The sequence below is a fragment of the Callospermophilus lateralis genome, chromosome 9, assembly GCF_048772815.1.
Source record: "Callospermophilus lateralis isolate mCalLat2 chromosome 9, mCalLat2.hap1, whole genome shotgun sequence".
Classification (NCBI taxonomy): Eukaryota; Metazoa; Chordata; class Mammalia; order Rodentia; family Sciuridae; genus Callospermophilus; species Callospermophilus lateralis.
This window is the reverse complement of record NC_135313.1, coordinates 43,562,555-43,850,912: the sequence shown is the minus strand read 5'-3', so window position 1 is coordinate 43,850,912 and position 288,358 is coordinate 43,562,555. Positions and strand designations below refer to the sequence as shown.

The 288,358-nt window shown below is 34.5% G+C and overlaps 6 protein-coding genes and 1 long non-coding RNA gene across 20 annotated transcripts; 5 read left to right on the top strand and 2 right to left on the bottom strand.

Moving 5' to 3' along the window:
- The first annotated feature begins 56,762 nt into the window (after positions 1 to 56,762).
- Positions 56,763 to 61,638, top strand: Asdurf (ASNSD1 upstream open reading frame). The gene is made up of 4 exons (XM_076865900.1): positions 56,763 to 56,973; positions 59,070 to 59,123; positions 60,521 to 60,596; positions 61,551 to 61,638. The coding sequence occupies exons 1-4, from the start codon at positions 56,866 to 56,868 to the stop codon at positions 61,619 to 61,621; spliced, it is 309 nt and encodes a 102-aa protein (XP_076722015.1). The 5' UTR covers positions 56,763 to 56,865; the 3' UTR covers positions 61,622 to 61,638.
- Positions 61,639 to 61,640: 2 nt separating this feature from the next.
- Asnsd1 (asparagine synthetase domain containing 1) lies at positions 61,641 to 65,306 on the top strand. Its single transcript, XM_076865899.2, has 3 exons — positions 61,641 to 63,092; positions 63,370 to 63,551; positions 64,942 to 65,306. Exons 1-3 carry the CDS (start codon positions 61,641 to 61,643, stop codon positions 65,219 to 65,221), a joined length of 1,914 nt encoding a protein of 637 aa, XP_076722014.2. The 3' UTR covers positions 65,222 to 65,306.
- A 5,085-nt stretch (positions 65,307 to 70,391) lies between these two features.
- Ankar (ankyrin and armadillo repeat containing) lies at positions 70,392 to 142,046 on the top strand. The gene is made up of 22 exons (XM_076866644.2): positions 70,392 to 70,992; positions 74,816 to 75,253; positions 76,578 to 76,741; positions 77,359 to 77,462; positions 86,417 to 86,597; positions 88,065 to 88,284; positions 103,080 to 103,281; positions 104,733 to 104,941; positions 107,783 to 107,887; positions 109,263 to 109,504; positions 121,584 to 121,752; positions 125,564 to 125,805; positions 125,975 to 126,128; positions 126,205 to 126,366; positions 128,150 to 128,256; positions 129,782 to 129,904; positions 132,861 to 133,019; positions 133,723 to 133,840; positions 136,835 to 136,944; positions 138,332 to 138,528; positions 140,413 to 140,459; positions 141,799 to 142,046. The coding sequence occupies exons 1-22, from the start codon at positions 70,392 to 70,394 to the stop codon at positions 142,044 to 142,046; spliced, it is 4,302 nt and encodes a 1,433-aa protein (XP_076722759.2).
- On the bottom strand, positions 139,000 to 150,155 carry Osgepl1 (O-sialoglycoprotein endopeptidase like 1). The gene is made up of 8 exons (XM_076866645.2): positions 149,935 to 150,155; positions 146,884 to 147,271; positions 145,789 to 145,993; positions 145,564 to 145,712; positions 145,324 to 145,454; positions 145,136 to 145,207; positions 143,588 to 143,694; positions 139,000 to 140,448 (listed from the first exon to the last, which is right to left on the bottom strand). The coding sequence occupies exons 1-7, from the start codon at positions 150,153 to 150,155 to the stop codon at positions 143,616 to 143,618; spliced, it is 1,245 nt and encodes a 414-aa protein (XP_076722760.1). The 3' UTR covers positions 139,000 to 140,448; positions 143,588 to 143,615.
- On the bottom strand, positions 150,139 to 172,390 carry Ormdl1 (ORMDL sphingolipid biosynthesis regulator 1). 7 transcript variants are annotated; one of them, XM_077110259.1, is made up of 5 exons: positions 172,285 to 172,390; positions 170,524 to 170,704; positions 164,892 to 165,043; positions 163,295 to 163,371; positions 161,070 to 161,205 (listed from the first exon to the last, which is right to left on the bottom strand). In XM_077110259.1, the coding sequence occupies exons 2-5, from the start codon at positions 170,695 to 170,697 to the stop codon at positions 161,153 to 161,155; spliced, it is 456 nt and encodes a 151-aa protein (XP_076966374.1). In that variant the 5' UTR covers positions 170,698 to 170,704; positions 172,285 to 172,390; the 3' UTR covers positions 161,070 to 161,152. The 7 variants fall into 7 exon arrangements, with proteins under 7 accessions (XP_076966375.1, XP_076722763.1, XP_076722761.1 ...); XM_077110260.1 differs by lacking the exons at positions 161,070 to 161,205; positions 163,295 to 163,371 and adding an exon at positions 150,139 to 150,178; XM_076866648.2 differs by lacking the exon at positions 163,295 to 163,371 and having other exon boundaries at positions 156,712 to 161,205.
- Positions 172,391 to 172,510: 120 nt separating this feature from the next.
- Positions 172,511 to 251,086, top strand: Pms1 (PMS1 homolog 1, mismatch repair system component). 8 transcript variants are annotated; one of them, XM_076865615.1, is made up of 14 exons: positions 172,511 to 172,602; positions 173,346 to 173,503; positions 178,437 to 178,588; positions 182,373 to 182,555; positions 192,255 to 192,357; positions 204,028 to 204,191; positions 226,350 to 226,466; positions 232,499 to 232,621; positions 233,169 to 233,312; positions 233,472 to 234,358; positions 239,754 to 240,233; positions 243,485 to 243,615; positions 247,766 to 247,926; positions 250,808 to 251,086. In XM_076865615.1, exons 3-14 carry the CDS (start codon positions 178,457 to 178,459, stop codon positions 250,973 to 250,975), a joined length of 2,793 nt encoding a protein of 930 aa, XP_076721730.1. In that variant the 5' UTR covers positions 172,511 to 172,602; positions 173,346 to 173,503; positions 178,437 to 178,456; the 3' UTR covers positions 250,976 to 251,086. The 8 variants fall into 8 exon arrangements, with proteins under 8 accessions (XP_076721730.1, XP_076721729.1, XP_076721732.1 ...); XM_076865618.1 differs by lacking the exon at positions 172,511 to 172,602 and adding an exon at positions 172,649 to 172,672; XM_076865614.1 differs by lacking the exon at positions 173,346 to 173,503.
- Positions 251,087 to 271,717: 20,631 nt separating this feature from the next.
- Positions 271,718 to 277,030, top strand: LOC143406772 (uncharacterized). The gene is made up of 3 exons (XR_013092295.1): positions 271,718 to 271,981; positions 276,818 to 276,891; positions 277,007 to 277,030. It is a non-coding gene; the product is annotated as an uncharacterized LOC143406772 (long non-coding RNA).
- Positions 277,031 to 288,358: the final 11,328 nt, after the last annotated feature.

Genomic DNA, 288,358 nt, shown 5'->3' with positions numbered 1-288,358 from the left:
GATAAAGCTATTTGTTAAATCTTTCCAGTATTTCACGAACTACACAAAGAAAAAAATCCCAAAGCAGCACTAGCCAATATCCTAGTCCTTGTTTCTCTTCTCTAAAAATAAACACAGCGCTGTGAGAGGTATCCAGCAGGTTTTATAGCAGCTGGGTAACTAATGAGAGATGTGTGTACGCTAGGGCTGCTCAAGCTCTGTGTTTCTAATCATGAACACTAAGAGTTATTGGTATTTTAGGGTGCATGTTGTGGTAGGGTTTTCTTTCTTTTCCAATTCAGAAATATTTTCCACTTTCTTACTTTTTATAACCTCAACCCAGTGGCCCTTCAGTGACCCTTAATGTGATTTCTTTCCCAAGAGAGGTCACATAAACAGGGGCAAAGGAGGACAGTCATGGGAATGAATCATGAACTCCAATGGCACAATCTTGAAATATGCAGAGATGATGAAATAAAATTTTTGGGTTTTTGCTTATTATTTTAGAATGGCTTTTCATTTTTTAAAGTTTATTTGTTTTCCAATAAGCATTTGCCCTTATTTTGTAAGGCTTAAAATGCATACAGACCACCCTCATCAGGATTTATGGTATTTGAAGATCATATTGCAACTGCATGCTACTTCAGTCTGATTACTCATCTATAAGTAAGAAAATAAAACAAAGATTTGTGAGTGCTTGTTTACTTTTTAGAAGTTAAAACTTTTTTTAAAAAAATTGATGTATGAAACCCAACAGGGTAAATAGATAAAAGAGTGACTATGTGCTCTGTGTGTGTGTGTGTGTGTGTGTGTGTGTGTGTGCGCGCGCGCGCGCGCGCGCCTATCTGTAGGGATATCAGATAAAAGAGAGCAGCTTTGATCCAATGGGTCCCCCCTCCTCTTCTTGAAGGCCCCTGAATGATCACAGAGTTTGAGGATAATTGTGCTCTCTCAAGTATTCTTCCACCCAAGATCAGATATTTGATGCATATTTGCCTTCTCTCTGGTGATGCGACTATTATGTTGCAACAACTGCTTTCTTGGTCCTCAGATTATATAGAGATACTCAAGGACTCATGGGGGTAGGAACAACTAAAGAAAGGAGCTCAGTCATTGGAGTTTTATAACTTTCCCATCCCCATCCTCCACCATTTTGACCAGAGCATCTGTGCTTTTACCAACTTTGTGTATCTCAGGGCCGTGCAAAAATTATTTTGAGAAAGATGCCACAGCTAAAGAAATTTAAAATAGGCTGTTCTGGAGCAGTGATTCCTATGTATTTTTTCACTTCGAAGCACAAGAAAAAAATGGTACTAGCATGTAGCTCACGGGCATGTCGAGAAATGTATGTGGCATCTCCACCCTTTTTCCTCCTGCTCAAGAACATATAAAGGCTTTTAAGAGGGTGATTTACAGCAATATTACTATAGAGCTTGTCTTGAATATACGTATTTGTTCCTGCTCTCTCTCTAACATGATTGGCATTCCCATCACTATAAGCAAGAAATAAATAGGCTATCAGTAAGCTTTTTGATTCACAGGTTCCACATCTGTGGATTTAACCAAAGTAAATCTAAAACATTTATGAAAAAAACACATCTGGACTAAACACATACTGACTTTACTTCTTGTCATTATTTCCTTAAAAAATGCAGTATAACAACTATTTACATAGCATTAATATTGTATTAGGTGTTATAAATAATCTAGAGATGACAAAGTATGCAGGAGGATGTGCACAGATTATATGCAAATACTATGCCATTTTGAATTAGGAACTTGAGCATCCATGCATTTTGGTATCCAAGAGAGGTTCTGGAACCAACCCCTACAGATACTGAGAAACAACTGTATTAATATTAACTTAAACAGATACTGCTTTTTTACAGTATAGTTCTATCCTGATGCAACAACTTTAACAACCATAAAATAACTAAGTTTAAAAGTACTAAAGTACACTACTAAGTAACAAAGAGGAATAGTTACTTCTGAACTACCTCATGATTTGTAATTCAGGCTTGAGGGGTCTAATCTTAAGTGGCTTTTCTTTCAATTCCTTCTAAATGATAGGTTTAAAGAATGGGAATCACTGGTGCTTAGAGAAAAGTGAGGAATTTAATGACATGATTTGGTGTGTGCTTTTTTTTAAACATATGTTTAAAGTATGTAAGTATGTGTGTATATGTAAATGTGTATTCAAAATATTAACTGCTGTTTTAATTATTACCTACAGAGAGTAATGACTGAGATTTTTTCCAAATGAAATTATTTGCATAACCCCAGTCTCCCTAATCAACAATCAACACATAAATGATCATTACTGAAGGAGGCAATGCAGGCTTGCATTCTTCTCCCCATTCTCCTCACATGCTTTGTACACAGCCTGGTGCTGAGGTGGGGGGCGTGCCCTGCTACCCCACACTTAGACAGTGTGTGTGTTGTCTTTGAGAAGCTAAACAGCTTGGAGTTAGAAGGAAATGTGTGTGTTTTTGTACTTCCTGAGCTACCTGAAGTGTATACTATTATTATATACCTAGTGGCCTCCTAAATTCTCTTTCAGAATGTAAACATGAAAAAGATCATTGGGTACATCTATAGGGTGACTTAGGGTTATAATACAAGCTTTTTATTTCAGATTCTTTCTCCATAATCTCAAACCAGGGAAATTATTATTGTCTACATGTCCCCCAAAAAGAAAAGACATAGAGGCCTGGCTTGTTTTTCTGATTTTTTTTTTTCTGTTTTTCCATAATTTCAATGAAACTAATTTAAAATTAGCTCATTACAAAGGTATTAAATAGGAAATGTTATTTTTACATCAGATATAGTTCTTTGCTACTGAAATTCATATATTTAAATAACAATATATACACTTTCCTTACTCTCCCCTCTAAAATAATTTTTTTCAGATTCATATTTGCAGAAAGAAGTAACACAGAGAAATTTTGGTAAAATTAATTTTGCTGCTACATGTCAAACTTTCCATGTAAAACTAGAGACCAGATTACACTCAGAGCATGAAAATTTTAGTAATTTATTATTAAATTTATGTAACTACATAATGACACTTTATTTTTTTTATTTGTTCTTTTTGGTTATACATGACAGTAGAATGTATTTTGACATACATACGTGGAGTATAACTTCGCCTCCTGTGGTTGTACATGATGTGGAGTTACACAGGTCATGTATTCATATATGAACATAGGAAAGTTATAACTGATTCATTATACCATCTTTCCCATTCCCATCCTCCCTCCCTTCCTCTCATTTACCCCTGTCTAATTCCATGAACATCCATTCCCACTCCACTCCACCCTTCCCCCCCACCTATCATGAGTCAGCATCTGCATATCAGATTTGGCCTTTGGTTTTGGGGATTGGCTTATTCCACTTAGCACTATAAGCCCCCCCAGTTCCATCCATTTCCTGGCAAATGCCATAATTTCATTATTCTTTATGACTGAGTAATATCCCATTGTGTATATGTACCACATTTTCTTTTTTTTTTATTATTTTTAGTTGTAAATGGATAGCATGCTGTATTTTATTTGTTTATTTTTATGTGGTGCTAAGGACTGAACCCAGGGTCTCACTCATGCTAGGCAAGCGCTCTGCCACTGAGCTACAGCCCCAGCCCACCACATTTTCTTTATCCATCTACATATTGAAGGGCGCCTAGGTTGGTTCCATAGCTTAGCTATTGTGAATTGAGCTGCTATAAACATTGATGTGGTTGCATCACTATAGTATGCTGATTTTAAGTTCTTTGGGTATATGCTAAGGAGTGGGATAATGGGGTCAAATGGTGGTTTCATTCCAAATTTTCTGAGGAATCTCCCTACTGCTTTCCAGAGTGGTTGCACCAATTTGCAGTCCCATCAGCAATGTATGAGTGTACCTTTTCCCCCACATCCTGGCCAGCATTTATTGTTACTTGTATTCTTGATAATTGCCATTCTGATTACAGTGAGATGAAATCTCAGTGTAGTTTTTTGGGTTTTTTTTAACATTTTTATTTGTCTTTATGGGATGCTGAGGATCGAACCCAGTTCCTCACATGTGCGAGGTAAGCACTCTGCCACTGAGCCACAACCCCAGTTCAAAAGTGATTCTTTTCCTTTTTTTCTTTTCTTTTTTCTTCTTTTTTCTCTTCTTTTATTCTTTTTCTTTTTTTTTTTTCTTTTTTTCTTTTTTTTTTTTTTTTGTGGTACTGAGGATTGAACCTAGGGCCTTGTGCATTCAAGGCAAGCACTCTACCAACTGAGCTATAGTCCCAAGCCCCCAGTGTAGTTTTAATTTGCATTTCTCCAATTGCTAGTGATGTTGAACATTTTTTTCATGTATTTGTTGACCTTTTGTATTTCTTCTGTGAAGTGTCTGTTCAGTTATAAGGACACTTTAAATGTGTGTGGTTTTTAATACTAAAGAGATGCTCTTAGAATAGAATCTGAATTCGAAGGAACTGAAGAGTTCATTTTCTATTTCTGCATTTATATACTTGCATCTCATACAACTGCCAACTCCACTTCTTCCAATCAAGCCCCAAGTTGATAAAATTTTGCTGTAGAAATAGTGACTAAAATCTGTCCATTAAAGACATTAACAGAATTAGTACCCAGATTTTTGTAACTGGCATTTAATCATGGAACGTTCAGTTCATAGTTGTGAGGGGAAAAAAAAAAAAAACATTAAAACAGTCTTTATATGGGTCTAACTCTATGCTTTGAGCATTTAGAGAGGAATAGGGGATTGAGGCTTCAGGATTTGGGGAAATGAAGGCAGGGGAAAATGTATCAAATCTAAAGGACAACTGAACCCTGCAGCAGGCTGGCAGCTGAGACCCATTTGAGGAGAGAGCTAACTGGAAACCTGATGGACCACAGGGGATTTGCATAATTTTTATTTGGATGTTAATGGGAAAGGCAACCCCAGAAGGCTAGAAAATCAGGAAGCACTAAAGTTACACTGTACTGACTAAAACATTCTACTTGAAAATCTGAGATTTCTCAATGAAGCTGAAGTTATATCATGACTAAGCAGTTTTATAGAAGTTGACACATGACAATAACTTGTTGAAACCATTGCACCTTTTTCCTTGAGGAAGGAACACTAACTACTCTGTCTGTACCTGGAGTCTTGTTATCTGTTTTCTGCTTCTGTATACCCCCAGGGAATGAGGAACAAGAGTACAAAGAGAAAAGAGAACAAATTCAATTTATTTGAGCACCCTACTAAGCTCCAAGTGCTTTATAAACATTGTACATACTTAATCCATAGGCATAAGAAACCCCGTTTAATGGAACAAGAAATCAGGGGTCAAGCTTAACTCGCTTGCCCAAGATCATACAGTTTTTTCATGTTTGAGTAAGAATAGAGACCAAGAATAGGTCAAGGCCAAGAATAGGTCAAGGCCCTCGTTTAAAACACACTAAACATTATCAAAGTACCTTTCGGTTATGGACAACTGTAAAAGAAAATTTCATTTGTGAATGAGTAAATAACTTTAAATATCATCATTGATCAGAAAATACATACACATGTATATATACACACACAACAAAACTCAAACTGCCCCTAGGGGTCAACAGACTATTGAGAAACATCACATTTCAGCTATCAACAAGAGAACTGAATTGTGCTGTGTAATACTGAGTAAAATGTTTGACTATTGGAACTCATTTTTAAGCTCAGAATCTGTAAGCAGATATGAAAATTCATATTGTTGATTTCTAATTAGCACATAAACTTCTACAGTATATAGTCGAGTTGTTTTAAAGCTTTGCCAAAAATGGGTCAGTGTCAGAAGACCAAAATTCACAACATTTCACTCTGTGTAAAGCCATTATTTTTGGACCTGGTTTCTACCAGGGTGCTTCCTGCTTCCATAAGCATGTTCAACTAGTTTGAACAGTCTTAGACTCCCGCTAGCAGGTTGATCTGGCCCTTCTACTCCTTCTCACAGGTCTACCTTTAAGCAAGCTATGACAAATAGCTTCCATAAATCTTACCCTTCAAGAGCAATTTCATATAAAATTCCAGGGTTCAACTCACATGATACAAACTAAAGTCCGAGAACAAATGAATCCCTTCAAATAGGAATTTCCTTTATTCCAGACACTGTGCCAACCACTTTACCAAAGATGAGAATTGACAAACCTCCAGGACTCCAACGATCCTTTTCTGCACTACTATAAATAGAATGAATATGAATGATTAACAATCACGTGATCATTGAAGAAAAGGACACAGAGGGAAGTCTAAATTGTATGATTCTAATAGGAAAGAGATGTTCCCGAAACTAGAAATAGGAGCTATGATTCACAGCCCCAAGAGTATGTTTTCAATTGTTTTCTCTGTATTACTGAAGGACTGTCTTTCTGACTTAAAAGACCTTTGCCATCTAAAATGTCTAAACATATCAGTTCAAATACATGGTGTCAGCAAAAAAATGAAAACCAAACTGTGTTGTTTTTTTCCTCTCACTATTAAGAGCTGAACCAGCTGTTCTTGTATGCCCTTTTGGCAGGGAAACTGGAAGCAAGTATGTGGGAGAGAAGGAGTGATATCGGGGCTTACATGTGACTGCGGATGCCATAGTTGGCTTTCAAATGTCTGTGATTCACATGTCACTACTCAAACCCTCACTGATTTCAACTGAAAAAAAAGTTGGGGTTACACATGACTCTTGTGTCCTTTATCTAGGAAGAAATGCATATTAAATCAATCCACATATACTGTCCCTGTTGTAAACCTGGCAAAGTATTTTGCCAAAAAAACATAGCTAACACTTCTTTCTTCCCCTTCCTTCCTAACAAATAGAAACCTGAACAGTGACATTTGTTTTCTAAATACCTACATACCAACTATTAAATTGGTTGAGAAAGATGAAACTGACAAAACATTTTTCCCCTTGATACTGAACTCCAGCCAGTGACTGAGTTGTTTTCAGTTCTGGGTGTGTTTGTTTTTGACCACTATGAGTTGGCAGTCTTTTAAGAAACTGAAGCTGATATCTGGCACACGTCACTGGATGGGTCTGTAGCTAGAGTCCCAAGCTTGCAGAAGATTGAAGCATGCAAGCCGTATCTTCTTTTTTGCTTTGTATTACCCAGAGCTACACTTCCTGCAATTCTTTTCTAATATGCTTCTTTGCTGTTTTGCAAGTGTTGACCAAAAGTGTCATATCTTAAATTCCAAAATATCTGTGACCTTAAAGAGAAAATACATGATTTTTAAGAGGGAAACAGAAGAACTAATGACAACCTTTTTAAAACAGTCTTTTCTTTCGAGAGAGTAGTGAATATCTTGAAACAACTCCTCAAGGATAAATGTTAAGACTCAGCCAAACTGGCCAAATGACATATATCAAATTCACAACTTCTAGGCTAAGTTAGATATTAGATTGCCATCCTCCCTGCCCCCTCCCTTATTTCTTCAAATATGAAACAACTGTAGAATAAGAAACTTACAAATGTTTATTTCATTGAGCAAAATCTCAATGATAGTTTTACTTTCTACCAGAAAAGGCAGGCAAATGTGATGTGAGAATATACAGTAAAATATCAAACTAGGAGCTGGCATTAGACAAAGTTTTTAATTTCTGTAGTGTTTTGTTGTTGTTGTTGTTGTTGTTGTTGTTGATGATGATGATGGACCTTTATTGTATTCATTTATCTATATGTGGTGCTGAGGATGGAACCCCATGCCTTACACATGATAGACAAGCACTCCACCACTGAGCTACAACTCCATCCCCTTCTGTAGTGTTTTTGATTTATATTTTCTAATCCACTTGATAGAACCTTTTCCCTACCTCCTGGTTGCTTGTAGATTTCCACCCATTTCCTGCACAGTACTTTGCCTTCTCCAAAGCTACACCCAAGTGGGATGATTGAAGAAGGTTTTGGTTAATGCGATTATTGGGGTTAGTCTAAGTAAATTTGTTAACCTTATGAAATGTGTTTTGAGTCTTATCTTTAATTATGGAATAAAAAGATCTCCCTTTGTTAAAACAACTTCAGAATTTATAGTAAAGGTTTGGGATTGTGGTAGTAGACATGTATGGAGAATTCCCTATAGTATTTTTTTATTGTCCATGATGATGGTGACACTTGACCTTTAATATCATGAAGAATAACTGAAAATTTTTTCCATATTTTTATTGGTGCATGATAGTTGTACATAATGGTAGGACTCATTGTTACATATACACACATGCACACCATATAACAATGTGATTTGGGCAGTATCATTCCCTAGTATTTCCCCTTTCCCTCCTCTCTTCCTTCCCCTGGTCCCTCTCCTCTGCTGATCTCTTCAATTTTCATGAGATTCCCCACCACAATCCTTCTTTTCCTTTTTCTTCTCTAGCTTCCACATATGATAGAAAACACATGACTCTTAACTTTTCTTAGTGTGGATTATGTAGCTTAACATAATATTCTCAAGTTTTATCCATTTTTCCTGCAAATGACACAATTTCATTTCATTCTTCTCTATGGCTGAATAAAACTTCATAGGGTATATATACCACATTTTCTTTATTCATTCATCCATAGATAGACACCTAGGCTAGTTCCATAATTTGGCTATTGTGAATTGTGCTGGGTATGCATACACCACTATAATATGCTGGCTTTAATTCTTTAGGATAAACACCAAGGAGTGGTATAGCTGGGTCATATGTAAGTTCCATTCCTAGTCTTTTAGGAAGCTCCATACTGATTTCTATAGTGTGGTACTAATTTACAATCTCACCAAGAGTGTAAATTGTTCCTTTTTCTCCACATCCTCTCCAACATTTTATTTTTATTCTTAATTATGTTTATATGATGAATAATATTTATTTGCATAGAGTAAATCATCCCTGAATCTCTGGGATAAAAAAAACTTGGTCATGATATACAATCTTATTAATATGTTGTCAAATTATGATGCGCTGATTTCTATTAAGGATTTTTGCATCTATGCTCATCAGGGATATTTGTCTGTAGTGTTCTTTCCTTGATGTGTCCTTGTCTAGTTTTGGTATGAGGGTTTGATATTGGCTTCATAGAACAAATTTGGAAGTGTTCCATCCCTTTCAACTTCGTGGAATAATTTGAGGAGCACTAGCAGTAGTTATTCTTGAAAGGTTTGGTAGAATTCAGCTGAGAATCCATCTGGTTCTGGGCTTTTCTTTGTTAGAAGTCTTCTTATTACTGCTTCTATCTCATTGCTAGTTATTGGTCTGTTAAGGTTTTCTATGTCCTGTTGATTCAATTTTGTCAGGTCATATGTGTCTAGAAATGTATCTGTTTATTCTAGGTTTTCCAATTTATTGGGAGTATAAATTGTCAAAATAGTCCCTAATGATCCTCTGAATTCCTCTGATATAAGTAGTAATTTCTTCTTTTTCATCTATAATTTTTTTAATTTGGGTTTTCTTTCTCTTTTAGTTAGCTTGATTAATGGCTTATCAATCTTGTTTATCTTTTCAAAGAACTAACTCTTCATTTTTCTTCTGTATTGTTTTTTTATTCTCTATGTCATTGATTTCATCTCTGATCTTAATTATTTCCTTCCTACTGTTTTGGGATCAGTTTTTTTCTTACTTTTCAAGGGACTTGGGATGCATCATTAGGTGTTTGGGTTTTTGTTTTTCATCTTTCTGATTTTCTTAGGTAGACACTCATGGCTATAAACTTTTCTCCTAGAAGCACATTCATAATGTTCTAAAGGTTCTGGTACATTATATCACTATTATTTAAAATTTTTATTATTTTTAAATTCCTCCCCTGATTTCTTCCATTACCTATTCATCATTCAAAAGTGTACTGTCCAATCTCTGTATGTACATATAGTTTTCATAAGGTTTTTTTGATATTGATTTCTAATTTCATTCCATTCTGATTCCATAAATTGCAAAGGATTATACCAATTTCTCTGCATTGCTAAGAGATGCCTTATGGCCTAAAACATAGTTGATGTTGGAGAAGGTTCCATGAGCAGCTGAGGAGAAAGTGCTTCTGGCTGTTGTTTGATGGAATATTCTAAAGATGTCTGTTTTTTGATTTATAAAATTTTTTAGGTCTCAAAGTCTTGAGTTTATGTCAATAACCTATCTATTGATGAGAGAGGAATGTTGAAATCACCCACTATTATTGTACTGGGATCTATCTGAGTCTTTAATTCAAGTAGTATATGTTTAATGTAATAAGGTGCACCAACATTTGGAACATAAATATTTACTATTGTAACCTTTTTAAATTTTTTTAAAAAATTTTTAGATAGAGTTGGACACAATACCTTTATTTTTTAAATTTCTTTTTATGTGGTGCTGAGGATCGAACCCAGGACCTCGCATGTGCCTGGTGAGTGCTCTGCCACTGAGCCACACTCCAGCCCTATTATAATCTTCTTGTTGAATTTTTTCCTTTACCAGTATGAGGTGACCTTCTTTGTCTCTTCTGATTAGTTTTGGCTTAATTTTTAAATTAATTTTTGAAGTCTGCTTTGTTGGATATGACAACTACTCCTGGTTATTTTCAGGGTCTATTTGCATAATATATCAATTTCTGTCCTTTCACTTCCAGCCTGTTAATGTTTTTGCCTGCAAGGTGAGTCTCTTGAAAAAATATATATAGTTGGTGTTTGGTTTTTAACCTATGCCAGCCTATGTCTTTCTTTTTTTTTTTTTTTTTTTTTTTTGATAAGTTGCTGAGGCTGCCCTTGAACTTTAGCTCCTCCTGCCTCAGCCAAGTGGCTGGGATCACAGGTGTGCTCAACTGTGCTGACTTCCCACTCTGATTTTTATTTTTTATTTAAAACTTAATGTTTATACATAGTATTTGAGTTAATCCCAACAAATTCAGACATGCCTGGAAATCCCTCTCTCCCTCCCCCATTCTCCTTCCCCTGTTCTACTAGACATCCTTTCACTTGTCTAGTAATTTCATCCTTTCCTCCTTTTTCCTTTATTTTACTCTAGCTTGACGTATGAGAGAAAACATTCAACATTTGATTTTCTGAGTTTGGCTAATTTCACTTAGCATGAAATTCTCTATTTCCATCCATTTACCAGAAAATGCCATAATTTCTTTCTTTTTAATGGTTAAGTAGAAGTTCATTGTGTGTGTGTGTGTGTGTGTGTGTGTGTGTGTGTGAGTATGTGTGTTCACAGTTTCTTAATCCATTCATCTGTCAACAGGCATCTGGGTTGATTCCAGAATTTACCTATTGTGAATTGTGCTGCTATAAACATTGATGTGGTTGTGTCCCTGTAGTGTGCTGTTTTTAAGTCCTTTGGGTATAAACAGAGGAATGGGATAGCTGGGTCAAATTATGGTTCCACTCCAAGTTTTCCAAGGAATCTCCATACTGCTTTCCGTATTGGCTGCACCAATTTATAGTCCCACCAGCAATGTATGAATGTGCCTTTTCCCCCACATCCTCGCCAACACATATTGTTGTTTGTATTCTTGATAGTTGCCATTCTGATTGGAGTGAGATGAAATCAGTTTTGATTCGCATTTCTCTAATTGCTAGAGATAATGAACATTGTTTCATATGTTTGTTGATTGATTGTATATCCTCTTCTGAGAAGTATCTGTTCAGTTCCTTGACCCATTTATTGATTGGGTTTTTGGTGGTTTTTTTGTTTTGTTTTGTTTTGTTTTGTTTTGTTTTGTTTTGGTGTTAAGGTTTTTGAATGCTTTATATATTCTAGAGATTAGTGCTCTATCTGATGTACTTGTGGTAAAGTACATCAATTCTGTAGACTCTCTGTTCACCTCACTGATTGTTTCTTTTGTTGAGAAGCAGCTTTTTGGTTTAAATCCATCCCATTTATTGATTCTTAGTTTTAATTCTTACACTGTAGGGGTCTTATTAAGAAAGTTGGGGCCTAATACCATATGATGGAGATTTGGGCCTACTTTTTCTTCCATTAGGCACAAGGTCTCTGATTTAATTCCTAGGTCCTTGATGCACTTTGAGTTTAGTTGTGTGCAGGGTGAGAGATAGAGGTTTAATTTCATTTTGCTACATATGGATTTTCAGTTTTCCCAGCATCATTTATTGAATAGGCTATATTTTCTCCAATGTATGTTTTTGGGACCTTTGTATAATATAAGATAACTGTAATTATGTGGCTTTGTCTCTGTGTCCTCTATTCTGTACCATTAGTCTACAAGTCTGTTTTGGTGCCAATACCATGCTGATTTTGTTGCTATTTCTCTGTAGTATAGTTTAAGGTCTGGAATAGTAATGCCACCAGATTCACTCTTCTTGCTAAGGGTATTCTGGGTCTCTTATTTTTCCAGATGAATTTCATGGTTTCTTTTTCTATTTCTATGAGGAATTTCATTGGGATTTTTATTGGGATTGCATTGAATCTGTATAGTGCTTTTGGCAGTATGGTCACAAATGAAAAACTTTAAAGTAGATTTTGGATTGAGTTACAGGTGACATTCAAAAACTATTCTTAGAATAAAAGAAACTCAGCCTCAAAAAATCATCTGTATGGTGGCCTGGATCAAGTTATTTTACCTTTCAGAGATTCAGTTTCTTCAGATCATAGAGCGGCTGTGATGATTAAATGGGTTAATCCAAGTAAATCACTTACAGCATTACAGGTACTTAGTAAATGTTATTTAATAGCTATTATTATTACTATACTTAGTTTTAAAAGTAAACCAAAAACCATATTCAATATTTTAAGGAGATTATTAAAATCAATTATCAAATATACCAATTGGGGTTCCCTGAATAGGAAAATAAATCTACTCTTACTAACAAAAGCCAAAAAAAAAGGAATTGGAAATCATGGGGTAGGTCACAGGATAGAAATAAAAGCTGAAATACCAGGTCTTAGTAAGGACAGAATCCAGGTAACTATGGAGATTAAGGTGTCAGTAACCAGTTGACAGTCTTTTATGGTCCTGTCCTTAGGATGAAAGAACCACAGTTATCATTGCAGGTTATAGGTTATTTAATATTCAAGTTCCATACCCTTTATTAGTTTTATTGGGTTCATGTGCCCACCCCTTGTCTAGGAGATAAAAGAACATATTAATCAAAAACTCCAAGGGTGAATAAATAAAATCAGAGTACTATTACATGAGAAGAGGTGAATGCTGGGGCAGGCAAAGAAAACAGATGTCCAGCTTCTTACTAACTGGTTATTTTAAAAATGGTCATTTATACATTGTTTGAAAATTTTTATATTTTTGCCACAGAAACCAAAATATGTGTCATAAACTCCTTTGGCTAGCCTCAAAGGAAGCCAGTTTAATTCATAATGTACCAAAAACAACAATAATACTATTCTATAACCCAATATCTTTACGGATTCTTAAATCTGAACTCAAATCGGACCCCTTTTCCTTTAAAACTTGTGTAAGTATTGCATAAAACAGGTTTAGGAGCATATAGACCACATGAAGCTTCCAGGAGGGTGGTCATATCAATGCCATCTTGATGGAGGGAGGAACCAATACCAAAATAAAAAGATGATAGGGTGGGCCATTATAAATAGCACTGGGAAGCTTCCAAGGGGATATTAGTTTCCAAGAAGAAAACATGACTCATACAAATAAAGACTGACCATGTGTCAAAGATTTTATTCAATCCATTAACTAATGAGAAAACAAGGAAAATGGTAAAACTGATGCAAAGACATTTTGAAGTTTTGAGTATGTGAAAAAATGTTGGAATAATACTCCTGCATTAGATATTAAACTGGTAAATGTCTTAGAGGAAAATAAAACCATAACCACTATAATCTTTGGGTTGCATTTTATATGAGACAGGAATATTTGCAACTCTACTGGAAAAAAATCTATAAATTAAAATGTAATTTTCCAAGTCTTAGCTAAATAGTAAGTAGCTAATCTCAAATACAGGTATGTGCCTCCAAGATAACAGAATAGTCCTTGGCAGTAAGCTAGGGCTTCTTGTTTAAAATTTTTAAATTTTTTTTAATTAGTTATACATGACAGTAGACTGCATTTATGTACTTTGATATATGATATCTAGGTGAAATATAATTTCTCATTTTTCTGAGCATTCAAAACACAAGAAAAATTAGGGACAGTGTGAACATACCTCAACATTGTAAAAGCTAAAAGACATTCTTCATAGAAATATACATGTTAAACCCAAGGCCAACATCATTCTAAATGGAGAAAAAAATTGAAAGCATTCCCTCTAAAAACTGGAAGAAAAGAAAACAAAGATGTCCTCTGTCACCACTTCTATTCAACATTAGCCTTGAAAAATCTAACCAGAGCAAATAAACAGAAGAAAGAAAATTAAATTAAAAGGATACAATAGGTAAAAAAAAAAACTAACACTGTTTGCTGATGATATGATTCTATATCTAGAAGATCCAAAAAAATTCCACCAGAAAACTTCTAGAACTAATAAATGAATTCAGCAAAGTAGCAGGATATAAAATCAACACCCATAAATCAAATGCATTCCTATACAGCAATGATCAATCCACTGAAAGAGAAATTAGGAAAACTATCTCATTCACAATAGACTCAAAAAAAAAAAAAGTGAAATACCTGGAATGGGAATCAATCTAATAAAAGAGGTGAAAGACCTCTACAATGAAAACTACAGAACAATAAAGAAACAAATTGAAGAAAACCTCAGAAAATAGAAAGATCTCCTATGCTCTTGGATAGGCAGAATTAATGCTGTCAAATTGGTCATACTACCAAAAGCATTAGACGATTTAATGCGATTCCTTTTAAAATTTCAATGACATTATTCATAGAAATAGATAAAGCAGTCATGAAATTTATTTGGAAATAAGAGACCCAGAATAGCCAAAGGAATCCTTAGCAAGAAGAGTGAATCTGGTGGCATTACTATTCCAGACCTTAAAACACTACAGAGCTATAGTAACAAAACTAGCATGGTATTGGCACCAAAATAGACTTGTAGACCAGTGGTACAGAATAAAGTACACAGAGACAAACCCACATAAATACAGTTATCTCATACTAGACAAAAGTGCCAAAAATATTTACTGTAGAAAAGATAGCCTATTCAACAAACAGTGCTGGCAAAACTGGAAATCCATATGTAGCAAAATGAAATTAAACCTCTATCTCTCACCCTGCACAAAAAAAAAAAAAAAAAAAAAATTAACTCAAAGTGGATCAAAGACTTAGGCACTAGAACAGAGACCCTAGCCTAATAGAAGAAAAAGTAGGCCCAAATCTTCACAATGTTGGCCCAGGATATGACTACCTTAACAAGATCCCTAGAGCTAGGGCTTCTTAAAACATTGCTTATATGTTTTAAGAGGACATTATTATGTACTCTGTTGGCTTTATTTCCAAACTCTGGATAATTTTTCTTAACAAGGAAATGTCAGCAGGAAGCAAAGACTCAATGGAAAAGAGCAACCAGGTTAAGGAGAAGGCTCTGACTAGGAGGGTATCATAGCTGGGAGAGGTCTGTAACCAGTGGCAAGAGCCTAAAGAAGGCCCTCCTTTTTACAAGAAGCTACTCTGTCAGGAGTTGTTAACATTTGAATGTGCTTCATGAATAAAGAAGATACCCAAAGGCTTGTGTATGTTACATACTAGAATAACTGGATTTATTAAAATGTTTAGGTTGACTAAATGCCCTGTTGTGTGTCTAATGTCACAAAATTTTTACTGCCTATTAATTATTTAGGTTGCTGCCTTTTTCCTAAAGTAGATTTTTTCTCAGTTCTTAGTTTTTGACATTCGTAAAAATCAAATTTTGTCTTTTTAAATCCTATAATTCAAAGACAAAGTAGCAGAACTCCAATAACACTGTGACTTTATAACTTTATTATCTTAAAATGTGTTCTAATTTTTTAGGAAATCATATTTTTCAGAACATTACAATGTAATAGATTTTTTTAAATTTTCTTCCATTATTTTTTTACAGGGTATGGTTTAGATATCTTCTAGGATTTCTTTATACTATTGTGGTGCAAAGAATCTATATTGACTAGATTTTCCAAATGCTTATATCCCACATATGAGTAGCAAATAATTAAAATTTTATATTGTGGCAGATTTTAGAAATTTATCTTTTGTTTGTCATTGATACATTTAAAATGTAACATATGTGCTGATTAATTCTTAAGCTTATAGTACTATACTTTGACAACTAAATGATATAAATACCTTAGGGACTGGTACCCTGTCAATTTGTGCAAAAGTAAGCCTAATCATATATCTTATGTTTATCCATGTAGTTACAATTTCTGGGGCTCTTTATTCTTTAGTGATAAACACATATTTTCATCGATATCAAATTCCTTCTAAATAATATACTTTTTAAAACATTTTTTGTAGTTTTTGCCTACTGATAATTTTTCAGCTTTTTTATGTTATAAAATCTTTCTTTTTTATTTTTAACACTGTGGCATTTTCTGACCTCTTGAAATCAAGATCTTACTTTGCCAGCTATTATTCTGAGGGAGGATTAATATTCAGAATAAATAAAGATCTAAAAAATCTTAACAAAGAACAATTAATCCAATTAATTAATGGGTAAATGATAAACAGAAATTTCTCAAAATCAGTACAAGTTTTATGTGTGTGTGTGTGTGTGTGTGTGTGTGTGTGTTTCTTAAAACACTCAACATCTTCAGACTATAGGGAAATGCAAATCAAAACTTCATTGAGATTCCATCTCACTCCAGTCAGATGGCTATTTTAAAAAACAAATGCTGGCAAGGATCTGGGGGGAAAGAAACCCTTATACACTGTTGGTGGAATTGTAAATTAGTAAAGCCACTATGGAAAACAGTGTAGCATTTCCTCAAAAGACTAAAATAGAACTACCAACACACAGACACACATATAAATATGTACACATATTTTTCTCTTTTTACCAGAAGTTCAAAAGTTAGTTACAAAGTTGTGTCTTCTCATTGATTTATAATGAATTATATATTATTCTGGCCATTTCTGTTTGTTTCAATAGAATAGTCCCACTTTATAATAGTCACACATTTAGAATGACAGTTGGTTGAACAAGTCAGAGTCTGAATCATGGGATTGGCTATTCTGCTAATATAATTGTCTAAGGCATATTACTTATGAAGATGCTTTGATTTTTGGTTCCTGATTCCACATTTTATTTATTTTCACTGTAATTTTCAACATATGTTGATTTTGAAATTGCTTTCTGTTTGACAGAGGAATTAAAAAATATAATGCATAAAAAAGCCTATGTTGTGCTTAGCATATTATAGTTACCTAAATGAATATTCTTTGATTGGATGAATGAGTATTGTTAAGTTAAATATCCTTAAATAGAAATTATGATTAGAAAAATACGTACAGTTATTGTGTTGGTCTCCCCAAAATTAAAAACCACTCTTTGAGGGGTCTGGGGTTGCAGCTCCGTGGTAAAGCACTTGCCTCAAACATGTGAGGCCCTGGGTTCAATCCTCAACACCACATAAAAATAAATAAATAAAGGTATTATGTCTATCTAGAACTATAAATATTTTTAAAAATCACTCTGAGAATAAAAACAAAGCACACATTTTTAAAAAATTATCTTTTACCGGGGCTGGGGATGTGGCTCAAGCGGTAGCGCGCTCGCCTGGCATGTGTGCGGCCCAGGTTCGAGCCTCAGCACCACATACAAACAAAGATGTGTGTCCGCCGAAAAATAAAAAATAAATATTAAAATTAAAAAAAATTATCTTTTACCACTTGAGAATAGTCTGTTTTTAATATGAAAAAAAAAACAGAAAACAGAATCCTCTGCTACAATTGCTACATCACAGATAAAGCAACAATTCAAATATTATTGATGAGAGTAAAGGTCTATGTTATTCTTCACCAAATGTTTCTTCAACATCTTTTAGAGCATCCACATTATTTTCTATTATGTTCATGTCTCTCAAGAAAATTTCTGGTCAACTCTCACAAAATGTTTAAGCTTTTTGTTGTTGCTGCCATTAACAAATACTAAATTAATTAATTTCTAGCCCTTTGGGTCACATTGTTTGGCAAACATTTTATGCTCCTTATTGTAAATTACCTAAATTCTATTTGTGTTTTCAAATGTGCGTCTTTTGGAAAGAAGGGAGAGTCCTTCCCAAACTAGAAGCAGATGGTGAAGAAGTTCTTTGCCTGAGATCAAACGATAAGACTGCTGGAAGTCTACGGTAGCTATGCAAAATAACAAAACTTCATGTTAAAAGCAGACTTTCAAAGATTATTCCATTTTATTTGGAAAAGAACTGTCAAAATTCATACTAAGGACACATGCAGCATAATTATAATTCGTTTCCTTTCTTGTTTTTGCACATGACCTTAGAAGCAGGGAACTGGATAAAATGCATTTGGGTATCTACAGAAAAATTCCTAATCCATTCATTCAATAAATGTTATTTCTACTTTTCAGACGCTGTTCCAGCTGGTGGAAATAACTGATAAACCAAATACACAAGTTCACAACCCTGAGGACTTTAAAGCCTAGTAGCTAAGACTACTGGTGAATAAGTAACACATAAATTAATTGTGCTAAGTGCCATGAAGGAAGAAACAGGGTTCATGAGAAAGACTAATGTAGAGAGGGAGGGTACCGCTTTAGATAGAGCTATCAGTAAGTCCTCTCAAAACAACTGTTGATTAGAACTCTTTGTTAAACATAATTATAAACCAATAGTTTAAGCAATAAAAGAATTTATTAACATGTATAGGAATAGGTCTATATGGGAGAATTTCTAGGAATTTTTACCTCAATTAAAATTCATTCCAGAAGACCTTCAGCCTGCCTCACATTTCTGCTTTCCTCACTGATGACATCATCCTTAGGCTCCACACAGTTCCTACCTCTCCCTTATTCCTGCCTCACACACAAATATTTACCCACTCATAGGCAAAGCTGCTATGCAATACTCCAGGAAAGGAGGGAGGTCTCTTCCAAAAGTTCTCCATGAATACAGAAGAACTTTTCTTTCTCAAAAATTCTAGTGAATATCTTCTCTCATCTCCTTGGCTCTGATCGGATTATAGGCCCATCCCTGACCAGTTACTGTGGTCATGGTAATGGAATAATCTTATTGCTTTAAGCCAATCAGGAACACCCCTGGAACTAGATGTGGGATCCATCTTACCTAAACCACAAGTCTAAAAGCAAGGGAAAGAGTATAACTCCAAAGGAAAACTGAGTTATTCTTTCACCAGAAAGAAGGATAGATGGATGTTGGGAGCAAAACAACATATGCCTCCAACAGGTCATGACATGTAAGTTGAAGAAGTCAGCCAGTGATGAGCCAATGAGACAGGGTGGGAATAGCAAATTGAAAAGCTCAAAACAGAAAGGAGTTTGGCACAGCATGGTATTGGCACCAAAACAGACATGAGGTCAGTTGGTACAGCATAGAAGACACAGAGATAAACCTACATAAGTACAGCTATCTCCTACTGGATAAAGGTGCCATAAACATATACTGTAGAAAAGATAACCTCTTCAACAAACAGTGCTGGCAAAACTGGAAATCCATATGTAACAAAATGAAATTGTACCCCTATCTCTCACCCTGCACAAAACTCAAAGTAGATCAAATACTTAGGCTTTAGACCAGAGACCCCATGCCTAGTAGAAGAAAAAGTAGACCCAAATCTCCATCATGTCAACTTAGCAACTGACTTCCTTAACAAAATTCCTAAAGCACAATAAAATAAAATCAGAAATCAATGAATAATATGTAGTCAAACTAAAAAACTTCTTCACAGCAAAGGAAACAATCAACATGAAGAGGGAGCCTACAAAATGGGAGAAAATCTTTGTCACCTGCACGTCAAGTAAAGCATTAATCTCCAGAATATATAAAAAACTTAACACCAAAAAAAAAACAATAATTGGGCTAAGGAACTGAACAGACACTTCACAGAAGAAATATGAAAGGTCAACAGGTATATGAAAAAATCAGAGAAATGGCAGATTAAAATTACGCTGAGATTTCATCTCACTCCTGTCAGATAGCAATTATCAAGAATACAAGTAACAGTAAATGTTGGGCAGGATGTGGGGAGAAAAGTACACTAATACATTGCTGGTGGGACTGCTGCATCCACTCTGTAAAACAGTAAGGAGATTCCTCAGAAAACTTGGAATGGAACCACCATTTGACCCAGTTATCCCACTCCTTGGCATATACCCAAATCAGCATACTATAGTAAAGCGGCCATCAATGTTCATAGCAGTTCAATTCACAATAGCTAAGCTAGGGAACCAACGGAGGTACCCTTCAATAGATGAAAGGATAAAGAAATTGTGGTATATATACACAATGGAATATTACTCAGGTATAAAGAAGAATGGAATTATGGCATTTGTCAGTAAATGGATGGAACTGGAGACTACCATGCTAAAAGAAATAAGCCAATCCCCAAAAAACCAAAGACTGAAAATTCTCTCTGATATGTGGATGCTGACTCACAATAGGGGGTAAGGTTCACTAGATTGGACAGGGCAGAGTGGGGGGAAGGGGAGCTGCAAATAGGAAAGACAGTAAAATGAATCTGACATAACTTTCTTATGTTATGGTTTAGATGTGGTATCCCCAAAAGCTCACATTTTGGGTTGGAGGAGAAATGATTGGACTATAGCCTTGAGATAATCAGACTAATCAGTGAATTCATCCCTGGTGGGATTAACTAAGTGATAACTAGAGGCAGGTGGGGTGTGGCTGGAGGAAGTAGTTCCTTGGGGGCATGGCTATGGGGTATATATTTTATATCTGGAGAGTGGAGTCTATCTCCTCTGTTCCCTCTCCCTCTCTCCCTTTCTCCCTCAATCCCTGTCTCCCTCTCTCTCTTTCTAATCACCATGTGAGCTGCTTCCCTCTGCCACAATAGAGTCAGCCTTCTATGGACCAGGACCTCTGAAACTATGAGTCTCTAAATAAACCCTTCCTCCTCTACAGTTGTGCTAGTTGGGTCACTGAGTCACAGCAGCAAAAAAAAAAAAACTGACTAAAAAAATTCATATATGAATATGACCACATCATGTATAACCACAAAAATGGGAAGTTATAATCCATGTATATATGATATGTCAAAATACATTCTACTGTCATGTATAACTAAAAAGAACAAAAAATAAATAAAGAGCTATCAGAACAAAAAAAAGAAAAGAGTTTTGCATATTCAAGGAAGAGGAAAGTATAATTATATACATAAAACAGATCATAACTAATCTCTGATAACTTTATCAATAACTCTTTTTTCTTGCCCCCAAAAGGTAAGTGAAAACATCAGTTCCAGGGTTACCTGTCTGCCTCAGGTCAGCTGTCTCATATTCAGAAATTTGTCCAATGATATAATAAATAACTTCCCATGAGCTAATTTCAATAATATAAGACCAGCCTGGCTTAAAATGCCATATATGGTAAAACCAAATAATTTTAAGAAAGTTCTATATTTGATAGATATTCAGGCAAAATTAGTGAGTGTCTAGGGGAAAGTTTTTTCTTGAATTACTTTTTAAAAGATTTGCTTGAACTATAAAATTAGTAGTAGCAAATGCAATTGTTTTCTAATATATGCAATAAAAATGATAATTAAGTGAACAATATAACAAGCTGCATTGGTCAGCTTTCCATTACTGTAACAAAATTCCTGAGATAATCAACTTCTAAAGAGATTTTTAACTGGCTCAGTTTTTGCTCCCAGTCCATGATTGGTTGGCCCCATTGTTTTGGACCTGCAGTAAGGCAGTATGTCATAATGGAAGCTCTAGGCCCCACCTTAAAGATTCTACCATCTCCCAACAGCACTACAAAATGTCACATAGACATTTTAAGGGGACACATAAGACCTACACTATAGTACAGGCCTGACCCTAAATGCTATATCATGAGAAAGTGAAATTAAGTATTTTTAAAAAATGTTTATATTTTAGTTATAGGTGTACACAATGCCTTTATTTTATTTTTATGTGGTGCTTAGGATTGAATCCAGTGCCTCATGCATGCTAGGCAAGCACTCTACCTCTGAGCCACAACCCCAGCCCTTGAGTATTTTTTATGTTTAATTTGGTTGACTTCTGAAATGGCCCTTATATGAGAATCAAGCATACCTCAATATAAAGAAGTGGACTAACTTTTAAGTCCAATAGAGCCTCAATTTCAGTTCAGCCACTTAGTACTTAACGTGAGTTTGAGCAAGCTGATTAAGCTATAAGAGCCTTAGTTTGATTACTTGTAAAATGGTGTACTTACCCCTCAGAAATGTTTATGACAGCATCCATCACACTGAACTTCTCAATAAATGTGATAGGTTCATCTTCTTTTTTTCTTTGGAAATCTCCCCCCAACCCCTTTTGGAAATAATGATCATTAAGTGAAAGAAAAATCAAGTAAACTATTTTCTCTGGCAGGAAGATAGGATAGGTTTCAGAATATCTAGCTATCAGAGAAGAAGGAAGTGAAGGATTTCAGTTAACACCTAGAAGTACATAACTTCTAGATATAAGTTGAATAGTTCTTTTTACAACTCTTCTGAGAACCTCATCAGTGGAAGTCTCTGAAAAGGCAGGATGACAGAAAGGAACACGGAGAGAGAAAAAGGGAGGGAAGGTACTATGGTTTGAATTTTCATCTCCGCCCAAACTAATATTGACCCTTAATCCTCAATGCAATAGTGTTCAGAGATGGGACATCAGAAGTGACGGCCTCATCTACTAAATAGATTAATCCAGTTATTTTGGGAATGCACTGTTTTATTGGGAATTCAGCCCCCTTTTTCCTCTGTCTCACATGTTCCCTTCTACCTTCTTTCTGCCTTCCTTATGGGATAAAGCTCTCACCAGATGCTGGTGCCATAATCTGGAACTTCCAGTCTCCAGAACCATGATCCATCATCATAAATTATCATCATAAATACAAGTCTGTGATATTTTTTATAGCAGCAGAAAATTGACTAAGACAGAAGGAGAAAGCAATTTGAGACAGGACTTTTCAGCCTTTTTACTGGGCATATTAGGGGAAAAAATGATGGCAGGAAGATAAGATGGATATAAAATATACAGTTATAAGGTGATCAAACTATTCTGTAACCTGTGTTTTCTACTTAACAAAGCAAGGATATCCTTTGATACCAATACTTGTTCATTCATCTATTCAACAAATATTTATTGAACTACTCTATACCAGGCACTGTTCTGGGGAGAAATAGACAATTATATCATTAAATCCTTGTGTCTAATAAAAGGAACTCTTGTTTTTGCTTTTTTTGGTCTTTGAAAATGCAAACTTTTGACTTAAATAGTCTTATATAAATTCTGTCTTGTTGAATTAAGAGACCTGAAGTTTATTCTTACTTTACATAAGCCAATATGATTTAGAAAAAGAAGATTTCCTTTAAGGACCAAGTGTCAATAGGAATCTAACAGAACCACTGGCATTACACACTTAGAAACAGTTTTATTACCTTGCATATCTCATTTCCATGAGCAAATTGATTCTGTTTTATTACCACTTGCCCCTAACTGGAGGGTCAGGTGGGCAGATCCATCACCTCACTCCAGTTCATAGACCTCACTTTCCATGGAATTTCCAGTCCATTTTGGAATTCTAGAGACATGCAGAAGAGAAAGCATAGTATAAAATGTTAAACACCTATCACAGAACTTCATAGCCAAAAGAAATATAGAATATCAGCTACTTCCTAGTTTTCTATTTTCTAGATAGGGAGATCTACAAACAGGACTACAGATTGTGATTGTGATAGAATATTCACTTAAATAGAGCACTTGGCTTATACTAAATTATAAAATCATATTTCCTCATTATCTTTTATGCTAGAGATTACAGAGCAAATCAATTCAAGCAATCCCTAACATTCGTAATCATTATCGTCCACTTATAGAAGCTATTTGGTAAAGTTGGGATTAAAACTTAGTTCAACTGCAGAGACAAAGCTCTTAACTACCACCTTTCAGTGGTTGTGTGGCCTTTGAAAATTGCTTCACCTCACTAAATCTCAGTTTCCTCATGCAAAAAACCACCTTCCTTATGAGGTTATTAATTATTATCCATGCCTGTATACTATCATGTCTGAAACTTTAAAGAGTCTGAAATTTTACTCTACTTTCAAGTTAACAAATTAGTCACGGATGTTGACAAAAGACACAAGACTCCTGGGCCAGAACACAGGATAGTCTATTACTCACAGCAACATCAATGGCCAGAATATCAGCATTTGTATCAGTTCTTAGGCCCTAACTCCCCAGGGTGATTCAAAGAAGACCAGGTGTCACCTACACAAATAGTAGGGTTGTGTTCCAAAAGAGTAACCCTAAGCTTAGTGAATCCAACCATTTTTCTTATTCTAGACAAAAACAAACCCAACTTCTACTCAGATTTTTGTATGACCAATGACCATTTGCTTCCACTTCTCTTAGGTAAAGGCCTAAAAGAGAATTGCTATAACATATGATAAGTTTATGTAAGAATGCATACCAGTGTATGCATCTTGGAGGATAGCCAGTAATAATAGAAAGCAATGCCTCTTCTTGCAAGACAGGCAAAAACATGAAAGATGCATTAAGAACTGCCCTGAACACCTGAGAACAGTAAATGGCATAGAGTTAAGTATTCAATAAAGATTAATCATTATTATCACAAACATTACTGCCTATGAGTAGTTTTGGACAAGATATTAGGGCATTTATTCATTCCAGAGAAAGAATCAAGAATTCTGATGGACTGTTACTTCCTACTTATTTCCATTCCTCTAAATCAAATACACCATTATAATGGAATCCCACATAGGGAGCCAATAGATACGCTTACTATGTTGATGGTGGCTGCTTGACTGAGACTTGCTTTCTGTAATACTTCCAGATATATAACTATTAGATCAAGTGACAAAGTTGAGGATGCCTATGATTAGAATGTATTGTAGCTTTCTTTTCCTCAAAGTAACATATGCTATTTATTTTTATAATCTATTTAGTCTCCCCAATCATACTGATTATGTCTCTGAGCAGTTTCCTTAATCTACTCACTACTTACCATTTCAATGGCCACCTGAATTTAGTTCAGGCTCTTAGTATTTCCTGGAATATCTTTATTTCAGCCTTTTCATTTTTGTTATGAATTAAGCTGATTGAAGTATCATTTATATAAGTAAAATTCATTATTTCAACAAACATACAGATATATAACCACCATCACAATCAAAATATAGAACAGTCCCAGCACTCTAAAAATTCCCTCAGGCACTCTTGTGGTCAAATACTCAATCTCTAGTCCCTGCTAACCAGTGATTTGTTTGTTGTCCCTAACATTTTGCATTTTTCAGAATGCTACATAATTAGAATTTAATACTGTATTATGTTTTGAGTGTGGCTCCTTTAATTTATTATAATGTACTTGGGATTTATCCATATTGTTGTACATATTAGTAGTTTGTTCTTTTATTGCTAAATGAATGCACCATAGTTTGTCTGTTAACAAATTCATGAGTATTTGTGTGGTATGATGTTTTTTGAAAGTTAATTTTGCTAGCTGAACTGAATTCCCCAGGTAGTCAATCAGAAACTAACCTAAGTGATCAATAAAAGGATTTTACAGATATGGTTAAAGTTCCTAACCAGTTAACTTTAAGCTAAACAAAGGGAAGATCATTCTAAGTGGGCCTGACCTAAATAGATAAGCCTGTTAGAAGAGGACTTAGGACTTTCATGAGCTTAGACAACCTCTGCCTCTAGAATTTCTCTCTCCTTTCACTCTGCTTTCCTGACTGCCTCTGTGGATAAGAAGCTTCCGTTCACGCTGTTCTTAACAATCTTTGATTCCCAATAGCCCATTAGCAGCATGCTTCTGAAACTGATGTCGCTCATGATTTTCTTTTCTGCCCTAAGTCTTTTGGACACACTTAACCAGCCTTTAAGATTGTATAAGCCAATTTCTAGTAAAACTCCACATATATGTGTATTCATGTACATGAATAAATAAACACAGTACCAGCTATGTTTCTCTGGCTGAATTCTGAATTATAGAGAATTTTAGTACAAGAAATTTAGTATGAAAACTAAGGATGGTTCTTTGAATTGGCCCTGGATTTTCAGGAATTTATTTTTAATTTGATTATATTGGTTGGAAAGCAGGAATACATGAGCACACATAGACTTTCAACTAGTCCCTCAGTAATTTGATTTTCTACTTGAATCCCTTCCTGCAGATACCTAAGATGGTGTCTCTTCTACTCTAAGTCAGTTTTGATTCTTCAAAATCTGATTTTCATCTACAGAAACTCGCAAAGACTCTTATTTTTTCTTCTTCCTCTCTTTTTTTCTTTTTTGTAGTGTTGGGGATCAAACCCAGACTCTCATGCATACTAGGCAAATACATTGTCACTGAACTACACCCCAGCCATCTTCCTCTTATCAGCTTCTTATTATTCATCAACTTAGTGGCATTTTGGAAGAGAAAAAAAGATGTGTTTCCTATCAATAATGTTTAACCAGAATTTCATAATCTTACTTTAGATATGTCAGGATTACAACTATTTCCTTATCAATATCAATATCAATATTAGGAAGTATTATTACACAGAGACCTGAAGTTTTAACCCTATTTACACTTGCTTATATGTTTTTGTATGTTGTAGATACTGTTTTAAGGATTCTGTTGTCACTGAGTGTACTATTAAGGCAGTGTACTACTGCCACAGAATATTGAAATTACTCTTGTCAGGTGACATCCTTGTATATTATTGCTGAATATTCATTCAAAGAAGACTTTAGAACTGAAGAGAGAGGAAGGCAGACCCATGCCCAGAGCTTTGAAATTCAGGGAGTTCCAGAGAGCAACACTGGAGATCTGATGTGGGAAGCATGTTCCCCAGGTGATGAAAGTCACAGGAGCAAAAATCTCTAGAGCATGGGAGGTCTTTGCTCACAGGGACTTAGCTCTGCCTCCAAAAAATCGAGGACACAATGTTCAACTGGACTGCTTCTGTACAGTTTTTTTAAAGGTCATATTGTCACAAACAGCAACATAACAATAATTTTTAAGGTAAGAGAATCAAAAGAATTCATTTTATTTTTCCTCTGATTTTGTGTACGTTTAAAATTTTTCATAAAGGTTAAAATATGTGGTTAAAAGGTTAAAATATAAGGTTAAAAAGATAATATGTGCTTAGTGATGAGCCACTGTTTGAATTTGTAATATTGAAACTAAAGAAAATTTGTATGAATATATACCCTTTACACAGATTTTTCACTCTTTTAACTATTTGTTCCTTATTCTATCTTTTCTCCTTCCCCATTCCCACTCTCTCTTCAGATCAATAAATACAATTTTTTTAAACATTTAGGGATAGGTTGCATATAGCCCTCTACCCCTAAACCCCTAAGTACTAGTTTCCTTATTATATTTTTATAAAGATATCCTTTACTTTATATACAACCAGAGATATGAAAAACTGTGCTGTATATGTGCAATAAGAATTGTAATTCTGTCATTTATTTTTTTAAAAATCAATTAAAAATAAAAAAATAAAAAATAAAATTTCATGTTATTTTGTTTTAAAAGAAATATATTCTTTTATATACACAGTACATACAAACTACAATAAAGTTATCAATGATAAAATTTTAATCTGTTGTCTATTAACATCTGTGTGTGTGTGTGTGTGTGTGTGTGTGTGTGTCTATGGAAAATAGTACTGGAAATTGAACCAAGGAGCACACTGAGCTACATCCCCAGCCATATATATAATTATATTTATATTATAAATATTTATAAATTATTTACATTCTATTTAATTTTACATATATATATAAAATCTTCAGACAGGGTCTCCCTGTTGCCCAGGCTGGATTCAAAATCATCCTCCTGCCTTGTCCTCTTGAATCACTGGGATTCTTTGCATGCACAACTATACCTGACATCTTTATTAAATCTTGGCAATGTTTATAGACTTTGTAAGGAGAGCTAGCAAGAACGTCTTTCATCTCCTCTGAGGGAGAATATTTCCTATAGACAGAAATGCTCCTGTACAAATAAGGAAAATTAGTTACCTGCTACCAATCCTCTGAAGAAAATATTCTCTGTTCTGCTTTCTCATAATCAAGCATATTTATTTTTTCCAAATGTACTTGTTTCTCTGATAGCCAACTACTATCTTCTGTCTGTGCTGTGTTTGAGTCAAAAGGTTTGAGCTCAAAGGAAGGGAGGAATTCATTGCAGCCCCTCCTGAGTGCCACTTTGGCTTCTTAGATGTGACTAGGGGCCCAGAGGGAGTTTAACAGTGACTTTGCACACTCTCCCATCTCAGTGGAATGTAAACAAAGGCAGGGGGCACTGCTGGGTCTTGTTAATCCTCCTGAATCAAATGAAAAGTGGCTAATTTCCTGTTCACAGGTTACAAACCTTCCTCTCTTCTCTTACCCCAGAGAAGGCAAAAAGAGCACAGTGTGAGAAGTTCTAGTACATGAGATTATGCACAGTAACCTTGGCTATCTGATTACAGGATTCTTTATATTCAGGGTGGGAAGAGAGTGGCCAAGCAGTATCTATTATTTCTTGCTCTTCCCAAAGTCCAAAAAGGGGAGGAAAAGTCCAGGAAGCAAAAGAAGACTTAAACACCTATCTCTACATATTTTCAGGTAGCACACAGGTCACTTTTTACCACTGGAGGGTGAACAGAATTACAAGCTTGATACATAAAATGAATCCTAACCTAGGCCTATCTCTTTTCTGCTCCTCCACTCCAAGAATGCCTAGGTCAATATAGTCCAAAAGCAGTATAGTCTCAAAGCAGTTTCTGCTTTACTTTCCTCTAGGTATAGAGAGAGGTGGCACCAAAAACACTTCCACCATGGATTCTCAGGTAATAACTTTGCCCAGCAATTCTATTATCAGTCAGGCACCTTGGAGAGACTCTGGGGAGGATATTTATTTTCCTAGGGCACCCACCTCAGAGAGAGACCTATGTCATATTTAAAGTTTGCTTCCCAGACAGATTAACATCACCTTGACAAACCTTTAAGTAACTTTACCCTTATTCTAGGTTGTGGCCTGGATTCAATGATATTGGAGATCTTTTCTAAAATGCAAAACACCCATAGTTTTCAAGTTTCAGAGGTTCAATTCATAGTCAGCCAACTCCATTGCTCTGGGCCTGAGATGAGGCAGACCATTATGGTGGAAAAGTATGGACCAGGAAAGATTCTGTGCTCATGGCAGCCAGAAAGCATTGTGAGAAAGTGGAGAGCAAGGGACAACATATAATTCCCAAAGGCATACTCCCAGTGACATTCCTTCAGCTATGCCCCACCTGCCTACAGTTACCACCCAATAGTTCATTCAGATTAATAATCCATCAAATGGATTAATGAGAGATTACAACTCTCATAGTGTAATCATTTCACATCTGAACATTCCTGCATTGGAGATCATGTTTTCAAAACATGAGCCTTTCAGGAGATATTTCTAGACCTGAACTACAACACTTATGTAAATGAAGAGGAAACCCTGGATTATAGACAGGGCTGAGCTGTTTTTCATGGTGTTCTCAGTCAGAGTAGGCTTGCAGATTACTGGGAAAGTATTCTGAAGGTCTGAAAGAAAATTCTGATGACTTTCCCAGGGAGGATGGCCAATCCCTCAAATGTCCATTCTGGTGAAGAAATATTTGCTCACCCAGCTCTGATGGTTGGGATAGAAGATTAGACAGCATGAAGGTACTTCATCAGTAAATACTACCAGAAAGACAGACACTGGGCTGCAGTCTATTTATGGTGATTATGAGAAAATACATTTACTTTCCTCCCTTTTCTCTTTGCTTTCACAATTTGTCTATTCAATGTGCCTTTTTTCCAGTCTCATTTAAGACTCCCCATGAGTTTTCCCTGACCTCTGTCTTCCCTACCACCCTATTTGATCTCTTCGTATGTGCCCCATGGCAAGCTTCTTTTTTCATGTCACAATCATTATCACTTCAGAAGATAATTTTCTGTTCTGCCTCTCTGTCTATATCACATGCTTTCAGGCAAAGACAGCTGTTTGTCCTATTCACTATTATTATTCCCATTACCCAACCTAATACAAAGTACAAGGTAATGCCGCAGCCCTGCTGGCTGCAGCAAAATAACGGCGGGTGGGGGGGGCGAGGTGACGAGGAACTTGTGTAGATTGATACAGCAGGAGTGGGAGCCATTTATTGTAGGACCGGATGGGTATATATACTTTACACACAGCTTATCTTAATTAACATAAAGTAGATACAGCAGTCAACCAATAAGGAATCTCCACACTTAATGGCTCGATGGCGTTACTTCACAAACCACTCCCTCTGCAAAATGTCAGGCGCCATCTTAACTTGTTTACAGACTCTAACAAGGTAATATTTATTTCTGGGCTGAATAAAACTACACTCAAAGCACATTCTTTTGTGACAATAGGAGTGAACTAACTCTGGTTCTTATGATGTAAAATATTACACAATTTGCTGATCTTCAGGGAAAAATAAATAAAAACAATTCTCTGAGAAATCTTTGAGCAATTCTTGAAATGTGAATCTCAACTCTTTCTTAGAAACCAAGTAAAAAGCAAAATATTATCTTTGCTTTTTCTCAGCAGGGATAGAAGGAGAAAGAAAGGGTAGGAGACGGAGGAGGAGGAGGAGGAGGAACGGCAGCAGCAACAACAGCAGCAGCCGCCGCCCCAGGTTCAAATTCCCAGTACTGAAAGAAAAAATTATGAAATTTAGTTTTCATGAATATATATATTCATAAAAACTAACTAACTAACTAACTATATATATATATATATACATGTATATATATATACACACACACTCTGAGCTCATGACATGTTTGTTTTATTATATTTTTGTTTAGATTCTATGTATTTATAATCATAGAATCTAAACAAAAATATTAAGAAATAGTATAAAGATTAGATGAATAAAATATCAGTTTCAAGATAAAAAAAGCTTTATCTGTTAACCTTGATGTTTCATAAATGTCTTTAATGTTTTTAGAAGAAACACATGGTCCTTCATTATTCAAGCTGAACAGCTAAATCAGTAGGCCCTTTCTTTTTTTTTTTTTAAAGAGAGAGAGAGAGAGAGAGAGAGAGAATTTTTAATATCTATTTTTTAGTTTTCGGCAGACACAACATCTTTGTTTGTATGTGGTGCTGAGGATCGAACCTGGGCCGTAGGCATGCCAGGCGGGCACGCTACCACTTGAGCCACATCCCCAGCCCCTCAGTAGGCCCTTTCAAGGGGGTATCTGAAATAGCTGTCCCCTTCCCATCTCTCCCCATCCTTTCCTCCCATGAAAATACTCTTGCTGCACCACAGGTCCAGTAGGAAAAATGAATCCTAGGGACCATGGGATACCACTTCCCTGACCAGCTGATTAAATCAGCACAGATACCTTCTTCCACCACACAAAATATGTTCTTTCAGTTTAAGGCAAAATATAAATAGCAAAGTCAATTTGGTTTTAGTTCATTCCCCTTTATAGAAAAAGCAAACTTCTGCTACTTGAACTACTAATTTAAACACTATTTCATTATAACATAGCAAAGGAAAGATGTAAGAAACAGAAGTAGAAAGGAAAAGAAACTAAGGATTTCCACAGAGGTGAAATAAATACACATTCACCCTAGATATGTTCACCCTAGAATATATTTTGGGACTGAATATGTGTAGACACTTAAGATATGTACTACAAAGTGATTTATTTGTCTTGATATTTCTAAAATAAGTTTCATGGCTTCAATTAAAAAATGTGTACTATACAAGTTAGTCATAAAATTATGAGATAATTTTGAATTTAAAAATGAAACAACTCATTTCCTTTAGAAAAATAATAGCCAGGCATGGTGGTGTATACCTGTAATCCCACCACTCAGGAGGCTGAAGCAGGAAGATTGCAAGTTCAAAGCCAGCCTCAGCAACTTGGTGATGCCCTAAACAACTTAGCAAGAACCTGTCTCAAAAGAAAATATAAAGAAGGGCTATGGATGTGACTCAGGGGTTAAGCATTCCTGGATCCTGGTTTCAATCCCTGGGAAAGAAAGAAAGAAAGGAGGGGGGGAATAGATAGATGAACAGAGGGAGAGAGGGATGGAGGAAGGAAGGAAGGAAAGAAATCAGGATATAAAGTTATTTCTAAGAATATTCAATTATTCAGTTTTCAAAATTCTATTAATAGGTACCAATATGGTTAACTTAACTGAATTGTAGGTAAAATAGGCTCCTTGAGATTTCATTTGGCTCTGTTTCTTCCTGTGTGTAGCACAAGGGCTTTTTCATCTTACAGACATTTTTAAAAATTGCAACAAATGCACATGCCTAAATTTTTGACAGCTAAACAATGGTTAAACAGACATCTCAACATCCTAAGCCAATTCCAGTAACCATTAGTACAACTGCAATTGGCCAGATCACCCCTGAACCAGAGAGTAGGGTACTTCCACTTATAAGTTCTTTCAGGGATTCTCAGGGCCCACAGGAAAAAAAAAAAAAAAAAAAAAAAAAAAAAAAATTCAGAGACCTTAGCCAGGTATTCAAGACTTATAGGAGTTGGGCCTTCTCCACTTTCCCAGCCTCCTCTCCAAAACTTCCCCACACCTCTTCTATTCCAGGCATGCAGCTGTGATTCCATCCTTAAAAGACATGTCTCTGAGCCTCTGCAGTCTTTTCCTTTTGTCTGAAGTGCTTTTATTCTTCTGTATCTGGTAAAACCCCACTAATCTTAAGCATATGTTCTACTTCCTTTTCTCTGAAAAGCCCTCCCTGATTTCAGTACATAATGTTATAATGTGAATAACTTAAATGGAATAACTTAATCAAGTAATCTTAACTGGGAATGGTTTTGCCCTCTAAGGAACATGTGGCAATGTCTGGAACCACTTTGAGTTGTTACAACTTGGAGAATGGGGTTGCCACTGGCATCTAGTGGGTAGAAGCCAGGCTTATGGCTAAACATCTACAAAGCACAGTTCAAGCACCACAACAAGAAATAATCTTGTCTCAAATATCAATAGCACTGAAGTTTAAAATTCTGACCTAACCCTTCTACTTCAGAAAACTACTTTTTATAAGTTACTATAATGGGTAGGTTGGGGTTGTAGCTCAGTGGTAAAGTGCTTACCTAGCACATGTGAGTCATTGGGTTTCATTCTTAGCACCACATATAAATAAATAAAATAAAGGTATTGTGTCCATCTACAGCAAAAATATTTTTTAAATAATAAGTTACTATAATGATATTTAATAAAAGTCATGCAGATATAGCTGCTTCACCAGTCAACTTCTAGGAGTGTATAACTTCTAAAATGAACTATAAAACACTGTACTCTGAACTAAGGGAAATTGATCAGTCAAGGAGAAAGGGAAGGGTTGGGTTTTTGCATTCCACATTTGATCAGTAGCAATTTGAACTCTGTTAAAACAATTAGATGATAATAAACATGCTCAATCTCAGAAACATTTGAATGAATTACTAATAATTATTCATTAAAGTATTATTGCTGATAAAATAGATGATGAATTTGGAAAGAAACCTTGGCTACCTGGGAACAAGATTACCAACCTTTGTGACATTTTAGCATGGTATACAAGAGCAGAGTAGTTTTAAAATAGGCAAATACAGCAAAGCAGAATCTGAAAATACTCTAAATGATGTCACTTAAGTTTATTTTTCACCCATATCGCAGAATATACATCAAGAATACAGTGAGAGTAGCAATATTCCCAATTTACCTACTTTATTCCAGTGATACAATAGTAGTATAGTACAAAAGCTAATCTACATTTCTGTCTCCAGCTTCTTGTTGACTATAATTTGATGATCTATGGGTGAGCTTAGCTTAGATTTATCTTTCACATATAAAGGCATAACCTTCCAAAGGTAAATCTGTCACTTTCACATGACAAAATGAGAATTCCTGCATTAGTTTCAATGTCACAATACAATTTTAGAGTCCCTGGGCTCACAGTTCTATTATCTTTCATTTCACTCTCTGCACTTCAGCTTCAATATCAAACTACTTCTGGATTTGTATAATGTAATGTCTTGGTTTGACTCTTTGCTCCATTTATTCCATTTTACCCCTGATTTTAAATCCACTACCTTTGTAAAAGTTCTTTTAATTTATACTTAAATTTCTATAACCTCAGCTGATCTCTCATCTTTAGTGCCTCCATTAATGCTATTACATGATAATGCAATAACAACAACCACAATAATACTAATGGCAATTCTAGGCTGCTATTGCTTGGAGGTTTACAACTCAAGTTTAGGAGTCAGAATGCCTGAATTTGAAACACCTACATACATTAATTCATTTATTCCTTATAACAATCCTATAACATAACTACTATAACTACTATGATTATCTTTATTTTACAAATAAGAAAACCTAAGTATAGAAAGTGTAAGTCACTTTCCCTAAGTCATACATCAAGTAAGCACTGAGCTGTGTTCTGATTCCATGGTCTTAACTACTAACCTAGGTACTACACTGCTTACGCTCTAGCCTACCCAGCCCAGGATTTGATGTAGGCATCCATACCATGGGGTCACTCTCTCTATTGGGCTCTTTGCACCCAACTAGTTTTCTCCTTCAGTATCTCTTTTGCATATAAAGAGGCAGTCACCTTTACCTTATTTTGCAAATGAGTTATTTTGCAAATATTCTTAGGTAGCTCCATTTGCTTATATTTTATCTCTTCATTTACATTTAGTTTTTTTTAATTTATATCAGTTGTTTATTAACAATATTTTATTGTATATTTCAAAATAGTTGAAATAGTTTCTTTTTTTTCTTTTTTTTTCTTTTTTTTTATTGTTGGTTGTTCAAATCATTACATAGTTCTTGATATATCATATTTCACACTTTGATTCAAGTGGGTTATGAACTCCCATTTAGTTTTTTAAAGTTGTTTTTTAAAGTTGTTCTGCATTTTCCCAAAGTACTTCCTATAATTCCCATGAATATTAAGGGCTCTGAGACTACCCTTCTAATAACTTACATGAAAACCTTTCCAAATTAAAAAATATATAATACATTTAGGTGAATACCTAATTGTAGTTACAGTAGTCCCCACTTAGGCACAGTTTCATTTTCCATAGTTACCTATGGTGCACTATGGTCTAAAAATATTAAATAAAAAATTTCCAGAAATGAACAATTCAGAAGATTTAAATTTCACACCATTCTAAGCACCATGATGAAATTTCATGACATCCACCCTGCTCATGTAGGATGTAAAAAAAAAAAAATCCCTTTGTCCAGGGTACCCAGGCTGTATATGCAATTTGTTAGTCACTTAGTAGCTGCCTTGACTGTCACATAAATGTGGCAGGGCAGTACTTGTTATGGAGATCAGTACTTTAGTTAGTTTCAGGCATCTACTAGGGAACTCAGAACATATTCCCAGATGATAAAGAGAGATTACTATATAATTATGAACATAAAAATCAAGTTGGAGGTTGGGTGCAGTGGCACATGCCTGTAATCCCAGCTATTCAGGAGGATGAGGGAGGAGGACTTCAAGTTCAAGACCAGCCTCTGCAACTTAGCAAGGCTTTGCCTTAAAATTTTTTAAAATATTATTTTTAAAGGGATAGAGATGTAGCTCAGTGGTAAGGTGCCCCTGAATTCAATCTCCAGTATTGAAAAAAATAAAATCAAACTTGGAGGCTCCCAGTAACACTTCCTGATAATTAGAACAAGTTAGATTTAGAGATCCTATAAACAGTAATCTTAGCCTTGATTTGTTAATGCCAAGTACAAGGGCTGAAAAACCAAAGACTTTATTTTCCTAATTCATATTATTGATACAGTTGTTTCAGACTACTATCCAGTTTGAGGGCATAAAAACTCCCAACACTTTAACTGAAATTGCAATTTAGGTTAGAAGTCAGCATGGATGGACAGTTTTTACAATCTGTATAGTAGTGGCCCTTGAGAAAGAATCTCAGGGAGAATAGAGTAATATCTTGTTCCACCCAGTACCATGGGCACCACTATCACACTGCTTTGAGACAACATCACCATTCAGAAATCTTTAATTAAAATGATAGCTGTAATAACATTCCATTTGGCTTATCCGTGTTCCGAGAAGGGAGAAAGGCAAGAAGTTTAAAATATCAATCAGGCACCTGATTTTGTTAATGACTGGGTTCTGAAATTTACATTCCCTTTGTGTAACAGTAAGAATCATATCATTCATTGTATTGATGATATAACGTGGTAGTTAAAATCCAGCTCTCTAGATTGTTCTTTCTGAATATATATACCTGCTATTTGTTCTAGGGAGAGTTCTTGATTTTCCAGATTCCCAGTTTCTTCACATTTGTGGACCAAATAAAAGAAACCACCTTCCACCAGACTTCTGAAAGGATTAAAGTAGAAAAAAAAATGTTACACACTTAGTATAGTCTTACCTGTATTAAGTGCTCTAAAAATGGTAGCTATTTTATTTTATGTCAGGCAGTATATCAGAATTTGACATTTGGGGCCAGAAAATTCTTTATTGTATAGGGCTATCATGTTCATTATAAGATGTTTAGCACATTCCTGGCCTCTACACACTAGATGCTAGGAGCATCTCCCCAGTCATAATAAATATGAGTGGGAGCAAAATTATCCCTGGATGAGAGCCAGATAGATTCAACTGAACTTTTTACAAACATCTTATTGATTCCTCAAATCAATCTAACAAATATGGAAATTATGTTCTCTCTATTTTACAGAGAAGGAAATACAGTCTCCAAGATGTTACCAACTTGTCCAAGGTGACACAACCTGCCCAGGTTCAGCTAACTCCATAGTCTTGACTTGCTACCAGTTCCATAATGTAGGTGTTGTCTCTCTTCACACAAAGGTACTACCTATAGACAGAAATCACAGGACAACCATTAGAAGATAATAACAAAAACGAATGTTACATTTACAGAGTTGGGAGATGATATCAAGAATCTTCATCTTATGCATATGTCCCTTATACTAAATATGCCTATGCAGAGCAACAGAGTTTTGGTAAGTTCCAACAAGAGTGGGTAAATAATGGCATTATTCTAAAAATACACTCAGAAATGTGAATTCATATAGGGTCTCATCTTTAGTTCCTTCCTCTTTGTCAGTTTCCCTGCCAAGCCCCTCACTGAGTAATACAGACTCTCTTCTACTCAGCTTCTTTCTGTTTATACAAACCTTACCTTATTCCTGGACCTCACAAGAGCTCCTTCCCTAAATGTTGCAACATGCCTGTGACAATCCAGAGTTTTCAGCATCCTCCAATCATAGTAAATAAATTTACAAAGTCACTTACCCCAATAGAAAAGCACAAATAAATCCTTATTTTCTGGAGCACCATATTTAAAATTTCACTAATTGATATTCAAGGCCCTTCAAACATTCTCTCTTTCTCTACCCATTGTAATGCTGTCTCTCCTACCCTCACATTATTCTTCACTATACTACATATTTGAAGATGGGAAGACAGTTTGAACTCCTCATACTATGGATTCCTTGCTTAGCAATACCCTCTTTTCTCTATGTCCCACCCCCTTCTCTCTCTCTCTCTGTCTAAATCCTGGCCACTCTTTTAGTTGAAGCCCCTCCCCAAAGCATTCTGTGATTACTACAGCTTCCTCAAGGCCTTTCTATTTAAAGACATTTGTAGCTCTGATAGTCCAACCCATTCCACCTATCACCTGCATTTTCACTCTCAACTATCTGCTGGGGTTTTATGTTTTTCAAGTGGATTGTCATTTTGCTGCATGCTAGTATCATATCTCACACTTATCCATTATCCTCACAGAAGGTTCTTGGTGAGTCCTCACAAATGGACTCCACAGACTCCTCCAGCAGCTTTAGGAATAGGCAGAACATTCAGAGAAATATGTATCTCTAATCTCATTTTTATGTCTGGGGCTCCACCCAATATGAGGTCACCTCGTGTTCATTCCTACCATTTGCCAACTCATTTCCAGCCTAGGTCTTGAACTGCCCTTAGCTTTCAAGTCTCTGGGTGTCTCTTTCTTATCAGTACACTTGACTTGTGCACCATGGTCTTTGACACTGACCTTCTTCCTTGGGAGTAAACCCAAATCACCATGCCGGGTTGGCTCTTTATGGCCTCTTTACTGGCATCTCTAGAGGTGGAAATTATGACATCATCTAAGCCAATGATTCCCAACATAACGGATGATAAGATCACTTGAGTATTTATTAGACATTCCAATTCCTGGGCCCTGCTCTGCTGCAGTCTGGCTGGGCACAATTCAGGAGCCACTTGTCAAAGAAACAAACTTTATTTTTAGAACACACACACACCACACCACACAGCTCCTCAGGAAAAACCCTCAGAGCCCAACTGCCACCACCGGCTTCCCACAAGCCTCTCAACCTCCCCACTCCTCCTGCTCTTGAGGCTGATTGGCTGGGTCGTGTGGGCGGAGCCAAAAAAAGTCCCCCAATGAGCAGCTCCATGGTCTGAAAGGGCGGGGAAACAGCCCAATGAGCATCACTGCAGAGGAGCCAATCAGTTGGCAGCTAGAAGTTTGCTGGGGCCACTGTGAGCCAATCATCAGCTGGCAGCTGGAAGTTTGCTGGCAGCTGGAAGTTTACTGGGGCCCCTTTGGCTGTGGCTCTCAACACTGCTCCATACCTACAGCATCAGAATATCTGAAATAAAGCCTTGAATTAACAAGCATCCCAGGTGAGTCTTGTGATCAGATGAGACAAAGAAACACCTAAAATATTGAATAATATTTTACCAACTTATCTGATGATTTTCAGGCTTAATTGACAATCAGAAATTAGGCACTCTGGAGAAAGAGATCACTAATTTTAGGGACTGAGCAGCATTCCTTCTTATCAGTTCCTATTTTTCCAGCTATTAATATAAGGAAGTATGTTTCCTAATGGCCCACTAATAGAGACACTAGCTGTGTTATCTAGAAAACGTCACATAGGAACTCTAAACTTCAATTTCCTCATTTATAGAAAAAGGTAGAGTTAGACCAGATTAATAGTTATCTTTCATGCGTACCCACTAGAATCACTTTAGGAGATTTTAGAACCTATCTCCTGCAGGGATTCTAATTTAATCAATCCAAGTGATTCTCCTATGTAACTAAGGTTAAAATAAAGTCAATTGGTGATTTTTAAGATGGCTTCTAGGGATAGGGTTGTGGCTCAGTGGTAGAGCGCTTGCCTAGCATGGGTGAGGCACTGGGTTTGATCCTCAGCACCACATAAAAATAAATAAACAAAATAAATGTATTGTGTACAAATTAAAAATAATAATAAATAAATAAAATAAAGTCATTGTGCCCATATACAACTAAAAATAATATTTTTTAAAAGATACCTTATAGGCTGGGGTTGTGGCTCAGTGGCAGAGTGCTTGCCTAGCATGTGTGAGGCACTGGTTTCAATTCTCAGCACCACATAAAAATAAATAAAAGATAAAGGTCATTGACAACTAAAAAAAGTTGAAAAAAAAATTCCTTCAGGCTCTGAAATAGCTCTTTGATTTTATAATTGTATCATTAAATTTTTGTATCAATTGTAGACATTTATTTTTTGCCCTATATAAAAAATAATAGGATAGTAGAGGATAGGAAAAGCAGCAGAATACAACAGTCACCAGAATGGCAATATGTAAATCAATGGTTGTGCAACTGATGTGATTCTGCAATCTGTATATGGGGTAAAAATGGGAGCTCATATCCCACTTGAATCAAAGTGTGAAATATGATATATCAAGAACTATGTAATGTTTTGAACAACCTACAATAAAAATTAATTTTAAAAAAATAAATAAATAAATAAATAATAATAAGAATATATTTATCCATCCCTTTAGTATTTCAACAATTTTTTGTTGCGGATCGCCTGTAGTCTAGCAGCTCCTGTGCTAGTTACTGGGGATACAGCAATACATGAGAAACATGTCCAAACCCACATGGAAAAATAAATATTGGGCCAACATTACAAATGTGATAGTGATCACAAAAGAATTCAGAGAGATACAAGGACACACAAAAAGGGACTTAACCTACTGTTTCAGGAAAGGCTTGTAGGAGGAAGTGACAATTAGGTTGAACCCTGACAAATGAGTTGGAATTCTGTGTGTGTGCCAAGCTAAGGAGAACAACATATTGGAAGCACCTGAGGTGAAAAGAGGAGTATACTAGAAAGAGATAGAACATCAAAAAATCTGAAACTAGTAAGCAAAAGGGAAAAAAGCACAAGTGAGGACCAGGCAAGACCCAGAAAGAGAGTTTAGTACTTATCCTAAGAGCACTGCTGAGAATTTGAATACTTTAAACAGGTGCTAACATGATAAGATTTATATGTTTTAAAGTCCCTACAGTTTTGGAGTGCAGAGATGCCTGAGTGAGTGGCCACTGGGAAAATAGGCAGTTGCAGTAGTCAGGTAAAATATGTTGGATTAAAGTGACGGGAGAAAAATGGGAAAAGGTGAATAGATTCAAGATATCCACCTGAGAAAAACTCAGATGATGTTGGTGACTGATAGTACATAAGAGATAAAGAATCCTGAGTCAAGGTTTCAAAAACTTGAGTAGTTAGGACACGTCATCTATAGATAAAGAATCCTGGAGGAGGAGCAAAAGTAGAAGGGTCATGAATTCAGACTGGGACATACTGAGTGCAAAACACTTGTGTTTCATCTAAGTGGTGGGCTTGAGAAAAATGAGTCTGGACTCAGAGGGAAGACTTGGACTAAAGTTATAAATCGAGAGCTGTCAACATATAAATGATAATGGAAGTCACCAGAGGTGAATGAAATCTCCTACTACGTGCCAAGAGCTATGGAAGGCACTGGGACCATATGCTCAAATGGTTCACAGTCCAACAAATAATATCATGCATGTGCAAGGACAGAATTTTAATTCAACTTACATGAAAACTACATTCAAAATTCCCATTACTGATCACAGCTGGTATATCTCCTCTCTGTTCTACTCTCTGGAGATTTACCTGTCAATTCATCCAAAAGTTGACATGTCAACACTGTAAACTTCAATAAAGAGTATCTCTTAATTTACTTAGAGATCTCACTCCACTTTTAAAAGTAAAAATTTGCAAGTTGAAATATATTTGCACTTATTTTACATCTTTTAAATATCATTGAACAAGACAATCTAGGGAGTAAGATTTAATGCTTGGTCATTCCCATAATGATGTGAACTTTATAGTTTACAGGGCTGTGATCACAAAGCCCAAGGTCTGTTAGGCCTGTGCCACACGTAAATAAGTTCACAGTCTACAGAGTTCTTGGGACATGATCTGTTTTTTAAATGTACTTTGTAGCTTAAAAGAGCACTGCATCAAACTGCCAAGCCTTCTTTTTGAAATTTCACTTGATACCATAAATAATTATCTATCAATTTAATAAAATTGACATTTCTAATATTCAACCCTTCTCCAGTAATTCTTTTTCCTTCCTCCCTTCTTTTTATTCTTCCCTCATTTTTCTCCCCCAATCCTCTCTCCCTCTCTTTTTTTCCTTTAATTCTCTGCATCCCTTCTTTCATTTTTTCCTCCATCCTGCCTTCATTCTCCAAACAGTTTCTGCCTCAAAGCTTTTATGGAATAAAATAGGTTACACATATAAAATCTACACACCATATACAATAATGTTAATTGTCTCTTTTTTGCAAAGCACTTAGAACCACACCTAATGGTAGTTCTGATGTTAATATATCAGAAGTAGAAGAGCTTGCATAGAATATTTTATCCAGTTTACCCATTTAATAAATCAAGAAAAGGAAACTTGTTTTCAACCAATGTGCTTGAAAATCATCTTAAGATTGATTTGGCCATAATGTTAGATTTCACACAAATAATGGCAGACACTATATTGTATTATTTTATTAAGTAAGCAGGTCTAGTATAGAATTGAGATGTGCTATGTGTAAAATACCTAAATGAATTTTTGAAGTCAATATTTTAAAAGGTAAAATATCTCAATTTTTATATTGATTACATGGTGAAATAATAATGTTTTGAATATTGAGTTAAATAAAATATATTATTGAAGTTCATTTTACCTGTTTGTATTTATTTTTAAATGTGGCTACTAGAAAATTTTACATTAAATATGTGACTTGCCTATTTGATTTATGCTATTTTTCTATTGAACAGAAGTATTCCAGAATAATAATATTTATCTCATAATGCTTTTGTTAGTTAATTAACATTTCAGGTCTTTCTAAGTTCCTAAGTTCATCCAATATTGCTAAAGAAATTCAGTTGCCTACAAAAATAGTAAACCACATGTTCTTGAGAATGTACTGGTCATAGATCAATAATGCCCCCAAATTTAATGATTTAAAGGTTACACATCTTATTAGTACAGAGATGATATCAAGGCCTAGGACTATTTATTTTCTCATTGACCTTTTATCGTAGAATTCCATGAACAAAATTGTGAAATGGTTTTCAATGGCTTGCAAAACTGGTTTCAGTTGAATTCAACAAATATTTGAATACCTAATAAAAGGTGCCAGCTGGATGCCATGGTACATGCTTGTAATGCCAGCAACTTGGGAAACTGAGGAAGGAAGATGCAAGTTCAAGAACAGACTCAGTAACTTAGTGAGACCCTGCCTCAAAATAAAAAAAAAAGAGAGAGAGAGAGAGAAGGAAACAAAGAGGGAGAGGGAAGGGAAAGGGGAGAGGGAAAAAGAAGGAAAAAAGGGAGAGAGGAAAGGAGAAAAAGAATGACGGGTGTAACTCAGGTAGAGTGTCCCTGGGTTCAATATATAGTACAAAAAAAAAAAAGGTGCAAAGTACTTTGCTAAGTAGTAGTAATTATAGGGCTTAAGCTTTATCATTTTAATGTCTGGGGAACTTTCCTTTAAGTTTAAATGAACAACAAGATTATTTTCATCACACATTTCTCATATTCATAATTTAAGTATGACTTAAATTTCTCATAATCATAATTTAAGTACATTCATGTAGGCATGTTTTCCTAAACTTAAAACTCTACACTGAATATTTAATACATGCAAAAAAGCTATTATGTTGATATAAAACATTAATTTTTACTTTCAGAAATATACATTAAGCTGGTGTTGTGGTTCAGTGGTAAGAGCGCTTGCCTAGCATGTGTGAGGTACTGGGTTCAATTCTCAGCACCACATATAAATAAATGAGTAAAATAAAATTCCATTGACATCTAAAAATTTTTTTAAAAAAAAGAAATATACATTAAAACCATTATTAACATTTCCTCCAAACAGTAATAATTCTTCTGATTAAAATTTAGTTAAACAGATCTGCAGTGTAATATCTGAAATGTACTATTATGAAATCTTTCCTTATAGAATCAAATTTTGATATCTGTTGATATCATTATGTGTTCATGTCTGCTCACCTGCTACTAAAAAACACCTATTAGTTTTTTACTTTGGGAACTTTTATAAATATCTTTGATGCACTTAGAGTAATTGTACTTCACCTAGGATAATTCTTGGATGCAAGAGTATTAAGAAAATTACTTTAATTACTTTGTTTAAACTCTCTGAACACTGTTGCTTAGTTGTCTTTTTCTATTAACATCTTGGTTTTATTTAGAACATCAACAAGGAAACCATCCTTTGTTATCTCAGGATAAATTCTACTTTGTTGTGGTCTTCTTCCAATATGATAATGGATTCAATATCTTAGTATTTTACTTAAATATTTGCATCTATATGCATAAGTATTGGGACTTAAACCATGCTACCTTCATAAATGGAAGTTTACTCCTTACTACAATGTCTCAGACAGAGTCCAAAAAAAAAACCCTCCATAACTTGAGGTATATGATCTCATTTTATGTTTTATTACCAAGATATTAAAATAGCATGGCTTCCCAGAAGTAAAGATGTTATTCTGGGAATTTTGCTTAACTTGGAAAAAAATGGGAAAGATGTAGCTTTAATGCCCTTACCCACTTTTAGTCATAAGTGATAAGAAAGACAAAACAGTGCTGGGGTTGTGGCTCACTGGTAGAACACTTGCCTAGCACCTGTGAGACACCTTCGAGCCTCAGCACCATATATAAATGAAAAAAAATAATGGTCCATTAACAACTAAAAAAAAAATATTTAAAAAAGAAAGACAAAACAATGCACATACTAAAGAATCCTCTTAAAAGACTTGTGCCACTTCTTAGCACAAAAGAAAAACAAATGATCTCAAAGATGTGGAGAAAATATTACATTTCATTAAAAAAAAACAAGACAATACCATTTCCCCTCTCCCCATTAAATTTATAACACAAAGGATGGGGAAAATATTCAATCTCCTATCATACCAAGGAATCCAAGAAGTAAATGGGACTCTGGTATTTACTAATGTATCTATAACATCTTTTCTGCAGGGCAATTTGTTAAAATGCATTAAAGGTTTAAAAATACATATTTACTTTGTGTTGGGTACTCCACTTCTAGGAATTTCTCTTTAAAATATGAGATACATACAAGTAATTATGTATAAAAAGAATGTTCAGTAGTGTTAGATATAATAGGAAGTGTTTAAAACAATCTAAATATCTAACAATTAAAGGTAAATTTTAGTTTAGTTATGATTAGACTAAAACAGAAAGACTCAAAATCATAAGTGAAAAAGGAAACTACAAACTGACACCACAAAAAAATAAAAAATAATTAGACATTATTATAAACAACTATAAGTCAACAAATATAATAATCTAGAAGAAATGGACAAATTTTCAGACACATACACTGTACCAAGATTGAATCATGAGAAATTAGGAAACTTGAGCAGTTCAGTAGTGAGTGATGAGATTGAATCAATAATAAAAACTTTCCCATAAAAGAAAAGCCCAGGACCAGATAGCTGAATTGCTGAAATACATCAAACATTGGAAGAATTAATACAAATTCTTCCTTAATTATTTTAAAAATATTGAAGAGAAGGGAATTCTTCAAAGCTCATACTACAAGGACTGAATCACTCTGATATCAAAACCAAATTAGGACACTGCAACAACCATAAAAAAATAAGCTATACATCAATATCTATGATTCTGAACACAGATTCAAAAATCCTTAACAAAATACTAGCAACCCAAATCCAACAGCACATTAAAAAGACTGTTCATCATGATCAAGTGGGATTCATCCCAGGGATGCAAGGATAGTTCAAAAATATGTAAATCAATAAATGTTACACACCACATCAACACAACATAGCACAAAAACATTATGAGCACCTCAGTAAATGGAGAAAAAGCATTTGATAAAATTTAACATCCCAGGCTGGTGATGTGACTAAATGGTAGAATACTTGGCTAGCATATATGAGGCCCTGAGTTTGATGACCAGCACCACAGTAAGGAAGGAAGGAAGGAAATAAGTAAATCAATCAACACCTCTTTATGATTAAAAACTCAGAACTAATAAATTAAGTTATAAAAGAAATATACCTCAACATCATAAAGGATATATTTAACAAACCAACAACCAACATCATACTGAATAGGGAAAAGCTGAAGGCTTTATTATCTAAAGTGTGGAATCAGGCAAAGATGCCCATTTTCAACACTTGTATTCAAAATAATACTAAAAGTTCTAGCCAGAGAAATTAGTTCAAGAGAGAGAAATAAAGGGCATTCAAATGGGAAAAGAGGAAGTCAAATTGTCCTTGTTGACAGCCAACATGATCCTACAGAGAGCAAACCCCAAAGTCTCCATCAAAAAAAGAAAAGAAAAGAAAACTTCTAGAACTAATGAATTAGCAAAGTTCCAAGATACAAATGAACATACAAATTCAATAGCACTGTCCTACACCAACACAAAATTATCTGGAAAAGAGATCAATAAAAATCAATCTCATTTACAATAGCTACAACAAAATAAAATGCCTGGAAATACATTTAACAAAAGAGGTAAAAGATCTATACAATAAAATTTATAAAAAAATGATGAGAAAAAATAAAGAGGACACAGACAAATTAAAAGATAGCCCACATTCATAGGTTGGAGGAATCAATAACGTTAAAATGTCCATAAAGATTAAATGTTCAAAGTGATCTTCAGACTCAATGAAAGCCTTATCAAAATACCAATGGAATTTTTTACAAAATGTAATACAAATATATATATATATTTCATATATATGTTGAAATATATGAAAATACCAATTTTCATTTTTCATGGGAAAAAAAAATCCTAAAATTTTTATTGAAGTACCAAAAACTGGGAATAGTGAAGGCCAACTTGAACAAAAAGAACAAAGCAGGATCCATTATACTGCCTGACTTTATACTACAAATTGGCATGAAAAACAGATACACAGGCCAACGGAACAAAATACAGAATCTAAAAGGAAACCCATGCATCCATAAACTGATTTTCAACAAAGATGTTAAGAACATGTAGTGGAAAAAGGACAGTCTCTTCAATAAATGATGTTGGAAAAAATGTATATCCATGGGAGATTAATTAAACTAGACTCCTGTCTCTTAATAGTTACAAAAATCAACTCAAAATGGATTATACTTAACTGTAAGACCTGAAACTACAAGAAAAAAAATGGGAAACACTGAGGACATTGAAATGGGCAAGAACTTTTCTTGACAAGACCTCAAAAGCACAAGAAATAAAAGCAAAAACAGATCAATGGTATGACATCAAACTACAAAGTTTCGCACAGGGGTGGGTATGTAGCTCAGTGGTAGAGCATTTGTCTAGCATGTATGAGGCCCTGGGTTAGATTTGTATCATTGCAAAAACACAAAAACAAAAAACTTCTGTCCAGCAAAGGAAACAACCATCAGAGTAAAAAAACACCCTACAAAATAGGAGGAAATATTTTCAAACTATACATCTGACTAGAGTTTAATACCCAGAATATGTAAATATATTTAAAAAAACTCAGTAGCAAAAAACAACAACAAAAAACAAGTAACTTACCTAAATAGTCACTTCTCAAAAAAAGACATATGAAAAAATGCTCAACATCATTAATCATCAGGGAAATGTAAATAAAACCACAAAGAGATAACACTTCAATAAGAAAAACTAGTATTAAAAAGACAAAAAGAAATAAGTAATGGCAAGGATGTAGAGGAAAATAAATTCTTGTATGCTGTCAGTGTACATGTAAATTATTGCAGTCACGCTGGAAAACAGTATGGAGGTTCCTCAAAACATTAAAATAGAACTACTAAATGATACAGCAATCCCACTATGAGGTATATATCCAAAGAAAATAAAGTCAGCATATTGAAGAGCCATCTGCACACCTATGTGCACTGCAGTACTATATCATAGGAAAGAAATGAAAACAATCTTGTTAATCAGTGGTTAATGGATAAGGAACATATGGTATAAATATACAGCAAAATACTACTAACCCTTAAAAAGATTGAAATCCTGTCATTTGTAACAACATGGGTGGAGTTAGAGGACATTATATGAAGTGAGATAAGCCAGGTACAGAAAGACAAGCACCGCCTGATCTGATGCTATAGTTACACCTCACACCCACTACAAAAATGAACTGAAAATACATTATAGGTCTAAAAGGAAAATCTCAAGCTATTATAAATATTTGTGATGTTGGTTTAGGTAAGAACTTTTAGATTAAACCACAACAGCACAATCTATAAAGAAAAAATAAGTAAACTGGACCATACAATTTAATAATTGGCAGGGCGTGGTGGCACATACCTGTAATCCCAGTGGCTCTGGAGACTGAGATAGGAGGATCGTGACTTCAAAGCCAACCTCAGCAACAGTGAGGCCCTAAGTTATTCAGTGAGTCCCTGTCTCTAAATCAAATACAAAATTTGGGCTGGGGATGTGGCTCAGTGGTCAAATACCCCCAAATTCAATCCCCAGTAACCCCCCCCCCAAAAAAAAATCTATCAAGGGCATAGTAATTAACTGTAAATATTTAGTGAGAGATTCCCTGAAGAATCATATTGTTGCTGGTCATTTTATTATTATTATAATTTAAAACCTTATCATCTTCCTAAAGAATTAAAGTCATCATACTATGGTAATACATGCATACCCATGTTTATAGCAGCACCATTCACAATAGGCAAACTATAGAACCAGTCTAGGTGTCCATCAATTGATGAATGGATAAAGAAAATGTGTTTTATATACACAATGGAGTTTTATTCACCCATGAGGAAAATGAAATTGTGTCGTTTTTAGGAAAATAGAGCTTGTTAAGCAGAATAAGCCAAACTCAAAAAGTCAAGGGTTATAAATTCTTTCTTATGTGGAAGCTAGACAGGAAAAAGGAAGAGAAAGGTGGCAGAGAATCTCCTGAAAATTGAAGACAGATCAGTAGAGAAAAGGGACCAAAGGGAGGCAAAGAAGAATGGTACCAGCCAAATTATATTGTTCTACTATGTGTATGTACAAATACATAACAATACATCCCACCATCATGTATAATTATAATACACCAATAAAAATATGGAAAAACCTTTTAATCCTGATTTAATTTAAAAGTATTAGTATGTCTTCATGATGCATTTTATCTTTAAAAAATCATTTCCTAGCTTTTTACTCAGAGAAGACCTAGATAGAACAGATATGATCATCTCATTAGCAATTAATCATCTCCCACATCAGCACCAAGATTGTGTCTCTAACACTATTTTCCAAATAAACAATGCAGGGCTTCTTGGAAAATTAACTGATTTTAAGTCTAGGGCAAAAAATACACAAAGTGAATCTGCAACATCTTTTCACATTCAACTATCAAAGACTACCATCATATATAATTATAATGCACCAATAAAAATATGGAAAAACCTTTTAATCGTGATTTAAATTAAAAGTATTAGTATGTCATGTCAAAGGACTCAGGAGTTAACTTAAAGAAGCTCTCATTGACAAAGATAGAATATTAATAATTTCAGTGGTTTGGAAAACATGATACGTGTTTAGCCCAGACATTGTTAAATTCTATAGAACAACCCCATTTCTTTTTTTAAATTTTTTAATTCTAATTTGTTATATATGACAACAGAATGCATTACAATTCATAGTATACATACAGAGCACACTTTTTCATATTTTGGTTGAATACAAAATATATTCACTCTATTCCTGTCTTCATACATGTACTTTGAATAATGATTTCAATCTCATTCCACCATAATTTCTTACCACATGCCCTCTCCCTTCCCCTTCCATTCCTTTGCCCTATCCATAGTTCAGAACAACCCCATTTCTTATCAAATAAACTGTGAATGAGCAGAGAGGAAGAGTTTGAAGGAGAAAGAGTAAGAAAAGGAGGAAAGCTGCAGATTTAAATAATTGAGGGACATAATAATCAGTTGTAATGTACACATATATGTAGAACATTATTTGGACAAAGTATAAAAAGAAAAGAGAATTTATGAAACAATCTGGAAATTTTAAAATAGTATTTGGATATTTAATTATAATGAATTGCTGTTATTTTTATAAGTAATAACTTGATAATATATATATTTTAAAATTTTGTAGTTATAGGTGGACAGAATGTCTTTATTTTATTTATTTTTATGTGGTGTTAAAGATGGAACCCATTGCCTACACATGCTAGGCAAGCGCTCTACCACTGAGCTACAGCTCCAGCCCTTAATTATATATCTTTAAAGTTCTTGTTTTAAAAAGATGCACAATGAATGATTCATGCACAAAATGATATGGACTCTGAGGTCTGCTTCAAGATGAGGGAGAACACAAGGGGTTGGGGACATATATGAAACAGGAGTCCACAAGTTGAGAATGATTAAAACTGAGTAATAAGAACATAGAGGTTCTCTATTCTCTTCATGTGTTTTTGTAAATGTTTGAAAGTTTTCATGATAAAAAGTTTTTAAAAGAAGGTGTTAATTTCTACCAGGAAAAATAAAACTGAAGCTTGGGAACAAACAAAAGTAATACTTCTCAAAATGTGGTCTAATGATCAAATGCCTCTTCACAAGCACTTGCAGGGCCTGTTTCAAAATACAGATTCCCTCCAAATCTAGAACCTCTGGGAATCTACTTGGGAATTTGAACTGTGTGTTGAATTTTTTATAAATATTGCTTTATGAAAACTTATGAAAGAAAGAACTTATGAAAAAAAAGGTCTTCCTAGGTGGCTTATTAAGACTGCATCCTTAGAGAAGAACTGGGTCTCAAAAGAGCATTTCAAACTCTTTTTCCTGGAAATTTATTTTTGAGTATTACATATCCAAAGGATTTACAATGCTAGTTTGTTTTTATTTTTATCCTATTCATATTTAAGTAACCCTTTAGTGAGTTTCATAATAAAAAACTCTTATAATGCAGGTACTTATGATTACACTTATTTTACAGACAAGGAAACTGAGGCATAGAGTTCTTGAAACATTCTCAAAGTTGTACAGTGAATTAGAGCTGTCAGATTTGAAAGTTAAGAATTTATATTTTTAGGATGGAATTTTCTTATCCAGGGGTGTGAAATAATTTCCTAACTACTTCAAAGAGTAATTGATGGGATGCTACAGTTTTTTTTCTGCTTCTGTTGCATTTTGTTTTATTTATTGATAGGGATTAAGTTAATTTTTATAATGAAACTCTTCTTATCAGAAATTATGATTTTAGAATCCAAAACCACTAGTCATGAATAATAAAGACAAAAATGAGATATTGTATAGCTCAGAAACTTCTATTACTCTAAGAGAACTTATCTCTCTAATAAAGGACTACATTACACTGGCTTCAGAGATCTAGCTTCAGATTTTGTTTCCCAAGAAGGACACGTCTTTTCTACAGATTCCTCTCTAGTTCTTTCTCTAATAAGTAACTTTATTTGTATTTCATAAGGGACATAATATTTTAGCTACTGCCCTTATGGGATTCATTAAAGACTTCATGTTCTTCAAGAAAACAAAGTTTATGAATGAATGAATTCCTGAATTGAATAAGTGAAAGAATGATTTAGGATCTCATAAGTCTTCTGAGAGGAATGTTCAACCTAGATAAAGGTTTCTTAAAAGAGTCAAACTAAACACTTTAAACTGTGTACATTGTAGAAGAAAACACAATCACAGGTTTATATCCACAGAGGACTCTATCTACTTGTTTTTTGTCTTAACTTGACTCCAAGTAAAATCACAAGTTTATTAGTACCAGTGGCATAATAATTTCTGATTCTTCAAACAAAATAGCATCCCAAGTTCTAAGTGCCCAACTTCCCTCAAACACTTTCATCTCCTCCCACTTCCCTTGATCCTACATACATTCCTCCTGCAAAAGACATCCTGTGACCCTACTTTCAGAAGGCTTCAACCACATAGCCTCAAGCACAGTGGAAGCCACACCTATGATTAACATTAAACCAACAGTAAGTATTGCTTTGGTGATCCAGAATTTAACCTCAGCCTTACACACCCAACTTCCACTATAAAATCATTGGGCACTCAAACACATATCCATGTGTTGTTTTGTTTTGTTTTCCTAGGTCAAGTTAACATTGCAATGATTTTTAAACCAAATAAAACCTACAGGCAAACACAGGTGAACTGAGGTAACTTGCTTGCTTACACCATAGCAATACAAGTGGAATTTTCCTGACTAGTTGCTTCACAAAGAGAAACTAATTTAAGATGCCACGACAGAAATATATGGTGGCCATAAATAAATTTTGATGAACGACTTGTTAAAATTTTATTATTGCCAACTAAGGGTAAAACCACCTCAGCTAAGAAGACTTCTGTATTATAATGAGGGGATTCTATAAAGAAAAATATACTCTGAATTTGTAAATAGTTATCACTACTATATCATGTATACTTTACTTGTTCTTGTTGATTCACTCAGGTGGACACATATCTGCATCATGATTTTCCTTCCTTCATTTTTTTTACAGTACTAGGGCTTGAACCCAGGACCTCATGCACCCAGCTGCATTCCCAGCCATTTCTATTTTATTTTGAGACAGGGTCTTGCTAAATTGCTATGTTGTAAGGTTGGCCTGGAACTCGTGATTTTTCTCCCTCAGCCTGCCCAGTAGCTGAGATTATGGTGAGTGCTGCAGCATCTAACTTTCTGCATGTTTTAAAAGTGTCAAATTACAAATTTGGTACAACACATGCCTAATCACTATTTGCTACTCCTCTGATATTAAACGTTCAATAACTACTTTATTTAACTGACTCAACCATGTACCATGATCTAACTCACAGAGATGGTTGTGTTTAATTTTGCTTCTTCAAAAATGTAATCCAGGGTAGGGGTTGTGGCTCAGTGACAGAACACTCGCCTCGCATATGTGAGGCACTGGATTCAATCCTCGGCACCACATAAAAACAAATAAAGAAAATATATTTTTAAAAGTGTAAAATAAAACATTTTAAGCATGTCCTTAGTTGTTTGGACATTCAGAGGACAGTGGCATCCATGTGGCAGAGTTCAAAGAAGATAAGACAATTTTGATAAACAGACATGTAAAGGTATGTACGGCAAGTACAGGCAGCCTGTAAAGCATCTTTCACTGGTGTCATTCACAAGCCACCCTGACTGCTAGATTATAAAACAGAAACACCAATAAGAACTCTTCGAATGGAGGTAGGAGGAGAGCAGAGTTGAGACCAGGATAAGAAATGTGAGGTGCCTGGGTGGAAAATTCAGAGAGACACACACTTGCAGGACCTGAGAGTGAGTGCATCTTTAAATTTTGCACCCTAGGCACACACTCATCTCATCCTAAGCCCCTGATCTTACAAAAGCCCCAAAGAGATTGTGGCTACAGGATCAGGTACAAGGGTCCCTAATCTTCACATTCCACAGCTAAAGCTAAACTTCAGTATCAATCTTATCTCAAACAGAAAACATCTACTCACCTCTAGCCCAGTCCTTGAAGATTCTAACTTCTCCCTTGAAGGGGCCAAGACCAGCCCAGTGTGCTTTATTACTAGGGCAAAGTCCCTGCATTCTCCCCTCAAACTTCTGTGATAAGAACCAAGTAGTCCCTCTCTCAAATCCTCCAACCATCCTAGTAAACACCAGACCAGTATCCAGGCCCTCTACCTTCTGACAGAATTCCTTAGATTGTGATATTACCGCTCCTTGATTTCATCTCCTGGGTCCTATCCATATTCCTGCCCAACACAACGAACCAGGACTGTCTATTTGCTGAGAGTGTCCTTTACCTTGCTGGTCTAGCTGCTTAAGAGTCTGTGGTGCAGTCTATTTCTTTACAAGTGGATCTCAGTTTTTTCTACCCTATCAGAGTTAATAGAACCATCAAATCATTGTGAAAACCAAAAAATGTCTTCATATATTTTTTAAATCATCAGCTAGGGATACCCCTAGCCTTGATGAGAATCATTGGAAGAAAAGACATATCTTCAGTAAGAAACAAGTCAAGAACTTCAAAGCCTGGATTTTTCTATTTTAATGATTCATAAACCTTGTTTGTGTAAAAATTATCTAGGATAACTGCTGACCTATTTAACACACATTCTTGTAAAGCTTAATATGTGCCTGAAACTATTAAAGAACTCCCTATCAATATAATCTCATTTAAATCCTTACCATAACCCTTTGAGTTAGGCACTGTTATTACTCCCATTTTATGGATTAGGAAACTGGGACTTGAGAGATTAATGATTTACCCAAAGTCACACATCACATAAATGTAAAAGCTAAAATTCAAAGCTAGGAGTTTTGAATACAGGGTTAATGGTAATAAGCACTATTCTATAAGGCAAACAACCAGATCCCATGCCCAAATGTTAGACTGAGTAAGTCTTAAAAAAAAAAAAAAAAGACTAGGAAGTCTGTATCTGAATAAGACTTTCGGGTGATTTTATATATGAGAAGGGCACTCACCTATGGACTGATATTTGGGAACCACAGAACTATACCAGACTTCATTTGGGAAAGACAGAGGACAAATTTACATTGGAGTATACTGAAAAAGCATGGAAGAATAATAATTGAGGACTGTTCATTCAGAACCTCAGAATACAGGCTAATAGCATCACTTTAATAAAATGATCCATGATGAACTATATATTGATGGAATAAAATAAAGGATGTAGCATCATAGGAATATTATAAATACATTAATAAACATGAAATTATCCTATTATTTAGAATACACAACAGCAATGTATCATGAACAGAGGAAGAATAGCCTAGCTGGTTGTAGAGTGGGCTGCAGATGGATAGTCCTGAACCAGTTGGGCATGAAAAATAATATCAGCTAACCCCGAAGTGTGAGGTTAAACAGCACAGAACTTGCAGCAACTGAAGAAGTAAATAGAAGCAATTGGATAAACATGAAAAGAAAAAACTATAAAAATGTAGAAACAGGTTAGCACCATGCCAATATGATTATTATCACTTTGTTTAGTATTGTCATCCTGAGTGATTCCTTTGAAGAAAACAAAAACAACAGAAGAAGGCAAAGTCATAAACAACAACCCACTTTTAAAAGGAAATTAACTGATGTATACCAATAAGCACTTTGTGGATACTCAATATGGACATAATTGTGAGTCAAAAAATCAATTTAAACATTAACTACAATTCATACTTTTCTAGCCCTTACAATAGATGATCGGGTGCAAAGAGGACTGTGTTGGGATGCTCAGTCTCTTTAGTTTTATATATAAACTTCATCTCTAAACACTAGTTAAAAAGATATTCCAATTGATGAAGTTCATTCCAAGGTTTTTGAAAATGGATCCAGAGGTGGTTTAAAAGAGAAATGCCACCGATTTCATTAATATAACATCTGGAGTAAGAGTCTTTAAAAAACATTTACCTTGTACCTTAGCCTCCAAAACTAAATGAACTTTTCCAAAATTTCAGCATACTACATAGTTTCTTTTACCTTTCTATTAAGAAAGGTAAATAAAGTTCACTTTCATCAAACCTCTTCAACTTACTATAACCCCAAGTTTCATTTTTCACTGCTCTTTCATATCCTGGAACTAAGTGATACTTACCTTTAGAACCCCTATGTCTTTGCAAAACAAGAGTCTTTCTACTACCCTGCATTTTTCTATTATATTTTCCCCTAATAGAGTTTCAACCATATTAATTATAACTACATAATTAGTACATAATAATTACATATTAATTATAACACTTAACCAATTTGGTAATTTCTATTTCAAAGAGAATTGGATGGATGTTAATAATTGACAATTGTCACATGCAAGCATGTTAACAGATTAATGGAACTCCTAAGTATACAGCACAACCATCTACCACCATACCCATTCTGTTCACACCTTCTGAAGGTGACAGAAATGAACACGTTAATTAACATGACCCAAAAGGATAGCTATTCTAAGACATATAAAAACAAAAATAAAGGTTTATAAACTTAAAATTATTTTCATAAATGTTTCCATATTCAACTTTATAAATAAACTAGTTTTCTAACACTTAATCATTGATTTAATTCAATATTACCTCAAGGTTTTAAGTTATGGATTTATGTTTCAATTTATGCAGTACCAAATATAATTATTATTGATATAAAAAGTTTATCTGAATGCTCATTTTTTTCATAAATTTAAACATTATGAAGTAGTAATACAAACTTGATTAATCAATAAAATAAGTTTAGTAAATTTCAGTAGTGTATCTTTTTATGAGAAAACAAATCTAAATGTTATAAAGTATAAAACATGTACATGTATTTTACTTAACATTGATACATCAGAGAAAAGACATATAATTGCTTTTCTTTATTAAACCAAATTTATTGATTCAATTTCATTTTTCCAAAGATTCACGTTAATTACATAAATGTGATTCTTAAAATGTTTCTGAGCTAGCAGTTTTATAAGAAGAAATTTTTTCCTAAAAGTCTAGCACATTTAAAGTACTGGGGATTTATACAACTGCTTATAAACTCTATAAACCAGAGGCATTTTAACTTTAGGGACATTATAGTAGATTTATTAATAACCCTCTAACACATGAAAGATAAAACCTGTTAAAAGTATAAACACAGAGACATACAGAGCTTATTGCTTTAGTTTTACAACCTCAATTTCAGATTGCAAGAAAAACACAGAAACAAAACTTCACCAGTTCAAATCTTACATAGCTATTCTCCTTCTTAGTGGGTACAAAATTAATTTGAAATCACAAAAGACAAAAAAACTAACAAACTGGGTTCACTGGCATCTCTCTTCTAAAAGAGACTAGATGTCTGTCATCCAACAAATATCACCAAATGGTTAAAACATAAATCTAAAATTCCAATCATTGCCACTGCCTCTGTGGAATAACTTATTAGAAATGTAATAAAGCAAAAAAAAAAAAAAAAAAGAAAGAAAGAAAGAAAGAAAAGGTAAAACAATAAAAAGAAAAAGTATGGATTTTATAATCTTTAGGATTTACTCCAAAAGCCAATAAAATATATACCTCTTTTAATTTGGCAACCCTAACCACAAGTCGACAAAAACATATCAGGTCAGTACAGTTTTGTTCCAGCACTGTATGTCTTTAATCTTCACCTTAGCTTCGTATCTTTGCCTAGATAATAAACATTAACTGTATTTCTACTGAGCTACTATTCTTTATATTTACCACTGGGAGGCGCATATGACCTTGGATGTGAGGGAGTGAAGGGATGGCAAAAGCGCTTTTACCTCCAATCCACTAGGGGACGACTCGGGAACCTCGCAGGCTCCGCAACCAGGTTCTGCGCTTTTGCACTGTAGCTATGCGCATGCGCAGAGATACTTTTGAGCCAGACCTGGTCTGCGCGTGCGTCCAAGTGAGAGTGCAAATGACATTGGTAGGATTCAGAAGGGAGATGGAAGGGTGGAGCCTCTGAGAGCGCGCACGCGTCGTGTTTGGGACTAAAGGCGGCTGACGCTTGCAGTGTGCAGCCTGCGTATGCTGCGCGGCGTGGAGATGCCCATCCGTGGGACGCGGTCAGACGATAGCGCTGTGTTGTTTTCCACCGATTACTCGACCGCACAGAAGGAGGAGCTTAGCAACAAGGTGAGCGTGGGATGCAAGGAGAAACTTCGGGGCCCAGGACGGGCCCCAGAGATGGTCTGCCGCGAGCAACCTGGGGAGTTGGCTCCACCTCAGCTTTGCCGTTCTGCTTTGTTCTTCTCATTCGTAGCGCTTGACAGCTGCAGTTAATCCTTTCTTGAAATAGTTGCGTTAACTTAAGGGAGACCTTGAAACTTGCCTGGAGACTAGACCCAGGTGAGGGTCACATTGGGGCGGAGGTTTTGGTTGATTTTTGCCCCCTTGCTCATTTTAAACCAGCCAAACCTCAAATCTGTTGAGCCACGAATATTCTCCACCCAGTTATCCGTGCCAGCAAACTGGGAGTCATCCTTGATGTCCATCACGAAGACCTATATGTTCTGCGTCTGAAGCTCATTTCAAACATGCCCCTTTCATCTCAGTGCTGAGTACACTCTTAACGCCACCGAGCAGCCACCTTCATCTCCTGTCGGGACCCCAGCAAAGGCTTACGAAGGTCCCTCCTCCTCTGTCAGTTGTTACTTTTTCTTACCTAGATTATAACATGCGTTTGATTGTCACTTCTCTCCTGAGAAAAAGGGGAAGAGGAAGTCAACATAGCATTAATCTTAACTGCCATAAATAGACAAAATCTTAAACCTCCATGAAGAAGAATAGGTATAGCCTCTCACATATTACAAGTGTCCTAGATTCTACTTGGTTCTGCCCCAAACTATCAGTGACATGTTGTGCAAGTGTCTTTTATCTCCCTATATCAGTATCCTTCTTTGACATAAAAACTATATCTGCCATTCCTAAAATAAATGGAAAAGTACTGTACAAGCAAACTAAATTCTGGAGAAGATTGTACAGATTTTGCCTCGGAATTTAATTCAATCTAGTCCACACCTCTGTCAATTGTGGAGACAGGTGCACATTCATAGTGGTAGGGATGATTTTTCAAAATATAGCCCAGACTGATTGTTACCATAGTAAGCCATTTACTACTGATGTAGTTACTGAAAAGAGTTTTAAAAATATTTGTTTTTACTTAATTGAGCTGTCTTCTACTGATTAAAATGTGTAGTCTAGTTCAACAGTGCCAACACTGTGCTTAGTCTAATATCCAAAGGGGAATGATTCAATCACAAAAGTGATAACATCATACTGCCCCAGATAGGGCATTTAGTACTATTTGGTAGATCTAACTGTCTGAATGTATCATTTAGTACATAAGTTGTTAAATATGGAAAATGGAAAACCCCAAGATAGTGCAGCCTGGGGAAAGGAAAGAAAAAGCCATACATTGATAGCTTTCGTCTCTTTGAGATAAATCCTTTTTAGATGCTGGCCACTGGTGGGGAGAAAGTGTTTCATGAAACCTAGAATGATAGTCTCTAGGAAACACTAATCTCTTCCAGATAAATCCTCTCTAGGCGCTGATCACTGACCCCCAACCCAAAAATCCAAATTCCTGAGTGCCCAAACTGACACACTCATTAAATTACTTCTCAGTATAACTTATATAAGTCTAAACTCCTCCTTTGGCCAGTGGCTCATTTTCCACCAGGAAAATGGGTCCATTCCTGTGGGTATAATCCCATTCCTGAACGAAAGGCTGAAGTGATCCTTGAAGTTTGCGTCCAGTCCAGTCCTTTTTCGCTAACATAAGTCATGAAAAGCATTAGCAATTAGAAAAAATAGCCCACCTCTTATTCCATTTTTTTAAGCTAACACATAACTTTTAAAAGTTAATCAAAAGATTGGTATTACTTTTGGTGCATGTTGCCTGTTTTTAATAAAAGGTATAAACTGTGTTTAGTAAACTGACCCTTGGCATGAATGCTGCTTACTAAAATCAACTTCTCTGTCTGAACTCATTGGTTGCCTAACTCTTGGCAGATAAAACCACTGTTTCCTCCTCTTTTTCCTACCTGTCTCCCCTCATAGACTGCTGTTGGAAAGAACCTATATATTTACAGATTGCCGATTTGGACAGTTAGTATGTGATAGCCCCTTATTCTAGCTCATCTTTCAAGTTTTAAAAGAGTCACTTCACTGTCTTTATTGAGCATACTTTGAAAACCTCTGATTTAAAGAGTTTTTCTTTATTTCAATAGATTAAAGAACAAAAAATTGTTGTGGATGAACTTTCTAACCTGAAGAAGAACAGGGTAAGTTATTAGAGGAATTCTGAATAGTATGTTGCGGGGTGGGGGGGGATTGAATGTTTGTATTAACTATATAATAAAGTTATAAGAATTATGTGTAAGAATTGCATCTGGCTGGGTGCGGTGGCACATGCCTATAATCCTAGCAACTTGGGAGGCTGAGGCAGGAGGATCACAAGTTCCAGGCCAGCCTCAGCAACTAAGCAAGGGCCTAAGCAATTTAGTACAACCCTGACTCAAAATAGGAAGAGCTGGGGACGTGGCTCAGTGGTAAGGCACCTCTGGGTTCAATGTCTAGTAACAAGAAAAAAGGAAAAGAATTCTATCTGTGTAAGATTTCAGCATCTTTTTAAATTGTAAACGTATTCCTAGTTTGGGCTTTTTTTTTTTTTTATGTGTATATAGATAGATTTCATAGTTGAAGATGTTTTCCCAATCATTCACATTATCATTGGAACAAATGTCACTAATTGTACTTTGGTATCTTGGAGCTACAATCACCAATGATCCTATTTTGTACTTGAATTGGTGTTTTCTTTTGAAGCAAATGATCTTTAAATATGTTGAGAAGAAGGGATACTGTTCCTTTAATTGATTGTAGAAAACTGTTAACAAAAAAGGATAAATTGCTTCTCCTTCCTCCAAAAAATTGTAGACAAATCTTCTAAATATTCGATATGGTTATTTAATTCCATTTCCATCAACATTCATTAATAAGCAAGTTACTGCTCCATGTATAACTACACTGTGAAAACTCATTTTAAAGTTCAAAAAGAAATGATTCTAAGCTCTTTAAAGCATTTTAAAGATTATTTAATAACTGACAATTTAGACATTTGTGATATTGTCTCTTGTATGATATTAGAGGTTATGTCAAATTAATGCAAGCTTTCTGGAGGAAAAATTGATGGGATGTAGCAAAGCCTTAAAAATGTATAACCCAGCAGTTCTATTTGTAGTAATTAATACTTAAGACAACAGTGGAAGCACACAAGAATTTAGTTGTAGCATTAATTAGTGAAGAGCTGGAAATACTTTATTAGAGGACTAAGCAAATAAACTATAGTATGTTTTACCCTATAATATTGTAAAAGAACACTTACTGATAAGAAAGTATTCTCAATACTTTTCTGATAAAGTAAATAATGTGTAGTTTGGTAGGAGGCTTTTTTGTTTAAAGAAAATGGTATTGTATACACAGAGGGAAAAAAATTTTACTTCAGCATAAATAGTATCAATGGTGTGGTCGCATACCTTTATTTGTTCATTTGTTTTTGCTTAAGTATTAGTCTTAACATTTTATTCCTGAAATTCAAGAATAAGTTATAATAGCGTCTAGAGTTTTCACATCTACTCTTTTTAGATCAAATCTTAATGTTAGCCTAAATTATGTTTTGCAGAAAGTATATAGGCAACAACAGAACAGCAACATATTCTTTCTTTCAGACCGAACAGAAATGCTTTCTGAAAACAAAAGTAAGTTGTTGAGGTTTTTTCCTTTGTTTGTTTGTTTGTTTTAGTGTTTTATGTGGAAAGGCACAGAAAATCTTTTGTAGGTTTTCTATGAAAATTCATAATGATGCCTCAATTAAATTATATACAAATGTTTAGCTATATTTCTAAAGGTTGACAGTGATTTGTTTCAAGTTATCTTTCCAAATATAGTAACAAAAAACCCCATAAGATGTGTTGGAAAGCAGTAGTTATTAACATGCACTTAAGAATTTGAGAGATCTATTTAGGAAAATCCATTATACCATTTTCTCCCTTTGTTTCTGTGAGGTCAGCAGCAGTGACCAAAAGGAGGCAGATTTAAAAAGGCTGCTGATCGAGGCTTTATTGAGATTTTGCTCCTAGGCGAGACCCTCAGACCAACAGGGTGGGTCTGAGGAAAAGTGGACGGCTCAACTGGACTGGAATTTTTATTGGGATTAGGGCAGGAAGGGAGGGTTTGGGACAGGAAAGGGGGATTTTTAGAGTCCCTTGTCCTACTGGGGTTGGTCTAAGGGAGCTGGCCAAGATCCAGGATTGGCCAGGAGACACCACTGATTGACAGGTGGTTGGATCAGCACCTGATTGGTGGTTCTTTTGTGTGCAGGTTGCTTGGTGCTTTGTTCCTCAGCCACCTCCATCAACCTAACAGTGACTTTTGGTGAAATACTTTGATCCTCTAAGGTCTCATGGGGTTTAAAATAAGATTGTATGTAAAAGTGCTTAGCCAAATGCCTGAACTAAAATAAGAACTTATTGCACACTATTTCTCTGAAAGATTAATATGCTTTGTTAGTAGCCCATTATAAATTATTATTGGCCCTCACACAGTATGTGTACTTGTTTAGTTTGATCTTGGTAAGTAGCCTGTGTTGGCTTATGAATTACTAAGTAAAAGTTCAAGAATTTTACTTAATTTTTTTTTCTTCCCTTCCACAGATATCTTGGATGAACTGAAAAAAGAATACCAAGACATAGAAAATTCAGAGAAAACTAAAATCAAGAAATAGTCATGTTGATTTCATAACAATGTGTGGCATTTGTTGTTCTGTAAGCTTTTCTGCTGAGCATTTCAGTAAAGATTTAGAAGAAGATTTACTGTACAGTCTTCAGCGACGGGGACCCAATAGTGGTAAACAGGTTTTAAAGTCTGATGTTAACTACCAGTGTTTATTCTCTGGTCATGTCCTTCATTTGAGAGGTGTTTTGACTGCCCAGCCTGTAGAAGATGAAAGAGGTAATGTGTTCCTATGGAATGGAGAAGTCTTCAGTGGAATAAAGTTTGAAGCTGAAGAGAATGATACTCAGATTATGTTTAATTATCTTTCTTCTTGTATGGATGAGTCTGATATTTTATCACTCTTCTCAGAAGTCCAAGGTCCTTGGTCTTTCATATATTATCAAGCATCTACTCATTACTTATGGTTTGGTAGGGATTTTTTTGGTCGCCGTAGCTTGCTTTGGCATTTTAGTAATTTGGGCAAGAGTTTCTGCCTCTCTTCAGTGGGCTCCCAAAAATCTACAGTGGCAAATCAGTGGCAAGAAGTTCCAGCATCTGGAATTTTTAGAATTGATCTCAAATCTACTGCCATTTCTAAATGTGTAATTTTAAAATTATATCCTTGGAAATCTGTTTCTAAGGAGAATGTTATTGATGAATGTGTTAATAGACTGAGTCAAATTTCAGCAGACTTACCAACATTTGTGTCAGTAATAGCAAATGAAACCAAACTATATCTTAAAAAACCTATTGTTCCTTTAAATATGATATTGCCACAAGCTACATTAGAAACTCAATGCAGAAATACTTCCAACATTCCACCTACAAGAGAGATACTTCAGGTCTTTCTTACAGATGAACACACGAAAAAAGTAGTTCAGCAATTCATTGATGTCCTGAGTCTTGCAGTCAAGAGACGTGTCTTGTATTTACGTAGGGATGAAAACCTGGTACCAAATGAAGTTTCAAAACTTTGCAATAGGAAAGCAAATGTTGCAATCCTGTTTTCTGGAGGCATCGATTCCATGGTGATTGCAACCCTTGCTGATCGTCATATTCCTTTAGATGAACCAATTGATCTTCTTAATGTAGCTTTCATGAGTAAAGATAAGATCTCACCAACTAGCTTTAATAAAAAAAGAAGCAAACAGAAAAATTACTGTGAAATACTTTCTGAAGAACTCTCTAAGAATGTTGCTGTTAATAGTCCTGATGATGATAATGTACCAGATAGAGTCACAGGAAGAGCAGGACTGAAGGAACTGCAAGCTGTTAATCCTTCTCGAATTTGGAATTTCGTTGAAATTAATGTTACTCTAGAAGAACTCCAAAAACTGAGAAGAACTCAAATATGCCACTTAATTCAACCTTTGGATACAGTTTTGGATGATAGCATTGGCTGTGCAGTCTGGTTTGCTTCTAGAGGAACTGGTTGCTTAGTGATCCAGGATGAAATAAAATCATATCAGAGTAATGCAAAGGTATGGTTCATTATTTCTGCTTTTAAGAATTTTTGAGCCTAATTTTGACCCTTAAAGCTTTTGGGCATTTAATGTTGCAAGAATATAGCATGTTTTAATTGTATTTAAACTATAATACAGTGGATGTGACTTCTTAATAATTGAGCATATCTTACTATTTTCTGACTTTAATTTTTCTCTAAAAATGTTATCTTTATGGCTATAATTTTTAAGCTTTTATTTTATTGTATTATATAGTAGGCTATATTTTCATATGGAGTTCTTTAAACTTCTATAGGTTATTCTCACTGGAATTGGTGCAGATGAGCAACTTGCAGGTTACTCTCGTCATCGTGTCCGTTTTCAGACACTTGGACTAGAAGGGTTGAATGAGGAAATAGCAATGGAACTGGATCGAATTTCTTCTAGAAACCTTGGTCGTGATGACAGAGTTATTGCTGATCATGGAAAAGAAGCAAGGTATTTCTCATTAGATGAGCATTATGGTGTTTGGGTAAAAACAGTAGACTATAAAAGGAGACTTTTAAAGTTTATATGGAGATTGTTCGTATATGGAGATTGTTCTATGAATGAGGGAACAGCAGTAATGTCTTGGCTTCATTGTTACAGACAGTCATGAGCAAAGCTGGGAGGGGCCGGGGAGCAGTTGTTTTCCAGAACTCTTTCTCCAAGAAATGTCTTTTCAATAAAGTTCCAAGTGATTTGGTTACTTTTAAGACTGTGAAACAGATAGTGTAAGACCAAGAGAAGATATTTAAAGAGGTTTGTTTTGTTTTAAACAAAACCAGTATAAAGTACAAGCTCCTGCCCCCAGACTTTTTTCTCCAATGATAGAGAATCTGGCTTTGTCTCTGTGGATGGATCTGCTTGTATCCCTATATGTTTGAGTGTTCAGTGTTTCAGTGGTGGTCCCAAGTACCAGATTTCCCTCTATGGTTCTATGATTGTTTTAAAAAACCCAGTTTAGTCACATTGCAGATTACTTAAAACTTTCAGAGACCAAGGTACTTTCTAAAGAGTAGAATTCTGTTTAAGTAGTCTACTGTTTTATAGTCTACTGTTTCATCTGATAAGAGTAGTTAATTCTAATGGCCCAGTATAAAAGTATCATGTTGCATTAATATAAGAGTATAAATGAAAAGTGTTTAAAACAGCTAATACAGAATTATAACAAATACAGTTATAGTGGTTAGAGCTAAATAATTATGTATCTTTAAATACATAGTAATAGTAATCTGTTTGATTAGTCTGTATATGTATTTTTGAAGTTAGTTCATTCTTATATCCTACATTAAAAAAAAAAAAAATGCCTGTATGCTTTCCCATCTTTCTACTAAAGGTAGGTAAAAAATATTAAAAAATATGAACACTAGTGTCATCATACTGCATTTTGAGAAATTGGTAGGAGTGGAGAAAGGGATGTTAAAATATTGGAAACAAACTGAAAAGCAATCAAAAATTTGTGGGGAAATAAAGAAGTGTAAAGGCAGAAATTTTTTTTTTAAATCTAATATTTTGTTCTGTTATACTAATTTGTCATCATTTGAACAGTTTAAATGTAATTAAACAATTTGAATACCATAAGTCAGTGTTTTTTTAGTCCAAAATTGTGGAGCCCTTCTATGTTGGTTTTGTATCCTTAAAATTCAGTTTATTTAGAAATGGTGAAGATCAAACACAGATGAGAATGAGTAGTTAACTGAGGTCATGCTTGTTTTCAAGGCATACTCCAAGATAACTTTGTGAAACAATTTGAAGTTATTTCTTTATCTGATTTATTTGAGACATTATTTGGTAACATGTATTAAAATTGTCACATTATGAAATACTGTTTATCTATTTATTTTAGATTTCCTTTCCTGGATGAAAATGTTGTCTCCTTTCTAAATTCACTACCGGTTTGGGAAAAGGCAAACTTGACTCTACCCCGTGGAATTGGTGAAAAATTAATTTTACGTCTTGCAGCTGTAGAACTTGGTCTTACAGCCTCAGCTCTTCTACCAAAACGGGCCATGCAGTTTGGATCTAGAATTGCAAAAATGGAAAAAAATAACGAAAAAGCGTCTGATAAATGTGATAGACTCCAAACCATTTCTTCAGAAAACCTTTCTTTTAAAAAAGGAGATTAAATCATAATGTCATAATCACAATGTAACAATATTTTCTGAGTTGTAGTTTTATAAAAATAAAATATTCTACTTTATTATTGTATAATGTAGTGATTTTAAGTTTATTGGGTGAATTTTTACTTTTCCTGTCACAAAGGTCCTAAAACTCTTAGAATTCCCAAATAATGGTAGTGTCTTATTACTTACCCTGAGCCCCTTTTAATCACACTTGTTTTCAGGTGTCTTGTGGTGGGGTTCCCTACATAATCTCAGGATGAGGCTGGCCACCAGAAAGAAAGACCACGTATTAGAGAGTCGTAGTTTTGATCCCTGCCCACCAACTTCTGGACTGGGATGAGGTAGACTGGAAATAAGCTCTATAAATAAATACTCTTGAAAAATATGTTGAGGCTGGATGTGATGGCTCAGGCTGTAATATATGTGTAATAAGAATTGTAATGCAAAACAACAAAAAACAAAGTATATGTATAAAGACATGAATTGATGTGAACACACTTTATATACAAAGATGAAAAATTGTGTTCTATATGTGTAATAAGAATTGTAATGCATTCTGCTGTCTTGTATTTTAAAAAATAAAATCAATTAAATAAAAAAAAGTACAAGAAAGAAAGAACTGAATTCAATAAAGTAGAAAATGATTAACAATGGGGAAAAAAAAAAACAAAACAGGGCTGGGGATGTGGCTCAGTGGTCAAGTGTCCCTGAGTTCAATCCCTAGTACCCCCGCAAAAAAAAGATTTTCCAGTTTGGAAGTACTGGGAGGATGGCAAGACCAGAGATTCACCCCACCCCACCCCCCACCTGCCGATGCTAACTCAATGCCCTGTCCTGTGCATCTCTTCCATCTGGCTGTTCCTGAGTTATATCCTTTATAACAAACCAGCAATGTAAATAAAGTGTTTCACTGAGTTTTGTAAACCATTCTAGCACATTATTGAAACGGAGAAGGGGGTTTTGAGAAGCCCCAGTTTGTAGCTGGTTGGTCAGAAGTACCTAGCAGCAATCTTCTGGATTTGAGTCCTTAACTTGTGGCATCCATCTGACATTAACTCTGGGTGAGGTCAGGATTGAATTATATTGTAGAACACCCAGGTGATATTCAGAGAGTTGGAGAATTGATTGGTGCAGGAAAAACCCACAACTGGTATCCGAAGTGTTGTAGGAGAATATAGAGAAACTGAGTTTGTTTTCTGGACTTTTCACGGCAATTACTTCTAGAAATAACTCAATTTGCTATTGTTATTGTCAGGGATCTTGGTTTAGATAGGAGTCTGACAGATGAAAGAACTAAGGTTTTGAGAAGCTAAACAATTTGTATGAGATCCACACTAGTGAATAATTCTTTTGAATAATAACATCTCTTTAGATAGCTCATTTTCAAGAACTGCCTCTTTCTAGCACTAGAACTTATTTGTTTAAGTAAAAGGAATTGATTTAAATATATATATATATATTTATATTCTGGAGACTGTAAGTCGAATATCAAGGTGTCAGCCAGGTTGCTAACTTATGAGACCTCTCTCCTTGGGTCACAGTTGGCTACCTCCATGTGTCCTCACATTTGTGAGTGTGTGTGTGTGTAACTTACCTACAGCTAAGCCACTCTTCTTTGCAGGGGGTGAGGGGGAATGTCCACCTAGCTATCAAAAGACTTTGTCTCTACCTGTTTTCTGTATCACTAGTTGTTATGGTTTGGATATTAAATGTCCCCCAAAGGTTTATGTGTTAAAGATCTTGGTCCAAAGCTGATGGCAGCGTGGAACCTTTAGGAGGTCAGACTGAATGGAGGGAAGTCAGGTCACTGGGGACATGGCCTTGAAGGGGATAGTATGACCCTGGCCTCTTCCACTTTCTTATAACTTCCCAGCAGCCGTGAGGGGAACAAGTTTCCTCTACCATGTGCTTCCCACCATGATGTAATGCCTTGCCACAGATCAAAAGGCAACAGGGCCAAGTGACCATGTACTAAAACCTCTAAAATCATGAGCAGAACTAAATCTTTTTCTCCTCTAAAGTTGTTTATCTCAGGAATTTAGTTACAGCAATGGACAGCTTACACCCTTTTTGCATTTTGGAAACTTTATGCTCTTTTTGATATCTTTAGCCTCTTACTCTCTCAGATCCTTTCTGTCATCATTTTTAATATTGTAATCTATGTATCAATTCAAATGCACATCCTGATCCTCCATCTTTCTCTACTTCTCGTCTTTTTTTTTTTTTTTTTTTTTTTCTTTTTCTTGGTATTGGGGATTGAACCCAGGGACACATTTTATCGCTGTGCTACATTTCCAGTTTTATTTGAGGGTCTTGCTAAGTTGCTTAGGGCCTCACTAAGTTGCTGAGGCTGGCCTCAAACTTGTGATCCTTCTGTCATAGCCTCCCAAGCTGGGGGGATTATAGGTGTGTGCCACTGTACCTTGCTTCTACCTGCCATCTCTTGCCTTCCATCCACACTTGCTGTCTTCACATTTTAATCTGTTAAATCCAACCCAACACCCACCCACATTACTCAACCAATTACTCAACATCCACCCACATTACTCAATCACCACACCAACATCACTGGAAACGGTCCTCAAATTGGGCTGATATCCTTTCTGGATCTGGCTATTCTTTTGATTTTTTTTTTAAATCACAATATGAAATTTTAAGATATTGACAAACAGAAGCCTGACAAAAGCTTTCACATGCTCTGCCTTTATTCATTGGAAAATGCAATGGGCAAATCAGTCTTAGATATTACTTGCATAGCTTTCATCCCTCCATCTGAAAGCAGGTAAGTTCAAGAATCTATGGTGCTAAGCACAAAATTGACATTGCTTGTATCAGGAGTAAAAAAACTTACGAGGTGAGTCCGATAATCAAGAGTTGAATATGATAATTACCATTATAATAATACAGTCCCAAACTAAAAACATCTGTTACATTCTGCTGTGTGCCAGGCAACATTCTATGAGCTTTATATGAATTGTTTATAGTAATGTAATCAGTAGAACCTCTGTAAGAATTTCTGGGTTATCTGCTTCAATGTGTGTGTGTGTGTGTGTGTACATTCATGCATTTAATCCACAGGAGTCCTGGTTTACAGCCTTCTTGCAATTTAATCTTGTGAACATTGGGATGAAGTTCTGTATTAATCTTTAAATGAATAAATCTTTCCCAAGATTTGAGGAACATAGAACAAACGATTTTGTTACCTGAACAAAAAGCCTTTAACAAGAAGAATTTACATATAGGTTTCATATTTCTTATGTGCAAACACAAATCGCTTAAAAGGAAATAGTGATGTTTGACATCACATGTCTTGGAATAGCTATTACATATTTACTAATATTCATTATAATAATGATACGGTTGGTGTAAAAGATATTCTGCCCCAAACAGTCATCAAGGACCTCCATGTTACTAAATTCAGTAAAGAGTTTCAATTTCTCATGTCCCCTGATCTGGCAGCAGCATCCAATGAAGCTGGCCATTCCCTAATTCTTGAAACACTTCTCTAGGCCTCTGTGACCAATTTTGATTTTCCTCCTGCTTTCCTGGCTATTCTCTTCTTTGCTGATTCATACCCTCTCTACCTGACCTTTAAATGTTAAATTTCATAGGTCTCTATCCCAGGTTCTCAACTGTACATTCTCCCTAGGTGATTTCAACATTCCCCGGACAGACTTCAATTACCATAAGCCTGCCCAAATTTATACACCTTAACCCAAGTGCCGTTCTTAGCCCAGGTACAAGACATATTTTACTAATCTCTTCCAGGTACTTTGGGGTGAATTGTGTCCACAACTGAGTTCATAATCCTATCCTGACACCCTATGGCTCCTGACAGAAGTTCCAGGGTGGCTTTGACACCACTTTTTCAAGGACTATTTAATATATTACAAATAGACTACCTCGTTATTTCTCAAATCCATTCACAATGTTGACACCTTCATACCCAGTACCACCACCTTAGCCCAGTCTTTTAGAATAAGTTCAAAATCATGATCCGTCCCTCACCTACCTCTGCAATCTCATTTTATGCCCATATCTCTTGTTCACTATACAAGGTTTTGCTCTGTTTCACAAAAATGTCAACCTTTTTCTTGTTCTTCACCCACTGTCCTCTGTCCCTGAAAAGTTACTTCAATTCATGCTTAGATGGTTCTTTGTCATCTTATAGGCCCATTTAAAAGTAACTTCTCAGGCAGCCTTTCCCAGTTCAGTGGTATAAGTGAACTTTCTTTCAAGTACTGTCATTGCATCTTAAATTAACTACACAGTGCCCAGAGATTAAGGCTGGACTGAATTCTAGAAAGAGGTCAGGTGGTTCTTCAACACAGGGTAATCTGAACAGTGACAAATGACCACAGGCTGGCTGCGGACAGTGTGGCAGGATACACGCGAGAGTTCTTCCACCGGTTGCCCCAGTTCTCGCGCGAGCTCACCCCGGGGCACCTCCGGCTTCTCCCAAGGCCTGTGGACCAACGGCCTCCACCCCGGCCTTGGCACCACCAGCCCGGTGTCTGCGGGCCGGCAGAGCCACAGAGCGGGGAGGAGACACCCCCACACCCAACAGGGCTTCCGTGCCAGGAAGTTTCTCTCAGAGTCTTTCTGGAGCTTCTCTAGCTTGCTCCTCCTGGTCGGAGGTCCTGTCGGGTGAACTCCAGAGCTAGCGAGAAGCCTCGCCAGGAAACTACCGTCTCCGGCTTCTCCGAATACTCGGGGAACCATGGCGGACACAGCTTCCCTTGCCTAGAGGGGAAAACAATTACTTCATAGTAAGCTTCTCCCCTTTCCTTGTCCTTTTCAGTGTCCGTGGCAGAGGCGACCTGGTGGTGACCATAGGTTTTGGCCTTGAGTGTGGACACACCTGGTCTCTGATTTTGAAAGGTGTGAAACCTCAGGCACATGGTGAAGTGGGCAAAATGATTCCTATCTTGCTGAGCTGAGTTCTCCGAGTGTGATGCCCCCATTAGCAGATCTCTAAAGCTGCAATTAAATTAAGATTGGAAAAAAAAAATGTAATGGCTGACCATGAAAAAAAAATCGACCTTAAGAAGGTAAAAGGTACAAATTTTTCTAGGAAAATCCAGCTTCATTCCCTTAGTAAATTTTATTGTTTTTCTTTCCTTTTAATCCATTGCAGAAAACTTCAAAAAGGACACACTACATTTACTTAGAAATGTTAAGATTGTCCAAAAAAGGAATACCCAGATTTGATCAAGTTCAAGATGAAGAAATTTACCTGGAAAATTTAGCAGTACAGAGAAATGCTTCTGCTTTTTTTGAAAAATATGACCGGAGTGAAGTACAAGAGTTACTAACGACAGCACTAGTTAGCTGGTTGTCTGCCAAAGATGATGTTCGCTCTCCACTGGACATACCATGTGGACTTATGAGTCAAATGAATAACGTGGGCTTCTCCACAGCAATCTTACTGACTCCTATGGACCCAAGGGCCCTATTAGACTACAGAGAAGTCCATCAGATCATAAGGGAATTGTCTGTTGGAATTTATTGCTTAAATCAAATCCCTTCAATCAGTTTAGAAGCTAATTATGATCAGAGTTCTTCTTGCCAGTTACCTCCAGCTTATTATGATACCAGAATTGGGCAAATTCTGATCCATATTGACTACATGTTGAAAGCACTGTGGCATGGAATATACATGCCCAAAGAAAAACGAGCCCGATTCTCTGAATTGTGGCGTACCATTATGGACATTGATCCAGAGGGGAAACCTCAAACAAGTAAAGATATTTTTGCAGAGTTTAGTTCAGCAGGTAAGAGAATTTAATACTTCTTATTTTTATTAGAAACCATTTTTAGAATCATTTACTTTTGGCTCAGCTTATATCGCCTTTATTTTTTGATATAAATTTCTAGATATAGCAGTCATTTCTAAAAGATTTAATTCCAAGGACTATTTTCAATAAAACTTTTTTTAGAAATGCCACCAAGATGCCAAGCATCTTGCCTCTTTCATCTTAATCTCCAGTTACTGCCGAATGGATCAGACTCCAAACCACCTGATAATTTCCAGTTTGTACTTTTTAATCTTATGGAACCTAAGCAGGAAAATCAGTAATAGAACCAAGAAAAGAGTGGCCAATGAGAAACATCTCCAAACTTGAAAACAAAATGATTACCAGAGTGGTTAACTTTTCACATTATGGTTTTTTTTATAAACCTCAAAAAAATGAATTATGTAAGAATCCAAGTTGAGAATGAATATGCATTAGCAAAACTAGATCTTGGTATTTTAGTAACATTAGGTTTCATGAAGCTTTTCTTAGTTCATTTAATTTTTATTTCTTCCTCATCAAGGCTATACTTTCTATAGCCTGAATATAAACAATAGATTCTACTTAATCTTTTTGGATCCACATCAGCTTATATAATTTTTTATCAAAGTTTTTTAAAGATGTTTTATTTATGATGCCTTTGCAGAAGGTCCAGTAGAATAAGGAGAAAAATAGGACATGAGTGTCCCAAATCTTGCTGCCAACTATTTTCAAATATATCTAATAACTTTCTAGTTGATTTCCAGAGTTTCTGGGCATAGGCTTAAAAAAAATAAATCTCAATTTTTGTACATCTGCATTGTAATTTCATCTGACTGGAGGAGAGACCATAGTGATAGACTTTATCATATCTGAAACTTAAAAAAAAAACAGCCCATCCTTCAGCAATTCAGATTGTTTCCTTCTTAGCTATTCTTTTTATTTATTATTATTTTTGCATAAACTTACTGAGGCAGAAAAAGAGTAATATTCTTCCCTAATTATCTAGATTTCCCTTGACTAAGTATATCTGATAACTGAAGCTTTTAATAGTAAAGCAGGTGGAAACGAACCACTTTTATCTGAGTGGAATATACAATTGGGAAGAAAATTATTTGATAAAGTAAATACTTTAATTGGTCAGTGTAGATCTTGTTACTAGATAAAGTGCCTTTAAAAGCAAATTAAAGGGCTGGGGATATAGTTCAGTTGGTAGAGGACTTGACTCACAAGCACAAGGCCATGGGTTCAATCCCAGTACCACCAAAAAAAAAAGAAAGAAAAGCAAATTAGTTATTTATTAGTATCTCAACAAAATTTGGAAGATTTAATATTGGTAGAACATAAATAAAATTTATATGACAAGCTAGTTTCATAGATTTATCTTTTTTCTTCCTTGTCATTGATAGTTAAATCAGAAATTATACATACAAAAATTTGTAAAGGACGCTCATTTGATATATTTATTTTTCAAATATTCATTGAACTTTTATTTCTTGTAAAGCACCAAAATAATGTCTGTTAAGAACAAGTAAACAATAAGCTTTAGTATAAGCTCTATGAAAATAGGGCCCAAATTACTTTATTTATTCTTGTAAGTTTAGTGTTTAAATATTTGTTGCATTAAATGAATTGAATCAATGAATAATTACATGGGGAATAAATAGTTATACATAATATTAGGAGGGTTTCTACCATTATTGGTAGATCAGATTGGAGATTAAATATAACATGAGTATTCCCCAGGAATTTAATCATTTTTACTGAGAGAGAAGCCCCTCAATAAGGGTGTCACAGATGCTTTCATAATAGAGAATATCATGACATGCAGGTCACCTAAAATTTCCTGTATATCGTGCTCCACATTTAGAATATCCTGGGTGTCCAGTTGCTATGGGATCTAAGTACAATGGCTATAATTGGGTAGTCATCCCCAAATACCATCTCCAGCACTACAGAACACCTCTAAATCTCAAAAGCTGAAACACAGAGGTGTTTGTTTGCTATCTGTACCATTAACTACAGTATGTATGTCTGAAATGCTGTGAAGTTCAAGTGCGTAATGACAGGAAGGAAACCTGACTCACCTGCTACCGGCTGGGTTTCCAGAGGTGTTGACTACCTTCATGACTCAAAGGTAGCTGAGATAACTAATAGCTCTCATTTCTATGCAAGCTAATCAACTTAGTTGAGAGTAGGTTCTAAGAGGAGTGAGTATAAGACAGAAATTCTCTCTTGGCTGGTGTTAGCACCATCTGAATAGATAACAAAGTACTATTGGAGGGTCCAATGACCCTAAAAGAATATAGCTAGCTGTATCTGGAATCTAAAGGACACTGTCTTATTCAGGTTCTTAATTAGGGTGATTAGGGTCAAGAAGTACAAAACAGGTCTGGGCTACATTTCAGTGTCAGAGCACTTGCCTAGCACATGTGAGGTACTGGGTTCAATCCTTAGCACTGCATGAAAATAAATAAAGGCATGCTGTTCATCTACAATTACAAAAAAAATATTTTAAAAGTATAAACATTGCCAGTAATATCCAGTGAATTCTGTTAGGTTTTGCATTTCTTTGATTGGTCTGGTCTTTCTTCTCAAAGGCACCAATATTTTGGCATCATGTGGATTCATCGGTGAAGATAATATGGCATGACCACAGTCTTTAAAAATATGTTAAATTTCATCCAGAAATGCTTTCACTGACAGTAGTTTAGGACCTCCAAAACCCGTTAAGGCATGTAAATAAAATGCAAATAAATTAAGACATTATTCTCATATCATGACACTTCTAGCCTGCAAGAATGTACCATCTATGAACCAGGAAATGAACCTTCACCAGGCACCAAATCTGACTTCATCTTGTACTTGCCAGCCTCCGGAACTATTAGAAATAAATTTCTATTGTTTCTAAGCTACTCATTTGTGCTGTATTTTGTTATAGTAGCTCAAATGGATTAAGACAGGATAGAAGACTGCCTATCCATCTATTGGTTCCTGTCCCCCGTTGGTGAAAGTTTGCATGGCAGGAGTGGTTAATGTTCTCACTTTTTCAGATTTGCTCATGTATCAGAAAGGCTGGATGGGTTCTATCATGATTTCCACACAGTAATAGTACCTCTCCATTGGCATGCTCAAGGAACTGATATCAAATCTTGTAGTTGCAGCTGTATGGTGGCAAGCTGGCAACATGATTTTAGCTCATCATTCTAGTTGGGAAAACAACACCTCCATTCTTTTTTTGAGGGTGGGCGGGTACTAGAGATTGAACTCAGGGGCACTCAACCACTGTGCCACATCCCCAGCCCTATTTTGTATTTTATTTAGAGACAGGGTCTCAATGAGTTGCTTAGTGCCTTACTTTTGCTGAGGCTGGCTTTGAACTCACAATCATCCTGTCTCAGCCTCCCAAGCAGTTGGGATTACAGACGTGCACCACCACACATGCGCCACCACACCTGGCTAGCACCTCCATTCTTGACATCAATGGAAACTTGGTTCAAACCTTGTAATTAACTATGCAATGCCTTAATACAGTGCTACAGTGGGTTTCCCAGGAACTGTGCAGGAAGTCAACTCTTTTTTTCTGAGAGCAGACTACTGGGAATCAGTCTTGGCCTAGTGAAATTTTATCTATCAGTTCAAAACTACAGCTTAGAAACTCAGTCATCTGTTCATCTTGTGTTTTTTTATTAGCATCTATTATTCCCTTACTGTCATCCTAACAGGATTTCAAGATGAAACCATATGTACAATCTGCTGTATTTATCCAGAAGCCACATATGAAATTTTTACCATTTAAATTTTTTCTTTTTTTTCTGTGAAGGTGTGACTGATATTACAAAAGATCCAGACTTTGATGGAATCTATGATGAAGACTTGAATGAAGATCCAACATATGATCCCAACAGTCCTGAAGAAAAAGCTGTATTTATGAAATATGCTGAATATATTATGCTAAAGTTGACATTCAGTACCACACAAGTTCAACAATATGAAAATGTCTTTATATTTGATACAGCCTATTGGCTTACCAATGCTATACAATGTAATCAGGATTATCTTGATATCTGTACCTACCAGAGATTACAGCAAAGGTTGTATCTTCAAAAAAAACTTATTCAAAAACACTTTGAGAAGAAAAGTGAAATCAGAAGAGGCATAGGCTATCTAAAGTTGATATGTTTTCTGATTCCATTTTTACTGAGTTTAAAAAAGAAGATGAAAGTCCCATACTTAAATGGTCTGCTTCAGCCTTTTTCAGGTAAGATATCACCAAAAGTCAAATATAAGATATACATTAAATATATATTTAAATTCAGTTTTTTCAAGTATGTGGTTCTAGGCATGTAAAATGTTAAGAATAAGAAAACAAAATTTAATGTCTCCAATGTAATGAAAAATATGTGACATGCATAATTATTTTTATATACTTTGCATTTTGTGTTCTCAAAATGCATTATAGGGGATGGGGTTGTGGCTCAGCAGTAGAGTGTTAGCCTAGCAAGTGCGAGGCACTAGGTTTGATTCTCAGCATCACATAAAAATAAATAAAAGTATTGTGTCCAACTACAACTAAAAATATATTTTTTAAAAATGCATTATGGGGTTGTAGCTCAGGATTATCTTTGATACCTATACCTACCAGAGATTACAGCAAAGGTTGTATTTTGTAGAGTGTTTGCCTCAAATGTGTGAGGCACTGGGTTCCATCCTCAACACCACATAGAAACAAATAAATAAAATAAAGATTTTGTGTCCACCTACAACTAAAAAATAATTTTAAAAAAATGCATCATGGCTGGGCTTGGTGGCGTATGCCTGTAACCCCAGCGGCTCCGGAAACTGAGGCAGGAGGATAGAGAGTTCAAAACCAGCCTCAGCAACAGCAAGGCCCTAAGCAATTCAGTAAGAACCTGTTTCTAAAATACAAAAAGCAGCTGGGGATACTCAGTGGTTGAATGCCCCTGAGTTCAATCCCTGGCCCCCCTGCCAAAAAAATGGATTATATACCTTATATTGATGAAACCATCCACTAATTTTTCAGTCAGAATATTGAACAAATCTAATCTTTGCTCTTATCTTAGAAAATTGTTATTTTTAAATAAGTTATATGGTTTCATTACTTCCCAGAAATATAGGCTGGTTATTTTTATCATTTGAGAAATATCCATCTATTTATTTATAGTGTCTCCTTTTACCTAAACTAACTCAGGTAACTTTTTGTTTATTTAACCAAAGATTTCTAATGCACCAAATTTCAATCTTTTGTGATAATTAGGGGTAAAATATCAGTCTTGAGCTCATTCACAGAAATTAGCAAGTAGAATAATGTTTTGACTATACCTTTGAGATCTCTGTACACTAAAACTACAGAAATGACCAAAATGCATGATATAAATATGTTCTTAATGTCATGTATATAAAGAACATAAGTAATTTTATAAATTGTGATTTCCAAAATTTTAATTTCATGTGGAATTTTTTAACTTTGCTTATATGAAGAAAATTTAGATCTTCCAAATATGACTGTTGATGTGTTATTAACTTTTTAAATAAAATTTTTGTGTTTGTTTTTATTTTTGGAGATGACAAGGTCAAGACCGAGCGAGAACTGCCTCCATTTATTTATGGACGAGATTTTAAATGCCAGCATTTTCACTACAAAGAGAATCAATATTTTCATGTTCATGGAGGAATTGAATTTGATATCAGTACCCCTTCAATTGAGAGTGCTTTGGAAGATTTTAAGGTTTAAATTATTATCATTCCTGAGATGGTTTGTTGTTTCACAACTCTTTTTATCCTATTTTTCAACCAGAAAGAGCTTATGTTGGAACAGGCACTGTGTAATTATTCTAACAACTCACTAATTTTTTCACACATTATTTTGACATACATGAATTAAGTAATATCCAAGGAACTATGTTGTATGTCAGGGATAAAGTGACAAATAACTAGGTATGTTTATTATCCTGTCAGAATTACATATTTCCAATGGAACATATTTGTCTCAGAATTGTTAAAAGTAGAAAACTATGAATATACTGACTAAAATTCTTCCATTTCCCTCCAAGATTAATCTTAGAAAAGACACCTTCTAGTTTGGGAATAGTAATTATTCACCTAAGATTTCATATAGACATCACACATTTCAATTGTCATTGCTTCTTTACCTTGTCTTTATTATAATTTTTTCCTTTTGTGTTGTATCCTTCATTCTCAAAGGAGGGACTGGATGCATACAGTTATTACTACCAGGATTTTCTAAGCTACTATCTTAAAAATTTGTCATTTATAAGTATACAATTTCATTTAAAGTAGTCTTTGTTTAAAGATATGTGCTTAGTAACATAACTCATATTTTAGAAAAATTTAGAGAAAATACGGGATTGTGCTGCTAATACGTTTGCAGATGATTCAGGCTACAAAGAATATTACTCAATACCAGTTATGGAATTTCATGGAAAAAGGTAAGGAACTTTCAGTAGTTATTCACACTAACCACATATTGTATATTAGCAGGAAACAGGAAAAGTGTCAAAATAATCAGGCTAACTTAAAACCTTATGTTGGTGATCCTAGAACAATAATGGCCTCATTCAAGGCCAACATCATACTGCCTCAACAAAGTATTGTTATTGTTGTTATTTCTGAACTTTGATACGTTCTGTATGTTAATCCTTCGAGTTTATAATTAGCATAGTGGTTAAATTGGAATGGAGATGGGAAGCAAATCCTTTGGGGTAACTGAAAGCAGTAGAGTTGTTATACAACACTTCCATTTCCAAAAAGAATATGGTTTAAAATCCTTTTCTACCAGTTTATTATGCCTGTCAATTTTTTGAAGTGGTATGTTTTCTCCCAGTATATCTAAGATGTTGTATGTGCTGTGTTCTTGAATTTTTACACTTTCAACACTGAATTTTGGAAATATGAGATTTAGAGCTTAGAAGAAACATTTGGATTACAGGTTGAAAATTAAAAGCATATAAGAAGATTTTGTTTGTTTGAAGGTGTGGAGGTAGTTGAGAGGATAGGACCAAGTCTAGAACTCTGGAGCATAGTAACTTTTAAGAGAGATGAGAAGAGGGGGCAAAGGAGTCTGAGAGGGACTGATACAGGTAGATGAGAACCAGGAGTGTGTGACAGCATGAAAGCCAAATGGGGAGAATTTTAAGAATATGGAAACAGGTAAAAGCATCAAATGCAACAGAGAAAAAAAATACTGAGTTAATTTCAGACTGATGATTTAATCAGAAAATTTTAGTGGAGTTTTGGTTAAAGAGTGTACTTACCAAATTTCTAGAGATATATGACCTACCCAAATTAAATTAGGAGGACATAGTAAATTTCAACAAATCAATTGCAAGCAATGAAATTGAAGACAACCATGAAAAGTCTACCAACAAAGACAAGCCCAGGACCAGATGGATTATTAGATGAGTTCTATCAGACTTTCAAAGGAGAAAGAATACCAATCCTCCTCAAATTATTCCATGAACTAGAAAAGGACAGAACCTTTCCAAATTCATTCTATAAAGCTAGTATCACCCTGATACCAAAACCAGACAAAGACACATCAAGGAAACAGAGATGTAAAACCTCTTAATAAAATACTGGAAAATCCCATATAAAAACATATTTAAAAGATAGTGCACCGTGATCAAGTAGTTCATCCCAGAGATGCAAGGTTGGTTCACCATGAGGAAATGAAGAAATGGGTGAGCATCCTGGAAAGGAGATCAGGAAAGCAGGCCTGGGAGAGGCAGAAACCACAGGAGGGCTGAAAGAGGGCATAGCCTGAAGGGCTTCAGGACGGGTGTGGGTGGGGTGGGGGCTAGGACCCCAGCAAGGAGCCCAGGCAAGTGACCTAGAGGAGGGCCCATCATTGTTAATAGACTTCAAGATGAGAATCACATGATTAGCTCAGTAGATGTCAAAGAAGCATTTGACAAAATTCAGCAACAATTCATTTTCAAAATACTAGAAAAACTAGGGATAATAGGAATATACTTCAACATTGTAAAAGCTATATATGCTAAATTCAAAGCCAACATCATTCTATATGGAGAAAAATTGAAAGCATTCCCTCTAAAAACGAATAAGACAGGGATACTCTTTTTCACAACTTCTGTTCAATATAGTCTTAGAAACTCTACCCAGAGCAATTAGACAAAAGAAAGAAATTAAAGGAAGAAAAATAGGAAAATAAGAACTCAAACTATCCCTATTTGCTGACCACATGATTCTCTATTTAGAAGACCCAAAAATTCCACCAGAAAACTTCTAGAACTCACAAATGAATTCAGCAAAGTAGCAGAATATAAAATTAACACCCATAAATCAATTGCAATCCTATACATCAGCAATGAATCAACTGAAAGAGAAATTAGGAAAACTATCCCATTCATAATAACCTCAAAGAAAATAGAATATTTGGGAATTAATCTAACAAAAGAGGTGAAAGACCTCTATAATGAAAATCACAGAACACTAAAGAAACAAATTGAAGAAGACCTTACAAGATGGAAAGATCTCCCATGCTCTTGGATAGGCAGAATTAATATTGTCAAGATGGCCATACTACCAAAAGCACTGTACAAATTTAATGCAATTTTTATTAAAATTCCAGTGATGTTCTTTGTAGAACTAGAAAAAGCCATCATGAAATTCATTTGGAAAAATAAGAGGACCAGAAAAGCCAAAGCAATCCTTAGCAAGAAAAATGAAGCAGAAGGCTTCACAATACCAGACCTTAAATTATACTATAGAGCTATGGTAACAAGAACTATGGGGAGGTGGCAAGCACCTCACTAGGGAATTCTTCTTCCTGCCCATGAGGGTGTAAATCACCAGAGAAAATGTCAGATATAATTAGTGAAGAACAAAAGAGAAAAAAATTCAGAATTATAGTTTTAAGGTAGAGTGCTTGATAAATCCAGCCCAAACAGGAGCTGGAGCTAGACAATTTAAAAATTACTGCCATCCATGGTGTTTTTTTTTTTTTTTTCAAAGTCAGGAATAAGGTTTCAGGGGTGGAGTTTTGTTTTATGATGTCTTGCAGTGAGCAGGTTGATTGGCATCTTAGCAGGTAACACCCATTTCTGAGAGGCTGTGTGGCTACAGCACATCACTGCATCTCAGGTTCTGTGGGACCTGGGGCAGAGCTTGAACAGGGCTCACAATGTGTCTGGGCAGTCTTGGCCGGAGGAAATTTCCACTAGAAGTTCCCAGACACCAGATTCTCCTATTCAGTAGGATGCGATGCCGATGTAGTCCACACATGGCCTACAGATGGCTCTCAACTAAAAGGAGCATGGTATTGGCACCAAAACAGATATGAAGACCAATGGTATAGAATAGAAGACACAGAGATAAGCCCACATAAATACAGTTATCTCATACTAGACAAAGTCACCATAAACATACAGTGAAGAAAAGACAGTCTCTCCAACAAATAGTGCTGGAAATCCATGTGTAACAAAATAAAATTGACATGTAACAGAATGGGAAAAAAAATCTTTGTCACATGAACCTCAGATATAGCATTAATCTCCAGGAAATATAAAGAACTCAAAAAACTTAACACACACACACCAAAAAAAAAAAAAAACCAAAACAAATAACACAATCAATAAATGGGCATAGGAACTGAATAGATACTTCACAGAAGAAGAAATACAATCATTCGACAAATATATGAAAAAATGTTCAACATCTCTACCAATTAGAGAAATGCAAATCAAAACTACTCTGAGATTCCATCTCACTCTAGTCAGAATGGCAATTATCAAAAATACAAGTAACAAGAAATGTTGGCTAGGATGTCAGGGGGAGGAGTACACTCATATATTGCTGATGGGACTACAAATTAGTGCAATCACTCTGGAAAGCAGTATGGAGATTCCTCAGAAAACTTGGAATGGAACCACCATTTGGCCCAATTATCCCACTCCTAGTTTTATACCAAAGGACTTAAAATCAGCATACTACAGTGATGAAGCCATGCCAATATTTATAGCAGCTCAATTCACAATAGCTAAAACTATGGAACCAACTTTGGTGCCCTTCAACAGATGAATGGATAAAGAAAATGCGGTACATATACTCAGCCTTAAAAAAGAATGAAATTATGGCATTTGCTGGTAAAAGGATGAAACTAGAGATTATCATGCTAAGTGAATAAGGCAATCCCCCAAAAACCAAAGGCCAAATATTCTCTTTGATATGCAGATGCTGACTCACAATAGGAAAGGGTTAGGGAGAGTGGAGGTTCATTGGATTGGATGAGATGAATGAGGTGGAAGGGAGGAGAGTTAGGAATGGGAAACACAGTAGAATGAATCAGACATAACTTTCCTGTGTTCATATATGGATACACAACCAGTGTAACTCCACATAATGTACAACCACAAGAATGGGAAGTTATACTCCATATATGTATGATATGTCAAAATACATTCTACTGTCATGTATAACTAAAAAGAACAACAACCAAAGAGAATGTATTACCATGAGTTGAAGGGTATATGGGGAAAAGTTAATGAGATGGAGAGGTAAAATTAGAGTTTATTAATTTGTTTCAAGATGCAGGACAATGAGGAAAATAAGAGAACTAAGGAATAGGGAAATGTAGGATAAAGGATAAAAGGTGGATCTTCCTGTTGAATTGCCTGGGTGAACATATGATACTAGAGTTGAAGTCAAAGACCATGTGACTAGTGTCCTCCATGATTTTGAAGGATAGAGGTCAGCACATGGATGGAGATATTTTTGAGGATATGTTCACTTTTATTTGAGAGTGTCATTCCACCATATATGGAATCCACATATCAGATCTCATGCCTCTGGAATGGCCAGGTAGTACACATCTCTCTTCAGGTGAAATTTCTGACTCACAGACTGAGCTCTCATTGATACACTCTATCTTTGCCCAAGCTGAATAATGTCCTGGAGACATTTATATGTAAACCTTTACACTTCTGGGACACCAGCATTCCTGGGACTACAGGGAAGCAGGTAGGATATAAGTTACACTTGGTGAGAGGTTGTTTGGGTGCAGGAGTGTGGTTGATATACGCAGACTGCCACTGTAAGAGACTCTGTCATGTTGTTGCAATGGGATTTCATAGTGGAACTGTTTTTCTAGTTTCTGACTAAAGCATGTTTGGTCACCAACGTTGGTGAGTGATAGGTTAATTGATATGAATTTTCACAACCAAAATACACTTTTTTTTTCTGACCCCAGCCAACATGAAGTAAAAGGAAGAACCCACAAGTAGAGGGATCTAATAATATCTTCTTGTTCTCAATACCAATTACTAGAGGACCTCAGTCCCCTATAAAATCCAACCCCCATAAAAATATTCCTAGATCTCATATACTAATGGGTGAGTATTCTCAGCTACCATGAGATATTTTCAGTTTCCTCCTTTCCTGCCCTGGCTTCTTGTGATCCACCACTGGGTCTCCAAAGCCCAGTAAGCCCCAAGAAGGCAAACACAATGTCATTGTTATCTCTGACACCCTAGCTTCTGGTTGTGGGGCTGGAGTCATCTCTAAGGCTGGCTCCTTTTGACGCCTGGGAAGTTGAATGCATTGACTGTGAGACTTGTTAAAACCTATTCAATGAAGTAAGAATTCCTTGCCCAATTTATTGGTTTCAAAGATGTGCTGCATTAAAACTCTAATAATTTGGTGAAAAACTGCTTTTTTCAGTCATTTGCTTGTGGTTGTTCTTTTCTGTAGTGTGGAAATCATTCTAAATTGGGGATGGACTAGAGAGTAATCCAAATGATTGAAAGCATGCCATCTCAAAATCTTTTCCCTTCTTTGTTTCTAGGGGCATTTTTATTAGGCCAAGTTCATAAATCCTGATGTTCTCTTTCCTCAGAATGATTTGTTTCTGCCAGGTGTGGTGGTACATGCCTATATCCCCAGCTTATTCAGGAGGACAGTAGGCCTAAGTGGGATGGTCTCTTGAGCCTAGAATCTTTGAGAACAGCCTGGGCAACTAGTGAGACCCCATTGCAAAAAAAAAAAAGACTTATTTCTTAGGAGGATCTTGGTCTCTTATGAAAATAAAACTTATTCCACTTGGTCCTGCAGTCATACCCAGAAACATCTGTATCATACATTCGTTTTAGACTCTCCCATCACACCAGAATCAAAAAAAAAAAAAAAAAAAAAAAAAAGAGGGAGATACAATCAGATATCCAGTGATTTGGCAGTATTTAAGAGCTGAGAACACAAAGTGTAAAGATGAAAATTCCTGAAGCGAATTAATTCTATTTGGAGAACATACCAGCACCATGAAGCTGTTTTTCTGTTGGAGAGTAGAATTAGAAATTAATGTAATGTGACAGATGTGTCCAGAAAGTGTGATATTATAAGCTCCTCACCATATTCTCCAGCTAAGTGCTTATTCCTAGTCCGACAAAAGTGGGGGGAATTATTTTTAAAGTTAGGCTTTCCTAAAGTCCCTGCTGATAACCACACTAAGGATTGAGTAAGAACATTAGAATGTCACCATGCAGTAGTCATATGAGAGCTACTTGGCTGAAGTATTCAGCCACAAACCTTTTAGTATTGACTATCTTGGATTTCTGTGCTTTTAATGATCATCTCTTAGTGTTCAGTGTTACTGTTGCGATGGGCAAAATGCAGCCGAGGGGGAGAAATAAATAATGTCCATGTGCTTCTGCCCTTTTCAAAGCTTTATTCACTCAAATCACTCAATACAATTTCACTCTGTAGATTCTTAATCAAGAAAATGACAATCCTTAATGGTAGGCACTGCAATAGACATAATCAGTTCCCAGCAAACAATTCTAGATTAATTCTAAGCACTGCAAACACACTTAATCATGACAGGTTCATGACAAGACATTCCCTCTGCATGCTAAGCTCAAGTGCCATATCTAAAGTCTCAAGCCTTAGGCTTTAAGTCCAACAGATGCACACTCACTCAGACCACGGTGATCAGATCAGGAACCAAGGCAGTCTTCTCCTGGGGTGGAGCTGATGGCTGGCTGAGGAGTGGTCATAGGGAGAAATCCTCTTCTCACCAGAGTCAAGAGACTGCTATAGAGTTTGAGAGAAGTGAGAACAACACAGGGGATCAGGCTGATAGAAGAGCTAGGATGTCAGTCCAGGACCTCATCAGGCTCTTAGGCTTGTGTGCAGCAGTGTCGGCTGGCTGAATGTCTGTTCATTTGCTCCATCATTTTTACTAAATTTTGGGACTTCTGACCACCCTTTCAATCCCTATCAGCTGCTACCAGATTTCTCAGTGACATTATTCATCCTGAGGTTAAAGCATCTGGTCTGGTGGTCCCCACCCTGATTTTCTTGCTTTTCTTATCAGGGTAAGAGTAACAAGCCAGAGACTTCACTCTGAGTTTTTCAGAATGGAGAGAAGTGACTCATTTGTGCCTGGGGGCCATACTGGAGGGCTCTATAGGTGTGCTTGGTGACACTTTAAAATGGAGTTGCTTAGGCTAAGGCCTAAGGCCATCCTTATGGTTGGCCTACTGTGTACTGTTGTGCATCCAACCCTGGGAGTTATAAAATTCTCTTGGTCAAAGCTCACAGAGTACAGTAACCTATACTTTTCAGTTTCTGGACTAGGAGATATTCCTACAGGTTCTGGATATTTTGTTTGTATTATATTACTAAGCAGAATTTCTAGGAGGAAATGGTGCACGTTCCCTTAGTGTTTGTTGAATTTCTAAGTCTTTTTATTGTATGAGCAGTGATCTTAAGAGTACCAGGGTCTTAAAGGTGGTGAACAGCACCTGTTCCCATAGCAATAACAGCCAGCATTAGCCCCCAGAAGAAACAGATGAAAAGACAGGTTGCTGGCACTGTGATTCTCATGGAATTGTATGATGTAGAGCTGGATAAAGCCGGTTCAATCAAAGTTCAAGGACAGTCTCAGTATGACTTCTGATACCTAGATCTATGGAGGCAATCTTTGGGAACGTAGGGTACCCACTTAGGGGTTTGTAATATTCTCTTTTATCAGCTTATACAATACCAAGGGAAAGTGGGCTCTTTTCTTCTAAAAATTTAGCCTAAAAATCTGATACAAATTGAGCATGCACATTTGAACCATACAGTTAAAGCCCTTGAACCCATAACCACTATCATCTGAAGAGCATACCAGCCCTCAAATCTAAGTAAAATTCAGGATATCTGCTCCTTGATTTTGGAGGCTGGAATCTAATAAGCTAGTGTAGTCCCCATTGATGAGGGTGGCACTTCCCACTAGTGAGGACCTAGGGACAAGTGAAAAGCCCCTCTACCTGGTCTGAGACTATATCTGTGAGATGTGTATTAAGATATCCATTTATATTGTTGTGGTCTAATTTCCTTTTGTGGGGAGGTAGTGGTGGATAAAAAGAATGATACCATCAAATAAAATGAACAGGTCCTCAGACATACTTCCATTCATATACTGAGATCTATTATGTTGAGAAAATTGGAGTTGAAGTGAAGGTCAAGGGAAAGCGTAGGCACCTCTGAATAATTCATAACAGAGCCTTGCCTACAACCTTCCTGTAATTGAACCTTTAGGCCCAATTATCCTCTATAAGTCAATAAACAATGAGTTTCCTTAGCATTGTCATTAACTTACTTTCCTAGAAACAAATTTCTCAGCACTCAGGAAAACTGATAGCCCCTGGGCTAAAGGAGAGGGGAGTCACTGTCAAGAATACTGTATTAACAGCAATAAGTAGTTGTATTTTGAGGAGAAACCTAGGAAACCTCAAGAGGCATCTTACTGACAGGGTTGGCCCCTGAAGGACTCAACGTTGAAACCTGGACGTTTGGAAAGGTACCTCAAGGGAAAATGGAAGAAGACCACCAGTTTTCTGATGATAAGCAATCCCAGGGAACAAAGTAACTATTCCACTCTGTTCCAGAGTGATAGGGACCCAAGGTTGTCACAAGCCCCAACCTCATATGCCAGGGACTCAGTGATTTGGGGGCTTTCCTCTAGTTTACTGCTCCAGTAGGTAAAAGCCACTGGAGTCATTAACCAAAGCATTATGCTAGGTAAGACTCAAGGTAAACCCTTGAAAGAGAAAATTGGGTTATAGGACATAATTAGGTTAAAAAAATTAGAGGAGGAAAAGCAGACAGAATATAAACCTGGAACTCTTTTTATCAGTTTTGACTTTGAAGCAATGCTGCTAATCTCTGACATGGGAAGGACAGAGTCAATCCAAAGGGTCTATATGGGGAAGATACTTTTTATATAAAGATTTGGTTAATAATGGTTAATAACTGTAGTTAATATATTTATAATCAAGTACAATTTAAACTATATTATTATAAAAAATATTTTATCGGCATAGAAACAAGTAGCAAATCATTTCAGAGTTAGAAAAAACATCTTTTTTCTTTTTTCTTTATATAGCTATTATGTGATCTATTTTGATCTTGAAATTTTCTATCAACAACTATATAAGACACAGTGGTGGGGAGCTATAAATGAAATAGTGAACACTTTAAGAGTGAAAAGACTTCCGCTGACAGATGCTCAATTACATGAACAATTTAAAAAAAAGTTTGGCTTCAAAAAAGCTATAAAATGCAAGGTATTTAAGTAACTACCACATAATTTTTTTTCTTTTTTTACTTACTTAATAAATTAATTAATTTTTTATTGGTTATCAAAACATTACAAAGTTCATGACATATCATCTTTCATACATTTGATTCAAACTACCACATAATTTTATAAGAAGTTATCAATAAATATGTATCTCAAATTTCTTAGGAATAAATAATAGGCTAAATAAAATTCCTCAATACAAAATAAAAATTCCATATTTTAGTAGCTGTACATTTGTGATTTATAAATTTTGAACATAGTATTAAACAACCTATTAATGAACTAGATTGTGATTACTATTTATTGATTGCTTATTTTATATGCCTGTCACTATTCTAAATTTTAAAGAAACTTTTTTAAGTTGCTAGTTTTATTATCATTCCTATTACACAAATGAGAAAGAAATTTGATATGTAGAGGGTTAAGAATCTTTCCCAAATTCACACATTAGTAAATGTCAGGACCTGACTCCATTCTAGAAATGAAACCCAAGGAACAAACCTAACAGTCTGTATTAAATTTCTCATGTCTATTTAACAAACCTTGACACAGTTTCTGGAACTGATCAATGAAGCTCACCAACTTCAGAGGTAGACTGGTATTTGCTTTCCATTTATTCATTTTAATGTCCATAATTTTAAAATTTAATAACCAGTTAGTTTAATTTTAAAATTTTAGTAGTCAGAATGTCTAAAAGAAAAGCATGACATTTTAAAGTCTTCATTTTGAGACATAGAGCAAAGAAAACAAACTATTTCCATAGCTATATATTCCAAGTTTCTGGACATCTAAATTAGATTTTCCTTAAATTAGAAAAAGGAATCCAGCGATCTATTTGCTTTTTGTTTTGTTTTGTTTTGTTTTGTTTTGTACTGGGGTTTGAACCCAGGGGCACTTAACCACTGAGAAATACCCTCAGCCCATTTTATTTTTTATTTTGAGACAAGGTCTCTCTAAATTGCTTAGGGCCTCACTAAATTGCTGAGGCTGGCTATGAACTTGTGATCCTCCTGCCTTAGCCTCCTGAGCTTCTGGGATTACAGGCACATGCCACCATGCCCAGCTCTATTTGCTTCTAAAGTGTTTTCAGAAAAATATTTGTCTTCCCTGTTTTCATTATTTTCATAGGAGGATCCACAACTTACCCTAAAGGGTAAAAAGGAAGGAAAGAAGGAAGGAAGGAAGGAGGGGAAAGGAGGGGAAGAGAGGGGAGGGGATGGAAGGGGAGGGAAGCCAAATATTTATTTTTAAAAGATCCCAGTGTTTCTTTATAGTCTAACAATTTTCAAGCATTACCCAGTGAGAAATTTTCATTTGGATCTTGTGAAAATTCTACTATAATTGAGCAGTATTTATGTGATCCTGTTAATGTATCTTGGTTTTTATTTCCTTAAAGAAAACCTAAGGTATAGTTTTAAAAAACTAATTCTGGCCTTCTTAATAATTTTAGAGTATCCCATTTGGTTTGAAGGCTGCTGTAGAAAGAGGGTTATCTGCTGTTTTCCATACATTTAGCCGAAAAACCTCAAGCTCAACAATCAATGTTTCAGATGAAGCAGGTTATGCCATCTTCCATCATGCTGCTCTGCACAACAGAGTGCCTATTATATGTCAATTGTGCAATGCTAAATTCAACGTCAACCAAAGACGCTTTATTATGTTCAGCCAAGGTACTATAATGTTTTTAAACCTAAAATATTTCTCTTTTTCCTTGTTCAGCATTACCATGTTGATTTTAGAGCAAGGTTAAAATCTGGTATTAGTTTCTCTTGCAGAGTTTGGGGTTTTGTTTAATTTATTGAAGACGGTCCCCTTTTAGTTTTCTATCACTTGTTGGTAGCTTATATAGTACTGTTTGTTGTGTTGTCCCTCATTGGGATATACACTTTATAAAGGGCAAGGATTTGGTCTACTTTGTTGCCATGGTTTCCTAGTGTTCAGAAGAAAGCTTAGCCTTAGATAGTTCTCCTCAGGAAATATTTGTTGAATGAATGGATAGATGGATGGATGGATGCAGGATAGTATTTGATAAGCACTGGCATAATTAATATATACTGATGGACTATAGAAATTGAGAGGAAAAAACAGATAAATATGAATATTAGGTTCCAGTAGAACATTCTTATCCTTTTAATTATTAAATTATATTTAATAATAAAGCATTCTTTTATAATAATATAATAAGACTAGCTTGGTTTAAACCTTAAAATGCCATTTTTTGCTATGTATTTTTATATTCACTGAATAAATTTAAGTAGCTGGAAAAATAATAAAGTTGAAAATAAAAGAGGTGGTTCTCTATAACTGAAAGGGGAAATAATGATAAATTGTCAGAAATGACTGATGCAACAATATTGACAAAAAGAAATGGTGATGTTTATATTGCAATGAAGTCAGTTAATAAGCTATGCTAAATTTTTTCATATGCCAAAATAAAATATTATGCTTTAACAAATTCTTTGCTCTAAGCTGGGCATGGTGGTGTACAATTGCCTCTGAGAGACAGAGGCAGGAAGATCGCGAGTTCAAAGCCTGCCTATTATGGTTTAGATGTGGTATCCCCCAAAAGCTTACATGTGAGACAATGCAAGAAGGTTTTGGAGGAGAAATGGCTGGGCTATAGCTTTAACCTAATCAGTGGATTAATCCCTGATGGGGTTAATTGAGTGGTAACTGGAGGCAGATGTAGTATGGCTGGAGGAAGTGGTTCATTAGAGACATGGATATGGGGTATATACTTTGTGTCTGGAGAGTGGAGTCTCTCTGCTTTCTTATCACCATGCAAGCTGCTTCATTTCTGCCATGATGTTCAGCCTTACCTTAAGCCCCAAGGATGGGACCTGGCTGTCTATGGACTGATACCTCTGAAACTGTAAGCCTTCTAATAAACTTTTCCTCCTTTGCAATTGTCCTGAACAGATCTTTTGGTCACAGCAGCAAAAAAGCTGACTAAAACACAGACTCAGAAACTTAGTGAGACCCTTTCTCAAAAAAAAAATTATATATATATATATATATATATATATATATATATATATATATATATATATAAATAAAAGGAATGGGGATGTGGCTCAGTGATTGAGTGTTCCTGAGTTCAATCCCCAGTACCAAAACAAAACAATACAAAACAACAAATTCTTTATCAGTATGACTCAAATGTCTTATATAGCTCAGTGGTAGAGTGCTTGCCTGGCATGTTCAAGACCCTGGGTTTAATCCTCAGCACTGAAAAAAAATTTTTATATGGTACTCAGGTTAATCAAATTCAAATAAAATATTCCATCTTATTATAGAGTGAACCTTGTTAAAATAAAGCACAGTTCAGTTAAATTTAAATGAAATGGGTAGCCCATTAATTTAAAGATATTATCTTCAAAACTTTTTTTGAATAGGTACTGGGGTTTGAACCCAGGGACATTCTACCACTGGGCCATACCCACAATCCTTTTTATTTTTTATTTTGAGACAAGGTCTTGCTAGGTTGAAGTTGTGGAGGCTGCTATGAAGTTTTGATCCTCCTGCCTGAACATCCCAAGGCACTGGGATTATAGGCACATATCACCATTCCCAGCTCTTTAAGCCTTTTTTACTGTGAAAAGAAACTTTGGCAAATTGAAGTCTTATTCATCCTCTAACTTCTGTATGTTATTTATTTCTATATGTTGAGAATTGAGTAGATATTGAACTATGAAAAATGTATAACTCTATTGACAATATTATTGTTTAAACAACACAAAATTATCCCAACTATGGGTTTTGACAAGCCATTTAAAAAGTAGTTTCCAAATGGTCTGATGTGATGTCAGGTGCAAACAGTGTGCTAGAAGGGCTGGACCAGAAGTCACATTCGGCACTGTTTGATATTATCCTGCCTTTTATATCTAAATATAGTCTTTTTATTTATAGACATCTTTCTGACTAATTTTAGGAAATTGTTATATATGAATAATAATCATGTTTCTATGTGTGTTACCTTTTAAAACAGAGCCATCCAAAATGGACATGAAAAAAGAAAGAAATGGTAAGACATAAGCAAGATAAAGTATTTTTATTTTTTATTTTTATTTTTTTAATTAATTTTTATTGTTGGTTGTTCAAAACATTACATAGTTCTTGATATATCATATTCCAAACTTTGATTCAAGTGGGATATGAACTCCCATTTTTACCCCGTATACAGATTGCAGAATCACATCAGTTGCACAACCATTGATTTACATATTGCCATTCTGGTGTCTGTTGTATTCTGCTGCCTTTCCTATCCTCTACTATCCCCCCTCCCCCCTCCCCTCCCCTCTTCTCTCTCTACCTCCTCTACTGTAATTCATTTCTCCCCCTTATATTTTTCCCCCTTTCCCCTCACTTCCTCTTGTATGTAATTTTGTATACCCCTGAGGGTCTCCTTCCATTTCCATGCAGTTTCCCTTCTCTCTCCCTTTCCCTCCCACCTCTCATCCCTGTTTAATGTTAATCTTCTTCTCATGCTCTTCGTCCCTACTCTGTTCTTAGTTACTCTCCTTATATCAAAGAAGACATTGGGTGACTGTGTATATTAAAACTTTTCTAATAGTATATAATCTGTAAAAGGCTTTGTCCCTTGAGAATGTCACATAATAATGTTTCATATTTATTTTGAAATATAAATTTTTATGTGCATGGTTATTTGTTAATACTCCTCATATATTTTGGGTGCTCTCTCTTTCATCTGTGGAATTTGTTGTCACCTCCATTTATTTTTATAAATTCAAGTCCCTAAGTTGTTTTTACAACTTACAAAAAGCAGTTAATTTAGATACTATGCCATCCAGTGTCAGTAATGATCTACGAGGTATGAGGAATGATCATCTTTTGCTTCCTTTTTAAAAATTTTTTAAATTTTGTGTTTCTGAGGATTGAACCCAAGGCTTCATGCATGCTAGATAAGCACTCTACTGCTGAGCCACATCTCCAACTCTGGAATGATCATTCTTGTATGAGGCAACAGATTTGATATAAATATTGGGTATGGAGAACAACAGAAAACTATGATGTTTCACCTTTCTCTATTGAGAAACTGGACCTCCACACTCTAAGATAATTCAAGGAGAGTGTATTTATAAATAAACCACTTTAAAAGATCTGAACTGACAAGGGAAGGGGATAGTTACTTGAACTGATCACCTTACAGTGGTGGAGGAATACAGCAAACCTGAAATGACCTTAGAGAGGGAACCGGGCCTCATTCTTAGGCCTCCTCTGATTTCCTGCCAGTGCTCCCATTGACAGACCCTGACAAGAAACCAGAGGACAAGGGTTACTAAATCTGCAGGGGCAGAGAGCAGGGTAGTAAAGGGACATTAGTAGACCCAGAAGGGAAAAGGGAAGTGTACCTGGCTCACCTACCCTATAGGAAATTACAGTGAGTAACAACAGCATGCTTCTCTCTTTCATGCTTTTTATTTTCCAAGTATCACTATGTCTACCTTATATAAAATTAATTGTATCTTCTTCACTCAAATTTAGTTACCTCAAAGGACAAGGGTTTGGTCTCTATTGTTTGCCAGAGTTCCCTAGGACCCAGAATAATGCCTAGCCTTAGTAGGTGCTCAGGAAATAATTATTAAATGATTGTATGGTAATTGAGTACAGGTAGCTTTTGATGATCACTGGCGTAGTGTGTACTATGTGTGTACACAGTGTGTACTATGGAAATTCAGAGGAATAGATAAATATGGCTCTTGGTCCCAACTACAAGGTTCACAGCCAGAGAATAGTGTTTTTAGACTATATAAATACCTTGAGAACTTTTCTGATTCTACTGTATCTTAGGACAGCATTTCTAATTCCTCACCATCATCTTCATTGTAGGCTCCATAATTCTCTGTTGTATGTAGGAATCACCCAGGGATCTTGTTAAAATGCTAATTCTGATTCAGAGGGACAAGGGTGGAAACCAACATTTTTGTGGTTCTATTAAGCACACTTTCAGTAGTAAAGGAGGAAATAAGAATTGGATTCTTTCCTTGAGGTTATACAGAAAAAAAAATTTTTTTTGAGAGGAAACAGTATTTGTGGGGAGCCTGACATGTTTCTAGGAGTGGGGGGAAGAACTCTTCAGGTCATTTTTATGTTTCTCCTGCTGAGAGTAGCTAACTGATTTTCATGGATTGAGACCAACCATGATTGAGGCTATTCAGAAATCTCACTTACAAGCTAGTGTAGCAGACTTTTTTTTTTTTTTTTTTTTTTTTTTTTTTGATACTAGGGATTGAACTCAGGAACACTTGAACACTGAGCTGTCACATCCCCAGCACTATCTCCATCCTCACTTTTGCTGAGGTAGGCTTTGAATTTACAATCATCCTGCCTCAGACTCCTGAATCACTGGAGTTACACACATGTACCATCATGCCTGGCATATTAACAGACTTTTGCCATACATTTTCCCCATATTCCTGTCTGACTACCCACATTTCCACCCTCCCTGTGAGGCCTTTTTATTCCATTGAAGAGTGCTAGCTTGACGTGGCTCCAGTTTGGATTTATGGGTAACACATCTCCTCAACACTCAGCAGATTCTCAAAGTTCCAGCTTCAGTCTGACATATGCCAAGTCTTAATCCTGCCTGAACATGTGCTGACACCCCAGTTTTACCTAGTTTTCTCTCTTGAACATAGTCGTAGCTAAATCGCCAGGGTAGTAAAGGGACATTAGTAGACCCAGAGGGGAAAAGGGAAGTGTACCTGGCTCACCTACCCTATAGGAAATTACAGTGAGTAACAATAGTGTGCTTGTTGTTACTCACTGTAATTTCCTATAGGGTAGGTGTGTGCAAGTGACTTCCCTTGGACATGTTCTGGACATATTCTGGAGAGATTCCAAAATCCTTCTAGAGAAGTATGTTAATCAGTTTTATGTTACTGTGACAAAATACCTGAGAAAAACAACATAAAAAGATGATTTATTTTGTCTCATGGTTTCAGAGGTTTTGGTCTACGGTTGGCTGGCTTCATTGCTTTTCATCCTATTGCAAGGTAGGACTTTATGGATGTCAGGAGCATGTGACAGAGAAGGCTGCTCATCTCATGGTGGCCAGGAAGCAAAGAGAAAGAGAGAAAGACAAAGGTCTAGGGTTCCAATATCCCCTTCAAGGGCATGTCCCCAGTAACTACCTTCCTTCCAGTAGTCACCACGTTTTTTTTTTTTTAATTTGTTCTATTTAGTTCTACATGACAGTAGAATGCATTTTGACACATCATACATAAATGGAGTATTGTTAAACTATGACGTAAAGAGAAAACTACTGACTCCAATTTTAAGTCAAATTAAAGCAAACTTGTAATTCTGGCCAGGACTGTCTCTTCTGAAAACTCTGGGCTATAGAACAGTATCCCAGCTCTTTAGGAGCATAGTTTTATAGCACAAAAAGTTGCAAAGGGGGGGTGTCTTGAGAACTTACAGATAACAGGATTTCAACAAGCATAATACAAAGGCAGATAGTAGCTTAATGATCTACATGGCTTAACATTTCAAGGTAGGGAATAAATTTAGATTCCAGCATCAGAATTTATGAGGCACCATTGAGGTTTCAGAAAGGGTTGTTATCTGGTCAGGAAAAGCTAGGCATGGGTGAGTTCAAGGCACAGACAGGAATTCCAAACAAGTTTAGAAATCACAGTAATTTATACTAAAACAGAAATTAACTTTTCATGACTTTGTGACAAGATGGCTCACAATCTTAAGGTGGAATTAGGCTGGGTTCATCAGTATAATTTCTCATTCTTTGCGTTGTACATGATATAGAGTTACACAGGTTATAAAATCATATATGCATATAGATAATGATATTTGATTCATTCCACTATCATTCCTACCTGTATACCTCCTCCTCTACACTCACTCCCCTTGGTGTAATCCAAAGTACCTCTATTCTTCCCTAGCCCCCACCCCCTTATTGTGAATTATCATCTGCATATCAGAGAAAACATTCAGCCTTTGATTCTTTGGAATTGGTTTATTTCACTTATATGATATTCTCCAGTTCCATCCTATTGAAGTATAACATTAGAGAAGCACACCAAGGCAAGCGTATAAATCAGGGTTTATTTAAAAAGAGGTAACATAGACTTCTCCAAGGAGGGAGAAGGGGTCCATAGCTGGTATCTTGGTATCATGAGAAGTGAGGCATTCTGCCCTTTTTTATATGTCCTAGGCTTCCTTTGTTCTGCTGCTCTCTTCCCCTTATCTTTCTCTTTCCTGCATACATGAATAGGCCCAGGAGATGCTTGATGGGATGGCCAAAAGGTGAGAAACAGGTGGCTGAATGGGGAGGGCCCCATAGGATGGAGCAGCCCAGGACATATTAATTAAAACCGTTTACAACTCAATGTAGGGAGGGGCAATTCCTGGGATAGGTTACCTTAGCAACAGGTTGGAGCAGGGGCAGGTTATCTTGATAGGGTGGAAGGCTCTGAAGGCATTTCATTCCCTCAGATGGCAATCTCCAACTTCTCTGACTCACTCAAATTGGCCTCCTTGATCCGACCTGACTTGATTTACCTATTTATACTAACTGCCTGTCTAATTCTGATTTCAATGCCATAATTTCATTCTTTTTTAAGGCTGAGTAATATTCCATTATGTATATGTACCACATTTTCTTTATCCATTCATCTGTTGAAGGGCATCTAGGTTGGTTCATAGTTTTAGCTATTGTGAATTGAGCTGCTATAAACATTGGCGTGGCTGCATCATTGTAGTATGCTGATTTTAAGTCCTTTGGTATAAAACTAGGAGTGGGATAATTGGGTCAAATGGTGGTTCCATTCCAAGTTTTCAGAGGAATCTCCATACTGCTTTCCAGAGTGGTTGCACCAATTTTCAGTCCCATCAGCAATGTCTGAGTGTCCTCTTCACCCCCCACACATCCTGGCCAACATTTCTTGTTACTTGTGTTTTTTTTTTATATTTATTTTTTAGTTTTCGGTGGACAACAAACATCTTTGTTTGTATGTGGTGCTGAGGATCAAACCCGGGCCACACACATGCCAGGCGAGCGCACTACCGCTTGAGCCACATCCCCAGCCCCATTACTTGTTTTTTTGATAATTGCCATTCTGACTGGAATGAGATGGAATCTCAGAGTAGTTTTGATTTGCATTTCTCTAATTGGTAGAGAATTGGTAGAGAACATTTTTTTATATATTTGTTGACAAATCATATTTATTCTTCTATGAAGTGTCTGTTTAGTTCCTATGCCCATTTATTGATTGGGTTATTTTTTTTGTTGTTGTTAAGTTTTTTGAGTTCTTTATATATCCTGTAGATTAACGCTCTGAGGTACATGTAGTAAAGATTTTCTCCCATTCTATAGGCTCTCTATGTTGATTGTTTCCTTCCTTTGCTGTAAAGAAGCTTTTTAGTTTGATTCCATCCTATTTACTGATTCCTGATTTTACTTCTTGTGCTTTAGGAGTTTTGTTAAGTCAGTTCCTAAGCTGACATGATGGAGATTTGGGCTTACTTTTTCTTCTAGTAGGCATAGGGTCTCTGGTCTAAAGTCTAAGTACTTGATCTACTTTGAGTTGAGTTTGGTGCAGGGTGAGATATTTAGGTCTAATTTCATTTTGTTACATATAGATTTCTGGTTTTGCCAGCACTGTTTGTTGAAGAGGCTATCTTTTCTCCCTGTATATTTATGGCACCTTTGTCTAGTATGAGATAACCATATTATGTGGGTTTGTTTCTTATCTTCTGTTCAGTATTATTGGTCTTCATATCTGTTTTGGTGCCAATACCATGCCATTTTTGTTACTATGGCTCTAGAGTATAACTTAAGGTCTGGTATTGTGATGCCTCCTGTTTCACTCTTCTTGCTAAGGATTGCTTTGGCTATTCTGGGCCTCTTATTTTTCTAAATGAGTTTCAGGATTGCTTTTTCTAGTTCTATGAAGAATATCATTGGGATTTTAATATGAATTGCATTAAATCTATATAATGTTTTTGTAGTATGGCCATTTTGACAATGTTAATTCTGCCTGTCCAAGAGTATGGGAGATATTTTCATCTTGTAAGGTCTTCTTCAATTTGTTTCTTTAGTGTTCTGTAGTTTTCATTGTAGAGGTCTTTTCACTCTTTTGTTAGATTGATTCACAAATTTTTTTTTGAGGCTATTGTGTATGGGGTAGAGTTCCTATGCCCCCACCTTTTAAAGGTACCATTATCTCCTAATAGTACCACAGGGTGGCAATCAAATCTCTAACATATGGCCTATGGGGGACAACTAAGATCCAGACTATAACAAGAAGTGAGATTCAATTTAGGCCATCAAGTTGAGGTAGTATAGGTAGGCAAAAAGGAAGGAAGATGGCATTTCAGTTGAATAGAAGAGTAAAAGCAAAGAACTTAGGTTTGAAAATGATTACTGTTTAGCCTGCTATGGACAGAACATTCCAAATTGAAGAAAATTAAGCAATGTCTAACCCCCCACTGCCCCTTCCCTCTACCTCTTCTCTCCCTCCCCCTGCTCCCTCTCTGTCCCCTCTGTCCCTTTCTCCATCTCCCAATCCTCTCCCTCTCTGTGACTTTTAGTAAATTAGTAAAGTTCATTTTTTCCCCCAGTGGTTTTTAGGTTTACAGCAAAATTGAACTGAAGCACAGAGTTCCTAAACATATATACCTTCCAACAAAACACTATTGACATCTTGCCAAATCTGCTAAAATTAAGGACTTGTATTAACACATCATTACACAAAGTCTGTAGATTAAATTAGGGTTTATTCTTGGTGTTTTGCTTTCTATGGGTTTAACAAATGGTTAATGACATGTAGTATCATACAAGATGGTTTCACTGTCTCCAGTATTCTCCCTACTTTCAACCCCTGGTAACCAGTGATCTTTTAAATGCCTCCATGGTTTCCAGAATGATATCTAGTTAAACTCATAAAATATGCAGCCTCTTCAGATTGGCCTCTTTCATGTAGTAATATGCATTTACATTTTTTCCAAGTCTTTTTATGGCTTGATGAATCATTGTTTTCTTATCACTGAATTATATTTCATTGAGTGGATGTACCACAGGTTATTAATCTGTTCACACTTTAGTTGGATTTTGTTTTTTGATCAATTCTGATGATCCCTGTGTTTTAATTGGTATATTTAGTCCATTGAGGTCTAAAATGATGTTGATGTATTGTATTAATATCTACTATACTTATGACTCTTTTCTTTTTATTGCTCTTGTTTTTTGTTCCTGTTTTTCTATCCCACACTTTTTTTTTTTGCCTTTTATGGTTTAATTTAGCATTGTATATGATGTTATTTTCTCTTCTTCCTTTGCATATTGTTTATACTTCTGTTTAAAACCTTTTTCAATGACTTCCCTAGAGTTTTTACAATAAATATAATGCAAGTCTACTTTCGAACAACACTATACTACTTAGGTAGTACAAGTATTTGGATAGCAAAATATTTTAAAATCTTCCTCCTGTCCCTATATCATTGCTGCCATAATTTAATTTGTGCATATGCACAAATAAGCATTTGTCTTTTTCTATATGTAATTGAAATCTTTGTTATTATTATTATTTTGAACACTTATCTATTAGTTCAATTAAGAAAAATTGTTATTCATCTCTTCATTCTCTTAATATCCTTCTTTTTTTTAAAATAAATTCAACTTTATTTATTTATGTATGTATGTATGTATGTATGTATGTGTGCTGAGGATTGAAACCAGGGCCTCACCCATGCTAGGGCAGTGCTCTACAACTGAGCCACAACCCCGGCCCCCTAAAGCCCTTCTTTCTTTCCATTATAGAGCTAAGTTTCTGGCCTATATAATTTTCTTTCTCTCTGAAGAAATTTTCAATGACTTTCAAGTCAGGTCTACTGGCAACAAATTCCTTCAAGCTTTGATTATCTGAGAAAGTCTTTATTCTATTTGTACTTTTGGAGAATAATTTCACCATGTGAAGAATTCTAGTTTCATAGTGTCTTTCTCTGTATTTCACTCCATTCTTCTTGCTTGCATGGTTTCTGGGTAGAAAGTGGGTATAATTTGTATCTCTGATCCTCTGTAAATAAGGTGTTTTTCCTCTGGCTTCTTTCAGGAATATTTTTAAAATCTCTTTTCTTTAGTTGGAAAATTACATACTAAGATGTATTGTTTTGTTTGTTTGTTTGTTCACTTGTATTTATTCTGGTTGGTCTTTCCTGAGCTTCCTGGATCTATGGTTTGATATGTGACATTAATTGGGGAATATTATGTCATTATTGTTTCAAATATTTCTTGGGTTCCTTTCCTTTCTTGTTTTTTTCAGTCTTTGCTTTTTAGTTTGAGGGGTTTCTATTGCTATATCTTCAAGCTCAGAAATTCTTTCCTCAGCTATATCCCGTCTACTAATAAGCAAAGCAATCTTCATTTCTATTACAGTGGTTTTGATCTCTAGTATTTCTTCTTGTTTTTTCCCTTAGGATTTTCCTTGTCTGCACACCTGTTCTTGAGTACTATATACTTTATCTATTAATACACTTAGCACATTAATCATAGCTGTTTTAAATTCCCTATTTGATATTCCCAACATTCCTGCTATGTTTGGTTCTGATGTTTACTCTTGTCTTTATAAAATGTTTTGTGATTTTTAGTATGTCCTGTAAATTTATCTTTATAACTGAACATGATGTACTTGGTCAAAGTAACTGGTAAGTAAGCCTTTAGTAATGTAATAATAAGGTATGAATGGAGGTAAAGTGTTCTATAGTCTTATATTACATTTCAGTCTGTTAGTGATTGTATGCATCTGGACTGTAAATTTCACCAGTGCTCCTTGGTCCACTCCTTCTATCCCTTAAGTGGAACAGGATGTCTAAAGGAGGATGGAGTTGGGCATTTTCCCCTTCCCTTAGGTGAGTCAGTCTCTGAGAAAATTCCAGCATGATAAAATAATTTTTCCTGAAGGTAGACCTTGTTAAGAACAGAATGCTCTGGAGTATTTCAAAATGGGATATTTTCTCTCTTCCTGCCAGAAGCATGAAGAGATTTTTCTCTAACACTATATCCACTGTGAGGGTCTGAACGAGCTCCTGGAGATAAAACACATAAAAGCATGGGGTTCCCCCCATAATTGGTCCATCTAGTTGTTTTTTTTTTTGTGGGGGGTGCCAGAGATTGAACTTAGGGGCACTCGACCACTGAGCCACATCCCCAGCCCTATTTTGTATTTTATTTAGAGACAGGGTCTCACTGAATTGCTTACTTCCTTACTTTTGCTGAAGCTGGCTGTGAACTTGAAATTCTCCTGCCTCATCCTCCTGAGCTACTGGGATTAAAGGTGTATGCCATCACAGCCAGCTCCTATAGTTTTTAACTCTTACATTTGTTCATGCTGAGTCTCTACCAATTTGTCAATTATAGTTAAGGTTTTCCTCTCCCATTACTGGTTTCCACTGAAGTTTTTGTTTGTGAGTTTCTGCTCCAGTAAGTTGTGATTCTCTGTATCTACCTGTCTGACTCTCTAATTTGGGGGGCATCAGTTTACCCTGTGACCTCACTTCTCTGATGAATCAAAGAGGGGATATTGATTTTTTTCACTGTGTTTGGATTTTTTACTTGTTAGGATGCAGCAGATTTATTTATTTATCTATTTTTGCAGGACAGGGAGAGTGGTGGTTTGACCTAGCTAGGTTTTCGTGCATGCCAGGCAAGTGTTCCACCACTGAGCCACATCCCCAGTCCTTTTTATTTCATTTTATTTTCAGACAGGAGCTCATTAAGTTCCCTATGCTAGCCTTAAATTTGTAATCCTCATGCCTCAACCTCCAGAGTTGCTGGGATTACAGGCATGCAGCACTGTGTGTTCTGGAGTGATGGTTTCTAAGCTCCTCACATGCCAAAACAGAAACTGGAAGATTAAGCAATAATTTGAAATATGGCGCTTCACTGTTGAAATACCATTTAAGCTCAAGAATGAATGGGAGTTAACTAGAGTCTGATAAGAGAGGAGTTGTTTGGTAGAAGGAAGATGTCAGGGAGCAGAAATATCCCAGCATGACCAGATAATGCATCATCCAAGTCAGGGAGTCTTGAAAACAAAAGGGGCAACTCCTAATGATTATGGTAGTAGAATAGGACAGACCAGACCTTTCCTGGGCAATATGGGATGTATGATCACCCTACATTTGGGGAGCTATAAGAAAGCCAGAATGAAGAAAGTGAAGTGTGTTTGGGTGTTTGAGAGTTGTAGCTGGTTGTTACTTGTAATCAGATGGCCTTGAGAAGCTTCTTAAAAGTTTTAAGCAAGGAGATGAAAATACCAAGCTTACAATTTGAAAATATGGATAGGGTAAGTGAAATAACAAGGTGAACACATTAGTTAAGAGGCGAATATGGCTTTGATCAGGATGGTGGTAGCATTGGAGATAGGATTTTGAGATACATAGTCTTAGTGATGAACTGATTATAGAGATGAAATGAGAGGGGGGTGTTAAGAAGCATTGTAGGTTTTTTTTTTCCTAGAACTGATTAGACCATTTTTTTTTTTTTTTTTTTTGCAGAGTCAGGGGGTTACTGAGGATTGAACTCAGGGGCAATCAACCACTGATACCACATTGCCAGCCCTATTTTGTATTTTTATTTAAAGATACGGTCTCCCCGAGTTGCTTAGCGCCTTGCTTTTGCTGAGGCTGGCTTTGAACTTGCAATCCTCCTGTCTCAGCCTCCTGAGCTGCTGGGATTACAGGTGTGTGCCACTGTGCCTCCTGGCTCAATTAGATAATTTTATGCCAAGGTAACCAGCACCCCAGTAGAGCAGGTTCCTGCTAGGAGGTGTAAGTTGCCTGGGAAAATAAAAAGCCTGGAATAATCAGTAAGAAATAAAGACAAAGCCAGAGATTAGATTTAGAAAGCGGGGCATCTGATGGTTCTTCCAGCTCTGATAGGAACTGGAGCTGAACAATTGAAAAAGACCCCAATTCCTTATTTAAGGGGAAGTACATCAAAGTCTGGGATATGGTTTCAGTGTGGAAGGGGTCTTGTTTCAGTATAGCAGGGATCTTGTAGTAAACAGGTTGTTTGGTGCTTGGCAGGTTTTGTCCATTTCTGGGCTTCTGTGTTTGATCTTAAGATTTTGAGTTAAGGCAGAGTTCCAGCATGATCTGGGCTTTCTCAAACCAGGGAATTCCACTCAGGAGTTCCCAGAAAAGCAGCTTCCCTGCCTTATGTTGGCTCAAACAAACCCATAACTCATATATTGTTTCCAATAGACCGTGATATCGTTCACGGATTTAGGGAGGAATGAAAGAGGACCAGGTTTAGAGAGAAGGACAGGATATGATATGTGGAGATGCTTTAGTGAGATATTGTTGTTGAAGATCTGGAGCTCAGAGAAGAAATAAGACATATCCTGGAAGGCATGAATTTGCAGATGGTAAATAAAACCATTGAGAATAGAAAAGGGTCTAATATGGAGCCTTAAGGTTCATTTAGATACTGGGACAAAGGGAAGGTCCCAAAGGAAAAATGCAAAGAAGTAGCAGGTGAGGGAAGAAAAATAGAGACTATGATATCATCAATGCAAAGGGAAGAAACTATTTTAAATAGGAAGAAGTGGTAAACAGTATAAAATAAAATACTGTTGATAGATAAATGAGAATTGACATGCAGTTATGGTTTGGCTCTGGAATGTCCCCCAATGACTCATGTATCGAAGGCTTGGTCCTCAATGCAGCTGACCTCAGGTAAGGCTTTTGGGAAGTGATTGGTTGGATCATGAGGGCTGTGACATCATCAGTGTTCATTGATGGCTGAATACTACTGGAAGGTGGTAGAAATTGTAGGTAGTAGGACATGGTCGGAGGAAGTAGGCCACTGGGAATATGTATGCCCTGGAATTTATTTCTTGTCCTTGATTCTTTCCTGACCCCTGCTCCCGCCCCCTCTTCCTGGCTGCTATAGGCTGAGAAAAAACCTTCTTCTATTTGCCCCTTTACCATGATGTTCTGCCTCACCTCAGTCCCAAAGCAAGGAGCCCACTGACCATGAACTTCTGAAACTGAGCCAAAATAAATCTATTGTCCTAAGTGATTTTCCTCAGAATGAAAAGCTAATACAAATGCCCACTAGATTTAGTGACAGAGAGGCCTTTTGTAAATATATTTTTTCCAATTTCAAAGGATCTTATTTCTTACTACAAAGCATTTGAATAAAATTAAAAAATAAAAAATAAAAAGAAATAGCTAATTTTACAATTATTTTAAAATTTCAAATATTTAATATTTTCAATGTTATTTATTTTTCTTCATTTATAAAGAAATGTGATATTTTAATGGTCAGATATCCTGAGTTAAATAAATTTATCCTCACAGTAATTATTTTGGAGATTTTTATATTAATATAATCCTAAATTCTGTGGTTGGCTACCAAAAAGGCATGCTTTATAGGAGTGCTAATTCTTTAACGACTGACATAATTGTTCACCCATTGTAGGCCCAACACCTCTGCACCTGGCTGCACAGGCTTGCTCATTAGAAACAACTGTCTGTCTACTCTGTTTCAAAGCTGATTACACACTTTCTGAAAAAAGAGGATGGATGCCGATTCACTTTGCTGCTTTCTATGACAACATCTGCATCATCATTGTCCTTTATAGGAAGGATCCTACTTTGCTAGAAGCTGAGGCTACAGCTGAGTAAGTTTTAAGCATTCATAAGAATATAAATTTCTGCTTTTTTCATACACTGACACTATAAGACATGATTGATATGGGTGATTTGAAACATAGGCAAAGCTAACTCTGAAGTCCTTTCTGATCTGATCACTGTCTTTTTCTCCTACCACTTATCTTTAGAATTTAAAAAGATAAGATCTTCTATCAACTTACGTATGCTTTCTGGAAGAATAAGGATTGAGCCCTAGGGAGATTTTCCTACCTTGTCCTAATAATATGGTTCCACAAATTCACTGATCGGGTTAATTACTTAGTGCCCTGGAAGAAGCCTGAGACTAGGCATTAGAACACTGTTCTAAATTGGACCTTATGCGACCATGAGGTAGCCCTTGACTCCTCATGAAAAGGGCAGGGGGATATCTAGTAGTAATATGGAAGACAAATACAGTGAAAAAAAAGAATACTTTGAAATAATAAAACATCCCAATCTTTTGTTTCACAATTTAGTTGGGAATCAATGTTTGGGATGGAGGCATAACTTCTTCTGAAGGTACATTCTTGTCTAGGAATCTAAAAAATAAGTTAGTATTTTGAATCTCTGAACCTTTTTTAAAGTATATTTCATTCATGTTTTTCTATGTCTTCCTAGGTCTAGCCAGTCCATTATTATTCAGTGGCCTCAGGCTAGCATACTTATTTGACAGTTATAAGGGCACTGGCTTCCTCTTGTTGCTCCTTCACCTATGGCTTCCATGGTACACAATGACAATTCCACTTCCATTATTGCCTACATTTTAGCCAAGAGAAGAGAGAAAGAGGAAAAGTATTGGCACATTCCTTTCTCTTTAGGGAGTGGCCCATGTAACTTCCATTAATGTTTTGTTGACCAAACATGCTCATATGGTCATACCTATCTATAAAGGAGGTTGGGATGTAATATTGGGCTGGACAGCCATGTGTACAATCAAAAGATCTTTACTATCTAAAAAGCATTGGTGGATTTTTCATAAAAGCTGTTACTTTCTGCTACAATGAGAAAGTTGGGATTTGAAAACTGGAAATGAAGTATGAAGAAATGGCATAACTACTAACTGAGCTTTAGGTTCATCCATCATTTGTGAAATGTGCTAAAAATACTTGACTTCCTTTTCCCTTCACTCAAGAATTTTTGAAAGGAGGAGAAAGGATAGTTTATTATAAGATCTTTGTGCATCATAAACTTTTAAATAAACTCTAAGACTTGATATATATATATATGTTGGGAAGGAGGACAGGGGCCAATACTAAGGACAATTAGTGGAGGCAAACTGTTTGCATATGGAATATACAGGATGAGAATTCATAAGGAAGAGAAAGAAGGTGTTGGTGTAAATCAGAGTGCCTCCAACAGCACTTGGAATAGCTTAACAAAAATTAAATATGACACTATAAGTGTGCTTAAATATTATTCTAATGTATTCCTTGACTTTTAGGAATCAGTGTACTCCATTGCTACTTGCTGCTACTTCAGGAGCACTGGAAACTATTCAATATCTGTTTTCTCTTGGTGCTAACTGGAGAAAAACAGATATTAAAGGAAATAATATAATTCATTTATCAGTGCTAACCTTTCACACAGAAGTACTCAAATATATAATAGAATTAAATATTCCTGAACTTCCAGTTTGGAGAACTTTAGTAGGTGAGTATAGAATATATAATTTCTTTGTAAATAAGTGTTCTAGTTATTTGGCTTAATTATTGATATTTACACAGAAATGGGTCAAATAAAATGATACATATATCTTATATGTTTAAAATAATGAAATAAAACAAATTAAAATCAGAAATAAAAATGCAAATGATAAAGATCTATACTTTTGTATGCTAAAGTAGTTTTATTTCTAAGTTAAAGATCTGTATCCCCAAAAGACTATATTTTACACAATTATTTTTATTTTACAAAGTTCTCAGAAACCAAACCACTCCATCAAAAAGGTGAATTTTTTTAAAAAATGGAGGAAAATAAAATTTAAGTGGAAAAGGCTGCTTCTAAGTTTTTCCTTAATGTCTAATTTAGAGACAAATTCAGCACACTTTTCATATTTTGGTAAATAATTTATGAAAACTTATGTTTGGAGAAATTTCCCAAATTTGTAGTCCATCTAGACAGAAATATTATAACAGAAAGTGTTACTAGACCAATGCAATGTATACATATAATTTTACTCCTTCTCAAGACCCCAATAAAATTATATGAAGATTAAATAATAACACCACCACTGGTAGCACAAAAGCATTCAAGGAAAAATAAGAAAAGATACAGCAGTAGTAAAATGTTAAGATGATGGAAACATGTGCAAGTCTTAGGACTTAGCTGGCTAGAGAAAATCATTGCAAGCCAATGATGGAAAAGCAGAGAACCTCTAGAACCTACACCAGTTCCTCAAAAGACTTAAGAAACAGCAGTGCTAGTCAGAAGTGCTCTCTTTATAGCCTAACCAGGAAAGACCCAAAGATACTGAGGCTAGATTCTCCATGAGGAACAGAAGGGGAAAGGACCTGGGAAACTGAGAGTCTGGCCCAAGAGAGAAGCAAAGTTTACTTCTTGGGTGACAGTAAAGGCTGAATGGAACTGTGCACCCCGCCCTAGAGGGAAAAAGCAGGAGGAATTTGTCCATAGGTAGCAAAAATTCTAAGAAAATGAAATAAGGAAATTATTACCTACACTGAGAGATAATAAAAGTGAGATATGAAACACAATTATGCTATACTATAACACTCTTCTATGAATAGCATTTATATAGGCATCTTAATGAAGTGCTGAATATTGATTTCATTAAAAGCTATAAATATGATCAAAGGGAAGAAAGAGGAAATGGCAGTGCAGTGTTGAAAGAGCTTGTTTCCCTTTTTTTTCATAAAACATTTGGTAAATAATATCTAAAATTGATATAGCAAAATGTTGCAGTGTGTGGAAATAAGTAGAAATATGGAGATGTGTAAAGAGCAGAAGGTATTAGGAGGAAATCAAAGTGGTTATATTTGGAGAGATGAACTCCCCCCCCCCCCAGGAAAAAAAAACACAAAGAAGGTAAGGTCACAAAAAATATTTTGTTACAGGCCTTTTAGTAACATTTACCTATAAATCATGAATATGAAATAAAAACACATTAAAGCAAAAATAAAATAATTGGACAGTAAAGCCTGATTTTTTCCCCCAATACTTTATAAATATTTAGTGGGACAAATAAATTTAAGATTTTCAACCCTATTTCCCTGGTTTCAGAAGTCTGAATATCTGGTTTCAAAACTGGCTTAGTACCAATTTTAGAATTTGCTTGGTTATAGGAAATATTCCAAGTATATCAACCCCAAGAGATGCTGGAAAAGTTTTCAGTGTTTATTTATATGCATATATATCATTATATATCATTCTTTTATTATTTATTTATTTATTTATTTATTTGTGGTGCTGGGGATTGAACCTAGGGCCTTATGCATGTGAGGCAAGCACTTTACCAACTGAGCTATATCCCCATCCCTCTCATTCTTTTGAGAGGGAGGACTATCTTGTTATTTTTAATAGACTAAACCATTGCAAATACCTACCTTAATAGCAGGAAGTTTGGCTCCTAACAAAAACAGGAGTATTTTTTTAATGACAAAAAAAAAATACCCCAAAATATCATGGCCACTGCTTCCTACAACCATTGTTTAGAAGTCTTGATAATGAAGAAACAGAACAGTAAACATGAACATCTGGCTTGTTGCTTTGCTTTGAGTTCTGCAACAGCTCTTCCACCTTATACTAACCTTTTCCCCTATGGGTAAAAGAGAATTAGTTTATTAGAAGTCTCCAGGATTAGTCCTTGGAGTGGAAGCTGAATTTCAAAACAGTTCCATGAGTAAACTAACCAAAGTTGTACCATCATGGATTTGGTAATAGAATGGGTAGATAAAGAGATAAAGAAAGGATATGTCTGTAGATATTTCTCATACCTTATTTTGTTAGATTTCTGTTGATGTAACAAATACTTGAGATAATCAATTTAGGAAGAGGACAGTTTTTCTGGCTCACAGTTTTAGAGGTCCATGATTGGCTGGCCCCATTGTTTTTAGGCCTATGCAGGAAAGTAAATACATCATGGCAAGAGCTATGGCAGAGGAAGCCCATTAACCTTACAGTGGAGTGTGGAAAAAAAGAGGAAGAAAAAGGGACATTCAAAGGCACACCCTCAAAGATCTAAAACCTTGTACTGGGCCCCACCTCTTCAAGGTTATACCACTTCCTAATAGCAAGCAATGAGCTGGGCTCTAAGCCTTTAACACATGGACCTTTGGGAGACATTTCAGATACCAACTTTTTAGCACCTCACAGAGAGAGGGCTATGCCCAGAGGAGAAATTAATGCATGCAGTTGTTGGTCACCACGTTGATCTTAACCCTTGGGTTAGCTTTGCTTATATGGAAACAGAACGCATCATTTCACTATCTCTTATGTGAATTACAGCTTGTGTTTTTTTTGTTGAATACTTACCAGAAATGTTGCAGTGTGAAAGTTTTAAACGAAGGATGATGGCCGTCATGTCCTTAGAAGTAATTTGCTTAGCAAACGATTGCTACTGGAAATGTATTTTGGATGCAGGTAATGCAAAATCAATTAGCCATATTTTTATTATGTTATTTTAAGTAGAGCTCTATTATATTTAGGTCAACCACTTTTTTAAAAATATATTTGAGGGGGTGGATCTGGCAACGAACTCAGGATCTTGTATATGTAAAGCATACCTTCTACTTTGAGCTGTACCCCTAGCCCTAATATATTTTTAAATTGTAAAAGAATCTTTTTAATTGACTATAAGATTTTCCCAAAATCCAATACTTTATTTTATTTTATTTTTCATGTGGAAGTTGCACAGGATTCAAAACTATATAAATTTTAAAGAAATTCTATTTCTCTTAAAGTTCACAAACTTAAAAACTAATAATAAATTACTTATCATACTACTCTTATATTTAGAGTTTATCCCAATTCTGTTGCAGAATTTACTTTTAAAATTATAATAGCAGAGCAAGTGTTAGGCTGGATTTGTAACTATCTGTGCATTTAGAATTAAAATTAATTTCTTAGCCTTTCTAGCCTGGTTCCCTCATTAATACAATGGTTTAATGTCCTAGTTCTTTTGAGAACAATACTGTCCAATATAACTTCCTGAAATGATGAAAAAAGCCCTATCTGTCCTGTTGGATATGGTAGGCATTACCCTAATGTGGATTATTGAACACAGATAAAATGCTCTGTAAGCATTGTTGGATCAATTAATTAAAATTATTTAATTATAGACAGTCACCCAAGAGCATGTAAAAAAAAGTTCTTTGTCCAAAAAAAGTTAACCATAGACTTAAGTAATAAAGGATGTTTCATTTCAGGTAGCTAAACATATAAATAAAGCCCTAATTATACCATATTTTCCAGTTCTTTGTGTATGTTCTATAAGGTGCTATCTTTTTATTTCATATTGAACTGATATAACAAGCATCCAACTGAAGCCAGATTCTTTATTTTCACCATGCCAAATAATTTCCAATAATGAGGCTAATGTTGAATTTTACTAGATTCTGCACTTTTTGTTTTTTGCTAATTGGTATAAGATAAGGATAAAATATAATAGTATCTTTAAATAATTGCACAAATACTCACACAAAATTGATGCAATAACCAAAGCTGAACTCTACTATGTGATAGCTCAAAAATTTATCAATGATTGTAAGCCAAAGTACAGTGTTTTATAGACAAATGTTTTAAAATGTATGATTCTGTGCTATGAATAATGAGAGTTTCCTATACTAGGGATAAGAAAGAAAAGTATATTCATGTAATTTAAAATTATTGTTTTATATCTTATAGAATTATTTGCTAATGATTTATATTGCAGTGCCCATAAACATCATTTAAATCTTGTCAAGATAAATTAACTTCAAATAATTTGTGCTTTTTTGTTTTGGTCTTTTCTTTTCAGGCACCATTCCTGCCTTAACCAACCTATTAAAAATTCCCAAAATAAAATTACAATGCAAAACTGTTGGGTTATTGAGTAATATTTCAACTCATCTAAGTGTAGTGAATGCTTTGGTAGAAGCAGGAGGCATCCCAGCTTTGATTAACCTTCTGCTTTCTGATGAACCTGAACTACACTCTCGCTGTGCTGTCATTCTGTATGATATCGCTCAATCTGCAGACAAGAATGCCATTGCCAAAAATGTAAGCTCTTTTCACAGAACATCATTGTATATGTGTGTGTGTGTGTGTGTGTGTGTGTGTGTGTGTGTGTGTGTTGTGTTTGTTGCTGGGGATTGAACCAGGGCCTCATGCATGCCATACAAATATTCTACCACTGAGCTGTATATCCCCTGGTCTCATAGAACATTCTTGTCTCATAGTAATTCCTTCATATAGATGCTAGAACAAACATGAATTGGTGTGAGTATATTATGTATACAACCAGAGATATGAAAAATTGAGTTCTATATATGTAATAAGAGTTGTAATGCATTCTGTTGTTATATATAAATAAAAAAAGAAAGAAAGAAAAAAAGAAGCTAGAACGAGAAAGAGACCCAAGTTGATGGAGGAATGAGAGGGAACTTGGGGAAAAATATTTCACTAAGAAGTTGGCATTTGAGTATAGACCTAAATTAGGGGTGTTTTTTCATATGTTCATATATACTGATTGTTTCTTGCTGTTTATAAGAAGATATTAGAAGAAACACTACCATTCTAGCTATTTCTATCTGGCTGAGAAATGGAGTCTAATTGTGTACCAGAAAGAATGAATTAGAAGAAAATTATTTTTTTGGTGAACTCCAAGCAATCTTTTTCATGGTGTATTTCTTCAAATTCTGCTTTATTATGTCTGACAATATTATTTTATTAAGATCTTTTGATAGGTATTTATTTATAAGTGTAGTTCCTTTATATAATTTTCTTTGGTTTTATATAATTGCTTCTTCATTATGGATTGAGTCTTTTGCATTATAAAATGTACATTTTTCTCAAGCTTAATACTTTTACCTTAAATTCTACCTGTGTAAAATTATGTTTGTGTTCTATTTTCTTTGTGCTCATATTTAATCTGCTTTTGCTCATGCTTTTATTTTTAATTTTTTGGAATCATTTTAGCTACAAGTGTTTGTTACCAACCATTTGTCAATATATTAGAAATAATAGAGACATCCAGGCCTACCTCCAGGTTAGTCAGTCTTATTCACTTAGATCTCACAATGTTTCACTGATAATTTGACAGAATTAGAATAAATTTGTCTCTTCTATGCAGTATACATAGGTCGTGCTTTGTTATTAACTTTTTATTGAGTTAGTCACTTACATGTATTGATGTGTATGTTTTATTTTAGTTCTGTCATAATATTGTATTATTCTATTTTTTCATTTGTTCTTTAAATTTTCTACTATTTTGTGCTATTCTCCCTTACCCCTTTTTCTTTATTCTTATGTGAAGTTCAGGACTTACACATCAAAATTAGTTACTCCTTATTTCTTGGTATATCTTTTTAACATATACATTTGCATTCTTTCATTTTGGAAATGTTTCTATGAACTCATATCTTTAACTTTTTGTGGTATTATTTTAGTACATTCATAAAAAATATTTATTGATACTATTCCAGATGCTAGGGTTATAGAAGTGAATAAAACAGATACAATCACAGCTTCTATATAGTTTTTATCCTAGTTGATGGTTACAAGACAACAAACAAACCAAATAAGCCAAATATATAGTATGGTAAGAAGGAAAATAAAGTAAGGAAAAGCGGGGAGAAGAAGTCTGGTGAAAAACAGACATTTTCCAGTATTGGTCAGGGATTGGTTTCAGGACCTGTGCAGATACCAAAATCCCCAGATGTTCAAGTTCCTTATATAAAATGGCATAGTATTTGTATATAACTAATGCACATCCTACTGCATACTTTAAATCATTTCTAGTTTGCTTAAACTGCCTTATACAATGTAAATGCTATGGAAATAGTTGCCATGCTGTATTGTGTAGGGGATAATGACAAGAAAAAAATTGGCGCCTATTCAGAACAGCAGATACGTCTTTTTCCCATTTTTAAAAATTCATAATCAGTTGAATCCACAGATGTGGAACCTGGGGATATGAAGATCTGTTGAAGAAGTTAACATTTGAATATAGTCCTGAAGTAAATGAGGAAGTGTTTCTATATGTTTTTCTATTGATAAGTGCATGCTAGGCAGAGGAAATAAGAGTAATGAAGTAAATAAATAAATGAAGTAAGATTGTGCCTGGCATGTTTGAGGAATAGCAAAAAAACCAAGGTAATCAAGGGAAGAAAAGAGGGAGACATTTGGCTGAATAATGGTTGGCCATATCACATAGGGTCATGTAGGCAATTGTTAAAGACACCTTGGCTTTTAGTCTGAGTATGTCAGGAAGCCACTGAATGGTTTTGCTCTGGGAGGTTTCAAGAAGAGATTTAAATAACTCTACCTACTATGTTAAAATAGGGAAGCAAGGATAAATGAAGGAAAATGACTTGAGAAACTTTTTCAGTAATTCAGGTAAAGTATAGTGTATTGATCAAGGGTGATGATAATGGAAGTGGCAAGAAGCGGTTATATTCCATATTATATTTTTAAATTTGAGTCACAACGAATTTGTGAAAAATTGAACCATTTGGAGGAACTAACAAAAAAAGAATAGTCAATTGGGTAGCAGAAAACCTGAAAAATTTGTTGTCTTATGAGACAACAAGGAAAACGTTTTAAGGAGGAGAGAATGATTGACAGTGTCAAAGGTTGTTGTAGAGGATTCAAAATAGCAGATTAGAGGAAGGCTGCATCCCAAATTGCTCCTTGGCTTTGGATTCAAGTAGCAGGAGTAACTGCTTCTCCATGAGGTAGGTGAATGAGGGATTTCACTAAAACTCAGTATTGGACAGCTGGAGTATCTTTAGAGACTCAGAATTTTGGATACATTAAACAAAGAAGGAAGAGTACATTGGAGCCAAGCCAGTTGCAGCAGTGGCAGTGGTAATAGTGCTGGTTCACCATAAAAGGAGGGAGAACACAGAAAGAAACACAACAGACAGGTTTGGTATAGAAAAACACGAAATCATAAAAGCAGCCTGAACTTAGCTGATCCAGAGTCTGTACTTTGCACTAGTGCTTAAAAAGTGCTGTTTTTCAGAAGGCCACCAGGAAGGTGAAAGCCATCTTGCGGCAGCCATGCTGCAGCTGCTGCAGAGCTGGGAAATCACAGCAAACCCTGCAACACCATCCCAGCATGGGGCTGTCATGCAGCCTAGGGTATACCTAGAAGAATGTGAGTGAAACAAGCACAGAGATTTTACCCAGGGAGATTCAAGTTGGAAGCACAGGGGGAACACAAACTTGCTTCTTCTTTGAGTCTGGTGGCTCACATGACCTACTGAAGAAGTCAGGAATCTGAACAGGCAGGTGTGAATACACTCAAGGACTAAGCCTAGAAAGGATGTGCTCCTGGAGTATTGGTTCCTCTGCCACACGAGTAGAATTCTTGGGAGACTATTGGCAACTGCCATACCCTAGGGGTGTGTTGATCTACTCTCCAGAGCAGACATCACCCCCAAAAGCCCCCTAAGGCCTGATGAGAACTAAGTCCCACACATTGTAACTCCCCTCATAGAACTCTGCAGCAGTCCTACCCTTAGAGTGCATCATTTGGTCTGTGCAGACAACACTCCAACTGATAGTACTTCCCATTCCATCCTACCTCATACTGGTAAGAAGAGAAGCTGTGACTTATTCAACCAGCTTTAATTTTAGGCCACTCCAACTGGCAGCTCAGTACACAAAAAGAGCAAGGTGTTAACCCCCACCAGCCCTTGCTCTTGTTCTCAGTACACAGATCAAGAAGAAATGGAAAGACAGTCAAGACATAGATGGTAACCATCTATTCTCCTCAACTATTTTGATCACCTCAGTGGAACTATTTTGATCACCTCATTCTTAATTCTCATTAAGAATCTTCCTTTCTGTGTGTGTTCTTATATGTTTCTTTTTTTGATTAGTTATTTTGTCTTGAGTTGCCTTTTGAGGATTAGGCTTTTAATTTGTATATTTTGGTTTTGCTTTGTATTGAATTCATTTGTTTCTCATGTTTCTCTTTCTCTCCTTCTGCTAATGACCAAATTCTATTGTTTCTCTTGCCTTTGTTTCTCTTATTTTTTCTCCTCCTTCATTATAACTGTCAACTGATACATCTCTTCTTCATTTTCGTGGTTCATGTTTTGAAATTATAAACTCTTTTCTACCTCCCTATTACATTTCTTTTATCTTAATCAGCTGTATTCTTACCATCACTTATAATTAACTGGTTTATATAACTCCTGCACCCATCATTAATACGAATGCAGTTACTATTACTTTGGATGACACAGTTGTCACCTGCTGTTTGTTTTAAATCCAAATATAGTTTATTGTTATTGTTTTTACTGTTGACAATTACTGATGAATCCTGTTTATTTATTTATTGTGTGTGTGTGTGTTGTATGTGAATTAATGTTGTAGTTGTAGAAACTAGATATTTATTTTAATGCTATATATCGTTTGTATCAGTTGTTATCATTGTCTGCTTCCACTCTATTCTGTGAGGTGCTAAACTTAAAGGAATGCTATAAGTTCACAGGGTAGAGACTGATGTTGAATTAAACTGACAAGGTACAAAAGACAGTGTACCTTGCTCCACACACAAATTAATGATGTTCTGTTTTCAACTATACAAAGAAAAGAGAAAAATTCAAATTAATGACCAGGCCTCAAGTGGAAATGGCTCAGGGTGGGGCCACCAGGTTCCACCGACTGCAGCAAAAATAGAATTAACACAAAGGCTGGAGAAAACCACACCTACAAAGAGGTCTCAATCTAGATATTTCTAGGATCTTTTGGTAAGTGAAAGACTGTGCCCTACAAAGGACCACACATGAGAGTGGAAGAGAAATCCCTCCCAACAGATGCATAAAATCCAACACAGGTATAAAAAATATTTTAAAAAGAAATTCCAACAATTTCTAAGTTCATATTTCACCAGAAATTGACTCAAAGATATTGAAGTGGATAAAATATCAGATAAAGAATTCAAAAAAATCATTATTATTAAAATGATCAATTAATTTCCAAGAGAACATGGAAAAATGACTGAATGAATTAAGGAAGTCAGTACAAGATATGAATGAGAAATTCAGTAAGGAGATAAAAATACTGAAAAAGAACCAAACAGAAAACTTGGAAATGAAAGACACAATAAATCAAGTAAAATGTTCAGTTGAAAGTCACTTTAATAGAGTAGACCAAGCTGAAGACAGAATCTCAGAGCTAGAAGAAAAAGTGGCTGGCCTTAAACATTCAGCATTAAAGAAAATAGTAATGTTCAAAAGATAATGTTAAAAATAGAAATGTTCAAAAGACACAAGAACTCTTAGGGGAAACATTAAGAGAGCAAATATAACAATCATTGGAATTGAAAATGGTTGTGAGAGGGAGGACATGGAAGACATATTTCTTCAGGGAAATAATAACATAAAAATTTCCAAATTTTTCAGAATGAGATTGGCTTTCAGATACAGGAGGCATTCAGAACCCCAAGTAGACAAGATGAAAAAAAGAACTCTCCATGACACATTATAATGAAAATGCTTAACATAGGGAACAAAGATAGAATTGTAAAAGCCTCAAGAGAAAAACACCGGATCACATGTAGAGGCATGCCAATCAGAATCACTTCCAATTTCTCAGCAAAAACTCTAAAATCCAGAAGGGCGTGGAATGATGTGTTCAAAGTCCTGAAAGAAAATAAGTGTCAACCAAGACTGCTATATATAGCAAAGTTATCTTTCAAAATTAAAGAGGAAATAAAAACCTTCAAAGATAAGCAGAAACTAAAAGAATTTATGACTAGTAAACTTAGAACTACAGAACTTTATAAGAAGTATTCCACAAAAAAGAAATAAAAAACAAACCCCAGAGCTCACGAATGAACAAATCTCACTTAAAGAGCAGCTAAACAAATTAGAAACAGGAATAAATTATACAGTAGAAATAAATAAAAATAACAGGAATTAATAAACATATCTCTAGAATAACATTGATTGCAAATGGTCTCAACTCTCTAATTAAAATATGTAGGCTGTTAGAATGGATAAAAAAATCAAGATCCAACTATAAGTTGTTTGGAAGAGATGCACCTTATAGGCAAAAAAAGACACAGGCTGAAAATGAAAAAAATGGAAATTGATATACCATGCAAATGGACCACACAGACATAGACACACACACACACACACACACACACACACACACACACACACACAAAGCAGGAGTAGCTACTCTCAAATCTGACAAAGCAGACTTTAAGCCAAAATTAATCAGAAGACATAAGGAAGATACTGGCAAAAGGAATAAACTAACAAGAAGATATAACAATAATGAATATTTATGTTTCATTACTCAAAGCCAACTACTCAAAGCCCCAGATAGAACCCAGTACAATAATATTGGGTGATTTCAACACACCTCTCTCACCATTAGATAGGTCATCCAAACATAAACTTGATAAGAATTCTTTGTCCTGAAAAATATTATATATCAAATGTATTTAGCAGACATCTATAGAATATTTCACTCAACAGCAGCTGAATACACTTTCTTCTCAGAAACACATAGAACCTTTTCCAAAATAGACCATATTTTAGGCCACAAAGCAATTCTTAGCAAATACACAAAAATTGATATTAATTCCATGCATCTTAACAGATCATAATGGAATAAAATTAGAAATCAACATGACAAAACCCTACAGAAACTATACAAATGTGGAGATCAAACAATACACTTTTCTTTTTTTGTATGAGAATTGACACTTTTCTTTTTTTGTATGAGAATTCATCCCATGGGCACTTAGCCACTGAACCACATCCCCAGTCCTTTTGTATTTTTGGTACTGAGGGTTGAATTCAGAGGTACTTTGCCACTGAGCCATATCCCTAGCCCTATTTTATATTATTTAGAGACAGGGTCTCATTGACTTGCTTAGCACCTCGCTTTTGCTGAGGCTGGCTTTGAACTCACGATCCTCCCGGTTCAGTCTCCCAAGCTACTGGGATTACAGACGTGCGCCACTGTGCCTGGCTTCCCCAGTCCTTTTTTGTATTTTATTTAGAGACAGAGTCTTACTAAGTTGCTTAGGGCCTTGCTATGTTGCTGAGGCTGGTTTTGAAGTCATGATCCTCCTGACTTAGCCTCTTGAGTTGTTGGGATTACAGGTGTGTGCCATCATACCCAGCACACTTTTGAATGATGAATGGGTGATAGAAAAAATCAAGGGAGAAACTAAGTTTATAGCTGAGTGCCTATATAAGAATATCAGAAAAATCCCAAATAAGCAACCTAATGATGCACCTCACAGGCCTTGAAAAAGAAGAACAAATTAATTCCAAAACCAGTAGGAGGAAGGAAATAATTAAGATCATATCTGAAATCAAAGGATCAATGAATTGGTTGGTTCTTTGAAAGATAAATAAGATTGAAAAGCCCTCAACCAAACTAACCAAAAAAAAAAAAAAAAAAAGGGAGAAAACTCAAATAATAAAATCAGAGATTAAAAAAAAAGAAATCACCACAGACATCACAGAAATCCAGGCAATCATTAGGGATTATTTTGGCAATTAATATTGGAAAATCTAGAAGAAATGGATTCATTTCTAGACAAACATTATCTGCCAAAACTGAATCAAGTGGACATAGAAAGGCTAAACAAACCAATAACCCTTCCAACAAAGAAAAGCCCAGGACCAGATGAATTATCAGCCGAATTCTACCAAACCTTTAAAGACCGGTGCTAATACTCCTCAAATTATTCCATGAAATAGAAAGGGATAGAACACTTCCACATTCATTGTATGAAGGCAGTATCATAAAAAAACCAGATAAGACCACATCAAGGAAAGAACACTACAGACTAATATTCCTAATGAATTTAGATGCAAAATACTTAATATTAGCACATCATGTTCAACAACCTATTAAAATTATTGTACACCATGACAATTTGGTTATGTTCTAGAGATGCAATAACGATATATTATACACAATTCAATAAATGTAATTCATCACATTAATTAAGGACAAAAATCAGTCATCTCAATAGATGCAGAGAAGGCCATCAACAAAATTCAGTGCCCATTCATGATAAAAACACTGTGTAAACTAGGGATAGAAGGAAGCTACCTGAACATCATAAATGTTATACATGAAAAACTCAAAGCTAGTGTCATAGTAAATGGGGAAGAACTGAAAGCATTTCCTTTAAAATCTGGGACAAGAAAATTATGTCTACTGTCACCATTTCCATTTAATATAGTGCTATAAATTCTAGCCAGAGCTATTAGTCAAAGAAAGAAAATAAAAATAGGGATAAAAATAGGAAAGGAAGAAGTCAAAATGTTGCTGTTTGCAGATGATATTAAACTATACCTAGAAAATCCCCAAAAACCTACACCAAAGGCTACAAGAGCTGATAAATTTGGTAAAGTACTTAACAAAATCAAAATACAAATATCAACAGTTTTCCTATATATCAACAATGAATGTGCTGAGAAAGAATCCAGGTAAACAATTCCATTCACAGGAGCCTAAAACAAAAGTAGGAATAAATCTAACCAAGAAGGTGAAAGCCTTCTACAATGAAAACTGTAGAACACTAAAGAAAAAAATGAAGAAGACCTCAGAAGACCTCCCATGTTCATGCATAGTAAAATTAATATTGTTAAAATGGCCACACTTGGGGCTGGGGTTGTAGCTCAATGGTAGAGCACTTGCTTAGGATGTGTGAGGCCCTGGGTTCGATCCTCATCATCATATAAAAATAAGTAAAATAAAGGTATTGTGTCCAACTACACCTAAAAAAAATATTGAGATTCAATGCAGTCCCCATTAAAATATCAATGGCATTCTTCACATAACTAGAAAAAACTATCCTAAAATTCATTTGGAGGAATAAAAGACCCAGAATAGCCAGCACAATTCTAAGCCAAAAAAGCAATGCTGGAGGCATCATAATACCTAACTTCAAATTATACTACAGAGCTATAATAACAAAAACTGCATGGTACTGGTAGAAAAACAGACACAGAGACCAAAGGTTCAGAATAGAAAATGTAGAGACAAACCCAAACATCTACAGTCATCTGATTCTTGACAAAGGTGCCAAAAAAATACATTGGAGAAAAGACAGCATTTTTTTTTGAGAGAGAGAATTTTTTAATATTTATTTTTTAGTTTTCGGTGGACACAACATCTTTATTTTATTTTTTTATGTGGTGCTGAGGATCGAACCCAGCCCCCCGCACATGCCAGGCAAGCGCGTTACCGCTTGAGCCACATCCCCAGCCCAAGACAGCATTTTTAATGAATGGTGCTGGTAAAACTGGTTATCCATATGTAGAAGAATGAAACTGGACCTTAACTCTCACCCTACACAAAAATCAAACTCTAAATGGTTCGAAGACCTAGGAATTAGATGAGAAACTATGTAACCCCTAAATAAATATGGAGGAACAACACTCCAGCATATAGGCACAGGCAACAACTTTCTCAATAGGACCCCTAAAGCTCAGGAAATAGTGCTAAGAGTTAAGAAATTGGATGGCATCAAATAAAAAGCTTCTTTAATTAAGGGAAACAACTAGTTACGTGAAGAGGGGACCTACAGATGTGAGAAAATTTTGCTACTCTTCTCACAGAGGATTAACAATATAAAGAATATAAAAAGAACTCAAAAAACTTTATACCAAAAAATCAAGTAACTCAATTAATAAATGGGCATATGAATTAAACAGAAACTTCTCAAAAAAGGAAATGCAAATGGCCAAAAGAAACATGAAAAATGTTCAACATTATTAGCAAATAGGGAAATGCAAATCAAAACTACACTGAGATTTCATCTCACATAAGTCAAAATGGCAGTCACCAAGAATACAAACAATAATAAATTCCTGAGAGGATGTGGAGAAAAAGGAACACTACTACACTGTTGATGGGATTGTAAATTAGTACAATCACTATGGAAATCAGTCTTTCGTCAAAAGACTAGGGATGGAACCATCATATGACCCTGCTATCCTACTCCTTGATATTTATCCAAAAGAACTATAGTGATACATGCATCTCAATGTTTATAGCAGCACAATTCACAATACGCAAACTATGGAACCAGCCTAGCAGAATGGAAAAAGAAAATGTGGCATATAAACACAATAGGGTTTTATTTGCAGGAAATAGGTCATGCCTCAAGGTCAAGAGATGTATATTTTCTCTCTCATGTAGAAGGTAGAGAGGGAAAAGGAAAATAAAGGTGGGGGGAGTTCATAAAAATCAAATGGAGATCAGTAAAGGAAAGGGACCAAATGGTAGGAGGCAGAGAAGAAGTGGGTAGGTGCTATGGAGTGATAGTGTCAAAATTATATCGTTATATTGTGTGTATGAATGCATATGTAATAAATCCCATCATTAAGTCCAACTCTAATGCACCAATGAAAAAAGTGGGAGGGGCTGGGGATGTGGCTCCAGCGGTAGCCCAGTCGCCTGGCATGCATGGGGCGCTGGGTTCGATCCTCAGCACCACATAAAAAATAAAAAATAAAGATGTTGTGTCCTCCGAAAACTAAAAAATAAATATTAAAAAATTCTCTAAAAAGAAAAAAAGAAAGAAAAAAGTAGTAAAAAAGATTGTAATATGAAAATTAACTTTTCTCTGTTTTAGTGTCTCTCCCATGTACTCTTGTTTTATAGTGGTGTTTGGCTCATTTTTTTCATTGATCATAATACACTGCATTTGTTTACAACTTTCATCTACTTTGTGGCAACATTTTTCTGATGAGCATTTGTCTTAATATGTTCCTGCTGCTATAACAAAATTTCACAGCAAAGATAATTTGTAAACAAAAAATATAACTTTATTTTCTGATAGTTTGAGAGGCTGGGAAGTCCAAGATCAAGGTGGCAGCATGTTCAGTGTTTGGTGAGGGTTGTCCTCTGCTTCCAAGATGACACTTTATTGTTGTATCCTCAGAAGGTAGAAAAAAAAGGGGGGCCTAGCTATTTCTTTCTGACTCTTTTAATTGGTCACTTCCTGAAAGCTTGTGTATTAATACTATCACAGTGGGACTTAAGTTCCTACCTAGGAGGGACACATACATTCAAACCATGATATCATTTTTCATCTATTATAAGGTTTTCTGATTTTTTTTCTTATACTTTCTTTGGTGAGATCCTGTATATATGTTCTTTTTTGATCATTACTCATATTCTATGAGATAAATTCTTTCTGGTCCAGAAAGCATATGTGGGAAAGGACCTAGACACATGTTCTAGGATAGCAAGGCTATTTTTATGCCTTGTACTAATGCATGTGTTCTTTTGGCTTTACTTTTACCTAGCCAACACAGATAGGTGGTTCATAGTGCCTCATAAAGCAGATTCTACTCCATAATGTGAAGTCTTTCTCTTCCTTTTTACCTCACCAATACACTGTTTCTTCCAAACTTATATTTTCAGCATGATTCCTGGTTCTCTGATTTTTGAAACTATATAGTACTGGCGTTCTACCATTCTAAATGCCTATTCCTATTGTTTCAAACATGGCATTCTGTTTTAACTCTACCTTGAGTTACTTAATTTGGAAAATTGCTTTATCAGCATTTCCTGTGATTAGTGGCCATGGGAGTTCTCCATCATACCTGTTGGCAACTTGTACACATTTATTATATTTCAGCATTGTAGATGTCCCCTTGTCTCTCATTTTTCTTGGTATTCTTGCATTACTTTTGTTGGCAAGGAGAAATGACATGTTTACTCTAACATTTAAAATCAGGGAATATATTAACATTTAAAAATAATATTTGGTGTTACACAAACATAATTACCAGTGCAGTGTCCACATGGCAAATATTTCCAAATGGTGTAATATATTCAATTAATCTTACTAGTTGCTTCACTTCTTAGATATTTATTAAATGTTACAGTGAAATTGGAGCCTCAAGTTGTTCCAGATGCTATTTTTAAATGTATTTATTGAATTCTTGCCATAAATATTTGCTCAAAATTGTGCTGTCATTTATCACATCAGTAGACACAATCATTTATAGTCAATTGTTGTATTGTAAATAAGCAGATATTTACAATGATAAAGATTATAGACTTGTTTCTAAACTAAGATTACATTTATCTTAAATAAATTTAAATGTAATTACTTTTCATTTATTTTTAGAATGGAATCCCAGCTCTGATAAATCTCTTGACAGTAAACATAGAAAGCGTGTTAGTAAATATTATGAATTGTTTACGTGTATTATGTATAGGAAATGAAAACAATCAAAGAGCAGTAAAAAACCATAAAGGCATCCCACACCTTATCAGATTTCTGAATTCTGACTCTGGTGAGTCTCTACTTCTGTTATTTAAAAGTGATCAGATTTATTAAGTGAAGCAAACATAAATTTGAACTTGTCCTATATGAATATATGTGTCATAGAATTGTCTTTAAGTGGATCTAGACATTTAATGCATCTAGACATCTATAACCTAAATAGCTGGAATACCTGAATTTAAACTACTGAATTTATAAGTAATTGACTCTTGAAGCATTATTAATTTTATTGAACCCAGGGCCTCACACATACTAGGTAAGCTCTCCACAACTGAGATATATTCCTAGCCCCTTAAAAGCACAGTTTTAAAAAACATTTAATTAGATGGTTTTATAAATGGAAATGCTGGCATAAGTCATGAAAATGTGCTCAGCGAAATAGATGTCTGTGTGAATACTATAAACATTGCTCATTGATAGCTATTTTACAAGTTACAAGAACTTCATAATTGCTGTTACACATTTTATATTAAAATTTAAAGCAGTTAGGAGGCATTAGGTCAATTATCAGTTTCTAAAGTGCACCTTAGTACCAATAACATCAGAAGACATAGGCTTTTTTTGACAGCTACTATAAATAGTCTCTTAGATTCTATAAGAATAATCTCATAAATAATTTCACTCCAGTAGTCTCTTAGGTTCTATAAGAATAATCTCATAAATAATATCACTCCAGTGAGCATACTTAAGAACAAGTTTCAAATTTGGAAAGAGGAAAAAATCAGGAAAAACTTGTCCCTTTTTCTTCCTGCTTAGCTTATCATCTGTGTACCAATTCCCAGAAATAAATACAGAATATATACATTGGTAAAATATAAGTGGAGGGTTTGGATAAGGAAGTATTGCATAGGGCTTTCCTTTCCTTTCCTTTATTTTTTCTTCCTTTTTGGCTTTAGGGATAGAACCCAGGGGCATTTTACCACTGAGCTATATCTATAGTTTTCATTTGATAGAGGGTTTTACTATTTGACTTGTTAACTTGCTGTGGCTAGCCTCAAACTTGTGATTCTCCTGCCTCAGCCTCTCCAGTTGCTGGGATTATAGGCATATACCTCCATGTTTGGCAACTTTCCTTTACAACTTCAAATTTAAAGCAAGTGTCATCTTCCAAGAATGTATATCATGCAGTGAAATCATTTGAAAGCTCTCTATTCAAAGTTTTCCTCTATCACTTCATTAATTAAGGCTAGTTTTAGAGAGGATCACCTTTTAAGCCTATTTTAACCATACAATGTTTTTTTGTGGTGCTGGGGATTGAACCCAGGGTAATCATATATTTTTTTACTTTTTTAAATTTAATTTTTAAAAAAATTTTGGTTTGCATTTAAAATTTTTAAAGTCTTTATTTTCCTTTATTTTCTTTCAGCCTGTACCAGATATTGGAACAAAGCACAAATTATTGCAATTTGAATAAATAAATGAAGTATGAGTTCCTGGAAGAAAGCCATAGAAATCAATTATTGAAATAATTTCTCTTTGTTGCCTTTTGCCTTATCTAAATTTTAAATAAAAGTATTTTTTCCTTACTGGTTTATATTATCCCTGCCCCACCAGTCCAAGGAAAATGAAGAACTTAATAAATTTTAATTATTTTTCTCTTTTAAGTTTCATATCTAACAAACAATCCTCTTTGATATTAGCTGGGTTCATAAGTTATAGGGGATTGCAAAGGAATTTTATTTATTCTGGTATCTTCTTGACTATTTTGAACCACTCTAAGATTTCATGCACTAAGGTAAAATGGCTCCAAAGTAGGTTCCTAAGCATTTTCTTCAGGCAATGGCCTTGTTGATATCTCCATGGTCTAAATATCCATGTCTAGATTCTTCAGGTTTAATCTTGCTGAGGTCTCTTTTGTTTTAGGTCTTTGTTTCATCTAGCTTTAGCCATCTGTATTTACACTGTTGCATGCACATGCACATTTACATGTGTGCGTGTGTGCATGCGTGCCTGCCTTCATTCCCACAATGCTGATTTTTTTATGGCACACATCTTCTTCCCTTTTTTCAAATTGAAGCAGGGACATAGGAATAGACATGGATAGACATGGGAATCAAACAGAAACCAAAACTTCAGCCTCAATGAGAGAAAGTTTGCTTTTGAGAAAACAGCAAAAAGTACTAAAAAGAATGTAGGCCATGCATTTGCAATAACTCATTCTTCAAACTTATTCCTTTGTCTCAGAGGGAGGAATAAGAGAGGAGTATTTTTATTCTTAACATTTCTGAGTTCGAAATGGGTGAAGAATTTCTACTTTTTTGTACTAAAGCAGGAATACTGGATAAGATGAATGGTTTTTCTCTACACTCTCAATTTTACTAGAATGATAATATTTAAAATGAAAAGTTGACCATATCTTCTCCTTTAAATTATTCAGACTCTTTTTATCACCTAAAATAAGATCTACATTTCTAGCATGGCCTGTAAGTCTTTCTAACTTCCTTACTTCAAGAGCAAATGACCCATCACTTCCTACCATTCTCTTTTCTTATATTATTTTCAAGTAATATTAAACTTAATGCTATTCCATATCCTAACTCTACCATCTTGCTCCACAAGTTTAAGGACATCATTTTGTTGGTTCACCATTATATCCCTATTACCTAGAACAGTGTTTAGCACATAGTAACTATTCAATAAATATTTGCTGAATGAATTATGTAATGACTAAGCAAAGAAAATAATCAAAACATAAATAATATATTTGGTATAAATTTATATAAAGTGACTACACAATATTGGGGATGTAGCTCAGCGACAGAGAGCTTACTTATTAACATTCATGAGGCCTGTGTTTAATTCACAGAATGCAAAAAAAAAAGAAAGAAAAAATATATAAAACCAATTAATAAGCATATAAGATGTTTAAATTAAACAGTAACCAAAAATACAAAATAAAAATGAAACACCATTTTTTGCCTATCAAGCATACATATATATATATATATGTACACACACATAAATTTAATGATAATACCTGTATTTAAAAAGGCACAATAGGGGCTGGGGATGTGGCTCAAGCGGTAGCGCGCTTGCCTGGCATGCGTGCGGCCCGGGTTCGATCCTCAGCACCACATACAAACAAAGATATTGTGTCTGCCGAGAACTAAAAAATAAATATTAAAAAAAAAATTCTCTCTCTCTCTTTTTCCCTCCCCCACTCTCTCTCTCTCCCACTCTCTCTTTAAAAAAAAAAAAGTTATTAAAAAAAAGGCACAATAACATTAATACTCAAACTCTGATTACAGACGGTTAAAGTACTTTAAAAATAAAGTACTTTATTTTTGTAAAGTACTTTACTGAAATGTACTGAGTTGTTCCAGTAATTGCTGGAATACTATGCTAAGGGAAAAAAATATAAACAGGAAGGAAATATCTTACATGCTAATAAGATTTCTCCTGCAATTGTTTAAACAGTGAAACCTTTAAAATAACATATTTTCAAAATGTTAATGGGCTAAAAAATGTGATACATTTGCTAATGGAATATTTAGAAGACATCAGTGTTCATAAAGAATGGGAAAATATTTTAATGGTAAATAAAAATGCAGAATATTGCTTTTGTAGCATGACCATATTGAATATGTACAAAGTTGTCTAAATCCACCTATCCTCATAAGAAATAACAAATGAAATTAAATCTAAAGTTTTATTATGTTTAGGTGATGGATCCACAGTTTTTCTTTTACTATTTTTCACTATAAAATTTCTTTTAACATTTTATAAATGTGATATAATATGGGAAAATGATGATATATACTGCACTTTGATAGTTACTTTATAAAAGGTCTTACACAACTTGTTCTTTGATTCATTTGAAGATGTGTTGAAGGCTGTTTCATCTGCTACAATTGCTGAGGTTGGGCGTGACAATAAGGAAGTTCAGAACGCTATAGCTATGGAAGGAGCGATTCCTCCCCTGGTAGCTCTTTTTAAAGGGAAACAAATTAGTGTCCAAATGAAAGGTGCAATGGCTGTGGAATCACTGGCAAGTTATAACCCTTCTATACAGAAGGCATTTCTGGAAAAAAATTTAACTAAATATCTCTTAAAACTCCTAAAGGTAAGAATTTTATCATTAGTAACTATCTTTCTTAGATGACTTATTTCCATTTTAAATTTTGTTTAGTGAATAGGAAAACAAAACTAATTCTGGAATAAATATTTTATAAAATATACACCTCAAAATTGTTCAATAAACGTTCACTGAATGAATGGAATTTTTTAAATAGGCATTTCAAATAGATGTTAAGGAGCAAGGAGCTGTAGCACTTTGGGCCTTGGCAGGACAAACACTGAAACAACAAAAATATATGGCAGAACAGATTGGATACAACTTTATAATAAATATGCTTCTGTCACCATCAGCTAAAATGCAGTATGTTGGTAAGTTATTTTCCATACATTAATCTTCACAATGTATAAGCACATGGATTGTCATACTTATCTCTTTGTTTACTAGGAGGTGAAGCAGTCATAGCTCTGAGTAAGGACAGCAGGATGCATCAAAATCAAATATGTGAAGGGAATGGAATTGCACCATTGGTTCGCTTACTAAGAATTAATAAGATAGCTGAAGGCACACTTCTCAGTGTCATCAGAGCAGTGGGATCCATTTGTGTTGGTTTGTACACTTAATCTCAACTTCTTAAATATCTTTAAGAAAAAGAAAGAACTCAGTTAGAGAAGTAGAAATTGATCTTTTCCTCTTGAAACCCACCGCCAGAATCCTAAAACATAATCTAGAAAGGCTTATAAAAATTTTCTCCGAGACCTTAGTAAATATCTGAGGTTTAATTAAGAACTTTGCATTGGTTTTGCTCTTGAACTCTGAGAGGAACTGAGACTTGACTATTTTGACTTAAAGCAATCTCAAGATAAATACCTAACATGCACTGAAAGTTGCTTTCAATAGTACAACGCTTTGTTGAATCTTCAAAAATTGTCGGCCATTCAAGAAAAAGAAAAGAGAGAAAGAAAATAAAACTCTTCTTTGAATTTTAAGGCCTATGTTTTTTGAAGATCTTGAAGAGTTCCTAATATCAAGACACATTTTTCCATCCCAGTCTCTTTTCATAATTCTTTTGTTTATAAAGTGGCCTTTATTGCAAAGGGATTGATGTTTTGAATTACCTGGAAAATGTTGAATTGTCAATGATTGACCTACCAAAAGTAAAAATTTGGGTTCTTTGCTGACCTTCATGTACACAGTGAGCTGACTGTAGAATGTTTCTTGCAAACAAGGGGAAAATAAGATTTTTATTTCTAAGTCACTATATTTCCTGAAAAGTAATAATACAGCTAAAGGATGTACATAGAAATTAGGTCCCAAATTTTATTTTCTTTTTGATTATTAAAACTACTTGCAGAAATTCATTAACTCCAAGGTAATCAGCCACAGAAGAAAATGTTCCTTTATGTTATTTTATTTTGGACAGAGACTATAGTATAAATTATAAGTGTGCATAAAATTCTGGAAAATGATTTTATACACAAAGTTGCTTACACATACATATACACAATCAATTTCTTCATATTAGTTCACTACATATCAATGGGGGATGAAGGAGAAAGCAAGGGAACAAAAGTATTCTTTGTTCCTTCTAATTTCCCCAATTCTTTCAAACTTCCCCCAGATAACAGTCTGTGGCTGTCTTTTCATTGTTCATAATGAGACCCAATCTTGTATTCATACTTAAGTATACAAACTTATAATTTGTATTTTGACATTTATAGGACAAAAAGAATTAAAACTGTGTGTGTCCACTACAAAGAGATGACCTGAGTTCTCCATTTAGTTTAAGTCTGCATAAAGTTGTAGGTTATAAAGATTTATAGGAAGTTTTTTTTTAGTACATGTAATTTAAAGAATCTATAAATCTTAACTCAGTGATTTACCCTAGTCATTTTTGTAGAAATAAACTTTTTATGGAAAATATTAACTATACACTTGAGTACTGAGAAAAAATTTTTTTCTAATAAATGATAGCTATTGTTATTCCTTGATAATATAGCATTTTAAAAATTTATTTGCTGTATGTCTATTAGAAAGCCATCTGTAATTCTAATGATAAATTCTCCATGTTAACTATACTTTTTAAAAAAAACTTTTTTAGTTGTAAGTGGACACAATACTTTTGTTTTATTTATTTATTCATTTATTTATTTTTATGTGGTACTCAAATGTGCTAGGGAAGTGCTCTATTGATGAGCTACAATCCCAGCCCCCTAACTATGCCTCTTAATAAGTTAATAAGAACTTAAAATAGGGTTGATATAGCCTTTCCTTTTGTAATTTATTAACCCATTACTAACCATCTTATCAACCAATAATACCAAGTTACAATTGACTTTGTCATTTACAAGATGGAAAGAATATTACCTCACTGACATGTGAACTCTTACAGGTGTCGCCCATACAAGCAATCCTGTTAGTCAACAATTTGTTGTAGATGAAAATGCCCTTCCTATACTTATCCAACTACTAAGAAATCACCCTTCACCTACTATTAAGGTATATATCAAAGTTCAAAACTTTTTTTCTGAAACAGCAAAAATTAACATAAAGATCACATTTTAGAATAATTTGTATGTTTATCATAGTTCACAAGCATAAAAGTTTCACCTTTTTAAAGAAAATCTTTTAAGTTTTAAACAAAAAGGTCACTACAAACCATAAGAGTAGTAAATTTTTATTAAAATATGATTTCTTCAAATATGACAGGAAAATATTATATTCTTGTTGTTTAAAGAAATGTTTTCCTGAGAATATTCAATTATTTATTCAAAGAACATCCTTTCTATTTGGTGTGGAGAGTGAGGATGAGTGATTTACATGGCAATATATTGTTAATGCTATACCATCAAAGCAGGCCTACCTTCCACTAAGTAGCGTTCTGATGAATTACAGAAAGATTATGACAAAAAGAAGGATTTAAAGTACTCTGGTGTTCTTTATCATCTTCCCTTCTTTATGGTTTTCCCAAGGCTTGACATTACAAAGAACTACTTTGTTGAAGAGTTATTCACTCTTCCATTTACTTTTAGTAAAATGTGCTTAAGAAAATAACATTCACATCTCTTCAAATCCTTTTAACAAGGCTTTAGAAATTGACCAGGCAGAAAATTATAACAATAAAACATACATTTTCTTGTCAAAATTTGGTAGGGGCTCTGTTGGAGACAAAGAAATAGAGAATATAAGGAGGAAAATATTTAAGTAAACAGCAATCTTTTTTTTAATGGATATATTTGTTAGACAAATTATATGGCCTCTCTGTCTATGAAGAAGAGGTTATTATAAGAGTTGATTAAGAAAAAAGAAGCATGTGCTAGCAAAGTTTCAGGTTTTACTTTTGACTTTCAGAGTATAAGGAAATTCCTTAAGACTGGAAAATGTCATGTAAAAATAACATTTTTATTTTAAAATGTGCATTGACATGAGAAAATAGTTTACTTCAATGGCATCCAGCAATATTTCAGTATGTATTTTTAATGGGTTTTGAACATAAGTACTTTTCAATATTTTTCCTCAAAAATAAGATTCTGGAGGCTGGGGTTATAGCTCAGTGGTAGAGTGCTTGCCTAGCACCACATATAAATAAGCAAAATCAAGGTTCATTAACAACAACAAAAAAAGATTCTATAATGTATAAATATTTCACAACAATTCAATAATTATGTTTTTTGAATTTATAACATTTTCATAGAAATGCATAGTGTAGCATTTTAAAACCTATTCTACTTAATCTCAGTAATATTCAAGGTTTATCCTCCTAATGGGCTTAAAAATAACTCCAAACCTAGAGGAGAAAAAAAGTTTTACCTCAGTTGTATATCACAAAGCTTTGCTTAAATTAATAGGATATTTCTCTAGAAGTTGTGTCAGAGAATAGTCAGAGAATTACAATCAATGGATTATACCTTAGCAGATTTTATAATATCATTCCACAACATATCTGATATAAATATTTGTATAATAAAATATACCATTTGGTAAAGTTTGAGTAAAAAATAATTTCTAAAAACCACACATTTAGGTTGAAGTGGCATTTTCCTTAGCATGTATTGTCCTAAGGAATGAAGAGCTGCAGAATGAATTACAACAGAAAGAAGGATTTATGTATTCTGATGTCCTTTATCTTCTTCACTCAACAGATAAGGTATACCTTTACAAAATATTAGAGCTCCTTTGGAAGAAAATAGTTTGTATGTCATACTTTCAAATTATAACCAAATTTTCTTCATGTAAATATTCCAATGTATTACTAAAGGAACAAAATGTAAAAGATCTCTTTGTAGGTTGTTAGTTTATAATGATACAATAATACAGCTCCACATTTTTCATAATTATCATATTTCATCTTTGAAATGCAGCAATTTTAATGCTTGGTGATAAGCCCAAAACTCACTCTCTTCTGTCCTGAACCAAATCTTCAATCCAATTTCAGGCTCTTTCAACACTCAGTCGTATACTTTTTATCCAATACTTCAAAGTTATACTTCTCAATTAGTGATGAAGAAACAGATTTCCCCAGTAGTGCCCTAGAGTGATGGTTTAAAAAAAACTTTTAATTTTTTGAAATAAAAGTTTTCCAAAAATTTATAAAAGTAGTATAGTGGTATATCCTTCAGTTTTCCCAAATGTCAACCAGAACATTAATACTGATATATACTATTAACTAATATGCAGACCTTATTTAAATTATGCCACTTTACTCATCAATATGTCTGTTCTGGCATCCAATCCAGGATGGTATATTACATTTAGTTGTCTCATCTCTTTAGTCTCTATTTTGTGAAGCTGAGTCATTCTGTGTCTTTCATGATTTCATGTCTATCCTAATTTTGGTATTTGACATTTTTCTCATAATTAAATGGAAGTTGTGCATTTTAGCAATATCACAGAAGTGATGTAGAAGTTCACTCCCTCCCCTGTGCATCAAATCAAAAGGTGAATCACGTTAATCTTACTACTGGTAATGCTTAACATCAATTACTTAAAGTGTTCTCTGCCACATTTCCTCACTATAAAGTTACATTATCCCCTTTGTAATTAACAAGCATCTTAAAGTGAGACTTGAGATTATTCAAATATTCTGTTTTGCATCATGCTTTTGCTCACCAATTTTAGCATCCATTGATGCAAATATATATATATATTTGGGGGTGTGAACAGGGGATTAAGCCCAGAGGCACTTAATCACTGGGGCACATCCCCAGCCCTTTTCTGTGTTTTATTTAGAGACAGGGTTAGAGGTGCTTAGCGCCTCGCCTTTGCAGCCTCCCAAGCCACTGGGATTACAGGCATACTCCACCACACCCGGCCCTTGCCTCTATATTTTTAATATTGGTATTCAAATATAAGGAAAAGTTGTTCCTGTGTGTGTGTGTGTGTGTTTGGTACTGGGGACCGAACCCAGGGCTTTGTGCATGCAAGGCAAGCACTCTATCGACAGAGCTATAACCCCAGCCCAAATTGTTCCTTTTAAATGTTTAACCTCAGTGTCTGCTATTCTGTTGCCAACTTGTGTTGACTGTCACTGGTCCATGGGTTGCACTTTGAATAGCATCATTTTAGAGAAGGAGGAGCTGTCCTGTCCCCAGGGAAGAAAATTACCAACTAGGTCTCAGTTCTGTGACATTTTAGAGGGACACAGGAGGATTGGGAGGGCATCTTATTATTTTTTTTTAATGTAAGACTTTACTGTGGTGTGCAAAAAGAAACAAAATATATGGGAAGTAATATGGTAAGGAGACTAAATTTATGTATGATTCTCTAAGCCCCAGTTCCCTTATACTCTGTTCCTTCCTAATGTTTCTCTTCTTTATTCTCTCCCTCATACAGACCCTTTCCCTTTGTGCTACCACTTATGTCACTCTCAAGCATTCTCCCTTCCCTCCCAGATGTTACCGCTTATTTCACCCATGTTTGTCTAATAATAGATACATCTTTGTGCACCAGTTGTAAGATGAAAGGACTCTTAGGGAACTGAGGAACTAAACCAGAGGATTTATTTGGTTATGGCCATACTTTTTAATTCTAAGAATCATTACATGTTGAATTAAAAATTTATAGACATACTCTGTATTAATTTTGTCTCAAACTGCTTGTTCCATAGGGGCATGTTAGTATTCTTAGGGCTATTGAGAAAGTACTGAGCTACAGTGATCCTTAATTAAGTGGGAAACTTATACACACCTATTGTAGAAATTAGGAGGGGATGGAGGAATGCTCAGCAGCTAAATATGCCTCTGAATAAAGAGCTATTTATGGATAATAACAAATTCTGGAAAATCCTAGCCACATCAACTTTGTCTACATGGAAATGCAATAGGTTTTGGGTCTTTCTGGAACATCTACCCTACTTGCAGAGTTTGTGTAAGCACACTGATTCTAAGGGAGAAATTGACTTTCATTGTTTGTCCAGCCTCAGAATGTTAAAATGTATTTTTTGTTTGTTTTGTTTTGCATTTTTGTTTTGTGGTATTGGGGATTGAACCCAGGTCTTTGCACATGCTAAGCTATACCCCTGACTCTTTAATATTTCATTTTGAGACAAGGTCTCACTAAGTTGCCCAGGCCAGCCTTAGAACTTGTGATCCTTTTACCTAAGCCTCTAAAGTAGCTAAGGTTATAGGTATGCACCACTGTACCTATCTAAAATGAGATTTCTAAAAGGAAATTTTTTTTTCTTCCTATTCCTCTATGGGATATAGTACAATAGAGTTTACAAATGAATTTTGTTTACACATATACTTATTTAAAGAGACAATGAGAAAATCTAACAATTCATGAAACTCATTGTTATACAGGGAAGTTTTGATTTATCAACTCTACTTTGAAATCTTGAAATGAAAATAAAATATAAATGTTGCAACAAAAAAGTTGAAAAAATTAAAATTATTGTTTCCCCTTACCATTCATATGTTCCTGACAACCTAGTTTTCTATTTTGTCTATTTAGTAACATTCTAGGGTAACTCTCTGCTATTTGTTTTCCCCAGTAATGTCAAATTTTACTACCAGTGATAAGAATACAATGTTTTAATGAGTAAGAATTCACAACCTATTCTGTTGAGTAATATGATAAATGAAGTTCATCACTTCTCTTTGCAGGGTATTTGCTTAAGAGCAGGCTATGCATTAACTCTTTTTGCCTTCAACAATCGCTTTCAACAATACTTAATACTGGAAAATGGAATAATGACCATATCAATTTTTGAACCTTTTCTTAAATCAACAATTGAAACTGAGAGGGCAATGGCAGCATTTCAGGTACAAAGTCAGAGGTTAACACTTCAAATTGATGTGTGTCTTTTTAGTGAAGACTAAAACTTTGGGGGACTAATAAAATGTTTACTGACTTGTAAAATTTAATACTTTGTGTATCAGTTCCAACTACCTCATATTAACTCTATTATCTGTGAGCGCCTCTTCATTTTTATAGAATTTTACAAGTTAGTTATAGAGCACTTGCTTTTGTACCTCATCTGATGCTTAAACCAACCCTGTGAGGCTGATAGGTAGGTAGAATTATTTTCATCATTCAATATTATAAGGGAATAAATGAAGAAACATGTTAAGTGTCTAAGACAGTTTTTTTTTAACTGTAAATCTTTAGCTGATCACACTGATTTTACAACCCTTTAACAAGCATTTATATCTAGTATCTTCTTTGTCTTACTGTCTCTCTTTTCTATCCTATGACTTTTAGGAGAAGTATTTTCTATGAGTCTATAATTAAAGGAGATAAAAGTTGCAAATATTATAGAAATAACAATTTTGCCTTTTATGGTCTCTGCTATGACCAATAGGGATAAGTGCTCTAACTCCTTCCTACCACCGCTTGCTTCCCTTCTTTTGGATCCCATCAAATACCCACTTTACCCCGCCCCCCAAAGAACTACTCTCCATCATAAAACCTTAATTAGATAATTTAAGTAGAAAGTGTCAATGATTCTATGCTTTTCTGTTTTAGATTATTGTATTAGCTAAAGTCATTATAGATGTGGACCACATTACTTTGTCTGCACGAGGTGTTACTATTTTAGTTGATAGTCTGTATTCAGTTCAGCCAACTACTCTTGTTTTGACAGGTAAGAAATGAATAGAACTAATTGTATTCACATAGAATTATTTTCAGATTTTTTTGTAATTTGAACAATAATAAAACAATAAGCCTGAAACCATTTCATACAGTTTGATGAATGAACTCATGTTAGTCTAAATGGAACTCTAGAATAAGTCTACATGAAACAACAGGCATCTATTCTGTACCCTGAATAGGAGCAGAGTAACTCTGAACATAAGACTTTTTGCCTTCCCAATTATTTTCCAAATCCCTAAATATTTTCCCAGGATTTAAAATGAGAATTCAACTATGAGCTAACAACAATTTGTTTGTTTATTGTGGTGCAGGGATTGAACCAAGGACTTTGTGTAAATTAATCAAGTGTTCTACCACTGAGCTACATACCCAGACCTACACACTCATTTATAATAGTATGATGAATTTATATTCATGTACCTGTATCTGGTTACCTATTGACCAGTTAAGCACATTTGTTAACATTTAAGCATTCTCTATATTGCTATGGAACACAGCAAACCAACATGGTCCAAAAGAGTTATTGACACAATTTTAATTGTGTGACTGTATCTATTCCAATCCTACATCCAATTTGCACACAACAGGTGATCAATGTTTAACTGACCCAATACATCACTCTCAAGGCAACATAAAACAGTGTCAGAATGACAGTCAGTGACTAACAAAATAGAGTACTTTTAAAAACTGAAATGTATCACTGAGAGCAGCAAAGGAAACTCCATTTGCTATGCTATAGAATTGTATTTTTATGAAGTATATTTGCATGGCAGGGAGAAATTAAGCAAATAAAAACTTTCTTGTGGAAACTAGCTAGGGAAACATGTTTAAAAGAAATTCTTAAATATTTTTTTCATCTAAATAACCTTATTAACTCATTGTTATAGTAATTTTGTGACTGAAAAACAATCACAATGGGTTAAAATTTTGTTCCACAAACTATTTTGTGCAAGAAATGTCATATTTCTGATAACTTGCAAATATTAATTTCCCTAGTCTGGGGAGAACTGAATCTCAAAAATTACTGAAACTTCTCTGTACTTTGCTACCAAAGTCACATGCATCTCTAGAGTCATTTTCATAATTGTGGTATCTCAGAAAAAGTAGATATTCTGGCCTTGGGTATAGTGTGAAATAATTGACTGCTCAGTGTCCAAGTTGACAAGATTCCCAGAAGAGGCTCCAAAGGCATAGGAATTTTGCAGAGACTGGGATTTCCACTGTCAACTGTTCAGTTGTGCCAGGTTCTGTGAGTCCCTCTTAGCTATTTTTTTTTTTTTTTTTTTTTGTGGTGCTGGGGATTGAACCCAGGGTCTTGTGTATACGAGGTAAGCACTCTACTAACTGAGCTACTTCTTCAACCCCTGTCTTAGCCATTTTCAAAGTTCCTTCTCCTTCTCCTTTGAAAATTACAAATCTAAGTTCTCTTAACTTTTAGATTCTCTACCCCCTCCATCTTTTTCCATTTTTTGTTCCCCAGCTTCAAAGACATCTTTTTAACTTTACAGACAGGTTATCTTAAGACAGCTTTTGCTTTAGACTATACAATCCAGCCCTCTCCATCCTGAGGCAATAAACACAGAATTCCTTGGCTAATAATGTAGGCCAGAAAAATACATTTCTCAATAAAGTATCTACCCACACAAGTAAAAAATTCATTTATATTTTAAACATTGCTGGTGGGATTGCAAATTGGTGCAACTACTATGGAAAGCAGTATGGAGAGTCCTCAGAAAACTTGGAATGGAACCACCCTTTGACCCAATTATCCCACTCCAGGGTTTATACTCAAAGAACTTAAAATCAGCATACTATAGTGATACAGCCACATCAATGTTTATAGCAACTCAATTCGTAATAGCTAAACTATGGAACCAACCTAGGTGTCCCTCAAGAGATGAATGGATAAAGAAAATGTGGTGTGTGTGTGTGTGTGTGTGTGTGTGTGTGTGTGTGTATTTTTTAATGGAATATTACTCAGCTTTAAAGAAAAATGAAGCTATGGCATTTGCTGGTAAATGGATGGAGTTGGAGAATATCATGCTAATTGAAATAAGCCAATCCAAAACAAAAACAAAAACAAAGGCTCAAAGTTTTCTCTAATATGTGGATGCTAATTCACAATAAGGGATGGAGGCACTAGGGAAGAATAGAGTTATCTTAGATTAAGTAGAGGGGAATGAAAAAAAGGGAGGGGATATAGGGATAGGATGAATAGTAGATTGAAATAGACTATTTATTACTTTATGTATATATATGACCGCATGAGCAATGTGATTCTACAACATGTACAATCAGAAAAATGGGAAATTACACCACATCTATGTATGATATATCAAAGTGCATAAATGCATTCTACTGTCATGTATAATTAAGACAAAAAATTTTAAAAATATAAAACATCAATAAGAATGAAATAGTATTAAGTTGGTAGATACACATTTATTTATTTTAATTATTGAATCACTTTATTCTTTTCAGTCCCCAAACATTTCTTTTTGTGGTAAGAACTTCAATTATTTTAAACTTCTATAAGAGATATACTGCTTGATTTTTAACATACAATTATACTCTTAAAGCCATTTGAACTGCAAAACTACATTAAATTATATTATGTTAATTCAGTCATTATGCTCATTCTTATTTAAACGTAACACCCTAAAAACCTCAAAATATATCTTGAAGCCATGGAAGGAAGAAAACCTCTAATTTCAAAAATTAATCCCCCTTTTAACTATTTAACTATTACTTTTTGTGACAGAAAAATCAAACCATAATTTTAGGTAAATTTATTCCACATTTACTATATGCATGCTTTCCCTCATCATTTCTTTTTTTTTTTTTTTTTTTGCCTTCAGGAGCATTCCCTCACCATTTCTTAAGATGTCTTATGACTCAAACTTTTTTAATGTTATGTACAAATGTACAAAAGCACAGTTTATCATTTAAATGACACAAGTATTTTTTCTTGTTTAATTTATAGGAAACTTAATTGCTAGCCTGGCTCATTCTAGAGCTGGTATTCCAGAAGCATTTACTACATTAGGAACGATCCATCAACTCTGCTACCATTTATACTCAGGAAGAGAAGAGGTAAAACAAAACAAAACAAAACAAACAAACAAATACCACCTCCAACTAATTATAAAACTAAATATGCAAAAATAAAATAATTTGCTCCTCTGACTTTATTCTCCTCAGTTATATAATAAATATAGTTTATGTTACTAACTCAAAATTAGGTGAACTTTCTAGTACTAATTAGTCATATCTACCCTCCACAAAAATTATACTTTTGTTTTAACTCCAAGACTTAAATAGGATTTTAATTTCAAACAGTATAATATAAACAACAACAATTAAAAATTTAAAAAGAAATACCTGTTCAAATTTGTAATTAAAATGTTTATAGCCAGGTGTGGTGGCACATGCCTGTCATCCGGCTCAGGAGGCTGAGGCAGGAGGATCAAAAGTTCAAAGCCAGCCTCAGCAATGGCAAGGTACTAAGCAACTCAATGAGACCCTGTATGTAAATAAAATACAAAATAGGACTGGGGATATGGCTCAGTGGTTGAGTTCAATTCTCAGTACCCACCCCCCAAAAGTTTATCAAGTATCTCACAAAAAGTGGTTACCTTGTGAGCTAAGACATTTCTCTGATTTGGAATGAATGAAAATGGAACCCAAAGGAGTTTTCCTTATCTGCTAAACAGAGTTAGAAGTGAGAAGATGTGAAAGAGTCCATGCTGGCTATAGCAGTGGATTGCCTCTGAGCGTGTGCCTACTGTTTTCCCCTAAGATCTAAAGTATTTCTCTAACTTTCAGGTGTATTAGAATCACCTGTGGGCCTGTAATTTCATAGATTGTTAGGCTCCACTCCCCAAATTCTTGATCAAATATATCTGAGATGGGTCCTAAACTTTGCATGTCTAATAAGTTCCCAGCAACTGAAGATGCTGGTCCAAAAACCACACACTGAAAACAGAACAAAAAGGAGTAGAAGATATGTGGGCATTTATATAGAGCAGCTTGATGCCAATGTGAAGACCAATAATGCCAACTTTCTGGTACCCCTAATAGGCCCGTTTTATATTAATTTTATGAAAATTTATAAAATATTTTATGCTACCAACTATTTAATTCCCTACCAACTCCCCAAGAATACATTTTAATTATCATATAAAAACTTAATTATTTCAGAGTCAAGGCAAAGGCTACTTCATTAAAAGTAAGGAAACTACTACTTTTAGAGCCTGGTGGCCTAATACTTGTGATTCCTTCTTTGTTCTTGTGAATGTAAAACTGTTTCCCTGAGCAGACATTTTTAGCCTATTTCCTGGTTTCCGATGACAACCACCTGAGCAGTTTTGAAAAATCCTGAAGTGGAACTCAAAGTTACCCAGATAAAGCTAACTATAGCACTGAGTTATTTTAAGAACAAAGCCCTTGGCTAATAAAGAATTGTTTCTTATTTATTTAGGTTCGCGCAGCTTGCTCCTGTGCTCTTGGCTACTTAACTTACAATGCAAATGCTTTTCGCATCCTATTAAATGAATGCAGGAATAAACCTAATCAGTTCCTTCGTATAACAAATAATATCAGCAGAGATGCAAGTATTAACCCAGTATTTTTAAAGGAATTTCAAATGAAACAAATGGTGGGACTTCCTTCTTTAAGGTATTGTGTCTATATTTGAAGTTGCAGTAGTAAAACTGATAGATTTTATTAAGTTTATCAACTACAGGGAAACAGCCTCATATGAATATATCCTCTGTATGCTGAAGGATAAACTTCATTCTAAAGGTCCATTGCCAAAGCCTGATTTATTTACTTATTTATAATAACACTGGAGATTGAATCCAGGGTCTTGTGCATGGTAGGCAAGTCCTTTACCATTGAGCTATATCCCTCACCCTATTTACTTATTTTTGACAGAGTCTTACTATTTTGCCCAGTCTGAACTGGGCAACTCCTAAACTCAGGGATCTACCTACTTCAGCCTCCCAAGCAGTTGGAATTAGAGATGCAAGTCACTACTTGCAGCTCAAAGCTTGTTTTAATTCCAGCTTAGTATTAGAGTCATAGGTACAGATAAGAATATCACCAGACCCAAGGGACCCTGAGTAGCCAGGAAATTTTACATTTTAGATAAATTTTTGGGAGACTAGTCAACTCCATGTCTGATCAAAGCCATTTAAATTTTTTTTTTTTTTTTTAGTTGTAGATGGACACAATACCTTTATTTTATTTATTTATTTATTTATTTTGTGGTGTTGGGGTTTGAACCCAGTGCCTCATGCATGCTAGGCAAGCATTCTACTACTAAGCCACAACCCCAGCTCTCAAAGCCATTTTTGATCAGACTAGAGAGAGATTTGAGAGTTCTAAGCCACGCAGGTCTAATACCATGGCCTTAGCTTCAAGCAGATCTTTTGAACATGGCCAAAGCTAGTTTAAACTCCCAGGTTAGAAATGGGGCGATCAGACCCAGTAGCTAGAGTTATGATAAAGCTTACCAGGCACTTATTCAGAAAATTCTGTCTCAGTGTTGTAGTTTCATTATGAACTTAAGCCTCTGAAAAAGCATGAGAAAGAATCTCTTTACTATGGGTATGTTTTCTTTTCTGGAGATGTAGTTGAAAAATTTCAAGTCTTTTCTACAAGAAGTCATATTCACATACAGTAAATATAACTACTCAATATATAGTATTAACTCTGTGATACAGAGAATAGAATTCAATAGTGTATTATGGTTATATACATCAATTTTAAGTATATAGAAAAATGAGTACATCTTCAGAGTCATTTTAATTCTTTGAAAAAGTGAACGTCTGCTGAGCACGGTGTTACACAACTGTAATCCCAGAAACTTGGGAGGCTGAGGCAGGAGGATTATAAAATCACAGCCAGCCTCAGCAATTTAGCAAGGCCCTAAGCAACTTAGTCCTGTCGTAAAACAAACAAATAAATAAAAAGGGCTGTGAATGTGGCTCAGTGGTTAAACACCCCTGGGTTCACTCCCTGGCACCAAAAAACAAAACAAAACAAACAAACAAATAAATAAAAAAAACCCTGAAAATCCAACACTTATTGCCTAATTTTATATAATAAACCAGAATATATAAATTTTCATTGCTATAAATAACAATGTTAAACATTTCCATTGATTCAAAAATATAATTTAATTTAGGATAAACAGTGTAAGTAGTATTTTCAGTCATTCCCCCAGTTAATCTAAATAACAACTTTGTGGAATAGGAAAAATACAACCCTTTCTTGGATCTGTTTTCTTCAAAATCCAGTTGCAGTGTCTCTTCTTCTCATTACTTCATGCAGATTAAATGATTCAGTTGTTTGAAGTGTGTAAATTAGTGAAAGAATACAAAATATCTACAGGTAATATGCATAATTTTATGTATGTTAATCAACATATATGAAAATAGGCCATTAGTCAATGAACATGATATATGGAATAAATCTTCATATATTTCTTCATGTTTTTCGGGTTACACTAATGTCTTCATTTATTTTATTATCTGATTAAAATTTTTCACTTTTTAGTCTGGAGAGGAATGGAGGACCATCCATAATTCCTGTCTTTAAAAAAGGTAATTAATTATTTTTTATTTTATTTCTGAGATATCTTCTAGCCCTGGCATTTTATAATTCTGTCCATCCATCCCTAAAAATCTGAAATGCAGAGACAACCAAAAAAAAAAAAAAAAACAAAACGGTATCTGTAAACATCTCTTTTGTAATTCTATATACCTAAAGTACCTTTTTATTTATAAGCCCATGTTAATCATTTCTTTTAAGGACTTCTGTAATATCACTTGCCAGAAATTCCTCTCTTTGTTTTTTTCCACAAGTCAACCATAAAGAAAATTCATTATGTAAACAACATGTATGTATGGTTTCAATAATGATCTTGCCATTGTTCTACTTCATGTACAGTGTATCTGTCTATAAATTTTTAGAGCAGAGACATGTTTCCTATTGATACACTATTTGTTTTGTATATAGTTGGTAGATGACAGTTGAGGGCTTGGGTCTGAGGAAATAAGAGTCTAGATCTTATATTACTCAGTTCTTCCAATTAGACATTTAACAGGTAATATAAATTACTTAGTAGTTTCATGTATATGCTTATTCATCACTGCTTAATGTAGGACCAAAGTCGATATTACTTAATATATGTCCTAGTCCTATAGTCGTTATCAAGAATAGAATCATTCAGAAGTGAAGATCAGTTTTCTGGAGTCAGAAAAAAAAAAAAAAAGGAGAGAAGAGAATAGGGAGAGATAATGAAGAGAGGAGGAACTTCATTTATTCAGGGAGTATGTGAGGGAAGCTCTGTATGTGTGGAGGTCTATTTCTGAGTATCATGGCCATACAGAAAAGTATCTTTCTCTCTCTCTCTCTCTTATTTTATAGCTTCTCTAGCCTAAGAGTAATTTACACATAAGAATAAAGTCAATCTTACTCTTTCTTCACTTTAATTCTGGTTTCTAAACAACAAACTGTACATCTGTACTAGTAATGGTCTGATGAAGTTTTTGCAGTTGTGGTAATGTGAGAAAAAATAAGACAACATAGGGAGTTTCTGATAAAATTAATTTCATTCAATGTGATGTCTGTCATTTTAAGATAAACCTTTTATACTTTTTTGGTGTTAAAATATCCTTCATAGATAATATTTTTTAAGTTGTTGGCGCATGTTCCTTTATTAGTGCCAACACAGCATAATAAAAAGTTGGGGGGTAACCACATATTGGTCCCTACAAATTTTTGGTCTCTGAAATCTAAAAGTCTGGAAGCCAGTGATCTGTTCTCTCAGTATGTTTTATTTATGTAAAGAAATAGAACTACTTAGAGGTGGAGTAATGAGACTATACTTAGGGCCCTTAGGCCTAAGAGATATTTAATTGTGGTTTTCTAATTTTTTAGGGAAAGAACACCGAAGAAAAGCAAAACCTAAAATTCAACCAAAAGATTCTTTGACTTTAATACCTCCTGTAACTAACTTCATGGGACTCTTCAAAATAGCAAAACAGACCACTGTTTCCCATAATGTTTTTTCTTTTTCATCTGCAATTTCATCAGATATCATAAATGTATCAAGACCAAGAATAGCGTGTTTGAACCAACTTGGGAAACATGAACAGAAAGCCAACCCAGAGAATGCAGAAGGCTAATAAAAAAGAAATGAGTATGAAAGGATTCCTGAGAAATTTAAAATTTCTTAAAATATGATAAAATATACATAGCTGAGTAATCTTTCCTTTTTTGTTTAAAGAATTTAACCTTTATTTTATTTACTTGTTTATTGTTGTATATTTGTTTTTATGTGGTGCTGAGGATCAAACCCAGGACCTCACCTGTCCTAGGCAAGTACTCTACCACTGAGCTATAACCCTAGCCCCAGCTGGGTAATCTTTTTGAATGGAAGTTCTTGATATTGATATTACAAAGATTTTCTTTACCAGTAGACATGGGGTAAAAATTTCTGCAGTAGACTGCCTGTACATAAATCTCCTAAGATTTATCAACTGATATAGGTTGAATTGGTATGCCAAGTTAAAGAGGTCTGACTCAAAGCAGCCCTCATGATAACACTCATTTTAATACCTTAAGATATTTAATGAAAATAAATTACAAATGTGATGCTTTAAAATGTATACTTTAAAAATATTTCATTTAAAAGTAAAAACTGATATAATTTCTCATCAGATATACAAGTGTGGTTAAAAAATACAGCAACCAGTGTTGACCATTCTCCATATTTATAGAGAATGCCTTTGTTTTGCAGATATAAAGGATGATTTCTTTTTGGCTTAGAACCAAACAATACTTTTGCTCAAAAGCACTTTTGAATAGGTGCAGTTTTGATATACATTTGCTACTTCTATTTTACAACTATACATAGTTGGGCTTCACTGTGTTCTTTAATGTGCCTCCTCCCCTTTATCCCATCCACTTCACTCAATAGCCCCCAGACAGTTTAAGGGTCTTGCTATAATCCAGTCTCTTCCTGGGCTGCACTAGGCATTCAAAAAATATATTAATGAGTAGTTATTTTCTATAACATGCCTTAACAATAATGATGGTGACTATGGAAGCTATATGGATTTCAGGCTTTCTTAGACTCCAAAGTCTGTGTTCTTAACTATTGCAAACTAAGAAACCTCTTAAATCTTTCAAATTCAATTCTAAATTATGTTAACTGATGTGAGTTGAAACATTCTGGTAGATGGACTAAAATAGGAAATGCAGAGGGCAGAAATGGTATGTTTTAAGCTAGAAAGGATAAATAAATCTAAATGATAAGAAAGTGTTATTTACTAGGTACTGATAAGGATAAGAATTCATATCAAAGGAAGTATTATAGAAGCCAGGATCATTTTCAGTAAAAGTCAAAAATAGTTTCTGCTATCCTGACTGAGAAAAAGGGGATAAGCACTAGGTTGTATGATATGGGCACAGGATTCAATAGAATCACTATATGTCTTCCAAGATTTTGTTTTCTACCTGTCAACATCTATGCAACCTTTCCTCATAAGATGTTTTACTTTGATTCTTGCTAATGAAAAAGCCATGCTCCTAAGGCTATAACATATTATTATTATTTTATCAGAAGAGCATACAAAACAGAAGGAAGTCTTGATGATTAAGTAATATATTTATAAAATTTGATACCCAAGAAATTGGAAACTTAATTTGAATCCTGAAATACTACCTGTAGAGACTTTTTTGAAAAGCAAACATCAAATCTTCATTTTAAGTCGTGGTACTTTGATGGCAGCTTCTGCAACTTCTTTTGATATATCTACTCCAAGAGGACATCTGCATCATAATCAAATAAACCATATTATTTCAAACACTTTCTTGATGTTCCATTGCTAGTTTTGCACACTATTTGCTTTAGAATTCTGCAAAGTAGTGGAACTATTTAATGTGTAATTCATCATATATGGTGATGCTTTTTACAAATACAACAGAATCTTAAGCTAGGATAATGAAGACCATTTCACTAAGAAATCTAAATTCTGAGATGTTTTTGAAAGAGTTCTGTTGTTCTCCATTACTCTAAATTAGAAAGTTAAAAACAAATGAAATATAAATATAACAAAAGATGCCTTATAATTTTTAACAAAGCTAAAAAGATAAAAATAGTTTAGCACATAAAGTCAAACATGCATTTATTTACATTTTAAATTCCCCAGGTTTCAAAAGTTGTCTTACCCCTTTTCAACCTTCCTTTGCTGCTACTGGATGGAGAGGTCTTAGCTATGTTTTTTTTTTTTTTTTTTTTGATTTCTGCTCTATAAATAATTTTAGCTTCAGATTTTAATCCAAGATAAGGCTGTGGATTGGAAAAAGCCATCATCTCCAGTCTCAACACTGCCACAATAGGGCACAACCAGATCAGTGGACAAAACATATCTGAGGTTTAGTTATTGGCATAAGGGATTCTGACACTGCTAACCCAACACAGTTCGTTCACCATGGGAATTAATAGTCTGTGGTTCATGCAGCATAACTGTCTAGTGATGGACCATAATGCTGACAATATTTGAAACACTGAATGAAACAGTCTTCAAATTATAATTTTCAGATTATGAAACACAATTATGCTTTACTATTCTAGAACTAACTTAGACCAGAACTTGAGAGCAAATTTTAAAAACTGTGTTATTACTAGAACTTTGATTTGGGAGAGGAAATAGGCTTGCAGCAAATAGTTATCTTTTGGCTGCTTCCCAGTTACCCTGTTAAGAACATAATCACAACTCCATCTACACCTGACTGCTTTCTGCTTGTTTTGTTTCCCAGCATACCAGCTGGTCCTGAAAGCCTCTCGACATTGCAAAAGTCCAAATTATGGACCTGGTTTCCATTCTGGTCCCAAGTAAGGAAATGCATCATTTCTACACATGTCCAAATTCTAACTCACCTATGATATACCAAAATTTTTCTAATTTAATTCTGTAGCAAAATAAACTTCTTAAAAGGTGTTAGCGCAATGAGGTTCATGTAAAAAAAAAAAAACTGATATAACTGTCAAGTACCACCAAAATATTAATAAAAACTTTATATATAAAAGCAAAAACCAGGCTTTGGTTTTTACAATTTACCTTACATAAATAATATAAACTAGGGCTAGGGATATACTTCAGTTGGTACAGTGCTTGCCTCATGTGCACAAGCCCCTGTGTTGAATCCTCAGCACGGCAAAAAAATAAATAAATAAAATAATAATAATAACATAAACTATACCACATACTTTGGTTCGTAGCGGATGCCTTCTATGTTGTCTAAAATGCCCAAGCCAGCACGTAATCTTTCAATACCATTCCTAAATAAGAACCATTAAAATAAAATTAATAGCCTCAAGATTTAAAGGAAGATTTAGTATGATGAAATGGTTAATTAGTATACTTATGAGTGAAGCTCATTTATCCTATGGCTTACCATGCAATCATAATGCCATTATCAGTGCATAGTCTTGGGGGAGGACACAACAAAGTGCATTGTGTTGCATTTGTTACAATTTCCAGAGCTCTCCGTATATACAAGTTACTTGCAACACCTCCGGATACAACCTAAAGGAATTGATAAGACCCAATGAACTCCTTATCACATATGAACCAAGTCGTTTACTAAACCTGGGAAAATGCCAGCATTACTAAAAGGTGAAATGATAAAACTTACTAGTACTGCATTACTTTGAGATAACAAGTCTCTCTGCTTGCAAAATAGAATAGCACGATGTGTTCTTTTTGCAATGTGGCACGCAGTTGTATGCTGTACTGCAGCAGCAATGTCTGCAGCCGAAGACAGGATTTGCCCCTTCTCAATTCCTGCAGAAATGAGCAGGTATTTTTAGGCTCCATTGAGAAATATTTATTTGTCCAACTTTATTAATTAGAAATATACCTTCCTCTTTCTCCTTTTGCATTATTATTTTATCGATAACATGTTGAAGCCCAGAAAAAGAAAAATTACAATTTTTAGCACGCTGCATGGGTGGATTGATATCAAAATGAAATCTGTTTCCTTGTTTGGCCAAATGTTCTATAGCCTTCCCGCCACTCATGGTGGAGCATTCTGGATGTTTGATTAAAGAAAGTCTTCTTGCTACCTATCAAAACAAAAACATATTTTTAATGAGTTGTAAATTAAATATTTTGAAACCAAAAAGTACAAAGGAAATGAATTGAAAAATGTAAAATGCTGAATAAAATATGCTATATGTCTACAAATATGGACTACAGCTGATGTTCAGTAAAGCAAACCACTCAGTTCTTTATGAAAACCTGATCTGTAGTGGCCTATCACTGCCCTGCTACTTTTGCTCTTACATTGGGTTTAGAAAATGAGTTTGAAGTTGACAACAACTGCTTAATGATGAACTTCAAATAAGAACTTGTCCTATTCTTTCTATCATTTCAGCTGTTGGCAGCAGTTTGTTTGTTTTTAATATGGCTGTAGACTTTGTAGTATTCTAAAAAGGAAAAGAAAAACCTGTGGTTTCAGTAATTGGGCAATTTAATCATAGAAATTTGTGCATCTTGATGTCCTTAGGTTAATCTTTATGTATTTTGCATTTTGTGGTATATTACAGTTTACAAAGCACTTTTTGCATATATAGTATTTGGATAAATATAAAATTTCAGCTGCAAATTATTTGAGCCTTTATGTATTGGATGTAAAACCATTTTATTAGGAACGGGTAAGAAAGAATTACAAAATTATTTACTACTTTTTTTTCCTTACTATATATAATTTTTTCAGTCTATTAAGATATTGAGAAATACTTAAGTGAATGGTAGTAGCTTATCTATTGCTATTTAATTGAAACAGAAATCATAACAAAATAAAGGTGGAGGGTGCTGGGTGGAGGGTGCTGGGGATGTATCTGTGATAAAGCACCTAGCTTGCATGAGGTGCTGGGTTTAATCCACATCACAGCAAAAAAAAAAAAAAAAAAAAGAGAGAGAGAGAGAGTGAAATTAGTTCTTAAATAATTACCTTGTCAAGCATGTCACCTGGTGCAATGTCCAAAGACTTTCCAAGAAGCAGAAAATCTGAAACTCCTTGAACTAATGCCAAGAGACAGTGACCTCCAGAAATCAAAAGAACTAAAAATGGAAACTCTACTTTATTGGTCAACCTAATAGTAAGTGCGTGAGCCTCCATATGATGAATGGGGATGAATGGCTTTTTCAGCTGGTCTACCAGCTGTAAACTAAATGATAAGCCTACTCCTAAGCTTAAAGCAAGTCCTGGCTTTATGGTAGTTGCAATCGCTGAGAGTTCACTTGGAGATATTCCACTGGCACAAACAGCTTCTTGTACTATTCGTTGAATGTTTTCTCTATGAAGTTGTTGAGCTACTGGAGGAATAATCCCACCTGTTCTGAAACAAACAAAAGAATAGCTTATTATAATTTTATGGTTCTACAATAAAGAAAGAAAAATTAAGTTATAGCTGAATGCATGGTTTCAAATTAATCATTATGTAACTGAAAACATTAGGATTTTCAAATTGTGTGGTCTATAATGCTGCAACTATGATAAGAACTAAACATGATGTTATGAATTCAGTATGAAGGGATGCTTCTGATTTTCCAAACTGATGCACAGAACTCCCATAGATTTGTTTGTTGATGAATGAAATCACCAAAACAATCTTAGAAAGCATTCTAAAGAAGTCTTGAATAAGGGAAGGACAGGATAAAATTATATTTTAGGAAAACATTTCCTTGAACATAAAGAGAATTTTAAAGAGACCATCACAAAAAGTATTTGGATTAAAAGGCTGGGAGTATAGCTCAGTGGTAAAGCCTGTGCCTAGCATGTGCACAGCCCTGGGTTTGATCCCCAGCACTGAAGAGGAAAACAAAAATCATTTGTGTAAAGTAATTATATCTTAAACTGGGTGATTGCGGCAATGGAAAGAAAGGGATGGAAAGCCTTCAAACCTGTAATAATAACTAATAACTAACATAAGGATATGGGGGACCAAGTCATCAAAGATGATTCAGATATTTGGCTGGAAGGACTGGAAGAAAAGAAATACTAACACTGAGAAACAATATGGAAGTTTTGTGAAGATGAGTTTATTTTTAAAAAGACTGCACTTGAGGTTACAGCAGGATAGCAGATAGCTTGCAATCCTAAAAATTTGGGAATCCAGTTCTCAAGAGTTGGTAATTAAGATTTTTGGTTCATGTAGGATAGTGCAACGTGAAGAGTAAAGAATTAGAAAGCAAATTTTCTAGCAATGATTATGCTAGCATAAGACTGATTTTTACAATCTGAGAAACAGTACAATAAAATATAGAGTCTGAAAACATACCTCTACTCTAAAAAGAAACTCATCTTCAAACATCTGATGTTGCAGGTGGGAAGGATGGTGGAATGAGATGGACATTATTACCCTATATACATGTATGACTACACTACCAGTGTGACTCTGTACCATGTACAGTTAAAGGAATGAGAAGTTGTGTTCCATTTGTGTATAATGTGTCAAAATGCACTCTACTGTCATGTATAACTAATTAGAACAAATTTTAAAAATTGGATGTTGCAAGACCTGATATTTCTACACACAGAAATGCAAATTATCAGTAGAATATTCAATTAACATTTACTTAATAGTTAAAAACACACAAAAAGAAATTACCTTATTTCAACACATTCTTATATTCCTTAATTGTTCAAATATATTTTAAGAAAAATGTTCAAAAAGATTCAAAAATTTAGTACACTCAGTAGAAACTGAAAAGACTGTGATAATTACAGTTACCATCTGCACCGCTTGTTTGATACTCACTTGATGCTGCCTTGCTCTGCTAGATCTCCTTATAGTCGATACATTATGTCTCTGATTAGATTCAGCTTTTTGAAGGGAAGAAATTTTGAGTATTTCATTGTCATGTAGTCCCTTTCATATAGTATGTTACCATTTAAGGGTTACTCTCTTTACATAAATTATTTCTAATCTCAACAGAATCAGGATAATAAATTTGCCTTAAGTCACAAAGCCAATACTAAATGCCTAATTTAGGATTCACTACCAGTCTGTGATTCCAAAATACCAGCCCTTTTCACTAATCATAAATGAATGACTTGGAGGCATATTTTAACATGTTTTGAATTAGCCAATAATTTTTTAAAATCTGGAGTTATTACATTAAAAATATGGATTTTTTACTTTCTCTTAAAAATTTTGATAATGATAGGTCTTATAGTCCTGCCTGGCAACAATTGGGAGAGCTGAGCAGCGACCTTCTCCAGATAATTTATCCTTTATATCTAGCCCACTTATTTATATAACCTGTCTAGTGGTCCTTGCACTATTTTAAGATTTAATAAAACACTGCATCATTATTTATTTAAGTAACAACATAAGTTGTATAAATGTGAATAGGATTTTTTTTTTTCAGGGATTAATACGGGGTAGAGGTCGGATAATGAGTTAAGACCATAAAACATACATGTTGAAAAAAGAAAAGGAATTGTTGAGAGAAAATCATTGACTAATACTAGAGCTGGTAAAGAGCTTAGTTCCTTTTTTGGCAACAGGATTAGCTAATGTTGGAAATTTAACTGTAGACAGTCATAAAAGCCAGGGTCAGATGTTTGAGGTTTTTCTATAGTAATTATTATAGGCTTTAACACAAAGGAATATGAACTTGGCTCCTAAAATCTAACTTTTATACATAATAAATACAAAAGAATGGTTCCATTTTTTAAAAAAATTAAACTTTTTCAGATGTTGATGAACCTTTATTTTATTCATTTATTTATATGTGGTACTGAGAATCAAACCCAGTGCCTCACACATGCCAGGCAAATGCTCCACCACTGAGCCAGAACCCTAATCCTCTTTTTAAAAAGAGGTATTGGGGTTTGAACCCAGGGGCACTTTACCACAGAGTTAAATCTCCAATCCTTTTGTAAAATTTGTTATTTTGAAATAAAATATATTTTATTTATAGGCATGAGGTGCCAAGCCCAGCTCATTTTACTTTTTCAAAAAAGGTAGGGATAACAAAGATATAGTCTACTTACTTTAAATGAACTTCAGTTTGGGAATGTATTGCTTCTCCCAACACATTTCCAGTTTCATCTACCACCGCAGCTGCTGTATCATCACAGCTTGTTTCAATACCCAATACTATTTTATGAAGAAATAGTGTTCCAGGATGAAAATTAAAACTTCTTAAAAATCCATCAACTTTCCTTTTGGATGGTTTAAAAAAAACTCGTGCTGTCTTATTCAATATTAGCATTATTACTAGTATATAGATAATTCCTGGAAAATAATTATAGAAACAAACATTACTTGGAACTAACATTAGCAATTAACCCATTCACTTAAAATATTAAATATGTGTGACTTATTTTTCAATACACACTTTTATAGAACTATAAGAAACTCTGCAAGAGTTACCAAAATTTTATAAAAGTCTCAGCAACCTGTCGATGTATTAATAAAAGTATTAACGAGTATGAGGTTTTTCAAGAGGGAAAGAGAAATCAGATAAAACATTCTGTAATATTACAGGTTGAGGATCCCTAACTTAAAAATCTGAAACACTCCAAAAACTGAAATTTTTTGAGTACTGATATGATGATAGAAGTGGAAAATTTCACACCTGACTCCATGAATTATATCAGTCAAAACAGGTACATTAAAAATATTATATAAAAATTAACTTCCAGCAATAAGTATAAAGTAAGGTATATTTGAAATATACTTCAATTCATTTTAGACTAGGGTCCCATTCCCAAGATATCTCATGTATATACAAATATTCCAAAATCATCACTCCACCCCGAAAAAACAAAAAAGAAAAAGTCTGAAATCTGAGACACTGGTGCTCTCAAGCATTTTGGATAAGTGGATAAGGATGCTCAACTTGTAATATTGTTTTCATGCCATTCTTACCAATCTATTCGTTAGTCTTTACAAAACAACTAATATTAATTACATGGAAATTTCTCTACTATTTTTTCATAGTTAAAACCAAGATAAAATGTTTATTTTTTTATATCAAACAACAAATGCAAATAGAACAGATAAAAATAAATGCATCCTATTTCCTGGAAACACTTCTCAAAATAAAATTTAATCATTTGGTTTTAAAACAAAAGTTCATGTAAGACACACATATGCACACCCATCAAGACGCAATCTTGTAATTTAGAAATAAGTCTTTTCATGAAGTTTATCCTAAAGAAACATATCTAAACTAAAACAGTGCAACCCAACACATATTTTATCCTTAATTACAATCTTAGGAATTAAATTTCCTTTTTTTGCCACCAGGTTTATCATTACAAGTTTCTTCTCAACTCGTTTTTCTCCCACAAATTAATAATCCATCATTAAAGCACCCTAGTATTTTCATACTGCAAAGTAGGTCCTTTCCCTATCACACGAATGGACAAAATTAGGGGTTTAAAAAGGCAGTGAATAATATCGAAACTGGACAGAGAACATCCAGAGATTAGAGATGAGCGACCTAGTTGCAAAGGGCCGCTCAAGGAAGGAGGCCCAGACAGAGAAATAGATTTGCAGTAACTCAATCCGGGCAGGGCAGATTGTGAGAAGTACTTCCTTTTCAGAGCAAGAACGCTGCTGAGTGACCGGGTGGATGGCAATGGGCTCTCTGCTCTAAGAAAAAGGGTAGGGGGCTGCTCTAAGTTAAGGGGGAAACCTCTTCTCCAGTTGCAGGAAACCATAGTGGGGCGAAAGGTTAGCAATTCCACCCTCCTCCCTCGCGAACCTCAGTACCTAGCACTCGTCTCCTTTCCCTAGCAAAACAGTCTGACTGCCTCTCTCCGGCACCATCAAGCCAGAGACTGGCGCCCCGGAAGTGATGTCATCAGCCCCGTGTTGGCGTCCCTCCTCCTGCCCTGGTTGCTGTAGCCCTAGAAAGCCTCGTTACTGCTTTCTCTTTCTTTTTAAATTTTTATTCTTATTTGTTATATATGACAGCAGAATGCATTACAACTCATATTACACATATATAGCACAATATGAAAAAATTTTTTCATATGGAAACTGGCGCTCTTAGCAAGAGAAGTTGAATGTCCGATTTTGCCCGGGTCTCCGTTTGTGCACTGGTGCATTTCTTCCAGATTTGTAGGTAACGAGGCTTCTGTAAGGTCACATAGCTAGTGACTGAGTCAGAGGAAGCCGAATGCAGACTTGTCTGACTACAGAGCATTAAGGTTAACATTGCGCTACATTCCTAAACAAGTTTGTTTGCGCTTTTGACTGGAATTTGGTTGCCACTGTGAGAAAAGGATTAAGTAGAGTATTTGCCATTCCACTTTTAGGGGAACTACTACCAAGCCATAATGTGGTGGCCTGAAATACTTAATACCGTACTTATCACAGAAAAGGTGTAAACTAGAAACGCCCACAAGAATTTGCCGAGAGTTCCCAGAGAACGGACGTGCTTCTGGTCGGACAGTCTAAACCGTTACTCCGAATTCTTCACTAAGAGTAAAAAGATCTTGGTTTATTTCTGTAATCTTAAAGTAAATGGCCGTTGTAAATATTTTTAAAATAATACTTTTCATATTGCATTATGTAGTCCCTGCTTACTGTGTAAGCAACCTCCAGCATGGATTGTATTCATATCCTTTTTTCTTAGTTCGTGAACTTGTTGCCATTTGTTTGAATAAATACATTCCAAGAATTTTTTCTCTCCCCTCGCAAGGCTTTAAGGTTTCAGTAAATAAGGGCCTTATAGTGCAGTGCAGTGTATGTGTGTGTATTTGTGTCTTACATGGTGTTGAGTGCTGAGTATAAAGGATTGGTGAAGTACGTGGAGAAGTCACAGAGAACACTCTAGGGGTAGATACATATAAGTAAATGCACAATTACCACAATACTGTTGAGATTGTTTTTGGTTCGAAATTAACGTTTTCCAAACTTTCATTTAGGTGAAAATATAACATTAAAGTGTCATTTATTATGTACCCAGAACTGTGGTAAATTAATTTATTTAATCTTTACAGCAACCCCCAAAGGTAGTTACTGTCTTCATTTTAGGTGCAACTGGGCCACAGGGTTTAGATGATTTGTAAACCACACAGCTAGTAACTGCAAGTTAGAAGTCAGCCCATATGGCTCTGGATACAATTTTCTTAATTGCCAGAAGAACTCATATTTTCTTTAGTGTGCATTGTTAACACACACTCCCAAATAAAAGGATAAAAGAAGAATTAAGACCTAAAGATTAAGAAAAATTAGTCATCCTGTTTGATTATATGATAGAAGTTATTTCTGTTATATAGTGGAATCTAGTGTGAACATGAAACCTTTCATAGCTGGTATTATTTTTCTTACAATTGAGATTACATTCAGTAGGTGTCTCCCAGAGCTCTCCTGTGCTGTCAAGAGTTATCCTTTTGTGTATGTTAACATATCATTTAGCTGATTCCTGGTCTAAACACTCCTGACAGTATCAAATCTCTATGCTGCACTATGTGGAATAGCAGAACTCTAGAGCACATATTTAGGAAGTGAGGGAATACATCCTCATTTTTTTCTACTATACTGGAGAGGGTTATTTTTTTATTTTGTTTTATTTTTTGTGGTGCTTGTGATTGAACCCAGGGCCTCATGTATTTGAGGCAAGCACTCTACCAACTGAGTTATATTCCCAGTCCAGGAGAGGGCTACTGAGGGAAAGGCAAGTATGTATGTTGTCTGGAATTTCATGCAGATATCATATCGTTAGAATGCCACTTTTGTAACTTCAGAGTTACAACTGAATCTAAATACTCCCACTTTGTCCAATTTACCACTTGTAATCCTTAGAGAAAAATTATATCTGACTTTTTTTTTTTTTTTTTGGTGATTCTGGAGATTGAACCCTAGGCCTTAAATCCCTAGGCAAGTGTTCTACCACTGAGCTACAACCCCAGCTAATAATAATAATAATAATACAATCATCATAATAATTGTATTTTATAATACTTATTTCCTAATTATGTCTTCCTAAGTTGGATTTTTTTTTTTTTGAGACAAGATTGGTATGTTGCCCAGGATTGATATGTACTAAATTCCTGGGTTCAGCCTCTCATTGCATCTGGCTGGATCTTTCATCACGTATTTTTTTTTTTTTTCTTTGTGCTAAGAACTTTATTAGTTGTTAGAACTAAAGAGATAAAATCCATTCCCCTCCTTAAGGATTTCAGTCTAGTGGCAAAAGACAGATAATAGGCAATACAGAATTACGAATATAGAAATGTAAAGTGTACACTGAGAGGCGTGGCTTGGAGAAGGCCTAGTAAACTGCCACAGATGTATCCAGTGGTCTGGCAGGAGCATGGTGATTACTTGGTTTCAATATCTTGATTCTTTAAATAGGCTTGAAATTGCCTTATCAGGTCTGGAAGTGACTGGACTCTGGGGTACTGAATTACACATCAAAGATTGCTAAGAAATTGTTGGTTAAAAAGTATTGATGCTAATGTATTAAGTTGTGAGAAATGCAGCGAAGGGGAGCTAGAATAGTTGAGGTTCCTGATCATCATCTTTGTGTTGACCAAATTACAATTGAAGCTAAATCCAAATCATAATCAGAGGATTTCTTGGTAAATATAGAATGGAAATGAGTTTGGTGCTTTTAGTGACTAATATTTCTATGCCTGAGTCAAATCCTTCCCACTGAGTCACATAACTGTCTTATTTTTTGTGGTACTGGGGATCAAACCCAGGACCTTACACATGCTAGGCAAGTGCTCTACCACTGAATAACATCCTCAGCCTGTTCTTATTTTGTGGTAAATTGTTCAGGCTGACTTCAATCCTTCTGCTTCAGTCTCTGGAGTAGCTGGGATTACGTGTGTAAACCATTGTTGCTTGTCTTACATCCTTTGTTCATTGGATTGTGCTGAAAATATGCTACTGTTTGCCTTTCTCCTAATTTTCTTTACTATTAATGGTGATACTTTAAAATTTTTCTTTTTATTAGTGGTGATACTGTCAGGTCTGCTTTCTGGAATATATTTTGCTTTTTATGTTTGCTAAGCCATTATGCTTATTTTACAATCTAACTTTCAGATGTCTTTTTCATGATGTACACATTTATAATTTTAAGTGTATAGTTAAATGGCATTAGATGCAGTCACATTTTTCTGCAATCCTCCACTCTTTCATCTCTCAAACTGTAATTATATACCCATTTAAAACTGCCCTTTCCCCTCCTTCCATAACCCCTGGCAACTTCCATTCTACTGTCTTTGGGATTTGATTACTCTAACTACTTCATGTAAGTGGGATCATACGACATTTGTCCTCATGTCTGGCTTATTTCACATATCTTAATGTCTTCAAGGTTTATTCATTTCTAATTTGTATAAAAATTTCCTTCTTTCTTAAGGCTAAATTCTATTATGTATATATTCCACATTTTATCCATCTGTTGGTGGGGCACTTGAGTTGCTACCACCTTTTGGCTATTGTGAAAAATGCCACTGTGAACATGGGTGTACAAATATCTGTTCCAAGTTTTTGCTTTCACGTTTTTGTATATACTCAAAATTGCTGGATCATATGGTATTTTGATTTTTGAGGAGTCTCCATACTCAGATGATCTTAGTGTACAGGGTCTAAGTGTGGTTTCCGTAGGGAAGACAGAGGGTGAATCTCTTTGTTGTTCCCCTATACGCTCTGATTGTTATGATAATGCCATTAGAGAAGCATATGGTTTGAGTAGAATTCATAGAACAAATGTTTATTTTATTTTTTTTTAAAGAGAGAGGGAGAGGGGGGGGGGAGAGAGAGAGAGAGAGAGAGAGAGAGAGAGAGAGAGAGAGAGAGAGATTTTTAATATTTATTTTTTAGTTATTGGCGGACACAACATCTTTTTTTTTTGGTATGTGGTGCTGAGGATCGAACCCGGGTCGCACACATGCCAGGCGAGCATGCAACCACTTGAGCCACATCCCTAGCCCCAGAACAAATGTTTCAAAGGATCACTGTATTTTATCAGGCAATACGCAATAAATCAGTTAACTTTTGAGTTCACATTTAAAAAATGATAAAAATGAAAAATAATGCATATTTATCTTGATAATATGATCAACCTAAATATACAACAGTTGAAAAATCTGGAAATTTTTCCAAATAAGATTATAAATAAAAATTTATAATTGTATAATGGGGAAGTCAGGAAAAAATCCTTTCATATTTTGTATTTTAAAAAGAGCTCATTCTGGGCTGGGGTTGTGGCTCAGTGGTAGAGCGCTTGCCTCACATGTGTGAGACACTGGGTTTGATTCTCAGCACTGTATATAAGTAAATGCATAAAATAAAAAGTTCTATCAAAAACTAAAAAAACAAATTTAAAAAGCTCATTCTACAGTGTTAATGAATTTGGTTTGTTCCTTTACTGTACTTCTTATATTTGAGATTATCTTTGTAAACATGTACTTATGTAGAGTGAAAGGACACAATGATAAACTTGGTGTTATCTACTAAGTATAAAATTATACAGAACTTAAGAGCTATAGGTGAATCACTTCCATTATCATTATTTATCAAGGGTTTGAATAACAAATCATGATATGGAGTTTGATTCAAACTTCCTGTTTTACTTATATTTTTATTAAACCTTTTTTCTAACTATATGTTGGATTATGGAAAAGTTCTGAGAATAAAATAAACAAGTTCTGTGAGCCCAATACCCAGTTAAGGTAGATAAAATGTCACCTAATGCAGTTGAAGCAGTTATGTGCACATACACCCAAGATATTCTGAATTTGATGTTTATGAATTCATTTTTTAGCTAAATGAGAAATTTTAAACACACACACACAAACTACTTGCTTAATCATTTTTAATTAGAACTGAAATTAAGAAATAAAAACCTGCAAAGTGTCACAATTTTTCTTTTTGACACCAGGCTATTCTTATTTTCCCCCTTCCTTGTTCAGCACTACTATAAACTTTTTAGGATATTTTACCTAGGCCTCTCTAATATTACCCACACCAGATACTGTCCATGTTACTGTTTTGTGAACTAGTCTTTCCTATACTGTTAGACTTTTATACTGACTGGGTTGTTGTCTTCATGAATACCAGGTTTATTTATTTATTTATTTTTTGGTTATATTTCCTGGTTTACTAAATCCGCTTAATAAGCATTTGAAGGCAAAAATCTTCATTAATAGCACTACATGCTGAAGATGTGAGAGTTTAGTGACTATTAAAGTGAATCAATGATATTTGGCTGTCAAAATAGCAAGTGATATTAGGTTGCACTGAAGGAAAAAAAAGCATTGAGAACAAAAGAAGTGGTAGTACAATCATGTCACATCTCTTTGCCTATTGAATTTAGAGCACAATTAGTAGGAAAGTGGGAGAAATTTGAAACAATATTGTTTGGAAAATGGTGAGGTGGTGAGGACTATAGTAATGTTTATTCAATGCTGCTGTTTCAATGTTATCTTTAAATAGATGAAGAGTTATGTGGAATATGGATTAGACTTCCGATCAATGTAAAACAAGTTCTAAATTCCATTACCAAGCTAAGTATTTTTTTAATAAAAAATTGAGATAATTATGGATTCACATGCTCATGCAAGAAACAGTACAGAGTGATCTTTTACCCCAGTTTCCCCAAATGGTAATATCTTGCACAACTATAGCACAATAACATAACCAGAATATTGACAGTGAAATAATTCAGATTTGATTCAAACTTCCGGTTTTACTTATACTTGCATGTGCATGTACATGTACATGTATGCATTTCGCTCAATGAAATTTTAGCATGTGTATTTTACATATCCACTGCCAGTTAAGATATTTAAAAAGTTCCATCATCTTTGGGTCCTCCATGTTGTGTTTTGATCAACTCCCTCCCTTCTGCACTATCCCCCATATCTAGTCACTAGCAACCACCAATGTTTTTATCAACTCTATAGTTTTTTTTTTTTTTTTCCCCCTAGTTATTTCCTCCTCTATTACTGTTAAAACAGAACTGAACAGAGGAGTGGTAATTAATGAAGATTCAAGCTAAGGCACGAAACTGAATTACATGATCTCTAAGGATTTTTCTAACTCTTTTCAATATATAGTTGTACAAAGCTAATTTACAAAGATATAGTCCCATAGACAATATCTCCCCCTGCCTTAAAAAAAAAAAAAAAAAAAAAAGGAGCAGGTCAAAAGGACTTAGGAATTAACGTGGAAAAATTTCCAATGGTCAAAGGTAGAGAACAGTATGAGCAACAAATTAATGACAACAAAGGATTATAACCCAAAGAATAAAATACTAATGGGTCTATAATGTAAACTAATGAATAAAGTAGTAGAGACAAATTTTCCTTACAGAATAATTCTAATAAATAAATATAGAAGGAATGAGGGAAATAGAAAATCATCATTAGCAGTCCATAATAAATATCACTGCAAAAAAGATCCACTAAAGTTAGTAGCATTTCCAAGCTCATGTCTACTTGGAAATTGCCATTATGTTTCCTGACTTGAAGTTAGTAGCAACTATTGCATGCTATTAGGTTTTGGTTACTAAAAGATATTACTGCATAAATTCATAATTGGGTATTTTCCATAATTAACACAATCATTCACCTAGATATTCATAGCCCAAAACTAGGAGTCACTTTAATTACCTCCTGCAATGCTACATTCAACACATTCATGTCTTTCAATACATCGGTGTCTGGTGAGCTATACTTGCAAAATATATCCCAAATCTGACCACTTTTTAATAACTGATCTGCTGCCTCCTTAGCCTGAGCTACTTCTTGTCTGCAGTAGCTTTCCAACTATTCTACCTGTCTTTTATTCCCTTATTCTCAACATTAGTCAATGATCTTTAATATAAAATTAGACTCCTTTAATCTTCTGTATAAAACTCTCTAATGGCTTAGTCATACTTACAATAAAATCTGCTTATTAGTTTGATCTAAAGAGTCCTTTGAGATCTGGCCCCTACCTACTTCTTGAATCCCACATGCTACCATTCTTCTTCTCCTTGCTTATTTCTGTCTAGTCCCAATGGTTGTCTTATTCTTCCTCAATGTCTCCATTCTACCCCAAGACCCTTAATATCTGTCATTACCTCCTGGGAATCATCTTTCTTTCCCTAGATCTTGGTACTGCTTGTTTCTTTTCTTTTCTTTTTGTACCAGGGATTGAACCCAGGGGCACTCAACCATTGAGTCAACATCCCCAGGCCTTTTTTCTATTTTATTTAGAGACAGGGTCTCAATGAGTTGCTTACGGCTTTGCTAAGTTGCTAAGGCTGGCTTTGAACTCACAATCCTCCTTGCTTCAGCCTCACAAGTCAACTGCTTGTTTCTTCACATCAGCAAAGTTTGTGTTCAAATATCACCTCAGGATCCTGAGTGAAGAATTTCTTCTGAGTCAGGCCTGTATCTGCTTAATTTTTTTTTCATAGGATTTATCATTACATGAAATAATATGTATTTGTTTATTCATTATCTGTCCTTTGACTAGAATGTAAACACCTCCAGGGAGGGAATTGGTTTGTCTTTTTACAAATTATTTGTAACACCTTCAATAGAGTGGGCCCTCATATATCTATATTTTTATTTTTAAAACACTAAAAGGAGAAAGGGAAAATGTATCTTTGAAGTATCTTTGAAGTAACAAAGGAGTATTTTTAATTACCTTAAAATTTAACTTGCTTAAAAATTAACTTGAAAATGTCAATATAGCATTGATGACTGAATTGGAAAGCTTTTGAAATAATCTTACACCAAGGAAAAAATTTTATTAAAGTATAGATCACCAGTTATTTAAAAATACATAAGACAAATATACAAAGGCAGTATCATACAACTGATTTCTAAACTCAATACTTTTGAAATACAAAACAATGATCACTACCCTGAAAAGTCAGTTTGTTGACAGAAATTGATCTTTAAGTTGGTCAAAAACTCCTTTCACTCAATTTTGTTTATATGTATTACTCAGTTTATCAGTTTTATCATTTATCAGAACTTTGTTTTTTTCTTTCTTTTTTTAATGTGATTGCTTCTCAAGTATAGTATAGGTTTTTCTTGCAATTAATGTTAGCAACTATAGGTAACTTCCCTAAGTCACAAGAATTCAATATAATCACTACTCTAAATAGTTACCATTTAGAGTTACCTATACTAAGACTCACGTGTTTAAAGTAAAAATATTAACAAGCAAACTATGGGGGTTGAGAGCAGGACTAAGGAAAGACAATCTTATCTTTTACTACAGACCTGCTAAAACAAAATATCTATTACTTACTTTGGTACTATGGCTAGAAAAGCAGTTACTGCTAGACCACAGGTAGCTATGTAGCTGTTCATTTTATATTTCCTTTTCTAAGGAATGACAGACTTTACCAATTAAGTTTCTTAAACCTAAAAAACAGGCATCTATAAACAACCCTGTACTTTAACTTCTTGAAATAAATTATTTTAACAGGTTTATTAGCAGCCTTGTGTGTGGAAAACCAAGTAAATCTGTCTTGTTCCAAAATTAGAATGTTGACTCAGATGGTATCTTCCAGCATCAGTCATGAAGGTGGACCTTCAAAAACTATGTAATATAATAAATGCAAAAATAATTTCATCTATCAATATATAATACTGAGCCAGCAAAAAAACAAAAACAAAAAACCCCACACTCATAAGATAATTCATAAAAAACTGGTTTGTACAAAATAAGAAGTATATATCCTCTTACATAAGAGAAATATATACGGTAATAAAAGTAATCTACAATAAACTTTATAGAGATGATTCCGATTTACATGTTAAGTCTGCCTAAACTAATTGTCACTGAAGGACTGAAAATTTTCTTTTCCTCATGTCATGCCCATCATTATAATTAAGCTGGTCCTAGTTTCTTACAAATATCTTACTTCCTTGGATTTATCTACCACACCCTCACTGTACTGCAATTAACTTATACGCTGGGCCTGCCCAGCCTGCCTATAAAGCCTTTCTTCCAAAATATACCAGATGTATTAAACAGAGGCATCATTTAGTAGAATTCTGCACTTCAAGACAGCATCTGAAGAACCAGCAACTGGTCCTCTGATGTAGATACCTCTCATTTCACATTATCACAGAAACAGTGCAGTTCACCAACTACTCCTTCCTTACAGGAAACTCAGTAGCTGTAAAAATTTTGTTCAGTTTCAAACATTTCAATACTTATTAATTCCAAAGATCCGAACACCATGTAGTTGGGGCATTTTGGGAATAAGCACACTCAGAAGAGAAGCTGTGTTTAGGATGAAGTGAGTTGAATCATACTTCGTATAGAAACTTGCCAGAAAATATCTGTTGAGATAAAAGTCAAGAATACATGTAACATCCAAAAATGAAATTATTTAGAATTTTAAAAAATTAAAAGGTAGAAAAAAGGCCACCAAACACAAATACCTAAAAGTAAAACCATTTTGGATCACTAAAATAAAAATTTTAATTTAGGTCCAAGTTTATTTTAGATTGGTATTTAAAAGTGTGTTTAGTGGTGGTGCACATTTTGCATTTCTGTAATTATGTTAAATGCATTTAATAGAATGCACTGCAATTTAGCAAAAGCTTTAAAGTGGAAAGCTTTCAAAATAGGTTGCATATGCCCTCTGAGACTTCAAATGTAGTTTTGTATTTATGTATATATTTCTGGATCCAAAGCATCCATCATGGTCTCAAAGGGTTTTGTGACTCACCAAAATGTTAAGAATCACTATTGTAAACCTTTGAAAAATTAGGGTTTTGGTAGTACAATTCAGTATCTTTGAAAGAAAGAAATAATTGGTTGTCCTTTTGATGTTCTCATTTTTGTACTATAGTTGAACAGGTCTACAATCAATCCAACTGGAAACCTGAAAGTCACCGTTGTAAAATTACGACTGTTTTGCTATAATTAAACACATGCACACAGTCAGACATTTAACCATCTGAGAATTTGTTTTAATAAGTGTAAACCACCTTTAAGACCATAAAATGAGCCTAGAACATCTAGTTTTACCCAAGGATATAAAGAGTGCAAATATATCCTCTGGCTACAAAGAGCACTCTCACACTGATAGGATGTGAATCAATATAATGCCTTACTTGATCAAAACTAAGAATTTAGTTTCCATATAGTTGTCAGTCTAATTACTTTCAGAGAACATAGGAAAGTATTCTAATAGCCTCTCCTCTATTGTCATTCGTTTCTCCTCAGGGAAGAGACATATATAACATAGTCAGAAAAGAACAGCTATTTCCAAATAGGTCTGAAAACATCAGACAACTGTATACATCATTACCAGAACTGTTAAGACAGAAAAATTCTACGTCTATTTCAAAAGTAGCCAGAAAATTCTTTCTTGAGTAAACCATATTCCTCGATTTTTGCTTTATATTGTTTCTTCCCACTTTCAGAGACTTTGAAGACTATTTTTATACTTCCTTCACGGAATAAAACAGGGTTATCAGTTGCATTTAGTAAGCACATTTGATTTGCTGTCATCGTTATAGGTTTAATCTATAACCTGACAGGCTGAAATAAATTTAGTGTATCTTATCATACTATTAGCCTATGCACCTGGTGTTTTAATGAAACCTAATTGTGTGTATAGATTATATGAAAATTATCTGACTCTTAAAAAAATATAAATGCATTAAAAATAAGCCTAAAAGCATTTATTTACTAATGGATCTATTGGAGACCTGAGTTAGAAGATAGATATTTAGGGTTTATTGTGGGCTCTTGATTCCAAATAACTGCAAGATCTTTAGCACAGTCATACATTTGAATATTTTTCCTGCCCCTCTAATACTGAGGCTTGAACCCAGAGGCCCACTACCATTGAGTCATACCACCAGTCCTTTCTTTTTATTTTGAGACAGGGTCTTGCTAAGTTGTCAAGGCTAACCTTGAACTTGCTATCCTCCTGTGTATCAGCATCCCAAGGTCACTGAGATTATAGGCATGCACCACAGTGCCCAACAGAATCTGTTTCTTTATCTAAAAATCTGGAATAACACTGTATGTCACACCTACCTGACAAATTACGATCAAATATGAAGATTGGAAAGCACTCTGAAAAGTACTGGGGCTAGGGATATATAGCTCTGTGATAGAGCACATGCCTAGAATACGTAAGTTTCGGGGTTACATCCTCTGCACCACACACACAAAATAAATAAATAAAGAAATAAATAAATAATAAAATAAAAATAAAATCAATGCTATAAAGATGGTTTCAATGTTGTTTCTTCAGTTATGTAAGGAATTTAATCCGAATAGCTGAAATCATACCTGTGAGTCAAAAAAATATTTTAAGAAATTATTTGACTGTTTTCATGATAGTTATTATTACATATATTAAGTACAATTCTTGAGGCTGAGGTTGTGGCTCAGTGCTAGAGCGCTTACCTTGCATGCATGGGGCACTAGGTTCAATTCTCAGCACCACATTAAAAAATAAATAAAGGTATTGTGTCCATCTATAACTAAAAATTAAAAAAAAAAAAGAAAAAAGATACAATTCTTGGGGCTACTGAGGTTTTCAAGAATGGCCAAAGTCACATAGCTTGAAAACAACAGAGCCAAATCTCAAATTTAGGACTAAAACAACCTTTATTTTTATTCTTAATATTTATTTCAGTTAGGCCATACAGACATTTTTCTTTTGAGGTTAATTCCTGCCCTCTTGCCTCCCAGTACTGGGAATTAACTCAGGGGCACTCTCCCACTTATCTACATTCCCAGCCTGTTTTACTTTTTATATCTAAATAGGGTCTTACTAAAATTGCTGAGGCTGGCCTCAAACCTGCAATCCTCTTGTCTTAGCCTCCCAAGTTATTGGTTTTATAGGCACGTGCCACTATGCTTGACTTTTGAGGTTTAAGAGTCATAACTAAACCAATTCAAAGTTTCTATAAAATGCTATAAATGTAAAGAAAAAGAAACCTATGACTTTATGATCAGTTTATTCCTTCCCTTGAAAGTGTAATCCCTACTTAAACATCTATCCAAATCTATGACTCTTTAGTCTAGCTTAAAAATTTCCATCACCTTCTGAAAGTCTTTCCACCTACCCCAGACTACACTGATTCCATCATGGATATAGCATTATGTCTGAGTTCTGTGGTAGAGTGTTAATTAAGACATATGTGAACCTATTTATTATGTGCAAGACATTGAGTTTGGGATTCAAAGCAATCTATGTACTTACACACTCTTAGAAGGCAAAAAAAAAAAAAAGTGTATATACAATTTTTCCAGTTGTATCTAAGGTGAGGTGGGGGCAAAACAGAAGAGCTTGCTTAACCAGGTGAGAGTGGGTGGGGATAAAATATTCAGATAAAGGGAAAATGAGGTAGAAAGGATTGTATGGAAAGCCCTGATATCAAATAATAAGAGAAAATTAGATACAAGATACAAAATTAAGATAGCTTACAAATAGATATTATCTTATTTATCTCTCATAGCATCAAGTTAGGTATCTTTAGCTAGAATTTTATACGTGAGCAGACTAAGCTGAATAAATGGAAGACACAGGATTCAAGTCAGGTCTGTGCTACATGCAAAGCCCAGAATTTCTTTTTCTAAACTATATTTTCTTCTCCCAAAGAATTTGAAAATCCAAATAAGGCTGGGTTGCCAATGAAATTCTTCTGATCTTCTAAATTACTGTTTAGTGAGATTAATCTGATAGTGCAGAATAGGATATGATCATGTGTTTAATTTTCTTATATGAAACTTAAGGACATGTATTAAACTACATATCCTAGAATGTCTACGTATACTGAAGAACATGTAATGTCTCCAAATGTACTAACTGAAGTGAAAATTGCTTTATCATCAACTCGTTAAATAACTTGCCTGTGCCTTACACCACACCTGAGGTAGTTACTTATTGATAGAAGTTTTCAACAAAATATTTTGTTTCTAATTCTAATTCAATCTGATAAATGGATAACTTCCTATTACCCAATCTTCTTTATACTTAAATATTTCTGCAACTTACAGAATTATTGGAGAAATTGTGAAAAACTTCCGTGAAGATGTAAACTGTACTCCATAGTCCAGCTGTTCCCAATGAGTTAGGAGCCTTGCTTTACCTTGGTCAGGAGTTTCAAAAGGTGTTCCTTTTACTGCATGCAAAAATACATACATCCCCTGAAAAACAAGCAAGATGATATATAACCAATAACAAATACAAAATTTGTCCTAGTGAGTTAAGGGTAAAGCTGGTTCCAGGGTATCTATGACTGTATGATTTAATTGAACAGTTCAAATTTTAAGATTTCATAACCAATTAAAGACTCTGGCCAGTTTCTGCATGGCAAATAAAACTTTCTGAGATATAGAAATATTACTGGATGAAAATCAGTAAAAGATTAATCCAAAGTAAGCTATTTTATAAAGTTGAAGATAAAAGTATCATCAGGGTAGTTTCACATCATTACAATTAGGTTATCTAACACCTTTCCTAGAAACAGGATTACCTTTTTCCAAATGTATAGGGAAACTTTTCTTCAATGTTATATTAGTAAATCTGATGATACTTACCTCTGCTTTAGTAGTTATCTTCCTAGCAACAAAGATGGTTTGATGTAATAAGTATAAAGTCAACTCAATTCCCTTTTAAAATCACCACTGTGCCTCTATGGTGTTTCTTTTGAAGTCAGGTTTTAAAAAATCAGAGAAAAACATATTTGGTATTGGGGGTTGATCCCAGGGGTGCTTTACTACTGAGCTACATCTCCAGTTCTTTTTATTATTTACTTTAAAAAAGGATCTTATTGAGTTGCTGACCATGAGTTATTGTGCTCGGCTAGTAAAACATACTGCTAAGAGCTATTCTGACTATATATTTTTCACATCTAATTTTGTAGTAAATAGCAAAAATAATGTGTCGGGAGCCATTCTCACACGTGACTGGGTGACTCCCGGTTAGGGTCTGAGGCGCTCTGGCTGTGTCGGAGCTTTCCCGGCCCTCTCCTGTTGAGAGAACCTGTCCGTGTGGGGGTGTAACTGACCACTGACCCCGGAGGCCCAATCACTGACCCTGACCTTGGAGTGCGGCCCCCCTTCAACCTTCTTTGGATGGAATTATCCCTTGAGTTTCTTGCTCCCCAATAAAAGGCTACTCCCTGGCGTGCTCGCTCTCTCTCTCCTGCTAGCCCTGAGTAATCCTTGCTGCCCTGCTGGGCGGTTAGAGGAGGGAACCAGAGAGGGGAGCCATCTCGGACCTGGTCATAGAAAAAGGTAACTGAGTCTGTGTGTTTATTTCGATCTCACTAGCTAACTTTTATGCCAAGAACCTCATTAATGAAACCATTGCGCTGGCCGCATGGTAGAACAATGTATACTCGATTTGGTTTCATTGAGATTATGATGCTAATTTATACTGATAAGTAGTCCTTTATTCATTTCACAATCACTGTTTGAGGCACTAGTAAGAGCATAAGCCTAAATATTATTATGTAACTGTTTTCCCTTTACAAGCCATGATATGAAGTCATTTTTTTGAAGTCAACTTTTAACAAATATATAGAAAAAAATGTTTTGCAATTTTATATTGTACCAGATTAAAAGAACTGTATCTTTCAAAGCTTGGTTGGCTTCATAGTATTAACTAGCTGCAAAACACCTAACCTATGGAGGAAAGAACTCAGGCTTCGATGAAGTCCACAAACACTTAATGGTGACTTGTGTGTGTAAGACACATAACACGTATGCACATATGAGATTCAACAAGACTTGTCTCCAGCCTTGAAAAAACATTCAGTCTTCTGAGGGATGCTAAGGAAAAAACACACACAAAACAACTAGAAGGTAAGGCAGACACTGCTATCAAAAGTACCACCAGAGTACTCGGGAAATACAGAAGAAAAGGACTGTTTCTGTGGCAGAAGCCTTGATGCTACCCTGTCAACTACCTCACTGTTGATGGTTCAGCTCAAATGAAAACTCCTTAGTGAAACCCTCTCTAGCAATAGTTAACCACCTGTTTATGTGCTTGCATAGAATTTCACTGAAAATACTTTTATTGCAGCACACTATATTGTGTGAAGAGTTGTTTGTGTAATGTTTGTTTTTCCATTAACCTGAATACTTCAGGAAAAAGGGCTAGTACCGTCAAGTATTAGATATATTGGAAGACAACATTAATCCAAGACCTATTTGTGCTATAAGCACTAGGAAACCATTTTTATAAGGGCTTTAAAGGAAACAATGAAGCAGAAAGTATGTGCCTTCAAATTCTTTTGTGATTCCAAAACAGTATGTTTGATTATATATCTTCTACCCCAATATGTTTAAAAGTTCTCATACAGAAAAGAGAATATTTATTTCATGGCTAGTCCTTATTCAAATAAAGAGAATTCTTTCATTTTTAAGGCTAATAATTTTGTGAAGCATTAAAATATCATGCTGGGCGTTATAACACTGTATAAAAAGAATCACTAGGTTTCTATTATATGGTTCAGAGAGGTAAATATATTTTTCTGCTGGGTGCAATAATTAGGTTTGTTTTCCCATGTTTAAAAGCATTCAACATGCATTTCACATTTTTAATTGGTTTAATGTAAGCTATCTTCAAAGGAAACTTAAAATTTAGAGTCATGTAATTGCTACATCTGTGGGTGGCTGAGTTAGGTGAACTAATAATAAATCAGAAGTTTGCTTTCCTACATGGTGTCAATTGCTTATTTGTTCATGACCATATACTGTGCCTCAATTCAAGTTAATCAACTTGAAAACAAGGAGTATGGGGAGAGGGAATAACTTCTAAAATACATTTAAGACATGTGCCATTTTAAAAGGGAAAAGAATTTATTCAGAACATGTAAAAAGTTCATTAGAAATATAGAAATTAAAAGACAAGCCAGTTATGTCTGGATTGAAGGTATATGCCTGCAATCCCAGCAATGCAGGAGGATCACAAGTTCTAGGTCAGCCATGGGAACTTAGCAAGACCCTGTCTCATAACAGAATTTTAAAAAAGGATTAGCTCAGTGGTAGAGAGCCCTAGTTCAATCCCTAGCACTTCCAAAAACAAAAAACAAAACAAACAAACAAACAAACTCCACAAAAAAGAGGCAATAAACTACTATTTACTACTAATTATGAAACTATAATAAATAGGTGATAATAGAATGTAGAGATGTATAGATTTCGGAAAGAGGTAAACCTGAATAGTCTTCAACAGAAATCAGCCAGGTAGGGCAAGAAGGATAGGAAAGTATTAAAAAACAGAGCTGAAGCCAAACCAAAGAAGTGAGAGCAAGTTGATTTCCTTTATTGCCAGAGTTTAGAGATGGTGAAGACTGTGTTTAGAGATGGTTAAGGCTGAGTCCCTTTCTTGCCTCTGCACTCTTATTAACTTGTATTAGATGCTGCGCAAAGAACTTTGGATTTTACCATATATGCAATGGAGAATCCCTGAAGGACTTGAGAGTGTAACTTGACAGTGAAAAAGAATAAAACATGGGTTCAGGGTGTAGCTCAGTGGCAGAGTGCCTGCCTAATATGTGTGAGGCCCTGGGACAATGCTTGTTACCAGAGATAAAAAAAAAAAAAAAAAAAAAAATATATATAAAATGCAGACATGAATTTTAAAAACATTTCTCTGCCACAGTGGCATAGAGGAGGGTAGAGGAGCACCAACAATAATTTTACTGGAGTAATTTACCTGAGGAAAAAAATGAGGGTGTGGGGATATAGCTGACAGTAAAGCAGAAAGACAGGAAGGGTTCTGACCAAAAGGATAGGGAAAATAAAGGAAAATGAGGACCACATATCCTGGTTTGCATAGGACAGTTCTGATTTACACCTATTCTCTTGGAGTAGTTATTACTAGAGCTCCCTTTTATTCTTAAAACAGTTTCAGTCTGAATGATACATTATATCAATTGCTTTACCATTGACATTCAGCTGTCTGGCTGGTTTATCTGACAGACCCTGATGTCTCTAGATAAGATTAATAACAATCAAAAATCAAGAATATGATGAGTTTAGATGGTACTTTTTTAGTTTATGATGCAGAGTGATCTGGTAATATGCATTTGAGCATCATTAGTCTACATGTAGAAACTCAAAATATGGGTAGATGAAGTAATCTAGATAGAATACATAGCACAAGAGATAAAAAAAAAAAGGACCAGCAATATTTATGAAAAGAAAAGAGAAGATATAAAGACCCTGCAATAATGACTGAGAAGGAAATCAGAAATATACCTTAGAGAAAGTGATCCCATAGAAGCCAAGGAAGAGTTTCATAAAAAGAGGGGAATAGTGTCAAATATTTCACAGAAGTGAAAACCAATGTTCACTGGGTGTTACGTTATGGCATGTGCCTCTAGTCCTAGCTACTAGGAAAGCTGAGGTAGAAAGAGGATCACCTGAGCCCAGAGAATTTGGAACCAGTCTTTGTAACACAGGGAGACTTCCACGTCTTACAAACAAATACACACAACAGTGTTTGACCTAATAAGGTCTATCACATAAAATGGACTAAATGAATATTCACCTATCATTTTCACCAGCATGTCACCCTTGACTCCCTTTGGTCAATTTCAAGTATACTCCAGGAAAATGTAAAATAAATGTTAATTTTTAAAAATCTATTTCTTCTACATTTTTCTTATTGTTCTGAGTTCTTCATTTTAAAAATATCTTTAAACAGTTCATTTGTATTCAATTAAACTTCTCTATTAACTTCATTTTTCTTTCATTCTACTTCATTAAGGCATTAAAGACAAGAAAAGTCACTATCAAGATTGTTGTGTGAGTGGGTTTTGGTTTTTAACAAGCAAATTCCAGGGCTACCAGGGCTGCATTAATATGATCAATAGAGTCAAATTTCTGATACTTTGTAGAGCTAATACAATACAGTTAATATATAGAGGAGAGTGAGAACAAATACAGTAAAGGCATCATAAGATGCCAAACATGATTAAGCTTAAAATCTCTACTGAAACAAGAAAGTATACGTACACAATTTAGAAAGACTTAAGAAGGATTAAAATAAAAGATTTTAATTGGATTGTAGGTAACCAAAAATCACAATTGCTTCTGAAATACTCTGGTTGATTGACAGATTCTATACAAACAATAGGAGAAAAAGTCCCACTTAGAAGAAAGGTCCAATGTTAAAGTGTGGTAGAAAAAAATAAAATCCTATCCCAGATTATAATTCTTCAAAACTGACACTTATACACTACAAACTACTGAATTGTACAATTTTTTTATACTGTTGGGGATGAACTACACATTTTAAATAGGTGAATTTTATAGTATATAAACTATATCTTTATAAATCTGTTAGAACACACTAAGCTGTTGGTTTGCGGGTGTAGCTCAATGGTACAGGACTTGCTTAGGATGCTCAAGACCCTGGGTTTGATCCCCAGCCCAGACAGAAAACAAAACAAAAAAACCCTAAAACAAGAAAAACCCACCAAATACTATCCACGTTTTTCTTTATAACGTATTAAGTACATTCATATTGTTATGGAACCAGAACTTCTTTCATCTTGCAAAATTAAAACTGTACCCATTAGACAATAAATCCCCGTTCCCTCTTCCCCTTAGCCTCTGGCAACCACTCTCTCTTACGATTTTAAGTGTTTATAATAAGGTGAAATTCTTACCAGATTATGTATAATATTTGTTAAGGTCCAAGCAACAGGAACACTGAAGAAAGGAATGCTGAGTAAGACAATATGGAGCAAGCCAACTCCTAATGCATATGTCAGCCACATACCCCGGCTGTTCATTACACGGGTATTTGGATTCACTTCACTGTGGGCAACTCCAACATTCATGTTTGCTCTGAAGAGAAAAAATAAACAGTGATACAGCTGGAAATCTAAATACTCCTAATTCTGACACAATGAAATATTACCAGGATTATTTTTCCTTGTTATTCTGAAATAGAACACACACCCTCCAAAATGTGCTACTTGCAGATGCTGGTATAGGCAGCAAAGAAGCTTTAACATCTTACTTAATGGTAAGATAAACAAGAGTTATTTTTATGGTTCCCTTTCCTAAAACTTGTCTTCTAGGATGTCAGTTTTAGTGAATGAAATAATGGGCAGGAAAACTCAAACTTAAAAGAGAAATGTCTATTTTTTTTTCCATTATGAGCACAGTTAAGTCATGAGCTAAATTTACCAACAGAATAAATATTTAAAAAAAGAAAAAAGGGGGAAAAAAAAAGAACCCACGTAGCCAGTCTGTTCTGAGTAGTGAGATGCTTATATCTAATGTAATGTTGTACCCATACAGTAGTCAAAGAGTTCAAAGCACTCCTTTTTGAGTACTGAGCCTGGAAACAACATGTTGATATAATGTGTAAAATTTATGTAGTCAAGGGATAGGTTTGTTTCTCAATTTTGTGACACACTAGGTTAAAAAAAGCAATAAATCTTTCTTCCGAATATTTCAATAACTCTAAAACTTTAGTTTTTCTTCCTTTTTTGAAAGTTTTCCCTTCCTCTTTTATATTCAAAACAAACACCAAAGTAAGAAATGACAGTAGCCCTCAGTCATTTTTAATTATAATGTTTACTTAGGTCTAAGAATTCCTTAAACAATATCAAATTGTTCTAAAGAATATCTATTATTCTAAGAAGGGGAAAAATGGGGTTAGATTGCATTTTAAGAACCCCTCATTAAAAATATACATTGACTCTTTTTTTATTACAGAGCTAGCAAAGAGGAATTTTTTTCATAACCATATCCCAGCAAGTGTTTCCGGAATATAATGTCCTTTTACCCTGTCAAGATCTATGGACTAGGCATCAGGCTTAAGGTGATGATAGTTACACTAAGACAAAAGTTAGTTTAGTGTGTAAATATTTCTTCTACTATAAAAACCCATCATTTATGGTACCTTATTTTTAAATTTTATAAATTCTACTTAGAACATGAGTTAAGATAGTTTTCCCAATTTCCACACTGTTTTCGCAAACAATTCTCGAAGGAGGCCTAAAATTCACATGTCAGCGGCAGGCAAAGCTGGGGTACTGATCCTACTTCAGTTCGGAAACCATTCCCAGCAGGTGTGCCGCGCCTCTCGACTGCCCGCAGACAAGGACTTCTCAGACAGTGAAGAGACTCTCAGCTCTGCCCTCGCCCAGGCCTTTGGCGAGGGCGACCCGCAGCGGCCCGCACTGGGTACTCCCCAGCCTACCAGACCGCCCCGGAAGCCTCCAGGCGGGTGGAAACCCCCACCCTGACCTTCGTTGTCGCGTCGCACCTCCTGTCACGGCCGTGGCACAACAGCGAGGGTTTGAGGGAGAGTACCTACGGCCGCTTGGCCGGCAGAGCGCCCCGGGTGCCACGTAGTAGATCCTGGGCCTCCAGAAACTCGCGCCCAGCCAAGACAGCAGCACAGCCCCACGCACCGGTATCCACTTACCCGCCGCCCGGTTCCGGCGGCCGGCACGGCGCAAGAGCAACCCAGCGGCAACCTCAGCTTACGCTCACGCTACGAAAGCCAAGTCTTCCCCAGCGCGGCGCCGCGCGTGCCGACGCTGTCCTAGCGCACTCACCGCCAGGGGATTGGCCGCCAGCAGCGCCAGTCCCGCCTTCCCGGGCAAGGCGGGACTAAGAGGCGCGCGGTGCTCTTCCCGCAGAGCGCGTGCGCTAAGGGCTAGCGGGGCAACTCAAGTGGCCGGGCCTGGGTTCCGCGAGGGACGCTGGCTGCTTGCCGCTGGTGGATGGTAATTGCCTACCTTGCGCGAGCTGGAAGACAGTGTCTTGTGCCTAATGGGCACTAGTTCTGATACGCTGGTAGGCTCGACGGTTCCCTCTCCTCGACTTGTCTTAGTCGGAGCGTGAGCGCAGCAGGCCGCGGTGGGCGCCTCTTCCAGGGGCGGGAAGTGGGTGTAGCGGAGCTGGGCGCCTCAGTGCCTTGCTTTGAATTTTGTTGCAGAGCATTTCCCAAACCTTCCTGGGTACAGGTTTTATAAGTTGTTTCCTAGCAGACAATTTAATCCACCACAGCCGTAACTAGTCTTGCAAACGAGTGTGATGTATTATAAGGTAATTTGGTGACCTGCAAGGGGTACAGGTAAAGTCTTCATTTAATCCTTATTTTTGCCGATGTCTTTCGGCGTTTATCTCTATTGAGAACGGGCACCAGTGTTACATCCTGAGGAAATAATGGATACCAAAAACTGATCTTATTTGAGGAGTGAGAGGAAACTTGATTAGTTTTTGGAATCGTCTTTGAAATCAAATTTCCTTTACCTTCGCAGTATGTAAAGCTTGTGATTTTCGTTGCTGGAATATTTCAAAAACATTTCAGAGTTGATTTTGGAGAACGTTGGTTATCTATATGTAAATATTTTGTATTTCTGTTGATTCTGTGAAAACAATTGGGTTGGATTTATTTTGCTCTTTAAATAATTTGTGTTCTCCTTAAAATCTGTGAATTCTCTGATCTCTACTTCTCTTTCTGTAGTCCTTAACTGACTTTCCTGGTCCTCAGCTCTTTATGAGTATTCAGTTTTCCTCTCAACACAAACGAAAGACTGACTATCCTGACATTCTCAGGCATTCTCTTCTATTCTATGCTGTGACTTGGAAGCCTGACACCAACCCTTCTACTTTTCAAAAGAGGTCATTTGATACACATGGTAGAATGCTACATTCTAGGGACAAGTGATTATAAAAATTACATCCTTAAAGCACTCTGAACCTGGAGGAAGGGACAAACAAATAGAATAATTTGAGATGAGTTTGGGTTAAAAATAAAGAAAAGGTATTATGATATTACAGAGGAAGGAATGTCTAATTTACTGGTGATTGAAGGGAGTAAGAGTTGGAACAGGAAAGAAAGGCTTTCTTGAGGATACTTAACCCAAATCTGCAAGGCTGATTAGAAGTTATCCTCTTAGGAAGAAGGAACTTGTGAGCTAAGGGAGTGAGTTTACCATGTTTAGAGAGACAAATTGTGTAGGAGGACTGGCCTTGGGAATGGTGGGATGAGATAAGAAAGGTAGATAAAGATCCAGTTATTAAGGAGTTTGGATTTAATCTAGTTAGTGGTTGGAAATCTTATAAAAATTTTAAGGTAGCAATGTGATGAAATTTAAATGAAAAAATAATAGAAGGTTGATATTTGAGTCACAGTATTAATCAGGTGACAACTATAGTAGGTCAGAGGAGAAATGTTGAGCTGGTGAACAGTCAGTATGCAGAAGATTATTTTGAGAAATATTTAGAAAGTAGGATAGATAGGACTGGATGCCAGGTGGTAGAGGGTGAGAATTGCTATGATGTCTTTAATTTCTAAATTTTGTGTGTCTGGATGGAAAGTCTACAGTGGAACTGTCCTTTGAAGTCAAACATGCCAGAGTGTCCATCTGCCTTGGACACTCTGGCATATAATAGTGGTGTGATCTTGAGCAATATATCAAATCTTTAAGTCTCATTTGTAATGGAAGAATAATAATATATGAGGGTATATGGTGAGGATTAAATGAAATAATGTATATGAAGTTTTTATGTTAGCTCTTCTTATTATTACAAACAAAATATAGAAAGAAAGTTCATTAGAGAAAGATTATGAGATTGTTTGGGGGCATAATAAGTTTAGGTTGCCTCCAGATCATCTAAATGATGGTATTTAGAAAGTAGGTGAATCATCCCTGGAGTCCAGAAAAAAAAAATTCTTGGACGTTTGGGTGGATCAGGGAATAACATGGAGCCAGTTTAAAATTAAGTATGAGGTGTAAGCTCACTAGTGGATCACTTGTATGGTATGCACAAGACTCTTGGTTTGATCCCCAGCACCACAAAAAAAGAAAAAGTAAATAAAATCAAGCATATCTAGGGAAGGTAATGGTGACTTGATGGGAAGGGGGACACCATTTTAATGTTTATATTGGTGCAGGAAAAATGTTGATAAAATGACTTTCTTAGGTCTTTGGGATTTTCAAACTAAGGTAGAAGATTTTTTAACCCAATTCTAAATGATTAGCCACCATGTTACGCAGTGTAGCTCTATACTCTTAGACTTGGGGCCATTTTAAAGCTTTGGAAGAGGAGAGAAAGTGCCTTTTATTTTGGATAGCACTAATTTGTGTGAATGTTATGATAATGGAGCTGCCTAATTGTCCAGTGTTTGTCCACCAGATGACTAACTAAGCTTCCAACCCTGGAGAGCCACAAAAGATCATTGAGAAGTAGCTATTCATAGCTGCTTCTCTTAAAACTGTGTTCTCCAAAACTAAATCAAATATATAGATTAATTAGAGAGTAATTGTTAGTATTAAAAAATTCCAGCATTTCTTTACATAATGATCTCTTGTCATAATACTGTACATTTTAAGCCCTTACCATTTTATATATGCTTTCTAATTTGATCCTTACAATAAGTCATAAGGCGTTATCTCTCTTTTTACAAATGAATTGTTTTTACAGAGGAATTTAAGTGATTTGCTTCTGTTGATGTGTAAGAAGATGAACCCCAAGACCTATTTGTTTTTTTGCTTTTTGTCTTCGGTCTGTTAGTTTTTCTGCTGTGCCAATTAGTATTGCCTTGTGTTTGTAAAATATACTTATGAATTTTGACTATTTAACACCCTCAAAACCTAGTATGTTACCTTTTTTCCCAGAAATACATCTCTTAACATCTTGCTGTTATAATGCCTATACTCCATTTTTTGTTGAGTTACTGATACTTATTTTACATTCTTCCTTTATGTGGCTTATTTATCTTACATTGCCTGAGAAGGAATTTTAAATGGATTTTTTTTTTCATTGCTATTTTGTTTGGAACTAGATTCCTTAGAATTAAATCATCATATGAGCATGTATCTAGTCATGCTAAATTAAGAAAATACTAGGGTTCCTTCACCTCCTTTTTTTTTTTTTTTTGATCTAAGAAAAATCTTAACTCTTTGGAGAAGTTGGATGTTGTCAAACTAGTATTTATTTTCCCTTATTTTTTTTTTTCCTGAAATTAGGCAGTAAAGGCAGGAGCAAAGCTCCCTCCCTGCATGTTTTAAATATGGAATTTCCATTAAAGATTTTTGAGGTGTTTTGTTTGTTTGAGCAAAGGGTTTTATAGCTAAAACATGGCTCTGCATGTAGTATCAGCATATAATGGATCTTGGATTCCAACACAGGATTTGAGCTTTATCTCTATCGGTTTTGTGCTGCCAAATGATTAGAATGATGTTTTAGGCAGAGTAATGTGGAGGGTAGTTATCTGACATATATAGGATCTGACTAGTTCAGATTAATGGTAATTCTAGACAGCCTAACTCCAAAAAAGCTCACTTGTTAAAAAGGCATTAACTCTTTAACATATATGGGTGAGAAATCATGTTTAAATTAAACTGCTGTTAAGCTATGTGATTGACTGTAATTCTCACATTGCAAAGTGAAAGGACCACTTACTCATTTCTAGCCAGGCAGATCATACATTATACTCATTATAGCACAATTGCTATTCTCTTTCTTCATTTATTACCATAGTGTGATTTACCAAATATTTACATTTAAGAAATCTTTTCAGAACACATTTGTCTCCATGATTCCAATGTGCCTTCAGTGATTTGTAATGAGTATGAACCAGGGCATAGTTGATATAGACACTTAAGGAAATATATTTGAGATAAAAATTTCTAAATTACAAGAAATCACTAGGCCCAGTCACTTAATCACTCAGGCTTTTCTTTGTAACCTCTGTCAACCTAAAACACAAAACAAAACAAAAAAACAACAACAACAACAACAAAAAAAAACAACAGCACCAACAACAAAAAGACCAGGTGATTCTCTAATATTTATTTGGGAATAGCATTGCCAAATTTATATTTATATGGGAATAGTGGTAATAGCAGAGAAAAAGAGAAATGTAGATAGCAATTACAGCAACACAAAATGCTGGGAAAAATAAGAAAAACAATTTGCTCATAATGTGGATTTTTTTTTTAATTCATGCATTGCAAAAATTACATGAAGATTTTAAACAGCTCTTCGAGCAGGTATTTATGAGTTAGAATAGAAAGCAGCAGTGAGGGAAAGAGCACAGAGACCTTTTTATTCCCCATTCTAGTAAGAAATTATGAACTTATAATAAAAGTATAATAAGCCTGTCTTGTCTTTTATTTAGGATAAGGGGTCAATTTTGCCCTATTCTATATGTCTACATCTATGACTATCTATGTTTCAATGTATATCTGTCTGTATCTGATCATGTACATAGGTATCCATAGGGGTAAAGATATAGAAAGCAGATGTAGGATTATTTTAATCAAAGATTAAATAGCATTTCTTATTTCCTTTCAGAATAGTCAAGCAGCCTGAAAAATAATAGGAAAAAAAAGGCAAAGGGATTTCAGTTAATACTGCATTTTCATGATCCGTTAATATTTATTTCTATAAGAAACAATGTAAAACAAATATCTTGTCTTCTGATATTTAGGACTCATTTGGGGATGATTATGAGCAACAACTTTAACTTCACAGTTGGAAATGTTGCAAACTATGATCTCCTGCTTTCAGGGCATTTAGATGCAATTAATACCAAGGCCAACAAATGAAATAAAGTAATAGAAGAGAATACCTTAGAAAAGCTAAATATGTTACATGCTAAAAGTGCTACGACAATTTAAGGAGAACTATAAATTCTTTTTCCTCACCACTGAGAGTACAATCCCATTTTCTATTAGTATTGAAAATGGCTCAAGTCCCTCCACATAAAAAATAAAATGATTTCTGCTTAGATTTTTGAAACTGCTTTGGTCATTTGGAGGGGGTGGCGGGTACTAGGGATTGAACTCGGGGACACTTAAGCACTAAGCCATATCCCCAGTCCTATTTTATATTTTATTTAGAGACAGTGTCGCACTGAGTTGCTTAGTGCATCACTATTGCTAAGGCTGGCTTTGAATTTTTGATCCTCCTACCTCAGCCTCCTGAGACACTGGGATTACAGGTATGTGCCACTGCACCCAGTTTGGTCATTTATTCATAAGAGGTAATAAGATTACCTATCAATAGAGGAAGTTTTAAATAACTTGCCTGTATGTAAGTCTCAGCTATGCCTCTTAATTAAATGACCTTGTACAAGTTTTCTTCTCTGTGCTTCAGTAGTAATATAAAATGCAGATAATTAAATAACACCTATTTCAGAGTGTATTTGTATAAGCTGGGCATGGTGATGCACACCTATAATCCTAGAGGTTTGAGAGGCTGAGGCAGGAGGATCAAGAATTCAAAGCCAGCTTCAACAATTTAGTGAGATCCTAAGCAATTTAGCAAGACCCGGTCTCAAAATATAAAAAGTACTGGGGATGATATGGCTCAGTGGTTAAGTGCTTCTGGGTTCAATCTCTGGAACCCTCCCAATAAAGAAAATGTATTGGTATGAAATAAATCATTTAATACTGCATATGCCTTAAATAGAGCCTGGCATACAGTAAGGCTAAATGAGTATGAGCTGTTATTACTATTATTGTTATATCATTATTATTTTTATTACTTCTATTAGGATTGTTTAACAATTCTTATTTTTACAACTTGTATTTTTATCTTCTAGCTGTTCTGCTAAGCATTAGAATGAAACAGTTGCCTGCAGCAACAGTTCGTCTCCTTTCAAGTTCTCAGATAATCACGTCAGTGGTCAGTGTTGTAAAAGAACTCTTTGAAAACTCCTTGGATGCTGGTGCTACAAGCATAGATGTAAAACTGGTGAGTTTTCTTGAAAGATACTAAGAAAGGAGCCTTGTAGATCTTTTCTTCTTTCTTTGTGCCAGCAAATTACACATATGATATTTGTCTTAAGAGCAAGTACCTAAAATTAAATTTTTATTCAAGTCAATAATATAGTAACACTGAAGAAATTATAATAAAACATGTATTTCAGGACTCAGTCACCTAAACATCATTTTAATGTTAGTATTTTCTAATATTTCTCTTTGGTTATTCTTGTTTACTTCTTTCATATATTCCTCTATGCATTTTATTTTCCCACCTAATTTTGTTTCAAAACCATTCCCATTATTACTTTAATTTTGGCATTTTAAGTGCTGCATGTTAAAATCATTAAATTAATATGCCTTAGAACATTCATTATGATTTTTTGCATTTAGTTTACATGTCCATTTCCCCTACTCTAAATTGCAAGTTCATAGTAGTAAGCTATATTTTTTTCATTTTTGTGTCCTTTATAACTAGCCAGTTCCTAGCACTTTTTAGGAAAGTAAATAAATTTCTTTGAATGTTTGAATACTTTTTAAAAAATTTCTTAATTATCAGATATTTGTGTTATTTCTAGTATTTTGGCATTATAAAAAATGTTGATTATAATATCAACATAGGAAAGGGATTTTATCTTTTTAAATGACTTTATTTATGACAGATTTTGCTTAACAATCTTAGGCAGGTAAGTAAATATCTTTTTTTTTTCCATTTTTATTGGTTTATTGTAATTGTACATAGCAGTGGGATTCATTGTTACATGTTTGTACATGTGCACTAAATTACAGTATAATTTGGCCAATATCATTACCTCCTTTTCTCCTCTGATATCTTTCTTCTACTCTAATGATCTCCCTTTGATTTTCATGAGATCTCCCCACCCTTACCCCTCTTTTTCTTTTTCTTCTCTAGCTTCCACCTGTGAGAGGAAAATATACTACCCTTGACCTTCTGAGTGTGGCCTATTTGGCTTAATATAATGTTCTCAAGTTCCATCCATTTTCCTGAAAATGACATAATTTCATTCTTCTTTATGGCTGAGTAAAACTCCATTATGTATATATACCACATTTTTTTCTCTGTTCATCCATTGATGGTCACCTGAGCTGGTTTCATTGTTTGACCATTGTGAATTTTGCTGCATAAACATGGGTATGCATGTATCACTATAGTAGACTGAATTTAACACTTCAGGATAAATACTGAGAAGTAGTATACCTGGGTCTTATGGTAGTTCCTTTTAGTCTTTTGAGGAATCTCCATACTGATTGATTTTCAGGGTTGTATAAATTTATAATACCACCAACAGTGTAAAACTGTTCCTTTTTCTCCACAAACTCTTCAGCATTTATTATTGTTTGTATTCTTTTTTTGTTTGTTTGATTGTTTTTGGTACCAGTATTGAACTCAGGGGTGCTTAACCACTGAGCCACATCCTCAGCCCTTTTTATTTTGAAACAGGACCTTGCTACATTGCTGAGGCTGGCTTTGAACTTATGATCTTCCTTCCTTAACCTCCCATTTTGCTGGGATTATAAGTGTTTGCTACTGTGACTAGTTATTGTTTGTATTCTTGATGGCTGCCGTTTTAACTGGGGTGAGATGAAATCTCAGTGTAGTTTTGATTTGCATTTCCCTAATTGTTACTGATGTTGAGCAGTTTGTCATGTATTTGTTGTAAATAAATATATTGTTCTTTTTTTTTTTTTGGTCTCTAAAACATGTATCCTGTTTTTAATTGTCTCTGGAAGAAAAATAATTGTTCATTATAGTTATGTAATTGTGCTCATTTTGACATATTCACAAATTCATTGTAGAAAAGGATTTATTATAGGAAAGGGATCTAATCTTATCAGATAAGATTCTATGATATATCTATAAAACCTGAATATAAATACTGTTTATTGGTAAATAAATAGTAATAGATTGGTAAACTATTACTACACCCATTTTACAGATAGTAAATGTTCTGTTTTTTAGTTTTTTAGTTATAGATGGACACAATACCTTTATTTTTGAATGTGGTGCTGAGGATCAAACCCAGTGCTAGGCAAGTGCTCTAACACTGAGCACAATCCCAGCCCAGAATCCAGTAGTAATGGAGCTAAAATTGGAATTCAGTCTTTCTGATTCATTCAATATCTTTCCTCTATACTAGTGGTTCTCACAGTGTTTGGGTGAATCAGATTAAATTAGAAGATTTGTTAGATAATGGGCTCTCCTTCTGAGACTTGTGATTCTTGGGGGGGCTTGAGACTTTGCATTTCTAACAAATTTCTAGTTGAAACTAATGCTACTATATAAGCTTTCTAACAAGTTTCTAGTTGATATTGATGCTGCTATAGAACTGCTCTTCTATATCAAACCTGTATTGGGTTTTTAAATAATACCCTATAAGCTTTATAAACATGAAAAAATGTATATCAAGTTAAACCCCAAAAAGACAATTTATTTTTCTTAAGCATTTCATGTAATCAGTTTAGTCTGATTAGAGTACAATTGGTAATAACCAAATAGGATTATATCTTTATATATGACAGATTTTGCTTAAGAATCAATTTTAGGCAGGTAAACAAATATCTTTTTTTTTTTGTCTCTAAAACATGTATTTTATTCTTAATTGTCTCTGGAAGAAAAATAATTGTTCATTATAGTTAGTAATTGTGGTATTCATTTTGACATTTACAAATTCATATAACATAATTTGCTACATTTCAATCACCTGTACTTTCCCTTTCCTTCCCTTACCCTTTCCCCTGATCTCTTTTCCTCTACTGGTCTTTCTTCTATTAACTTTTTTTTCAGTTGATACATTATAGTTGTACATAAAAATGGAATTCATTGTGTATATTAATATGTGTGTACCATAATTTAGTAGAATTCCACAGTTCCTTCCCTTTCCCATCCTTCCTCTCTCTGCCGTGATCCCTTTCTTCTAATCTACTCTTCTCTTTTCTATTTTTATGAGATCCCCTTTTTAAAAAAATATCTTATTTCTCTCTAGGTGTTTTCATTTCTAGTCTTGTAAGGATTCTTTATACTGGTTTCCAGAGTGTTTGTACTAATTTGCAGTCCTACCAACAAGGCATGGTATACCTTTTCCTCCACATTCTAGTCCACATTTGTGGTAATTTGTATTTTTAATGATTGCCATTCTAACTGGAATAAAATCTAACTAAGATAAAATCTCAGCATAGTTTTGATTTGCATTTCTCTCATTGCTAAAGATGTTGAATATTTTATCATATATTTGTTGGCTATTTATATTTCTTCTTTTCAGACATGTCTCTTTAGTTCATTTGCCTACTTATCACCTGAGTTTTTTGTTTTTTATAAATATAGATTATTAAACATAATTTATTAGAAATACCCATGATAGTGAAACAAGTCAAAGAACCTTTAAAGATCAGACTGTCTTTTATTTTACAGTCAATTTCAGTCTAGAGAAAACAAGGGATTTATTCATGTACCATAATTAGTAGAACTGAAGACTTTAAATTCTTCTTTCCATAGTGTGAATGAATAAGTTGGGTGCCACCACTCAGACCTGTTCCAGACCAACCTGGGCAACTTGGTAGACTGTGCAGCAATTTGGCAAGACTCTGTCTCAAAACTTAAAAAAAGGATTGGAGATGTAGCTCAGTGGTAAAGAGCCCTTGAGTTCTGGCCTCAGTACCAAAAAACAAAAAGACCAAATTATTTGATTTGTGGTTTGTTTCTAAATATGATCACAGTTTAATGTTTTTATATATTAAAAGTGTTTTTAACTTTGTAGGAGAACTATGGATTTGATAAAATTGAGGTTCGAGATAATGGTGAGGGTATCAAGGCTGTTGATGCACCTGTAATGGCAGTGAAGTACTACACCTCAAAAATAAACAGTCATGAAGATCTGGAAAATTTGACAACCTATGGTTTTCGTGGGGAAGCCTTGGGGTCAATTTGTTGTGTTGCTGAGGTAAGGTCATTTATATTATAGACAATTTTAGTATTACATAATAACAGAATATTAAAATTAAGAGGCATCTAATCCAGTACTTGGAAAAGATGTAAAACTTCTTACATTTTATATTAAGGTATATTTAACATAAAGTATTACCATTTTAAGCATTTTTAAGTGTGCAGCTAAGTAGCATCAAATACATTCACATTGTTATACACCTATCAACACTACCATCTGCAGAATTTTTCATCATCCTAAACTGATTCTCAGTACCCATTAAAGAATGATTCCCTTTTCCTTTTTCCCATCTTCTAATAACCACTATCTTGCTTTCTGTCTATGAATTAAATATTCAGATACTTTATATATATGGAATCATACTGTATTTGTCCTTTGTTTGTCTCACCTAATATAATAATGTCTGCAAGGATAATGTCTTCAAGGTTTGTGAACATTGTGACATGTATCAAAATTTTGTGTGTATATCACATTTATATCCATTCATCTGTAGGTGGATACTTAGGTTACTTTCACCTTTTGACTTTTAATGGATAATATTGCTCTTAACATGGGTGTACAAACATTTGTTCAAGTTTCTGCCTTCACATCTTTTGGTTATACACCTAGAAGTGGGTTTGCAGTGTCATGGCAATTCTATCCATATTCTTTGAGGAACAGCATTGTGTATTTTGCAATGTTAATACTTACTAGAGGAAAATGTTTAGTAGCCCTTTGGCTTGGAAAAGATATATTTTAAAAATTAAAGATACTTATCTATAGGATTTTTTAGTCATTACCATAGTAAAGCATATTGTGAATCTTTTTTTTTAATATTTATTTTTTAGTTGTAGTTGGACACAGTATCTTTATTTAATTTATTTATTTTTATGTGGTGTTGAGGATTGAGCCCAAGGCTTTGCATGTGCGAGGTGAGTGCTCTACCGCTGAGCCACAACCCCAGCCCACAATGTGAATCTTTAAAAGTAGTATTTTATGATACTTTCCCCTACATCTCCTTCATCATAAAATTCTTCTTAAGAAGTATATTGGGCTGGGGATGTGGCTCAAGCGGTAGCGCGCTCGCCTGGCATGCGCATGGCCCGGGTTCGATCCTCAGCACCACATACAAACAAAGATGTTGTGTCCACTGAAAACTGAAAAATAAATATTAAAATTCTCTCTCTCTCTCTCTTTCTCTCTCTCTGTCTCTCTCTCTCTAAAAAAAAAAAAAAAAAAAAAGAAGAAGTATATTACTGGGCTGGGTTGTGGCTCAGTGGTAGAGTGCTCACCTAGCATGCGTGAGGCACTGGGTTCAATTGTCAGCACTACATAAAAATAAAATAAAGGTATTGTGTCCACCTGCAGCTAAAAAATAAATACTAAAAAAAAAAAAAAAGAAGAAGCAGCAGCATATTACTGTTATTTGTTTTTTCAGTACTGGGCATTGAACCTTCATATTACTGTGTTTTTGTTTGTTTATTGCTCTATGGAACCCACACTGGAAGTTCCACTTTGGTCACTACAGATAATGAGGTTAAATCTAGAGGTGTGAATTAACTTATTTTAAAGTATAGATATCTAGGGGCAGATTGGATACTAGAACTTTACTCTTCTGACTGCTGGTTAGGTTTTTGTAATGTTTACAAACCCTTAGTTCAGTGCCTGATACATTCAGTTGTATCATACCAATTGTATTACACTTCCTCTGCCCCAGATTTTATAACTAGTTTGTGGCAAAACTTTTCTATAACCTTGATCTCTGCATTTCCATGTGTCTTATTTGTGTTTGGTTACCTGATTTTACTAGTTTCTTTATGCTATACTGTTACTCTGTGGCTGGCGGTCTCTGTTTTATTGTGTGACAGTATCTTTACGCCAGTAAAGGTGACAGGGTGATTATGGGGGTCTGTTTATGTAATTTTTGAGGTTTGCCTAGTTGTGTTTAAGGTGGAATATCTTATTTAGATGAGAATGGCAATGTGTAGTAAAATGATAGCGTTTGATAACTATTGTTTAGGAAAAGTGGCATGGACATGACATATTGTTACTGTCTTTTGTTCTGGTTTTTGGACATGTGTTTAGTAGCCTGATCTTCTCAGCAATGATGTATTCTCCAGATTCATGTGGTCCTTTCTTTGGCCTTCTGTCTTTGAAGTGCTGACATAGTTTAGGTTTTCTCCATTTTTTGTGAATAGGGTCCTAGCTAGGTATACACTTTCTCTTTGACTTTGGGGCTTTATAAGGTATTGTCTTAAGTAGACCAGAAAAATGTCAGAGATGGTACAGTTTAAGTGGGAGATTTGACTGTTGTAGCATAGTAGACAAAGTTCTGTCCCTTGTTGGCATCCAGATGTTCAGTTTTCCATAAAATAAGAAATCCTTAAGTGTGCTCATAAAACCTCTACCCAAAATCTAGCACATCATGTGCTTCTTTATCTTACTTAACACTTGCTTTATTTAGAATTCACTGAACCTTCCAATTGATTTTGGAGAAAAAAGAAGAGGAGGGTACATCAGCATATTGCCCATCTTTCTCATCAGAGAACTTATATGGGAACCTGTAGCCCTGGGTCTTGTACATAAAGTTAGTTTTTAAAACGGAGGTTCTTTGAACCTCCCAGTACTGGTACTGTTGTTTGAGTTTCTTGTGACTATTTTAGAACATAAATATTGATATATATGTAGTTTAGCTGTTGTAAAAACTGGCAGATATCTTTTTAGTGTTATTTTGGTAGAGTATTGTTAGAAATGATAATTTGGCACATCTATGTTTTATTCTAAAAGATACATTTACGCTTTCAGAGACAAAATTGGTCATAACCAATTTTGCCTGCTAGATGGCAGCACTACACTTAGTCTTTATAAATATGTTTTACATGAGCTGTGTAATATTTCCAGATTTTCACTGTAGTTCTGATTTTACACAGCAGATTTGCAAGTTTTGCCCATGAGTCATTTTATCTTTTTTTTTTGTATGTGATTACTTAAGCCAACTTGACATCTGTGTTTATCAATTTTGTCTTATTTTTGAGGTATTAAAGTGAGGGCTGGGGATGTGGCTCAAGCGGTAGCGTGCTCGCCTGGCTGCGTGTGGCCCGGGTTCGATCCTCAGCACCACATAAAAACAAAGATGTTGTGTCTGCCGAAAACTAAAAAGATAAATGAATAAATATTTTTTAAAAAAAGTGTTATTGAATAATAACTTCTAGAGTAATTTTGCTCATTAGAATCATAAAAGAATTGTCAAAGTATCACAATAATGGAAAACTAAACTTTTTAAAGAAAGTTTGCAGTTTCCACATTGCAGTGCAAAACATTTGTTTATATTTAAAAATATTAATAGCATTTCACAGAATTCTCTTTCTTTGAAATCTTTGAGGAAACTACACAGGTGTGGGGGGGGCACAGTAAATTTTTGCATATATACTCAAGATTAAGATAAAGGTTGTTATCAGCACCCTAGAAAGTTCTCTTAGGTCCCCTCCCTGTCAGTATCTCAGAAGAATCCACTATTCTGGCCTCTGAAAACATAGATTAGTTCTGCCTGTTTTTGAACTTGATATAAATGGAATCTTGAGGCATGTATTATTTTGTTACAGGTTTTTGATGATGATTTAGGTTTGATTGTACCTGAAAGATAAAGGAAAGATATAATTGGAAGAGACCCTGGTAGGACTAATAGACCATAGTGCACTGCCCGGATCCCCAACTTTAGTACCAGGTACTATGAAGAATACTGAGTGAGTGTGCACAACTGAATTTCCCTTTGGAGTTTGCCTTTACTTCACTGAAGAGAGTTACCTTATCCAGGTCATGCAGAGCAACCTGCATCCAGTAACTATTTTGGTTCCAGTTCAAGATAGCTCTGCCCCGTTCCCACAAATGATCACTCAGAGTACTCCTCAATAAACGTCTGTTCACTAATCTGTGTCCCCGAATCTTTATGGGTAAGCCTACCTACAGTTTAGGTGTTCTCTGGCTCAGTGTCTTTATATTACTGATGAGGAAACTGGGGTGTGGTGAGGCCAAATGCCAAATCTTTGTACCACAACTTCAAAATATTCTCTAATAATCATTTAACTAACATTTGATTGTCTCCTATATGTGCAGGGTACTGTGCTAGGTAGTTTATTTCAGAGAAGCTATGTGCAGTGAAATAAACGTAACATGAAAATTGTGACCTATTCAGAGACCCATAGTATCTACATGGCTAAGCTAACAATACAGTTTCAATTTCATGCCTCTCAGAACTGAGATCTTGCCTTCTTACCAGCATGGTTAGAAAGGGACTTATAAGTTTAAAACTTAAAAGTTTTAACCTTTTGAGGGAAAATGTTCACTTTCTAAACTTACTATTCTTCTCCATTCAGAAAGAAATAAGGTTTCATGTATAAAAATTGCTTATTTCTATTTGTTTAGTACAGTACAGTCTTTTTTTTTTTTTTTTTGAGACAGGGTCTTCCTAAGTTGCCCAGGTTTTCCTAGAACTTTCAATATTTAAAGGCTCTGGTTTATTTTGAAATTTTTTAGATAGAATTACAGTTACATAATAAAAATTAGTGATTTGGTTATTTTGTCTACCAAATTATTTGATGTAGATAATTAGGTAATTTTAAAGTCTTCTGTTTGTAAACCATCCAAGGTTCAATAGATTGATAATATATAACTGGTATATAGTTTTGTCATATTGTTAAATGACTCTCAACTTGAATTTCAGTTGTTAAATTTACTTTTTTAGGTGATTTTATATGTTAATAATTTAAATTATAAAAAGGGAAATCCCAGCAAAACTAGAAATATGAAATGCACCTAATTCCATTTTGTTTTCTTTTTTGCTATGGTGGATGTCAAACCCAGGGACTTGTGCATGTTAGCAAGTGCTCTGTCATGGAACTATACCTCCAGCCTGGTAATTCTGTATCCTTTATTTACATACATGACAAAAATAAGCAGTTTTCCCAATTCATCAATTTTAAAATAACTTCCAGTTTCAGACTTTAACAGTCCAAAGGAGTAAAGCACTTCTTTTTATATTTGCAGAGTGAACTATTAATATTTAAAAATTAAATTGCTTCTTCTGTAACCTATGATGAATGTTTCAGTTACTGACACAAATTGGCTAATTTGTTTTTTTTAAATCATATCAATAAGCATAACTTCTTGAAATTTGTGGTTGATAGAAAAATAATTTTGAGATATTTGTCATTCTTCACTGTTAGCCTAACGATTGGAATGAACTGGAAGTCGTGAAGCTTCTGTTCATAGAAATTTTTGTAAGGACTTTTTTGTATATGTTCTTCCTTTTACATAATAAAACATACTCCTTTTAGGTTGATATTATAAATACATTATATAAATTAAGCTTTTCTATCCAAAACATGTTTAAGAAACTTGTTTAATTTTTTGAACTAGATTTTGAATGAAAACTAACTTATACCTTTGTTTTAGGAAGAGATAGAATAGTTTTGCATTATTTTCTGAAAATCAGATCAAGCTGAACCTAGGAATCAGAGTTCTAATTCTAAATCCCAAGTGTTTGAATAAGAGATTTGGCCGAATGCATAAAATGGACTAACTTTTCATACAGTCATTTTTTTCCTCCATCGATAAAGTAAGGATAATGAATTGAGGATAAAAAAATTGCTACATATTAAACTATCTTGACTGTTGTCACGTATCATGCAAATGAAAGTTATTTTTACTTTGGACTTCGATGTGAAGAGCAGTATACAGCATTATCATCCAGGTGATGATTTGCTTATTGTCTTGTCTGTGTGTAGTATTTCACCTTATCATCCAAAGTTTACATAGACTTCTCCATATTTTTGGGAACTTCTTTCTGAAAATTCATAGCCATTCATAGATAAATTCTAATTTTCACCAAAGTTCTTCATTTTGTTGCATGAAGTTTTGTTTTTTTTTTAAATTTTTTTCTTAAAAGAATTACCAGCCAACTGCATATATTGCTCATATGTTGATTGATCCATTCAGCATTTTTTAAGTTGCTGCCAAGTGCAGGGTATTATTCCAACATGTGAGATAGCACAGGATCTGTAGGTTTGATTTTGTTATACATCAAGGTAAGCCTCCATGGCTTATTGGGGCAGACTGAGACATTAAGTCATACTGTTTGGAAGATAGGAGTTGGAATTCCTTATTTGTGGGTCCTCACAGCTGTAAAGGAATAAAGGGAAGCCTCTACCATTACTGGTTCTAGATGAAGCAAATGATCCTGGTTCCTTTTTCTCAGTGTAGGCTGCCCCTATGTCCTTTATAGCTATGGTGGTTAGAGATTTAGTCAGGGTAAACATGGGGGAAAAAAAAAATATATATATATATATATATTGTGATATATATATATCACTAAGTTGCTGAGGATCTCAGTTGTAGAGGTTGGTCTTGAACTTGTGATTCTCCTGCCTTAGCCTCCCAAATTGCTGGGATTGCAAGTGTGAGCTACCATACCTATCTGGCATAGAACTGCTTGAAGCATCTGGAATATTTTACTTCTTGATGCAGCCTCCTCACAGGTGATAGAACTCTGTTGAAAGGGGTAAAACCAACCAGGTGTAGTGGTGGTATACATCTATAATCCCAGCCACTTTTGAGGCTAAGGCAGGAGGATCACAAGTTTGATACCAGCCTGGACTACTTGGCAAGACCCCATCTTGGTTATCTTAGTTTTCAGACTCATTTTTCTGTGCCAAAGTATTCATTCCAAAAGTCAGCACAGGCCTGTGGGTGTGGCTTACTGGTGGAACACTTGCCTACTCTGGCATTCATGAGGCCCTGTATTTGATCCACAGTACTACAAAAATAAAACAAGAGTCAACCCCCAAAATGGCTTTATGATAATTACCTTAAATAAATTTTTTCCAAGAGAGGATTTTTGCTTGAATTAACAGGATACATATTCTGGTTTTAAAATGAACTTTTTATCTAAATACTGAGAAAAAACTGCTTATCTCATATTTAAAGGTTTTCCTATAATTCTAATTTTGTAATAGTACTATAATTCCTTGATATTAAGTGAGTTTTTAATAACTGATAGCTAATAACCCCTAAGGTCCTCTAAAGACTTCTAAAACTCCTCTTTTAAAAATATTGACTCTATTTTCTTTTCTTGACACCATTGGATTTACTTCTATTATTCCTCAAGTCTCTAGTAAGAATCACCAGTAATAGTTTGTAATATTAGAGATGCTCCTGATGATGTAGTTACTGCAAGTTCAAATGCTAGTTTCTGCACAGCTAATGCATTCTGAATCTGTGCCTGGTCCAAAAAAAGGTTTCCTGCCCAGGACATAGGGTCATATGATGAAATGAACTCTTGAAATACAATTCTTTCCTCTGAGGAACACACTGTATTTCATGAATTTGTGAAACATGCTTATATGTGTTTTATTTCACTGTCTTTACCAATGAATTGCAGTGCATCTCCTATCTAAATAAATTTTCATAGTGCCCTACAAATTGTAATTAAAAATTTTTTTGTTACAAAATGTATCATATTTCATTTATTTTAACATAAATGCTACATTATGAGCACTAAAGACCCATTTCAAATTTTATCACTTTAGTTTATTTTTTAGACTGGAGAGTATTTTCATATTTATTAAGAATGTTTAAAGGGTGAACGATTTAATATCTTATAAAGTGCTTTGAAGTGGTTGAAGCAAAATCCCATGTAACCTTATAAAGTATTAGCATCGTCTTCATCTTATCATCACCCTCCCCTCAAAGATGATAGTGTAATCATTTATTCAGGACTGTCTAGAAGCCACTGGCAAAGTTAGTGCTGGAACTGAGAGTTCCAGGGCTGCCTTTGCTCAGTGATACCAACTTTAGGTCAGGTGGCTAGCTCTTTGGAGAATAGAAATAGAATTCAGATGACCTTGACATTTTGGAGAAGGACTTAGATTGTTTTTAAAGGGGCAATTGTTGGAATAATTAAAATACAGGAAACAAAAATCTCTAAGCTTTCTATCCTTTAAATAAACTTTACTAGAGGAAATTACTGTTGGATACATTATAGCTGGAATGTAGTAGGGAAGATTAAGCTTAGTTGTCAGGAAATTACTTCAAATTATACATCTTTTAAACCATGGAATATATTTTGGAAGAAGAATAATCACTTTAGAGTACACAAAAGTTTGGTACACACCTGTAATCCCAGCAGTTTGGGAAGCTGAGGCAGGAGGATGGTAAGTTCAAAGCCAGCCTCAGCAATTTAGTGAGGCCCTAGCAATTTAGCAAGACCCTATGTAGGGGGAAAAATTTTTTTTCTGGGAATGTGGCTTGGTGGTTAAGTACCCTTCAGTTCAATCCTTACTGCCAAAGAGTACATAAAAGCTACCAGGCACAGTGGTGCATGCCTGTAATCCTAGCTAATGGGGTGGCTGAGGCAGGAGGATCCCAAGTTTGAGGCCAGCTCTCAGCAGCTTAGCAAGACCCTGTTTCAAAATAAAATATAAAAGGACTGGGGATGTAGCTCAGTGATAAAGTGCCCCTGGGGTCAGTCCCAAGTACCCCCTTCCCCCAAAAAAGCATTATAGAGGCTTACAACTAGGTATAGGTAGATCTCTTGGAATAGTTATAACAGAAATAGTAGCTTGACCTAATGACCCTAATAAGGATTTTATGGACTTCACTCAGAATCTAATGACTCTACTAGTACTTTGAGCTAGAATAGTCATATCTTTTTATGGTGTTTCTGGTTTTCCCTACAGGGTGCCCATGTAAACCAACAAATGTACTGGATCCAGATGAGTTCAAGCAGTATAGCTGCATCTTTGTGGCTTTTAAACTGTGTAAATATATTTTAGAATATTTAGCTCTTCTGAGTCCAGGGATATTGCCAAGAAAGATTACTCCCAATTTTGGGTCATTGCTTAACATATGTGGCTACCTTCTTCCCAGTACATTTTGCTTTCCTTGCCAGCATCCGCACTCCACATCTTTGGGGTTTTTTTTGTGCAACAGTGTGTTTTATGTTACGTTTCTCTGCTAATCTCATGAGATAGATAGGATTAGGGCAGCTGAAAGAGTGCAGACATTCTTAAATTTGTATTTCTATGACTAACATCTGAGGATTGTTTTCATGCTGGATAAAACCTCTTATATGTTTAATGCTCATGTTGTTTTTAAATAAAAATGTATTCTTAAACAATGAATTTTAAACTCGGGTTTAAGAAAAATTGCCCATGAGTTTATATGTGTGTATAATTTAAATTTTTAAAATTTTTTGAATCATAAACCTGAAATACAGAAGTGCTATATTACTTTGAATATAAAAGGGGAAGGGAATGATCACTTTACCTAAGAATTACTCGTTTGTTCACTAATTTATGGAAATATTCTCTTCAAAAGCAGGTTTCTCTGATGCAATTGAAGTACTTGCTTTTATAGATGTAAATCATATAATATGTAATACATATAGCCATTTCAGGTATGCTGGTTGGTGCTTGAGTGTTTTAATTAAAATATTCAATAAAAAGCAGTAATTTGCAGCATAAAAATATGAGCTGCTCTATTGTTTATTAGGATACTTCTAAGAAATATTATATAAGAGTCGTCATAAAATTTATGAAATGAAACTTTTTCAATATTAAGTAAATATGTGATATTGATTCATTCTAATTTGATAATGAACCCAGTGCAATATCTGCAGTTATCATTTTGCTAGAGGATTTTTTTTTTTTTTTTAATTTCCAGGTTTTAATTACAACAAGGACAGCTGCTGATAATTTTAGCACTCAGTATGTTTTAGATGGCAGCGGCCATATATTTTCTCAAAAACCTTCACATCTTGGTCAAGGTAAGAAAATAGCATTATAGCATTCTTTACCTTTCCTTTCTTGTTTGTTAAAAGCAGCATTACTTTTTGAATTCAAGTGTGTTGTTTTAGCCTTGCTCCTGATGAAGTCTAGTTAACTTTCAAGTGAACAGTCGACCTTCAGCTGGGGATGTAGTTCAGTGGTAAAGTGCTGGGGGTGCTTGCCTAGCATGCATAAGGCCCAGAGTTTCAACCCTCGTGATACAAACACACACACACACAGATTTTTTTTTGTGTGTGTGTGGTGCTGAGAATTGAACCCAGGGCCTAGTGCATGAGAGACAAGCACTCTACCAACTGAGCTATATCTGTAGTCCAACAAAGATTAAATAGTTAAAGAGGAGTTCTCAAGAGGAACTGTGTGAGAAACTGGGCAATTGTGTAGATTACTTACTTTTCTAAAAAATTTGTAAGAGCATTTTTTTTCCTATTAGATCACCAGTGTTGTCTTTCCATATGAAGGATAATATTTTATTGAAACACTTAAAAATGCCATTTAATTTTGTAATAATGATAAACCATAGCAGTAAGATATTTTGATTAAATAACTTAAAAATGTATTTGTTTATTCATGGTATAGTTCAAAGATGCTCAGTTTAAACAATTATCAATTTACTAGTAAAGTTCTTTTATCTAGTACCCATACTCACTCTCTCCCTTTCTGCATTTATCATTTTCAGGCAGATGAATTCATTATGTTCCTATTAATAATTAATAACAATAATTCTTTGTTGTTGTATACATTTATGTATAAATTTACTGAATTTTAATTGATATTTTAAGCTTTAAGTTTCTCTAAAAACCATTTACTTCTAAGAGGGGGGAAAAAATCTCTTTAGGCCTAAGTTTCATCTATCCTTTAATCTTTCTATACTCTCTGCTAATGGAATGATTAAAGTTAAGAGATGTTATCTCTGATTTCTGATATTGAATTTGTTCACTGTATTTCTTACTTTATAAATCTGTAGCACAGTTATTGATTACTTTTGCCTATTAGAAATATTAATTAGGAATATTAATGTTAATATTATTAATATTAATATTATCAGGAATATTAATACTGTATCCATGTAGAGAAAAGTTAATAGGAGCTCCTAAGAAAGCACACTAAATTTCTCCTCATTTATTCAGTTAATGAAAATGAGCAGAAATCTAGTAGCTATTTAGTTTGATGTATAATAATAAGTATTATACACTTTTCAATTTAAAGTAATAGATTGTAACTTTTACTATGTGTTGAAGGTTTGGACAAAGGGAAAGCATTTTTTGAAATTATGGTTCCCTTTCCAGAAATGCTGTGACCCCCACGTCTTTGGAGTTCAAATTAGGAAACCATTAGGAGGTATTTGAGTAGCTGTCCAGTAGAGTACTTTGAAGTAACCTAGTCACCTTATAAAACTTAAAAGTATTTATTTTTATCTTTGTAGTAACCAGTCTAATCTGGATGGCCAGTGGCTCTGTATCACTCATACTTCTCATGCTTTTATGTATTCATCTCCATGGGAACTATGAAATAACAATCCTTAAATATGGACTCCACCTGATCTTTGCCCTTTTGCTGGCTGATTTTTCTTTGCCTGCTGACCTCAGTCTTCTACCTTTAGTGAGATCAGGTACAAATATTAGAGTTTTTATAGTCAATAAATTAATCTTATTTTCTTTAGCCAATTCCTTTTATCTTAAGAAACAACATACTTGAAAGGTCAATAGTTATAGGTTGCCCTTCACAACTCACTTTTTTTTTACCTAATTACAGTTGATTAGGAAAAAAACAAAAGCAAAAACAAAAATCTTAATTTCAAATTGCTGTAGGTGGACATATTATAAAAATACACATTCTCAAAAGCCTTTTACATTTATATTGCTTACTGCTGATAGTTTTTGAGTGATTGAATCACAGACTCACATTTCACCAGCTGTCATTAGCTTCCATTTAAATATTTTCTGTGTAAGATAAAACTACAGTTCAATCATCCTAATTTATACCTGTGCATTTAGGGTTCTTGTAAATTAATTTCTGCTGTGGGTGAACATTGTTACTTAGCAGTAACTCTTCATATCATCTGATAGAATGACACCTATAGATAGCACAGCTGCAGTTGTAGTAATGACTTAAAACAGAATCTTATTTAGGCATTGGAAAACTTGTAACCCCTTTACAAAATGTGTTTAAAAATAGTTTACTAGAAATACCAGTTCTGTTTTTTCTGGGTGTTAATTTAGCCATTTAACTGATTTATATGTTTAATAGCATATTATTTTAATTGCCCTTTCTTCTGTTAATTTCCATTTTAAAACACTATGCCTGATTTTTAAAAACTTGCAATGAATGTAGAAATTAAGTCTCCATCTTTTAAATTCTTTTACTAAGAAGACTGACAATTATTTTAGTTACTTCTTTTTCTGTCCTCACTTTTCTTGACTAGTGTCCCCTAGTACTTCTGCCTTAGGTGTTTCTCTAATATCAGAATGGGTATATTTCAAGTACTATTTGAAAGAAAGGAGATCACCAGAGTACAAGCTGGGGACCAAAGGGGAAAAATTGAGGAATTACGTTATGCTTGAATATATCAATGTATGTATGAATATATCACAATGTACTCCAATTTTAACTGTAATGCACCTATTTTAAAAGAAAGACCAATAGAGTAGAGGAAGGGAATCAGAGGTGGAAGGAGGGAGGGAAATAGGAAGTTCTAGGGATGGAAATGGAGCAAATTATGTTATATGCATTTAAGAATATGTCAAAATGAATCCCACTATTATGTGAAACTATAATGCACTAATAATCTGAAAATAGTACTTTTATCAGGGAATTTTTTTTCTAGTCTGTAATTAGCATAAAGCATCATGTTTTAAAATTTCTGATATGTGAGATTGTGTATGTGTTGAAAGAGCTTTTCATCTTAATTGAAGGCTGCAACTTTATTTATTAAATAATTCATGAATATTTTCTGATTTATCAAGTACTCATACCTTTACATTAGGAATATAACTAGCCTCCTTTATAAGGGGCATAACTTAGGATCATGTAAACATAAAACATGACTGCAATTTAATTTTGGTGTTTGAAGAATGCACTCAAGTTAGAGACCTGAGCAGTTCTCTAGTAAAGTACGATAGTATAACTGTGGCTTCCTCCTTATTGGCCAATACTACTTGATACTTTTATTTTTAAGAATACACATTTCATTTGGAATAAGAAAAGTCCTTTCCATTAATAACTTTTATTGACACATGTAATTTGCATCTTATTACTAATTCTTCTTTTACTCTGAGAATACTTTTAGGTGCTAAAGTAATAATTTGTTGCTATAAAGATAGGTATAGTGTAGTTGATGAGATACAACATTTAAAAATCAATAAACAATCTTTTCACTTTCTTAAATACCTTTACATTTTGCCTTGTCAGTTTCTTCTTTCCTTTTGTCTTTTCATAGCTATAATAGATATCATTATATTTGTCTCTGGGAACTCACAGAATAGTAAGAAATACAGATGAGTAAATAAATAATGATAGTAAAATGAAATCACCAGTTGCCTAGAGGGAGGTTAGTAAGTTTTCAGAAAAGATGACATTTGAATTTAAAGATGATAGGTAAGACCATGTGAGAAGCTGGCGCTTTGGCACACGCCTATAATCCCAATGGCTTGGGAGGCTGAGGTAGGAAAATTTAAGTTCAAAGCTAGCCTTAGCAACTTAGGAAGGCCCTAAGCAACTTAGTGAGACCCTATCTTAAAATTAAAAAATCAAAGAAAAAAATGGGCTGGGGATGTGACTCAGTGGTCCCTGGTACTAAAAAACAAAAAAGAAAACAATAACAAACAAAAAAGTCCACACATTGGAATATGATCTTTCTGCAAGAGAAGAATAGTGAATATAGATGATAACATTGCTGCCTTTGTAGCAATGAAAAAAAAAACAACATAATTTTAAAGACTTGCGGTTGTCTTTAAACTTGTTGAAGAACTGTATTACTGAAAAATTTAAATGAGTTGAATTCAAGAGAAAGAATATGCTCTTTTCTAGAGGAAGTGATTGATGATCACTTCCATCCCTGGGAGCATTAACTGTGTGTGGAGACACAGATGACAAAGGAGCAAGTCTACCATGGTTGAGGGATCTTGTATGGCACTAGCAGAAACCAGCTGAACTTTTAATAGCCCCATGTGAACTGACAGTGACAGATTGCAATATGGGATCCTCAGACACAGAGCTTGTTTGCTCCACACAGAATCTTTTTCTTTTCCCCTTTGTTTTTTTGTTGTTGTTCTAATTAGCTATACATAACAGCAGAATGCATTTTGACTCATTTTACACAAATGGAGCACAACTTTTCATATTTGTGATTGTATGTGATGTAGTCATACCATTCATGTACCTAGGGTAATGATGGAACAAATTATATTCTACCATCTTTCCAGACTTTTGCTGAGTAAGCAATGATGAAGAAATATGGGACTGAGCTAAAGGAAGAAAGATCTTAAAACCTTTCTGGAGGAAAAGGTCTGATTCTATCCTTGAGACATTGGAGACCACATGCAAAGTAGAACTAAATAAAGATAAATTCCTAGATTGAAGAGATCGGTTCTTCACTCTACCTACTTGACTGGAAACAAAGACTTATCCTTCGGGAAAAATATTATCTTCTTCAATATTATTCTTCTGTACACAATGTCTGGCAAAAATTAAAGTTTTGAGGGACATGAACAAAGGAAAACTGACATCCATAATCAATGCTATAAATTGCTATTACTTATAGCATTACAATTTGCTACAAGCAAATTTAGTATAAAAATGCTATAAGCAAATTTTTTTAATTAATTTATTTATTTTAGATACATAAAACAGCAGAATGCATTTTGATTCGTTGTACACAATTGCAGCACAACTTTTCATTTCTCTGATTGTACACAATGTAGCATCACATCATATGTGCAGTCATACATGTACCTAGGGAAATAATGTCCATCACATTCCACCATCTTTCCTGCAATAAGCAAATTTAGAGATTACCCAGATATTTGAAATAACAGCAACTACTGTGTAAAATAACTTTGAAGAAATTGTGGCCCAAATCATTAATAAAGTGGAGAATTTCAGTTGAAAAATGGAAAATAAAAAAGAACCAAATGAAAATTCTAGAATTAAAAATAATACTATGTCTGAAGAATTCAATGGATGGGTGCTATAATTTGGACCTGGAATGTCCCTCAGAAGCCCAGGGGTGTGGCCCAGTGGTTAAAGACTAGTCCCAGTAGGAGGCCTTCTGGTCATTTGGAGTGTGCCTTTGAAGGGGATTTGGGGACCCCATTCCTTTCTCTTCCTCTGTCTTTGCTTCACAGCTCCTAACAGGTGAGCAGCCTTGGCTATGTGCTTTTGCATCATGTACTGTCTTACAACAGCCCCCAAAGCAGAGTGCCCAGCTGACTATGGACTGAAACCTCCAAAATTATGAACCAAAATTAATCTTTTTAAATTGATTATTTTAGGTATTTTGTTATAGTAATGAAAAACTGACTAAGGCATAAAATTGATATTGAGAAGGGGGCTCACAATACCTTTCAATGCAGAAAAGCCTTTGGAATTGATTCACAGAAAAAGTTTGGAGGGGGGATGGGGCTGTGGCTCAGCAGTAGCACACTTGCCTGGCATGTGTGAGGCACTGGGTTTGATTCTCAGCACCTCATATAAATAAATAAAATAAAGGTCTATCAACAACTAAAATACAATATTTTTCAAGAAGAAGTTTGGAAGATCAGACTAGAGAAAGCCTACAATGCTGTAAATGGAGCTTAATGGTGATCCTGGTGAGGAATCAGATCAGAATCCTGATAGAAGTATAGACAGTAAAAGTTATGCACATGAAATTTCAGATAGAAATAAAGACTTGAGAATTTCACTAAAGCCTACCTACATTACACTCTGGCAAAGGATTGGCTGCATTATGTCTCTGCCTAAGACTTAAGACTGTAGGAGGTAGAGCTTAAAGGTGATGGACTCATTTATCTGGTGGAGGAAATTTCAAGGTAGCATAGTATTCAGGCAGTGTCATAAGTATTACTGGTGGCTTTTAGCCAGATTTTACTGTGAGAATTGGTAGCAAAGAAGAGATAAGCAGAAAAATTTGGAAAATTTGCTATTTGCCATGAAAAGAAGTATGTGTAAAGTTTTCAGCCAGGGAAGGTATGATTGATGTAGAGATTAGAAAGTGAAGATCTTTGCATTGGGGCAATATGAAAAATGTCTAGAAAGAATCTAAGAAGTCAGCAAGGTGACAAGCATCATAACATCCAAGGTGTAGAAATGGAAATTTGTTTCAAAGACTTTTCAGAGCAAAGTTTTTTGAGAATTGGGTGTTCTGCTCACTCAGGACTGCCCAAGCCAGCAAAGCTCTCATAAGCACTACAGCTGTGATTCAGACTGTCAAGGACAGTTTGTGCTGTTGGCAGACCTTGGTGTCATTCACATGATGCTGGTTTTGCAGGTGTTCAGGATGCAAGAGTTATGGGGTTATGGAGGCTACCACTGAGATTTCAAAGGAAAGCCTTGGGAGGCCAGGAGATGGGGCAGGATCTGAGATCCTGCAGGCAGCCTTGGGCAGGGCATTGTGTAGTGAAGCTGTGAGAGTGAAGCCAGAGCTGCAAAGGAAGTTGGAGATGTTAGGAATGTAAATTATTTTCATAGAGGAGAGGGAGACAAGTTTTTTCAAATAGTCATCATTTCTGAGAAGGAAAAAAACCTGTCTTCTGTTTGGAAGAACCAGGCTTTGAGAAGTATTTAGGGATGAATTCTTGTAAGTTGTGAAACTCAGACTGAAATTTAAAGATTGGTAAAGGAGTTAATCATGCAGAGGGTGGGAGAAAGAACATGTGCAAAAACCCTGAGGTGGAAAGAAGTCCGAATTGCTAGAGGAACAGAATAAAGGAGACTGGTAGGAGAGGAGATAGCTATGGGCCAGGTTACCTAGGACCTTGTGAGCTTTATCCCTCACCTTTCCCAACTGTTTTATCCAGTTAACCAATGTTACTAATAATCGTTTGAAACATTGAGCCTCAAACTCTTTCATGTCGTAAATCCTTATTTAAAAGTTAAATTGTCAATTTCATCCACATGACCATCTTCTGTTTATATTCAGCTTTTAAGATTCCTTTTCACCAAATTAATTTTCACAGCTTCTTTCATTATACAATCTATTTTGCAGTTCGGGATGGGGCTACTGTGGATTCAACCCAGATTAAACCAAGGGGCATTTGACCGCAGAGCCACATCCCTAGCCTTTTTTATTCTTTATTTTGAGACAAAGACTCACTAAGTTTCTTAGAGCCTTGCCAAGTTGCTGGGACTAGTTTGAAAATTGCAATCCTTCTGTCTCAGCCTCCTGAGTTGCTAGAGTCGTTGGGAATATAAGTGTGTCACCACATCTGGTTAAAAGCTGTATTTTCATGTCGTTATTATTTGGTTAGAGATTATCTTCCATTATTTTCATCATATGTGCTAATAAGTGATATACTTGTTAATTTTTGCAAGTTCAAAAATGTCTTCATTTTTGTCTTTATTACTAGAGGATGGGTGTTTTCTTGATTTTTTTTTTTTTTTTTTTTTTATGGGGGAGGTGGTTTACTGTGGATTGAACCCAGGGCCCTTAACCACTGAGCCCCATCCCCAGCCCTTTTTATATTTTATTTGGAAACAGGGTCTTGCTGAGTTGCTTAGGGCCTTGCTGAATTGCCAAGGCTAGTTTTGAACTAACGATCCTCCTGCCTAAGCCTCCCGAACCACTGAGATGATTACAGGCATACATGCTTGGATGTTGGTTTTGTAGTTCCCCCTTAATCAGGTGGAGATTGTCTGTCTTGTGGTACCACAGGTAAGAAGTTTTATGTTAAATTTTCTTGTAAGAAATGTTTTTTCTTTCTGAAAGTTTGTAAATTTTCTTCATGTTCATAAAATTTAGGATTTCCAATGGAAAGTGATTTTTTCTTTAATTTAAAAATATTCTTCCCTGTAATGAAGCAAAAAGTTTGCGGTCAAGCTTTTAAACTAGAAAATTTTCTTCTTAGTTTCGTTTCTGTTCATTTCTTTTTCTCCTTGTAGAACGCCTGATTTTATTTTAGAGTTCACAAGTTTTGTGTTACTCTTGTGATTTCCATGTCTTTTTGGTTTTTACCCTTTGTCAAAAGCAATAGGAGGGCTGGGGTTGTGGCTTAGTGGTAGAGTACTTGCCTCACATGTGTGAGGCACTGGGTTTGATTCTCAGCACCACATATAAATAAATAAATAAATAAACAAACAAAGGTCCATCGACAACTAAAAAAATACATATATATTATATTATATATAAAAGCAATAAGACAACTGTAGTTGTTTTAAGCCTTTTAAATTCCAATTCAGTATAAGAAACACATTTTATATAAACAAGCCAGTTCATAAAATCTAAACAAATATTTCATGAAATAATATGTATCATTACTATTGTGATGCACTTCATTTTTTATTCTAGTTTATTATTTTACTTAAAAAAGAAAGAAAGATGTTAGTTGCTGTATGCTAAATCAGTGTTTCTCAGCTATGGGCAGCACCCTCACCCTGTCAGGAACAATTAGCATATTTGCAGACATATTTGATTCTCAAAATTGAGGTTGCCACTGGCATCTAGTGGATAAGAGGCCAAAGATGTTGCTAAACATTCTATAATGCATAGGGTGGTTGCTGACAATAAATCATCTGATCAAATGTTAGTAGTGCCAAGATTGCCTGCAATAAATTGATGTTTTGAAAAACTTGTAACAGAAAAGAGGTTTATTTACTTCATAGATTGTGAAGTTCTAGGGCATGGCACTGGCATTAGCTTGACTCTGGTGAGAATCTCATGGTGGATGCCATCACAGTGGCAGTAGCATATGCAGACAGGAAACCAGAGACTAGGGAGGGGTCCAGCTTTTCTATAAAGACTTTCCCTTGAGAGAACAATTGAGGTCTCAAGAAAACTTCCTGAATTCTTTTTTTTTTTAAAGCTATTTTTTTTTTTTTTTTTAAGAAAGAGTGAGAGAGAGGGAGAGAGAATTTTAATATTTATTTTTTAGTTTTCGGCTGACACAACATCTTTGTTTGTATGTGGTGCTGAGGATCGAACCCGGGCCGCACGCATGCCAGGCGAGCGCGCTACCACTTGAGCCACATCCCCAGCCCCCTTCCTGAATTCTTAAGGCGGTGTTCTCACTAACTTAATGACCTCCCATTAGACCCTACCTCTTAATGGTGCAACATTAAGGGCCAGACTTCCAACACATGAACTCTTGAGGAACAAACCATATCCAAAGCATAGTGTTTTGCTCCACCTTCCAAGATTCATATTGTCACACAGTAAAAAAAAATACAGCCATTTAATCTCCAAAATCCCCAATGTCTTTTAACTCTTCCAGTATCACTTAAAAGTCCAAAGTCTCATCTGAGACTCAAAGTAAATTCCCAGCTGTGAGCCTGAAAAGTTAAGAAACAAGTTTCATACTCTTAAAATACAAAGGTAGGATAAAGATAGGATAAACATTCATATTCCAAAAGGGAAGAGAAACCTGGTAGAAAGCAGTAATCATCCCAAATTAAGACCCAAGCCCAGTAGGGGTGACATTACATCTTAAAGCTATAATTCTAATATCCTGTACATACTTCAGTGGTGGGAAGCCTCAGGCAGCCCTGGTCCTACAAGTTTGCTGGACATAGGCCACATAACTACTCTTTGGGGCTACCCACAGATGTTTGATCTTTTCTTAGGCTTGTTGCCCTTTGTTTCTTGGGTCCTGGCAGTGGGCCTAGTTCAACTAGGCATTCTCCCAGTGGAGACTCTTTGCCAGGGCCCAGACCCTGTAGCAAACTTCTGCTTGGTCTTCGAGGCTTTCTTTTGAAATCATGGTGGAAGCAGCCACAACTCTTGCATTCTGTGTATCTGCAAAATAAGCAATACCTGGATGCCATCAAGATCTGCAACAGACCAACTGGTACCTGGGCCCACTTGAACCATACCTTCAGCCAACAGACACTTCACTGGCATATAAGGCAACTCCACTTTCCAAAAGAATCCTCATTTCCTTCTGAAACTAATTGCCTAATCTCCTGGTCTTTGAAACTATTTCCAGAATTGCCTGTAATGTGCTGCTTTCTAAAAAATTCTAGGCTTTTTCTAGTTTGCTCTTCAGACTCTTTCAATATACCCATTTCCCAGTTCCAAAGCTGCTTTTTCACATTTTATAGTTAGAGCAGTGACCCTATTCCTCAGTAACAATCTGTTTTTGTTGCTGCACAAAAAATCCCAAGGCTGGGTAACTTGTAAAGAAAATAAATTAGTTTACAGATTGAAAAGTTCAAGGGCATGGTACCAGCATTGGCTCAACTCTGCTGAGTAACTTATGTGAATGGGCATCACAGTGCTTCTGCACACGTAGGAGGGAGAAATCATATGGCAAGACAGGAAGCCAAAGACATAAATTGAATTTTTGACTTCTCAATGGTTGTCAACTCGCATTCAACTCTGGGAAAAGTTATGTCATAAGTCTAAGATGAATTGGTGACTAGTAGTTTAAAAACATGCACTTGCTGGGTGTGGTGGCCCATGTCTGTAATCTCACCCCTTAAGGAAGCTAAGTAAGCAGGATTGCAAATTTGAGTCCAGCCTGGGCAATTTAGGAATACCCTGTCTCAAAGTAAAGTTAAAAGAGCTGGGGTATTGCTCAGTAATAGAGCACTTGCCTAGCATGTGTGAGACCCTTGGTTTAGTTACCAGTACTACAAACAAAAGAAAACAACCACACATGGCACCTATTATACATGACAAACTTCTAGTCCTAATTTCACATAGTTATTTTTTTTAAACAAAAGCTTTATTTATTGTTGTATTGAGGATTGAACCCAGGGGGTGCTTTACCACTAAGCTATAACTCCAGTCCTTTTTATTTTTTATTTTGAGACAGGGTCTTTCTAAGTTGCTGAGGGTCTTGCTAAGTTGCTGGGGCTGGCCTTGAACTTTTGATCCTCTTTTTTCAGTCTCCCAAATTGTTGAGATTACAGGCCTATGCCTCCATGCCTGGCTAAAAAAACTATTAACCTAATAGTTACCATTGTAAATTTTTATACCTATGTTCAGTTTTTTTAGTTCAATTAATTCTTAAGTTAAAAATAATTCTTTTGTTTGATTATGCTATGTTATGAATGTTTGTTATTGAAGATGAGGCAAATTAAACCAGTTTAGTAGATATTAATTCTGTTTGGAATTAAGGTTACCACATATGATATGTAGTCTTGTACCACCTGTATGTTGTACTTTAAAGTACAGAACAAACAACATCCTCAAGTGGTTTGAATATTAGCAGATTTTTAAAGATACTGCATTCTGGTAAGCCCATGTTTCTCTGTAGTGATAGAAATAAAATTATTGTTGTTTAGACTACATAGAAGAAATTATATTAAGCAAGTTAGAACAGTCAAGGGGGAGATCAAAATGGTTTGCAAAGGTGAATCTTCTTTGGGTTCCCAATCTTAGAGGAGAATTAGCATTTAGCAATAGAAAGGAGTAATTATGGATTATATGTGAATTTGAAGATCCGTAAAGTTTTTTTTTCCAAATCTCAATATGCTTTCCTCTTATCTACCAACAGGTACAACTGTAACAGCTTTGAGATTATTTAAGAATCTACCTGTAAGAAAACAATTTTACTCCACTGCTAAAAAATGTAAAGATGAAATTAAAAAGGTCCAGGATCTCCTCATAAGTTATGGTATCCTTAGACCAGATTTAAGGATTGTTTTTGTACATAATAAGGTGAGCATTATTGAATTTTATAAAATTCTTTAAATATACAATATAACAAAGGAATAGTGTATATTATATAAATCAGATATCTAGTATGGACTGAATGTTTACCGTCCCTTTCACTACCCAATTCATTTCTTGAAAACTTAATCACCAATGTGATGGTTTTAGGACATGGAGCCTAGTGCATGAGGGCAAAGCATTCATGAATGTTGTTAGTGCTCTTATAAAAGAGACTCCAGAGAGCTGCCTTTCATCTTCTACCATCTCAGCACACACAGTGAACCAGGAAGTTGGTCCTCACCAGACTTTTAGGATCTTGGATCCTAGCCTCCAGAACTGTGAGAAATACATTTCTTCTATTTACAAGCCACCTGGTTTATAGTATTTTGTAATAGTAGTCCCAGGGAAATACATAATCTTTTTTCAAAAATATAGTTCACGTTCATTTATTTTTATCTTTGTTATATAAAAAAATCTATAACTTGTCGACTAATATCCGTATGAAATCTGATCAAACCTTATATTCTTAATATATAAGACCAGAGATTCCCTAAGTAGACTTTTTTATCCAAGAAATGCTTGAGCACTCCCTTTTATGAAAAGCTAAGATTCTGAAAATCTTGAAGATGGGTAAGACTTGTTCTGTTCCTTTAAAGAGTGTACAATTCAGTGACATGTTTTTACCTTCTAAACTGTTTTTTTGTTTGTTTGTTTGTTTTTGTTTTTTTAAGGAAACTACCTCATTTTTTTCCATTTTTTAGAGCAGGGCTTATAAGGAAAGGATTTCATCTTATTGCTTGATGAATTTTATGGGAAAGAAAGTTTCATGTATTTTCTGATTTTTTTTTACAAAATTCCACATGAGCACCTTGAAATATTTAGTGGAAGGAGAGCAGAATCACACAGCAACATGGAAGCCTCAGAGGAATAAAGAATTAACACTTGCAAGCCAGGATCTATCTAGGTGCATTAATCTCCTGTAACCCTCACAATAACAACCAAGTGAGGTGGACATTTTATCAATTTTGCAGTTGTCCTCTGAGCTGAACTCCAAGAGGTTCCATACTTTGCTTAGTGTTGGACAACTAAAAAGTTGTTGAAATGGAATTTGAAACTTAGCGTGCCTTGGAGTGCAGGTTCTGTACACTCTATTGTGTTCTCTTCCCAGTGTTTTTTAAAAAATATAAATTTATTTATTTATTTTAATTAGGTATATATGACAGCAGAATGCATTTTGATACATTGTACACAATTGCAGCACAAGTTTTCATTTCTCTTATTGTACACGATACTAGATGTAGCATTGCACCACATGTGCAGTGATACATGTATAGAGATGGTAATGCCCATCACATTCCATCATCTTTCCTGCCCCCATACCCACTTTCCTCAGCACTCTCCCCTTTGCCCAGTCACATTTCCTCCCCCGCATTCCATTATGGATCAGCATCCACTTATCAGAGAGAAGATTTGGCCTTTGGTTTTTTGGGATTGGCTTACTTCGCTTAGCATGATATTCTACAACTTCATCCAATTACTTGCACGTACCATAATTTTTTTCTCTTTTAATGCTGAGTAATATTTTATTGTGTATATATACCACAGTTTCTTTATCCATTCGTCTATTGAAAGGCATTTAGGTTGGTTCCAGTGCTTAGCTATTGTGAATTGTACTGCTATAAACATTGATGTGGCTGTGTTACTATAGTATGCTGATTTTAAGTCCTTTGGGTATAGACCTAGGAGTGGATAACTGGGTCAAATGATGGTTCCATTCCAAGTTTTCTAAGGCATCTCCATACTTCTTTCCAGAGTGCTTGCACCAATTTGCAGTCCCACCAGCATAGTCCTTTTCCAAATTTCAGAATACTTAAAATAACTTTGTGAGATAAACAGCATTATCTCTGTATGAGGAATAAAGCTCAGAGTGATCAAAGGAATTGTTTCACATTTTGAACTGAGTAATAGTGCTGAGGTCAGAAGCTATTTTGTCTCAGTTTCTTTCTATTCTATGTCTTTTTTACTCATTTATCAAGAAGATTCTTTATCTTCTAACTTCAAGCCATGGTGAAATGTTTATGATCAAAATCTTTGGTCATATTGAAAGAAAAAAATTAAGACTAGTCAGCCACCTGTTCCTGCTGGCATAGAGCTCAACCAAATGATACCTTGAGATCCCTTTCAGCTCTACCATGGTATGATTCCTCAGGATGTTGATGGATAGAGGCTGGTCCTGCTAATATAAATAACCCTATGACCTCTTGATTCAGAGGACGTTAAGTAATTAGAAGTTAAATGTCTCCGAGTTAAGAAAACACCAAGATCAGAAGAAACATGGTAATCAGAAAGGGAAAACAGATGAAAAGGCTAACATATGAGTAGAGATAGGAATTAGTTGTTCGTAAAAGAAAAGTGATTACTAAAAAGTTTTGAATGATAGACAAAATAGGATTATTGCCTCACATAATGAAAATGAGTATATCAGAATTATTTGGTTGAAATCTCGAGTTTTTATTCATTTGAAGTCAATATATGTCTTCTAAGTTTTAAAGTTTAGTGTAGGTGTTTTCTGCTGAGAATTGAAAGTAGTATTTTGTAATACACTATATTTTAGTATTTTCAGAGGACACTATTGTCTGAACTTATATTAAACAAATGCCTTTATGGCCTTCAATAATTTCTGATGCAGTTCAACTTCTGGAGAATATGATGAGAATGTTATACTATGAAAGTAATAAAAGATTATCAAAAGTCTTACAGTAAAATTGAACATTAGCTATTGTTATGCAAGGAGACAGACCATGGGCTGAATTAGAACAGGCTTTTTATTTTTGAGCTCTTTTGTTGTTAGTACAGATTATTATTCTAATTTTTTGTTTCTCAGTAGTCCTGTTGTGCCTCAAGAAATGTTTAACTATATTGTTGAAACTTCCAAAATAGTATTGACATGTTATCCTCAGTCTCTTTAAATGTTGAATCCTTCAGTGCTCTTAGTCTTTTTCTTTTAAACATTGTTAACTTTCATCACTCCTTCATATGCTGTTGGGAAGGATGTTTTGGTCTTTGTTTAAAATTTAAACATGATAATATTGATGTTTTTATTTTTTTTTTCTGCTTTAGAAACCAACAATCATACTGCCCATAATATGAGAAGTCCTATTGCTATTTTGATAACTTGGATTAGATAGTGTTCCTTCTTTTTATGAAGGTTTAACCTGCCAAGACATTCTTTGAATACTGATAATGTTGATGTTCTTGCCAGTATGGTTATGTTAGAAAGAGGTATTTTTCTTCTTTCATCACCATGTTCCTTGAAAGCATATTGAATAATGAGACAGCTAAAGGAAAATAATTTACAAGTGCATTCAGTGAGTTTATTTAAAGTAGATATTATGTGGAGAATTGCTGGAGCCATTCTTTAAATGAACACTATGGTTTTCAGGTTTAATGTAAAAACTGAATCCATGTGAGGTCTTGCTATATATATTTTCATTTATAAAGTAGTTATTAGAATTTTTCTCTATGGTATTATCTGAAACCAATTTAGTATTCTTAGCTATTTCATATAAACAATTAATTTTGTGGAACTCTAAAACATAATGTTAAATTTGTGATTTTAAATAAGGGCTATTCTCATACTTCATTGATTTTAAGTTTTTCTTAAAATATTTGTAGTTTTAGACACTGTTTTGAAGTTTTGTTTTGTTTTGTAGTGTTGGGGATTGAATCAGGGCCTCAAACATACAAAACATATGCTCTACCATTGAGCTACATCTCCATTCCTGAATTTTGTTTCAATAATTAGAAGCCCACTGGTGTTGCAAAAGCTGAATTGGATGTATTGATTTCAGAAGTTTTTAACTATTAAAAAAGTGAGTAACATGATTCAAAGAATGGCTTCCTGCCAGGTGTGATATCACACACCTGTAATCCCAGCAAGAGGATCATGAGTTCAAAGCCAGCCTCAACAGTTTAGCCAGGCCCCAAGCAATTTAGTGAGTCTCAATTGCTTGTCTTAACCCTTTCTCAAAATAAGCCTAAAAAGGGTTATGGAAATGGCTCAATGGTTAAGCACCCCTGGATTCAATCCCTCCCACCCCAAAGAAAAAGAATGGCTTCCCTCTCATTTCCACCTCCATGTTACACAAGAGTGTTAAGACTTATTGGAGTCAGTTCTTGTTGTGTGTATTTGTGTTTTGAGGTCTGATATAATGTTAACACAACTTTGAATGGTTGAATATTTCTGTTTTCAGTCAGTCTGGGAAGAAGCAAGGACCTTAGCCAGAAATACAAAAACAGAAACCTGGTTTGATTGTGAAATGTAGTAGCCTCATTTCTTGGTTTGGTTTTCCAAGTCTCTAGGAAAACACTGTTTTGTGTTTTGGATTTGGAAGCACAAAAAATTTGGATTATAAACTGAAGATTAATAAGTGGTATCTTATCTATATCTGCTTCTTATGATATTCATTTTTTTATGGTATGCTTTGTTCATTGTATCCTCTTTGCCTTTTACTCAAAGCATTTTCAGTGTCCCACCTTTGTTTTAGTTGTGCTATGGGGAGGGGAGTCAAGGAGAAAAGTCTTTGCCACAATTGAACCAGTGTTAAAGATCACCCCCATCTCACCAAAGTTGAAGCAGTACAGTCAGAGATTCCAAGTTAGGACTGTGACTCAACTGTTGCTTCCTTAAGAAGAAATTATTCTTACAATGCCAATCTAGAAAGTTTGGGTGGGTTATTTTTTTCTTTAATTGATGTAGGTGGGTGTTTCTTCAAAAATATATTAAAAGGTTAGCTGAATATCAATCATGCTTTTTTAATTTTAAAGGAGATTTTTGCTACTTTCAAATTAATAACTAAATTTATCAAATAGTTTTCATGTCTTTTGTTATGCTAATTTCTTTTACTTTCACCTTAATTCTTTGGAATATTGTATAGAAAAGTATATATAAAGACACATAACAAACTTACAAATGTAGTTGGTTTCTGAATTTTATGTTTAGCAACACTATTAGAGTGTATATAGAGAGTCTAATATTATCCTTTAGGAAAACTTTGATTTGCTTCAACTGTGCATGTGGCATTTTCTCCATGCTTCTTGCATATCCTTTTGCTTCATTACCAGTGACTTACATTCCATCTCTAAAGCCTCTTTTTTTTTTTTTTTTGGTAATTGGGACTTGAACCCAGGGTCATGTTTTACCACTGTGCTACATCCCCAGTCCTTTTTATTTTGAGATAGGATCTCATTAAATTGCTGAGTCTGGTCTCAAACTTGGATCCTCCTTCCTCAACCTCCCTAGTCACTGGGATTACAGGTGTGTGTCATTGCACCTGCCTTCAATAGCCTCTTATGGGAGGGAGGCCTGCATCTGTATCTTTTTAGAATAAGCAAAAACTTTTAGTCTCTACCTATTAACATGTACCTGAGTGTGAGCTCCAGTCCAGTAAAGGCCTCAGCTAAATACCTAGACTTTGTGATCCAGATCCAAACAAATCCATCATAAAGTCATACCTGACAGTTTTGGTCTGAAGTGACTTTAACTCCTCTTAATTTCTGTGGTTTTTATTGTTAGCATTTGATAATCACTCAAGTTTTCATATGTTGAGCGTTCTTATGCTTTCATATCTTCTCACTTCTACTGTAAACTCCTGCAGACTATAAGCTATGATATACCCCTTCCAAAGCACCTACTCAAGGCTCTGTGTCTAGTATATAGAAGGAAGCTCTAGGACAGGAGAATAAATACTTTATTAAAGAATAAGTTGGGCTGGGGATGTGGCTCCAGCGGTAGGGTGCTTGCCTGGCATGCATGCGGCCCGGGTTCGATCCTCAGCACCACGTACAAAGATGTTGTGTCCACCGAGAACTAAAAAATAAATATTAAAAAATTCTCTCTGTCTCTCTCTCTCCCCCCCCCCCCCACTCTCTCTTTAAAAAAAAAAAATAAGATATTTGAGGGGCTAGGGTTGTGGCTCAGTGGTAGAGCGCTTGCCTGGCATGCATGAGGCATTGGGTTCGATTCTCAGCACCACATACAAATAAATAAAATAAAGGTTCATCAACAACTTAAATTTTTTTTTTTTAAAAAAGAATAAGATATTTGAATTTGAGCATTATATTAAGCAAAATAAGTCACATCAGTCAAGGGTCATATGTTTTCTCTCATATGTGAAAGCTAGAGAGAAAAAAGGAAAGGGAATTTCATTTAAAAAAAAAAAAAGCAGGGGGGAGATCAGTAGAAAAGGAAGGGGGGGCACCACAGGGAGGGAAAAAGAAAGATACTAGAGAACAAAACTGACCAAATTGTATGTTTCTACTCTGTGCATATATAATGAATCCCACTATTATGTATAATTATAAGACACCAATAAAAAAGATTTTAAAAATTAGGAAATGTGAACTTTAGCTTATCCTTTACATTTTCAACATTTAAGTCATTGAGCAATCCACTCAAACCATTGCAGTCACATAAAGAAAATAGTAATGGGACAGGATTAAAAACACTATTTGCTGTAAAATATTCAAAAAAAATCTAATCACACACCTGATTTTGATTACAGCCTAAGAGAATTATGGGAACAAACTTAAGCCCAGGATTACATTGTGTACTTAATATCAGTTGAAGTAGGATAGGCACAAAGAGTCTCTGAAAAAAATCCATATAAATGAGGAAAATTTTCTGATATGGACAAAAAGTAAGACTTCTCCATAGGTTTTCATTGGTAGGGGTCAGATGAAAGTCCAAAGCAATGTGGTATAAAACCACTGCTCTGTAAATCTTATTCTCCCTTTCTATATGTCTTAATTTTCTTGTTGGTCTTTTTTAGTCTCATGACTTAGATATCAGTCATATATAAGTGACTCGTAAATTTTTATTTTATTCTGTACCTGTTCCCTAAAGTTTACACTCACGGATTCATCTACCACTCTAGTTATCTCTCTTTGGGTATCTAGTAATAGGCTTCTTACACTTAACATGTAAAAAATTCAGGTTCATATGTTCCCTCCCAGACTTTTTTCTGCCTCCTTCCCCATAAGTATATACAAACCCTCTTTTTCCAGTTGGCAAACCCAAAAGCCTTTTAGGCTTATTCTTGGCTACCAATTCCCTTACACTCTAATCCGATTCAAGAGTAAATTCTTTATATCTGCTTTCAAAATTTTCCATGTTTATGACAACCACTGTGGTGCAAGCCACCACCTTATTTTACCTGAATTCTTGTATGTATTCTAATTGGATCTCCCTAATTCCTTCACTGCCCTCTTCAATCTATTTTCTGCCCACCAATCCTGGGGGAGGGGAGAGTGTAAGTCAGATCATATAAATTCTCTTTAGTCAATTTCCATTTCATTGAGAGTAAAAATAAAGTCTTCACAGATGGACTGCAAATTCTATCGCAGCAGTTAATAAACTGTTTCTGCAAAAATCCGGATAGTATGTATTTTAGGTTTTGTAGGCCAATGAGTTTTTATTGCCATTATTCACCTCTCCATTTGTAGCATGAAAGCAGCCCTGAACAATAAGACTTTGCTTACAAAAATTAGGCAGTGGACTTAATCTGGCTCTTTGGCAGTATTTTGCAAACCTCCCTCTTTTCTTGATCACTTTGCTTCTTTTCTTTCTGGAATCAGTCACAATTTGAACTCAGGACTGATGGATTTGCAATAAGTTTCTTTGCCTAGAACGTTCACCCTCTCCTTATATCTGGTTCAGTTCTCATCTTTTACATCTCAAACTTTTTCAGTGAGGCTTTCTTTATCAACCCTAAAATTACAACCATTTTCCCTGCCTCACACATATTTTCCTTAAGATTCACACTATCAAATATATGTAGTCTTGATTTATTGTCTTTATTTCCTTCTCTAGCATATAATTTCCATGATGAAGAGGATGTTTTACTGTTTCATAACTGCCATATTTCTAGTGCATTCAATAAATGTGATTAAGGGCTGAGATCAGGGGTACTTCACCACTATTCCATAGTGACCTGTGAGCATAGGTATTAAAGCACCTGAGAAGTATAGGCAGATGTTATCATTGAACATTAAAGATAGCAACTGAACAGAGAAATAAAGCAGAAAAAATGAGCTCTCATACTCAACACTTCCTTCTCCTTTTGGTTGAGACTCATAGAAAATGAAAAAAAAGAGAGGGAGCTGAGTTTTTCCACTTGGCAGGTGGGCATTTATTAATTCACTGGGTAGGAACAACCTATAAAAGTGACAGGATTAATATTAAAGATACTGAGCATTTTTTTTTCTGTATTCTGTTGGCCATTTATACTTCTTTGAGAAGTCTTCTTTCAGATCATTTGCCCATTTTTTGATTGGGTTATTCTTTCATTACTTCTTTTGAGTTCTTTATATATTCTGTATTGTAAATTTCTGTTGGATAAATAACTTGAAACAATTTTCTCCCATCTGTAGGTTGTCTCTTCACTATTGATTGTTTCTTTGCTGTGCAGAAGCTATTTAATTTGATGTAATCCTATTTGTTTTTGTTTTTCTTTCCTGAATTATTGAAGTCCTGTTTGGAAATTGTTATCTGTGCCAATATCTTGAAGTGATTGTTATCAGGTATTCTGATGCTTCAGCATTGCTCTTTTAGTTCACAATTATTTTGACTATTCAAAGGTCTTTGTGTTTCAGTGTGAGTTTTTCTAGTTCTAGGAAGAATGTCATCATTGGTATTTTGATAGGGATTGCATTGAATCTATAAGATCACCTTCGACTGTATGGCCATTTAAACAATATTAATCCTCCCAATCCATAAACATGGAAAGTCTTTCCATATACATGTGTCTTCTTCAGCTTCTTTCTTCAGTGTGCTATAATTTCCATTGTAACAAAGGGGCAAAATTATATAAACTAAAAGGTTAAAGAATAATAAAATTAATTTTAAAAAGGAAAGTAAAAGTAGTGGAAAGGAAAGGAAAAAAAATTAAACATTGAAAAGTAAAGTTAAAAAATATATAAACAAAAAACAAAAAAAACAAAAATTTCCTCACTTCTAAGATGTTCTCTACAGATAAGAATGAGATCTTTTTTCTGTGTTGTCTTAGGCTATGTGTCCCTTAAGGAGAACAAAGGCTGGGGGTTGTTCTCCCCTTCTTTCCTTTCCTGTGTTCTCCAGTCAATTAGCAGGAGTGGTTTGTGGCCATAGCCAGGAATACCTTAGAGTCCCCAGGCAAAGATGTGCTCCAGAGCTGTTTGGCCCATTTATTCCAAGAGCAGAGAGAGAGTATGGATTTGCATGTGCAGGGGGGGAAGGGGTGGCACTTTCCCTGTGCAAACCATTGCCCACAACTCTTACAATCTTAAGACTAGTACCCACATGAACATGTGACATTTCCACCTGTTCTTGAAGCTCTGAACCATCAGTTTTAAAAGGGAAGTGTTCTCTATTCAATTCAGTTATGCATTATAGTCCAGTTTGTTACTGCATACCGTTCTCAAGAGGATATGTATTAGAGACTCCTTTCTGGGGCTAGACTGACTCTCATAGCAGTTATCTACTGAGCTAATGTAATGATCTTGCTATGGGGACAGAGAATGGAAAATGCAGGGGCCTTTGTCTCCTAGAGCAGCAAGTTCATATAGGACCTCAAGATGGCCCCCTGTTACAACACCATGCAGATATCCTGGGAAGTGCAGAGAACTTCTCTGCCTGTTTGCTATGCAGATCCTAGATCTATCATCTGTTTAGACTGTACTTCTGCAAAGTGCCGATTCCTGTGCAAGTGGTGCTCACTGGGACTATACCTCTCACCTCTATACCTGCCTCCTATGCTGTTATGTCTTCGATGCTAGGGAGCTTTGTTTCACCTTCAGTTCTACTGTCCAAAATCTCTGGCTTTCTCCAAGTCTTTGATGACTCATTACTAGTAAACTTCAGCATTCTCTCATGGTCACCCATCTCCATACACAGCTATTCTCTAGATTTTTTATTCTGTCTTTTGGAGAAGCAGGCAAGTGAATGGTGCTTCTAACCTATCATCTTGAAACCTTCCTGAAATTTTAAAAATAGATTGTTGGGAATCATTAAAACCTTTTGAAGCAGAGAAGTAACCTGATCAAGATGTTTAACCTGACAATTAGTTTGGCACTAGTCTTCGGGAAGGAGTTATGAGAAACTGTAAATAGGAGCACTATTTGAGAAGCTGGTATACTATCATAGGCAATAAGGGCCTGAATCAGGATAAATATATCAGGCATGTGAAGCACAAAGTGTCTGATAGCTATTAATAAAGGGAGAATCAATGAGACTGATTGACTGACTGCATGTGGAAAACAGAGAACATAATAGATTTTTAAATGTCTGATTAATATAACTTATTGCTTAGGGAAATGATAGTACTACATCCTGGTTTAAATCTTCAACCCTCTTTTTCTTCTTGCTTTGTTTTGGAAAACAGGGAAAGGATGTTTTCACTTTGAGGTCTAAAAACACTAGCTCCTTTTTCTTCCTCTTTGTGAAATTTAAGTGAATTTATTGTTTAATTTACTTCTCATTCGTTAGTTTTGAGGATTTTTTTTCCCTTATACTTGCAATGATCTGTATTTAATTTAAAGCTTGAGTAGCCAATGTAAAAAACAATTTGCTTTCTTTCAGTTGAATATTGTTAGCTAATATTAGAAGCAAATTTACTTTCAATTGGGTAATTAATTTTTTATACATATTTACATTACATTAGATTTTGCTTATAAGTTGTGATTATGATATATTTTTAAAAATCTGAATCCAACACTCTCCCCCTCCCCCCCAAAAAAAACTGCTTACATGTAGAACTATGTGACAGTCTTCTCTTATAGGATGAGAATTATTTCTAAGATTTTTTCCTTTATCTGCTATAATTAGAAATGCTGCAAGTCTTCAATATTTTTAATCTTGATGGGAAAAGTATATTACTCAGAACTTCCAGAGACTACCCACAATCTTCCTTTCATCCTGAGGAAGGATTTATTTAACTATTAAGAAAATCAAGCATTAGACAAGTATGATTTCTAATTCTGATCTTCATGGTATTACTAACTGGTTATATTACGTGTCTAGGCTTCAATGTCATTGTCTTTAAAATAGAATAATAGTATCAAGATAGCAGAAGTTTTCAAATTAAAATAAAGCATTCTTAGCCCAGGGTCTACCATGTAATTGCTTAGTAAATGTGCATTGTTACTGTTTCTGATATTGTGAATTTTATTAAAATATGATTAGATTTAAAAGACTATGGGCTGAGGTTGTGGCTCAGAGTGCTTGCCTAGCACATATGAGCCACTAGGTTTGATCATCAGAACCACATAAAAATAAATAAATAAAATAAACATATGTGTCCATTTACATCTAAATATATTTTTTAAAAAAGATTATTAGAGGAGATAGCCTTAGAAATAATTCTCGAGAAACACCAAGTGGTTAAAGGTGTTCAAAGAAGGGGAAACAACATGTACAATAGCAGGGAGTCATCAGAGGTCAGAGAAAGCTGTTGCAAGAAAAGAGATGATAAGATTAGAAAGATCACTTGGGTCTGGATTCGGAAAAATCTCGTATACCTTACATGGGAATGTGAACTACCTGTAGTGTGGCCGAGAAGGAACCAAATGAGAAGTTCATTTGGAGACTAACAAAATAAGAATTGCCATGGCATTGGAGGATGTACAAAATATGTTTAATCCTTAGTAAGACTGTAGAAGCTGATTCAGTAGTCTGAGCAGTTGTACAGGACATGGAGGGGGGAGGGTTTAGGCAAGAAAAACATCTCTCACATAGATGATATGATTTGCTTACCATTTGAAAATAATCTTTCTTGTTTTAAAACACTGCTGAGAAATGTGTCTCCATAGTCTATCTTTGATAGTTATGTAAAGTAATGCTTCTAAATTTTATTTAATTTTTAAATTGCACATTTATGAAAATATTTCTCCCATCTTTGTTTCTCATTTGCCTAGCTTCTTTAGTTCCCATCCTTTCTATAAGTAAAATGTCTATCACCAGGTTTCTGTAGCCTTGAGGAAAAATGTTCTGTTCACCCAATGTATATGTAATAAAATAAAAATATATAAGTGAAAGCCAAGGATGTTTTGTAATGCTGGTCTTCTAGCTTTAAATTCTTTTAACTTTTGTTTATCATGGAAGATTTTTATTTCATCTTCAAATCTGAAGCTTAATTTTGCTGGATACAAGATTCTTGGTTGGCACCCATTATCTTTTAGAGCTTGAAATATGTTATTCCAGGATCTTTTAGCTTTCAGGGTCTGTGTTGAAAAATCTGCCATTATCCCTATATGTAATCTGATTCCTTTCTCTTTTGGCGTTTAAAATTCTCTCCTTATTCTGTATGTTGGCCATTTTCATTATAATGTGTCTTGGTGTGGATCTGTTGTGATTTTGCACATTCGGCATCCTGTAGGCTTCTTGAATTTGGATTTCCATTTCATTCTTCATGTCTGGAAAGTTTTCTGATATTATTTCATTGAACAGATTGCTTATTCCTTTGGTTTGACCTCTATGCCTTATTACAGTCTAATCATATTAATGCTTATTATATTTATAGAAAATAGATATTTTTTAAATAATACTATTGCTATTGTGATGGAATAATCCATAATTTTATATTGGATTCAAACCATTTAGCAATTTCTTAGCTGCTAATGTTGTATTTGTGTCACTGCCCTTTTCTGAACCAGAGATATTATAAATATATGCAGGAGCAGTGGATATCGATGCAATTATGTTAACTTGTTAAATACCTTGAAAAAAAGGTTAAAAATTTGGGCTTTTTTAAAAAATATATATTTATTTTAGTTGTAAATGGACCTTTATTTTATTTATGTGCGGTACTGAGACTCGAACCCAGGGCCTCACACATGCTAGGCAAGTGCTCTACCACTGAGCCACAACCCCAGCCCCAGAATTTGGGCTTTTAAGAAATTCTGTTGTGAGTTTAATACATTTATGCATATAATTTGCAAGAAAAATTTAGTTGCTTAGTCCATTTTCTGCTGGATAAATTATAGACAGTAGGTTATTTGACTCATGCTTCTGCAGACCAGGAATCCCCAAAACAAGGAGTCGAACCTGGTAAGGGCCTTCTTACTGCATCATAACATGGAAAGTGAGTATTAGAGACAGAGAAAATTGAACTGAACTCATCCTTTTAACAAGTGTAAACCCGAGGTAACTAACGAACTCAGTTTGTACACATTAATCCAAATATGAGGGTAGTGCTCTAACCAGTTCTAAAGTTTCTACCTCTGTTAGGATAGCAATGAAATTTCAACATGAGTTTTGGAGGAGACATTGAAACTATGAGTTGCATTTGAAGAAAGTAGAATATTCTCTTTTATTTCATACTGTAAAAGGGGAGTCATCTGTATCAATATGCTATATCAGCATTATCTATATGTAACCTGCTTTTCTCTGTATAACAGATTGCTTTTATAATTGGGGTTTACTAATTAAATACTGAATAATCTCATCTAACTTCATTTTCTTCAAATAGTGTTTGTCAATGAAGTAGGAACAGGGACAAGATATATTTGGCTAAGTTCAATCAAACCTAAAATGGTGTGCATGTAATAATATATTTTTGATTGAGGCATTTTTGCACTGTCATCATACTGACCAGAGTCAGATTCTTACTTGGCACATTCAGATGCTCCAACTTTGTGTGACCTAGATAGAAAACATATGGAGGGTTGTGTGTATTTTTAGCTTGTTAAGCTTTTAGCCTAAGGGAAAGATACACAAAAAACTTCAGAAAGTGAAAAGTTAATCTGTTTTTGAAAATAACATAGGATTTATAAGATAGTAGAGAAAGCAAACTAAAAACTATATTTTCTGTAGAACATATAAATTAATTTAATTATAAAATCTAATTTCTTCTGGATTCTCAATATTTACTATATGTAATGGTTTAGCTTTTTAATAATGGATTCTGTTTTGAAACTAAGGAGTGCCTAAGTAATAGTGAAGATTTTACTTATCAACAGCTCTTTTTATTTATTTCTTGCTAGTTTAAGTGTAACTACTTTGGAAAATGTTCCTAAATTAACCTCCTTGATCTGATGCAATAATTACCTAGTGTGAAATAATTCTTCCAAGCTATGAGCAGTGCATTTAAAAAATATTTTTAAAATCATATTTCTTGCTCTATTTCACACCATTCCTAGAACCTGTTTCCTGAAGTGGTCTTTTTTCAATTCAGTATAGTAACTGTTCAGCAAATCATGCAGTGGATAGAAGCCATGTATTAATCAGCAACTAACATTTTATTTTTCTAATGTAAACTAAATAATATAACGTTTATATTAGTAGTATCATAGATTTTGTACTTAATTTAATGCAGGAATTTTAAAACATTTGTGGTTCAAAATATTTTCTTGCTATTTTAAATATATATACCATTGGGGGTGTGGCTCAGAGGTAGAGTGCCTGCCTAGCATGTTTAAGGCCCTGAGTTTAATCCCCAGTACTCAGTTTAATCCCCAGTACTTCAAAAAGGAAAAAAGAAAAATATGTGTGTGGTCAATATCAGAGAGCTGGCATATCTTTAAAAATTTATAGTTTTTGTGAATAAATTTTTTATCATGTAATAATTTCTTATTATAAGGAATTTTTGGGTATTTAATTCCCGTATATTTGCAGATTATTCAGAACCTTATCAACTTACTGTTATTTTGAATATTGTCCCTTAAGTTTTTTTTTTTTTAACAAAAAAACAAGCTATTTATTGATAAAATGTTTGATTTAGTTTACAATTAGTTTCTTTTCTTGAAACTTGTTTATTCAGTAAGAAAAAATGGTGTTTACATGCTTTTAGAAGGGGAACTGACTGCTGTCCTAAGGCTGTTTCAACCAAAGCAAAGGAAAAATAATTTAACATCTTGTTGATAGCTACTTCAACAAACTGTATTTTGGGCCTTCATTTTTTTTTTTCATATAAAAGAAAATATGCTTCTATGGAAAAAGAAAAGGGGCAAAATAAGATATTATGATATTTCAGAACAGGGGAAGAAAGGGAAGTCCTCATACAGGAGGTGGCGTGGGCAGTGGACCTTGGACAGTGGGAGGTGGCTAAAGCAGAAGAAACACACGGCTTAACCTGGGCATGTATTGCGGTGTTTTCAATCTTCTTGGAACTGAGTGTTGTAATAAGGTTGAAATAAACATAGAAGATAAGGTTGAAAATATGGGTCATGAAAGATGTTATGACGAGCAAATTGATTTTGTTATTTATTATATAGGCAACAGAGAGTTTTTTGTGTGTATATCTCTCTCTTCTAAAATTTTTATTTGTTCTTTTTAGTTATACATAAGAGTAGAGTGTATCTTTTTTTTTTTTTTGGTTTGTATATTTCTTTTTTTTTTTTAATTGGTTGTTCAAAACATTACAAAGCTCATGACATATCATACATTTGATTCAAGTGGGTTATGAACTCCCATTTTTACCCCAAATACAAGTTGCAGAATCACATTGGTTACACATCCACATTTTTACATAATACCATATTAATGACTGTTGTATTCTGCTACCTTTCCTATCCCCTACTATCCCCCCTCCCCTTCCCTCTCATCTTCCCTCTCTACCCCATCTTCTGTTGTTTAATTCTCTCCCTTGTTTTTTTTTTTTCCCTTTCCCCTCACAAACTCTTATATGTAATTTTGTGTAACATTGAGGGTCTCCTTCCATTTCCATACAGTTTCCCTTCTCTCTCCCTCTCTCCCACCCCACTCGTCTCTGTTAAATGTTAATCTTTTCCTCATGCTCTTCTTCCCTGTTCTGATCTTAGTTGCTCTCTTTATATCAAAGAAGACATTTGGCATTTGTTTTTTAAGGATTGGCTAGCTTCACTTAGCATTATCTGCTCTAATGCCATCCATTTCCCTGCAAAATCCATGATTTTGTCGTTTTTTAGTGCTGCGTAATACTCCATTGTGTATAGATGCCACAGTTTTTTAATCCATTCATCTATTAAAGGGCATCTAGGTTGATTCCAAAGTCTAGCTATTGTGAATTGTGCTGCTATGATCATTGATGTGGCAGTATCCCTATAGTATGCTCTTTTGAGGTCCTCAGGGAATAGACCGAGAAGGGCAATAGCTGGGTCAAATGGTGGTTCCATTCCCAGCTTTCCTAGGTATCTCCATACTGCTTTCCATATTGGCCGCACCATTTTGCAGTCCCACCAGCAATGTACAAGTGTACCCTTTTCCCCACATCCTCGCCAGCACTTATTGTTACTTGACTTCATAATGGCTGCCAATCTTACTGGAGTGAGATAGAAGATGATCTTAGAAGATGGAAAAATGTACCCTGTTCATGGATAGGCAGAACCAACATCATCAAAATGGCAATATTACCCAAAGTTCTCTATAGGTTTGACGCAATGCCGATCAAAATCCCAACGGCATTTCTTGTAGAAATAGATAAAGCTATCATGAAATTCATATGGAAAAACAAAAGACCCAGAATAGCAAAAGCAATTCTAAGCAGGAAGTATGAATCAGGCGGTATAGCGATACCAGATTTCAAACTATATTACAGAGCAATAGTAACAAAAACAGCATGGTACTGGTACCCAAACAGGCAGGTGGACCAATGGTACAGAATAGAGGACACAGAGACCAATCCTCAAAATTACAACTTTTTTATATTTGATAAAGGCGCTAAAAGCATGCAATGGAGAAAGGATAGCATCTTCAACAAATGGTGCTTGGAAAAATGGAAATCCATATACAACAAAATGAAGCTGAACTCCTTTCTCTCGCCATGCACAAAAGTTAATTCAAAATGGATCAAGGAGCTAGATATCAAACCAGAGACCCCGCACCTGATAGAAGAAAAAGTTGGCTCCGATCTACATATTGTAGGGTCGGGCTCCAAATTCCTTAATAGGACGCCCATAGCCCAAGAGTTAAATACAAGAATAGACAAATGGGACTTACTTAAACTAAAAAGTTTTTTCTCAGCAAGAGAAACAATAAGAGAGGTAAATAGGGAACCTACATCCTGGGAACAAATTTTTACTCCTCACACTTCAGATAGAGCCCTAATATCCAGAATATACAAAGAACTCAAAAAATTAAACAATATGATAAAAAACAACCCTATCAACAAGTGGGCCAAGGACCTGAACAGACACTTCTCAGAGGAGGACATACAATCAATCAATAAGTATATGAAAAAATGCTCACCATCTCTAGCAGTCAGAGAAATGCAAATCAAAACCACCCTAAGATACCATTGTCCCTTAAGTTACCAGCTACTGGCTGGCTTAAAACAGTAAGCCACAATAGCAGAAGCTAGTATTTCTTTATCTTTTCAGAGGTGTAAGTACATGTGCACACAGTGATACAGTGGAAGTTCCTCAAATAATTAAACATGATTACCTTGTGGCTCCTCAGTCCTACTCCTGGTATATACCCAAGAGAAATGAAAACACATGTCTATACAAAAATGCACACAAGAATATTTATAGCAGTATCATTTACAAAAGCCCAGAAGAAGAAACAACCCAAATACCTGTCAACTGATGGAAGTATCGTTCAAATATATATCTGTATAATGGAATATTATTTAGTCATTTAAAAGGAATGCAGTAGTTATATTATATGTTTAAACCTTAAAAATATTTTGCAAAGTGCTAAGAAAAGATTACATATTGTATGATTCCATTAACATGAATACCTAAAGTGGGCAAATTCATAAAGTAGATTAGTGATTGTAAGGTGATGGATAAGGAACTCACTGCTAATAGACAAGAGCTCTTATTTCTCTTTTTAGTGATTAAAATGTTCTAAAATGAAAATGTGATGCTTACACAACTATAAATACAGTAAAACCCATTGATTTGTAAATTTAAGGTATATAAATCGTGCAATATGTAGATTAAACATATTAAAAGAAGAAAAAGTATTGCCTTGTACTTTCTAATGTAAAGTAGTGAGCAAAGTCTGTAGTTATTAGCAGGTGCAAAGATATGGCAACCAATACTCTTTTCTTCTTGTTTCTTTACTCTGTTTTATATTTTATTATGGTTTTTATTAGTGCATTATAATCATACATATTATTTGGGTTCACTGTGACAAAATATTCATGTATGCACATATCATACTTTGTTCATTTCATTTTCCAGTACTTCCTGTTTCCCTTCTCGCCTCCTTCCCCCCATCCCCTTTCTCTACTCTTCTGTTTATAATTTATTTTAATTGGTACATTACAGTTATGCATAAGAGTGAAATTCATTGTGATATATTCATACATGCACTTAGGATAATTTGCTGAATTTTCATTATCCATTCATCTGTTGACAGACACCTAGGCTGGTTCCATAACTTGGCCATTGTGAATTGCACTGCTACAAACATTGGAATGCATTTATTACTAGAGTATTTTTATTTCAGTTCTTTTGGATAAATATCAAGGAGTGGGATAGCTGGGTCATGTGGTAATTCTATTCCTAGTCTTTTGTGGAACCTCTATACTGATTTCCATATTGGTTGTACTAATTTATAGTCACACTAACAATGTGTAAGTGTTCCTTTCTCCCCACATCCTTGTCAGCATTTATTATTATTTCTATTCCTGATGATTGTCTTCCTAACTAGCAGTCCACTAAAAATGTTGAACATTTGCTGGTCATTTGCATTTATTCTTTTGAAAACTGTTTGTTTAGTTCACTTCCCATTTATTGATTAGACTGATTGAGGTGTGTGGGGGTATGTGTGTATGTGAAGTTTTTTTAAGTTCTTTATACTTTGGATATTAATCCTCTGTTAGAAGAATAGCTGGCAAAGATATTCTCCCATTCTATAATCTTCTCTGCATGCTCTTGTTTCCTTTGCTGTCAGAAGCTTTTTAATTTGATCCCATTCCACTTTTCAATTCTTGCTTTATTTCTTGAGCTTCAGGGGTCTTACTAAGGAAGTCAGTGCCTGCATCTATATCTTAGAGTGTTGATCCTGTGTTTTCTTCTAGCAGTTGCAGTGCTTCCAGTCTAATTTCTAGGTCTTTGATCCAGTTTGAATTGACTTTTGTGCAGGGTTATAGGTAGAGATCTAGTTTCATTCTTCCACATATGGATATCCAGTTTTCCCAGCACCATTTGTTTAAAAAGCTATGTTTTCTGCAATGTATATTTTTGGCAGCTTTGTCAAGGATGAGATGGCTGTACATATGTAGATTTGTCTCTGTATTCTGTCTGTTCCAGTTAGTTTTCATGTCTGCTTATATGCAGACATCATGCTGGTTTTGTTACTATAGCTCTGTAGTATAATTTGAGATTGCTTATTGTGATACTTTGATCCTTGTTCTTATAGTTTAGAATTGCTTTGTCTATTCTATGTCTTTTTTTCTTTCATATAAATTTTAGGACCTTTTTTTTTTTTTTCTAGTTTTGTGAAGAGTACCATTAGTATTTTGATGGAGATTCCATTGAATCTGTATTTCACTTTTGGTAGAATGGCCATTTGAACTATTAAATCTGTCAATCCAAGAACACAGGAGGTTGTCCCATCTTCTAATGTATTTCCCCTTCTTGGTTAGATTTATTCTGAGGTTTTGGGTTTGGGGGCTTTTCTTTGGTGGGGTGTGGGGAGTTGAGATTATTGTGAATAGAAGTGTTTTCCTGATTTCTTTTTCATCAGGTTTATTATTGGGATATAGAAAACTTATTATATTTGAATGTTGGGGTTTTTTTATCCAGCTAATTTGCTGAATTTATCAGCTCTAGAAATCTGGTGGAGTTTTGGGGTCTTCTAAGTATAGATAAAATATATCATTGGCAAACAAATAATTTGACTTCTGTTTGTATTCCTTAATTTTCTTCTCTTGCTTAATTGCTCTGACTGAAATTTCAAAGTATGTATTGAATAACAGTGGTGAAAGTGGACATCATAGACTTGTTTCTGATTTTAATAGAAATGCTTTCAGCTTTTTACTGTTCCATATTATGTTAGCTTTGTAGTTCTTATATATAGCATTTATGATATTGAGGTAAGCTCCTTGTATCCCCTCTTTTTTCAGTGTTTATAACATGAATAGGTGTTGAATTTTGTCAGACTTTTCCTGCATCTGTTGAGATGATCATGTGATTTTTGTTCTTAATTCTATTTATATGATTAATTACATTTATTGATGTGCATGTGTTGAACCAACCTTGCATCCCCGAGTGAAACCAACTTGATCATGATGTACAGCTCAGCTCCCTGCCTCCAAGCATTATGTTGGATTGAACCCAGTGGCATTTTACCACCAAGTTATCCCCCAACCCCTGTTATTTTTGAAACAAGGTCTTGTTTGTTAAATTGTTGAGGCTGCCTTCAAACTTGTAATCCTCCTGCATCTATGTTCATCAGGGATATTAGTCTACAGTTTTCTTTCATTTTGTGTCCTTATCTGGTTTTGATATACGAGTGATAATGACTTTATAGTGTGCTACACACACACACACACACACACACACACACACTCACACTAATAATAATAATAATAATAATAATTTGAGGAGGATTAGCTTTAGTTTTTCTTGGGTCTTGTAGAGTTCATCTAACAACTATCTGGTCCTGGGCTTTTCTTTGTTGAAAGTCTTTTTTATTACTGCTTCGGTATCATTGCTGATTATTGGTGTGTTTGGGTTTATTCTATCCTCCTAATTTAATTTGGATAGGTCATATGTGTCTAAAACATTGCTAATATCTTCTAAATTTTTCAATGTATTGGAATATAAGGTTGCTATCTTAGAGAATGATGATACTGCCATTACCTAGGAGTTGTTTATGATTCTCATTTTTTTTTCTCTGTGCATGCAGTCATCACAAAGTCAAGTCTACTTCATACCTTTGTCTATCTTCTTTCCCTCTTTTGACTGTGCTGGTTCTATTATCCAGCCCAGTGGATTTTGACCACAGTATTAATATTAGTAAAATCCCATTGTTTGCAAGTGGTTTACCTTAAAATAAGATAAACCAAAACAACTAAAAAAAAAAAAAAAAAAGTCTTTTGTCACTTTCACTGACTTGAATTCCACCCTACTTTTAGGATAGAAGAGAAAGTAGTAACATTACAGCTAGTGTGACAGGAAGTACCAGTAATTCTCGGGGCATCTGTTATGGTTGGATCTAGAATGTCACATAAAAGCTCATGTGTTGAAGACTCAGGTCCCAATGCAGCAATGTCCAAGGTGGGACTTTTGGGAAGTGATTGCATCATGAGGGCTGTAACCTAGTCAGTGGATTAGCTAATTTGATGGATTGATAATTTGAATGGACTACTAGGAGGTAGTCTTAAAGGCAGATGGGGCCCTGATTAGAGGAAATAGGTTATCGGAGACATGCCCTTGGGGAACTGTATATTGTCCTTGGCCCTTTACTTACTGTGTTTCCTAGCTGCCATGAGCTGAGAAGTTTTCTGCCTTACCCTTCCACCATGAGGTTCTGTCTCACCTCAAAATTTTTATATCTTTTTGACTGTAGAAGTCCTATAGCATAGTTGTGCATCCTCAATAAAATAGTAATATCTTACTTGGAGTAATACTTTCTCTAACTTTGTGTTGTGTTGTTGGTACTGGTGATACTGGTGATTGAATCCAGGGCTGTATCACTGAGCAACATCCCCAGTCCTCTGTTTTTATTTTGAGACAAGGTCTTGGTAAGTTACTGATGGTCTAAGATGCTAAGAATATCCTTAAACTTTGATCCTCTTGCTTCAGCCTTTCAAGTTACTGGGATTACGAGTGTGTGCCACTACACCTAGCCAACACTTTAATTTTAAGTAACATCAAAGTATATATTCTGAAAGTTGGGGAAAGAGAAGGGAGAAAATCAATATTTTATGAAAATGTTTTATGCCAGGTACTGGCCTGTGTGCTTGCCTGTGTTGTATATTTTCATTTTCTAACACCTCTGAGACAGAAGTGTCCATCTTATAGGAAGGAGAAAACTGAGGTTAAGAGAAGTGGAGTTGATTGTATACTCCAACACACATAGATTCTAAAATTCAGAACCAGGGTTTGTTCATCAGACTTTAAAGTTCATGAATCATTTCTAAATGATGTTGAAAATATAAGTTGAGAATGAATGCTAAGTATAAAAATAAATATGGTAAGGTCTTGAATTTAAAAACTTTAAATCATTTTAAAAGTTTATGTCTTTTTTTTTTGTAGACTGTTATTTGGCAGAAAACTAGAGTATCAGACCACAAGATGGCTCTCATGTCGGTTCTGGGGACTGCTGTTATGGGAAACATGGAATCTTTTCATTACCACTCTGAAGAATCTCAGGTATATAACAATTATAGTAATTCTTTAAAAATTCCGATTTACCAATGAAATTATTAAAATATTTCCCTTTTGGGAAGGTGGGGTAGTTAGAAATTTTTCTTTAAACATTTTTATCAAATATATAAATAAGGCAAAGAAAATACATACAAAGCTAACTAACTGTTCCTAGCTCTGTTTTCCTTTTATCTTTTCTGTTTGTTGCTTACATTGATTTCTAGAAATTTTTTTCAATTTAGACACTTAACTTGTATTTACACTATGAAAGGTGAGCTTGCTTATCCTTCCCTTCCTTTTCCCATGCTGCATGTATACTCAAGACTGCAAATTCTTAGGATCTTCTCTTCATTTTTGTTCTTAAATATTTTTAGTTATTGATAGACCTTTATTTTATTTATTTATTTTTTTGTGGTGCTGCGGATTGCACCCAGTGCCTCACACATGCTAGGCAAGCGCTCTACCACTAAACCACAACCCCAATCCCTTGTTCTTAAATTTTACAAGTATCTGTTTAGGTGTGTGTATCTTTTATTGTTCATTATTGTGTTGTGCACTTAACACGCATGTTTTTAATCTGCAGACTTGTTTCTTTCTTAGCCTGAGTTATATATTTCCATTCATTATCACTCTTTTTTCTCTGTTTTTTAATGGAAATCCTTATTGATTACAACCTTCCCTTATTCCATCTTCTGTAAGTTTGGGGAGATCTTTTTGTATTTTTTAATTCTTCTATCTTTTTTTTTTTTTTTGAAAATTGTGTTTAATTCTAAGAGTATTTTTACTTTATTGCTCTTTTACAACTTACTGTTATGGGTACATAATTTGAATCTCTCTAGATACTAAGTTTTTGTTTTTAAAATATTTTTTCCTTAAATTATTTTTATTTATTAGAAGTCAAGTTTTGGTTTCTTTTTTTTTTAATTTTTTTTTATTGGTTGTTCAAAACATTACAAAGCTCTTGACATATCATATTTCATACATTAGACTCAAGTGGGTTATGCACTCCCATTTTTATCCCCAATACAGATTGCAGAATCACATCGGTTACACATCCACATTTTTACATAATTCCCTATTAGTAACTGTTGTATTCTGCTACCTTTCCTATCCTCTACTATCCCGCCTCCCCTCCTCTCCCATCTTCTCTCTGTATCCCATCTACTGTAGTTCATTTCTCTCCTTGTTTATTTTCCATTCCCCTCACAACCTAAGAGCAGGAAGAAAAGATTAACATTAAACAGAGACATGAGGTGGGAGGGAAAGGGAGAGAAAAGGGAAATTGCATGGAAATTGAGGGAGACCCTCATTGTTTTGTTTTCCTTATCAGGTCTTTTTCCTCCAAACCTGGATTCGTTCCTTGTCTTTCCTTTTGAGTAGGAAATCTAATTGGGAACTCAGTGTTTATGTCTGGGCTTATTGATTTTTTTCAGGGTTCCCTTGAGTGTTATGTAATCGAGATCCTGTTCCTGTTCCTGGAAACTTGTAGATTCACAAATGCCATAATGGAATGAGGAGTTATTTTTCACACTGTCCTTACTCACTGACCTGGTGCTGCTCAGGAAATTAATTACATCTCTCTTTCCTTTTTTACTTCTAGCACAAAGTTAGATTAATTGTGATTAGAGAAAAGTACTTTCATTTGCCCTTTGTTTGCTAATTTTAAGCCTATAGGCTCTCTGGAGTTCTGCTGCTTATGGTGACTGATGCAGGATGATAAAGGCACATCTAAATTCTCCTTAGTTCCCTGTGGCTTTAGGGGATTATGTTGCCTGTGTGTCATCATGCTCTACTTACTCTAGCTGTACCAGTTTTTGTCTCCAGACTACCAGTGTTGGTATCTCTTGGAAGATTGTTAGAAATAAAGAACGCCAGGCCCCAACCCAGATCTACTGAAAAAGAATTTGTATTTTCCAAGGTCTTTAGGTATACATTCAAGTACAGAAGGCACTGATTCAGACTTGGTCAGTTGTGCTTCCAGATGTGCATAGGACTGTCACATGAGTTGGTCCTTCAGTTAGGATTTTTTTCTGTAGAGTATTTTGAGATATGTTGCCAGATCTATGCTTGCCCATTGATATATTTTTTCTTTTCTCTTGACATAGAATTGCATAAAGACTCTTGGTAATCTATTATAGATACCAGATTTTTGCTATGCCCTCATTAAACTGAGATGATGGGTCATTTGTTAATTGGAAATGTTGGTCATAGATGATCTTATGTAAGGATTATTTTAATCTATAGAGAGCTCACATGAGAAGAATCTCTTTATTCTGAATGATGATCTCAACTGAGCCACTACTGTGGCAGCCTTTGTTCGGTGTTTTCCAGCATGGCTTTGTTAGCCTGATGGAGCACCTCATATTATCCTTTTGTATATGTGTGTGTGGTGCTGGGGATTGAACCCAGGGCTTTGTGCATGAGAGGCAAGCACTCTACCAACTGAGCTATATCTCCAACCCCATATTATCCTTCTTGACATCTGTCTTTTGGTATTTTTTTCTCTGCATTACTCCATGCTAACTTCTGAGTGAATTCTTCAATGTTGCTTTATTTTTGTTCCCAAAACCATTTATTTGTTTCCAGGATTCAGAATTTATTTATTTTCATATTCTTTTCTAAAACTGATTTGTAGCTGCCAATTTTAATTTATATACCTTTTATTTTTTAATAAATGCTATTTTTTTTTACTTTCTGAAAAGCATGCTAAACATACCAATTTCAGTCTTTTCCATTTTACTCTATTATTTGTTTTCCTGAAAATTCTCTCATTCTTTTCTATTGTATATGCTTTGAAACTTCAATTTTAGCAAAATCATTTTGAATACAGGTTTGTTTTTGTTGTTTTTTTCTCTCCCCACTTAACTCTCCTTTCCCTATTTTGGCGGATATTTTTTGCCCAACCCCAGCTGAAAACCAGGTATTACATTAGTAGTTCATGCCTCTCATCTTGCCAGGATTTTACACTCTTTTTCCTAGCCATTTTGGCTTAGCCTTCTTCCTGGTTTTGGATTTGTCTCTGTTTTTTCCTGTGACCCTGGCGGGCAACTCCAGACAGTGGTCACAGTATTTTGAAGTTATTGTTTTTTTGTTTTTTTTTAGGGGAGATGCCAGATGAGCTCCCTATTTCAAACTGCAAGACTGGTTTCAGTTCTCTCCCTTGTATGGTGTTTTCTGCCCATATTTCATGATAGAATTTAATTTTCAAATCCATGATATCTTTGATTCACTTTTATATGGTTAGATCTTCAGAAATTATTTTAAAAATTGACTTTATCATTGCTATATAAGTTTGCAGTTGGGATGGGAGAGAAGGGAATTGCCACAAACTTGTTTCACCCTGACCAGAATAATTTATTTAATAAATGTAACTCCATAGTGTTATGGAATTTTACTGAAAGAAGAGAAAGATTAGGATTAGATAACCAGTCACAGTTGCACCATATAATTAGAATAGAGAAGAAGAGATGGGTTTGGCAGACTGTGTAAATAGCAGGCCCTTTATCATGGTAAAGGAATACAGGAAGAACCAGTTGGAAACCAGGGTAGATGTGGGATGAAACAGTTTGTAAAGTTTTGAATGTGATGAGATTGAGAATATCTTTATGACAACCAGTTGATATTAAGCATTCAGGATTGAAAGAAATAAGACTGTAATATCTATGTCAGCATCTCTGATTTATGGTTAGTTGTTAAAACTTTAGATGTGAATGAAATTATTCAGAGTAACTAGAGAGCAAGAAAAAAAGGGCCTGATGATGGAATTTAGATTGTTCATCATCATTTATAGGAGTTAAGGAAAAGAGACACCAGCAAACCAGACTGAAGTAAAGGTGTCAGAAAGGAAGCAGAAAGACTAAAAGGGAGCTGAAACAGGTTCATGTAGTGAAATGTTTGGGTTATTACTCTCCACAGAGAGTCAAATAAGAGAACTGGAGTTGGTCATTGAAGGCAGCTTATAGAAGGGATTGTAGAAGAAGAGAAACTCATAGTTGAGAAGCAGTCAGGGCAGTGATATTTAACTGTAGTTTGCCTTCAATTTTTGTTTTCCTTTTTAAGTTAAGATACAGAGTCTTCTTGTAAAGTCTTTCAAGTTTCTTATTTTGTTGCATGATTGGTTCTTTATGTTCTTATTCTATGAACTAGCCTGATTTTTAATTTTTATAGCATTTATAAGAGTTTTCTGTTTTATTTTACTTTTCCATATAACTTAAACATAATTGAATCTTATAATTATCCTACTCATCCTAAATCATTTTTAAAGCTCAAAGTTTAGAAGTAATAGTAATTATACAAATGGTCAACTAAGATAATGTGAAAGAAAATCACTAGCAGTTATATTACTTTTTTTATTATTTTCTTCTTTGTTCTTTCCTACTCATAGAAGGAAGTAGTTTTTTGGGGGTTTTTTTGTTTTGTTTTGTTTTTTAAATCCACACACCCAATAAGTCTTTCAGAGGCTAAAGAGACTCTCTTCCTGATGCCCAGCATGTGCTTTAAGAAGGGTCTCATATTACCTGGTAAGTTATACAACCATTTATAAATGCTGTGAAGTTTTACAGTTAATTAAGTGGTATCATTTTGTAATGGGTTATCCAGCATTATTAATTTATTTTTCAAATTGGCACAATTTGGCACTGTGACAATAATGCACTTAGTGTTCTAAAATTGGTAATGCATCTTCTTAAACACTTATTTCCAAGATGAGGGTTAGCCATGGACATAGGTGGCAACCTACAGGCTGTGTTGGTAAGGAGCCTCATAGTTCCTGCTTAACTAAAAATAGCACACTACTGACATACTTGCTTTCCTTAACCTAAACTAAATTTTAATATTAATGTTTCTTAGCAGATTAATGGCCCATCTAGTTCCAGTTGTTTTGGATAAAAGATTATGAGCCTATATTTTAAATAATTTGACCAAAATTACATAGATAGTAGTAGAGCTGGGGTTCAAACCTTGACAGTCTAGCTTTAACCTGTATTTTTAATCGTTCTCTATATTGTCTTTATATGTGTTAATTAGCTAAGGGTAAATGTAGGAGAATGTTCCCTGCCTTCCATCTTTTAAAGACTCCTCTCTTCTCTCTGGCTCTTTTCTAGTATCTTTTTTTCTCTCTCTTCTTCATATATTTGTGGAAGAAAGAAAGATAGCGTATAAATTGTCAGCAAAACTTTTGTAGAAAAAGTTCTCTAAGTAATGAAGACAAAGTACAACAGTGCAGGTTAGCCCCGAGTAAGTTTAAAAAAAAAAGTAGGTTTTTTTTTTTTTTTAACTCAGAAATAAAGACCCAGTAAGATTGGCTATGTAGCAAACTGAGAATAAAGATAGAAATTGCTGCTGTTTTATGGGAAAAGGCAGTTAAAAAGAAAAAGAAAAACAGCTGAAGAAAAGTTACAATGTGAGGAAAGAAATTTTTTAAAAAGAAAAAAGGTAAAATTGAACAAAGAATACATTCTTATGGTCCTATGACAATTAAATATTTTTAAAACTATGACCATTCATGAAATGGTATATAAATGGCAATTTTTACTTAGAGTTGCAAAGAAACACACAACAAGGTGGGGAAAGGAAGAAAGAAGTTCAGAAGATTATACAAAGGAGAATGGGGACAAGGGAGGGAGAATGGGAATAGATAAGACAGTGGAATGAATCTGACCTAACTTTTCTATGTACATATATGAAAACACCACAGGGAATCTCATCATTGCATACATTACACAGGCTGGGATCCTAATTAGAATAAGATACACTCCATGTTTGTATAAACATATCAAAATAGACTCTATTCTTACACATAACTAAGAACAAATTTTTAAAAAGAGAGAGACAGAGAACACAAGTTTAATATGCTTCAGTATTTTACTTAAGGTTAATTCTTGAGATGTGGTTATCGGAAATAACATGGCTATTTAGACCTTAAGTTGAAAATCGATTTTTAAAAATTTTTTCTCTCTTCTAATATGTTGTATATAGCCAAACCCTTGGAACTACATTATTGACATGGCATATTCTGTAATTATCTATTACAATTACAGATTTATCTAAGTGGATTCCTTCCAAAGCATGATGCGGACCACTCTTCCACAAGTCTTTCAACCCCAGAGAGGAGTTTCATCTTTATTAATAATAGACCAGTACATCAAAAAGACATATTAAAGGTAATCACTTTTATAAACAACTATCACTTGGATCAGCAATTAAGGGATAGCTCTGATATTTGTCAAATTGTTACAAAGGCCATTTCCAAAACAGGAAAAGGAAGTGATAAACAGATGCAGTATCATTTATTAAGCACAGTGCTAAGTATTTACATATAATGTCTTATTTACACTTCACAACAACTCTGAAATGCATTATTCTCTCCATTTATTGTGAGGAAACAAAAGTTAAATGACTTTTTAAAGGAAAATAGCCAGGAAGTCAGTGAGTTTTGATTTGAACCCTAGGCCTTCAAAACTTTTCATGACATCGTTTTTAATCATGAAACCAGTTGCATCGGATGATTGTATTTCTTATGGATGCTGTGCTTCCTATAGGCTCAAGTCCTCCATGGGAGTGCTATTTAGATATTGCTTTTCCTAATAAGCAGTTAACCTCTACTCAGCTTGTCAGTTGAGTCTACTTCTCTTGGTAGTGTTTCAGGATTGGCAATAATATCTGCATTTACATGGTACTTTTGTCTTTTATTCATTATATATATTCCAGTTAATCCGACATTATTATAATCTAAAGTGCCTAAAGGAATCTACTCGTTTATATCCCATTTTCTTCATGAAAATTGATGTTCCTACAGCCAATGTGGATGTAAATTTAACACCAGATAAAAGTCAAGTATTATTACAGAATAAGGTAACCTTTTTGATCATTTTTATATTTATGCTATTTATAAACGTATGCAGTCCTCTTTTAATATTAAAAAACTTGCTTTTTTCTTTTTTATTATTTTTAATCTTGAGTATTGTTTTAACAATCTCCTCTCCTCTAAAATTTGTTAATTTTTATTTTTAGGAATCTGTTTTAATTGCTCTTGAAAATCTGATGACAACTTGTTATGGACCACTACCTAGTACAAATTCTTATGAAAATAATAAAACAGATGTTTCCTCAGCTGACATGGTTGTTAGTAAAACAGCAGAAACAGATGTGCTTTTTAATAAAATGGAATCATCTGGTAATAATTACCCAAATGTTGATACTTTGGCCATTCCTTTCCAAAATGATGTCCATAATGGTGAATCTAGAAAAAACCCTAATCATTGTTCAGATCACCAGATAAGTATTGATAATCATTATGATGATTTTAGTTCTGAAAATTACAGCATTAGTAAAGACACAAGAAATACATTTCAAAAAATCTCATTGAATAATGTATTAGGGGAGGACAAGCAGAGTGAATGTAGTGAAACTTGTTTTGTAGGTTCTATTAAGCATACCCAATTTGAAAATGGCAGGGAAGGCCATATTGATGAGAATGAGGAAAAAGAAGAGGAAGCAGTTTCTGAGAAGTCTTTGGAAATTTGTGCAGATGACTGGAGCAAGGGAAATGTACTTAAGAATTCAGAGGGAGAAAATATTGAACCTGTGAAAATTTTAGTGCCTCAAGAAAGTTTAGCATCTAAAGTAAGTAATAATAATCATCCAGGCCTTGAACAAACGAACTCCAGTGATGATTCCTGTATCAAAAAATCAAATGTAATAGATAACAAATCTGGACAGCTTACAGCCTATGACTTAATTAGTAGTCGAGTAATCAAAAAACCCATGTCAGCAAGTGCCCTTTTTATTCAAGATCGACGTGCTCAGTTTCTCACACAAAATCCTAAGACTAGTTTGGAGGATGCAACAATACAAATTGAAGAACTGTGGAAGACATTGAGTGAAGAGGAAAAACTGAAGTAAGTTTCCAGAGCTTACATGTGACCTGAATGCTCAGCTCTTTCCATTCTATATGACTCACTGGTTAAAAAAAATTTTAGCTTATTAATTATGGAAAAGTAGAGTGGAAAATCTTTCTTGGTTTGGCTACAATATCTCATTGGTATCACTTGGTTGTTAATTTAGAGAGATTTTTTGCTTCAGTATTTTTGTTTTGTTTTGTAAGGGATTTTGTTTGGTATAAGCCATAACAACTTTTTAATATTTATTAAGTTTGTTGTTAAAGGTTTTCTATTCTTCTCAATGTAAAACAACCATTTTCTTCTGTTTCTTTTTTGATTCATGTTAAATAACTTTTCTGTTGCCGGAACATTTTTTTAAAGTTTGTGTTAGAACAGTTAAAACAATGATGTTTTTAATATCTTGACTGTTTCCCTTTTTTAAATTGGTCTCCAAAATGTGTAGCACAATACAAAAGAATTGTGCCATTGCTGCAGAATCTGGTTAGTGATATTAACACTGTCCCTGTTCAGTATAATTCAAGTCTTGCTTCTAAAATTTATTATTTATTTAAAGGAAACTTATAAACCATACTGGATGTTTTTGATATGTAAAATGCAGTTTGCTCTATCTCTGATTAAAATATTACTTTTTTCTTTAGATCAGATGGTCAAAATAAATGTTCCTAAATAATATGATGGGTGTTTCTAATTGATTTATCACCCTTAAATACAAAATGTTTTGAAGGATCTGGTTCACCAGAAAATTAAAGAGTAGAACTATAGTCCTGATCATCTGTTATCTACAGTGTCTCAATGCTACATCAAATATCTGGAAACAAATTTTTAAATGTAATCCATTATCCAGAGTATATTTCATAATAAACTACATGGATACTTAACCAGTTTTTTAATTTTTTCATTGCTCTGTTAATCTTACAAGGACACTGTCAATGCAGAATAATAAAGACCACTATTGATACCAATATGGAAAGCCTCCATAAATTAACTTCTCTCTTCCCTTTTTTTTTTCCCTCTTTTTAAAGGGAGAGATGGTGGTTTTCTTTTGTTCCTTTTCAGGCATACGTAAAAATATGTTGCCCATTTCACCAGCCAATTCATATTCAATTCTGCTTCATGCATACCTCTACTTGCTTTTCTTCCTCCTCCTCTGTTATTCTGAAGCAGATCCTAGGCATAAGATGATCTATTTCATAAATATCTCAGCATGTGTCACTAAAAGATCACATTCATATTTTAAACATAACTATAGTTGTCATAAAAAACATGAATTTCTTAATATATCAAATATTAATGTTCAAATTTATAATTATTTTTAAAATGTCAGATTTTTAGTTTATCTTGAATCATCAGGCAAATAAAGTTGACACAATTGTGGTTGTCTTTAGTTTTACCTAAATGAAACAATTAGCAGTTTAAAGATGAGTATATTTTACTAAAACATCACACCATACCCCATAATTATGTACAATATGTAAATATTGTACATATTAAAATAGAAAAGAGGATTATATTTAACTTTTAAGTACAGTAAGCCCACTGAAGTTGAATTGCATTATCCACAGAGGTGATGAGTTGAGAATTGCCTCAGAATGGAAAAAAGCCATAGATGTTTTCACTTCTCAATGGAAGTAGGGACGGTCAGCTTAGAATGGTAATGTGTCAGGCTGACTGTTCTTGTAAATTATAACAGTGGGTATTATTTCAGTTGCTTTTTGGGAAAGTCCACGTTGTTTCTTCTTTGGGGTCCCATGATATTAGATTACTGGGACTATGATTAATAGACTTCATCTGAAAATTTGTTATCATTAGTTAATATTCTGGAATCCAAAATTTTCTATCTTATATTGCCATCAGGTAGACAAACCAGGCACTGGTTTCAAGAGCAGGGAAACTGCACCTCGGTTCTCAGTCATTCTGTGCAAGCTTTTGGTAAAAATGTCCGGACAGTCTCATGGACTGTTGTGAGGATTAAATAAGATAGTAAGATATAAGATCAATGACTGGTACATAAAAATGATTACTGTATTAATATAATCAGTTTTGAATCAGTGAAAGTTTTGAATCTATGAAAACGTCACTCTGTTGTGATTTTCACTTGCTAAATCAAGTGATTTAATTTGGACATTAGAAAAAGAAATCTGTTAAAAATATATAGGTATCTTGGAATTAGGTCTAATTGTATGTCAGAAAATGCAGTGAAATTTGTAATTATAATCTTTTAGAGCCAAAGGTCCTTAGGTCCTAAGATCAACTGAGTCCATAGTCATGGTAAGTAACAAGATAGAGTAAAAATGATACCACACCCAGGAATCACACTACCACACTACCTCTATCTAGTGAGGAAGATTTAATAAAACAAGTAGTAATCTTAAAATTTAGTGTGTTTTAAGATAAAGAAAATATAGGGAGTGATGAAAACACTTAGCAGTTGGGCTTAATCTCATCTGAATTATTTCCCTAAATGGAAACTAACCAGAAAGGGTTTAGGGAATTGTCAACCTAGAGGGAACATGGTGTTATTGAGAAACTAAAAATTCCCTCTATAATAGGAACATGTGAAGAAATGTGGTAAAGAAAGACAGAGAAAACAGAAGACAGATCGTGAAAGGTTCTGTAAGTCGAAGGACTAGGATCAGGGTTTTCCTGCTGTTAAGCTTCTGCTGAAAGCTTAGGAAAGATTTTGGAGTAGGGGATACTTTTATTTTGTAATTTGTTTTTCTTAAATTTTTGCCACCTTGCTTTCCTTTCCTTTCTAGTAGAATTAGAATCCAGGGTTAAACAAAGTGCCCTGCCCTTGGGGTCTCAGTGAGTTGGTGTTAATTTGTACTTTTCATTTGTAGTAGATAGGAATGTATAACTAACAGTAACATTGCAATTGGGATATTATTGAAAATAATAAAATTTATATTAAATGTAATCTTTACTCTCAAAAACATTTGAATTGACTACTGGTCAAGTTATGGGGAATATTTTCCATTCATGTTGCTAAGTCCCTTAATGACATTAAATACAAAGGTAGCAGCTGTTTTTACTTAACATTTACCTAATATTTCTTTGGACATAACTTTTTATATTTCCCAAGGAACTAATTAAATTGACTTCTTCAGTAAATCAAAGATTAGTACCATATGTGAAAATTTGCACATTTTAACTAATTACAAATGGTGACCTTTGTCTTGAACTCATTTTTCCACCACACAGGAAAAATCTTGAATTTTGAATGTCCAAGTGCTAAAAATACTTATTTCTAATACGTGTTAAGTAAACTACTGAAAGTCATGTTGTTTATAAATAATCTAGAACTTCACGTTCTAAATATAAATGGGAGGAAATAACTTTTAAAAGTGTGTATATGCCATGGTAAGTAATCAAAAGAAAGATTTTTTTTATCTAGTTCACAATTAAACAAGGTCCTTTTAAGCATTCTTATGCAACTAACATTTCTGTATTCAGCAAGTATGTACTGAGTACAAATTACATGCTCTTTTGTGGTCTCTTATCTAGATCTTTTAATCCCATTTTTAAAAAAATTTGAAACATGTTTTATGAACTATTAACTGAGATAATAGGATTAGTGTTCTTTTGGCATATCTCTTAAAGTTTTTCATAAACATCACGATATCTAGTCATTTGTTAAGCCAACAAACATTTTATATTGCTTTCTGAGAAAGCTGTGAACCTGTGAAGGTGTGATAGATACCATAAACTGGCCAATATGGCAGCTCTCTGATATCTATTCAAGACTTTTCTTAAAAATATTATGTGCATTTTAGTTAGCATTCAGCCAGTTTATTCAGAGAAGGAGACCAAGAAATAGCTTTAGTTGTCTAGTCCCAAATTTGAAACGTAAAAAACGTGTTTAACGAGGTTATTTAATACCAACCTTCAGTCGTATGCCACATTCATTTTAAGATTTGTGTTGCTGCTTCTTCATTTATTTACTTACTTTTGTATTTTTATTCCCCTCTTTCTGTTTAGAATCTTGTCTTAATCTTTGGTTTTTATCAATTTGATTCTAACATACTTAATTACGGATTTCATTGCATTTATCCTGCTTGGGATTTGTTGACTTTCTTGGATCTGTGAACTGTATTTCTTCAAATTGGCCAATTTTTAGTCCCAATTTCCTCACAACTTCCCCCATTGTTTTCTTTTCCAGCTTTCTCTTTTTCATTTGGGAGTTGAGTTAATACATTAGAATGCTTGTTGTGTAGTTGGTCACCGAGGTGCTTTTCAGTCTTCAATCATTTCTCTCTCAGATCACTTCTATTGCTGTCTTCAAGTTCACTTCTTCTTTTCTGCTATCTCTGATCTCTTTTTGAGCCTACAGAGTGCATATTTCATTTCAGATTTTGTGTTTTTTAGTTGCAGAATTTCTATTTGGATTTCATTCTTTTTTATAATTTCCACTCTCTGTTGAGGTTACCCCTTCTGGTATCTCATTATGATCATCTTTAAGTTCTGAACCACTTATTAAGAAGAAAGAAAAAAAAAGAAAAACTAGTTTCAAATGTTTAAATCTTGAAATTAGCTTCTAACTGACCACTTTTTCCTCTTGACTGTGATTCACATTTTCTGTTTTATTGCTTGAATGGTAACTTTTAATTGTATAATGGACATTGTGGGTAAGATATTGAAAACTCTGGATTCTGTTTTCTTCTAAAATGTGTTGATTTTTGTTCTACTGGATGTTTAAATTATGGATCACCTTGAGCTTATGTAAGGCTTTGTTTTATACTTTGGGAGAGACTGTTAGGTTTTGCCCTTAGTTCTAGCTTCCTATTTTTGGGACATAGTTTTTACCCCCAGATATAGCCCATTTCCAGTCATAATTGAAGCCCAGGGTGTTTACCAAGCCATAAAACCACATGTAATTCAAACTCTATTTCCCGTGCACTGGGCAGAAGCTGAAATCTCTGTTGAGCTCATTTAGCTTTCTGAAGGTTGTTTTCCTTTGGGCCTCCCCAAATGGGATTTTGGGGAATTTTCTCTCTGAATTTTAAGTTGTTCTAGAAACAAGTAGCTCTGTGTTGTAATAGCTGAAGCTAGTAAGCCTTCTAATTAAGTTCTTGCCACTACTCACCCCCCTGATGCTGGGGACTGCCCTCTGGGTAAGAGCTGTATAAATGTGTAAGTGTGAATCCATTCCAATTTCTGCCTACTTTTGGCTGTTCTTCAGTGCCTATTTGAAATAGTTGATTTTTATATTTCATCTAGCATTTATTATAATTATAAACAGAGGAGTTAGTCTAATACATGTTCCTTTGTCATTGTTGGACCTGGAATCTTTATTTTTTATAAAATTTACTTCATAAAATTAATACATTTCTTTTTTTTAATTAATACATTTCTGATAATGACCTTATTAGTTCTGTTTTATCTCTATTCTTAGATATGAGGAAAAGGCTACTAAAGACTTGGAACGATACAATAGTCAAATGAAGAAAGCCATTGAACACGAGTCACAAATACCAAAAGATGGCAGAAAAAAGATAAAATCCACCAGCACATGGACTTTGGCACAGAAGCATAAGTTGAAAACCTCATTATCTAATCAACCAAAACTTGATGAGCTTTTTCAGTCCCAACCTGAAAAAAAAAGGAGTGAAAACATTAAAACAGTAAAGATTCCCTTTTCTATGAAAAAGTTAAAAATAAATTTTGAGAAACAAAAAAAAATTGACTTAGAAGAGGATGAACTTTGCTTGATCCACAATCTCAGGTTTCCTGATGCATGGCTAATTACATCCAAAACAGAAATAATGTTACTGAATCCATATAGAGTAGAAGAAGCCCTGCTATTTAAAAGACTTCTTGAGAATTATAAACTTCCTGCAGAACAACTGGAAAGGCCAATTATATTAACAGAGAGGTATGGCAATATAATTTTAAACTCAACATTTATTAATTCATACTGAATTAGGAATTACAGATAAAAAGTTGAAAGGGTTTTCTAGGTTACGTGACATTTTTAAATTTTCTAATTTTTAGTGGAATTAATTACTTATAAATAATTTCCAAATATTCTAGATAGTTTACTTCTGCATTTAATTAAATATCAAGCTTGTTTTCCTTTATATTAGTGACTTCCCTAGGGTAATTTTGAAGTTAAGTTGTTGTGACTCTTTTTGATTTTGCACCATTGTAGCTTTCAGACATAGTCCAACATAGAATAATACAGTGAATGCCTTTATCAACAGTTATCGAGATTTTACCACATTTTTATATCTGACCTTTTATACACACAGACAGACACACACACACAATTTTCTTTCACTTGTTAAAAGTATTTGAGAATAATCCCTATGCTTTATTCTTTAGTATATCTCTTAAAAATGGCTGTTTTCTTACCTAACTGCACCTTTTTTATACCTTAATACAATAATAATTCCTTGAAATTATTCCTCTTTGCTTCAAAATGTCTTTTTTTAATAGTTTTAAAATGCAAAATTTTATTTGTATCAACAAGATTCACATAGTATATTTCATTATGTCTTCTAAATCCCTTAATATCATATTGCTGATTTCTTATTGGCCCTGAGTCACTTATTCAGTAGAATATTCTATTATCTTATTTACTTCCTAGTGTATAACTTCTTTTACTCTCCCCATGTTTAACTGGTATTAACTGAAGAAATGTGAATAGATTCAGATTCTACTTTTAGGTAAGACTTCTTAATAGATGGGGCTACGTGCTTGACATTTCATTACATTAAAAGGCATTTATTACTGGGTGCAGCTGATGACAGCCTGATCTTCCACCTTATAGTTCCTCATCTACCTTTCTCTCTAATGGTTTCATCTGTTGATTATTGCCCAAACTAATTTTATTTGTGTTTGTAAAATGGGATATTTCCTTTTTATATTCTTTATGAGCAAATTCCTTTCTGTAAAGATAAGAATAACTGACCTACTATCATAATATAATACATATATTGATATATATGTTATGTATACATATATATCATATACAAAAGTGTATACATTACATAACATATATAAGTATGATATAAAATAGGAATCATTCATAAAATGTGTTGAAATCCTTGTTTAAGACACTTCCAGCGGAAGGGGAAAGAGCAGAGCCAGAACAGAGAAAAACAAATCTACCTTTTTATAAGTAAGACAATAGTAACAACATTAATTATAATCCAATATATTTTATAGTATTTTTTTATGATTAGCTTAGGAAACTGACAAAGGAAGAATTCGAAAACAGTGCCTTTTGTTGTTCTAAAACAGTTTAAAAACCTAGTAATAGTTTTATCATTGTTTGCTTAAAAAGAGTTAGGGTACATCTGAATTTTTAAATTTAGCTGCTTTTTTAAATGGTGCTTGTAAATTTTCATTTTTATTTCAAAAATCTGTTTGGGCTTATGCAAAGTACAGGTTTTTCTAATTACTTTGCTCTACAATATTCTGTTATTCAAAAAGAAGTACATTAAAAACTTATTTTGGGCCCATAATAATTTGAAAATATTTTTTTTTAATTGAGCATGGATAGTAACAAAGTATAATTCAAAATTGCTTTCCCCTTTTTGGAAAAGTGTCATCTTCCCTCATAGTTACTGATGAAGATTTTTCAAAACTGAGTCATGGACTAATTACCCCATAATGCAGGGTATTTATTTATTGCATTCAGTTTTCTTATCAGAATTTTAATGCAAGTTGTGTAGCTTATCTCTAAGTGTAGTTAATTTAGATATCCATAAAGTACAAAGTAAGAGCTCATAATAATAACAATGGCTAAGGTTTATTGAACACTTACTATATGATAGAAATTTTGCTATCTCCTTTCATGATTTTTTGGGATTTTTTTTTTGCAGCAATCTTATAAGGTAAGTACTGTCATCCATATTTTATAGATACAGAAACTGAAACACACAACAGTTGTTAAATAACTTAACCTAGACTTACATGGCCAATAAATAAGCACTGGTTCTAAGATTCCACTGTAGACAGTTGCCTGCATGATTAATTGTCATACTTTGTCATTATTATCATCACCAGCTCTCTGATTGATTTTTGGAATATTGTTTAGATGAGAGAAAGTACATATGATATTCTCCTCTGTGTGATATATCTACTCTCGTAGCCAATGGATTTTTTTAACTGTTCAGAGCTGATAAGCAAAGACATTTGCTTGCTTTTTCAAAGGGTATAGGATTGTAATGAAACTGTATCATCCTGCACTATAACATAAAACATTTTTTTGCATATCTAAGACACTATCTACTGGATGGTGGGCATTCAAATGTTTATTGAATGAATGGGAAAATGGTCACTAGTCACATCAGCTCCAACAGGTACTTTTTTGCAGTGATTTATGTTATGAGGCACCCTTATGCAGCCTGAAACCCATGTGAGGGATCAATTTGTATCCTGGTAATTTTTGACCTTGTAAGTATTTTGTTTGGGGCTTATACCGCTTAGAATCATCTCACATGCCACCTTTGACAAACATGCCATGCTTACAGTAAACTAAAGGATGCTCTCCCAAGCTTTGAATTGATAAATTTATAAGTTCCTGCATAAAAAAAAATAAATGTATGTGTAATCTATGTTGGTGAAAAAACCTTGACTAGCAGTTGAAAATTTGACAGGGTGGACTGGTCACTTAAATAATTTCACAGTGTGTTAGTATCTCTTTTAATGGTATAAAAAAGTATTATTTATAAAGTTTTTATTGTGCTAGTAATTTTTTTTTAAATTTCACATTGAATTTGTGACATTTTAAAAGTTAGGAATTGTCTTTTGTCTTTTCTTCCCTCTGTATACTATATACAGTAGGTATCCTATAAAATATTTAGAGAAATGTAGGCCTGGGATTGTAGCTTAGTGGTAGAGCACTTGCCTACCATGTGTGAGGCACAGGATTCGACCCTCAGCATTACCACAAAAAAATAAACAAACAAAATAAAGGCATTGTGTCCATCTATAACTTGAAAAATACATTTAAAAAATATTTACAGAAATGTAAAAATCTTTCTCATAGACCTACTTTTCCCTTTATATTTTGGTTAATAATACTTTGTAAAGATCTGTGGATTGACTTTTTTCCATAAATTTTCTTATTTAAATCTTTATATTTAATAACTTAAAGGACCACAATTTATTTTTCAGTCTTCTTAATGGATCTCATTATTTAGAGGTCTTATATAAAATGACAACAGATGACCAAAGATACAGTGGGTCAACTTACCTGTCTGATCCTCGTCTTACAGCAAATGGTTTCAAGATAAGATTGATATCAGGTATGATAATGTGATTTAATATTTCCTGATTTGGACAAACAAACCTTATTTCAAGAGTTATAGTTGGGTTTCATAATTTTCAGGTAACATTGTATATTTTTGTCTCACTAAAAGTCATTGTTGACTCTCTGAAAACGACGTTTCAAGATCACCTCTGCCTGAAACAAGAAAGTTTGGCATCTCTTTCAGTTCAATACCTTGCATTTGCATTTTTCTAACTAATCAAATAAATAATTTTTGCCATTGTATGACAGTATTCACACTGCCTTCTTTGTTTTCACTAATTATTAAAATATTTTTTTAGATGATAAAATAAATAAATATGTAGTCTATTGGCATGGCTTAATAAAAATGGGTATTTCCTTTTGGTTTTTTAGAAGTACTGCTTTACCATATAGATATGCAGCCTCAGCCATCTTAATACTTGGAGAGTGAATGGTGATTTGATTCCATGGATTTTGTAAAAGACTGATAATCCTCTTTGCTTACTATGTAAATTCATTAGGTAGATAGATAAAAAGAAAATTTATCTAAGGAGAATTCAGTTTTCCTTGCTGGCCCTTTCTCTGTTCTTTTATAGTTTCCATACTGAACTGAATTCTGCTCTAACCTCCCAGGCGGGTCTTATCCTATTACTTTCCCTTTATCTGGTGTCAAGGGCCACAAGGCACCATTAGGGATGACTCCAGCATCATCATTTTTGCCCCTAAACTTGTCGTACCCAAAGCCAAGAAAGAAAGGTTTTTAAAGGAGAATTTTACTGAGTCACAAAAATAAAGATCATGTGCAAAAGCATGGAGCTGGGTATATGGAGAAAATGTTTGATGTTCCAAACTTGAAACTGTTTGATTTTTCCAGTTTTAAAGATAGCTATCCTGGGGGCTGGGATGTGGCTCATGCTGTAGCACGCTCGCCTGGCATGCGTGCGGCCTGGGTTCGATCCTCAGCACCACATACAAACAAAGATGTTGTGTCCGCCAAAAAAAACTAAAAAATAAATAATAAAATTCTCTCTCTCTCTCTCTCTCTCTCTCTCTCTCTCTCTCTCTCTCTCTTAAAAAAAAAAAAAAAAAGATAGCTATCCTGTAATCCCAGTGATTTGGGAGACTGAGGGAGAAGGATTACAAGTTCCAAGCCAGCCTCAGAAACTCAGTGAGGCCATAAGCAACTTAGTAAGACAATGTCTTAAAATAAAAAATTTTAAAAAAGACAAAAGAACTGGGAAAGTAGCTCAGAGGTCATAATGCCCCCCTGGGTCCAATCCCTAGTACCAAAAAAAAAAAAAAAAAAAGAAAGAAAAAAATCTCAAAAAACCAACCTACTCAAAAATTCATACTTACCATCTCAATATTAGGTATTCAGAAATGGAGTGCAAATTATATATCCAAACCCCAACTCTGCTATTTTTGGAAAAATCATTTGGCCTTACAATTTCCTTATCAACAACAACTAATAATTTTTGAATGACTATTATGTGTAGAGTGCTATTCTAAGAGTATTGATTAAATATATTAATTCATTTAATCTCTGTAACAGCCTATAAAGTAATTTTTTTTTCTGTCTCCATTTTAATATGGAAAAATCAAGGAATGGAGAAGTTAAGTTGCCCAAGACACAGCGGTAGAACCAGGATTTGAACCCATGCAGTCTACCTTCAGAACCTAGCTATTAATGAATTTGTTATATTGTCTTCCTATTAAAATTGGGATATTTACAAAGTACTTGTGAGCACTGTACTTGGGAATGGCATAGGTGTTCAGATATTCTCTTTTCTTCCCATCATCTATTCCTACTGTGAACTGCCTTGGAGTCATTTTTAGTTCTTCTAGAAATCTCTTCTTTGGAGTGCCTGGCATCTTTTTAATTTATTTGAAGTCTGAAGCAGAATTATATGTGTGTATAGAAGGTATTTTATTCCTAATCTGATTTTCTGCCTAGATAAGTGACACTAGTATCAGGCATTTTTTTTTCATGAAAAGTGTTATCAGTATATATTTTTTAAATAGTTAGGATAACTGTCCTGTTTCTTCTAAGAGCTACTAAGAAACTTCCTGTTTCTTCTTGTTCATTTTTGAGCTCCAGTAAGTTTCTGTGTTACAGATGCTCTTAGGTCTTGACTTATCAGTAGTGACTGTTAAATCCTATTGAATGCCAGGTGCTTTGCATGGCACCAAAGAAGCAAAAATGATTAAAATAATCACCTATAAACTGACTTGATTTGATTGAAATTAACTTGACATACATTATCATCAGCATTATTTCCTTTGTTAGTAACAGATCAAGTGAAAGGCATTCATGTTTTCATCATCATTTTGTCTCCCCCTGCTTTGTATTGTGTTGTGTTTTTTTAAAAATATTTCTTTGTTATAGTTGGACACAATACCTTTATTTTATTTATTTTTATGTGGTGCCGAGGATCGAACCCAGTGCCTCCCACATGAGACGCAAGTGCTCTGCCATTGAGCCACAATCCCATCCCTGAATTGTTTTCTTAAGGACCATTTCTCTGTCATTTAATGAGAATTTTGTTACATTATACTAATTTTGAATTGACATTTTGCCAATTGTCACAAAACATCTTTGGATAAAAATTAAGGCATTTGAAAGAGAAAGAATATATCTAGCTTTGAGGGAAAAAATTCTTAATGTAACCCTAAATAGTTGGCTTGTTGATGAGAACAGCTTCTGTTCTGCTCCATAAGAATTTCATACTTTAGGAAGTGAAAACTTATCAAACCATGTATTCATTTTCCCTGAAAATTGAGAAGCATTTCACAGGATTTTAGGGAAACTTATGTCTCTAAGTTTTCCATATTTGTATTTTGTAAACAGAGAAATTAAGTATTGCTCAATTTCCTCATTTGTGGCCAAATACTTTTAACCCATATCCACCAGGAATTCTGTAAAATGTGAATAGATTTCCAGGGCAAATTTAGTTAGGATTAGAGTTTTCAGTCTAATTATATTATAAAATTAGCAATAGGAAAAATTTTTTAAAACTTTTTTTTTGATATTTTCATTTCTATATAAATCTGTAAAAGAAGTGAGAACTAGAATATTCTGTTAGAACCTGTTTGCCTATCTGTATACTATTTCTAGTCCCATTTAAGTTCCCCTTGCTGCTCAAGCTACCTTTGAACTCTCTGTCTCATCCTTTAATGCTTGGTAGTGTATCATCTTATATTATTCTTCATTTGTTACCTGGAAAAAACATTAGAATATCTGCTCTGTTTAGTGTGTTACCATTGCATCTACCATCCAGTTCAAGGAACTAATACACTGTAACAGAATAGGTTAGGGATTAGATTATTGAAGCTCAAGAACCTGAAACTCTTCCAGTTATATTACACTTCTTTTTTAAAATTAATTCATTGATAGCTACCACTTGCCCCAATTTAGACTTTTTCCTTCTAGTTAACATGTTATAGAGATCCATATTAAAAATATCATTACACAGAACTAAATAAAAAGCATGTATTCTAAAGCCAAATATGATGCTTTGAAATATGTGCTGTTATGAATTATCTACTCAGCTATACATCCAATCAATCGTGTAGTTTTTATTTTAGTTTTAATTATGAAATTATTTAAAATAATTTAATAGATAGAGTGTCTGTTTTACATATTTTTGTAAAATATTTTGAATAAGCATTAGTATTTCATTTCCTCAAATTAATAATATATTAATAATTTACTATGTGACTTTATGACTTGTAAGTTAAAATAATCACAGAAATAATTCAGATCTTTAACTTACATATTAAAACTGTGGGATAGAACTTGAAGAGGAGCAGTTGCTAAAACACTTAAATCAGTTTTATTTTAATAAATATCATGGGACTTCATTTTCTCTCCAAAGTAAGAAATGTTCTAAGAAAATGTAAGGAGCAGACAGCAGTAACTGAGATTAAATTAAATTATATAAAGCACATGTGGTGTCAATGAGCTCTTATGACTTAATGTGAAATCCTATGGGAAATTACTGTTTGTTCTCCAACTTAGGAACAAAACTTTGTCCTGACTATTAAATTCTGATGAAGGTTAACTAAATGTTTTAACAGTGATTTTCTTTTTAATGACATGTTCTGGAATATAATTTTAACTAAACTAACTTGTGTCTATAATATGAATTTTTATTTTTTTCTTTTAGGTGTTTCCATTACTGAAAACCACTTAGAAATAGAAGGAATGGCTAATTGTCTTCCATTCTATGGAGTAATGGATTTAAAAGAAATTCTTAATGCTATATTAAACAAAGATGCAAAGGAAATTTATGAATGTAGACCTCGCAAAGTGATAAGTTATTTAGAGGTATGCATTATTAAATTATTAGGTTGGCTAGGTTTTAAGAAACTTAGTTATTCTTAATAAAATAATAAGTGGATTAAAGATAATAGTTTCTATTAGATTAATTTTTTGCAAGAAGGAAACACTATTTTTTTAAAAAAGGCTTCATTAAAAGTTTTATGTCATAGGTAGGTTGTGGTGAACTCTCTATGGATATTTTTCTTGTAACATTATTCCTTGTGTACATATTGAGAAAGAGTCTCATGGATAAGATATTTTGTAGTGAAGTTCTATTTTTATTAGTATCCATAAATTATCTCCTTAGAACGAACACAGAATTGCTCAACCTTATACCATATGTTTTTTTATTTTTCTTTATATTTTTTATTGTTTCTTTTTGGTTATACATAACAATAGGATTCATTTTGACATAGTTTAAAAAGCATGGAATATAATTTGCCCAAATTCAGTCCCAGGTTTTCCTTTTCTCTCCCCTCCTCTCTTTCTCCCTTTTCCCTCTACTCTATTGATCTTTCTGCTATTTTACTTTAATTTTTGTTACTTTTTGATTAGTGTCTTGTGGATATATATGATGGTGCAATTCACTGTGATATATTCATGTATGTACATCGGAAAGTTAGGTTAGATTTATTCTTCTGTTTTTGGCCTTATTCTGTCTCTTCTCCCTCCCCCTCAGTCTATTTCATCTAGCCTACTAGTCTTCCTTCTTTTTTGGTGGAATCCTACTTTTCCCTTTCACCCTTTTTTTCCCCCTCCTTTCGGACTATCTTCTGCATATCAGAGAAAACATTGCACCTTTGGCTTTCTGAGTCTGGCTTATTTCACTTAGTATGATAATTCCAGTTTATCCATTCACCAGCAAATACTATAATTTTATTCATATTTATGGCTGAGTAAGACTCCATTGTGTATTTATACCAAGTTATCCATTGGTTGGTTCCATAGCTTGACAGTTGTGAATTATGTTACTATAAACATTTATATTGGCTGTGTTACTATGTATGTTAATATTAGATCTTTTGGATATATATCATATTTGTCTAAAAAGATAAGCAAGTAAAAGGAGAACCATGAGATAGATGGATATTAAAGTCAAAGAAAGAAAGTCATTAAAAAATAAGAAATAGCGCATTCTGACTAGGGTAATAGTTCCTAAAAGACCCTCAGGTTTTGCTGCTAAGTGGCAGTGGTAATCTTGAAGACAGCCAAATTGGCAAAGTGGTAGGAATGTGTGACACTTGCCAGTGTCTATAGGTGGAATAGAGGTGGGAAAATAGGCAGTAAATCAGCTGATAGTGAAAGGAAGGAAAGAGTGTGCTTAACATGTTCGTGTTAAATTGGTGGAAAAGACAATAAAAGATTGGAGAGGAGAAGTTCTAAATGACACATGGATAAGGATGTAAGTTTTCAACAGGAGAAACTGAATCAAGGGCAAAAGAGGGGAAGAAGAGCGAAAATATTTTTAGGTATACTTGTATATTTAATATATAAAAGATAAGTTATCTGCTGTAAGTGAAGGGGTTAGGAATTTAAGTACAATAGCAAAGATCTGAAAGCCAGAGCTTTAGGTACTATAAAAAGGTCAATGAAGGAGGAACAAGAAAATTTCCAGGTGTCATTGAGGACTTATAAGAGTTAACATTTATGTTGGAACCAGCTAGGACCACACTCTCCAACAGTGTGTAGTAGAATTTTTCCAAGGATAGGGATTAGTAAAATGAATACAGTGAAAGACAGAAAATGGGTCAGACAAATCTGAACACATTATATATAAGAACTGTTAGATTGCTGAGCTAGTATCCTTAATATTTCATTCTGTATTCCTACCTTAACGAGGGAAAGATGACTGAAGGGTGCTGGTGGATCAGGAAAATGAGACTGGAAATATTAAATGTCACAATGAAGGAAAAGAGCAGACTTAGTTGGAACAAAGGAATAGGTTGGAAAAGAGTTGGAAAAATAATGGGTGTGTGATAGTGGAGAATGTTAAAATTTAAGATCTCTAAAGTAGAATAATCTTTTTTAATCTTAAAAAGAAGCTAGTTTTGTTAACTATGCCCAAACCTATCTCAGAAGTCAGCATTTTCATATCAGATCTGTGGACATTATCCTTAATTCTGCATGCCTAAAAACCAGTCCTTCAGCAAGTCTTCTTGCTTCTACTGTCAACTCATGTCAGAAATCTATCCCTCTCTCCATCTCAAACTGTTATCACTTATAGTCACAACTTCTCATCAGGACTTCGGTGATTGTCAGCGAAACCTCTTCTCTTCTTGACCTGCCTAAAAGCATACTTTGCTCAGCAGCCAGTCAGTTTTAAAATGTGAAACACATGTTGACTTTTACTTTAAAACTCTTTGATTACTTACTGTGCATTCAGATTAAAATCCCATTTTTTCACTCCATTTTAGAGGTGATGTGCCCCTGCCTAACTCCCTTATCTTATTTGTCTGTTCCCTTTAATAACTACGTTGTACCCACACTGGACATGCTGTTCTCTTTTCCTTGCCTGTGATGCTTTCCTTTGCATCATGATCTTTGTAGCATAGTTTATTTAAATGGAAGCTTTAATGCCTTGTCAACTAAGCCATTCCCAACCACATAATTACTATGATGTTGCCCAGTTTAATTTTATGTATTATTTCCTCACCAAAATTTTGTCTTTTTTGTATTGTTTCCTGTGCTAGGAGATAAATTACACAAAAACAAGGATCTGATTTTTTCACCACTACTACCTCTTCAAAATCCACAACATAGTGTACTTAATAAATGTTGAGCAAATTAATAAGATGAAAATAATCAGTTATTTGTCTTCTTGCTAGCTTAACATATTTTCTGCTTCAGAATATATCATTGTAAAGCGTATATGACTTTCTTTTCACAGGGAGAAGCAGTGCGTCTATCTAGACAATTACCCATGTATTTATCAAAAGAGGACATCCAGGATATCATCTGTAGAATGAAGCAACAATTTGGAAATGAAATTAAAGGGTGTGTTCATGGTCGCCCATTTTTTCATCATTTAACACATCTTCCACAACATCTTGATTAAATATGTTTAAGAAAATAAGTTACTGTTAAAATCAATATGTTCTTAAGACAAGTCCATTTCTAAACCATTTTTGTATTATGTGTCAAATGGTTATTTTATAAATGAGGATTCACTGGCTTGTTTGTATAGAAAAAAAGTTTCAAAAAATATAAAAATCTTAAATAAATATATATAAACTATTCATTTGATTCTTAAGACCAGCGTTCATAATAATTTTTAGATTCCACATTAGAAAATAAGTGATATTCCTGGGTGGTAGTTTTAGGTTAGCCCTGTGTAGGATCAATTTACGCTCATTCCTCATATTACTCAGTGTATCTAAGAGAAATTGTCGATCCTGTTTAAAGTAGGATGGAGAGACAGGAGAGTTGAGAGAAAGTGATAAAATAAAGTTCAGTGGAAAAAAAGGAGTGTAACTAGAAATCCTATCACCTCCATCTTGGGAGTAACAAATTAAATATGCTACCTCTTAGTCATAGGATAATTATTGGACCTTGAAGTCAAATTTGTCAGAGAACATGGGAAGAGATCTATATTTTTAACATAAAATTTAGGTTAAGATTTTTTTGTACATTTCTTCAAAAACCAGATCACACAGTGCTCCAATAATACTTTATAAAAAGTTGAAACATGATTTTTAGTATATTTGTTGTATAAAGTAAGATATGTTTTACTTGATACAGTGTCTCCCCACACCATGTTGCATAATTCTCATGGGTTGTTTTAAAATTCTCAAGACCCTTATGTTGAGATACAAATTGTATTGCCTGGAATTCTACCTACCCCAGCCTCCTCTTCTGCCAAAGTCATCCAATTTCCCTGACCCAAATACTGCCCCCTACCCCCTACCCCCTATTACTCCTTTTATAAATTTGGTACATCTTCCTGGGAGTAATTCTCATTAATTGAGTAGAGGGAAGAGCTGATCACTGAAAAACACAGGATGACAAAAATTACATTATACATTTGCGCCAGCCCTGAATATATATATTCCCCTCAATATAATTTGTATTGGTCCGACAATAACCTTTTTAATCTTCATAAAGAAATCCAAACTGCAGGTGCGATTGAGACTAATCCCATGCTAGTGTTCTTTACTGTTACACTGCCATGAGAAATAGGCCTTAGTGAATCATCTGGGTCTACAAAGTACAGGCATTTGGAGGTGAGGGGGAATATGAAAGACTCCCTTGACTCCAACTTTGAGGAGTCCTTCTTTGAGTGGGTAGATTTGGGGCTGCAAGGTCTTCTGGGGAAGTTTGGTGTGGCAAAGAAAGGGGCCCCTGCTGGGGCCACTTCCACATTCATGGGCCTGCTGGCTCAGGCCTTAAAGCCCTGTGGGCGCCCCTCCACACGACCCTGCCGTGCCCCTCCCCCCAGCACCACCCGCGGGGCAACATGGCCGGAGCAGGCGGTGATGGGGAGGCCCTGGCGCCAAGGATGGAGGTAACGGCCACCTGAGGACTAGTGGAGGTAGAGAGGGGACATCCAGGAAGACAAAAGCCTCTTTCTCAGCTACAGGTTCTGTCTAAGCATTGGTGTTAGAGGACTTAGCCAGAGAAAAGCAGTACATGGAGACCAGACACCCAAGGTGCTGGGATCCTGGCCTGGGCTGAAGGCACAGCCGTCCAAGGCATGCGGAGATGAGGCCTGCAGGCCTCTCCTGGGCCCATTATGGGAAATGTGGCCAAATGTGGCTCTGCATGGTGCAACCATGACTACAAAGTTTCACTTCATGTACTGGAAAATGTTAGGCCTGAATTCAGAAGGACAGAATTTTTGTTGTTTTTATTAGCTGTCTAATTCTTTTTGATTTTATCCAGATTTTGTGGCTGAGGTTGCAGTAATTAGAATCCACCTCACTGCAGCTTCATTTCTTAACTAAAAATGTAAACGTTACCCATTTTTCCCTCTACAAACATTTGACTCATCTCTTATTCTCATTATATTTTTTCATGATTCTCTTGGTCTCTTTTGGAAGGAGATTAGGGAGCCTGAGCTGCTTAAATAAACACAGGTTAGGGTCTACACTTAAGATTGAAAACAGGTTAACTCTTCTCAGTACCTGCTGCAAAGGAAACAGTGCATAAGAGACATCCAAATGTTGATCACTAACTTAACCAGGCAAATTAAAATACCAGGGATGATATTAAAATGTTTAAATAAACTTGACTTGTTCTTAAGATTTGGAGTATTTAGGACAACCAGTGTTCATAGATTCATAGTGAGGAACAAGAATCTTTGAGGCTATCCAAGCAATTTTATACATAAGAAAATATAAGCCTAGAGTGATTAAATGATTTACCTGAATGCACACAACTGTTTTAGTACTCCATTAGTTCCATTTCAAATGTTGATATTACCATTAACAAAGAAAGGTAAGTACAGAAAAAAAATTTCACTCCAGAACCAAATACAAAATAACTTGAGATTGTCAACAACTTTCTCCCTTCAGAAATCTGAATAATCAAGAGCTGTTTATTATAAATCTTTTAGTAATCTCACCTAAGCTTTAAAATTACTTAAAAGCCTTCACTGCTGCCTTGTGGTTGTTCTCTATGTTTAGTTGATTTGGAATCACAATTTTTGTTCCTCCTTAAATTACTACACATAAGTATAAAGATCTTTTCTCTAACTTTGAAAATCTTGTCCCAGTGGTTATCAAAATTGAGGATACCAAAAAAAAAAAAAAAAAAAGAGGATACATCAGAATCACTGGGACACTTAATTAAGAGAGATTGCTAGGCACTATGCCCGAAGTTCCTGATTCTGTGGATCTAGGAAAGGACCCAAATTTTTCATTTCTGGCTAATTTTCGGGTGATGCGAATGCTACTAATCAAAGAACCACACATGGAAAAATCACTACCCTATTCCATATATCAAAGTTTATCTAATAATCTGTAGTTCATTTTTTTAAGCCCATATATTTTTCTTTCTGACCCACTAAAGATCACCATGTTAATAAAAAACAAAGGAGAAGAAGAAAAGAAAGAAGGTGGGACTGGAAGAATAGGAAGTTAAGTGGATTCGACAAAGGGAGATGAAGAGAAGGGAAGGGGATAGGAATAGCAAATAGTGAAATGAATCTATCATGACTTACCTATGCACATATATGAATACGCCACAGTGAATCTTCACATCATGTACAGCCACAAGACTAGAATCCTAAATAGCATGAGACATACTCCATGTTTGTATAACTGTGTCAAAATAAACTACTGTCATGTATAACTAAAAAGAACAAATAGAGGGGCTGAGGTTGTGGCTCAGCAATAGAGTGCTTACTCGGCATGTGTGAGACACTGGGTTTGATTCTCAGCCCCACATGTAAATTAGTAAAATAAAGGTCTATTAACAAAAAAAAAAAAAATATTTTCTAAAAAAAGAACAAATAGAAAAGGAAAATACATATGCAAAAAATGTATAAATTATACAAATTAAAAAAAAGAGACCTAATCCTGACTGCTGTTATATCACTTCTTTATCTTTGAAATTAAGATGCTGAACATGGTCTCCAATTTTCTTTCTTTTTATTATCTTGAATATTATCAGCAGAATCTGAAATAACCTTTTTTTCAATGAATTGTGTCCACATTATTATCAACCATTCTTAATTTCCTCTGAAACTAGCTCACTTTTTCATAAAATCTTTTAAATTAATGAGTGGCGGGGGGGGGGGGGTCAATTTTTTTCATCCTGCTCAAGTTGTACTCAAAATCACAACAAATCCACCCATCTTTATTTTAGTTGTATATTGATTTCTTTATTTAGTGACATTTATTGAGTTTTACACTCAGTGCTGAATGAGAAGACGTTCCTTGAGGGAACAAAATAATTATATAATACTATATGATTAGTGTTATGATTATGGTTATGTAGTATATACTATAGACACACAAAGATACCCAATTCCAATATGGAGAAACCTGTAGAATAGTGAGCTGAGTCTTAACATTGATAAGGAATTTTTCAGAAAAGAAAGATAGAAAGAATTTTCGAGGCAGGAATATCATCATATAGCAGTGCATTCGTAAGCACAGGGAATGGAATAAATGGAAGTTGGATTAGAATCATAGGTAGTAATTTGATCAGAAAAGGCCCTTAAGGATTTGTTGGTTTTTTTTTTTTTCCTTAAGGACTGTGAGAAGCTAATAAAATTTTTAAGCAAAGAAGTACAAAATAAGATTGAAAACATTTTAGCCAAAATATAAAGGCTGAGAGCCAAGTTACCAGGCTACTTTAAAATTCAATTTTTTCTTTTTTTAAAAAATATTTATTTAAAAATTAGGTATATATGATAGCAGAATGTATTTTGATCCACTGTATACAATTGCAGCACAACTTTTCATTGTGTACACTATGTAGCATCAGAACATATGTGTAGTCATACGTGTACCTGGGGTAATAATGTCCATCTTGTTCCACCATGTTACCTGCCTTCACACCCCCTCCCATCTCCTTCCTCCCTTTTGCCCAAAGTTAAATTCAGACAATTTGATCCAAAGAGAACAGGATAACAGCTCTGTTAATAAATAGAGAAAATCGAGAGTTATGGAGGCCTTCATTGCCTTGAGAAGTTTCAGTTTAGATCCCATGGGATCCTGTCATAATGAAATTAAAGCAGAAAAGAGATCTTTTCTCCACCTGACAGCAGATTACTAGAATAGGGGCTTATTTGCCTTTCTTTTGTACATTAGGAAGTTGGTAGTTTAGATAATCTTTATAAATTCTGCACAGACTAGAAAACCCACACAGTATCCCCTTTTAAAAAAAAATTACTAAATCAGTGTTTAAATTTTAATCTGGGTTGTGTCTGGGGCTTTTTAAAGTCAACCTAAAATTTCTAGTTGTTTATTAAATGCAAGAATTTTTAAGTATTTTAATTGTATTTTTAAAATTTAGATCATAGAAATGAATGATGAGTTAAGAAGAAACAGGCAAGAAATTGTGAATGGATTGAACCTATTTTTGGAAGAAAGTGGTATGTTTTCACAAGTTAATTTGCTATTATTTCTTTTAAAATGACATTTTTATTTTTAAACATGCTTTTATTTTATTTAGAGACATTGGTATATTACAGCAAGTTTACTTGTAAGACAGAAATACTATAATGACAAATCCATTTTATGTATTTCACTAATAATAATAGGGGGAAAATCCATGTATTTTTACATATAAATCACTAAATATATATAAGAAACTTATTATCTATTTTGAAATTCTTTGCACATTTAAAAATATATTTTCCTCTTAGTTTTCTTGATAATGTAAAAATTTGTTAATACTAAGTATTTCCCCCCATGTGTAGTGATGACCCTTGATCCCAGATGAAAACAAGATTTTCCACCATGCATGGATTTTTAATTATCAGAGATTTCATTGGAGCAATCAAATTTTAGCTATTTTTCCCAGCTACTTTTCCCATGAAAAACAAAATAAAATGTGTAAACTCACTCTGCCTCCAAAGATGGAAGAATACTTCATATATTGTAGATTTCTTTAGATGACAAGTTTGAGTATATTCTGTGTGTACTAGCATGTGGCCTAAGTAATGCATCTCAAACTTTAATGTGCATATGAGTCTGTCTTGGCATGTTCTCATTAAGTTGATCTGATGTAGGGTCTGATATTCTACATTTCAGACAAGCTCCCAGGTGATGCTGATGTTGCTGGTTTGGGAATCACACTTGTTTCGCAAGATTGCACATAATCCTTTGATTAAATGCCAGGTTCTTGAAATAAACATACATTTTAAAAATATATAGATATACACAATACCTTTATTTATTTATTAATATTTTTTAGTTATTGATAGACCTTTATTTATTTTTTATTTATTCATATGCCATGCTGAGAATCAAACCCAGTGCCTCTACCACTGAGCCACAGCCCCATCCCCTTTGATTTATTTTTATGTGGTGCTGAGGATCGAACCCAGTGCTTCACAAGTGCTAGGCAAGCACTCTACCACTGATCTACAACTCCATCCCTACACATGTATTTTAACTGCAAATATATATTGAAAATCAGATAATCAGATTTATGATCTATTTAGGATCTCCATTCTCTTTAGGATCTTCAATCTCAATGTAGTTTGGATTTGCATTTTACTAATTGATAGGGATGTTGAAAATTTTTTATATATTTCTTGGCCATTTGAAGTCTTCTTTTGAGAATATTTAGTTCTTTTGCCTGTTTATTAATTGGATTATTTGTTTTTTATTTGGTTTGGATTGGTGTTCCATTTTTTGAGTTCTTTATATATTCTGGATATTAATCTCCTGTCAGAGGAGTAGGTAGCAAAGATTTTCTCCCATTCTATAGCTCTCTTCCCATTCATTTCCTTTGCTGTATAGACGCTATTTAATTGATTCTATCACACTTACTAATTCTCAACTTTATTTCTTAACCTATAGGAGTCTTGTTAAGGAAGTCAGTGTTAATGCCAATGTTGGAGTGTTGAACTTGTGTTCTAGCAATGCAAAGTTCCTGGTGTAATTCCTAGGTCTTTGATCCACTTTGAGTTGACTTTTGTGCAGGGTGAAACATAGGGATCTAGTTTCATTTTTCTACATATGGATATCTAGTTTTCTCAGCACCCTTTATTTAAAAAGGTATCTTTCCTTCAACATGTTTTTGGTACCTTTGTCAAGTGTCAGATGACTGTATCTATGTGAATTTCTCTGTGTCTTCTATTCTGTTCCAGTTGTCTTCATATCTGTTTTGGTGCCAATACCATGCTGTTACTATAGCTCTTTAGTATAAATTGAGGTCTGTTATTATTAATGCCTTCAAGATCACTATTCTTGCTTAGAATTGTTTTGCCTATTAAGGACTGTTTTCTCTAGTTCTGTGAAGAATGTCATTGTTATTTTGATAGGGATTTTATTGAATCTGTATAACATTTTTAGTAGTATGGGCATTTTGATAATATTAATTCTGCCTAACCAAGAAGAAAAGTTCTTTCCATCTTCTAAGATCTTCAGTTTCTTTCTTCAGCATTCTGTAGTTTTCACTGTAGACATCTTTCACCTCTTTGATTAGATTTATTCCCAAGTATTTTATTTTTAAAGTTATTATGAATGGAGTAGTTTTCTTGATTTCTTTCTCAGCAAATTTATTATTGAAATGTATAGGAAAGTTATTTATTTTTATATATTGATCCCATATTTTGCTACTTTGAATTTATCAGCTCTACAAATCTTCTGGTAGAATATTTTGAGTTCTCTAGGTATAGGATCATGCTTTTATCAAATAGATAGTTTGACTTCTTCATTTTCTGTTTGTATTCACTTAATTTCCTTCTCTTGCATGATTTCTTTGGCTAGAGTTTCAAGAACTATGTTGAATAAGAGTGGTGAGAAAAACATCCTTTTCTTATTTCTGATTTTAGAGAAAGTGCTTTCAGATTTTTCCCATTCAGTGTGATATTGGCTTTGGGTTTGTCACAAACAGCCTTTATATTTGTTGAGCAAGTTCCTTCTATTTCTAGTTTCTTATTTTTAACATGAATGAATATCGAATTTTATCAGTCTTTTTCTGTATCTATTGAGATAATCTTGTGATTCTTGTCCTTAGTTCTATTTATGTGGTGAATTCCATTTATTGATTTGCATATGTTGATCCAAACTTGCATCCCTATGATGGAACCCACTTGATCATGGTGTACTATCTTCTTACTGTGGTTTTTAATATATTTTATTAGGCATTTTTAGTTATTGATTCTTAAACAGTAGTTTCTAAGGGCACTCTCCTTTAAGCTTTACTTTTTTCTTTTTTCCATATTTTTATTGGTGCATTATAATTAGTCATAAGAGTGGGATTCACTGTTACATATCTGTACATGCACACAATATAACAATATAATCTGGTCAATATCATTTCCAAATATGAATGTTACTTCCTTCATAAGGAATGATTTTAGTGTCATTTAAAAAAAATATTCAGATGCTGGGAAGATAGCCCAGTGGTATAACACCTGCCTAGCATGCATGAGGCCTTGAGTTCAATCCCCATTACCACATAAAAAATAAAAACAACAACAATAAAAAAATCATATTTAAAAATATTCATTTACTCAGTATTTACCAAACATCTATCAAAAATACCCTAAGAGATTTCAGACACAGGGCAATTCAAAATTAAGTACAATGTAATCTCTGCCCTTGTGAATATTTTAGTCTATTAAGAGAGAAAAGTTCACAAATAACTATATTCAATTTGATGGTAAGTGAGAGGAATAAAAATGTAGAGGAGGATCTGACTAAATATCAAATCACTTCAGCAAAGGATAGGGCTAGAGATGTAGCTCAGTGATAGAGTGCTTGCCAACAGCCCTGAGTCTGATCCCTGGCACTGCCAACATAATAACAAAAAAACAGTGAAGGATGGTCAACTTTCTGAAGCTGAAAGATTATTGTTGTTTTTAAATTAGAAACTGGAGAAGACATTCTACAGGGAGCAAAAGGATAGAGGGGAGAGAGATGAAGCCTGTTCAGATTACCAGAGCAGCCCAGGTATAACATTCTTTGCATGAGGGAGAAATTCAAGCCAATGTAGAAGGCTTTGCAGTAGTTACATATATAATTCATAAATTAAGGTAATGATCCTAGAAATTGAAAGGAAGAAAACAGTACTAGAGATAGACTCAATAGGGATTTAGTGTCTGCTTAAACATTTTTTGGAGCCATCACAGGCATTACAGGTGACTCAATTTGAATCTTATGTGCATGAATTCTAGTACCAGTGGGGAAGTCTATATTGCATAGAAGGAAAGTGGTAGAAGGGTCTGGGTTCAATAGAAATAATTCTCTAAGAAAATTAACCTATTTGCCATATGCATTTTTCCTTCTTACATTTGGTAATAAACCAAGAATGACTCTAGCTGTTGGTTTTAAAAATAAAAATTAGTGTGACTATTCATGTTTTGTAAAAACAGAATGTATACTTATATACTTACACCTGGAACCTTTGAAAGGTAAGCGAATTTGCAGCAGTTTATGGGTAAATAGAAATGATTTTTTTAATATTTATTTTTTAGTTGTAGTTGGACACAGTACCTTTATTTATTTATTTTTATGTGGTGCTGAGGATCAAACCCAGGGCCTCGCATGTGCTAGGTGAGCACACTACTGCTGAGCCATAACCCCAACCCCTAGAAATTATTTTTTATATCATAATGTATTTATGAATAAATGGGTTAAATACCACTATATATGAAATATTAATATAATTATATGTTGTTATATTACCACATATAGGATATATTATTATTTCTTAAGCATGTTTCTCAGTCCTTTTTTTCTAATGTGAAATTTTTTGGTGACTCTTCTTAAGTTGCATCTTATAGAGTAGATATATATATAGATTTTTTTCTGCTTAACCCACATCTTTTAAGTTCACAGAGCTCACTGAGTTTCAATGATGCTTGAAACTTCTTCATAAATTTTAGCTCTGTTTTTTCTCCTCTCCCTTTCTTTAGGTCTCCTCCAGACCATACCAGACAATTATGTTTTATTTATGAAATCCTCTTTCTACTTTTAGTTTTTATCTTACATTTGTTTCTTCTTCTTCTTCTTGTATATTATTATATATTAGACTATAAATATTTTGTATTGTCATGAGCAACTAATTAAAAAATATTTCATTATTACAATAACATTGTTGGATTATGTTATATATTAGTATAAATATTATTGGAATGCCTCAGATACTACATATAGTAATAACATAATTATATTATAAAATATTTTATACTACTATGCAAAGTATATTACTTTTTTATTTTTTTAAAATTTTAGTTGTCAATGGACCTTGATTTTTATTTATTTATATGTGGTGCTGAGAATTGAACCCAGTGCCTCACACATGCTATGCCAGTGCTCTACTTCTAAGCCATAACTCCAGCCCACTTTATTATTTTTTATGCTTTAAAAAATCTACTTTTCTCAATGTAATATTTTTATAGTGTCTTAAATTGCCTGTAATAACTTCTTATTTATAATGTTAGGAAGGATTTGTGCTTTTCCTATAGTAGTGATTGATATTTTTAAAATGCAAAGACCATACTTAAAAACCACTTCATCAAAAGTATCAATTAAAATTTAGAGAATTTAGAATCAAATGTAAAATATTGTAGAATATTAAATACTAAAATATCCCAGTACTGAATTCTAGTTGATTGAAAGAACAACACTAATCAAAGAATGTCTAAATAAGAAAAAGTGACTCAAATTTTATTTTTGAAATGGATGCACAATAGGTTACAATTAATGAATCAATAAAATGAGATCAAAACCAATAACATAGAAAAAATATTCAAATAAAATTGTAAAGAAAAAATGGAAGAATACATAATGAAAATAATCTGATAAATTGGTAGTTAAATGTGAGGAAAAGAGAAAATAATCTGAGTGGAGAGGAAGAAAGGAAATGAATAGGAAGAAAGGACAAGGCTGGAGGGAACCTGTGTTGTATTTGCCACAAAAGTTCTTTCCTCACTTTCTGCTCTACTCACATTTTACATAGTTTAGATTCTGTACTAGCACTTAACCCTAATGTTTTGGTACTCTTAAAATAACCAGTATCTCCAATTTTTGCCTTAAAACAAAACAAAACATTGAACTACTATACCTTAGCACTGGCATTTACCTTTCATTCAGTCACTGAGCTTGTGACTTCTTACATAAGTTCACTTCTTTTTATCATCTAACAGGACACCTAACCTAGAACACAGTCTATAAATGTCTATATATTTGAATGACAACATTTTGTTTAGCTCTGTTTCCCTTAAATTTTAGTTCCATGCTTTTCCAAGGAAGGTAAGTCATGGGAAATAAGATTCATGGTTCATTTGGGAGCAAATCTTGACTTGAATATAAGACTAAAGATTTTCAACTTTATTTTTTTATTTTATTTATTTTTTTATTCAAAACATTACAAAGATTTCAGAATCACATCGGTTACACATCCACATTTTTACATAATACCATAATAGTAACTGTTGTATTCTGCTACCTTTCCTATCCTCTACTATCCCCCCTCCCCTCCCCTCCCATCTTCTCTCTCTACCCCATCTACTATAATTCATTTCTCTTCTTATTTTTTTCCCATTCCCCTCACAAACTCTTATATGTAATTTTGCATAACAATGAGGGTCTCCTTTCATTTCCAAGCAATTTCCCTTTTCTCTCCCTTTCCCTCCCACTTCATGACTCTGCTTAATGTTAATCTTTTCCTCCTGCTCTTCCTCCCTGCTCTGTTCTTGGTTGCTCTCATTATATCAAAGAAGACATTTGGCATTTGTTTTTTAGGGATTGGATAGCTTCACTTAGCATAATCTGCTCTAGTGCCATCCATTTCCCTGCAAATTCCATGATTTTGTCATTTCTTAGTGCTGCGTAGTACTCCATTGTGTATAAATGCCACATTTTTTTAATCCATTCATCTATTGAGGGGCATCGGGGTTGGTTCCACAGTCTAGCTATTGTGAATTGTGCTGCTATGAACATCGATGTGGCAGTATCCCTGTAGTACGCTCTTTTGAGGTCTTCAGGGAATAGTCCGAGAAGGGCAATAGCTGGGTCAAATGGTGGTTCCATTCCCAGCTTTCCCAGGAATCTCCATACTGCTTTCCATATTGGCCTCACCATTTTGCAGTCCCACATCCTCGCCAGCACTTGTTATTGTTCGACTTCATAATGGCTGCCAATCTTACTGGAGTGAGATGGTATCTTAGGGTGGTTTTGATTTGCATTTCTCTGACTGCTAGAGATGGTGAGCATTTTTTCATGTACTTGTTGATTGATTGTATGTCCTCCTCTGAGAAGTGTCTGTTCAGGTCTTTGGCCCATTTGTTGATTGGGTTATTTGTTTTCTTATTGTTTAATTTTTTGAGTTCTTTGTATACTCTGGATATTAGGGCTCTATCTGAAGTGTGAGGAGTGAAAATTTGTTCCCATGATGTAGGCTCCCTATTTACCTCTCTTATTGTTTCTCTTGCTGAGAAAAAACTTTTTAGTTTAAGTAAGTCCCATTTGTTGATTCTTGTTTTTAACTCTTGTGCTATGGGTGTCCTATTAAGGAATTTGGAGCCTGACCCCACAATATGTAGATCGGAGCCAACCTTTTCATCTATCAGACGCATAGTCTCTGATTTGATATCAAGGTCCTTGATCCATTTTGAGTTAACTTTTGTGCATGGCGAGAGGAGGGGATTCAGTTTCATTTTATTGCATATGGATTTCCAGTTTTCCCAGCACCATTTGTTGAAGATGCTATCCTTCCTCCATTGCATGCTTTTAGCCCCTTTATCGAATATAAGATAGTTGTAATTTTGTGGATTGGTTTCTGTGTCCTCTATTCTATACCATTGGTCCACCCGCCTGTTTTGGTACCAGTACCATGCTGTTTTTGTTACTATTGCTTTGTAGTACAGTTTGAAATCTGGTATCGCTACACCTCCTGATTCACACTTCCTGCTTAGAATTGCTTTTGCTATTCTGGGTCTCTTATTTTTCCATATGAATTTCATGATTGCTTTATCTATTTCTACAAGAAATGCCGTTGGGATTTTGATTGGCATTGCATTGAACCTATAGAGAACTTTTGGTAATATTGCCATTTTGATGATGTTAGTTCTGCCTATCCATGAACAGGGTATATTTTTCCATCTTCTGAGATCTTCTTCTATTTCTCTCTTTAGGGTTCTGTAGTTTTCATTGTATAAATCTTTCACCTCTTTTGTTAGGTTGATTTCCAAGTTTTTTTTTTTTTTTTTTTTGAGGATATTGTGAATGGGGTAGATGTCCTCATTTCCAGTTCAGAAGATTTGTCGCTGATATACAGGAATGCCTTTGATTTATTCGTGTTGATTTTATATCCAGCCACTTTGCTGAATTCATTTATTAGCTCTAGTAGTTTCTTTGTAGACCCTTTTGTGTCTTCTAGGTATAGGATCATATCATCCACAAACAGTGATAATTTAAGTTCTTCTTTTCCTATTTTTATGCCTTTAATTTCTTTCGTCTGTCTAATTGCTCTGGCCAGTGTTTCGAGAACTATATTGAATAGAAGTGGTGAGAGAGGGCATCCCTGTCTTGTTCCAGATTTTAGAGGGAATGCCTTCAGTTTTTTTCCATTTAGAATGATGCTAGCCTGAGGCTTAGCATATATAGCTTTTGTAATTTTGAGGTAAGTTCCTGTTATCCCTAGTTTTTCTAATGTTTTGAATATAAAGGGATGCTGTACTTTGTCGAATGCTTTTTCTGCGTCCACTGAGATGATCATATGGTTCTTATCTTTAAGTCTATTGATGTGGTGAATAACGTTTATTGATTTCCGTATATTGAACCAGCCTTGCATCCCAGGGATGAATCCTACTTGATCATGGTGCACAATCTTTTTTATATGTTTTTGTATACGATTTGCCAGAATTTTATTGAGGATTTTTGCATCTAAATTCATTAGGGATATTGGTCTGTAGTTTTCTTTCTTTGAGGTGTCCTTCTCTGGTTTGGGAATCAGGGTGATATTGGCCTCATAGAATGAATTTGGGAGTTCTCCCTCTTTTTCTATCTCCTGAAATAGATTATGGAGTATTGGTATTAGTTCCTCTTTAAATGTTTTGTAAAACTCTGCTATATATCCATCCGGTCCTGGGCTTTTCTTGGTTGGCAGTCTTTTGATGGCTTCTTCTATTTCCTCCCTTGATATTGATCTGTTTAGGTTGTTTATATCTTCCTGATTCAATCTGGGTAGTTCATATGTCTCAAGGAATTTATCTATGCCTTCACTATCTTCTATTTTATTAGAGTATAGGGTTTCAAAATAATTTCTAATTATCGTCTGTATTTCTGAAGTGTCTGTTGTGATGTTGCCTTTTTCATCCCGTAAGCTAGTAATTTGGGTTCTCTCTCTTCTTCTCTTTGTTAGTGTGGCTAGTGGTCTATCAATCTTATTTAATTTTTCAAAGAACCAACTTTTAGTTTTGTCAATTTTTTCGATTGTTTCTTTTGTTTCGATTTCATTGATTTCTGCTCTAATTTTAATTATTTCTTGCCTTCTACTGTATTTGCTGCTGATTTGTTCTTCTTTTTCTAAGGCTTTGAGGTGTAGTATGAGGTCATTTATTTGTTGGCTTTTCCTTCTTTTAAGGAATGAACTCCATGAAATGAATTTTCCTCTTAGTACTGCTTTCATCGTGTCCCAAAGATTTCGATATGTTGTTTCTGAGTTTTCGTTTACCTCTAAGAATTTTTTAATTTCCTCTTTGATGTCTTCTGTAACCCTTTGTTCATTCAGTAGCATATTGTTTAATCTCCATGTGATGTAGGGTTTTTCCTTTCTCATTTTATTATTGATTTCCAATTTCATTCCATTATGATCAGATAAAATGCATGGTAGTATCTCAACTCCTTTGTAATTGCTAAGCTTTGCCCTGTGACATAATATATGGTCTATTTTTGAGAAGAATCCATGTGCTGCTGAGAAGAAAGTGTATCCGCTTGATGTTGGGTGGTATATTCTGTATATATCAATTAAGTCTAAGTTATTTATTGTATTATTGAGCTCTATGGTTTCTTTATTCAATTTTTGTTTGGAAGATCTGTCCATTGGTGAGAGAGGTGTATTAAAATCTCCCATGATTATTGTGTTGTGGTCTATTAGACTCTTGAACTTGAGAAGAGTTTGTTTGATGAACGTAGCTGCACCATTGTTTGGGGCATATATATTAATGATCGTCAAGTCTTGTTGGTGTATGGTTCCCTTGAGCAGTATGTATTGTCCTTGTTTATCCCTTTTGATTAACTTTGGCTTGAAGTCTATTTTATTTGATACAAGTATGGACACCCCTGCTTGCTTCCGGGGTCCGTATGAGTGATATGATTTTTCCCAACCTTTCACCTTCAGTCTGTGTATGTCTTTTCCTATCAGATGAGTCTCCTGTAGGCAGCAAATTGTTGGATCTTTTTTTTTTAATCCATTCTACTAGCCTATGTCTTTTGATTGGTGCATTTAAGCCATTAACATTTAGGGTTACTATTGAGATATGGTTTGTATTTCCAGCCATATTTGGTTATGTATGATACTTAACATGATTAGTTTTTCCTCTATGCTTAGTTTTTCCTTTATTGTACTACCTCCCGTTGTTGGATTTCATTGTTATTTTTCATTTCCTCTTCCTGTAATGTTTTGCCAAGGATGTTTTGAAGAGCTGGTTTTCTAGCTGCAAATTCTTTTAACTTTTGCTTATCGTGGAAGATTTTTATTTCATCTTCAATCCTGAAGCTTAATTTCGCTGGATACATGATTCTTGGTTGGAACCCTTTTTCTTTCAGCGTTTGAAATATGTTGTTCCAGGATCTTCTAGCTTTCAGAGTCTGTGTTGAAAGATCAGCAGTTATCCTGATTGGTTTACCCTTAAATGTAATCTGCTTCCTCTCTCTTGTGGCTTTTAAGATTCTCTCCTTATTCTGTATGTTGGGCATCTTCATTATTATATGTCTTGGTGTGGATCTCTTATGATTTTGTATATTCGGTGTCCTGTAGGCTTCTAGTATTTGGATTTCTTTTTCATTCTTTAAGTCTGGGAAGTTTTCTAGTATTATTTCATTGAATAGATTACTCATTCCCTTGGTTTGGACCTCTGTACCCTCTTGTATCCCAATAACTCTTAGGTTTGGTTTCTTGATGTTATCCCATAATTCTTGGATGTTCTGCTCATGATTTCTTAACATTCTCGCTGAGCTGTCTATATTCTTTTCAAGTTGAAAAACTTTGTCTTCGTTGTCTGAAGTTCTATCTTCCAAGTGTTCTACTCTGCTGGTAATACTCTCATTTGAGTTTTTAATTTGGTTTATTGTTTCCTGCATTTCCAGGATTTCTGTTTGTTTGTTTTTTATATCCTCTATCTCCCTATAGAGTTGATCTTTTGCTTCTTGGATTTGTTTATGTAATTCATTGTCCAAGTGATTTTTCATTGTCTGAATTTGATGAATAATGTCTTCCTTGAGACTCCAGATCATCTGAAGCATGTATATCCTGAACTCTTTGTCTGACATTCCATCAGCTGCAGATATTACCTCATCTAATGTTGAATTGACCTGTATTGTTTGTGGTCCTTTCTTTCCTTGTCTTTTCATACTGCTCATGATTCTTTCTAGCTTTGTGAAACTGTTGAGCTAATGTTTTTCCCCTTATATATTTGTATTGTTCTTGAATAGCTCCAATATCCCTCTTTTTCGGAGAAAGACAATGTTAACAGATCCCAATATCAACAGTACATTATCTAAGGACAAGTTTTCATTATTAATACATTTATAGTTAGATTCTAAGACTATAGATGTTGGATTTAATTATTACTTAAGAATATATTCCTTAGTTTCATAAAAGGCGTACCATATCTGGTGGCATATAGAAAACTTAATTTCAGACGAAGGATGTTATACTTAAAGAGAAAGGAGTGAGGGAATGAGGTTAAACTAACTTAGCACCTTTGGAGAACTCTAACCACTCGACTGGTAATTTATGGAAGAATGTATAGACTCAACCTCCTATTTAGATAGTTACCCTATGTATAGATAGCAAAAGTTAGGAGATTGAAAGTGGTATAGAGAGAATATGAATTAAAAAAAAAAGAAAAGAAAAGAAATAACAAGGAAGAAAAGAGAAATAAGAGAAGGGAAAGGGAAGTAAGCTAGAAATACAGAAAAAAAATGGGGGGGAGGTGGGGTATATGCAATTCCTCTATATTATATTACTTTGGTAATTCAGTTGTTCATGCTCAGTTCTTGGTTTCACATATGCTGAAGTTGTGGAAGAGAGAGAAGAAAAGAGAAAGAGAGGAAAAAAAAAAAGTCTCTCAGAACACTGTTTTCCTTGCTTCCAGTAGGTGGCGTTGTCTATTCCTAGTTTGAGCCTCTGTATTCAGGGTGGTGGGTATAGCCAGTGTGAAGGGAAATGAGCTTCCACCTGTATCTTCCCTACTCTAGTCTCTGAGGTAGAAACCAGGTGCCTCTACAGTTGTTGTTTTGTGTTGATAGCTACAATCCCCAAAAGCTTGTGGGAAATATTTTGAGTTATCGCAGCTAAGGGTGGGGGAGTTGGAAACCGGGTACCTGGATCAGCTGCAACTGTGCTGGTAGCCACACCCACTTTGATGGGTTTTAAGGGTTGATGGGCTTCCTGGAGACTAGTGCTCTGGGCGGGACCGGACTTCCTCCTCCGGTCTGGCTGAGCGGCTGGCGCCTTCCTGCTCCGGTCTGGCTGGGCGGCTGTCGCGGCTTCCTGCTCCGGTCTGGCTCAGATTCTCAACTTTAGTAAGAACAGATTAAAGGGTTTTTTAAAATAGGAAGATAATGTAGTCAAAGTATACATAAAGTGTACATTAGCAATATTAGTTTAAAATCATGTTTAAAATGAGTTGAAATGAATAGGAATGGAGGTGAGAAGTCAGTTTAAAAAATCATACCACTAAAATTCCATTTATGCTATGTCTAACTCTTTTAATCATCTAACATTTATCATATTGTTTCAACACAGAAGAAGAAGAAGTTTCTTTAGAAGAACTTGAAGAAGAATTTGACATTCTTGAGGTATCAAAATATATTATTTCTGCCCATCACCCCCACCATTGTCTGGTTCTTATATTTGCAAGTAAAATGTGTTAATACCTTTATAAGGAGAACAAAGATAGTATTCAACAAGAATGTTGAGTTTATGAAATTCATGAAAAAAAAAGATGCTCTAAATTTATCTAAACTTATCTTGGCTTTCAGAACAGCAAATATTCTGATATTTGTCTGGAAGAAAAATGTATGTTTTTTATTCTTCTTTGTGTTGTGGCTTTCTTTTTTTTTTTTTAAAGAATTTCAATATTTATTTTTCAGTTTTTGGCGTACACAACATCTTTGTTTGTATGTGGTGCTGAGGACCGAACCTGGACCGCACGCATGCCAGGCGAGCGCGCTACCGCTTGAGCCACATCCCCAGCCCCTTTTCTGGGTTTCTTGTAGTTATTGTTGTCCCTTTGTTTTCTCCTGCATTACAAATGGACCTAAGTATTTCCAGAAACTAGGAGCTAAAGGAGAAGGAATCAGATAGGAATGATTTCTATCAATGCAAATGGTAGCTAGATAAATTTTCTCTTAAAAGGGAAAACTATGATGTGAGTAACTGAGATATCTGAATTATTAAAGAAATTAATTGCCCTAAATTAACTTTTATTTGATTGATTTTTAAGCAATTTTGGGATATATTTTTGCTATTTGGAGAAAACTACCTAGTCTGATCCTAACATTATATTTTTGTTTCTCATAAAGGAGGAAGAAACAGAAACTATAAGTGAAGATGGTAGTTCAAAAGAAGCACATGATAAGTCAGTGAAATATACAAATTTATTTTAAATTTACAACTTTTATTAAAATATAAGGCATATATATTCTAGATTTCAGAAGCAACAGTATAGTGTGATTTGAGACTGTGAGCATTGGAGCTGGCCAATTTCAAGATTCATTTTCAGTTCTATCCATACCAGCTATGTTACTGTAGACTATTTAACTTCTTTGTGTTCCTGTGTTATATAGGAATAATACCTATTTTGCAGAGGTTGTAAAGAGTGAGATGAAATGTAATTCAAGTAGTACTATGCCTAGGTCATAATCACATCGTTTATCTCTTTTTACCTATTTCTTTTGTTTTTTTCCCAAAAGTTTTCAACTATTTCTTAAGGAAATTTTATAATTTAAAAGTAAAGCATCGTTTTGAATGTACGGTCTATCACTGTATACATGAGTATAATTTATTTATCATTTTAATATGTTAGTCATCATGATAGTGTCTTAGACTCATATAGCATACTAATGATTAGATAACTGACCAGAATTTGATACTGTTACAGTTCACTTTCTATTAAGCTAATAGAAGAAAACCATATGTGTTAAAAAATGCTGTATTAGCCATCTTATGTAGTTCACTTTGGAATACGGATATTTTAATCTAATTATTTACAACTCTTCAAAGACGTTTTAAAGGTCTATCTCATGTAATTCTAGACATTTGTTGAATTTCTCTATCCCTTTCTTCTCAAATTTCTCTCTTACATGTCCATTCTGGAAACAAATTCATCAACTTTATGTGACACAGATTATCTTTTTATAGAAGATCTGAAAACTTTCACTGTATGTTTACAAGGGGTGATATTTTTCTTTATTTCCTGCAACAAACAATTAATAAAAGCCCTTATTCCAGTGTCTCCTCGCTTTGAATAAACAAAAAGTCTTTAGTTCAGCAAAATGCTTTGAATAGGTAATGGTGTTGAAGAATTTGAAAGTTATTTGTACCCAAGACATTTTACCAAATCCTCTTTAAAACTCAGAATTGAATGAAATAAAATAATTGAGGGTAGGAACATTAATGCTCTTGGATGATTCAGGTTGATACGATAGCTAACATTCTTTGAAAATTTGCTATTTGCCAAATATGGTTCTAAGCCTTTTAGATATAACTCACCAATAGAGCAAGATATTACCTGAATTATAAGTGCAGCATATAGGTAATTTGAAATGAAAGTGAGAGCTGCTGCTTTAAAAAGAAATACAATGCCCCACAGACATTTTCCCCAAAATTTTCATCTTTCTCTTATGGACATACATTGTGCCCACATGCTTCTCTCCTCACGTGTTCCTTCAGTGTGGGTGTGCATGCTTTTAGTTTGAATGTACCTGTATACATATGATCACTCTTGCCCAAATCAAGAACATTAAAGCCATTTTAACATCACCCTGATTATCTTGTCAGTTCTATTCCTCAAAAACTCCTGAGTCTCCCTCTTTACTTCCCTCCTTCAAGCTCTAATTACTTCTGGCCTCAACCATTTAAAAAGTTGTCTAACTTAGTTTCTTTTCTTCTATTTCTACCTGCTTCCTGTCCATAACCCATATTGCTATCAAGAAACCTATGAAATGCAAATCTAATCAAATTACTGTCCTACATTGATGTAGTTAAATATCTTAGCATGATATATCATGTATTTTATAGTCTGACTTCTAGGTATCTTTTCATCCTCATTTTCAAGAATTGTTTCCTCTTATACATGAACTTTGCTTGCAGTTTTTAAAAACAAACCTTATTCTTTCCTGATTCTGTATATATCTCTTTTTAGGATATCTGTCTCCACTTTTCCCCTTCCTAATTCTTCTTATTCTATGCCACCACAGTCCATGGCTGACCAGTAAACTTTTACTTATATATAAGAATTATTATTAATTCTTGAGAATTCTTTTTGATTTCCCTGAGCAAATTGAGCACTCCTTCCTTCCTTGGTGTGTTTTCAAAATATCTCATACAATATTTTATTATCCATACTACATATCTTCACATTATACACTTTTTTATATATAATTCCACTCTGTATGTATACTTCTTTTTTCCTACATGATCACACTTGTTTCTACTACATAAAAATACATAGATTTATGAATGTGTAATATTTTTACATATAATATAATATATAAATAAACTATGTGTTTGTCTTTCCCACTAGATGTTGATGCCTCGAAGGGCAAGGCTATCTTTTGATTATATTTTTATATCCCTTACCACCTCCTGGTATGTTTGAGTCATGAAATAAAATTTTGCTCATTCATTCAACGTATATTTTTTAGGGCTTGCTCTTTTGTACTAGGAGCTGTTTTAGATCCTGGAAAAATAAAGAGTACAAATCATGTCAAGGTCATGGCCTTTATAGACTATATATTCTGGGTTTAGTGGTTATATTAATTAATTAACATAAACCTCCTAAGCACACTCTTGATATATAGAAAATATGTAATGAAGCAGTCTGTTTTCTGTGGGATCATTTGCTTATGTTTCTCAAAATATTAATCTCAATTATCATTCTAAACAATTATCTGAACTGATGCTGTTGTTGTATTTTCTTTTTTGTAGCATAAGAACACCTCAAAAAGTATCCCTCAGGAGTATCTCATCAATGACAGATGAAGAGGTTAGGATTAAATTAATTCATTTGTCGATTTTTATGGATTAAATGACCAAAAAGTAAAATATTATTAATTTCTATAAAATAGTTCTTTAATAATTTGTCATGACATTTTTCTTAAGTCTCTAAATCTCTTCTATACATTCATATTTGTATGTGTATTCCTAAGTATTATGTGATGTGTTATAATCTGGGAATAGCCTCAAGCTATAAATATAGTTAAGAGTAGTATTATATACAACTGATTGGTAGCACCTTCTGGAAGCTGCTAGAAATTTGACTATTTCAAATATACAGAAGTTAACAAACATAGCTATATTTTTTTTAGATCCAAGGATTGAAAGTACAGTCTGTAGCCCAACAGTATTAGCACTACCTCCCCCTTGCCTCCAACTCTGTTGAATCATAATCTGAATTTTTACAAAATCCCATAGTTATTTACAACTTTACTGTAAATATTTTTTTTTAAGAATTAAAGACATATACAGCTAAGCCTGTCCCTTCACCATTCTATTCGACCTCACTCCCTCTGTCTAATCCTGAGGTGCTAGTTGTCCTAAGATAGATATATATCCTTCCTATCTGTATTTTTATCATATAAGTTTGTATCCCTAAATACACACACACACACACACACACACACACACACAAAAGCTGTTTTTAAACTTTATGTAAATATATAAGTATAGAGTTTTTCTATGACTGTTTTCACTGAGCAGTATTTTTGAGGTATATCTATTTTTGATATCTTAATCAAGAAATCCTTACCTTTGTGTTACCAAGAATTTTCTCTTTTATTTTCTTTTAATATATTTACTACTTTCTTTTTTCATATTTTTCAGAGACCCTAGACAATGGAGATGAATTGATTCAGGCTATTACAATAGGAATTATGTTCATTAAGAGAATCATCTCAAGTTATAGATGGAATTTTGTAAAGGCAGGTGAACTAACGAGTCACTCATTGAGAAAGGGTGGAAATATGTCACATATAGGAATGTGTGTAAGCAAGGTTGCTCTTTGTAGTCCGTCAGACATAAAAGGGATCTTTATAGCTGTCACTGATTTTCAGGGAACACAGAGTTCAGATAAAATTCAACATGATCACATTTAAGAATTAACTAATCTGTTTTTATTTTGTGTATGGTATCTGATAAATACTTCTTTTTTATTATTACATGGATATAGTCAATTTTCAGTTATCCTACTGATATTGTTACAGAGGTCATCTTTATTCCACTAATTTCTGGATTCTCTATTTTATTGAAGTGGTCTGTTTGCCTAACCAAGAGTTACAACAATGTTTTTAATTATTTCAGTTTTATAAAATAAGTCTGTTTTAAATTTAAACTGGAAAAAGCATCCAGTTGCTGAGTATGTATGCACAAATATATCTTCAATAGATCAAGCTTCTTAATTGTGGTGTTAATACAAGAAGCATATATGAATTTTTTTGTTTGTTGCTTTGTTCTGCTACTTATTTAATACAGAGGAAGGTAGAAAATCTTAGAACTATGACTATATTTTTTTTTCTTGTGGCTCTGTTAAGTTGCTATATTTTGATGCTATGTTATTAGATGCATACAAATTTAGAATTCTTGTAACTTGATTAAAGCCCCATGTAATAACCTTCTTTAAAGTTTTAAATAAATTTTATCTTTAAATCTATTTCATTTGATGTAACTATAGCTATATCAACTTTCCATTTTGTTAATATTTGTCGGACATTTCCATCTTTTTTCTTTCAGCCAATTCTGTATCCTCATGCTGAATTTTTACTGCTAAGTCTTATAATAATTAGAAAATGTTCTTAATATTTGTAGTAATTATTGATTTGTTTACTATTTTCTATCTTATTTGTGTGTTTTCTGTTAGTCTCTCTGTCTCTGCCTCTCTATGTCTGTTTTTTTTTTCTTTTGACATATTTCTTTTCCTTGTTCCAATGGGAGATGTTTTCCTCTTGGTTATCTACTAATTTGAAAGTTAATTCTGTATTTTGAGGGGATTTTTTCCCCCAAAGTTTATTTTAATGCTTCATGTATGTTTCTTAAGCCATTTTTTATTCTGGGCTAACCTCAGTGACTCAGTTTTTATAGATTAATGATAATTGTTATAACATTCAGCAATTTATAAAATATTTTCATATATATTATATATATATAAACTAGCTTAATTCTGTCTTATATTTACTGTCATGGATTTCTTCCCTTCACATGCCTTTCTTGGAAAATTAATTCATATTTCTTTTTTTTCCTCTAAAGTTAGTTTTTTAAAAATTTGTTCTAATTAGTTATACATGACAGTACAATGCATTTTGACCCATCATAATTAAATGGAGTATAACTTCTCATTCTTCTGGTTGTACATAATGTAGAATCACACTAGTCATGTAATTACATATGTACATAGGGTAATAATGTCTGATTCATTCTACTATCCTTCCTACCCCCACACCCTTCCCTGCACTTCACTCCCCTCTGCCTAATGCAAAGTACCACTGTTTTTCCCTGGCCACCCTCCCCATTGTGAATTAGCATCTGCAGATCAGAGAAAACATTTGGCCTTTTGGTTTTTGGGGGTTGGCTCATTTCCCTTAGCATGATATTCCCAGCTCCATCCATTTACTGGTGAATGCCATAATTTCATTCTTCTTTTTTTTTTTTTTTTTTGAAAATGATATTAGTGGTTTATTTATTTATTTTTTATTTTTTATTTTTTTTATTGGTTGTTCAAAACATTACAAAGCTCTTGACATATCATATTTCATACATTAGATTCAAGTGGGTTATGAACTCCCATTTTTACCCCAAATACAGATTGCAGAATCACATCGGTTACACATCCACAATTTTACATAATGCCTTATTAGTAACTGTTGTATTTTGCTGCCTTTCCTATCCTCTACTATCCCCCCTCCCCTCCCCTCCCATCTTCTCTCTCTACTCTATCTACTGTAATTCATTTCTCTCCTTGTTTATTTTCCCATTTCCCTCACAACCTCTTATATGTAATTTTGTATAGCAATGAGGGTCTACCTCCATTTCCATGCAATTTCCCTTTTCTCTCCCTTTCCCTCCCACCTCATGTCTCTGTTTAATGTTAATCTTTTCTTCCTGCTAATCCACAAAGTTACAACTATCTTATATTTGATAAAGGGGCTAAAAGCATGCAATGGAGGAAGGATAGCATCTTCAACAAATGGTGTTGGGAAAACTGGAAATCCATATGCAACAAAATGAAACTGAATCCCCTCCTCTCGCCATGCACAAAAGTTAATTCAAAATGGATCAAGGAGCTTGATATCAAATCAGAGACTCTGCGTCTGATAGAAGAAAAAGTTGGCTCCGATCTACATATTGTGGGGTGGGGCTGTTTGTTATATATACCACATTTTCTTTATCCATTCATCTGTTGAACAGCACCTAAGTTGGTTCCATAGTTTTGCTATTGTGAATTGAGCTACTGTAAACATTGATGTGGCTGTGTCACTGTAGTATGCTGATTTTAAGTCCTTTGGACATAAACTGAGAGTGGGAGAACTGGGTCAGATGGAGGTTCCATTCCAAGTTTTCTGAGGAATCTCCATACTGCTTTCCAAAATGGTTGTACCAATTTGCAGTCCCACCAGCAATATATGAATATAACCTTTCCCTGACATTTTTGCCAACATTTGTTATTTGTATTCTTGATAATTGCCATTCTGACTGGAATAAGATGAAATCTTACAGTAGTTTTGATTTGCATTTCTCTTATTACTAGAGTTGTTTTTTAAGCCACCACATTATTATTTCCATTGAGATAGTTGGTTTCTGTATAGCCAGAAAAGTTTTTTCAGCCTTCATGCTTTCTTGCTTTTTTTGTTTTGTTTTGTTTTGGGTACTGAGTATTGAACCCAGGGATGCTTTAACACTGAGCTATATCCCCAGCCTTTTTATTTTTTATTTTGATATAAGGCTTCACTGAGTTGCTTAGGGCCTCACTGAATTACAAAAGTTGATCTTGAACTTGCAATCCTCCTACTTCAGCTTCCCCAGTTGCTGGGATTACAGGTGTGCCCCGCTGTGCCCAGCCATGCTTTCTTGATTCGTGGTTTCTTTTAGGTTATTTGACAATGAATTTAAGACTATTTTTGCATGATTTTGAAATCTTGAAATAATTTTTGAAATATACTGTGACAGACACAATTGTGTATGAGGGTGTGTATGTGTATGCATGTTTGTTTATTTGTCCTTTCTATCCTGATTATATCAATGAGGAGTCTTCTGTGTTGTTGTTGTTTTTTCTTGATATACAATTCCTTTGGCTATCACCCTCTTTATCTCTCCTTTGTAACCTGTTATACTAAAAGCATTATCTATATTTTTCTCTACTTTTAACTTTCCGTTTTTTTTTAGATCAAATTATAAATTGTACAGTGTTGCTATTTTAGAAAAGATAGAACTATTGAAAACCAAAAACAGGAAGAAAAGAAAAAAAAAAACAACATCTAAATTCCTACCCAGGACAATTTCTATCCTTTCAGATTTTTTTTCTGTGTACCTACACAGTGTTTGTGAAAATTAGCTTAGTATTAAACATGTTCACCTGTGTCTTGTTTTTCTGTTTTATCAATTATTAATTCATTTTCATGTCAGTAATTACAGATTTGAATCATCATGTTAACTATAGCATAGTATTTCATTATGTGGAAGTTAAACAGCATTGAATTATTACAGTTTAGTCTGTTTCCAGTTTTTTTTTTTTTTTTTTTTTTTTTTTAGTTTGGGGTTTGTTTTTTTTGTTTTGTTTATTCTTACAGTCTTTTAAGCTTATAAAATAATTTACTTATTCATATATTTTCAGAGACTTAATATGAGAATTAAGAAATTTGGTATAATTACAAATGAAGAATTCAGAAAATCATCAGGAACTTCTTGGTAATTCCTGCATTTCTAATTGAAATTCCTTTTAAAATTTTAAATGCACAATTCGAAATATTTTCTTAGTCATAAGTTTCTCATAGAGCTTTTCTTTTTTATTTTTTCTTTCAAGCATTGGATTCAATATGTCAACTGGTATGTACTATCATTATTCTAAGTATTACATAAGTTCTGTTAAACATGCATAGGACACAAATACCATCAATAAGTATGAAGTCTCAGAAATTATCATTCTTTGGTCACTCCATGTATAGAATTTTAAACAAAAACCCACACTTCAGTGTTCACTTGCCTCTTTTGATTTTTCATTACTTAAATTTTTTTGTTTGTTCCCAAGAGGGGAGGATGAAAATAAGGAAGCATATCTATTTTGTTGCAGAATGTGGCAGCATATGTTCCTTTCCTTTTAAGCAGTTTAAATAAAAATTACCCTTTATTAATAATCTCTTAAAAAGGTGATGAGAAAAGCTAAAGAGAAATAAACTATTTATTAGGAAGAAAAGAAATAATATGGATTAATAAGATATATATTAGGTAATATTTCAAAATATTTTTGTATTATCAAATTTAGAAAAAATCAGAATTGCAAACTAGAGAAATCATGGAACAGCAAAGAGTAAAATTTGTGTAAGATAGCTACATACCTCACATAACTATACATTTTTCTAAACAATTTTTGGAAAGATATAAAGACTTTACAAAATGTTATTAGGTTTAATTTTAATTATAGTATAAGATTATAGACTGATAAAATTTCTCTAAAATAATAAAACATTGTGAAAGTTTAATTGCATGCATTTAACTTATATTAAAAACACACTTGGGAATTAATTTCCTAACCACTATTCTTAGATAACTCAATTGTTTTTAAAATATTGCACAATAATGTATATTCATAATGATGATTCTTAGGACAAGAAGAGTTCACAAAAGATTATGTATTTATCAATATAGTTTATGTTAAACACATGTTTTAGTTCTTGTAAAATAAATAATTAACATTGTCATCAGCATTAGGACCAAAAGCCCACAAAATTAAATATAAAAAAAATTGGAATATTAAGAAAATTCAAACTGTTAGAGCATCTGTATTGGAAATGGAGATGGTACATTGCCTGTGGAACATACTTTAGATGATAAGGTTGCAAGATTATATGTATGATTAAGAAAGGAAAGTTAGCATTTTATAGTTACTCTTTATATATAAAATTTTGAATTTATAAGTATTAAGTGGAAGTGATTAAAAAGTTATTCAAATTTTTCTTTTTGATACAAGTACTTTTTCAGCAACATTTTATAGCTTAAAATATGTTTGATTACACATATTTATTATTGATTAGTGTGTATATCAGGAAATAGAATGAATAAAGTCAGTAGTCATGCTTCCTCTTTTATATAGTACTTGGTTCCTCATAAATTGCCATTATATACTTTTTTCATGGAAACACTGTGGATCAATACTATATTTTACAGGTGAAAGAAACAGTGTTAAAGGAACTAACCCAAAGGTAATCCCCTAGTAAAATCTCTTTGTCCTCATTTTAGTTTTCTTCCTTTCATTCTAGCATTCTGTGTAGTGGATTATAGAATTATGGATCCATTTATACTTTGTTCTAAAGATAAGCTACTTATTTCTTGGGGTGTTTTTGTTTTTTGTGGTGCTAGGATCAACCCCAGGGCCTTGTAAAGGCTAAGCACTTGCTCTACCATTCAACTACTCTTGGCTCTCATTTATTTCATTCTTCTCTAAATAGAGCACAGCCCAAGAAAAGGTTATCTTATGGATTTCTTAATGTAAAATACTATCATCATCACCATGTTGTGGATAGTACCTGTTTTTTAAGGTCATTGTTGGGAAAAAGCTATTTGAAAAGAAGCAATGGTTTTCTAAGTCTTTGTGCAATTACTAATATTTATGGACATTGATTTTAAATACTCATATTGGCACAACCTATCTTGAGTGAAAATATGGCATAAAAGAGATTATTTGTGCATTACTAAGATTACTGAATCTACAATATTCAAACTATGGCTCTGGCACTTAGAAAAGTCATTAATCCCTTTGAACTTTAGTTTCTCACTTTAAAAAATGACAAGAATATCTGTTTCCTGTCAGTATTATTCAAAATGAAACAAGAACATATATGCCAAAGCACTATGTAGATATTCTCATTCATTACTGCTAAAAGCTCATGCATTTCTGTATCTCTGTCACTTTTCTATCCAAGAGAGAAGCATGAGGTTAAGTAGGCCTCTTTGATTTGGAAATTCCAACTCTAGTGAGATATACAAATACTTATATTCAGCAGTGACGTTTTCACCTAAAAGAAAACTTAATTCTTTGATAAGTTATGACATATTATATAAAACAGTTACTTCCAAAACTGTATATACTACTGCAAAACTAAATTAAAATAAAGTAATTATTTCATAATTTATTTTTCCCAAAATCTATATTTTTAAGTCTTTTGAGATCAAGGAGAGCTGCAGGTGTATATTTAAAAAGTTGATACATTAGTTGCATTTGTACAGTGTCCCAGGTTTCTACTTGTATGAAGCTGCTTAAAGAAGTGTTTTGAACTTTATTATTTAATTAAAGTGGTGTGAAAATGACAAAGCTTACCTCATATTCAAGGGCTCACTGAATAAAGGTATAACTAGAAGTATGTAGTTGTAACAAAATTGATATTTACAGTCTCTCTCTACCTGCCACATAAATCAAAATTTGATCCTTTTAGTAGTTCTTATAGTATTTACAGTATTTGAAATATTTGATCCTTATAGTATTTTCAGTCTCTCCCTATCTGCACAAAATTTTATCTTTATTACCTATAGCAAATAAAGTAATTTTAGATTCCTCTAGTAAAAGGAAATTTTTATCCTCTTGTCTTCAAGGCGCACAGTCTGTAGAACACCTTGAATCCATTGCTACTATTGAAGTTTTAAATATTTGTTATGTTATAAGTACTTCTTCCCTTAATCTGTGGTAGTTTATAGCTGTTAAATTGGATCAGTACTGCATATTAATTTCCAGGCTTTCATCAGCAGTTGCAAACTCCCAAGCTTTAATTACATGTTAGAACAAAAGAAGACTTGGGACTTCCTCTCTAGAATTTACAATTAACATAAAGGAGAGAAATTTTATAGCACAATGTAATTATTTTTTACAGTGTTAGGGAGGGCAATAGTAAGAGATGTCCCAAAGAAAGATAGCATTTTGGTTTGTCTTTTATTATAATTTTAGAGTGATATTTTGAATTGGATTGCTAACAAAACATGAACAGATTGAAAGAGTGAATAACATTTTTAACGTTTTTTTCTTATTTTGGATATTCATCATCAGACTTTGCATGTTACCATGAATTCTCATAGTGTTAGATTTTCCTGTTTATTTAAACATTTATTTATCAGGCACTTAATAGATTAGGAACTATGCTGGGTATACTTCTACATATAATCTTCATAATCATGCTGTGAGGACATTATTGGAAGGGAGGAAATTAAAATTCAAGAAAGAAATTAATACAAGAAACAGCTGGTTAGTGAAATGTAAGGTATTTAAACCGATGTTTTCAATTCTATGGGTTCTTAATTTTTTCAAATATGAATTTACTTCTTAATTTTATCATTAATAGCAGTTCAATGTAGAAAATTTGAAGAATACAAAATAAAAAGGAGTAAATAAGCCTGGTGTGGTGGCACATACATGTTAGTTATCCCAGAAACTCAAGAAGCCAAGACATGAAGATTGTAAGTTTGAGTCTATCCTCAGCAATGTAGTGAGACCCTGTCTCAAAATAACAAAAAAGATTGGCAATGTAGCTCAGTAGTAAAAAGCACTCCTGGGTTAAATCTCCAGTACCAGAATAAAATGAAAATAAAAGGAGAAGGAAAAATAAAAATATCCATGATCTCGCCACCCAGAAATAATAGTTTTACTTTCTTCTAATATTTTTGATGTAGATTTCATATAGTTGGAATATTTGGTATGTGCAGCATAATCCTATTTGCATTTTTCACTGTATAAACATTATCCCATCTTGAAAATAATTGTTATTTTTAATAACTGCATAGCATTCCAACCTGTAGGTACATGGTTATTTTTTTAAACATTCTCTTAGATTTTAACATTTCAATTGTAATGATGTTTCTCATATTTGGTTGAAAGTTTCAATATAATGGACTGAGAGTATAGCTTAGTGATAGATGCCTACCCTATGTTTGATCCAAAGCACTAACAAAAAAGAAAATAAAAGAGACAATTTTAATATATTGTTTAATGCTTAAATAAATTTATAAGTTTGTAAGAAACCAAGAAAAAAATTTGCCTAATATGTTATTGCTATCTTTTATGAGAATTTTAAATTGCATGAGAAATATAATTTCATATGCAGAAAGGAAAATTCTAAACTGTATACATCTGTCTCTTAATCCAAGTTATCTTAATTATGTGTAACTTCTAACACACAAACAAAAGACTGGGGAAAATTAGACTGAAGTCTTAATAGTTGTCACCATCTCTTACCTCCATTATTAAAATAGCTTCCTAACTGACCTCTTAATTCCACTTTTGCATCCTAAAAGTCCATTAAATTCACACACTGCCAGAGAAAGCTCTTTAATACAAAATTGTAGGTCATTTCTGCACAACTTTTCCAGTGGTTTTGGCAGGGTAAAATCCAAAGTTCTTAGCATGATCTACAAAGTCTCCCATTTCCCAACTTCCATTTTTCTAATTTTAATTTTCTACCTCTGATCCTGTGTTTACTCTCTCTAGCCACATCTGGCTTTTCCTTCAAAGGGTTGAACATGTTCTTTTGGGGTTTTTCTTGTTGCTTTTCCTTCTGGATTGCTCTTCCTCAAGATGTATGCATTATTTGCTAATTCACTTGAAGTTTCTGCTTGAATATCATTTATCAGAAAGGACTTCCCTAACCACTCTATTTTTTTCATAGCACAAATCATTTTTATTTGTTCTTTTTAGACATATATGATGGTAGAGTTTATTTTGACATACATACATGGAATATAACTTACTCTTGTGGGACCTAAGTGATCACATCTAAGTGATGTGGAGATGTGCACTGAGGTGTATTCATATATGAATATAGGAAAGTTATGTCCAATTCATTCTACTGTCTTTCCTATTACCAACCCCTCCCCTCATTTTATGTGCTTTTATCTAATCCTTTGAACTTGTGATCTTACCTGCTCCCTCCCCCGCCTTATTGTATGTTAGTATCCTCATATTCCATGTTTTAGCTTTTATGCTGCTGTGACTAAGGACTCAACCAGAACAGCTATAGAGGAGGAAAAGTTTATTTAAGGGCTCATGCTTTCAGAGGTCTCAATCCATATACAGCATGCTCCATTCCTCAGGGCTCAAGGTGAGGCAGGACATCATATAAAAGAGTATGGCAGAAGGGAAGTAGCACACAAGATGATCAGGAGGCAGAGAAAGAGACTCTACAGATACAAAATATATACCCAAAGCCAGGAACCCAGTGCCCCACCTCCTCCAGCCACATCCCACCAACCTTCAGTTACCATTCAATTAATCCCATCAGGTGACTGATTCACTGATTGAGTTAAGGTTCTGGTAACCCAATCATTTCTTCTCTGAACCTTCTTGCATTGTCTCACATGTGAACTTTTGGGGACACCTCACATCCAAAACTTAACATTTGGCCTTTGGATTTGGGGGATTGGCTTATTTCACTTTGCATGATAATCTCCAGATCTGTCCGTTTACCAGCAGAAGTCATAAAGTCATTCTTTTTTATAGCTGAGTAAATTCCCTTATGTATATATACCTCATTTTCTTTATCCAATCATCTGTTGAAGTACACCTAGGTTGGTTCCATAGCTTAGCTATTGTGAAAGGAACTGCTATACATATTTATGTGACTATGACAATGTAATAAGCTCATTTTAAGTCCTTTGGGTATATACCAAGGAGTGGGATAACTGGTTCAAATGGTGGTTCCATTCCAAGTTTTCTGAGGACTCTCCATATTGCTTTCCATAATGGTTGCACCAATTTGCAGCTCACCAGTAGTGTATGAGAGTACCTTTCCTCTGCATCCTGTATTGTTCCCTGTATTCCTGATAATTTCCATTCTGACTGGAGTGAGATTGAAACTGGAGTAAGATTAAAACTCAGTTTTAAATTGCATTTTTATGATTGCTAGAGATGCTAACTACCCTACTTAAAAAAAAATAGTATCCATTCCTTCCCTTAACTCTGCACTGATTACCTACTTTATTTTTTTAAACCACTGACCTTGTCTCTGTTTAACAGTTTGTTTATTTCTGTTCACCATATATTTCATGATAACGAGAATTTATTTCGTATTATTGCTGAATTCCCCCAAACTAAAACAGAACAGGGCATGTAGTAGACTCTCAGTACTTCTTTGTTGAAAAATGAATGATTTTAATTTTCTCCCATATATTTTTCTATACTTTATATATTTTGCTTTACTGAATAAATATTACAGATAAACCTAAAAATTTCACTAAATAACAGTTCTCAAGGAATTTATCCATTACTTCTAGGCTATCCAATTTGTTGGTTTATAGTTACTCATAGTCCAGGCATCTATCAAAGATATTGAGAATTTGGTTCAAACTACCACAATAAAGCAAATATTGCAGTAAAGCCAGTCACACATATTTTTTGTTTCTCAGTGCATATAAAAATTATGTTTATACTGTAAATTTATTCAATTTGCAATAGATTTGTGTATTAAAAACAGTATATATACCTTTATTTAAAAACTATTGCTAGGGCTGGAAATGTAGCTCAGTGGTAGAGTGCCTACATGTATAAGCCCCAGGTTCAATCCCTAATACCTCAAAATAAATAATAGATAAATAAAACATAAAAACTATTGCTAAAAAATGGTAATGAACATCTGAACTGTTAGAAAAAATGACTTGATCAATACAGGGTTGCCACAAACCTTCAATTTGTTTAAAAAAATAGTAAAAAAAAGTGCAGTAAAGCAAACACCCACTAAAACAAAGAATGCCTGCTGTTTCTTAGGTTACTTTGTATTGCTGTGGTACCAGTTGCGATTTCTCCTCTTTCATTTCTTATTTTATTTGGGTCCTTCCCACCCTTGGTTAGTCTATCTAAGGGTTTGTCAATTTTGTCTTGTCAAAAAAACAACCTAGTTCTGTTTTTTTTTTTTTTTCAGTTTTCTTTCTAGTGTCTATTTCATTTATTATTCATCTAGTCTGTGATTTTCTCCTACTAACTTTGGACTCATTTAGTTCATCCTTTCCTAGTTCTTTAAGGTATGAAATTAGGTATTATATTTGAGAGCTTTCTTTTTTCTTCATGTGGATGTTTGTCACTATGTACTTTATTAGAATTGCTTTTGCTGCATCTCATAAGTTTTGGTATGTTGTATTTTAGTCTTCATTAGTTTGGAGATTTTAATTTTGATTTTTTACTTTGACTCATTAATTGTTCAGGAATGTATAATTTGATTTCCATACATTTGTAAATTTTCCAACTTTAATCCTATTATTTCTAGTTTTATACCATTGTTGTAAGACATTTGATATGATTTTCAATTTTAAATTTGATAAGACTTATTCTGTGGCCTAATCAATTATCTATCCTGGAGAATGTTCCATGGACATATGAGGAAAACGTGTATTCTGCTACTTCTGTGTGGAGTTTCCTGTATAATTTGTTAGGTCCATTATAGGATTGAACAATTGTTCAAGTCTAATTTTCTGTCTGAATGATCTATCTGTTGTCGAAATTGGAATAATGAAGTCCCCTACTGTTACAGTATTGCTATGCTTCTTGTTTTGGATATGTTAATATTTACATTATATATTTATGTTCCAGTGTTGAATTCATGTATACTTATTATGTCCTCTTGAGAAATTGACCCCTTTATTATTACACAATAACCTAATAACCTTTTCTTGTTTTCACAATTTTTTTTTAATTAAAATCTCTTTTGTCTTGTATAAGAATAGTCACTTTTGCTTTCTTTTGCTTACCATTTGCATGGAATACATTTTTTCCCACCCTTCACTTTCAATTAATATATGTTCTCAAAGCTAAAGCAAGTCTCTTATAGGCAGCATATAGTTGGGTCTTCTTTTCTTGTCCAGTTAGCCACTTTATGTCTTTTGATTAGGGAATTTAATCCATTTACATTCAGGGTAATTATTAGTAGATAAGGACTTGCTGTTTCCATCTTGTTGATTATTTTCTGCTGTTTTGTGAATCTTCCGTTTCTTCCTCTCTCGCTGTGTTCTGTGTTTGTTTGTTTGTTTGTTTGTTTTCTGTAAACTTTGATTCTTTTATCTTTTGTGTACCAACTATAGATTGTAGTGTTGTGTTTACCAGTAGCTTATATGCAACATCTTAGAGTTATGACAGTCTATTTTAAGCTGATAACAATTTAACTTTGTTCACTTACAAAAACTTTACACTTTTATCCCCTAAAACATACATTTTATATTACATATCCATTAAAAAATTATTATAACTATAGCTTTATTTAATATTTTTGTCTTTTAAGATTTCTGAATTATCTTTTATTCTTAGGCAAAGAAAACACCGATATGGTAAGCAATATTTACTGTACAAAATTTTGAATTGATATTTCAGCTAATGATTTTTACTATGTTTTCTGTATGCCTTAACTCCTTGATGAATAACAACTGGTATCAATAGTGATGTTAAGTTTACATTTAGAGTTGTGATGAGGTATTTTTTTCAAGTACAGAAATAATTTCTGTAATATGGGTCAAATGTCTGTACTGAAGTAATATGTTTTGCTTTGGGTTTAGGCTTGGTTATCTTCTGTAATTGAACATGTTCTGAATTTAGCTTTATGATTTAAGTTTTTTTAACTATAGTTATCATTTGAAATTGGTGGAACAGATATTTACCTTTGTGGTGTACAGTTGTTAAATCATGGTCAAATAGAAGTGAAGGGGTATTTTTAATTACTTTGGAACAAACATTAAAAGCTCTATTTGCATAACAATTGGGAAAAATTATACATCTACTTTTTATAAAGGAAATTCATGAAGGAAGCATGCTTTTAAAAACTAGTTTAACAGGAATAAAGGATAAGAGTTGCAGTCTTATATCAGCATTGAATGCTGTGTATTTTTTATTGTGTTTTTTAAATTTTTTTTTTGAGTTTATGGTATTACAAGTCTTGATTCACAGAATTATTCCTTTATTTACCTGAATACTTGCTTTCCTGAGAGTGGAATTGGTCAGGCTAATCTGAATAAAGACCAAAAGCTCAGTGTAGAATTATACTTTCCTAAGCAATTTTATGATCACAAGAATTTGTACAGAGATGAAAAAATAATTATTCCAAAGTTTATTTTCTCTCTTTCTCAAAGTCAGTCTCTCTCCTTTTTCCTCATTCTCCATCTCCCCCTCCCCTTATCCTTTCCTGTCTTCCTCCCTAATTATAAGAGTTGAAGCATAATCAAATTTTTTTATTGCTAATCAGTACTTAAAATTATAATCAGGTATTAAATTGCTAATGTGGTAGTAATAAAAGTCACTTAAATTCTTAGCAAACACAAAAACTTATTTAGGATGTAAAACAAGTGATACATAGCGTATCTGAAGGTAACTTTTGAAATGTTTTTATTTGTAAGCATTCTTTTGTAACTTACTACTTGCACTGTAGATTGGACATTATTTATTTGACTTAAATTTTATCTTAATATGTATTTCATTTTTAAGCACTGTTCACATCTAAACTAAAGCAAAGGCAGAATTCTTCCCATGGATTTAAAATAAACTTCTTTCTAGATACCTTTGTAAAGGAAGTTCCCTGTGTATTATTACTCTGTGGATTCATGTATTGATGCAAAATTTATTTCAACCTTTGAAAACTAGAGAGTGTATATAAGAAGAATTTTGCTCTGAAGAAATGTTGCACAATATCAAGCATATGGAAAGGAGACTATTATGTCCTAAGATTTACCAGATGGATAACCCCATCTTGGTTGTAGATATTGGAACAATACTGAAACCACGAAAAATCTAGTTTCAACCTGCCCAATGAAGTCCATGATTCCAGAAAGAGAGTAACAAGAAAATAAAAAGTTTATTTGGCAACAAGGTGGCAGGTAGAAGAAGTAGAGTTGTCACTCTAATTCCATCTTGCCAAGGGTCATAGGTTAAAGCTTATATGGGATTTCTGGGGAGTCTAATTTTAACCACGGCCAGGTGATCACTGGGATGGTCATTAATTTTTGCAGTAATAAGTTCTCTTGACATGATTTTGAGATTGTCCCCAAGTTGTCAGGCATTCCTATAAGCCTTTTAAAGACACATTACCAATTAGGAGGTCATATGACTGGTAGTGTTCAAGCAGGACCAAATTCAGTTAATTTTGGGAGCACTGAGGAATAACGAAGTGAGGCAAAACAGAAACAATGAAAAACAGACTTGCTAGTGGTAGAAGCAATTTAGCACATTCATTGACTTCCATTCTCCACTGTTTGTTTTATTACATAATCCTGTATGAGGTGAGAAAGGAGGGGTACCAATTCAATCTGGCTACTTCTGCTGGACAGGGATATAGTAAGGGACCACAAACAGAGATCTGCTGATCAGAAAATTCTTTAGTTCCACTTTTTGGTCCCTGATTAAGGGATAAAGTTTCCTGTTCTGTCATATCATGACATTGCCCCTGGTATAGCCTTTTGTATAAATTTTCCCTGTAGGTGGGACAATATTTTGCACAGCACGGTATAAGTCCTAGGCAAATGATTCCTGTCAATCTTTTAGTAAGAGTTTTTCCACAAGAGTTTCCCCAGAACCATATGGAAACCATCCATTTAGATTTAAAGTGCAGTCATAGGTCCTTGTCTTAATTTGGGTGTGCATGGCCTGCAGAACTAAAGAGATGTTTCCTGAATTGTCTCAAATATATATTCACCATTCAGCTTTTATAATTGCACATGTTCTTTCCTGAGGTACAGTTGAAATATCTGATGCCATTCAGTTTAAGAGAACACCTTTTTTCATCAAAGCTACTTCTAAAAGTAAGGAGATCTTTTTAGCACTGTTATTTAAGCTCTCTTTCCCATGCACCACAATACATCTTCCAGACTAATCTGAGGAATAAATCCTGACACTAGATGATCATACCACTGAAAAACAGATTGAGTCCAGCTATGTAGGAAGTTGGGAAGATTTGTGGACTAATCTATTTCCTTTACCCATTTCCCATTTATCCAAGTATACCCTATGGTGCATCTCCCTAGCCAACTTTGGGAAAACCAGGGCCAGAAATTCATTCCATGTAGCCATGGATAACTATGTATTTTTGGACCTGAGTATTCAGTCAGTTCCAAACCAGTCTTAGATCTGTAAAATCACAACATAATGACATTGATAAATAGGTACTTTTCCTCACTCCCAAGTGCATCTAAGCCATATATATGTGATCAT

Bases quoted from the DNA above. Each gene is read 5' to 3' on its own strand.
- Asdurf (XM_076865900.1), top strand. From the start codon at position 56,866: ATGCTGCGCGGCGTGGAGATGCCCATCCGTGGGACGCGGTCAGACGAT. The intron at 56,974-59,069 runs GTGAGCGTGGGA...TTATTTCAATAG, and splicing joins AGGAGGAGCTTAGCAACAAG to ATTAAAGAACAAAAAATTGT. The intron at 60,597-61,550 runs GTAAGTTGTTGA...TCCCTTCCACAG, and splicing joins AATGCTTTCTGAAAACAAAA to ATATCTTGGATGAACTGAAA.
- Asnsd1 (XM_076865899.2), top strand. From the start codon at position 61,641: ATGTGTGGCATTTGTTGTTCTGTAAGCTTTTCTGCTGAGCATTTCAGT. The intron at 63,093-63,369 runs GTATGGTTCATT...AAACTTCTATAG, and splicing joins CATATCAGAGTAATGCAAAG to GTTATTCTCACTGGAATTGG. The intron at 63,552-64,941 runs GTATTTCTCATT...TATTTATTTTAG, and splicing joins GATCATGGAAAAGAAGCAAG to ATTTCCTTTCCTGGATGAAA.
- Ankar (XM_076866644.2), top strand. From the start codon at position 70,392: ATGTTAAGATTGTCCAAAAAAGGAATACCCAGATTTGATCAAGTTCAA. The intron at 88,285-103,079 runs GTACTATAATGT...CACCCATTGTAG, and splicing joins CTTTATTATGTTCAGCCAAG to GCCCAACACCTCTGCACCTG. The intron at 133,020-133,722 runs GTACAAAGTCAG...TTTCTGTTTTAG, and splicing joins GGGCAATGGCAGCATTTCAG to ATTATTGTATTAGCTAAAGT.
- Osgepl1 (XM_076866645.2), bottom strand. From the start codon at position 150,155: ATGCTAATATTGAATAAGACAGCACGAGTTTTTTTTAAACCATCCAAA. The intron at 145,455-145,563 runs GTAAGTTTTATC...CAATTCCTTTAG, and splicing joins CTCAAAGTAATGCAGTACTA to GTTGTATCCGGAGGTGTTGC. The intron at 143,695-145,135 runs GTATGTGGTATA...ATTATGATGCAG, and splicing joins GGCATCCGCTACGAACCAAA to ATGTCCTCTTGGAGTAGATA.
- Ormdl1 (XM_076866648.2), bottom strand. From the start codon at position 170,697: ATGAATGTTGGAGTTGCCCACAGTGAAGTGAATCCAAATACCCGTGTA. The intron at 165,044-170,523 runs GTAAGAATTTCA...CTTGTTTTTCAG, and splicing joins CAAATATTATACATAATCTG to GGGATGTATGTATTTTTGCA. The intron at 161,206-164,891 runs GTAAGTTGCAGA...TTATCTCAACAG, and splicing joins ACAATTTCTCCAATAATTCT to ATATTTTCTGGCAAGTTTCT.
- Pms1 (XM_076865614.1), top strand. From the start codon at position 178,457: ATGAAACAGTTGCCTGCAGCAACAGTTCGTCTCCTTTCAAGTTCTCAG. The intron at 178,589-182,372 runs GTGAGTTTTCTT...TTAACTTTGTAG, and splicing joins CAAGCATAGATGTAAAACTG to GAGAACTATGGATTTGATAA. The intron at 226,467-232,498 runs GTATATAACAAT...TTACAATTACAG, and splicing joins ACCACTCTGAAGAATCTCAG to ATTTATCTAAGTGGATTCCT.